This window comes from Neoarius graeffei, chromosome 5 (genome assembly GCF_027579695.1).
Source record: "Neoarius graeffei isolate fNeoGra1 chromosome 5, fNeoGra1.pri, whole genome shotgun sequence".
NCBI lineage: Eukaryota > Metazoa > Chordata > Actinopteri > Siluriformes > Ariidae > Neoarius > Neoarius graeffei.
The window spans coordinates 42705572-42993929 of NC_083573.1; the positions used below are offsets into that span (position 1 = coordinate 42705572).

Consider the following 288358-nt stretch of genomic DNA (forward strand, 5'->3'; position numbering starts at 1 on the left):
CACCCTAGTTTCAAACCTCTGGCCGGCTCAAACAAGTTTTCCTCCAGAATTGCCCTGTATTTAGTGTCATCCATCTTTCCTTCAGTCCTGACCAGCTTTCCTGTCCCTGCAGATGAAAAAATATCCCCACAGCATGATGCTGCCACCACCATGCTTCACTGTAGGAATGGTGTTTTCAAGGTGTTGTGTTTGCGCCACACATGGCATTTCCCATGATGGCCAAAAAGTTCAATTTTAGTCTCATTTGACCAGAGAATCTTCTTCCATGTGTTTGGGGAGTCTGCCATATGCTGCTGGGCAAGCTCCAAACGTATTTTCTTAAGCAATGGCTTTTTTTCTAGCCACTCTTCCATAAAGTCCCACTCTGTCAAGTGTATGGCTTAAAGTGGTCCTATGGACAGATACTCCCATTTCCGCTGTGGATATTTGCAGCTCCTTCAGTGTTATCTCTGGTGTCTTTGTTGCATCTCTGATTAATGCCCTCCTTGCCCAGTTTGTGAGTTTTGGTGGGCGGCCTTCTCGTCACGTTTGTAGTGGTGCCATATTCTTTCCATTTTGCTATCATGGATTTAATGGTGCGCCCTGGGATATTCAAAGTTTGGAATATTTTTTTTGTGACCCAACCCTGAGCTATACTTCTCCACAACTTTGTCTCTGACCTGTTTGGAGGCTCCTTGGTTTTCATGTTGCTTTCTTAGTAGTGTAGCAGAGTCAGGGTCCTTCCAGAACAGGTTGATTTATACAGACATCATGTGACTGATCATGTGACCCTTTGATTGCACACAGGTGGATCTTAAATCAAGTAATTATGTGACTTATGAAGTGAATTGGTTGGACCAGCTTTTATTTAGGGGTTTCATATGAAAGGGGGTGAATACCTATGCATACTCCAGATTTCTGTTTTTTCATCTTATTGTTTGTTACACAATAAAACAACAATTTTCACCTTTAACGTGGTAGGCAAATTGCGTAAATCAAATGGTGCTAACCCTCCAAAAATCCATTTTAATTTCAGCTTGTAATGTGACAAAACAGGACAAAACACCAAGGAGGATGAATACTTTTGCAAGACACTGTATAAGGTGTGCAAGTTTGAAACAAGGCTGTTTGGCATCCTGGAGCTACTTTGCAGTGCATGCGTTGTTTAGAAGTTGTAGACAGTAGAATGGCCAAGTGTAGAATAGCATTTGAAGACAGGATTGAAGAGAGGAGAGACAGAGTGAAAAGTCTGGCAGATCGTGCTAACCTTCTGTTAGAAGAAACTAATGGGCATAGCAACAGTTAGAATTTAGACATTTGTGCGTCTCCCCCAAATGCATTTCTCCTAAAGGCATTTTAGCCTAAAACAATATATTACATATTAAGATGCTGATCATTTGCTCCAAAGATTCATTCTTAAATTTATATAATGGCTGCCTGTGAAGCACTGTATCCCATCAGAGCCTTATTAATACACTATACTATTAAATCAACAGCTCGTGAATAGTGATCTCAGAAACAAATAAGTCCTGTCTTGCAACTTGCTTAGCTCAGTGTGCGTTACAATAGAGCACACAAGTGGCCGTTTAGCCGCTTTACACGTGTTTGTCCAGCTGTTAGTATCACGTGGCAAAACGTCCCAAGATAAAAAGTGTTCATCTTGGGAAGAGGTAACCCATCCTCTTGAACCCACACTGTTTTTTTTGTTTGTTTTGGGCAACAGTGGCGATCACACAGGCTTTATTTATGGGTTACACACAGTTATTATATTTATCTTGTAATTGACCTGAAAATGAACAACTAATCTGATTCCACAGAAATATAGATTCCCTGCCAAATTACCTAGGCAACTGGCACCAACCCATGTCTAACACTATTTTGCCCAGATGGATTGCTTCAGTACTCCAGTTTTACTTTGGACTGACATGATGCTCCATCCTGGCTCAAAGCCCTAGATGGAGAGGGGGCTCACAGAGTCCTTATTGTCCACACTATGCATCAGAGCAGTGCCTCTGAGAACCCTCTGACGGAAGCTGGAAGCAGAGTACACTTGGTAAGCGATGCTGAACAGATGATCATGTCCCCCAGCTGTTTGGAAACACACAGTCAAACAGCACACCCAGAGAGTCATCGTTCCTCAAAGGGCCTCAGCAAACTAAAGTGAATTTCAAATTCACTGCGAATACATGACTGACTCATACGTCAAAGTACAGATGTTTGCAGATGTACTGGTGATTTGTTCCGAAGATTCATTCCAACAAGCAGATGAAACTGTGGAGAAAAAGTAGAAAGAATAGCTGCCATGTCTGCACATGCCTAATGAAGGAGGTGTGGTAGAGCTGCTTACATGAAACAAGCTGTAGTCAGATTGAAGAGGAACAGAACTGCCATCATCTGCTGTAACACAAAAAGATTAAAGGACATTACAGGGTACTATAGAAACCATACAGAGACCTGATTATTGAGAACGGGAGCAGCCTTAGGCCCCAAGTGTTGCCGGTTTGATTCCCTGGACTGGCAGTAAAATCCATGGCCGAAGTGCCCTTGAGCAAGGCACCTAACCCCCAACTATTCCCCAGGTGCTGGGTAATGTGTTGTGCGCTCGTTGTACGTCGCTCTGTATAAGAGCATCTGCTAAATGCCTGCAATGTAATGTACTGTAATGTAAAAAAGGCTGGAAAAACATGGGCACAACATTCTCACTGCATTCAGCACCACTGTGCATCATTAGACGCACTGTATCTAATCCGACATGGCATGATAGGTAAAGCCTACTCCAAACACAGCAGATCATTATGTACAATTAGCGAACACAGATTACCTCATGCAGGTCCTGTACGTATTTATTTCATTTAGCAACACCACACTATACACCAGGGCCAGTATGATAGGGAGTTTTGCCAGTGTACAGTATGCAATCTAACAATATAATTATTTCTTTGTAAAGAAAAACAGGACATTAATTTATTCTTATTCACAAGCTGGAAATTCTGCCTTTGCTGTCCGAAAAAATCTGACATTAGACCAGTGCTCTATGAGAAGAATCTCAGTACAAGGGGGCAGAAAAGAAAGGGGTAAAAAAAAAAAAAAAAAAAGAAGAAAGATTTTATCTGTGATGACCAAATTCTCAGGAACTATTATAAAGCATGCAATCTTAATCTAATACACTTGGTTCTTGTACATATTGCAATAAACCTGTGCGTAGATTTCTTTTTGTTCCTTATCACTGCATGTGGTCGTCAGTAAGACTGCCCTACTTTTGCCAACCAACAGTGCGTATCTGTAGTAAGCGCTGTGAGAAAGCATGGAGAGAAGCTATCACTGTGCTTTTATCACAACCACATGGGCTTGTAGCTGCCCCATATGGCCAAAGTTAAGGAGAAAAGGGGAAGTGTCCCAGTTAGTTTACATATACTATTTAGATTCTCCCTGCAAAGAATAATCTACTGGTAGCAGTAGGGGGGATCCCAAGGGAATTTATTCTAGTGATAAGACATTATCCTTTGAAACAGGACCATTTCTGAAGAGGAATCCTTCCATTTTTGTTTAAGCATACAGCAAAGAATCACTTGACATCTATACATTGGTGAAACAGGACTAAGTTCTGTAGTGGAAGAAGACGGGTGCAGACTGTTCTTCACCACAGCCAGGTATCATGTTGTAATGGTGCCCGGTGTTCATTACATACCAGGCGTTTGAGCTCCTGTGCCCAAGCACGTTCATTGTGTGGTAATCGTGTTGTCACTGTGCAACAGTAATCCAACACTTGCCCTCATCCAGGCCGGCATCTGAGGCTACCTCTCCAGGGGTTCAGTATTACCTGCGGGCCTCTCAGTTTGTGTCTGAGAGGAGTGCGCCGTTTGTTCCCACAAACTCTATTACTTATTACTTCTATTACGTTTTTGTACCCAGGGAAATTTAAGAGCCAGGGAACCAAAGTGGCATTTAAGCACCAGGGAAGGGGGCGGGTGGAGGGGGCTCAGAGAAGTCCTCATAAAACATTCACTTCAGTTAAGACAAGGTGAACCTACAGGTGGGTATAATGAATTGCAGACAGAAGGCCTTCCCGATGAGGATTTGGAAAATATGACAGAATCCGACCTACTGATCGTAAGAAAACTAAGTAACTTTAACAAATGTCTCTTACAACGTAATTCATTCATCGCACATGCAAACAGGTTTAATAGTGTGTGGTGCTAATTACACATATAAAATTGTGAACATCACAACCTCAGCAGTTTGATATATGCCTGGTCTGCAATTCTGTGGATAGTTAAGGGTACTTAGATACTTGAAGTCCAACTATGATGGGGGAACAAAGAACATGGAACCTTTAAGCGTTTTCCCATGGGGACAAAAAAAAAAAAAAAAGAATGCTTTAATAGGTTTCTAGATTTCACCTGTCATCCCCCCCAAGTGTATATTACAGGCTTTCTTAACTGTTTGAGAATGAATAGTTCAGTTTACTAAATCTGCGAACTATTTATTTTGGTTAAAAAAAACCCCACCGTCTCACAAACTGCCCCCCCCCCCCCCCCCCAAAAAAAAAACACCCTATACATCAAATACAACCCCATTTCACAAAAAGTTGGGATACACTATAAAATGTGAATAAAAACAGAATGCAATGATTTGAAAATCCTTTTTGACCTATATTCAATTGAATACAATACAAAGACTGGATATTTAATGTTCAAACTGATAAAATGTATCATTTTGTGCAAATATGCACTCTCCCTGAATTTGATGTCTGCAGCATGCTCCAAAAAAAATTGGGATGGGGCATGTTTACACCACTGTCTTACATCCCCATTTCTTGTAACACCACTCAGTAAGTGTTGGGGAATTGAGAACACTAATTGTTGAAGTTTTAAAAGTTAAATTCTTTCCCATTCTTGCTTGATATACTGTATGACTTCAGTTGCTCAACTGTCTGGGGTCTCTATTGTTGCATTTTGCACTTCAGAATGCACCGCACATTTTCAATGGGAGGCAGGCAGGCCAGTTTAGCACCTGCACTCTTTTACTATGAAGCCATGCTGCTATAACACATGCAGAATGTGGCTTGGCATTGTTTTGCTGGAATAAGCAGGGATGTCCTTGAAAAAGTCATCATCTGGATGGCAGCATAATATGTTGCTCCAAAACCTGTAGGTACCTTTCAACATTAATGGAGCATTCACAGAGGTGCAAATTACCCATCCCATGGGCACTAACATACCCCCATACTATCACAGATGCTGGCTTTTGACCTTTGCACTGGTAACAATTTGGATGATGGTCAATTCAAAAGGTGGACTCATCAGACCACAATTGTAATGCACTTTTACAATTTGCATTAGTCCATCTCAGATGACCTTGGGCCCAGAGACTTCGGTAGCACTTCTGGATGTTGTTGATCTATGGCTTTTGCTTTGCATGCTAGATGCAGCGAAGAATTGTATTTACCAACAACGGTTTTCCAAAGTGTTCCTGAGCCCATGTAGTAATATCCTTTATACAATCACGTTGGCTTTTAAAGAAGTGCCACCTGAAGGATCGAAGGTCATGGGCGTTGTTGGTTTTTAGCCATGCCCTTTGTGTACAGAGATTCCTCTGAATCTTTTGAAATTATAGATTGTAGAAGGTGAAGTCCCTAAATTCTTTGCAATCATACATTGAGAAATGTTGTTCTTAAACTGTTGACCTATTTGCCTAAGGAGTTTTTCACAAAGTGATGAATCTCGCCCCATCCTTGCTTGTGAACGACTGAGCCTTTCCAATTACCAATTAACCTATTTACCTGTAGAATGTTCCAAACAGCTAGTTTTTGAGCATTCCACAACTTTCCCATTCTTTTGTTGCCCATGACCCAACCTTTGGAATGTGTTGCAGGTATCAAATTCAGAATGAGTGTACATTAACAAAAAAATAAAAGAAGGTTTGTATTGTATTCCATTAAAAGTAGGTCAAAAAGGATCAACGTTGCATTCTGCTTTTATTTCTTTATAGTTTACACAGTGTCCCAACTTTGTTTTGGAATCTGGTTTGGAGAAAAGCAGAAAATATATAAATAGATTAGATTTTAATCTGTTTCAAAAGAAAAATGGTGGCATTTATTTTGAAGCATGAACCTTTCTTTTCAATACATTTAACACCAATGTCAGTACTTTACATTTACATTGTATTCAAGGGAAACTTGGAAATACTATTAAAAATAACCTATTTTTAAATCGAATAATGCTTCCAACTAATTTAAAATACTTGCATAGTAATTGACAAAATTCACCAAATAGTTAACTTACCATCAGGATATGTACTGAATAATGAACTTGGAATGACTAGCATCTGTTTAGTTGCTGTTGAAATTTCGAGTTTAAGCTCACAGGAAGGCAAATGAGGTTCTGTGTAATACAAAGAAAAGCATTTAATTATGAGTTTGCAGTAAAACCACACAGGCCAATTTATAGTAATAAGGAAAGTAAACTAATGACCAAAGGCCTGGTATTGGGATGAAAACCACCCGTGTGTATGTGGCAATAAATGAATACCAGACATCTCCAACATGGAAGTTTTCATCATTTCCATATACAAAAAGAACATCACTTGCAAACTAAGCAGGTATTTCATAATGAATGGATCATTAGCAGTGTGCCTGGAATTATACATACAACAAGCCCATGTTACATGGAGTTTCTTGTCAATAAAGCTACAGCATGCCCAAAGGGCAACTTATTCAAGAGCCTTGTTCACACAGTAGGCAATCCTGGAAAATGCATACTGTATGTGTGGTTTGTAAAGGCAGTTGCAAATGCACACAATTCAGCAAATTAGGAATGTAATTACAGTATATGTGCCCAAGTGTATTGTTCAGATGTCAAAGTAAATTCAACTGGCCTAGACTGAGCCCATTCAAGACAAGTTCTTTTTAGTCATCCCATCAGCATACACAGGTAGAGTGGGATGAAATATTGTACAGAAAGGATCAAGACATACACAGGACCATATAAAATACAAAAAATAAAAATTGTTTTTTGACATTAAAGTGGAAACACTATCTATTTAAACGATTTGTCACACTTAGTAAATCTCTTCTAGTGAAATTCAACTTAAAAGGTTCAAACAAGTTTGATTAAAAAAAAAAATCCTGTTGTACCATTAAAAGATGCTATTTCACCATCATCTAATTTTCTATACTGTCTTAACATACTGAAAATAAATTAATAAATTGTTTTGATTGTGAATATCAAACTGTCAATATTTTGTCCTACATGTCAACATTAAAATCTTACATTTGTCAAATTTGTCTGAAGCAAAATTAAAATCAGCACTTCACCTTACATACAGTACTATGCAAGTCTTAAGTACCTTTTTTTACACTACAAATAAGGTCTTCGATGTTTATGACATCTGGATTATTGAATCAGTAAATAAAACCATTTTAGATTTCAATCTAAAACATTTTAGACTGTACGTCAGTAAAGCAAGTAACATATTACACATACAGGCCACTTTTTCTATGGAATAAGAACATTTTTTTTCGCGGTCCGGATTCCATCAAATCCTGCGCTCTGATTGGCTGGCGAGCGGGTCTGTATCCTACAGTACAGACCCCGGTTACAGACCTCTGGCGACTCGCTTGTTCACAACAACAAACATGGTAGCCTTTTTTGTCAACATTTATCTTTTTTTATAAGATTTATTTATAAGATTATCAAAAATCTTATAAATTTTTACCAGCATTTCTCAGGAGAATAGCATTAATTTTACAGCATGGATAGTGATGACGGTCTTCACAGTGAAAGCGAGTTTTACTGCCCTGAGGAAGAAGAAATAAAACATTTCAGGAGAAAGCTAAAAACCTGTAACTGTTGCTAACACCGAGCAAAAACATGGCTGAATCCTGAATGACTCAATTTTGTATAAACAGGGCACTACATAGGCAGCAAAATGTAGGGTTTTTTTCCTGCCATGGAAGTGCACTTATATACCAACATACATGTCAACCTTTAGTCAATCAAACCTGTATAACCAACCTCCAAAATCCGTATTTCCCTTATAAAATTCTTATAAGATGCAAATTGAAATAATTTACCTAAAATTTGAATGATAAATAACAATGATATATCCAAGTTACTTTTTATTCAATATTAATAACAATAAGCCTTCAGAATGAATACAAAGCTCCAGTGTTTGACAAAAACAAAAAGTGTCACTCTAATGTTCTGAATTGTCCTCCATGACAGCTTTTTTAAGCAGTCTGCACCAATACCTCACGAGGCTGCATGTCACAGCAAGTGTCTGTGTTGATCTTGCCGGAGTGCCCATTCAGAATCTTTTCAGTTGCTAGTGAAAGTCGCTCAGGTGGAAATACACGTTTCAAACAAAATGTTACTTCCCGGTTGGCAGGATTCTCGCAATGCAGTGTGCGCATGATCAAAAGTGGAACGAAGTCTTGCTACCACAAGATAACGCGCGATTTCATAAGACTCTTTACTGGCTGTCAGTGCTTTCTGTGGTGTACAGTACGTTTGTAAATGTTATGCGCTCTTTTATTATCGTGGGAATTGATTATAGCTCTAAATAAATATTGAAGTTTTTTTTTTAAAAGAATCCGTATAACTTTATTTGTACGCCCATATACTACGTTTATTGAATCAAATCCAATGCCGGGGTGGCCCTATATTTAGCCGGGACCATCCCCGGCCCAAACCATCAATGGTGGCCTGCTTGGAGCATGGGGAAAATAATTTTCACTAATTTTGGTCACTGATCTTATTCTTGCATTAATCATCAATTCAACTGCACTCTGCATTTTCACATGGCAGCCCAGACGCCGACAGCATCGCAGCAGATTAAATAGGCGCTACCAAATAAGGAAATTCTCCCCTCCCCTCTATTGCAGTTGGTTTGGTCCAAGACTCCTCCTCTGTATTGCGGGGAACTTAAACAACATTGGCGCGAAACAGCGCGTGTCAGTGATGGAGGGCAGAAAGAGGCCAGGTGGAACCGAAAGAGCGAAGCTTAAAAAAAGGAAGGAGGTGGCAGCAAAATGTGCCAAATTGACAGATATGTTCTCAAGACCAGCTGGTAGGTTACGAAAGATATGGATTATGATAACCCTGTTTGTCGATTTTATCAGTCTATGCTAGGCCTATAATGTGTCGATAGTTTGTGATGTCAATTCAGCTTTTTGATGTCATGTGAAATCTCGCAATTTACACGGTATAGATGTGGTGCATGTCTTAATTCTAAGAAGAACCGGACATTGCTTTACATCCCAGTTATTAACAAATTTTAGATGAACAGGTCCCAAATGTGCTGTTGTGCGTTATTTCCTCATCCAGCCTATTTCATCTCGCTGTCACACCGTGCATTTCCACAGGCGTGCGCACATTGTGGTTATGAACACATAGGCCTAGAAGTCATATTTGATGTTAAATAATTGTTGTTAAATATATAACTTAGAAGAGGTGTATGCGTATGCCAATATTCTAAGCAGAATCGAACACTTGCTTTAGCCTACATTTCATTTAACCATTTTTGAGTTGCCTAATGCGCCCTTACGCTTTATCTGCCGGTTGCTGAGTACCCAGCATTGTTGATTTGCCATTATTTTCGAGGCGTATGCGGCATGTAATGCACAAGCATTGGTTCAAATGCACGCGAGAACCTATATTGAAGAAGTGAAGTGAAGTTTACCTGAATTTAAACCAAATAAAAAGCATTGTGAAAGAACAGTTATTTGTTTTATCTTTTTTAATGTACTCAAATTCCTCCTCCATTTCAAAGTGGCCTGAATGTGAATTAAACTCCCGGACTGAAAACAGGGCCCACTCCGGCCCTGATCAAATCCGTATAAAATACGGACATTCCGAATAGGTTGACATGTATGTACCAAGGAGGAAGCAATTTGCATTACAGCCGTGAATGAGGATTCAAAATACCATTAATTTTACAGCATGTATAGCGATAACAGTGTTCACAGCAAAAGCGAGTTTTACTACCCTGAGGAAGACAAAATAAAATAAATAATTTCAGGAGAAAGCTAAAAACCTGTAACTTGCTAACGCCGAGCAAAAACATGGCTGAATCCTGAATGACTCAATTTTGAATAGGGGACTACATAGGCGGCAAAATGTAGTTTTTTTTCTTGCCATGGAAGTGCACTTGTATGCCGAGAAGGAAGCAATCTGCATTACAGCCGTGAACGAGGATTCAAAATGGCGGCTCGCCTCGGCTCGGTTTTCCCTTTCGGGCGCTCTCATTTTCTGTTAGAATTTAGTAAAGAAAAAAAAATTATTTACCAGCTTAAGGTCGGTCCGTATGGTGAAATACCGTGACCTCGGCTTTGAATACTGACCTTGGCCCAGAGGGCCTCAGTCAGTACTTTCAAGACCTCGGTCACGGTATTTCAAGATAAGATGGATTAAATCTAGTAAGCCTCCTCCAGAGGATCCGAGACATTGTTCACCAGCAGCACCACCAGACACAGCCTTGCAGACTTCTTCAGCAGAGCCATCTGAACCGTCTCTTCAGTCTACTAGCAGCACGACTTGTGGTAGTAAGTTGTATCAGCCAGGGGACCTTGGCTACGATTACCCAGCCCAACCAAAGCTCACTTCATATCCCAAGAAAAAACTGCACAAAAATGACTGCAACAGGCCGTTCTTATGTAGTTGGTACACAGGACGAGATTGGTTGGAATATTCGGTCGAAGCTGATGCTGCTTTCTGTTTTGCATGTCGAAAATTTGGAGGCAGTGACTGTACTTTCACTACAGCGGGCTACAATAATTGGAGACATGCCATTGATAAGGCCAAGGGATTTAGCAGGCATGCTAACAGTAAAGAACACTTAGCTTGTGTTACTGCGTGGAAAGAAAAGTAGTTGCGATGTTCGTCAGGCAAAGAGATATCGACTCTTGTTAACACTGATCAGCTCTCCCGAAATAGACTGTACATTTGTGGTATTATGGACACTATCATCTTCTTAGTTTTAAACGAGCTTCCTTTACGAGGCACACTTGATGCTGCTGATGACCGAGATAAAAAGGGATGTGGACTGTTCCTGGCTTTGTTTGACTACACATTAACACAGAATAAAGAACTGGCCAAAATTCACAGCACAATCCCCCAAAACGCTACATACATGTCGCATGACATTCAGAATGAAGTCGTTGAACTCATGGCTAGGATTGTGACAGAGGAAATTGTGCAGGATGTCGGGGATGCATGGTTTACACTCAAGGTGGATGGAACAAAGGATCCAACAGGGCGCGAGAACATCTGCATCATTATCCGGTACGTGAATAGTGAATGTCGGGTCCACAGGAGCTCATGGGCCTATACGTTCAAATAAAAAAAAAATACTCTTATTACTTGCTCTGTATACTCTTACTCTCTTACAGAGGTGTAGCCTAAATATATTGAAAATACACAAGCATATGAAATAATACGAGCGCACCCATTATGCACGCTCAAAGGCACGTCCCATCCGGAGCGTTTTTTTTTTTTTTTTTAACACCGCCCCCTCTGATAAACTGATCGCCCCCTGAATATTTCAATTCTGGCGCCGGGCCTGAATACTATCAGTTTTTGAGATTTGTAAATTATTGCATTCCATTTTTATTTACAATTTGTACTTTGTCCCAACTTTTTTGGAATCGGGGTTGTACACAGGGAAAATAATAACGTTCAGCTTGACTGTACTAGCACTGGCCTTCGCCAACACTACACTGGCTGGAAGGTAACTGCACTGCCACGTTCACAGCTCTGAATCGTGGGTAAGCTAGTGTTGGCCTTCGCTAACGCTACTGCTACGCTGGCTAGAAGGTAACTGGACTGCTGCCCTAACAGCACCGAGATGTGGGTAAGCTAGTGTTGGCCTTCGCTACTGCGACACCAGCTGGAAGGTAACAGGACTGCTGCACTAACAGCACCGAGTCATAAGTAAGCTAGTGTTAGCTTTCGAGAATGCGTATATGAAGAGTGTGTATGTTTAATAATAATAATAATAATGGCTTTTTTTCATGGTGCATCAGATGTACTCCATTCAGCTAGTAGGATATTGAACTCGTCTTCGACTCGTTCAGTATCATGCTAGCTGAATTAAATATCTAACAGACCACTCAAAGCCATCAAATATTATTTAAATAGACCACTTTTTAGGCATAATTGCTAGAGGTCAGGATTTAACAACATAAACAGAAGTCACTGTGGCAGACAGTCAAAGTCTCCAGGACAACTGATGGAGGCAGATTCTCCAAGATGCTTATCAAAACCTACCAGCTAATTTCCAAAATGTATATTTATAAAATACACCCGAGATGACTGATGCAGTTTAAAAACGCAAAGCATCATCAGACCAAATATTGACTTGCTTTGTTTCATTATTTTAAGGCATCTTTACAGCATTTCTTTGCAGTAAATCGGTGCCCAAAAAAGACACTTCCCACAGTACTGTATATTCCACTGTAACCAAAACAATTACAAGCTGCCCCTCTGGAAAATAATACAGCAACAAATAAATATTTATATACTCCATGCACGTAATCTCCTTTAAGCACATTGTGATGGACAGGCTGTGGGAATATCAAGCCGAATGTCAACATACTGTACTTAAATAGTCAGCAGCGCAACCTTTTGGTTCTTCCTCTTCAGATCATGTCTGGGGTGGAGCATGCCAGGAGCGTCTGCCAGCAACACACACACACCCCTTACTATCATTGTGAGGACCTTTCACTTACATTTTAAATTAATCCTTTGCTGCACATAAATCTAACTAACCTTTACTGAAAAAATATTTTGGTTCTTTTAGGATTTTTAAGTTCTTAGTTAGGTAAAAGAAAAGAAAAGCAGTTATCCTAGTGGGGACCTGCCAAATGTCCCTATAAGCTCAAAACTGTCAGATATTCCTATCATTTTGGGGCCCATTTGGTCCACAATAATACATATATGCATTATAATACCAAACATATGCATGTGCACACATACACATGCCTACCAAGATGAGTACTCATTCTGTGGGAGCTTACCACACTCTACTGGACATACAGGGTATAACAGCAAAATCATCTACACACTTAAGAGATACCAATCTGTAAATGGACTCCATGATCAGTCACAGACTATTAACAGCTTTTGTGCATAAAGAAATCAAGCCAAAACATTACAGGAAATCCGTTTTAGGACCCCCCACTTTCTCAGTTGCGCGTTACAGATTAGTGTTTAATCCTTGACAACCTGATAAGAATCTTTACTCCTTCTAATAAGTGAATAATGGTTTCCATCCCTTGTGCCGCAGGACTTGAGCCCCAACACTCCCATGTTGACTCTTACTAAATTAGCCAATTAGTTGGCTCAGGCGTGCTTCAGAACAAAATCTGCAGGAATCTTTCAGCAGCAGAGTTCAGAACCACCATATTAAAGTTTCTCTGTAGCATCATTTAATCTTAATAAATATCTCCATTCATAATGCCTACTGAGTTTAAAAGACTATGATACTTGTGTTTTGACCAATGTTTCTATCATCGCTGCTGGACTGTCAAGACAGCATCTCAATCATGATCAATGTCTGACATGTTTAATCTCTCAAATCCACTCTAATGTTTAACGTTAAATCCCTGGCCTACAACAAATGAGAAAAATTTAGCACAAGCCAACGTTGTAGTCAAGTCACTAAACCTTGAGTCCAAGTCCAGTCTCAAGTCCGAGAACAAGACTCCAACTGCACCATTTGACGGTGGCTGTTGCTGCCTTTATGTGAAACCGTCTCCGTTACTGTGTTGGACTAACATTACTGCCCCATTTTAGTTAATCATCATCTTTTGGCTGCTCCCGATTAGAGGTCACCACAGTGGATCTTTCGTCTCCCTTGCTCCCGTCTTCCGCATCCTTCTCTACCACACCCCTGCCACTTTCATGTCCTCTCTCACCACATCCATGTATCTCCTCTTTGGCCTTCCTTGTTTTCATTTGCCTAGCAGCTCCATCCTCAACATTCTCCTTCCAACATGCTCTGCATCTCTTCTCAGGATGTGCCCATACCATCTCAGTCTCATCTCTCTTAGTTTAATTCCCAAGCTCTCCACATGTGCTGTCCCTCTGATGTGCTCGTTCCTTATCCTGTCCAACCTTGTCACTCCCATCGCAAACCTTAACATCCTCAACTCCGCCACCTCCAACTTTGCCTCCTGTCTCTTCATTAAGGGGACGGTCTCCAATCCATACATCACAGCTGGTCTCACTCCTGCCTTATACATCTTGCCTTTCACTTTTGCTGGGACTTCCCTATCACAAATGACTCCCGAAATCCTTCTCCAACTGCTCCACCCTGCCTGCACTCGCTTTCTCACCTCACTATTGCAGCCCCCATTTTTCTGCACAGTTGACCCCAGGTACTTGAATTCACCAACATTATTTACGTCTACTCCTTGCATCTTCACTACACTCACATCCCCATTCTCATTGATGCACATGTATTCTGTTTTGCTACTGCTCACCTTCATTCCTCTTCGTTCCAATGCATACCTCCATCTCTCCAAGCCCAACTCAACCTCCTTTCTACTTCCACCACATCACAATATCATCCGCAAACATCATGTTCCGTGGTGACTCTTGCCTCACTTCGTCCGTCAAGCTATCCATCACTATGGCAAACAAGAAAGGACTCAAAGCAGATCCTTGATGAAGTCCCACCTTCACCTTGAACCATTCAGTTGTTCCAACTGCATACCTCACTGCTGTTTCACTGTTCTCATACAGGTCTTGCACCACTCTAATATACTTCTCATTCACTCCACACTTTCTCATACAATACCATAACTCATCTCTCGGCACTCTATCGTATGCCTTCTCCAGGTCTACAAACACACAATGTAGCTTCTTCTGGCCTTCTCTGTACTTCTCCATTAACATTCTTAAAGCAAAAATTGCATCTGACGTGCTCTTCCTTGGCATAAACCCATACTGCTGTTCACAGATTGCTACCTCTCTTTTCAATCTCGCCTCCAATACCCTTTCCCATAGCTTCATGGTGTGGCTCATCAATTTTATTCCTCTGTAATTACTGCAGCTCTGTACATCTCCCTTATTCTTGTATATTGGGACTAGCACACTTTTTCCATTCATTTGGCATTTTCTCATTCTCTAGGATCTTATTAAACAATCTCATTAGGAACTCCACAGCCGTCTCACCCAAACATCTCCAAACCTCAATCGGGATATCATCTGGTCCGACTGCTTTCCCAGTCTTCATTCTTTTCATGGCTGCCCTCACCTCATCCTTACTAACTAACTCAGCAAGCCCTGCCAACCATCAACAGGGCAAATAACATGAGAGAAGGTTAACACTACCGAGAGCAGCAGCTACAATTATTGACACCTTAATTCATCTTTTGGCCATTGCAAAAGTAGAAAAGACTTTCAATATGTAAATTGTGCATGAATAATTACTCAAACTTCCACTGGAAAAAAAATGAGCTGATTCCTGATTACTTAGCGTATCGGATCACGTGGCACCGTTCCACAATTATCAACACCTTTGTCCACAGTTATCGACATCCAGATGATTATTTATTAAAAAATTAATAAATAATCAGTATGTGGTATTACGTTAACAAAATTTAGTTTTTATTTAAAATTTGTTTTACATACATATTTAATACAAAATATATTTTATATAAATATATGGATGTTGGTGCTTACGTAAATGAAGTAATTCTAATGTTTGTAAACAAATTAACTGATGTTTAACCTGTGTGAGAAAATCTTTGTTCCACTTTAAGTATTTTCATAGATCACATTTTGTTCATCATTCATTGTTGTATTATTTTCTAGTTTTGTAGTTTACCAATAAATGTCAACAGGCGATTGGCATTGTAACCACATGAAAATCCAGGTCAAAGGTCACATGTCGCTCCTTGAACCAAAACTTTTTATACTTTTGCATTTAAAAATATTAAACATCTACCGATATTGTAAAATGTGGTAGATATTTACAACAAACTGCAATCTATCTAACTCTCTCATATAGATAGACAGACAGACAGACAGACAGACATGTGTATGTGTGTGTGTAATAGAGAGAGAGAAATCTGAATATTTCAAGCATGTAATTTTTTTTATATGCTAGGAATTTAATTCTCGTCTCCCTTTGAGATGAGTGGTCGGACTCATCTCAAAGGGAGATGAGGCAGCCTACAGAGAGGAGGTCCTGAAGTTGGCAGCCTGGTGTTCAGAAAATAACCTTGCTCTAAACACAAAGAAAACCAAAGAGCTCATTGTTGACTTCAGGAAGCACAACACCGACCTAGCCCCCCTCTACATCAACAACGTGTATGTGGAGAGGGTCCACACCTTCCGGTTTCTCGGCGTCCTCATCTCCGCCAACATTTCCTGGTCAGTAAACATCACAGCAGTCATTAAGAAGGCTCAGCAGCGGCTACACTTCCTGAGAGTCCTCAGGAAGTACAACCTAAACTCCAACCTGCTGTTGACCTTCTACCGCTCATCCATCGAGAACCTGCTGATGTACTGTATCACAGCATGGTACGGCAGCTGCACTGCTGTAGACAGGGAGAGGCTCCAGAGAGTAGTTAAGGCAGCACAGATGATCATCGGCTGCCCTCTCCCCTCCCTGATGGACATTTACACCTCTCGCTGCCTTAGCAGAGCTAAGAACATTATCAAGGACAGCTCCCACCCTGGCTTTGATCTGTTCGACCTGTTGCCCTCAGGGAGAAGCTGCAGGTGCATCAGGGCAAAAACAAATAGATTCAAAAGCAGCTTCTTTCCAAAAGCCATAACCGCCCTGGACTTGGATATGCTCTGACTTTATAGTCTATTTATTTTACTATGTGACTGTCCTCGTGCAATAATTTATAAGGGACTCTCTATGTGCAATACTTTTATAATGTGCAATACCTCACTCCATAATGTGAAACACAACACATTCACCTCACCTCAGGACTGTGCACCTTACACACAACACATTACACCTCAGGACTGTGCACCTTACACACACCTCAAGTCTGTGCACCTACCTTACCTTGCAATACTTCATAAATGTGTAATATTTTATTTTATAATGTGAATCTCTCATGCAATAATTTATAATGTGACTCTCTCTGTGCAATAATTTATATGTGCAATGAACAATACCTCACTCCATAATGTGTAACACAACACATACACCTCAGGACTGTGCACCCTACCCCCCTTACACACTGTTTTGCACTGTTACTGGAGATGCTTTAATCTCATTGTACATGTGTATAGTGACAAAGGCATTCTATTCTATTTATTGCAATAGGATTCCAAATACTCTATAAAAACATTCCATTCTGTTATGAATCAGAAAAAAAAATCACCACAGCACTTTTATTTTTTTAAATACTTCATCTACTTCAACAATGTTACACAAAGATCAATCCGTAACAGTTTTAAAGGTCACTTACTTCCACAGGGTGTCGATAATGGTGGACACCGGTGAAAGTGATCACTATTATCGACAGTTCTTCTACATATGGAACACACAGCAGTGCATTTTTTTTCCCCACTGCACAAGAAGTCTGTCTAAGCAAAGCGGACAATCCTCAGAATTTCTGTCCAGGCATTTTAGCGCCATTAATGTTAGTTTGTTCCTGGACATGATGTATGAACAGGTGAATGTGCATTCTCTTGCATGAAATTAGTATAAAAATTAATGTAGATATAAATATCTTATGCCAAATTATTTTGGCATGTGGCGGCACAGTGGTGTAGTGGTTAGCGCTGTCGCCTCACAGCAAGAAGGTCCTGGGTTCGAGCCCCGGGGCCGGCGAGGGCCTTTCTTTGTGGAGTTTGCATGTTCTCCCCGTGTCCGCGTGGGTTTCCTCCGGGTGCTCCGGTTTCCCCCAAAGACATGCAGGTTAGGTTAACTGGTGACTCTAAATTGACCATAGGTGTGAGTGTGAATGGTTGTCTGTGTCTATGTGTCAGCCCTGTGATGACCTGGCAACTTGTCCAGGGTGTACCCTGCCTTTCGCCCATAGTCAGCTGGGATAGGCTCCAGCTTGCCTGCGACCCTGTAGAAGGATAAAGCGGCTAGAGATAATGAGATGAGATGAGATATTTTGGCATGTTTCAAAAAATAATGAAAAATTCCAAGTCCTCGTCTCATGTGACTTCTCACATGACTTCTCAAATGCGCGTTTAGATACAAAAAGGCGACCGTCAAATGAAAAAGAGTAAGAAACAAAATAGGTTTTGACAAGATCATGAAATATCAGTTAACTTGATTAGCAAAAACATGTCCATGATCTTTCCACCGTGCTTACCTGCGATGATCACGTCTGGGTTTTCCTCAAATTGCTGATTGTGCTAAAAAAAGAAAAAAAAATCCATCTCAGGTAATGAGCTGTGTCATCAGACAACAAGATCAAAGGGCGAGGGGGTCTTCCAATTGATTCATTAACCAATAACTGTTGTAACTGAAACTCGCCTTTGTAAAAAAAATTTTTATTGGTAAATCTAAAAGGATGTCGATAATTGTAGCTGCCGCTCTAGTTCATCGCTCAGCAAGCAAGCCCTGCTATCAACACAGCAAGGAACATAGCGTGTCTGGGTGGAGTCTTGCCAAATGACGACTGAAGTTTGAGGTTGTCCCCGTCGTCTCCTCGATAGTTCTTCTACATATGGAACACACAGCAGTGCATTTTTTTCCCCACTGCACAAGAAGTCTGTCTAAGCAAAGCGGACAATCCTCAGAATTTCTGTCCAGGCATTTTAGCGCCATTAACGTTAGTTTGTTCCTGGACATGATGTATGAACAGGTGAATGTGCATTCTCTTGCATGAAATTAGTATAAAAATTAATGTAGATATAAATATCTTATGCCAAATTATTTTGGCATGTTTCAAAAAATAATGAAAAATTCCAAATCCTCGTCTCCAATTTACAAGTCCAGAGGCAATTAATGTACGAGTCCAAATCATCAGTGCTCAAGTCCAAGTCAAGTCACGAGTCCTTAAAATTAAGGCACAAGTCAGACTCGAGTCCAAGTCCTGGACTAGAGTACTACAAGCCTGGCACAAGCTCAAATTTTCAGTGATGCAAATGAAACATGTTGGAGCTCTGGCAGTGCAATGCCTGAAAAGCACCACACTCACCTAATGGAGTTGGTATAAGGTAGGGTAGCGTTTCTTTTGTTTTATACACGACTCTGTTAGCATTATAATGGTTTCAAGCTGACATGTAAAAGTGAAATACAAAATGTACTCTGCCATTAAGCTAATGCTTGCTTGTTGCCAGTGTTGTAGTCGAGTCACTTAACCTCAAGTCCGAGTCCAGTCTTGAGTCCCCAGTGTTCAAGTCTGAGTCAAGTTATTAAAGAAAATTTCGAGTCAAGTCCGAGAACAAGACTCCAACTGCACCATTTTGACGGTGGCTGTTGCTGCCTTTATGCGAAAGCGTCTCTGCTACTGTTGGACTAACGTTATTGCTTGACTGCCCCATTTTAGTTAATAGGCTACAGATAAAAAGCTTGTTCATCGCTCAGCAAGCTCCGCCCACTATCAACAGGGCAAATAACATGAGAGAGGGTTAACACTAGCTAGTTCATCAGTCAGCAAACCCTGCTATCAACAGGGTTTTTTTTCCCCGCTGCATGAGAAGTCTGTATAAGTGGACAATCCTAGGAACTTCTCTCCAGGCATTTTAGCGCCATTAACATTAGTTTATTCCTGAACATGATGTACGAACAGGTGAATGTGCATTCTCTTGCATGAAATTAGTATACAAATTAATGTAGATATAAATATCTTATGCCAAGTTATTTTGACATGTTTCAGAAAATAATGAAAAAAAAAAAAATTTCAGTCCTTTTCTCCAATTTATGAGTCCGAATGCAGTTAATGCACAAGTCCAAGTCAAGTCATGAGTCCTTAAAATTAGGGCACAAGTTGTGCTTGAGTCTGAGTCCTGGACTCGAGCACTACAAGCCTGCTTGTTGCTAGGGGTGTAACGATCAGACAATTTGGATCAACGCACCTACAACCCCGATTCCAAAAAAAGTTGGGACAAAGTACAAATTGTAAATAAAAACGGAATGCAAGGATGTGGAAGTTTCAAAATTCCATATTTTATTCAGAACAGAACATAGATGGCATATCAAATGTTTAAACTGAGAAAATGTTATCATTTAAAGAGAAAAATTAGGTGATTTTAAATTTCATGACAACACCACATCTCAAAAAAGTTGGGACAAGGCCATGTTTACCACTGTGAGACATCCCCTTTTCTCTTTACAACAGTCTGTAAACGTCTGGGGACTGAGGAGACAAGTTGCTCAAGTTTAGGGATAGGAATGTTAACCCATTCTTGTCTAATGTAGGATTCTAGTTGCTCAACTGTCTTAGGTCTTTTTTGTCGTATCTTCTGTTTTATGATGCGCCAAATGTTTTCTATGGGTGAAAGATCTGGACTGCAGTCTGGCCAGTTCAGTACCCGGACCCTTCTTCTACGCAGCCATGATGCTGTAATTGATGCAGTATGTGGTTTGGCATTGTCATGTTGGAAAACGCAAGGTCTTCCCTGAAAGAGACGTCGTCTGGATGGGAGCATATGTTGCTCTAGAACCTGGATATACCTTTCAGCATTGGTGGTGTCTTTCCAGATGTGTAAGCTGCCCATGCCACACACACTAATGCAACCCCATACCATCAGAGATGCAGGCTTCTGAACTGAGCACTGATAACAACTTGGGTCGTCCTTCTCCTCTTTAGTCCGAATGACACGGCGACCCTGATTTCCATAAAGAACTTCAAATTTTGATTCGTCTGACCACAGAACAGTTTTCCGCTTTGCCACAGTCCATTTTAAATGAGCCTTGGCCCAGAGAAGACGTCTGCGCTTCTGGATCATGTTTAGAGACGGCTTCTTCTTTGAACTATAGAGTTTTAGCTGGCAACGGCAGATGGCACGGTGAATTGTGTTCACAGATAATGTTCTCTGGAAATATTCCTGAGCCCATTTTGTGATTTCCAATACAGAAGTATGCCTGTATGTGATGCAGTGCCGTCTAAGGGCCCGAAGATCACGGGCACTCAGTATGGTTTTCCGGCCTTGACCCTTACGCACAGAGATTCTTCCAGATTCTCTGAATCTTTTGATGATATTATGCACTGTAGATGATGATATGTTCAAACTCTTTGCAATTTTACACTGTTGAACTCCTTTCTGATATTGCTCCACTATTTGTCGGTGCAGAATTGGGGGGATTGGTGATCCCCTTCCCAGCTTTACTTCTGAGAGCCGCTGCCACTCCAAGATGCTCTTTTTATACCCAGTCATGTTAATGACCTATTGCCAATTGACCTAATGAGTTGCAATTTGGTCCTCCAGCTGTTCCTTTTTTGTACCTTTAACTTTTCCAGCCTCTTATTGCCCCGTCCCAACTTTTTTGAGATATGTTGCTGTCATGAAATTTCAAATGAGCCAATATTTGGCATGAAATTTCAAAATGTCTCACTTTCGACATTTGATATGTTGTCTATGTTCTATTGTGAATACAATATCAGTTTTTGAGATTTGTAAATTATTGCATCCCGTTTTTATTCACAATTTGTACTTTGTCCCAACTTTTTTGGAATCGGGGTTGTATTTCAAAGGCGACAGTTGATTAAATTGATTATTATCCTTTATAAGTTGCATCATATTCTACCAAAGCAGATTCAATCGTATTGTCAAATATCTAATCGCTACCACAAGAAACGAAAATGTATCGTATCGTGTGCAAGCCTGAGGTTTTACATCCCTACTTGCTGTCAAACTACACCATCAGAAACTCCCTATTCCACACCATGACCACCAGATTTTTAGGTTTTTCCATGTTCCATCATACATCAAGGAAGCCCTTGCTAATTAACTGATGAGGATTTAGCAAAAGCATTAGAGATCTACAGTTGCACATGCAACAGTAATTTCAAGAGGAAAGTGCAGCTTTTGGGGGGCTTAATAACTTTATTGACTTTCATATTCAGTTCAGTCAAATGTATTGGCCAAACATTAACCATTTATATCGTTTGTTTGTTTTTTCTCCATATAAAGTGGGAATGTATCAAGTATAGACTATGAAAGTGCAAATAACATTTCAAGGATTAGTCACTTAACAATATAAATTTTTAAAATGGGTTACAAAATGTGCTTGCCTGTTTTTTTTTTCCCTCCAATTGCCTGCATTGACACTCAAATCGCCTTTTTTCCCTCCAAGAAAATAGAACTTGTGTATTTTTGATTTAATGCACAGCATACTGTCACAAAGGTCATGTTATTTCACATCTAAACAGATGGAAAGAGCCTTCCGAGTGCTTCACTGTGTTCGCTCCATCACTTTGGCAACGTACATTACTGCTTACTGAAGAAATACTGCAAGTTACATAGTCAATTCTATTTAGGTATGAAAAGAAAAAGAAAAACCCTTTAAAGCATTTTGTACTACATGAGTATAGAAAGTACATGGGACAATGTCACATGTAAAGTACAGTATTTCAGTAATTCTACCACTAGAACAGGCTTGGGTTTTTTTTTGTTGTTTTTTTCCCCCCACTATAGACTTGAAATTTTGATTGACGTTACAGCAATACAGCAATTTTTCTTCAGCAATGCAAAACTTAATTAATATATATATGTATAACTAAAATTCAGGGATTTATTTCATTTAAGTGCGAATTTACCACTTTCAAAATTTTATCATCATCAGTGAATGCTGCCATTCAGGATTAATAAAATGGCAGTTTCGATTGAGAATTTGGCCAGGGGCTTTCCAGAAATATTTGCCCATACCAAAAAGCTTGCCATGTGTTCGTTTAAAATGTTATTAACAAAAGAAAAATCACTTCAGTAGTAACAGTTAATTAGTTTAAAGCGCATTATTTAAAAGTGGCACTGTAAAAGGACTTTTTTTTTTGACACATGGACAAACATTGGCTTTCATTCTTTTTTTTTTTGTAGATCATTTCAGGTTTTTTTTTTGTAGAAAGACATTCACTTTCAAATAAATAGAAAATCAATTTCACAATATATTAGGTCTGGCGCTTTACATTATGGATGAAGCACAATGGCATCACGTACTGTACACACCATCTCGAACACTCAATTCATTGCATCACCACTAAAACTGGTTTGGATAAGAGTTACAGGGAAAAAAAAAAAAAAAATCATCAGCAGTGATCCCACACAAGCCCATGTTAATATCTATCCGTTTTATAAAAAGCTCTGGAGATGGAGCCCAGAGACTAACTAAACGGGTGTCACGAATATAGAAAAATGTTAATACAAATACTAAATCTGGAGACTGTTACTTCCATTGCCATTGAAAACTAGAGTGACGCGTAGTTTAAGCTAGCACGCGTCATTCATTGAGCACTCGAGAGATGTGGCAATAAATAAGAGGGAAGGTTCAGGGACAAGGCACTGTAATAAGTTGCGTAGTGTAACCATTGCAGTGTTCCTGCACAGGACGAAATCGTCAACGGTACTTTCCATTTTAAAATACCAGTAGCATATTACAGTGATCAGGTTTGACCAAAGAAATGAAGAGTTAACCACAACAATCGCGCTTTCCTTCACCATGATTAACACCTCAGAGTAGCCCAGCTCTCTAAAGGAAGCTGCTAGAGTTAATTTCTTCAATACTATATATACACTGGGTTTAAAGGAAGGGTTGTGTTTATAAAAGGGCTTTTTAGCCCTCAGCAGCAGGCACAGTCAACACACTGTCCACTGTGTGCGTGAACTCTGCATGTGCTGACCAGTGTTTATGGCACCTACAGTAACACCAATTGCTAAGATGGCAGGTCTTTCCAAAAAAAAAAAACAAACCCTGCTCAGGTTGCATGGGACACATTCACCCAAACCACTCTGTCAGATGGTTCCATACAGTAGACCTTTTTCTGTAAGAGAGATCTGACAGTTCTATAATGAAGCTTACTACCCTTCGGATGGTGGTTTCTGGTTCAACTGCTTTTCCTTTTCCTCATTGCTCACTTCTTCGAGACTGTGAAACACTGCCTGCTTCTAATTAGAAAATTACACATCATGTCCTCAAAGCACAAAAACACACAGGCCTGCAGCAAGAAACACCAGACAAGTTTCGAGACAATTTCAGTGTTCTTAAAATAGGGTTTCAGCCGATTTCTAATCACATCAGTATACGAACGAATGCCATCCCACGACTGACGTCTTCGTCAGCTTATTCACATCAAAAGTGGGTACAGATGAGGAAGAGGAAGTGGTGGCTTGGTTTCATACAAGGTGCACTTGACCCTCCCACTCAGAAGAGCTGCTGCTTGGCTGTTCAGGGTCTGAGTCGCATTTCAGGGTGTCGCCGTGGTGACTCGGCTGAGAAGCGCTGAGGGGTTCACTCATCTGGGGTAAAAGGGCGGTTGCAGATGGCACCTCTACACTCACCAGGTCCAGCTGAGTGGGTCTGACAGGCTCCCTCTCTTGCGTGCTGCTGTACTCACTATCCTCTTGCTCGCCCTCTGCTGTCCACTGCTGGAAGGGCTTTTCCATCGTCTGCTCCGAACTGAGCTGCGCGCCAAACTCTGGAACTACTGAAGTGGCTGAAGGAACCAGACTGATGTTCTGAGGGTTCATGTCATGAAACCAGGCCATGATGTTGCCCAGGAGGTTAGCATTATCAGCAGAGTCTAATTCGGCAGAGTCTGCGTGTCCGGACGGAGGTGGAAAAGGGCCTCCGGTTGGCTCACGGCTCGGATTGCCCACAATGTTGAAGCGCTGCGGGACGTTCTGGCCACTCATGTTGCCCAACTTCTTTAGACTGTCTCCGAGCTCCAGAAGCTCAGAACTGCTCAATGCAGCACGGGGAACATCCACACCATGGAGCAACGGGTCCAGCCTGGAGGGCAGAGAAGTGCCGATGGCCCCCAGAGATGCCTCGTGAGCCAGCAGTTCCTGGGTGTCTACAGCACCTCCGTTTCCCATGGCCATCCCAGACTCCTGCAGAGAGAGCTGGATGGCCAGCAGGATGTTAGGATCATCTTCATCCAAGGAGCTGTGGGGCTGCAGAACAGAAGAAAGGGAAGGAATTACTCGCGTTGTAATTTTCCCAGTGTGGAAGTTATTATTAAAAAGAGATGCAAAACTTACCATAGGTAATCCTTGCCTCTGACTACAACCAACTTGATCTGAATCTATGGGAAGAGGTGGGTTTGAAATCAACTCACGAGAAACTCATATGAAACTTCTGATGTAAATGCTTTCCTCAAAGAATAATTCATAATACTCTTCAGTGCTTGTCCACAATTACAGCAAGAGTATGTAGAGCAACATGAGTAACAGTAAAGCACAATATTCTCGTCAAGGATTTGCACTATTTCAAGTTGTTTTCTAAAAGTCTGAAGAAACTAGGCATTTAAAAAAAAAAAAAAAAGCTTACTGCAGCTTTTATGGTTCTAGAAGTTACCTAAATTGTTAGGGTTAGGCTCATCAGAGTCTGGGGTGTTGCTGCGCAGACTGGTCATGTCTCCACGCCTGCGCTGTCTGTGTCTGCGTCTGTACTGGAACTCTGCATACTCCTACAGTGCAACACAACAAAGCACAATGAACTCCATCACTTCAGAGAAGCTGCTGAGCCCATGCACAGAAGACTCTCCCCTAACGCTGCTGAAGAAGAGCCTGTTAAAACCACGTTCAAGGGAAGTCTCAAAACAACCTCCACAAAACTGAGACACAAATCCAGACCTATATGACCACAGCACATCTGGCAATAAATAAATAAATAAATGTACAGTGGCCGTCCAGGACTGGACTTGTGGAAAGTATACGGTATGTGGTAATTACTTGTTCTGTGAAAGCATCATGAAAAAGCATTTCAGAAAAAAAAAATATATATATATATATATATATTTAAAAAATATTAATAGAAAATACAAGCTTAAAATAAATAAATAAATAAATAAATAAATTGAAAAAAATTGCTAAAATCTATTTTAGCAAACATTTGTTCTTTGAACACCAAAATATTTACTACACGAAACTAGATTAAAACTGAATGCACTCAAAGCTGCATGCAAAAGAAAGGTCCAGGCTTAAAGAATCATCATATGAAGGGAAACATATATCACACTGCATCAGTAATCAGAGTAAATCAGGATCAAGAAGTCGTCCTTTCCTCTTTTATTTTATCCCCTTCTTACTGAATTAATATAGATTTAGGTCCACGAAACATAAAAAGCCAAGACACCTGAACCATTCCACCGCAGTTTAAATCTCACCATGGCATATTCTGGGAGCTACAAGATTCGGGGGGGGGGGGGGGGGGGGGGGAAGGGAAAAAAAAAAAAAAAGTATGTACATGGCTGTTTCATGTACATGCTTGCAAAGGAATGGAGCAGATTTTCAACAATACCAAAGAATTTTTTTTTTAATAAAGGGGCTCACTAAGAGATGCAACTCCACAACAAACAAAACAAAGGTAATATTCTCTCAGGCATGAAGATTTTTTTTGTTTTCTAATATAAAGTCAACTGCAGAGTACACAACCAAAGAAAGAAGCATGCTGCCAAATAAAAGAGCGAACAATGAACAGAGTGATGGAGTGCAGATGACGGGTGCCATTCCGTTGCTGATGCTGCCATCCCTAAAAATGGAAGAATATCGGGGAGGGGGGGAGGAGGGGGGAGTTCAGTAATACCTGCCGCTGGCCTCCTGCATTTTGAATGTGGACTCTCGGATCAATTCCTCCGAGAATTGCCTGATTCCCCTGGATCTTTAGATTAGAACAGAATAGCAGTGGAATACCATTCAGCTATAGAATACATCAACATACTCAGACATCCAATAGTGTTGCACCTCAAATCTCAGCATGCTTGGTTTGATCTACAGGCCGCTAAATACCCGTAAAGCTTTAGCCAAATAAACACAAGTAAACAAATAAAATCAGAGAATTTATTCTGACATAGCTGTTATTACATTACCTATGACTCTAAACTGTAGAAAGTGGCTTAAATCAATTATCCACAATCAAAAGCAGGTTACACACAAATATATATATATATATAAGGGAAGTGTTTGTGTAAATACTTAGGTGGTAGGCATTACCACCACTTCCTCCCACATTCTGGCAGTATAAAAGACATTTCTCATTAGAGAATGTCTTGCCAAGCTTAGGGTTTTGTTGAATTCACTAAAACGGCAACAAATATAAATCAAATACTGCAATTCTATTAAAAAATACTGAGACAAAAAAAAAATTACAAAATACACAAGACAAATATTATACATGTGCAGATAAAGTAAATATTACTACTTTAAGTTAGTCCTGTATTATGTAACAATACTGGTTTATACAGTGTCTTGCAAAAGTATTCATCCCCCTTTGTGTTTGTCCTGTTTTGTCACATTACAAGCTGGAATTAAAATTGATTTTTGGAGGGTTGGCACCATTTGATTTACACAACATGCCTACCACTTTAAAGGTGAAAATTGTTGTTTTATTGTGACAATAATCAAGATGAAAAAACAGAAATCTGGAGTGTGCATAGGTATTCATCCCCCAGAGTCAGTACTTTGTAGAACCGCCTTTTGTTGCAATTACAGCTGCAAGTCTCTTGGGGTGTGTCTCTATTAGCTTAGCACATCTAGCCACTGGGATGTTTGCCCATTCCTCAAGGCAAAACTGCTCCAACTCCTTCAAGTTAGATGGGATGTGTTGGTGTACAGCAATCTTCAAGTTATGCCACAGATTCTCAATTGGATTGAGGTCTGGGTTTTGACTAGGCCATTCCAATACATTTAAATGTTTCCCTTTAAAACACTGCAGTATATCTTTAGCATTATGTTTAGGGTCATAGTCCTGCTGGAACATGAACCATCATCCCAGTCTCAAATCTCTGGCTGACTCAAACAGGTTGTCCTCCAGAATTGCCCTGTATTTAATGCCATCCATCTTTCTTCAGATGAAAAACATCCCCGCAGCATGATGCTGCCACCACCATGCTTCACTGCAGGAATAGTTTTCTCAGGGTGTTGGGTTTGCGCCACACATGGCATTTCCCATGATGGCCAAAAAGATCCATTTTAGTCTCATTTGATCAAAGAATCTTCTTCCATGTGTTTGGGGAGTCTGCCAGATGCTGTTGGGCAAACTCCAAATCTGTTTTCTTCAGCAGTGGCTTTTTTCTAGCCACTCTTCCATAAAGTCCCACTCTGTGGAGTGTACGGCTTAAAGTGGTCCAATGGACAGATACTCCCATCTCTGCTATGGATCTTTGCAGCTCCTTCAGTGTTATCTTTGGTGTCTTTGTTGCATCTCTAATCAATGTCCTCCTTGCCCGGACTATGAGTTTTGGTGGGCGGCCTTCTCTTGTCAGGTTTGTAGTGGTGCCATATTCTTTCCATTTTGCTATAATGGATTTAATGGTGCTCCCTGGGATATTTTTAATAACCCAACCCTGATCCATATTTCTCCACAACTTTGTCTCTGACCTGTTTGGAGGCTCCTTGGTTTTCATGTTGCTTGCTTAGTAGTGTTGCAGAGTCAGGGTCCTTCCAGAACAGGTTGATTTATACAGACATCATGTGACAGATCATGTGACACTTTGACTGGATCTTAATCAACTAATGTGACTTGTGAAGTGAATTGGTTGGACCAGCTCTTATTTAGGGGTTTCATATGGAAGGGGGTGAATACCTATGCACACTCCAGATTTCTGTTTTTTGTCTTATTGCTCGTGTCCCAATAAAACAACAATTTGCACCTTTAAAGTGGTAGGCATGTTGCGTAAATCAAATGGTGCTAACCGCCCCCAAAAAATAAATTTGAATTCCTACTTATAAATGTGACAAAACAGGACAAACACCAAAGGGGATGAATACTTTTGCAAGACATTGTATTATTTATACAGTACTTAATGCTATGAATATTGCTATATAAATAAAGTCTTATATTCGATATAAAGATTTTTCTCTCTGATGGTAGTGTCTGCGGAAACAGTGATCCCCCCCCCCAAAAAAAAGCTTCAGTCTACCAGAGCCTTTAATGAAGTCTAATTAAATCCAATCAAACTTCTAGGATGATGGAGTAAATGACTGGTGAACCAAGACAATTTTGACTTTTTTTCTGACCAAAGTAAGGAAATAAGAAAATCTCTTCCAAAACTAGTTAATTATTAGATCTACTTTTACTGGTGAAAGTTTGCTTAGAGCCGTGTTGAACTAATTAAGCTACTGAAATAATGTGTGTCTAACCTTCATAAATGAACTATCATTATGATGCAACTTATGGAATGCAAATTCAACATCTTGACATAGTTAACGCTGAATTGAGAAATTTCCCTTCAAGTGTATTTTTTTTTTTACTAGGTCAACGTGCAAATGGCATTTATGATCATGTTCATTGTTAAAAGCACTACACAAATAAAATTACCTCTGGAGATGCAAAACCCAGGTACTCCCAGTCCCATGTGCCCCCAGCAAAACTGCAAAAAATAAATAAAAACCACAAACATGATCAACATCTAATACTACATCCTGTATGATTGCATGTCAAGATGTGGTTCAGCTCAGAGATGCAACAAAATCATGAAACTTCAGAAGAACTGGAGGTGTGTTACCCCCTCCACTTGTATTCAGCTCGATTTCTCCCCCAGTTCTCAGCTGTCTAACTGATAGACTGCTTGGCAAAACCAGCACAGGAGGCAGGAATAACAGGAGCCACATGTGCAATGTGTCCGATATGGACGTGGAGAAAACGACATAGTAAGGGGGATCCTGATTACTCTTCGGCTTTATGTTTACTGATAAATTGCTGACTGAAAATTGCTACCTCTATTGCATGGCGAAAGTCTGGGCGACAGACCTAAATCTGCAGGGGAGAGTGGGGAAACTCTTTGCAGGTCGCGTCACATTCATATTGCATTAGAGAGGATTTACGATACCCTCTTACCACAACATTAGTTTCTCAGCTTGTCACATATACTGGCCTTCAGACTTCACCTTTTCTGTCATTATTTTTTTGCAGCGAGACATAAGACACTGAGGGGAGGTATGGGACAAAAATAAAATCCCTAGGCCTACAGGTTTAATTTTTATTTATTATCAAAACTTGTAACATATGAACTGTAGGAGAACACAGTGCTGTACAGTGATAGAAAAATGTCAGTTTTCCCAAAACCTGATGAGACAAAACAGTTCCTTTCTCAAGCAGGAATGAAATGTGTTTAATCCTCATGCAGGTACACTCCCACATCTTTAACGAGAACTGTGAGTAAACTCATTGTAGAATAGCCCCCATTCGCAACAAAATTTGTCAACTGGAACTGTGTGTGAACTTAAAAAACAAAAAATACCACTGGCAACACCATGATTCAAATTCCTATTGGTCATTCATCTCAATAATATATGGGGTCTAAATCCATTTGGTACAATCATGGATGCAAACGGTGCGCCTTTTGGCGGATGCCGCCTTTTTCACGGCTGTCTGGGGGACTTGTGTGAATCATGCAGATCTGATGAGGTTTTTTTTTTTTTGGGGGGGGGGGGGGGGGCGTTGGAGTGTCGGATTATAATTTCATCAAAGTAAATTCTGTATTAAAATTACTAAATGTGGCAGATCACAGAATCCAGGGACACATGTCTGCCCGGGGGCATTTTGTGTTATTGACAGATTCAGAAAGTACAGTTTCTAAGCTTTCCAATGATGCCTTCCATGTGGAGATCTGACAATATTTGAAGAATGTGTGGCCTTTTGAAAGTGTATATGTGGCAGCGGGGGTGTGGTCAAGCGCCGGTCTGTGACAGGAGGGCGGAGTCAGGGAAGGTGAGTGGCAGAATCACTACACCTGAGAGCAATTAACCTGTGTTTGTGTCTTCCCAGTGACCGCGCCCTACTTAAGGAGGGAGAGCGAGAGCAGAGGAGCTCTGGCTGAACCAGGCGCCGAATGTGTATGTGTATATGTATCTGAAAAGTGCATACATAATTGTTAGACTGAAAAGTGTGGCAAATAAACGTGCTGTCAAACCTGATCTCTGTCCTGCCGTCCTCTGTGCTCCACCCACGAACACTGAACCTTGACAGTGGTGCCGAAAACCGGGACCTGGAGCACAGCAGCCTCACAGCCCCATGGAGTCCTCCCCGTTCGCTGAACTGATCCACGCCCTCGCCACGGCCCATCAAAGCCAGCACCAGGCACTACTCACCCTCCGAAAGGAGCAAGAAGAGCGGTTCGAGGCCCTGGTGTTGGCCCAACAAGAAGATCGCCAGGCGTTCCGGCACCTCCTCGCGTCGGCGGGGCCCACCAGCGCTCCTACCGCAGGCCCGTCTCCCCTCACTGTCACCAAGATGGGCCCGCAGGACGACCCCGAGGCGTTCATCACGCTCTTTGAGCAAGTCGCCGAAGCCTCGGGGTGGCCAATGGAGCAGCGCACGGCGCGCCTCCTCCCCCTGCTCACGGGAGAAGCACAGCTGGCCGCGCTACAGCTGACCGCCGGCTGGCCTACGCGGACCTCCGCCGGGCCGTCCTCCAGCGCGTAGGGCACACTCCAGAACAGCAGCGCCAGCGCTTCCGCGCGCTGCACTTGGAGGAAGTCGGCTGGCTGTTCGCGTTTGGCCAGCAGCTCCGGGACGCCTGCTGGCGGTGGCTGAGGGCCAACAACCGCGATGCCGAAGGAATTCTCGACCAGGTGGCGCTGGAACAGTTCGTCGCTCGCTTGCCAGCAGGAACTGCGGAGTGGGTCCGGTGCCACCACCCGGCGTTGCTGGATCGAGCAGTCAAGCTGGCGGAGGACCATTTGGCGGCCGTCCCGGCGGCAGGACAGCAGATGGCATCTTCTCTCCTCTCTCTCTCCCCCTCCTCCTGTGTCCCGTCCTCACCCCATTCCCACTCCGCGGGGGCCGGCACCCCCCCAGCCGGCCCGCCGCACCCGCGGTGCCCTCCCGTTTCTCCCTTCTGTGTCTGTCTCTCCCCCACCTCAGATGAGTGAGCCCCAGATCACCGGTGCAGAGGGAAAGCCCGGGCCGGTTTGCTGGCGCTGCGGGGAGCCGGGCCACCTTCAACAGCAGTGCACGGCAATGGAAGTGGGCGCGGTGGTTCGGATCCCCGACGCGCCAGAGGCCGCCCTCGATCGGGCCGGAGCGTATCACATACCGGTGAGTATCCAAGGGGCTACATATCAGGCGTTGGTGGATTCTGGTTGTAATCAGACCTCAATTCGCCAAAGCCTGGTTCAAAACGAGGCATTGGGGGGAGCACAAGGGGTGAAGGTGTTGTGTGTGCACGGGGATGTTCACAGCTACCCTTTGGTGTCGGTCCACATTATTTTCAGAGGGGAAAAATTTATAGTGAAGGCGGCGGTTAATCCCCGCCTTACCCACTCACTAATTTTGGGGACTGATTGGCCGGGATTTCAGGGTTTAATGACACGCCTAGTAGAGAGTGGGTCCTGCCATTTGACAGGGGGAGGTCCCGGTGTCGCTTTGGCGGGAGCAGCTGTCACAGAGCCGTCTACGTCATCTCCGCGTCAGAGTGAGGAGCCGCCGGCTCCTCCTCTCTCTATTGGGGAATCCCTCGCGGATTTCCCATTAGAGCAGTCGCGAGACGAGACTCTGCGGCATGCGTTTGACCAAGTGAGAGTAATCGATGGTCAAACGCTCCAGCCGAACGCCACCCCGTCCTTCCCCTACTTCGCGATTATGAAGGATAGATTATACCGAGTGACGCAGGACACTCAAACTAAAGAGCAAGTCACGCAGCTTTTAATTCCGAAGAGCCGCCGGGAATTGGTATTCCAGGCGGCTCACTTTAATCCCATGGCTGGACACTTGGGGCAGGATAAAACACTAGCCCGAATAATGGCCCGATTCTATTGGCCAAGGATTCGCGGCGATGTCCGTAGGTGGTGTACGGCATGCCGCGAATGCCAGTTAGTAAATCCAGCGGCCATTCCAAAAGCGCCTTTGCGCCCTCTACCGTTAATCGAGACCCCATTTGAGAGAATTGGGATGGATCTCGTCGGGCCATTAGATCGGTCAGCACGAGGGTACCGCTTTATATTAGTTCTGGTGGACTATGCAACGCGATACCCGGAAGCAGTGCCTCTGCGCAATATCTCAGCACGCAGTATTGCAGAGGCACTCTTCCGCGTCATCTCCCGAGTTGGAATCCCGAAAGAGATTCTGACTGATCAAGGCACTACGTTTACGTCACGAACACTGCACGAACTGTATGGGTTATTGGGGATTAAGCCAATCCGCACCAGCGTGTATCACCCACAAACGGACGGTTTAGTGGAACGATTCAACCGCACCCTCAAAAATATTAAGAAATTCGTAAGTGAGGACGCACGTAATTGGGATAAGTGGCTCGAACCCTTGCTGTTCTCAGTGCGAGAGGTCCCCCAAGCCTCCACGGGGTTCTCCCCGTTCGAATTATTATATGGGCGTAAGCCGCGCGGCATCCTGGACGTGCTGCGGGAAAATTGGGAGGAGGGACCTTCACAAAGTAAGAACGAAATTCAGTACGTTATGGACCTGCGCGCAAAACTCCACACACTCACCCACCTAACTCAGGAGAATTTGTGGCAGGCCCAGGAACGGCAAGCCCGCCTGTACAACAAGGGTACGCGCTTTAGAGAGTTCACACCGGAAGATAAGGTACTCGTACTGTTGCCCACGTCGAGCTCCAAATTGATCGCCAAGTGGCAAGGACCCTTTGAGGTCACACGGCGAGTCGGGGACGTCGACTATGAGGTGAGGCGAACGGACAGGGGTGGGGCGCTACAGATTTACCACCTCAATCTGCTTAAACTCTGGAACGAGGAGGTCCCCGTGGCGTTGGTGTCGGTGGTTCCGGAGAAGGCGGAGCTGGGGCCGGAGGTTCAAAAGGGGACATTGGCATCACGTACCTCTCCAGTCCCCTGTGGAGACCACCTCTCCCCGACCCAACTTACGGAGGTCGCCCAGTTGCAGGCCGAGTTTTCGGATGTGTTCTCACCCCTGCCCGGTCGCACTAACCTCATAGAGCACCACATCGAGACGCCCCCGGGGGTGGTAGTGCATAGCCGCCCTTACAGGCTACCCGAACACACAAAAAAAAAGGTGGTTCAGGAAGAACTTCAGACCATGCTCGAAATGGGCATCGTCGAGGAGTCCCACAGTGACTGGAGCAGCCCGGTGGTCTTGGTACCCAAGGCCGACGGGTCGGTCCGGTTTTGTGTGGACTATAGGAAAGTCAACGCGGTGTCTAAATTTGACGCGTACCCAATGCCTCATATTGACGAGCTGCTCGATCGACTAGGCACGGCTTGCTTTTATTCGACACTGGATTTGACGAAGGGATATTGGCAGATCCCCTTGACTCCACTATCCCGAGAAAAAAACGGCCTTTTCCACACCGTTTGGGTTACACCAATTCGTCACACTTCCGTTTGGGCTGTTTGGGGCGCCCGCTACGTTTCAGCGGCTGATGGATTGGGTCCTCCGCCCCCACGCCACCTATGCGGCCGCCTATCTGGATGACATCATCATATATAGTAATGACTGGCCGAGGCACTTGGAACACCTAAGGGCCGTCCTTAGGTCGCTGAGGCGGGCGGGTCTCACAGCCAGCCCAAAGAAGTGTGCGATTGGGCGGGTGGAAGTACTTGGGCAACGGGCAGGTGCGTCCCCAAATTAATAAGACCGCAGCGATTGCGGCCTGCCCGAGGCCCAAGACCAAAAAGGGGGTGAGACAGTTCCTGGGGCTGGCTGGCTATTATCGTAGGTTTATACCTAATTATTCGGACGTCACCAGCCCGCTGACTGATCTCACTAAAAAGGGGGCACCAGATCCGGTCCAGTGGACGGAGCAATGCCAGCGGGCTTTTTCAGAGGTAAAGGCTGCACTGTGTGGGGGGCCACTTCTACACTCCCCTGACTTTTCTCTCCCCTTTATGTTGCAGCCCGATGCGTCGGACAGAGGGCGGTTTTGTCCCAGGAGGTGGAGGGGGAGGATCGCCCCATCCTGTATATAAGCAGGAAGCTGTCGGTGCGTGAGGGGCACTACAGCACCATAGAGAAAGAGTGTCTGGCCATCAAGTGGGCGGTCCTCGCCCTCCGGTACTACCTGCTGGGGCGCCCTTTCACCCTCTGTTCGGACCACGCACCCCTCCAGTGGCTCCACTGCATGAAAGATGCCAACGCGTGGATCACCCGTTGGTATCTGGCACTCCAACCCTTTAATTTCAAGGTGGTCCACAGGCCGGGAGCGCAGATGGTCGTGGCGGACTTCCTCTCCCGCCAAGAGGGGGGGGGAGTCGGCTGCAGGCCGGACGGCCGCCCAGCCTGAGTCGGGCGGTGGGGGTATGTGGCAGCGGGGGCGTGGTCAAGCGCCGGTCTGTGACAGGAGGGCGGAGTCAGGGAAGGTGAGTGGCAGAATCACTACACCTGAGAGCAATTAACCTGTGTTTGTGTCTTCCCAGTGACCGCGCCCTACTTAAGGAGGGAGAGCGAGAGCAGAGGAGCTCTGGCTGAACCAGGCGCTGAGTGTGTGTGTGTGTGTGTATGTATCTGAAAAGTGCATACATAATTGTTAGACTGAAAAGTGTGGCAAATAAATGTGCTGTCAAACCTGATCTCTGTCCTGCCGTCCTCTGTGCTCCACCCATGAACACTGAACCGTTACAGTACACCTCTTAAAACAGAAAAGGGAGAAAATCGCCCTCAAAGTTTTCCATCTCAGCTACTCTGGGTGTAGGGCGGGCACATAATGGTGCTCATCTGCATGATATTAAGGAAAGCCCTACCCCCTACGAGCTAGCACAATACTACTTTCATGTAAACAAAGATCACCACGTCAATTTTCCTTCCATGCAAAGTATGCCCAAAACAATTATGAAGTACAAAAATAAGTCCTAAAGTATACTTTAACGTTTTGTAGTTGAAAAATTACTCACACCGTAAGAAAGAAAGATAGCACGATGATGACACAACTAACACAACACTAGTTTCATGTAAAGCCTCAGTCACAACCGGCCGTACCGTGCTCCTACAGCCGGTCTACATGCAAAAAACGCAAGAAACACACGGACAGCGCGCATGAAACGCACGAGAGCGCGCGTGATGTGATTTTCGAGCCGCAGACCGGCCGCAGAGGTTATTTGTCATGTCAAACAAACTCTACGGATGCTTACGTTTTTTTTCAGGTTGCAAGACAAACTTACGGCCAATGCGCGTCTTTCTCCATGAACAAAAAAAAAAAAAAACGCAGCGATTTGGGAAACGCCAAAAATCACACGGCCAAAAAACCGTATGTCCGGTTGTGACCTAGGCTTAACCAAACCACAACACTCTCCGTTACATGCAAAAATAACCACACAGCCTTAGATTAATAAACTTACCCCATCACAAAGAGAAACGGTGCCTTGCACACACCAATGCCTCCGATGGAATGTAATCCTAGAACGGTCCGTGTATCATCCGATCATTCAAGTATTCCATTCAATCTGGAAAACGAGGTTGCGGGGTTTTTTTGCTAGAAATGGTTATCTCCGATGTAAATACCATGTGTCTGTTTGCTTCGCGGTGTTTCACCTACTCTGCGCTCTGTTTAACTTCCTCATTCCATAGTGAAATTACATGCCTGTATGCAGCTAAGTAGCCATGCGCTCAGCCCATATCATACAGCTGATTGGTGAAAAAAAAAAAAAGACTTAAATCATGTGAATGGCCTATATGGTAATTTACCCACACCCCCCAGCAGGCTACAGTCCTGACAAAAACGAGACAATTTGCAACAAAAAATGTATGCTTTTCCAACAAAACAATCTATTATCTGAAATACTGATTGCATTCTTCAAGATCTCAACTTGCACATGATGGAAAAAAACAAAAATCACAAATTTCGAAAAAAAAATGCTTCTTTTGCGATTATCTCGGATTCATTTCGGCCGACATGCGTCCCTGGATTCGATGAGGGGTCACAAATTAGCAAATGCCGTCACAGTCCATGAAACATAGGAAGTATAAGTATGAGAAGAAAACAGTAAATCAGAAAGCTGCACACGTAAAGCCAATTGGCTGCGCGCCATTATCTGCTGCTGGCTGCACTTCACTGCACGCGCAAGGATTTCCATCAGTCCAACGTAAGTTACGTAATTGGCTTTATGTGCGCAGCTTTCTGATTTACTGTTTTCTTCTCATACTTCCTATGTTTCATGGACTGTAACGGCATTTGCTTATTTAGTAATTTTAATACAGAATTTACTTTGATGAAATTATAATCAGACACTCCAACGCCCCCCCGCCAAAAAAAAAAAACACTCACTCATCGGATCTGCGCGATTCACACAAGTCCCCCAGACAGCCATGAAAAAGGCGGCATCCGCCAAAAGGCGTGCCGTTTGCATCCATGTACAATGTAAATCATTTCCAGGGTATCAACAGGTCTAGGAGGAGCCACATCATCAGATGACGACATATGTAAGAAAATAAGTATCTTTAAGACCTTGGTTCAGGATTATTTTCCTTCATGCACATCTTCAGGTTATTATACTGCAACTGTGTAAAGTTGCATCGAAATCCATCAAACCGTTTAGGAGGAGTTGCACTTACAAGACACATGGACAGGGTGATTCCTATCTCCCCCCCAACTTTGTTTGCGGGGGGTATAATAAACATTTTCTGAACAATTTTATATTTGTAAACGACAAGAAAATACCTGTAACATGAACTGTCCCAACTCTCCCTATCTGACCCTTTTGAAAAAATAAAACCTTAAATTTTTTTCCACCAATTTAAGTTTAATAAATTATTTATATATGGTATTATACAAGGGTAAGTCAAAAAAGTTCTAAGACAGATGTTATAATTTCAAAAGGTGTGAAAGACATCCCCCAGAATTCTACAAAGAAGGAATTCTCCGATGGAAACACCGCTTGCAGAAGTGTTTAGACTTAAATGGAGGATATATAGAGAAATAGCTTTGTTATTTTCATAACATTTTTTTTCCCCAAAGTCTCAGAACTTTTTGACTTACCCTCGTATGGTATGGTATTATACTAGGCTACAAACTTGAATTCCTAACGCAACCCGAATTCACCAGCGTACATTACACCATACTGCAGAATGGAGGTGGAGGCAAAGTAAAAAATACAAAAAGTTTTGGTTGATGAAAATACTGAACTGCACAGACCTTACTGTTGTGTCCAGCTTCATGGCTCCAAAGGAAGTACATTACCCTAAGGGGCAACATCTAACTTCTGATCTCCTCTCAAACCTGATTGGTCAAAATTAATTTATGGGAGTACAAACTGTCCCAAGTCTCTCTGCTCTCCCCTACAGATAAAATAAGATAGAGAAGTGGTAAAACCTGCGTCGTGGGGCTTCTGGGGAGTCATTGGGTGCCACACCTCGAGCCACAGAGGCCAGGAATTCCTGCCTCTTCTGTTGCACCAGGCAGGCAGCACGGATTATCTTATGGCGAGGGGTACGGAGGTAGGGCCTGTTCACTTTCTGGGCAAGATCCTCCGTTACCATCTCTAGATCAGTCTGAAGAGAGCAATGCAAGTGAACATGAATCAGGTTGTATTCATAAAGTCTACACTCCACTACTCAATACAATGATGACTAACTGGCAATGACTCAAGTTTTGTTTTTTTGCAAAGTTTTAGCAGCAGAAGTTAAGGCAAGTGGAAAATGATGTACCATTACCTGCATAAGTTCAAAGATCTCTTTCTTGGTGCTTTTGGGCTCCAGAAAGAAACCATAAGGGTAAGAGCACTTGAGGATACGGCGAGTCTTAAGAAGTTCATGCACTGCATCTTCAATGAAAGTAGTGTCTGGAGCACCTCCTTCCCCTGCAACAGCAAGGCAAAGAGTCTTCATTCTGTATCGAATAGCAGAGACCTGCTGCTCTGACAAGAGGCATGTGTGAGAGATCAGTGCAGAAATACAAGCCCAATTCCATAAATTTGGGACACTGTGTAAAATGTAAATAAAAGCAGAATGTGAAGATTTGCAAATCATGGAAACCCTATTTTTCATTGAAAATAGTATGAGGACAACATATCAGATGTTGAAACTGAGAAATTTTATTGCCTTTTAAAAATATGCCCTCATTTTGAATTTGATGCCAACAACACGTTTCAGAAAAATTGGGACGGGGCAACAAAAGACTGAAAAAGTTGTGTAATAAAATAATAATTAGGTTAATTGGCAACAGGTCAGTAACATGATTGGGTATAAAAAGAGCATCCCAGAGAAGCGGAGTCTCTCAGAAGTAAAGATAGGGAGAGGTTCACTGCTCTGTGAAAGACTGCATGGGGAAATAGTGCAACAATTTAAAAATAACGTTCCTCAATGTAAAACTGCAAAGAATTTGGGGATCACATAATCTATGGTACATATCATTAAAAGATTCAGAGAATCTGGAGAAATCTCTGTATGCAAGAGACAAGGCTGGAAACTGACACTGGATGCCTGTGATCTTCACACCCTCAGAAAACGCTGCATTAAAAGCAGACAGGTGTCTGTAGTGCAAATCACTGTATGGGCTCAGGAACACTTCAGAAAACCATCGTCTGTGAAAACAGTTCATTACTGCATCCACAAATGCAAGTTAAAACCAGATATAAACAAGATCCAGAAACACCGCCACCTTCTCTGGGCCTGAGCTCTTTTACGATGGACTGAGGCGAAGTGGAAAATTGTCCCGAGGTCTGACGAATCAAAAGTCGAAATTCTTTTTAGAAATCATGGACACCATGTCCTCCAGGCTAAAGAGGAGAGGGACCATCCGGCTTATCATCAGCGCACAGTTCAAAAGCCAGCATCTGTGATGGTACGTGTGTGCATTAGTGCACATGACGTGGGTAGCTTGAATATCTGGGAAGGCATCATTAATGCTGAATGATATATAAAATGTTTCAGAGCAATATGCTGCCATCCAGACAAAATCTTTTTCAGGAAAGGCCTTCCTTCTTTCAGCAAGACAATGCCAAACCGCTTTCTGCACATATTAAAACCTGCATGGCTCCATAGTAAAAGAGTCCGGGTGCTAAACTGGCCTGCCTGCAGTCCAGACCTGTCCCTTGTAAACATGCCCCTGTCCCAACTTTTTTTGAAACGTGTTGCTGACGTCAAATTCAAAATGAGCATATATTTTTCAAAAAACAATACATTTTCTCAGTTTCAACATTTGATATGTCGCCTTTGTATTACTTTCAATGAAATACAGGCTTTCCATGATTTGCAAATCATTATATTCTGTTTTTAAATTTACATTTTACCCAGTGTCCTAAATATGTTTATGGAATTGAGATTGCACATAGCCTTACTTCCACTCAGGACTTTGCTCAGCTGCTCCATCTTGTCTTTGGCCGTTTTAAGGAGACGCTCTTCCAGCTATACGAAATGGTAAGAAGGGACATTAGGACTGAATGTAACCTTACTACAGTGGGAAAATTACTAAAGCAATCCATTACCCGGTAGCTGTGCTCATGATTTTTGAAGCGTGTGTAATAGTGCATAAAGCGATCAAGTTCCTGGTAGCTCTTGTGCTTCTTCTCAGCCTGGACATTTAAATAAAACCAGAAAGAACTTTTACATTAATCAATGCAGATAACTGCAGAATCAAGAAAGGTTTTTATTAATATTATTCCCTAAGGCACAAATAAATCTCATGCATACTTAACAATATCTGTCTATACACAAAGTGAGTATCATGAATAAAAATGTGTACCTCCACAGTCATTTCTTTCGACTGCTCTTCCACCTGTTGAATGACCTCATAGCGAGTGCAGCGGTAATATCCTCCTGTAGAAGAGCTGTGTTTCTTCCACTCCTCCAGACAGATCCAGCAAAAATCATACTTACACTGTAGAGAGACAAAAAAAAAAAAAAGTATATGATCACACAAGAGTACAGTACACTATGACAACGCTTATTAAACAAGAGTGCTCTGAGAGCACAATATCCCACGCTGGCAACTCTGCCATAACTCTGGTAAAATGTGACTGAATTGAACTATGCGTATTACCAACACAAAGAATCCTGTCAAGTTTTGTGAAATTCCTCCAAAAATTGTGAAAGGAGTTGATTTCAGAAGGTGAGGGTGGACGGACGGACGTCACCATGGCGTAATCCCCCTTCGGGCCTTTCGGCCAGCAGGGGATATGTTTTTTTTTTTAAATAAATAAATAAAAAATTTTTTAAAAAACCTTTTTGCCAGGTTACACGAAAATCCTCCAAAAATTGTGAGGGAAGTTGATTTTAGAAAGCAAGCACACCTTGATGAAATTGCCAAAGTACAAGTTTGTTAATAATCAAGGGCATAACTCTGGTAAAATCTGCCCAAATTAAACGAAATTTCAACGTGTGTATAACTGTCATATAACAGTCTTTTGCCAAGTTTGATGAAATTCCTCCACAATTTGTGAGAGGAGTTGATTTCAGAAGAATGTACACCCTCATGAAATTGTCAAAGCACAAGTTATTTAATCAAGGGTCAAAACTCTGGCAAAATTTTCACAAATGAAATTAAATCGCAATATGCGTATTACCATCATATAACAAGGCCTTTTGCCAAGCTTTGCTGAGCAAAGTCAGAGGTTCCTTCGCCAGACTCAAGCCAATCTAGGGATCCAGGCAGTACAGCACCACTACAAAACTCAGACTGTACACCAGTTTTGTCAAACCAGTTTTGCTGTATGGCTCTGAGTGCTGGAGGGTGACCAAGAGCGACATGAAGCTGCTCAGTGTTTTCCACAACGGATGCCTCAGGAGAATCTGCCGCATTTTCTGGCCCATGAAAGTCTCCAATACAGAGCTCTACCAGAGAACCGGCAGCCAGGACATCACCACTGAGATCAAGCGCCGCCAGACGCGATGGCTAGGACACGTCCTCAGAATGGACCAGTCGCGTACTTCCAAGATCACACAGAAGTGGACACCACCTGGAAAAAGGAAGCAAGGACGCCCGAAAACCACATGGAGGCGTACCATCATGCAAAAACTGAAGGAGACAGGGCTCTCATGGGGTGAGGCACAACATGCTGCAAACGACAGGAACAAATGGAGACGCCTTGTTGATGCCTTATGCCCCGCCCGGGATGAAGAGGACCAAGTAAGTTAGTTGAGTTGATGTCAGAAGGCAAACACACCTTCATGAAATTGTGAAAGTACAAGGTTGTTCATCAAAGGGCCGCAACTCTGGTAAAACGTGACCAAATTGAACAAAATAGCAATATGCGTACTAATGACATATAACAAGGCCTTTGGCCAAGTTTTGAGAAATTCCTCCACAAATTGAGAGAGGAGTTGATTTCAGAAGGAAAACACACTCATGAAATTGTCAAATCATAATTTTGGTAATCAAGGACTGTAACTCTGGTAAAATGTTACTGAATTTAACGAAATTACAATATGCATACTACTGACACAAAGAATCCTGTCAAGTTTCGTGAATTTCCTCCAAAAATTGAGGGAAGTTGATTTCAGAAAGCAAGCACACCTTGATGAAATTGCCAAAGTGCAAGTTTGTTAATAATCAAGGGCATAACTCTGGTAAAATTTGCCCAAATTAAACGAAGTTTCAATATAACTGTCATAAAACAAAGCCTTTTGCCAAGTTTGATTAAATTCCTCCACAAGTTGTGAGAGGAGTTGACTTCAGAAGAATGTACACCCTCATGAAACTGTCAAAGTAAAATTGTGAGAGGAGTTGACTTCAGAAGGTGAGTACCCTTTCTTGGGACGGACAGACAGACGTCGCCACGACCTAATCCCCCTTCGGGCTTTTCGGCCAGCGGGGGATAAAAAGTATCAAAAGCCTGCCATGATGATTTAATAACCATTTAGTTCTGTTTAATACATTTTGCGATTACACTGCGATTGTAATATGATCTGCAACATGCTAAAACAAACTGTGATCAAACTAGTGACCAGAAAATAACTGTGTTCATACTGAATGAAGACTTCTGCAATATCAGTGGTGTGGTGATCAAGATTATGAACAAAAGTGAGATGATAGGACATGGTGCTGTAGGAAAACAACCAACGACAAGGGGTTGTGATTTATTAATCTTTCTAAAGTTGAAGATCAATAATAGCACACCCTGAAGAGTTCTATTTCTCAATACCACTGCAATTTGCCAAAACTAACTACTTTTATTTATTAAAGAACAAAACATTTAACTGGATGTTTCCTCACCAGACTTTTTCTCTCTCTAAATTAATAAGACATATATATCAGTGGCGACTGGTGGTCATAAAAATAGGGGAGGACAGTGAGTGAATAGATAGGTGGATGGTTGAGAGAGAGAGAGAGAGAGAGAGAGGGGTTGGAAGTTGTGTGGGTGTTTACAACTGTTAGGGGGTTTGTATATTTTTAAAGATAAGCTCTGTTAAAAATGGGGTTTTTTGTTACTGCAAGAAATAAAAGTAAAATGTTTTTGAGGACACATCAGCATGGGAAATACCATGTAGTGTAATGCTTGTTGAATGAGCTATGTGACACTCCCATGTTAAAAGAGGAGCCCGCGAATCGCCCATGTTCTGAGCGCATACAATGGATGTCAATGAGGAGGTTAGGGAGGACGATATTTTGGCGAGTTTTTCTTCCATTTTTAATTGATAAAATATAGTTATTTCAACTGTTTTGACATGTTTTAAACGTTTGTCTATTAATTATATGTGTTTTTTTAAACTAATGTGTCCTGGAAATTCTTTCTTTAAAATTTTAAGGGAGGATCTTCCTCCCTTTCCTCAATGGAGGAGTCGCCATTGATATATATATATATAAAATAAACGGTGGCATGAAGATATGAAGTTTATCTTCAAGTGGTGAATGTACACTACCGTTCAAAAGTTTGGGGTCACCCAGACAATTTTGTGTTTTCCATGAAAAGTCACACTTTTATTTCCCACCATAAGTTGTAAAATGAATAGAAAATATAGTCAAGACATTTTTCTGGCCATTTTGAGCATTTAATCGACCCCACAAATGTGATGCTCCAGAAACTCAATCTGCTCAAAGGAAGGTCAGTTTTATAGCTTCTCTAAAGAGCTCAACTGTTTTCAGCTGTGCTAACATGATTGTACAAGGGTTTTCTAATCATCCATTAGCCTTCTGAGGCAATGAGCAAACACATTGTACCATTAGAACACTGGAGTGAGAGTTGCTGGAAATGGGCCTCTATACACCTATGGAGATATTGCACCAAAAACCAGACATTTGCAGCTAGAATAGTCATTTACCACATTAGCAATGTATAGAGTGGATTTCTGATTAGTTTAAAGTGATCTTTATTGAAAAGAACAGTGCTTTTCTTTCAAAAATAAGGACATTTCAAAGTGACCCCAAACTTTTGAACGGTAGTGTATATATTCACAAGTGAAGGAAGCAAACAAGTGATGCATTTTTTCAACACAAGAAGATAAACTTTATATCTATCTTCGCACCACCATATAATATTCGTTATATTATATGGACACATCCACAAAAAACACGCAAGTTAATCAAAAGAATTTTAATTTTGAACTGGTTCGCCATTTTGACAACGCACGTCTAGGCAGCGGGAAAACGCTGGGAGTGACATCATCGATATCCTCATGAGTAAAGATGGTGGAAAATGTCACTCAGATCCATGATGCATTTCATATGAAAAATCCAGTTTTTCAACACAAGAAGATAAACGTCATATCTTCAAGCCAACACGTGATTTTCTTTTTATTATATAGACATCCACAATCAAAGTACCTAAATTTATCAAAAAAACAATTCATCGATTTCATCATGAGTTCAGATACTGAAAAATGTTACTCAATATCCTGGATGTAGTTCGTATGAAAAATACGAGTGGTGTATTTCCCAGTAAAACACTCATGTCTATATAATAAAACACTAATAACCTTTAAATGAAACAATAAGGAAAAATACGAATACTAAAGAATGGCCTGTGACAAGTATAAGCATTCTAAATAATGGGCATCAGGGTAGATTGGAATATTTATTTCTATATTAATGTATGTTCAATATGTCTGCCTTAATGTTTATTGCTTCAACCTAAAAATAATATTGAGCTACCCTGCAACACCTCAACAAACACTTCAAATACTTGGTAAACAGAGAGAGAGAGAAAAAGAAAAAAATGAAAGAAAACATTAAAGAGAGACGGCCTTTCGGTTTCATAAAATCTGTGAAATTTGGTCATTGTGATCCATGTTTACTTCTGTAAAATGTCAGGCCATTCTGTGGCTGGGAAGTTATTTAATTTGAGGGGATTCCTGAGCAAATAATGTGCATGAAATCGCTCGCTTCACGCAGTCGAGCAGACAGAGGAAGTCCATGTACGCATGCGCAGGTTTACCTTTGACCGTGCACTGACAGTTGCATCGTTCTGTCGCTAAACGAACAGCTGATCACACCGAGGTGCTCGCTGACCGCCGATATTTATTAGTTTGGTCCTGCGTTTCCTTTCCTTCGCGACATAATGTCTTTTTTACTCGCTTTCCGTTACTGTAGTCGGTCTTTCACGTTTCATTTGCACCCCACAATGCCTTGCGTGAACGGGGAAAGCCCACCACGTGATGCATGACGGAGTATCTTGTATTGGGTCATGGTCAAGCGGGAAAAAAATAGCGGAGAATTTAGGGCCACATGGTCCTAAACTCATTAATTGTTCTATTTAAAGAAAACCTAATAAAATTGGAAATCTGTGATTCGAATTCGGCAGGTTTCGGTCCACTAAGCAAAAATAATTGGGTGTCGGGGAAAATTCTTTATGACCTACATTTGAGAAATCTGAAAGGCAGTATAGCTTTAAGGTAATGACTGCAGTGCAATGTTTCCACCCTGCACCTCAAAGCGGAAAATGAAAGAGCACCTTGACACACTGCATGTGATTGCAACCTTCGTTCTTCTGAATGGGAGACTTGCAGTTGGCGCAGGGTTTGGAGTTGGTGAGTAACCACAGACAGTTGGCAGCGTCTTCATACGCCTCACTCACACCTGCCACTGCAGGGGAAAAAGGACAAAAATAGCACGTCTTGTTTCAAGCGCAGACAACCAGACAAGGCATATTTTCATATGGTTATACAATAAACATGATTAGAAATGTAAATAAGATTCCTATGTTTTCACTGCATTTCTTGCTCATTTGAGTCAGGGGTTGATTAAAACAAAACCCTTAAGATGTAAATGGAAATTTCTTACACAACTTGCACCTCAGAGTACTCATTATCGACATGTAAAATGGTTCCCATAGAGGAGATGACAGTTTGGCCTTGCACGCCGTTATATTTCATCCCATTCAAGGAAATTCCAGGTATTGATCCAATCTAGGGGTGTTCACACGGCACATATTTGCATCGATGCTGCACCGATGTATTTTGTTGCGATATATCTTACACCGATGTAAATTTTGTGGAGCGTTCACACGTCACAAACCTGCTTACTAGAGAGAAGCGTGTTAGCACCGGTGCAGCCTCACTTGCGTTCACACGGCAGTTTTTGCGACCGTGCTATACGATAGTAATAATGCAGAAATGAAATATACGCATGCGTGAAAATGTACTTCCTTTTCCCGGTTGTCATGGCATCACCAAGCGCCGGGAAAACAACGTGGATGAAGACACCAGTGTTGCCAGATACTGCTGACGTTTTCCAGCCCAAAATAAGTTCAAATCCGCCAAAATGCACTTAAAACCGCCCAATCTGGCAACACTGGAAGACACGCAGTTTTGTTGTTGATATTCGCCATTTTGGAAGTGCAAAATACCAGGATGCAAATTATGCAATGCCCGTATGTAATCAACTCTCCTTGCGCGTAGCTAGTCTACCCCTGTAGCGTTCAGACGGCCCATTTTATATCGGTGCTGCCCCGCAAACTAGCATTTACTCCGGAGTAAATTTCTTAAACCACCTCCCGAGCAGGGTTAGATTTGCACCCGTTTAAGCAGCTTTCAGGGGCTACACCGGTATAACTTTGTACCGTGTGAACGCTCTACCGGGGCAGCCCCGGTGCTACACCGGAGTAAAAGTTGCCGTGTGAACACCCCTTCTGAGATAACATCACCATCGATCAAATGCTGTGTGTAGTGCTCTCTCACAAACCAGTTACCGCCAAACCTAGCATGGAGCTCCAATACAGTACCAGTCAAACGTTTAAAACACACCTTCTAATTGAATGGTGTGTGTTTATTTTTATTAATTATAAGACACTTCATGGATGTCATTTCTCTTTACTTAGCTGAGCGGTTCTTGATGTAATATGGATTACTAGTTGTAAAATAGGGCTATTTACTGTATTATTATTGTTGTTTACTGTTTGATCTCAAACACATTAAAAAGGCAAGAAATTGCACTAATTAACTTTTGACGAGGCGCTCCTGTTAACTGAAAAGCATTCCAGGTGACGCCCTCATGAAGTTGGTTAAGATAATGCCAACAGTGTATAAAGCATCATCAAGGTAAACACTGGCTACTTTGAAGAATCTAAAATATGAACCATTTAACACTGTTTTCCATGTATTATTTCATAGTCTTGATGTCTTCAGTATTGTTCTACAATGTAGAAAATAGTCTATATACAGTGCTGAGCGTAAATGAGTGCACCCCCTTTGAAAAGTAACATTTTAAACAATATCTCAATGAACACAAACAATTTCCAAAATGTTGACAAGACAAAGTTTAATATAACATCTGTTTAACTTATAACGTGAAAATAAGGTTAATAATATAAACTTGGATTACACATTTTTCAGTTTTACTCAAATTAGGGTGGTGCAAAAATGAGTACACCCCACAACAAAAACTACTACATCTAGTACTTTGTATGGCCTCCATGATTTTTAATGACAGCACCAAGTCTTCTAGGCATGGAATGAACAAGTTGGCGACATTTTGCAACATCAATCTTTTTCCATTCTTCAACAATGACCTCTTTTAGTGACTGGATGCTGGATGGAGAGCGATGCTCAACTTGTCTCTTCAGAATTCCCCAAAGAAAGTAATTTCTTTACACCGCAAAGGTGAAGGCTCCAAGATCATCAGCAAAGCTTTACTTATCAGTCAGAATACTGTAGGAAAGTGGTACAAAAATTTAAGAAAGATGGAACTGCAGCCATCTCACAGAGACGTCCAGGTCGTCCACGGAAGTTAACACCTCGACAGGAGCGTCTTCTGATGAGAAGGGTTGAAGAAAATCGGCATGCAAGTTCACTGCAGTTATCTAAAGAAGTAGAAAGCCAAACTGGGGTGACTATTTCCCGTGACGCAATACGGCGTACACTGCAGAGGAATGGCATGCATGGATGCCGTCCACGAAAGAAGTCTCTCTTAAAGCCCAGGCACAAAAAAAAGCCTGCTTAGAGTTTGCCAGGGCCCATGCTGACAAAGATGAAGACTACTGGGACTCTATACTCTGGAGTGATGAGACCAAGATAAATGTTTTTGGAACTGATGGCTTCAAAACTGTATGGTGTCGCAAAGGTGAGGAATACAAAGAAAAATGCATGGTGCCTACAGTGAAACATGGTGGTGGCAGTGTCCTTATGTGGGGCTGCATGAGTGCTGCTGGTGTCGGGGAGCTGCATTTCATTGATGGCATCATGAATTCACAGACGTATTGCTCTATACTGAAAGAGAAGATGCTACCATCACTCCGTGCCCTTGGTCGTCGTGCACTTTTCCAACATGACTAAACACACCTCTAAGGCCACTGTTGGATTTCTGAAGAAGAACAGGGTGAAAGTGATTCAGTGGCCAAGTATGTCTCCTGATCTGAACCCAATCGAACACCTATGGGGAATTCTGAAGAGACAAGTTGAGTATCACTCTCCATCCAGCATCCAGTCACTAAAAGAGGTCATTGTTGAAGAATGGAAAAAGATTGATGTTGCAAAATGTCGCCAACTTGTTCATTCCATGCCTAGAAGACTTGGTGCTGTCATTAAAAATCATGGAGGCCATACAAAGTACTAGATGTAGTAGTTTTTGTTGTGGGGTGTACTCATTTTTGCACCACCCTAATTTGAGTAAAACTGAAAAAATGTGTAATCTAAGTTATATTATTAACCTTACTTTCCCGTTATAAGTTAAACAGATGTTATATTAAACTTTGTCTTGTCAACATTTTGGAAATTGTTTGTGTTCATTGAGATCTTGTTTAAAATGTTACTTTTCAAAGGGGGTGTACTCATTTACACTCAGCACTGTATATAAAAACACCTATGAATCAGTAGGTGTCCAAACTTTGGACTGCTACTGTACATTAAAATCCTAACACTGATTGGTACTGGTTATGTATTTGTTCGTCAGATGTATAGCAAAACCACACTCACATTCTTCTGGCTTCATGTCAGTGACTTTCTGCAGCCACATTTTCCATGTTTGGCAGTCACAGGGTTCATGAGCCTCCCCCTGGCACTCCCTGCAGAGTCAGACACAAGCACACAGACACTGTAGCTCGGGGTGAAGGATGTGTATAGCGGCACGTACTGCACATCTGAACACGTAGCCTGCAAACATGCTTAATTTCAAGTTTGTATTCTGGCTATTGTACACTTCAATATTGCAACAGCTAGATAAGGAAGGCATTTATCATCATTTCATTCAACACATGTTTTTAAAAGGGAAAAAAAAAAAAACACAATTGAAATAGGCATCAGAATTTGGAAAGCCACCACAGGAACAACAATAATTATGCTGAATTGGCAGGCTAGTGATTCTCAGAACAGATTGATGCTAAAAGCCGGAGTCTTAAGTGAACTGCAGTCATTTATTGTTCATCAGAAGGACTATTAAGAAAATGAAGTTACATCAGTGACACAGCAGAGCTACAGTACTGCGCAAAAAGACTTGGGTACATGCAAAGAAATGCTGTAGACCAGAGGTCACCAAACTTTTTTCTCTGGGGGCCACACTGTCGTTCCTGACTGTGATGGGGGGCCGGGGTCGGGTCAGCTACAGTGGGGCAAAAAAGTATTTAGTCAGCCACCAATTGTGCAAGTTCTCCCGCTTAAAAAGATGAGAGAGGCCTGTAATTTTCATCATAGGTATACCTCAACTATGAGAGACAGAATTGGGGAAAAGAATCCAGGAAATCACATTGTAGGATTTTTAATGAATTAATTGGTAAATTCCTCGGTAAAATAAGTATTTGGTCACCTACAAACAAGCAAGATTTCTGGCTCTCACAGACCTGTAACAACTTCTTTAAGAGGCTCCTCTGTCCTCCACTCGTTACCTGTATTAATGGCACCTGTTTGAACTCGTTATCAGTATAAAAGACACCTGTCCACAACCTCAAACAGTCACACTCCAAACTCCACTATGGCCAAGACCAAAGAGCTGTCAAAGGACACCAGAAACAAAATTGTAGACCTGCACCAGGCTGGGAAGACTGAATCTGCAATAGGTAAGCAGCTTGGTGTGAAGAAATCAACTGTGGGAGCAATTATTAGAAAACGGAAGACATACAAGACCACTGATAATCTCCCTCGATCTGGGGCTCCACGCAAGATCTCACCCCGTGGGGTCAAAATGATCACAAGAATGGTGAGCAAAAATCCCAGAACCACACGGGGGGACCTAGTGAATGACCTGCAGAGAGCTGGGACCAAAGTAACAAAGGCTACCATCAGTAACACACTACGCTGCCAGGGACTCAAATCCTGCAGTGCCAGACGTGTCCCCCTGCTTAAGCCAGTACATGTCCAGGCCCGTCTGAAGTTTGCTAGAGAGCATTTGGATGAGCCAGAAGAGGATTGGGAGAATGTCATATGGTCAGATGAAACCAAAATAGAACTTTTTGGTAAAAACTCAACTTGTCGTGTTTGGAGGAGAAAGAATGCTGAGTTGCATCCAAAGAACACCATACCTACTGTGAAGCATGGGGGTGGAAACATCATGCTTTGGGGCTGTTTTTCTGCAAAGGGACCAGGACGACTGATCCGTGTAAAGGAAAGAATGAATGGGGCCATGTATCGTGAGATTTTGAGTGAAAACCTCCTTCCATCAGCAAGGGCATTGAAGATGAAACGTGGCTGGGTCTTTCAGCATGACAATGATCCCAAACACACCGCCCGGGCAACAAAGGAGTGGCTTTGTAAGAAGCATTTCAAGGTCCTGGAGTGGCCTAGCCAGTCTCCAGATCTCAACCCCATAGAAAATCTTTGGAGGGAGTTGAAAGTCCATGTTGCCCAGCGACAGCCCCAAAACATCACTGCTCTAGAGGAGATCTGCATGGAGGAATGGGCCAAAATACCAGCAACAGTGTGTGAAAACCTTGTGAAGACTTACAGAAAATGTTTGACCTCTGTCATTGCCAACAAAGGGTATATAACAAAGTATTGAGATGAACTTTTGTTATTGAGCAAATACTTATTTATTTTTCCACCATAATTTGCAAATAAATCCTTTAAAAATCAGACAAATGTGATTTTCTGGATTTTTTTTCCCCTCATTTTGTCTCTCATAGTTGAGGTATACCTATGATGAAAATTACAGGCCTCTCTCATCTTTTTAAGTGGGAGAACTTGCACAATTGCTGACTGACTAAATACTTTTTTGCCCCACTGTATATAACATAGAATTGTATGACCCAGACAAATATGCCCACCAGCAGGTCTCATTGTGTAGTAGAGATTACTAGCCTGGCACAGCCATCCCCACTACTATATCCACACTACTACGGTATATCCCATTTGTTTATCTTTACTAGTGGTTTGCAAAAGTAGTAATCGAGTCTTCACACTTTGTTTTAATTTGAAATACCACAGATATTGCATTTATTTATTTTCTAATAAAAATAACATCACAGCTGTCAAGGTAAGAAACATCTGCCTAGTTGAAGTGATTGACACTGGCAAAGGTGAGTGGAAAATTATAAATTGTAGGTAGGCCTGTTGATATTATTAATAATAATTGTGTGCAGCGCTTAATAAAGGCCAAATAAATAGGCCTAGAAAATAAATACATTTAAAAAAACAGTGAAATTATAATATGAGCAATAGATCAATAGATCACAGCAGTTGTGCTGTGTCCTGCACGTCATTGCTCTCATCCATGGCCAAAGCAAAAAACTCGAATTCTGACGTTCTCTCATATTCAGCTGGTCATACACGTTGTCCCCCAAATCTTCAGTTCGCCTGGTCATAGTAGGTGCGGAGAGACTCACCGCGTTGAGCGCATCCTTCTTGTCGGGACACACCTCCTCGGCCACAGCGAGCATGCATACTTTAACAAAGTCCCCGTCAGTAAACGGCTTTCCATGGGTAGCTAGTAGGTGAGCTACCTTATAGCTAGCTCGGACAGCAGCCTGGTTGATCTGGGTTTGGTGAAGGAATACATTCTGTTGTGCAGCCAGTCCGCATTTCATCCTCCGAATCCTGTCTTCTCTTGTTTGCCCTCACAAACTAGCATATTCTTTGTGGCGGGTTTCATAGTGACGACGCAGATTATATTCTTTGAAAACCGACACACTTTCTTTACATACAAGATAAACTGCACGGTCCTTACACTGAACGAAAAAATAATCGGTGGTCCACTGTTCTTTAAAAACTCTGCACTCTCTGCCAGCTTTTCGCTGACCGCTAGCCATTTTGCTGTCCTGAACACTGACAGTTCTCTGCGCGTGCGCTGCCTGTCACTGCTTGATCGCGAGCATATGACGAAAATTCGGAAAATATGAATAGTTCATTTTATAACTAAATATCAATTTTAATTGATAAAATCAACAAAATACAAGATGCAGACATGTTATTATTTGCCAAAAAGCAATTTTAAAAAAATAGGCCATGACCACTTTTGGGGATTGCCTCATAGGGCCGGTTCAAGTGGTGGGGGGCAGAGGGGCTGGGGGCTGGTCAAAGGGGGGTAGCGGGCTGGAGTCGGCCCGCGGGCCGTAGTTTGGTGACCCCTGCTGTAGACCAAAAATGGCTTAAAAAAAAAAATGAAATGTTTCAACATTTTGAAAAAAATATATACTATAAAACAGCAGTAAGCCATAATAGATTAGACAAAGTTAATATTTGGTGTGAGACGACCCTTTGCTTTAATAATAATAATAATAATAATAAGTCTAGCCCTGTGATGACCTGACGACTTGTCCAGGGAGTACCCTGCCTTTCGCCCGTAGTCAGCTGGGATAGGCTCCAGCTTGCCTGCGACCCTGTAGAACAGGATAAAGCGGCTAGAGATAATGAGATGAGATGAGATAAGTCTCCGGTACAGTGAGTGCAGTTTGATAAGGAAATGAGCTGTAGGTTTTACTGAGCATCTTACAGAACCAGCCACAGTTCTTCTGGACACTTTGACTGTCACACTTGCCTCTTCATTTTGCACTAAAGCCCAGTAGCCTTCATTATGGTGTCTTTTTTAATCTGAAAAGTAGTGTCTTATGTAATATGCTGCTCAGATACAACCCCCCCGGAGCATTTAATTTTGTGCTGGAAAACGAACGTTTGGAAATGTAAAATGTTTTTGTACTGACTCAATAATGTAGGAGTCATACAATAGAAATCTAAAAGTTTGTATGGAACAAGAGCGCTCTGAGAGCACAGTATCCCCCGCTGGCAACTCTGCCATAACTCTGGTAAAACGCGACTGAATTGAACGAAATTGCAATATGCGTATTACTGACATATAACACAGAATCCTGTCAAGTTTCATAAAATTCCTCTAAAAACTGTGAGAGGAGCTGATTTCAGAAGGCGAGTACCCTTCCTGGGACGGACAGACGGACATCGCCATGACATAATCCCCCTTCGGGCCTTTCGGCCAGCGGGGGATAAAAATTGTGAGGGAAGTTGATTTCAGAAAGCAAGCACACTTTGATGAAATTGCCAAAGTGCAAGGTTGTCAATAATCAAGGGCATAACTCTGGTAAAATTTGCCCAAATTAAACGAAATTTCAACATGCGTATAAATGTCATAAAACAAACAAAGCCTTTTGCCAAGTTTGGTGAAATTCCACCACAAATGGAGAGAGGAGTTGATTTCAGAAAGAAAACACACTCATGAAATTGTCAAAGTATAATTTTGGTAATCAAGGGCTGTAACTCTGGTAAAAATGTGACCAAATTGAACGAAATTACAATATGCATACTACCGACTTATGCCTCGGTCACAACCGGCCGTACGTGCTCCTACGGCCAGTCTACGTGCAAAAAACGCAAGAAACGCACGGAGGGCGCGCGTGTGACGTGCTGATTTTCAAGCCGTAGACTGGCCGCAGAGGTTCTTTGTCATGTCAAACTCACTCTACGGGCGCTTACGTTTTTTTCAGGTTGCAAGACAAACTTACAGCCAACATGCATCTTTCTCCACGAACAAAAAAAAAAAAAAAACACGCAGCAATTTGGGAAACGCCAAAAATCGCACAGCCAAAAAAATTGTACGTCCGGTTGTGACCTAGGTTATAAAGAATCCTGTCAAGTTTCGTGAAATTACTCCAAAAATTGTGAAAGGAGTTGATTTCAGAAGGTGAGTACCCTTCCCAGGAGGGAAGGATGGACAGACAGACAGACATCACCATGGCATAATCCCCCTTCAGGCCTTTTGGCCAGCGGGGGATTTAAAAAAAAAAAAAAGAAAAAAAAAAAGGGTGCCTAAGACAGTTCTGTATGTTCCTGCAATACAGATGAGCAAATGTCCACACAGCATATGGAGGAATGGAGACAAAAGTGCACTGAGGTAAGTGTAATGAGGCCTGGCACAGTCAGTCCTAGACACATAACTGAAGACTGTGCGTGTGTGCAGTTTGAACAGAAGGGACAGAGCTACAGGGATGAGATGATCAACGATTTGCCATGCCAGGAGGCAAAATATACACGTATGCCACAAATCATAAAATATAAATGCATATGAAGGAGGAGTTTTCAAAAGGGCAAAAATCTTTAACATTTAGGCCAATGATTTTCTTCTCCAGAGCCATAAAAATGAAAATTTTACAAGTAGAAACTGCCAGTGTTTTGATTTTAGGATGTGATTATGGCGGTGTGGTGACGATCAGCACTGACCAGCAGAAGAGATGGCCTTTGCCGCAGTCCACAGCCGGGGCCTGGAGCAGAGGAAAGCTGAGCGGGTCGGAGGCGCTGGCACCAGGCCCCTGCCTCGCCAAGCGTACCGCTCTCTCGCAGCCTGCCCGTGGGCACCACCGGATGGCAGGGTTGTTTTCCACGAAGGCCTGGCAGAGAACACCAGAGGGAGGCAGCAGGAAGGGAAAGAAATAAGCACAGACAAATAAGGCAGAGAGACTGACCCATTAAACCCAGCACATTTATAATTATTAAAATACACAATTTAAAAAAAAAATGCATCTTCATTTTACATGAGCTTAGCGACTGTGTTTTACAATACATAGTGATGCATGACGATCATTATTAACATATAAGCTTTAAACCTTTGGACATTACAAAGTAAATGATCAATAATGGCAGTCTTTCATTTCAGGCACAACTGCACTGTGATAAAAGTAAAGACACGGGTTAATTTTTTACATTTTTGAGACAGCCATCATGTCCGTTAGTAACCTCTAGCCTGACCAGCATTACAACAGAATTAAAGCATCCCAGCAAAAGATTCAGAGTTGTTATGGCAACATAATGAATAGTTATTGGACACACAGCATGAGACACGTCATTCCAAGGCATGTTCAGATTGCAGGGGCAGCGGATCATTACTGCCGTTTCTCCCTATAGCTCGCATTTTTGGTTAACGTTAGCCGTCGTGGCCAGATGTCACATTACGCATCGAAGTTCCTTCAGGAGAACGTGAGTGGAATGTCACTGAGCAGTGACAAATTAACAGCTAGTGATTAAATTGGTGGAAGAAAAAAAAAAAAGTTGGGTCAGCGGCAGTGGAGCAAGAGGTGACTCATTTTGTGAGTACAAATTTAGACTAAAAACATCCAGCGTAAATAAAAATATTTCCTTCCATGAGGCTTCAGCTTAGTCTTGCAAAGCATCACATTCATTAGGTTCTTAGAGGACGAACTACGCAACAATCGATTACTAAAGTAGCATCTATAGACCCCTTTCACTGACGTCACCCGAAACCGGAAGTAAACAGACCCTGCGCCATTTTGGAAGACCAACAAACTCGTGATTAGGGGGAAATAACAGCAGCGGTATGTGAACCCACAAGAATAAAGTGGAGTGGCAAACGACTTAGGCCAAGTTTACATTAGACCGTATCAGCGGATCATCAGATTAACGTTTTTAAAACGATTAGTGTGCACACAGCAACACCAATACACGATTCGCGTGCACACAGCAACACCAATACACGGATACGCTCGGCTCCGCAGGCATCCTGCGCTCCAAATCACTCCGCCCTGAACAGCGAGTGCCCTCTGGAGGGTGCGCACTCCGGCCCTGCGCAGCTCACAGAGCGCGCGAGTGAAGTGCACAAGCAATGATTCGGGACTGAGCCACTGTGTGTGTGATCCCAGCGCATATCACTTACCACTTGCAAGTGGAAGGATGGCAAGCCTAAAGACAATCATAACTACACAATGGGCAGTATTTGCATCAGTATTTGCAGTATTTTCATACTTTTATACTCTTTAATGAAAGGTGATACAAGGCGGAAGTCCGCGCCGTTTTTCAGCAGTCGCGTCACATGACCAACGCCAGCGAATCAGGAAGGTGGATGTCACAGTGACGGTGTCCAATGACGACGCCAGCTAGAGCTCAGCACAGCGTATCCGCGTATCTCAATGTTTACACAGCACCGGAGCTGACACGATCTGGATTGAATACGTGGACCCTGGCGGATTCCCGTTTCCCGGCGTTTTAATGTAAACGGACAGTGCATCCGCGAAGAAAACGAGACAGATACGGTCTAATGTAAACTTGGCCATAAACAAACAAATCTGAGCTGTTTTATTTATGATTTATTGGCCCAACAGTAGACTTGAAAGAAACCTGTGTGAGACTTGGCAAAAAACTGTGGATATAATGGATAAGTCTGTGCATGATCTGCGGACACTTTGAGGTAAGCAAACGCAAGAAATTCAGATTTAAAACATGCTAAATTGGCCCCAAGTTGATAACTGTATGAGGAGCAAGCCTCCCAGACTTCTACAATTTAATAATAATAATAATAATTTAGGATGGTTTAGGGCTTGCTCGCTGCTGCCAGGTTGGTTGTTGAGTAGCCTGACTGTTTTTTTTTTTTCTTGCGTGTGGTATCATTGTTGACGCGAGGTTGTTTTTTGAACATGCCAATGCGGACACGATTTCCCCTGATGAGTTATGACTTCAGACGCGATGCGTGTGTGGAGGTGTGGCGTCCGCGTGATGTGTGTAAGATAAGCTTCTCATGTGTTTGGAGATCCGCGCTCCGAGACAACCGCAAGCGCCCCCCCCCCCCCAAGGGAAAAAAAGGGACCCCCCGAAAATATCGGCATAGTTCGAACACTGAGTGTAGGCACTGGGTGTAAACAACAAATAGTTTACAATGTCTGGGTAGCAAACAGATGGCAGAATTGGTGTCCGGTCCTCCTTATGTTTCCATTCTCCCTTGCCGCGAGTCTTATCATATGGGTCAAACCCATCAATCACAGCCAGTTTCTCCGCATACCGTGCCCTTTCTGCAGCTGGTAATGTACTCACATAACCCGAATTATCATCCATTGTGTCACTTTACTCTCGCTCGTACTTTGTTTTATATTGTGAGTGCATGTACTTGGTCTTCCAATATGGCGCCTAACAAAATCTCGCGGCACGGTGACGTCATGTGAAAGGGGTCCATTAGTGTCATCCATGATAAGGTAATACCTTAATATCAAACTGCAGGTACCGCTTGTCCATCTCCCTGGACACGACACTTTCGATAATTTCCACAGGAACCAGCTGGAAGCAGTCGTAGGCTGGGCAGAAGATGTTATGAGCCTCTCCCTCCTGGATTTTCAGGTTCAAAAAGCTACCAGAGAAGACACTTCACTAAACAAAGCAGTCTTTAGTGGACATATTGGTCCAAGTGCTAAAAATAATACAGCTGTCACAAAGTACCATGTGGCATCTAGCAGCTTGCATCAAATCAGTTTTAAAAGCCCAATTTAATTTTAATAGTGACAAATGGGCTGTGAAACAATGGGGGTAAAAACAACTCACCTTTCCCAGCATGATCTGCAGAACTCATGCCCACACGGGATATCAACAGGCTCTTCGAACATGGAGGCAGCACACATACATATACCACACTGACAGAATAAACACAAAGCAAAAATCAGAGTGAGAGGCTTTCAGGACGTTTGAGGTGGTACATATCCATAAGAGGACGAGGCCAAGTGGGAAAACCACAGAAAGAAATACAAGTGCTGTGGATAAGAATAGACAATATTCAGGTCTCTAGTTTCAGAAGAGCTTAAATCAGTTACACATTGCGAGTTTAGTCTCGATTTCAGTCACTGAACCCCTCCCCCAAGATTCGGGACGATTCCCGCCAGGCTTGTAGTACTCGAGTCCAGCTCGTGCCCTAATTTTAAGGACTCGTGACTTGAGCATTGATGACAAGGACTCGGATTTTTTCATTATTTTTTGTAACACGCCATAATAATTTGGCATAAGATATTTATATCTACATTCATTTTATGTTCATTTTGTCCAAGAGAATGCACATTCACCTGTTCATGTGTCATGCTCAGGAACAATCAGGAACAAACTAATGTTAATGGCGCTAAAATGCCTGGAGAGAAGCCCCTAGGATCATCCGCTTTGCTTAGACAGACTTCTCGTGCAGTGGGAAAAAAATGCACTGCTGTGCATTCCATATGTAGAAGAACTATCGAGGAGACGACGGGGACAACCTCAAACTTCAATCGTCATTTGGAAATACTCCACCCAGAGAAGGAAGTGACACACTATGTTCATTGCTTTGTTGATAGCGGGGCTTGCTGACTGATGAACTAGCTAGTGTTAACCCTCTCTCATGTTATTTGCCCTGTTGATAGTGGGCGGGGCTTGCTGACTGATGAACAAGCTTTTTATCTGTGGTGTATTAACTAAAATGGGGCAGTCGAGCAGTAACGTTAGTCCAACAGCAGCAGAGATGCTTTCACATAAAGGCGGCAACAGCCACCGTCAAATGGTGCAGCTGGAGTCTTGTTCTCGGACTCGACTTGAAATTTTCTTTAATGACTTGGACTTGAACACTGAGGACTCGAGACTGGACTCGGACTCGAGGTTTAGTGACTCGACTACAACACCGATTCCCGCTGCACTGTCCCGTGGTGACTGCTCATTTAGCGCGAGTGGCCTCGTCATACAGACTGAGAAACTCACATGTCACTCATGCGGATATTTTCAATATGATTTGTGCAGGGGCGGCACGGTGGTGTACTGGTTAGCGCTGTCGCCTCACAGCAAGAAGATCCGGGTTCGAGCCCCGTGGTCGGCAAGGGCCTTTCTGTGCGGAGTTTGCATGTTCTCCCCGTGTCCGCGTGGGTTTCCTCCGGGTGCTCCGGTTTCCCCCACAGTCCAAAGACATGCAGGTTAGGTTAACTGGTGACTCTAAATTGACCGTAGGTGTGAATGTGAGTGTGAATGGTTGTCTGTGTCTATGTGTCAGCCCTATGATGACCTGGTGACTTGTCCAGGGTGTACCCCGCCTTTCGCCCATAGTCAGCTGGGATAGGCTCCAGCTTGCCTGCGACCCTGTAGAACAGGATAAAGCAGCTAGAGATAATGAGATGAGATGATTTGTGCAGCGTGAGCACCAGTGACAGTCTGAGAGGAAAACAAATTCATCTGCTGTCAAACACAGCAGATCCCTGAATCCAAGTCTCATCCATCTATTTGTGTGGGTGAGAGCAAAATGTAAGCACAATAACGTTGTTCTTACATGTTGCATATCATACCCAAATGACTGTTGGGAACAGCAAAATTAAAAATAAAAATGATTCCTGACGACGACGATACTTCTGGTTCTCTTTGCAGAACAGGCATTTCTCTCTGCTTACGTTCTACCAGTCAAACCTTCCGCCACATTTCTCTTATTTCTTGTTTCCATGCGAAATAGTGTAGAATCAACCACCACAGCCAAAAGTCACCAGATTCTTGGGTTTCAGTCACGTGACTTTTCTTAGCGATTTCACTTCCAGTAAAACAGCTGGTAGTCTAATAAACTAAAACAGCTGCCAAAGTGCAAACAACTAGCGATAAGTTATCAGAGTACGCTTATAATCTAGAAGCCACTGATCGCTTTAGATATATTCAGAAGATTGCTCTGTGCAATAGAATCGACCCCTACAGTCTGGAAAAGAAGGATTTGTCATACGATCTCGAAAACTACCCTTCAGTCGAGTTCCCCGACATCTCGAACTATCTGGTGTTGCAGACGTCCTTCTACACCGCAAAACAGATGAAAGCGTGGAAGAGTATGGAGGCTTACAACTTTTTTTTTTTGGTATGTGGCTGGGTAAAGGGCCTCGGGATCAAGTCGCTGCCGAATGAATCCTGTATTGTTTTTGCCCGTGTAGGTATTATTATTTTTTAAGCTTTTCATTCGCGTCTTTACAACAAAGCACTGCAAGTTGAAGTGTAAACAAACAACAGTTTCCTTGATTCTCACTCGTGTTGGCTCTTATCTCTCAGGTAAATCATTCCAAGATCATCAGAAACCCCTTTAAAGACCTGGATCTTAGTTAAATAAGACGGCAACGTGATCACTGCGCATTGTAACTGTATGGCTGGGTAAGAATTTTGTCACAACCTTCATGCATATGGACTTTGTGAGGAGTAAACAAAGAAACAGCTGGGGACTTTAGCGCTTCATGACTTAAAAAAACAAAAACAAAATAACACATAGCAAGAAAAGTACTTGGAAAACACTAAGGACATAGCTGAGAGAGAAATACAAACCTTTCACCAGAATCAGAAACACTTTTATTGCCAGGTATGTGGAGACACACGAGGAATCTGACTCCAGTTTCACTTAGCTCTCATAGTACAAAACAGATAAAAAGCGTATACACAAAACAAACAAACAAACAAACAAAAAAAATGGTGCAATAGGTACATAGTGCAAAGTAATCCAGGTAAACCAGGCGATCACTACAAACTCAAGCATGGTTTGACTCGGCCCCCTTCGATTTCAGTGAGAGGTTCAAAAGCCACCTTTCTCGACGTCTTTTTGTGAAATCCTGTGTTCGTTCATCCTTTTTTATTAGTTCATGTGGAACCCTGAAGAAACCTATCAGTTTTACAGTTTGATCGATTCGAACAACGTAAAATAACACAAGCCTAAGGCATTTTTCTTGCAAGCAATGCACCTTCTCTGTGCAAACGCTTTGTCAACTGAGCTTTGGTAGACCACCAGCTAAAGTTTTGAATAACTAATGACGCGGATGTGACGTCATGTGAAACCCAAGAATAGACAGCAGCTGTGTTTGAAACAGAAGGCTGCTGCCTTATTGTCTCGCTGGCATAATAGACAAGTGTCTCATAAGACAGGACCTTCAACTCAAGGCATCTTCTAAGGATGCTCATTTTTAACTTTCTTCTCGGCTAGTATTTACGGTAATGTGTCAGCACACCATGTAACTAAACCAAAAAGAGTTAGCTAGTTGGCTAACAGATGCCTCACAAATATCATCAAACAAATTTACAACCCCGATTCCAAAAAAGGTGGGACAAAGTACAAATTGTAAATAAAAACAGAATGCAATAATTTACAAATCTCAAAAACTGATATTGTATTCACAATAGAACATAGACAACATATCAAATGTCGAAAGTGAGACATTTTGAAATTTCATGCCAAATATTGGCTCATTTGAAATTTCATGACAGCAACACATCTCAAAAAAGTTGGGACAGGGGCAATAAGAGGCTGGAAAAGTTAAAGGTACAAAAAAGGAACAGCTGGAGGACCAAATTGCAACTCATTAGGTCAATTGGCAATAGGTCATTAACATGACTGGGTATAAAAAGAGCATCTTGGAGTGGCAGCGGCTCTCAGAAGTAAAGATGGGAAGAGGATCACCAATCCCCCTAATTCTGCACCGACAAATAGTGGAGCAATATCAGAAAGGAGTTCGACAGTGTAAAATTGCAAAGAGTTTGAACATATCATCATCTACAGTGCATAATATCATCAAAAGATTCAGAGAATCTGGAAGAATCTCTGTGCGTAAGGGTCAAGGCCGGAAAACCATACTGGGTGCCCGTGATCTTCGGGCCCTTAGACGGCACTGCATCACATACAGGCATGCTTCTGTATTGGAAATCACAAAATGGGCTCAGGAATATTTCCAGAGAACATTATCTGTGAACACAATTTACCGTGCCATCCGCCGTTGCCAGCTAAAACTCTATAGTTCAAAGAAGAAGCCGTATCTAAACATGATCCAGAAGCGCAGACGTCTTCTCTGGGCCAAGGCTCATTTAAAATGGACTGTGGCAAAGTGGAAAACTGTTCTGTGGTCAGACAAATCAAAATTTGAAGTTCTTTATGGAAATCAGGAACGCCGTGTCATTCGGACTAAAGAGGAGAAGGACGACCCAAGTTGTTATCAGCGCTCAGTTCAGAAGCCTGCATCTCTGATGGTATGGGGTTGCATTAGTGCATGTGGCATGGGCAGCTTACACATCTGGAAAGACGCCATCAATGCTGAAAGGTATATCCAGGTTCTAGAGCAACATATGCTCCCATCCAGACGACGTCCCTTTCAGGGAAGACCTTGCATTTTCCAACATGACGATACCAAACCACATACTGCATCAATTACAGCATCATGGCTGCGTAGAAGAAGGGTCCGGGTACTGAACTGGCCAGCCTGCAGTCCAGATCTTTCACCCATAGAAAATATTTGGCGCATCATAAAACGGAAGATACGACAAAAAAGACCTAAGACAGTTGAGCAACTAGAATCCTACATTAGACAAGAATGGGTTAACATTCCTATCCCTAAACTTGAGCAACTTGTCTCCTCAGTCCCCAGACATTTACAGACTGTTGTAAAGAGAAATGGGGATGTCTCACAGTGGGAAACATGGCCTTGTCCCAACTTTTTTGAGATGTGTTGTCATGAAATTTAAAAATCACCTAATTTTTCTCTTTAAATGATACATTTTCTCAGTTTAAACATTTGATATGTCATCTATGTTCTATTCTGAATAAAATATGGAATTTTGAAACTTCCACATCATTGCATTCCGTTTTTATTTACAATTTGTACTTTGTCCCAACTTTTTTTGAATCAGGGTTGTACTTTGTTACAGGCAAAGACTGATAAGGGAGTACAATGTTTATTTCTTGGCAACTTTTCAAAAATCTAAGTGGAAAAAAAGGCCCAAAACTTGTATTTGGATATGAAATCACTTTTTTGAAAAATCTGGTCTGCCATCTTTTTTTTCCCCCCTGTTCCTTGAATGAGTTGCCACACAGAATTATGAGTAATAGGTAGCATCGAGAATACATTGATGCTGCCTTCAACTGGGGGCTGTTTGAAGGCATCTTAGAAGACAGGATACGAGAGTTTGATGAATTTCAAGCAGTCCTTGATGCCTCACTGTCTTGTTGGATATCCTCCAGAGACAGGAATCCCACCCCACCCCCACTTCCAATGCACCCAGCTTGCATGTTTATTTTCATGAGAAACAGAAATCGGGGCTCAAGTACACTTCATGACGTGTCTGTGAAGATTCTCAGTCATCCAGGTCATAGAAAACTGTGAGTGGTAGAAAAGAGCAACTGGACTTGCTTGAAGATTCTTGAAAACGTTTCACCTCTCATCCGAAAGGCTTCCTCAGTTCTGTCTGACTAATAAGGAGTATCAGATATTTATCCTCTCATGGATCAGAATCAGAATTCTGATGACAAGCTCATCTAAGGTGTCGTTGAGGCATCATATTGGTGTGGGTCACTGGAGGCTGGGTGTGACCGGCGAGTCATTAGGGTGATCAAAGGATTGCCCGTTAGGGTGATCAATGGAAAGCTGATTCTCTCTGTCCTCCTGTGAGTCACCGAAAACAGCCGGGTCTTGGCGTGCACCCAGCCGTCTGGGAAGTGTGCCCAAGACCGCATTGTAGATGGTTGATAAATGATGTCTTAGACCACCACCTCTGTTCAGTGATGGCCATTCCAGGTTGACAAAAATGGCTTCTTTAACTCCTCACTCATACCAACGATCCTCTCTGGCTAAAATGCGTACGTTACAATCCTGAAATGAGTGTCCTTTGTTGTTAAGATGAATGTAGACAGCAGAGTCCTGGCCTGAGGAGCTGGCTCTCCTGTGTTGAGCCAAGCGCCTGTAAAGCGGTTGTTTTGTTTCCCCAATATACGAGTCCGTGCATCCCTCACTGCACTGAATTGCATACACTACGTTGTCCTGTTTGTCTCTGGGTATTCTGTCCTTAGGGTGGACCAGTTTCTGCTTCAGGGTGTTACTGGGTCTGAAATGTACCGGAATGTTGTGTTTGTAGAAGATCCTCCTGAGTTTCTCAGATAGACCAGAAATGTATCTATCTGAGAAATCTTGACTGAATCTTGTCCATTCAGTCATCTACTAAAAAGCTCCCCCATGACCGATCTCTTCAAGTGAAAAAATTGTGCTGTACAAGAGCTTGGTTGTAATAGTTTGTAGTGTACACAGCAAAAAAAAAACCCGGCTTCTTTAACTCCTTGAACGAGGAGTTAAAGAAAAGCTGATTCTTTACAGGCGCTTGGCTCAACACAGGAGAGCCAGCTCCTCAGGCCAGGACTCTGCTGTCTACATTCATCTTAACAACAAAGGACACTCATTTCAGGATTGTAACGTACGCATTTTAGCCAGAGAAGATCGTTGGTATGAGCGAGGAGTTAAAGAAGCCAGGTCGAACAGATCGAACCTGGCTTTGATCTGTTCGACCTGTTGCCCTCAGGGAGGCGCTACAGGTGCATCAGGACAAAGACAAACTGATTCAAAAACAGCTTCTTTCCAAAAGCCATAACCACCCTGAACTCGGATATGCTCTGACTTTATAGTCTATTTATTTTACTATGTGACTGTCCTCGTGCAATAATTTATAATGTGCAGTACTTTATAAGGGACTCTCTATGTGCAATACTTTTATAATGTGCAATACTTCACTCCATAATGTGAAACACAACACATTCACCTCACCCCAGGACTGTGCACCTTACGTACAGCACATACACCTCAGGACTGTGCACCTAAAGGCCAATTTATGCTGACAACTCAGTCCTCGCAGACGGTGTCACAGACAGTGTCTGCGTAGCCCCCCCACCTTCGCAGACGCTCTGCGCGCACCTCCCAAAAATTGTGACCACCGCAGAAGCCTCGCAGACAGCGCCGCAGACAAGAGGGCTCTGATTGGTCCACTCTACCCGCTGTACACGCACTTCCGCTTCCCTACTTTTCCGGTTTGTTTTGTTTTCACGACCGGCATTTTTAAAAACACGAGCGAAAATGGAGCAGCATGAAGAGCGGTTGATTGAGGAAGTACGTACATCTATACGACTCCAGTTCTAGTCATTATTAAAAAAAAAAAAGTTCTAGTCATTATAAGTAACCGGAGGATAAACACTCCACTAACCACACCCACCAACTACTCCTAGCGACTTCGCGCCCCCTTGCGTTGTGCCGGTGAATAACATCGCGCACGCCTATTCCCCCGCTCAACAATAAATTACAACTGTCTGTGAAAAGCTATCTGCGAAAGCCTTGTCGCAAGAGCATGCAGAGGCCTTTACACACACCAAGTCTGTGCACCTACCTTACCTTGCAATACTTCATAAATGTGTAATATTTTATTTTATAATGTGAATCTCTCGTGCAATAATTTATAATGTGACTCTCTTTGTGCAATAATTTATATGTGCAATGAGCAATATCTCACTCCATAATGTGCAACACAACACATACACCTCAGGCCTGTGCACCTTACCCCCCCCCCCCTTTTTTTTTCTCTCCCCCCTTTCTCTCTCTCTCTCCACACTGTTTTGCACTGTTATTGGAGATGCTTTAATCTCATTGTACATGTGTATAGTGACAATAAAGGCATTCTATTCTATTCTATTCAGCACTACATGGAAGAAAGAACCGATTAAATAATGGCAGGCGAGTAGCTGAGCAAGTCTGAGACTTCAAAAGTTGTCGTGTGCACTTTATTTGACTCAAGACTTGGATGAAACAGCGCATTTGTCATGTCAAACATCATCTTGTCCATTCAGTCATCTACTAAAAAGCTCCTCTATCCTGAACACTGTGGTTTTACTACAGTATAGAATATACAAGTGGTCACTGTGTAAAAAAGTCATTGTTTAACTACAGTGTCGACTGATCCATTCATAGACTGACTGTGCTCAAGCTACCGTCTTTCTAAAGCTGTGTTCACACTTATACCGGTACGAAAGTGGTATAACTGTATCGATACAAAGTATACCGGTACAGTTTAGTGCATCTGTCCACACTAGCGAGAAATGGTTGCGGTTTTCATTCACGGTAGTTGAAATGCGCGTGCGCGAAATGTTTCCGTGGTTATCGAGTAACTTCCTTCCGAGAATATGGCGGATGAAACAACGTGTGTGTGCTTTTTGTTGTCAGTGTACAGTCTGTATTTCTGGTGGTCATTTATTCAGTCGAATCGTATAAAACGCGCGAGGCAGTTGAGAAAGAAACAAAGAAAGCGAATTGTGGAAAGCACGTGCGTATTGTATTGTATGAATAACCCGGAAGAAGTAGGAATGGTTCATTGCGCATGCACATTATATTTGTATCGATACAGAACTGCTTCATCTGTCCACACTACAGCGAAGTGCTACTGTACCGGTACAAAAACCATGCATTTGTGGGTTTCGTACCGATACAGTTATACCGCTACAGTACCGGTATGGACCCTTTTCACGTGACGTCACGACAAACGCGGCCGCCATTTTGGACATGTACTACCAGTAGTTTACCACAGCCAACATTGAGGAACGGCAGCAAAGAAAGTGTTTATTTTCAGCAAGACTTCCATCATGCCACTATATTGTTGTGCACCTGGATGTAGTAACCATCAACAAACAAGGCAAGGGTTATCATTTTATCGGATCCTGGTAGATGCTGACCGACGGAGAAGATGGATAGCGGCATACCAGCGCTTGTGTAGTGACCACTTTGTTGGAGGTAAGACGAATAAAATTAGCCAGAAAAGGCATTACATTGCTGTTAACATTCCATTCTAGTTTACTGTAATTATGATCTGGCAGCTATTTACACCAGATCCAGTGTAAATAGCTGCCGGAGCCAACGTCCAAGGTTCCGGAGCGCGCGCGCTCGCGGCCGGCCGGAGCGCGCTCCGGCAAGCTCGGACGTTGGCTCCGGCAGCTATTTACACTGGATCCGGTGTAAATAGCTGCCAGATCATAATTACAGTAAACTAGTAAATACAGTTTTCTGCATCTCGCTCCTTTTTCTTTTATGTTTGTCGCCTTCCTCGCATTCAAACCGATTCGAGCCGAAGTCCACTACATGTCCAAAATGGCGGTCGCGTTTACGAAGGTCACGTGACTGAAAAGGGTCTATAGTTGCTAGTGTGGACAGGTGTTGCGGTACGAAAGTAGTATCGTATCGGTACAAAATCCCTAGTGTGGACAGGGTATAAGAGAAAAGGCTCACTAGAACGAATCTATAAAGTGCTAACTGAGTACATTGTGATCCTCAAAACCGATCAGCAGATATTGTGAAAAATACTGAGATACAGTTACCATCAAACAAACAGTCTAATGCAGTGTTTCTCAACCACTGGGCTGCGGTCCATTGGTGGGCCGCGATTTTTTTTTCTCCAAATTGAAGCAAAGTTTAACTCGTAGTAAAATACAATTGCTGGGTTGCATCCGACGTCACATCTGCCTCATTAAGCTACGGTCACACGACAGCTCGCAATGTTTTGCGATGGGTTATCGATGAAAATGAGGCATTTTGGTGGCGATATACACGTGAGCTAAAAGTTGTGGTCACACAGCAGGTGAACATTTGTCACGCCTTTGTGCGCTTGAGTCTGGTGCAGCTCGAGCGGCCACGCACTTGGGACCCGGTCGTTATGGGAAACACCTGATACTGGTTTGAGCACAACCAGCACGCACAGATATAGACTCCGTTTTCACAGAGGCTTTGTGAAGTATCAACATCACTGTCCCATTTGTTTCTAGCCATGTTTATGACTGTTTAAATACTCTGCTTTATGACTGTTTAAATACTCTGCTTTATGACTGTTTAAATACTCTGCTTTATGACTCTGCTTTGGTTTGCATTTGTAAATATCACGCCTGCTAATAAACACTCTTCCTGCACCTAGATTCATCTACTGCCGTCTATCTTGCAGTGTCCTGATCCCCAGATCTTTAACCCAGGCACATATAAAAAGTTGTACCCCTCCATGCTCTTCCAGGTTTCCATCTGTCCCCCCGTGTAGAACGATGTCTGCAGCACCAGGTAGTTTGAGATGTCGGGGAACTCAATGGATAGATAATTTTCCAACTCGTAGGAAAAATCCTTCTTTGTTAGCGTGTAAGGATCTAATCCCACTGAGTGGTTTCTATATCCACTTCTTTTGAGTGTACGTCTTGGTGTTAATAACTTGCTTGTTTGCTGAACACAAACATGGCAATAAGTTCTTGTGTTAATGGACCAGACTCCACTTTTGGATCATTAATCCCTTCTGACTGAGAATGCCCTGCATGCATGGTTTGGCTTCTGGCACATCCATACAGTTTTAAATACAATACCTACAATTAAAAACAGTTTGTTTATATTGTATTTATTTAATTCCTGGGCTTCCATCTGTAACAGAGAGTGATGTTGCATCCCATTAATACACTTTACAATAGATTATTAGATTCTAATAGAATAGATGAATCAAAATAATTGGGGATCTTTTTTAATGGGCCCCGACTCGTTACAAGTATGAATTGTTGGACCTTGAACAGGGTTTCTGCAGGCTTGAACAAGTTCAATTTAAGACTTTTTAAGACCATAACAGGTTAAATTTAAGACTTATGCCACACAAAAAAAAATAAAGAAAATTGGGAGAGCCTGAATTACTTTCGAAATAACAAAATTTATTATCATTCACCAATGAACTCATTACATCCCTAGGGTGCGCTCTTGCATTAATGAGTAACTAAGTTGCAGTGGAGCCAAAGACATCCCGCAAATCACTTGAGGATGAGGCATTCGATTCCGTACGGTTTGTGTGTTGTAACGTTACAGTTTGCACGGAGTTAGCTGATACACCGTCTCGAGATGTGCTTGGACCTGACAATGGTGAACAAAATTGAGTGATGGCATGCGATTGTTGCAGACTTTTATGGGCAGCCTGGTGCTTCTCCGCTTTCGCGTGCGATTCCAGTGCCTTTACACCCAGGGTGCCGAGTTTGAGTGTTCTTTTGCACAATGTGCAGTACGCCTCAAACGGATTGCTTGGTACATGTTTTAACCAGTTTACGAAATCGTTGCGTTCAAGCCAGCAGTCGTTAAACTTGCATTTGCCCATTTTGCTACAAACCGTGACAATCTCCCTCGCTTCTTTTAGGCTCTACAATCTAAATGCGCGCGTACCATGCCCTGTGCCTAGACGCCGGATTCCACTGTGTCTCATTTGTAGTTTGCAGCGTAGCCTACTGATACTAAGTAGGCCTAGCCTAAATGACTAATTATGAATATCACCAACGCATTTAACAAAAAAATGCGAATGGGGTAAATGGACGTAAGGATTTAAGACTTCACAAAATTACATTTAAGACCTACAATGCAAAATATGCTCATATTTTAGACTTTTTAAGGCCTTAAATTAGGATTAGGCCCCAAAAAAAAAAAAAAGTGTGTTTCAGGTAACATGAAATACTAAAATAAGGTCGGTAGGTAGGAAAAAGTTTTTTTTTCTTAATTTTTTTAAAATTTTGTTTGAAAAAATTAACACAAGTAAACATCTTAAAAAATAGTATTTTGGCACAGAATCCTTTATACCACACATCATAATAAAATAAAAGTGTTTTAAATCTTTAAACGAATAAAAAAAAATATCGCAAGAGTTCGAGTTATGATCTACGGAAGCGTACTGCTGCCACACTCAAAAGAAATTAGCTTAGAATCAAGTAATTACGTGAAAAGATATTAACAAAGTTATCACGTTTTTACAATATATTTATCATGTAATAACATAACATCACGTAATTTCATGATACGAAATTATCACATTATTTCATTATATTTTCATGTAATAACGTGAAAACACCTTATCAAGAAATAACGTGAAAATAACGTCCTAGGCTAGGCTACTTCCATTAAAAGCAGACGGCCTCGCCTAGCCTACTGTAGAACTTGGGTCGAGCAGAAACACCGAGCAAAAACATGGCTGAATCCTGAATGACTCCTATTTGTATAAATAGGGGACTACATAGGCAGCAAAATGTAGTGTTTTTCCCTGCCATGGAAGTGCACTTGTATACTGAAGAGGAAGCAATTTGCATTACAGCCGTGAATGAGGATTCAAAATGGCGGCTCGGCTCAGTTTTCCCTTCCTCCTTCAGTATACAAGTGCGCTTCCATGTTTATGCAGGAGGGCTGATAGAAGTGGCGAAACATTTTACTTTTTATCGTTTCTTTCACAACTTGAATGCGTTGAAACAAAAAATTATGACAAACTAACGCCGCTTACACTAAAATATTGTAATAAAAACTTTACGGTCGGCAATTTCGACGCGGAAATTCTCGATCGGTCGGGTTACCGGAAACACACTTTTTTTTTTTTGGCCTTATCAAATTTTAGACTTTTTAAGACTCCGCGGAAACCCTGTTGAAGTAGAAAAGGTTGAGAAACCCTGCTCTGCAAATTTCTCACAAAACCTCCTCCAAGTGGACAAATTGGGAAATAGTCTGTCTGCTTAATCGGAGTGTACACTAGTGTACATAAACAGACCTAACCGTAAAAATGACACTGACACCTCCCTCCTACAGCATGACTCACCGAGACAGAGCTAGAACACCATTAAAACACAGACTTGTACAGCTTCCATACCAAAAAAAAAGTGTTTCTGCTTTCTCACCAGGGAGCGGTCGTCATCAGCGGGCGAGAGGCTGATTTCGTCAGGCGATGTGATGGAGGAGCGGGTGGTGCGTGGCGTTCGGGGTGAGGGTAGTGTATCCCAAGCATTATAGCCTTTGGGTGGAGGAGTAGGCATCTGAACCCCAGAGCGCTGGCAGCAGTCCTCAGCATTGGACATCCACGCCTCGAGAAGCTTCTCTCTGTCCCAATCTGTGTAGAAGTAGTACAGTGGGTCATATTACAGCATTACCCGATAGATCATACTGCTCCAAAATGATAAGACAGGGTGTCTACAGGTTTGTCCAAGTTAAATTTACGACTTTTTCATACAAATGTTCCAAAAAAAATTAAGACCAAATCTAAAGTCACACAAAAACGTACTCTTTTGAAAAAAAAAAAAACTATATAATTTAACGTAACTTATTGTTCTTGTAAACATTCACCAGAAAACACTATTCTAGTAGAAGTACTTCATTTCTTTTCCTTGACAGGCGTTCACACACTCAGAACGCAATATAAGGATCGGATAAACCTGTAAGTAGGTGACAATCAGAATCCGGTCACAACGTTTGAATCCAATGTAACAATGTGAAAATGTGAATGAAGTCACACACAATCCAATGCAACAGGTTTTTTTAATTATTATTTTCTCTGCTTGGGGAGTCACATTGTAAGCAGAATTGTTCAATTCCATCTTTGGTCAAACAACAATGCAGAAAACAACAGTTAAACAATGTGAATGCACGTACGCCTGAAACTTCGGCTCACTCACTTGAAAGGTATGCTCACTTGCACTTCTTAAAACACTCGGAACGATACCCACACACGAACAATACTATTCTCTCACATGCACGCAATAGAACATATTCTCTCTCTCTCTCTCTCTCACACACACACAATATTCTCTTATGCCGCTTTTCCACTACAAACGCGGCTGAGCCATGCCGTGCTGAGTCGAGCTGAGCGGGGCTGTTGGAGTTGCATTTCGACTACAACCGCGCTGAACCGTGCTGGCTGGAAGTGGGTGGACACATTGGGTGGAGTTAGCGAAAGTGGGTGGATGTCACGTGATGTCGTTAAGCAGCGCAAACAGTGACATCAGTGAGCTTTTAAGCGGTAGTCTCACGACCCGGATAGTAAACAATAAACATGGAGGACATGGAGTCGTTAGTGTTGTTGGTCTTGGTGCTGTGGCTTGTTGTCACCGACAACGCCAACAGATACTGGCAAGAGCGTATAGATGAGGCGAGGCGCACAAGGCTTCAGAAATTCTCGTAATTCGTAATTCTTCTTCTTCTTCCGGGTTTACGGTGTTTACAGATCCCAGCGTGCTCGCGGGGCGTGTGGGCATGTGAGGACACTCCTCACCAATCAGCGCGCAGGGGAGTGTCTGCTCACGCCCCCAGACTCACTCGGCTTGCTTTGGCTCGCTTCAGCCCCACTCCAAAACGGTGCGAGTTTTAGGGGCTAAGCAGGGCTGAAGCGAGCTGAGTCGTGCTGGTTTTTGGTAGTCGAAACGCGAGCCGTGTCGGGCTGGAGTGAGCTGAAGCGAGCTGAAGTGAGCTGAAAAAGGGTAGTGGAAAAGGGCCATTACATAAACAAGACAACACTCTTACTCATTGTACAGTACAATCATTGTTCGAATGTCGGACGACGGTAGCCTCGCAGATCTACCCTCTTCTCCACGACCGTTAGTGGTGGCAGCGCTGAAGTCGGATATTTGAGGCTGATGCTCGCGGCCTTTAGCAAAAGCAACGTGCTTGGCGCTCTTCATATGAGAGTCCACCGCTCTTATCCCCATTGTGCCCGACTTAAAAGTCTTACAGCCACCACGAGTATTTTGCATCTTGCAGCCAGTTATCATTAAATTTACATTTACCCATTGTGGCTCAGACTACCCTCCATCAACAAGCGCACTGCTCAGATCACTCCTGTTTTACAGCAAGTGCACTGGTTGCTAGTTATCTCCCGGATCAAATACAAAATCTTGCTGTTAACCTATAAAGCTCTTCATGGTTTCGCTCCTTCCCATCTCTGTGAGCTAATTCATTTGTACTGTCCCTCCTGCTCCCTTAGATCTTCTGTCTGTGGACTTCTGACTGTTCCTCGTTTTAAATTGGCATCTATGGGTGGCAGATCATTTAGTGTTGCTGCTCCTAAACTTTGGAACTCGTTACCACAATCGCTTCGTGACTGTTCCACACTCTCTTCCTTCAAAGCCAACTTGAAAACTTCTCTTTACCTCACACTATTCTTCCTAATTTTTTTTTTTTTTGGTGGTAACTCTTTTGTAAAGCGTCCTTGGGTTTGTGAAAGGCGCTATATAAATTGAACTTATTATTATTATTATTATTATCATTATTATTATGGGCGGCACGGTGGTGTAGTGGTTAGTGCTGTCGCCTCACAGCAAGAAGATCCGGGTTCGAGCCCCGTGGCCGGCGAGGGCCTTTCTGTGCGGAGTTTGCATGTTCTCCCCGTGTCCGCGTGGGTTTCCTCCGGGTGCTCCGGTTTCCCCCACAGTCCAAAGACATGCAGGTTAGGTTAACTGGTGACTCTAAATTGACCGTAGGTGTGAATGTGAGTGTGAATGGTTGTCTGTGTCTATGTGTCAGCCCTGTGATGGCCTGGCGACTTGTCCAGGGTGTACCCCGCCTTTCGCCCGTAGTCAGCTGGGATAGGCTCCAGCTTGCCTGCAACCCTGTAGAACAGGATAAAGCGGCTAGAGATAATGAGATGAGATGAGATTATTATTATCAACAGATCAGGCACTGAGTGGCTGTCAAGCACGCGTGTGTCTAGCAACCGGTGGATTCGGAGCCTGCGTGGTAGAATTGTGAGCATCAAAAACGATTAAACTTTTTCCCCATCCAAAGTGTACCACATTTTAACGATATGACTGAGTAAAATCTCCATAAATTTAAGATTGAAAAATTTCAAACCCCGTGGTCTTAAATTAAGACAATTTAAGACTTTATAATGGCCTTATTTTAGGAAAATTCAAGACTTTTTAAGGACCCGCGGCCACCGTGTAAGATTTCACTACAGTATTCATTAGTACTTAGTCTTCTAATTTTATGTGAAAAGATCATCGTTGGAAACCTTAAATTCAAGGGAACTTCCAAATCCTGCCCATGGGAATCCTTAGACCTCCCTAGTCCAAAGATTATGCACAGGATATTAAAAGCATTTTATAAGGCCCAAACAGGCCCTAAAGCAGATCTCTCACACACACACACACACACACACACACACACACACACACACACACACACACCACAGTTTATAATGAGGATCTGCTTAATGCACAATTTTTAACCGGGGAAGCACAAAGTCCAGTCATATAAAAGTTTTGACTGAACTGTGACGCAAGACATGCTCAGTCATCCTGTTCAGGCTCAACAACTAACACAGTACTGTGGTGTCGTACTCTAGTCAGATTTATATGTCGATATGGATTTAAAACTTGACCTTAAACTCTTGGACCACTTCCTCATGAGGGAATCCCCACTGGCACATCCCAAAACTTCTAAATCAAAACTGCAGGTTATTAGCCGAGTCACTCGGGGACCCAGTATTTTTAACTGAGTATTTAGTAATAAATTTAGTGAAACACTTAAAACAGTACAGTTAATATCCGGAGCCCTGTGATGACCTGGCGACTTGTCCAGGGTGTACCCCGCCTTTCGCCCGTAGTCAGCTGGGATAGGCTCCAGCTTGCCTGCGACCCTGTAGAACAGGATAAAGCGGCTACAGATAATGAGATGAGATTAATATCCGGCTTCACTACTCTAAGTTTTTTTTTTTTTAGACTCCCCCCCCCCAAAAAAAAAAACACTCCTCACCACTACTAACAGAATTAAGGCGAGGTTTAAAATTTAATAGAGAGAAGGGGAAAGGTAGAGGAGAGGTCATTTTTCTGTTTTCACTGCATCTTCCAGGTTACTAATATACTAGCAAGTTGCTGAGGCTATAATGACATTACCAGGCTGAAGTGACTCAAATCTGATTTTCTGCCTTAGGCTACGTTTACATTAGACCGTATCGGTCTCGTTTTCTTCGCGGATGCACTGTCCGTTTACATTAAACCGCCTGGAAACGCCGGGAAACGGGAATCTGCCAGGGTCCACGTATTCAATCTAGATCGTGTCAGCTCCGGTGCTGTGTAAACATTGAGAATACGCGGATACGCTGTGCTGAGCTCTAGCTGGCGTCTCATTGGACAACGTCACTGTGACATCCACCTTCCTGATTCGCTGGCGTTGGTCATGTGACGCGACTGCTGAAAAACGGCGCGGACATCCGCCTTGTATCACCTTTCATTAAAGAGTATAAAAGTATGAAAATACTGCAAATACTGATGCAAACACTGCCCATTGTGTAGTTATGATTGTCTTTAGGCTTGCCATCCTTCCACTTGCAAGTAGTAAGTGATATGCGCTGGGATCACACACACAGCGGCTCAGTCCCGAATCACGGCTTGTTCACTTCACTCGCGCGCTGTGTGAGCTGCGCAGGGCCGGAGTGCGCACCCTCCAGAGGGCACTCGCTGTTCAGGGCGGAGTGATTTGGAGCGCAGGATGCCTGCGGAGCCGAGCGTATCCGTGTATTGGTATTGTTGTGTGCACGCAAATCGTGTATTGGTGTTGCTGTGTGCACACTAACCGTTTTAAAAACGTTAATCTGATGACCCGCTGATACGGTCTAATGTAAACATGGGCTTAGTGTGAGACAGATCTGATGTTTTCAGGGCTGTGTGGACACAGAAATATGAGCTTATTAAAACAGATGTGAGTCACTTTCATATGTGGTCCTAGATCAGATGCGTATCCAGTTCGTAGCCATGTGACATGAATCAGCCAGCACTGGCAGCTGATGAAATGTTTACCGTCCTCCAGCACAACATACAATATATACATTAGTTACTAGTGCATCCATTTAGTCATTTTTAATACCATGAGTTGTCTCAAATATGACGTTTTGTGCAGATGACTCATGCAAAAACGTATCAACGTGGGCATGTGCGCTGTTTCGGAGGACGGATGTGTTCACGTTACAGGCAGATACAGGTTACTTGTAATTACGAATGTGAATCTTCAAGATGGGCAAATCCGAAGATGAACAATGAGGCTTGAAATGTGAATGTAGTCTAATATATAAACAGTCGAATATCAAAAACCGCATCAGAACTGACAGAAAGCACTGCCAACCACAGCTCAGAATAGGAACAGAGAAAACAGTTTTAGCAGAACCAGTATTTTAACGTTTCCATTTCGGTACTGTCGCCTCACAGTGAGAAACTTCTGTGTTCGAGCCCCGGGGCCGGCGAGGGCCTTTCTGTGCGGAGTTTGCATGTTCTCCCCGTGTCTGCGTGGGTTTCCTCCGGGTGCTCCGGTTTCCCCCACAGTCCAAAGACATGCAGGTTAGGCTAACTGGTGACTCTAAATTGACCGTAGGTGTGAATGTGAATGGTTGTTTGTCTTTTGCTGTGTTCACACTTATACCGGTACGAAAGTGGTATAACTGTATCGATACAAAGTATACCGGTACAGTTTAGTGCATCTGTCCACACTAGCGAGAAATGTTTGCGGTTTTCTTTCAGGGTAGTTGAAATGCGCGTGCGCGAAATGTTTCCATGGTTACCGAGTAACTTCCTTCCGAGAATATGGCGGATGAAACAACGTGTGTGTGCTTTTTGTTGTCAATGTACAGTCTGTATTTCTGGTGGTCATTTATTCAGTCGAATCGTATAAAACGCGCGAGGCAGTTGAGAAAGAAACAAAGAAAACGAATCTCCCTTTCTCCCCCCTCCCTTTCTCCCTCTTTCCTTCTCTTCCCCTCCCTTTCTCCCTCCTTTCTTCCTCCCTCTTTCCCCCCTCCCTCTCCCTTTCTCCCCCTTTTCTTTGCTCCATGTAGCTCCACGGTCGTTTTGAGCCATTTTGACGTTTTATTTACAGCTGGAAAGCACGTGCGTATTGTATTGTATGAATAACCCGGAAGACGTAGGAATGGTTCATTGCGCTTGCGCATTATATTTGTATCGATACAGAGCCGCTTCATCTGTCCACACTACAGCGAAGCGCTACAGTACCGATACTGTACATTTGTGGGTTTCATACCGATACAGTTATACCGCTACAGTACCGGTATAGTTGCTAGTGTGGACAGGTGTTGCGGTACGAAAGTAGTTTCGTATCAGTACAAAATCCCTAGTGTGGACAGGGTATTAATGTGTCGGCCCTGTGATAACCTGGCGACTTATCCAGGGTGTACCCCGCCTCTCGCCCATAGTCAGCTGGGATAGGCTCCAGCTTGCCCTCAACCCTACACAGGATGAGCGGTTACAGATAACAGATGGATTTCTGTGTTCTAACTTCAGCATAACGTTCATACATTGGTTACAATAAAAAGAAAAATTTTAGAGATTCTTCAAAATGGCCACTGTTTACCTTGAAGTTTAACACACTACTGACATTATCTTAAGCAGCTTCATGAGGTAGTCGCCTGGAATACTTTTCAATTAACAGATGCCTCGTCAAAAGATAGTGTAATTTCTTGTCTTCTTAATAAGTTTGAGACCAAACAGTAAATAAAAACAGAGTTAATAGCCCTATTCCACAACTGTAGTAATCCAACTGCAGTAAGATTGTCAAGAACCGCTCAACTAAGTAAAGAGAAATGATATCCATCATTACTTTAAGACATGACGTGCCTTTTAATTAATAAAAATAAAGAACCACCATTGGATTAGACGGTGTGTCCAAACTTTTAACTTGCACTGTGGCTAAGTAGTAGCCCACAATAATAACCTCCAATATATTAATATCAAGTCAGACCCTGTATCCGAAATCGCTCACTTGTTCACTATTCCCTACTCACTATCTAGGGAATTCTATACAGATGACTATATAGTGAGCTCATTGGTAAAATGAAACACTTTCGGACACTAGTCCGTTGCGCTGGTATTTACGTCATTACTGTCGCACAATTAAAATGTGCCAGATCAGTCGGCTGGTGGGTTTTCAAAATAATAAAATACATGCATGTATTTTTGTGATATATACATATTATACTGAGCGCATTTCCTACATTAATAAATACAAAGTACCTGCATCTTTCAGTTCTTTTAAATCAAGGCTGAATACTTTCTTCTTTGCCGCTGCCTTTTGGGCAATTCCATGTAAATGTCAACCTCACCATGCAAAAATAAAGCAACATGTAATACATCAAAACCACTCCCAGAGATATCACCTAGGCCTGTATTTTACAGACGTGAATAAGCTGAACCAATTTGTCACAAGAATTGTTCCCTTCGCCTTAATGTGTCAGTCTTTCTTTCTTATAATGTAAAACCCAAGCTAAAATCAACTTTGATCATTATTGCCACAAGCCACAGAAATGTATGCTAAAATCCACAAAACAGCAAAACAATAGCCATCCTAAATATTTAAGAACTTTGATAGTTTTAGCTGATATTTAGAGAGTTTTTCAAAGGGTTATGGTGGTTAAATTGCTGATTTTCTAAACATATGCCATGTCTATTTCAGACGCGTCACATCCATAACGGAATTTCGTCACATCCATAACGCTGACTTTTCCTTCCGAAACTCTGCATGAAATACAAAATATTTTAAACAAAGATTTTTTAATATTCACCTTGGATCCCTCTATCAAATGGATATCTCCATTTCGACATTAGGTTTACAATTTCACAGAGTTTGATAAAAATCTACAGTCACCCAAGAAAAGTGATACTTTTTCTGTCACATCCATAACGCATCTTTTATTGGCATTTTCTGGCATGCCCTAGATGTACTATGGGAATTGTTCTTGTTCTATCACTTCCCCAGTATGGTACAGCCTTAAAATATGCAACACCTGTTTAAATACTGGGAGACAATAAAACATGCACTGGGTCATTTGTTGCTATTTTGAGTTCAAGTGTCACGTCCAAAACGCTGGAATTGCTCTTTTATTAAATCAAATTTGAAACTTTTAATTTGATTTCTTTCAGGGCGACTGCAATGCATGATGGGATATATATATATATATATATATATATATATATATATATATATATATATATACACACACACATACACACTACCGTTCAAAAGTTTGGGGTCACTTTTGGCCCTTTTCCACTACCCTTTTTCAGCTCACTTCAGCCCGACACGGCTCGCGTTTCGACTACCAAAAAACAGCACGACTCGGCTCGCTTCAGCCCTGCTTAGCCCTTAAAACTCGCACCGTTTTGGAGTGGGGCTGAAGCGAGCCGAGTGAGGCTGGGGGCGTGAGCAGACACTCCCCTGTGCACTGATTGGTGAGGAGGAGTGTCCTCACATGCCCACACACGCCCCGCAAGCACGCTGGGATCTGTAAACACCGCAAACCCGGAAGAAGAATAATTACGGATTACGAGAATTTCTGAAGCCTTATGCGCCTCGCCTCATCTATACGCTCTTGCCAGTATCTGTCCGTGTTGTCAGTGACAACAAGCCACAGCACCAAGACCAGCAACACTAACGACTCCATGTCCTCCATGTTTATTGTTTACTATCCGGGTCGTGAGACTACCGCTTAAAAGCTCACTGATGTCACTGTTTGCGCTGCTTAACGACATCACGTGACGTCCACCCACTTTCGCTAACTCCACCCAATGTGTCCACCCACTTCCAGCCAGCACGGTTCAGCGCGGTTGTAGTCGAAATGCAACTCCAACAGCCCCACTCAGCTCGACTCAGCCCAACTCAGCACGGCACGGCTCAGCCGCGTTTGTAGTGGAAAAGCGGCATTTGAAATGTCTTTATTTTTGAAAGAAAAGCACTGTTCTTTTCAATGAAGATCACTTTAAACTAATCAGAAATCCACTCTATACATTGCTAATGTGGTAAATGACTATTCTAGCTGCAAATGTCTGGTTTTTGGTGCAATATCTCCATAGGTGTATAGAGGCCCATTTCCAGCAACCAGTGGCGATCCTAGAGTGATTTACTCCCCGAGCGAAACCCCCTGCCGGCGCCCCCCCCCCACCCGTCTTGTTTTTTTTTTTCGGGGTTTTTTTTGGGGGGACTTTTTTTTTGGGGGGACCTTTTTTTTTTTTCGCGCCCGCGCTCGTGCCCCCCCGCGTTGGGCTCTGTATTAGCCAACAGAATGTTAACAGCTTTACATGGTCGTTTAAACATTTCTCGTCGTGTGTTGTACGTCGCGGACACGGCCCGTTATAAATTTGCTGTTACCAGAATGGCAATGATCAAGTCGTAATGTATTACTTAAGACTCTGTGTAATGTCATAGTAGTGTAGTACTATGGTAGTAAAGTCTTTTTGATGACTAGTACAACGTTCCGCTGGCGGGATTGTGCATATTATGGGGCTACGACACGTTAGGCAAACACACATACTGATGACGTCACCTGCGCAACTTTGGTATTGGGCTTCCCCATCCAAAATGTTCACCCCCCCCGCACGTCTTGTTTTTTTTTCGGGGTTTTTTTTTCCGCGCCCGCTCCAGTGTTCTAATGGTACAATGTGTTTGCTCATTGCCTCAGAAGGCTAATGGAGGATTAGAAAACCCTTGTACAATCATGTTAGCACAGCTGAAAACAGTTGAGCTCTTTAGAGAAGCTATAAAACTGACCTTCCTTTGAGCAGATTGAGTTTCTGGAGCATCACATTTGTGGGGTCGATTAAATGCTCAAAATGGCCAGAAAAATGTCTCGACTATATTTTCTATTCATTTTACAACTTATGGTGGGAAATAAAAGTGTGACTTTTCATGGAAAACACAAAATTGTCTGGGTGACCCCAAACTTTTGAACGGTAGTGTATATGCACCTGTCAATATTCTGGATTAGGTGGCGTAGTGGTCTTTTCTCTCATTCACACAACCTACGAACGCTGGGTAATCTGGCTAACAAACATAATGAGGCATTTTAATTTACCTTTTAGTACAAATCAAATCCATGTAATGTTATATATAGACTATGCTGTATAGCATGTGATAAATGATTCACTAAATGAAATCATACAGTAATGGGTCATGTTGAGTCAAAAATATTTGGGAGTTTGGAGGCATAAAGGAGAAGTTAGTGAGTGACACAGAACAAAAAAAGTAACATTATTAACCAGTAACCAATTTCAAATGACTGAATCTGTTATGGAGAATAATTATGTTTTCAGTTGAGTTTTGGCAAAACACTGTTCATGTATAATCTGTATTTATACAGTCTTCCCTTTGCAGTCACAGTTTTTTTTCTTTTTTTGTACACATTCTAAGGAGGCGAGACCCCATATTTTAATCCAAAGAGGATAGACTTGTAATAATAGCAAGCATGGTGGAGCAGAACTCTGCCTGTTTTCCCCATGGATGCAACTCATCTAGAACAAGGCCTGCTAATGGCCTGATCACATAATTGGAGAGAAGTAAAGAAAGAACAGATTCAACTGTGCGACTTTCACCAGACAGTTTTTAAATTCTAACCTTTAATTCTATTTGTTAACCCTCTGGGGTCTGAGGGTATTTTCTGGCACACTAATGATTTTGGTATGCACCAATTTTGTCGTCAACTTCAACAAATCTAAGCAGTATTTTCCAAGTCATATGACTTTTTTTTTTTACATTCAGCTACAATAATATCCATGTAGTATGGATGTCTTAAAAAAACAACAGATAAATGAAGATGTTGTAAAAAGCAGTTTTACAACTGTGTTGGAATGTGTGGAGGGAAAAAACAAACAAACAAACAAACAAAAAAACCCGAGACCTTACCCATTCTGTCGAACCATTTTGGTCACTTGATATGATTCTGTTCAGTCTTAGGAATGGATCAAGCACAAAAACTTAAATCTGCTCCATTGATTTGGACAATTAACTGGCCATCAAAAAATGTCCTACTGTTTTGGGATAAAGGGTTGGCAGTGGGAGGGGGATTAAAATGAGAAGTGTAAAACATTTCCATTCCATTCCATGAGAAGAGTGAAAACCCCTCCCACTGCCATCTCTTAATCCCATCAGATTAACTCTTAGGGCCTCTGCATGCTCTTGCGACAAGGCTTTCGCAGATAGCTTTTCGCAGACAGTTGTAAGTTATCGTTGAGCGGGGAGTAATAGGCGTGCGCGATGTTATTCACCGCCACAACGCAAGGGGGCGCGAAGGCGCGAAATCGCTAGGAGTAGTTGGTGGGTGTGGTTAGTGGAGTGTTTATCCTCCGGTTACTTATAATGACTAGAACTAGAGTCAAATAGATGTACGTACTTCCTCACTTCCTTGATCAACTGCTCTTCGTGCTGCTCCATCTTCGCTCGTGTTTTTAAAAATGGCGGTAGTGAAAACAAACCAAACTGGGAAAGTAGGGAAGCGGAAGTGCGTGTACAGCGGATGTAGAGTGGACCAATCAGAGCCCTCTTGTCTGCGAGGCTTCTGCGGTGGTCACAATTTTTGGGAGGTGCGCGCAGAGCGTCTGCGAAGGGGGGGGGGGGGGGGGGCTACGCAGACGCCATCTGCAAGGACTGCGTTGTCAGCATAAATTGGCCTTTAATCCCATCAGGTCAAGTCACAATGGGTAAAGTCATGGTTTCCCCCCCACACACACACTCCAACGCAGTTCTAAAACTATTTACAACAGCTTCATTTACTTGGTATTTGGCTCTATTCAGTGTGTCTTGAAATTAACTCTTGTACTATTTTATTCAGTTCAGAGCCACAACAAACTCTGTTCCACAATTACTCTAATTTTGCTCCCACTCCAACTTTTACTCTCGAAACTCAAAATAGAGCAAAGTTAACTATTTTTGAGGAAAACACTTAACTCTTGGAAAATTGCTCAGTCATTTTTCCTATGTATGCACGACAGCACACACACATCAACCAATATGCTCATCAGAAATAGAAGCAATATTTACACTTACGCGAGTTGCTCTTCGGCTGGATCAATTATAAATAAATAAATAAATAAATAAAAGTCACCGCTCATCAGTGTTGCAGTTCTCAAGACTGAATTGGATCGCTGTCCTGAATCATCCAAACTGCATAAAATCTGCGTGCCATCTCGCAACAAGTTTCACCTCCAAATAGCCTAAACTACGTCGGACAGACTTTATCCTGTTTACGGTGGGCGTTCCCACTGCGAAAGAGAAACCAATCGAAACTGAAAGAGTGATTATCATGCGGTTACCATTGAATAGTCTTTTATGAATGCTAAGTGCTCTGACTCTGGTGTGACTGAGTAAGGTGACAAGTTTTATGTTTCATCTAATTTAGGTAATTTAAAAACTATAATATTATCTGGCAGTGGGCACATAGGAAAGTGTAAAGTTTGTCAATATGTTTATCATGCTTGTATGATAAAAAACTCAAAGATATTTATCTAAACACATGACCTACTCATTCTAAACCTGCAAAATTCAGGGGATATCAGCGTTCGAATTCCATCAGCTATTGTGATGAGAAAAGGCAGATTTAACATGTTCACAATAATATGTTTCTAGTATGATATTTTCCATCATCCGAAGACCGAATGTGATCAAGTGAAGAAGATCCCAACAGAGAGCTTGACTATGGCATACATACCATGTGCCCTGAGGAGAGCCTCTGCAGTGAAGAGAGGAGCCTGCAGCATGTCTGCTGTCTCCACTATCAACATGTCCTTCAGCCTCCTCAGGTCCTGGACCCGCAAGCCCTCATAAAGCTGAGACATAATCAAAGATAGATTAATCATTCCACCCAATATTCTACATCTTAACTTAGCACCTCCACCAGTTACAGCTTTCTAATCTGAAGTGTACTTTAAGACAAGCCCCAATCATGAAATGAAAACTACAAAGTTTGGATATTTCACAAACGTTATTACGCTGCTCACCTCCCTGCGGTCTAGGGCAGCGTACTCGGCCTCGATGTCCTCAGCATTGGGGTCAGTCGAGAAGACCATCTGAGACTCCAGACTTAGTGCCAACTCTTTATGATGCTGCTTCTCTGCACAGTCACATGGCGTCTCCTTATTGTCGTTCTCAGCAAACAGGTCTGCGTCACGCTTTACCAGCAACTGTAAGGACAGAAATTTTACATCACGCAACAACACAGATGAGTAACTGCGTTATGCATGACAGTATATTTACAATGTAGCATGACATATAGAAACACTAAAAATCACTGAAGATACAGAAGCCGTTTGAAGAACACGCCCACCTCCACGCACGTCTTCATCCCTGAGGCAGCGGCATAGTGCAGTGGCGTGTTTTTCTTATTGTCGGTGGCATTGACGTCAGCACTCTCGTACTCGCCACGGTCCAGCTTGGCACCGGTCCACTTAAGGATCATCTGGAGGCAGTCAGCACGACGTCGCTCATCCTCGTATGGCCGTGCCAGGCGCGGCTGCAGCGTCCCCTCTGCCAACAGGATGTGCGGCCCCATACACAGCACATGCAGCGCCGTCTCATTATGCACGTTGCGCTTGTTGGGGTTGCCATCCTTGCTGAAGAGGAAGGACCTGAGGAGGAGAGAATGGGATCAGGGTAAATCAAGCAAGAAAACAAAATAACCTACTTAAGATCATGATCATTTCCCCCTCACAAATGAGAACAGCTGTATAATTGCCTGGTTATGTTATACAGAGAACGATTCAGACTTGCGAGTCGAGTCAGCAGTCTTAAGGCCTCTGCATGCTCTTGCGACAAGGCTTTCGCAGATAGCTTTTCGCAGACAGTTGTAATTTATTGTTGAGCGGGGAGTACAGGCGTGCGCGATGTTATTCACCGGCACAACGCAAGGGGGCACGAAGTCGCTAGGAGTAGTTGGTGGGTGTGGTTAGTGGAGTGTTTATCCTCCGGTTACTTATAATGACTAGAACTGGAGTCGTATAGATGTACGTACTTCCTCACTTCCTCGATCAACCGCTCTTCGTGCTGCTCCATCTTCGCTCGTGTTTTTAAAAATGGCGGTAGTGAAAACAAACCAAACCGGGAAAGTAGGGAAGCGGAAGTGCGTGTACAGCGGATGTAGAGTGGACCAATCAGAGCCCTCTTGTCTGCGACGCTGTCTGCGGTGGTCACAATTTTTGGGAGGTGCGCGCAGAGCGTCTGCGAAGGTGGGGGGGCTATGCAGACGCTATCTGCGACACCGTCTGCGAGGACTGGGGTTGTCAGTATAAATTGGCCTTTAGAACACATCAGCAACAAAGAATACTGTTTATGATGTGCAATTCTTTATCTGCAACATTAAAACAGGGGCGAAAATCATACAGGGCACAGGCAGCTTAACTTGCTCGAGATCAATTTACTCTGTTTTTAATTATTATTATTATTATTATTATTATTATTATATTTAACTCGACCTTTGTAAAACATAAGAAAATAAGGATAATAAATTGGGCAGCACGGTGGTGCAGTGGTTAACACTACACTGGCTACTCAAAATTGCCCATAGGCATGAGTGTGAAAGCAGAATAGACAAGTAGTAGTTGTCCTTATAACAAGGTGGTTCTGGGTTCGAACCTCATGGCCGATGGGAGCTTTTCTGTGTGGAGTTTGCATGTTCTCTCTGTGCCTGTGTGGGTTCTCACTGGGTGCTCCGATTTCCTTTCCGAATGCATGAGGATTAGGTCAACTGGCTACTCAAAACTGCCCATAGGTGCTAGCCTAGTAAACTAGACCCACCTGCCTAGCGGCCAAAAATATTTTTGCCTAGCGAGTGGGTCTAGCCTCGCACCATATAAACAAAAACACCCCGGGCATCAAATCGTGCCCGCCAATCACAACGCAAGGTTTTTGTTTGGATTCTTTGGGCGGGCTTTTGCAGGAGTGACGACAAAGCTGCGCGACGCTGGAGAAAGCACAGCAGGAAAGATGGCTACCGCTAGTGAACAGCGCGCGTTTGACTCCGCTTTGGAATCAGTTTTAGAAGAATTAGACTTGGAGTTTTCGTTGAAACATGAGCAGGAAGAGGCTCTCCGCTCATTCCTTCTCAAGAAGGACGTTTTCGCTGTTTTGCCGACCGTCTATGGCAAAAGTCTGATCCACCAGCTGGCTCCGCTCGTAGCCAAAAGGATGGGGCTAGTTTGTGCAGTATGAAGAATTAATAAACAGCTTTGAAACATTACTTTTTGATTGTTTCTTATTTTCCCGTTATTTTAAATTTAAGGGAAATTATTTCACCAAACACCACTAAATAAAAACTCTCAAAAACAGTTTAAGCAAACCCTTGAAAAACACTTGGGGGGGGAGTTATGTGGTACAGACTCCAAACTTGTGGTCATTATCTCCAAACTTCTTAATATCTAGAACCTGTTTATTAATTAATACGCATTTTGAAAAATTATTTATTTCAAGGCCTCCCCCACTGCTTTCTGTCGCTCTGACTACGTCACAGTCACTGTTGCGCTGATTGGTCACAGCGTTGGCCTATACGCACAGAGACAGTTTGAAAGACAGCGGGTTGTTCCTCCCACACCCGTCGGAAATGTCTACGAGCGAGGCCAGACTAAATATTCACATTTAGTCTGGCTTGCCAGGCTACATAGGTGCGAGTGTGAGAGCAGAATAGACAAGAAGACATGGTCATCACTATCCCCCGCCACGAGCATTTTATGAAGACCTCTTAACACTTACTCCCTTATAAGCCCATTGCTTAAATATTGACTTATGGAGTCGTAAGTACTATGACGCCTCCATAAAACGCGACCCAGCTTTTTTCCAGTAATATGAGCATGCAAAGTTTCAATGATTGTAGCTAAGGGTTGTTTTACAATCAGGGTACAAAGTTTGTGTCACAGGGGTCCAAAATTCAAATTGATTCAAACTGGTTCTTGTACCAGTTTTTAAGTGAAGGACAAGTTAAAGAACAGATTTCAGGTAATTTTTTGACGTGTGTGTATGGTAGTTTTGTGTAATCTGCTATAAGATAAAGAAGATTAAGTGTAGCTTTAAGCAGGGCTGGGAGAAACAAATGAAGTGATTCTCGGAGAGGACATTTTTTTTTTTTTTGACAATTCAGAATCCACTGCTTCCATAGTGCTTTTAAATATAAGGCTGTAAGCTTTGTGTTAGTTGTCTCTAATATTTATGTCCCAATATCTTGACCACATTTTAGGATGAAAATAATCATTTTAGATATGTTATTTTATATTGAAAAATTAGCTGTCTCGGAGAGGACTTTTTTTTGACACAGTTACATACTAATTTGATCAAAATAGTCTGAAAACTTACTGGCATTCAACATTAAAACTTCACTATGTTTCCAATGATATGAAACCAAATATGTGTTTTATGGTATAAAGAATGATGCAAGTGCATCCCTTTTGGAGCTACCTGTGGTCAAAAAAGCACTTTTTCTAAATGACACGAGTAATTTTGCTAAATATGACATATATTGCCATACATTCACCAAAAATAACGTTATCACCAATTTTTTTTTTTTTTTTGCATGGTAAATAGAGCTATCACAGGGCTACAATAAACAACCAAGTTTATTTAGTCAAGCCTTTTGATATTGAAGATAAGTGTTAAATGTGATTTTTAGCTTGCGGACCCTGATTGTAAAACAACCCCTAATGTAGTTTCTGAGAAAACTTGTCGAGATTGAAATGAGCGGATGGACAGACTCCATTCCTATATCCCCTTGCGCACTTCGTGGTGGGAGATAATGATGAATGGATAATAAATTGTACTGATGGCAACAGCGAGAGAGAGAGAGAGGAAAAAAAAGTAAGCCCCCTTAGCATAACAAAAAAGGAGGAAAAAGACAAAAGAAAATTCCAGTAATTCACAATATTACATTACAGGTGTTCAGCAGACGATCTTATCCAGAGCGCCATACAACACACCCAGGGGAGCATTTGGGGGTTAGGTGCCTTGCTCAAGAGCACTTCAGCCATTCCTACTGATCCAGGGAATCGAACCAGCGACCTTTTGGTCCCAAAGCTGCTTCTCTAATGCTTAGGCCAGGGCTATTCAAATACATTTGCAGGGGAGCCAAACTAGAAAATTATAAAATTTGTGAGGGCCGGAGGGGCAATTGACATAAAATTGATATCAGCTAAAGGCAATTAAAATGTACTATACTAAGGTACATAATATATGAAATAAAATAAGGTACATTATTCTTTTCCTTTCCTTTATTATGAAAGCATTCAACACATTCAACAACATGTTGTAATGATTACAACAAAAGCTTCCCTAAAGCTGGGCAGACACTGCGATTTTTTCAATCGCGGTATTCAGCTGCTGCTCACACTGTACGAGTGAATCGCAGGGGTAAACAACACGCAGCTTACGATTCCTGTTCTCACGTTATACAATCAGATGCTCGGATGCGATCTGACTGCTTACACTGTACTTCCATACACGACTCGTCAGATTCTTGTATCCGGAACTGCAATGTGAAAAAGAAGAAGAGGAGGAGACCGGAAGTCTCTGTTTTCTCTTCCGTATCTGTGTTCACGCATGTGTAGCGTGACAGGTTGAGGTAAATCGGCTCGTGACACTGCTTCAACAGTGCGATAGCCTCACGATGGGCGACCAGGATTTCAAACAGGTTTGATTTTCATCCGATCGATTGGGAGGAGGTCGTGAGGTGTTAATCGCTTGTCGTTACCCCATGTATACTACACGATCCGAGACGCACGATTGAGCCAAAACTCGGCCCGATCTCCAAAATAGTCACACGAGTGAAAATCGTGTCAAAAAAAAAAAAAAAAATCGCACAGTGTATGCCCAGCATAAGGGCAAAACTGCAAATGCAAATACTGCATAAGACCTGGGGTGATGACAAGTATATTGAGAAATATTGACCCATCCCACGTGACGTCACGACAAATGCGGCTGCCATTTTGGACATGAACTACCAGTAGTCTACCACAGCCAACAACAAGGAACGACGGCAAAGCATCGAAAGGAATATAGCCATCAAAGAAAGTTTTTACTTTCAGCAAGACTTCCATCATGCCATTATATTGTTGTGCACCTGGATGTAGTAACCATCAACACACGAGGCAAGATTTATCATTTTATCGGATCCCGACAGATGCTGACCGACGGAGAAGATGGATAGCGGCCATTAACAGGAAAGATTGGCAGCCCTCGGCATACCAACGCTTGTGTAGTGACCACTTTGTTGGAGGTAAGACGAATAAAATTAGCCAGAAAAGGCATTACATTGCTGTTAACATTCTGTGGCGGCGAGTGTGTAACCAAATAGCCTAAAATAACCCATTGTAACCTCTTTGTTTTTCTGTAGTAGCTATTAGCTAACGTTGTGTTCCTTTGCTGTTGGTAGACTGTAGGACAGATCAGAGGTAATGTCCTACAAATAAGTGTTCAAAACAAGAGGAACATGTATTTGTCTTTTAAATCCAGGCCGTTCCCTGTAATCTGTAACAACGGTTGGAGAAAGTAATGGCAAATAGTGAGTGCACAAACCATAGAAGGGAAACTGTACACAGCGCCAGGGCAGTGTGATGGTATGTCTACTTTTAGATTGTGTTAGCTTATCAATGAACACACTCGTCACTCGACGAGTTTCACGTCTTTACGACGGATACTTAAATGTGTGTTAGGTATTATTGTTGCAGTATAAGCAGTCATTAAAGCAGCTAGATGAGCGAGAACCTGTGCCATAAACCATTATTTCTGTACGGCGTTGCTAATGTGTCGTTACTGTTGTTATTGCAGGCAAGAAAAGCAACAACCCCTTATCTCCGGACTACGTGCCCAGTGCGTTCAAGTATCTGACGTCTCCACAAAAACGACGGGCAGAAACCAGCCTTGAGAAGTTTCACCAACGTCAGGATCTTAAGAGTCCATTTCATGTCCAAAATGGCGGTCGCGTTTACGAAGGTCACGTGAGTGGGAAGGGTCAATACACAGCTTTTACCCTTAAAACAGTAAACATAAGTAATAGCTTATATAACAAATTCAGACAATCAAAGTAAAGCTGCCATAAGTGCAAACTGCAACTGCAGTTTCAAGTATCAAATCTTATTTGGGGTGATAACATTCAAATATCCCTGAAATATACCTTTAAAAACAGTACACATTTTAAAACGAGATCAACATTTCAAGTGTACAGTAAGTACAAATCTGCTAATTAAAACAAAATGTGCTGTAAACATACTCTTGATGGAAACTAACTACTAACAAGAATAGTTTTTTCCTCATTTAGTTTACCTCATCAGTGAGCTCTCTCTTGTTCTGTGCAAAAGCCACCAATTGCACGCTGACTTTGTTCAAAAGAAGTTACCAGTCTGTCTATTCTCAGGGATGAGAGTGGGTGGTCACCAAAAAAGCAGAAAACAAGATGGCGCCCGAAGCCGGGGGTCTGGGAGGGATACCCCCCCAGGAAAATTTTTAAAATAAGGCCTTACAAACCACTTTTCCTGCAATCTGAGCTGTAGTAGATAAAAAAAAAAAATCTGTTGTCTTTTTTATATATTTACATGAAAATATTGCCGCTTTTCCACTACAAACGCGGCCGAGTCGGGCTGAGCCGTGCCGTGCTGAGTCGAGCTGAGCGGGGCTGTTGGAGTTGCATTTCGACTACAACCGCGCTGAACCGTGCTGGCTGGAAGTGGGTGGACACATTGGGTGGAGTTAGCGAAAGTGGGTGGACGTCACGTGATGTCGTTAAGCAGCGCAAACAGTGACATCAGTGATCTTTTAAGCGGTAGTCTCACGACCCGGATAGTAAACAATAAACATGGAGGACATGGAGTCGTTAGTGTTGCTGGTCTTGGTTCTGTGGCTTGTTGTCACCGACAACGCCAACAGATACTGGCAAGAGCGTATAGATGAGGCGAGGCGCATAAGGCTTCATAATTCTCGTAATTCTCCTTCTTCCGGGTTTACGGTGTTTACAGATCCCAGCGTGCTCGCGGGGCGTGTGTGGGCATGTGAGGACACGCCACCTCACCAATCAGTGCACAAGGGAGTGTCTGCTCACGCCCCCAGCCTCACTCGGCACGGTTTGGCTCGCTTCAGCCCCACTCCAAAACGGTGCGAGTTTTAGGGGCTAAGCAGGGCTGAAGCGAGCTGAGTCGTGCTGTTTTTTGGTAGTCGAAACGCGGGCCGTGTCGGGCTGAAGTGAGCTGAAGCGAGCTGAAAAAGGGTAGTGGAAAAGGGCCATATGTTCCAAATCAATAGGAGTATTGTTTGAATTCAAAATAAAATCACATTCTACATTCAAGGGTATGGTTATAATTCATGATCAACAAAAATGACAAACTAAATTCACAATAAACCCAAGTTTTATTAATTATCAAAATGTTCATATATTAAATAAAATTTCTTAGAGAGAAAAGGTCAGTCACCCTATGTCCTCATTAGTTGCATATGATTTCAAAGTCTTTTGAAATATTTAAGTTTTCAAAACTGTCAGCATTAATTCAGATTTACTGACCATCGTATACATGTTCAAGGTATTAAATCAAACGAACGCTAAGTTTATGGGATAATGTCTGTGTACACTTTATACAATTATTTATAGTTCACGGTCACTTCTCATTTTCATTTAATCATTTCGACGACTTCTTCAGCCTTTGGGCCAAAGACAAAAGCTTGTCAGTCCTCTCTCTGTTTTTAATACCAGCATCGATTTCACGTACCTTCGCTTCGTCTCGCTCGTCAATTGTATTCGGCATTTTGAGTAAAAAAGCCGATACGAAAGAGAAACAGATTTTTGAAGCGCAGCGACGATGAACATGTGCAAGTTTCGATAAAATAGAACAGATGCGGGTACTTTTGTAAGAACTGTTATGATTGGCTTTTGTTCTCTCCCACACTCTTGTAAGAACTGTTACGATTGGCGATCATGCTCTCGCCAGCGATGTTTTGGCCAATTACATTGTAGATAACACGTATTCTACCGCGAGACTTAGCGAGACTAAAGATGGCGAAAATGTAAACATGTAACATCGTCGTATGCTTGAGTATCACGAAGGAACATACCCCAACCCCCCCTCAATGGAAAAAAAAAAAAAAACATCTCAACGGATTTGGCATAATATCGATTTTCGCTCAGAAAAAGCGGAAATCCGCTGAAAAGCGGAAAACTCTCATCCCTGATTCTCCTTCGTCTCTCCTCGGAGCCCTCTCGGTATTGCTCAGAAAATGAAGCATGTTTTGTTGTAAAATGTCTCTTCACGTTGTACTCTTTGGCCACAGCTACGGATTCGTTGCACAATAAACACACAGGTCTATCGCTTGCCGTAGTTGGCAAAGTAAATAAGTACTTTTCAGTCCATTCGCTTTGAAATTTATGGTTTTCTCTGTCAACTTTGCGACGTTGCTTGGACGGCGCCATGTTGCCACTGCGGTAGCTGCATGGAGTGTGTCACATCGCGAGAATGAGTGTTTGTCACCATGGAGACGACCTGTACTCTGGTCTGTGCCAGAGCGGTAGAGAAAACTGTGCACTGCAGCAGATACGTAGATATGTTTTTTGTTTTTTGTTTTTTTAAATCTGCCGCGGGCCGGATTAAATTTCAATCGGGCCAATTTCGCCCCGGGCCGCTATTTGAATAGGCCTGCCTTAGGCCATGGCTTCCCCCAGAACTTACAATTACACCTTTCTGATCTGGAGAGCAAACAGCTTTAAAAGAGACAGACACATTGCCATAACTGACAGCGTTTTGAGCATGTCCAAAAATGTGCCTCCTATATTTTTGCTTGGAAGCAAACTGCATTTTACAGTTTGCACACCGCAGGGAGATTTCTTGAAGGATTTTATACAACTTTGAGCCTGCGCACATTTTAAATTGCATTAAAATCATTCCTTGTGTTAACTGAGCATTTATTGATGTTCTCAGGGAGTTCCCCAGCTCATCAGAAATCCTCACAGCAATCTCCTCTTCCTGTGCACGTTTCTAAGAATTATGCCATGTACACACATAGCCGGATATTTTTAAAACCGAACATTCCCCCCCCGTTTATAAAAATGTTTTATCCACACCACCTCGTCTTCGAAAAAAATCCCTTCCACACATAACCGAACATCTGCGTTTTCAATCACATTCATAAGCATTCCAAACCTGTAGATGGCATTATTTCCCCAAATCCTACCCCCTAATCACATCGCCTGTGCTCTTGGAGCAGTAGTTGGGCTTCTAAAATTAAACATGTAAATAGCACCTGCACAATAATTAACGCTTTCAAGGCACTACTCCGATCCATTACTCTTTACCTAGCCGCACACTACGTCGATTTTCAGCGTACCGAGCCAACTGAAGTCGCGAGTCAGGCGTAAAGACTAGTTTTCGATGGTACCGACTCATCTCACAGCCGATTCGAAAAACTAATCGGGAGCCAGACTGATCGGCGAGAGTCGCTAGCAATAGCCAATCATATCTTTCGCATATAACACGTGACATCATTAAACACAATTTCTAGCGCGAGAAATACGTGTTGGTAGCACCTAATGCAGGTATATACTGTAATTCCATAGACTGAAGCTTTATCCATAGACACAGTGGGCTGGAAAGCCACTCTGCTCAAGTTGTGTGGCTGAATTCCAAATCGCTTTAACTCCCCTATATAAGTGCACTATTTAAGGTTGGAAATAATAGCTCATGCAGCCTAGATAGTGCGCTACATATTCCATGTTATGTCATTTGTAATTCAGCCTGTAGCATCTTCAAGTGTTGGATTTAACAGTAACTATATCCAATAGCCAATCACAAAGCTATTAAGTTGTCACGTGTCGCTTCAATCGCGACTGCACTCGTCAACAGTCGGGGGATATGTGCGTGCCCTGTCGGGAGTCGGCTCTCAAATGGGTCGGTTAGGTACCGCGTGGATCGCCGTAGTGTGCGGCTAGCTTAAGTCCATGCTTAATCTGGCTTCTGCAGTAAACAAAGGTCGCACGTTTGACATCAGGGCAGATTTGTTGTCATTTTTTTGGCGCAGATTGTGACGTTCTAAAACACAAAACTCCGGTTATCTCTGTCTACACAAAAAGGCATACACGGAGTTTTCAAAAATCTTCACTAAGGCTACGTTCACACTGCAGGCTGAAGTGACTCAAATCCGATCTTTTCGCCCATATGTGACCTGTATCCGATCTTTTATTGACAATATGAACGACACAGATCCGATTTTTTCAAATCCGACCCAGGCCGTTTGGATATGTGGTCCTAATTCCGATTCCTATCCGCTCTTTTCATATGCGACTTCAGTCTGAACCACCAGGTCGCATTCATCCGACTTACACGTCATCAACAAGCCACAAACGTCACTATTCTGCGCTGAAGTAGGCGGCGGGTCTCTCAAAAAAAGTTACAACAACATGGCGCATAATCACGGGCGCAGATAGAGGGTGGGACGAGTCCCACCCAGATTTAAATTCACCTCGTTCGGTCCCCCCCACTTATAGGGAGGAAAAAACGTCTATGCTGTCTTTCTTTGCATAAGGCAAACCTCACGGAAAAATCAAAAGACTAATTACCATTCGGTTTATTGAGGTGCACGGCAGTGTATACATAGTTGCAACAACTCACATAAAACAAAACAAAGACTGATATTCGGTTGGTTGAGCTGCGCAGACTGCACAGGTTGCGAGCTCGAGCTTGGGTGCTATGGTTACTAACAAGTTTGACAGGCATATCGGGGTTTGGGGTTGGTTTGCTGGCAGCTTTGTTCTCCCCCCAGTTTTTTGTCCCTCCCAGTTCAAAAAACGTATCTGCGCCCCTGCGCATGACATCAATGCGAGGGACGCTTCGGGCTGTGAAGGTTCTGAATCTTCTCAATGGAAGGACGCAGAGGTTAGGGAGCTGATTTCCATTTGGGGGGATGCAGCTATTCAAGCTAGATTGGATGAGTCATACCGCAACCAGGCGGTTTTACTTCCGTAAACACTGGCCATGCTCACTGCGTGTGACGTCGTCGTATCCTGCAATGCGCATGCGGAACACTTTTAGGTCGCTTTTCGTTCATACTGAGGATCACATACAAGTCGCATATATTTGTTAATGTGAACGACCTCACACAAAAAATCGGATTTCACAAAAAAATCGGAATTGAGCATTAAGCCTTGCAGTGTGAACGTAGCGTTTGCCCGGAGTTTTTTTAAATATTCGTTTTTGATGTGTTTTCATGTGGATGACAGGCCAAAACGTAGAAAAATATCTTCGATTTAGCAGATACCCGGCTACGTGTGGACGGGGTCTGAGTCTCTGCATGAGTCTGACCAAGTGTAAGAGAGGAAACTGCCCTTTAGTGTAAGGGCTGACTGACAAAATCTTGTCCAGGAGATGATATCAACAACGTTTAATTTCAGACTGAGGTGTCAAATTTGCAAAAACCTGACAAAAATGTGACGAAGGCGAGGTGATTTTTTTTTTTTTATATTTATCACACAACTGCTGAAACACAGTGCTAGAAAAACGTGTTCCGAAACATTAGTTAGCTGCGTGTCTTACGCAACCACAACATGCAACAGATTCCCTTCCATTCCAGCAATCATAAATCAATAGAAGACCCAACATTCACGCAGAAGTACGAACTCTTCCATCCTACCGTCTAAATATTTTTCATTTGCACATAGCAGTGAAAGCTAAACTCCATTAAACCATCAACTCACACTCCTACTCCTGCTAAACTATATTAAATCAGCATCTTCAAACGCTGCAAACGTGTAGCCTGGAGCTACACTCTGTACAGTGATGCTACTTATAATACTAAGAGGATTAAAACAGATACGCAGTTTGTTTACCATTCCATTGTAATTACAGCTTGCTCAACATTTCTCCCATTCTTCGTGAGACAAATAGCACCAAAAGCACAGACGCCATGCAGTTGCTGTGGACTAGACAGTAGGTCGTTTACACCGAGCAGATATTTTGTTCACATGGCACATCTTGTGTGAATTTGATGTATAGGGTTTAGATAAATTTTATGCAGCAAATACAACCCAAGAGAACGTCCCAGATTGTTGCTTAAATTATCCACCACAAATCCCCCTTTTCCACCAAAGCGGTTCCAGGGCTGGTTCGGGGCCAGTGCTCAGTTTGGAACCGGTTTTCTGTTTCCACTGACAAAGAACTGGCTCTGGGGCCAGAAAAACCGGTTCCAGGCTAGCACCAACTCTCTGCTAGTCTGGTTAACACCAGACCACATCACAAGTGAAATATGGTCTGGAATCCGCCTATTGAATTTCTCATAGGGGAGGTGTGGTTTACGATTGTCAACGGCCGTTTATTGGACGTTGCGAATGTCTATCATTTGGCGTATACGTAGCCCATGGCCAATCATGGCAGTTGTACCCGGTGACGTAGTTAGAGCGACGAAGAGGCGAAGAAGAGAAGGAAAAAGAGAAAGAGAAGGCAAAACAAAAATAGACTAACGCCAAACGCTGTTCTTTTTTTAAAACAAACTTTCGCTCTAAACTATTCAGAACAGTGTCTAAAGCTTGATCGAAAGTTTGGTTCGTATCGCTCGCCGCTGTGTTAAATGTGATCCGTAAACAGTCCCAAATAAACTACAAGCTTCCGTTTGTCGAGTAGTACGCGTCACCGTCTTTCCACCCCTCCCCACTCTCTGATTGGCTCCCTAACTCAGGTGAGCCTTTAGACCATAGTTTCCATGCTGTCTTTTCAGATCGGAACGATTGTGTAAAGCAGCATGGGATTTCCCAGGCTAACTCTCTGCTGGGCCAGAGGAAAGAACCGCTTACGTCAGCCGGGGGGGGTGGAGTTGTTAAGACCGACAACAATAACAAGACCGCGAAAGATCGCCATTTTTAAGCAACGAGAAGCAGCAGCTGTACAAACGCCAAGTCATCCATTATTATTATTGCTGTTGCTGCTGCTTCTTCCGCGTTGTTTTTGCTTCGATATTCGCGCCAAGGTTTATGCAAACGTAGCGACGTAACTGACGTATACAGCGACGTAATGACGTATATAACGACGTAACTGACGTATACAGCGACGTAATGACGTGTCTTCTCTTAGCACCGCGAGCGGTGGAAAAGCAAGCTGGTTCTCAGCTGGCTCACAAGTTGAACGAGTTGTGAACCAGCACCAGCTCTGAACCAGCCCTGGAACTGATTCGGTGGAAAAGGGGTAAAAGAGAGCAAACTTGGAGAACCTTCACCATAACCAGAGAAACATTTGGGATGCTCTACAAACAACCGACAAAAATTTGCACTTATATCTTCAGCCATGTCAAGCCTCGGTCACAACCGGCCGTACGTGCTCCTACGGCCAGTCTACGTGCAAAAAACCAAGAAACGCACGGAGAGCGTGCGTGTGACGTGCTGATTTTCGAGCCGCAGACCGGCCGCAGAGGTTCTTTGTCATGTCAAACAAACTCTACGGGTGCTTACGTTTTTTTTAGGTTGCAAGACAAACTTACGACCAACGTGCGTCTTTCTCCATGAACAAAAAAAAAACGCAGCGATTTGGGAAACGCCAAAAATCGCACGGCCAAAAAATCGTACGTCCGGTTGTGACCTAGGCTTTATCCGCCAAAACAAACATGAGCTCTCAAACAAATCCAGTTATGTGATCAAAAACTGGGCTTGACCATTAGCGCCAGTATCAGTAGCTCTCAGATACACCAGCACCATGTAGACGGGGAGTAAACTCCAAAAGCGCGGTTAATAATGTGTTGCATTGGCTCTGTACTTCAAATATGATCAACTACTACAGCTTGAAATCATATTAAAGAAATGGAGGTCTGCTTGGAATTACAGGATGCTTCCTAGATGACCATTTTAGGTGAAAGCATTTGGATGCACAATTAGCCTGCTCAAGTGACATAGTTGCATATTTCGCATTGGAAAAACATCCTGTAACATACAGACACTGACGTATCCCCCCCGCTGATGGTAAGTCAGGCTTATTCTACTTTTAGCATCATGCTACGTCAAGAACATGCCACTTTTTCCTCAAGGCTGATGAGGTCATGTCCAAAAATGCAGCGAGGAATTTGATAGTGAAAAAGCAATTACTTTCAGCATGCTTTATTTCATTTCGGAGTATCGTTCTCACGGAGGAGAAAGAACCCGAGCTGCACAAGCAACTCTCAAAGCACTACGTGATCACATCAATGGATATGACTGGGAACATGGACGGCTCCTTCACCCCACTTACATCGGAGATATCAACAGGAAAAGCAAATCCTATAATTAGGTCCTGTTGCGCCTCTGCTGCAAGCACAAGCATATAAAGCACAAGGCAGATTCTACCATAACAGAGGCCAGTTAAGTCCCATCTCTTTAAATTGCTGAATTGATTATTTTGATCATTCTATTAAGTTTTTCTAGTAGCATTTGGGGTCTTGGACATTCACAGTAAATTTTAGGACAGTAGTCCTGGTAACTAATTAATAAAAGCCTGACATGACAGACATACTAAATGACAATAGAAACACATCGGTTTCTATCATCAAAATCTGACAGACAAACTAACGTCTACCATCATATTCTGACGGACACTCTAGATGACAATAGCAACAAAACTGTTTCTTACATTATTAATCTGACAAATTTAGTAATAATATTAAATACCTCATCACTAGAACCAAATAATAAAATAAAATATTGAAATAAAAAAGATAAAATTTATTTTCAAAATTGAAATAACAATAATTGTCAGAACAGTGACGATAGACACGACTGTGTCACTTTCGCGGGGAAATAACACACTGAAATGGCCTGTCGGCTGAAAGGGTCGCAAGTGGCTCTGATTTATCTCAATTTACAATAGTTTTCCTCCAGAAAAATTTAAATATGAATGCACAAATGTATTCTCAGTGTTCCTATCGTCAAAAATTTCTATCGTCAGGATAGCTGACTGAAAATCTTACCTTGATTTATTTGATGAAATCTAGCTGTCAGAACTCCAAGTCTTGCCCGGAAGTAAATGTCTGCTGCCACAAAAATCATGCGCAGTAGAATTTCCTCTTTGCGTCAGTCAACATGTGCGTGGTGAGGGCTTGAATTTTGCTATCGTCAGGTGCATTAGACTGACAGACTGACGATAGCATTTTTTAAAAATAACTGTGGGCTTCTCTCGTGAACGAAATAGTTTTTTCGCTGTTAATCTATTTCAACTCTATCTGTTGACACCCAAAAATTATAAAGCCTGCTTCCACACGATAACTACCAAAGATCCATAATGGCTGAGTCTATCGTCAGGTCATCTGACAGAAATTCACTGACGATAGCAACAGGGATAATGAAAGTGATTTTTAAAATGGGAGTTATGTCTGTCAGATATGTCAAAGAAATAGAACTTTATTCTTTAAAAATCTTTTATTGATGTACTCAGTGTATTTTTAAATGACGTGCTGTTTTAGAAGACCAAATACCATATTTTCAATCTTGAAAATATTACCTCACTGAAAAAAGGACAAGAAAAATTTCTTATTTTGTGGGCAAGTGGTTAATGGATCCAGTTACGGTAGAATCTGCCACAAGACAGCTGCAAGATAAGCCGTTTCAAATACTTTTATCCTAATAGAGTAAATATCTAGCAGAAAGACACGATTCCAGAAAATTCTACATTTTAAAATACTACTTAAAGGTCATAGGCAACGGTCGGAGGTGAAACGCAGAATATCAACTTTATTGTCTAGAAGAACGACCCAAAAAGCGAATTCAATCTTTCTAGTGTCTAATTTGCACCCTAAAATTGAATAAAACGGTTAAAATATGCTGTTTTGCCCAATTTCTGAAGGTTTGTTTACATCTCACTTATGCACACTTTCACCGCCGGGGGGCCGTCACCATGACGTCATTTAAGCCAAACAGACTGGGAGCAGCTCTGTGTTTACCTGCGAACCGAGCACACGTGCACGGACTTTGGTCGTGTAAAATGTCTGAAAGCGATAGCGATTTTGAAGTAGGAACTCTCCAAATTGAATATCAAGAGGTGAAACCATACATGTATGAACCTCTGGCCGTTGCGAAGCAATCGGTGAATGTGGCTCACTGGTTTGACCGTGCGGCCTCGGAATCGGACAGCGACTCGGCCGACTCTGATCGCGGTGACCCCGGACCTCAACAAGACTCGCGCCCAAACGATTTATCCTGGTAATTATGATAAATTCCTACTTTCGTCGTAATGCTAAATAAGAGCCCTTTTGAAAAATAATTAAACCGCCCTCCCTAGTGGATATAGGGAACGATTACTTGACAGTGCGCCGGTAGGCCACATTAGCCTGCCATCCGCGGCATTATACTATTTATAGCCGACTCTAAGCGAGGAAATATCCCTTTGTCTCATTTCCACAATGATTGCACAGGATCCCTCAGGATTCTTGACTTGTCAATTGCAAGCAAAAGTAAAAATGTTCACCTCCAATCTTCTCCTTTTTGCTTGAGCGTTGCTGCTCCGTTTCTTCTTTGACTGCTTGATTTTGTTTCACGCGCACAATCCACTCTCTCCGCCTCGTCTCCTCTTCCGGAAAAAAACAACCCTCTGGCTTCATGCGCACAACCCACTCGCTCCGTCGCTTCTCCTTTTTCGGAAAAAGCCAACCCTCTCGCTCCGCCTCTTCTCTTTTGGAAAAAGCCAACCCTCTCGCTCCACTAGTGCTGCCACAATTAGTCGACGTAATCGATCATAGAAAATGGTCGACTGGAATTTTTTTAGTCAATTACTTTTTTTTTTTGGTCGGCCTGTCAATCGCCTATTTATTTTTGGTCTTCAGTCTCAAACGGCTAATCCGAGTTCAGGCAATTCTGCTCCACACCACTAGTTTTGATGTGTGCACCCCACCGGTCAAATTGGCTCTCTTTCCCTCTCCCATTATGATCTTCCTTTACTGTCAGTTCTGGTTTTGAGCATGCCTTGACAAGAAAATGGCAGCGGCAAGTGACTCTGATGAATCAAGGACGGCGACTTCTAACGTTACGAAAAGACCAAAAGCATCGAAAGTATGGGAATACTTTAGGGCAGCTGGTGATCGAGTGGTTTGTACACTCTAAGACTTTGTTGGCTTATCATGGGAGCACATCCACGATGCACGAGCACCTTAAAAGGAAACACACAGGAGCTGTTGAGGATGCTTCAGAAAAGGAAAAGACAACGTGAGTAGCCTAACATTATGATTACTGTTTACACGCCTAGCTAGCGTGTGCTTTTTATAAATCTTGTGAAGTACGATGATCGACCGTCTTTGGATGTTAAGCAGGCCCCCTCGACTCTTTGGTAATGTTTTAGTTGAACAACGCTAGTATGCACGCGCATTTATAGTAATTTAAATGGTATAACTCTTTCGAGACGGCACCAGACTCGAGACAGAGGGTTTATTTATGTTATGTTAGGTTTACTTTTTACTTTGGTACAAGTGACATTTTATGTTTTGGCCCTTGAGTTACATTCAAATTAAAAAGAACTCGAAATAGCAATCGCTTGATTTTTTTGGAAATTAGTCGTTAAGATTAGTCGACTAATCGAAAAATCAGTCGAAAGATTAGTCGTGAGAAAATTAGTCGTTAGTGGCAGCACTACGCTCCGCCTCTTCTCCTCTTCTGGAAAAAGCCAATCCACTCTCTCTGCCTCTTCTCCTCTCTCGGAAAAAGGTAAAAACTTCTTCCTGAACCGGTCCCGTTGTTACAGTTCACTGCACAACAATAAGGCATGGGTTTTTCTTTGGAAATTCCCGAACACACGTCTGCACTCAAGCCGAACGGCAATGTAAGTAAAAAAAAGCGGACTCAACTCAAGCGGTTTGTTTGGCTTAAATGATGTCATGCACCGAGTGGTCACAAAAATAGCCAAACAGAAATTCACCGCGATCCGCGCCAACTTATTTTAATTATTACTTAACAATACTTCTTGGGACCAGAAGAAAATTACAGAGGGTTTAACATCTAAAGTTTCAAACGTGCATAAAATTAAACCATTGTCTATGAGCTTTAAAGGTATACTGCCTTTCAGATTTTTCAAGTGTAGGTCTGTGGCAGCGGGGGCGTGGTCATGCGTCGGTCTGTGACCGGAGGGTGGAGTCAGGGAAGGTAAGTGGCAGAATCACTGCACCTGATGTTAATTAACGTGTTTGTGTGTCTTCCCCAGTGACCGCGCCCTATATAAGTAGAGAGCGAGAGCAGAGGAGAGCTCTCTCCCAAACCAGACACCAGATGTGTGTGCGCGCGAGTGTGTCTATGTGTTGCTGAGAGACCACTGAAAAGTGTGTAAAATAAAAAGGACTTCGAAACTTAGTTCTGTCCTGCTGTCTGGACAGCCGCCAAATGGTCCTCCACCAGCTCGACTGCCTGATCCAGCGCCACCGGGCGGTGGCACTCGACCCACTCTGCGGTTCCTGCTGGTAGGCGAGCGATGAACTGCTCCGGTACCACCTGATCAATGATTCCCTCGGCGTCACGGTTGTCGGCCCTCAACCACCGCCAGCAGGCGTCCCGGAGTTGCTGGCCAAACGCGAACGGCCGGCCGACTTCCTCCAAGCGCAAAGCGCGGAAGTGCTGTCGCTGTTGCTCAGGGGTGCGCCCCACACGCTGGAGGACGGCCCGGCGAAGGTCCGCGTAGGCCAGCCGGCGGTCGGCAGGGAGCTGTAGCGCGGCCAGCTGCGCCTCGCCCGTTAGCAGGGGGACGAAGCGCGCCGCGCGCTGTTCCACCGGCCATCCCGAGGTCTCTGCTACCTGCTCAAAGAGTGTGAGGAAGGCCTCGGGGTCGTTCTGCGGGCCCATCTTCGTTAAGGTGAGGTGGGAAGGGCCCGCGGCGGTGGAGTTGGTGGACCCCGCCGACACAAGGAGGTGCCGGAACGCCTGTCGATCTTCCTGCTGAGCCAACACCAGGGCCTCGAACCGTTGCTCTTGCTCCTTCCGGAGGGCGACTAGCGCCTGGTGCTGGCTCTGCTGGGCCGTGGCGAGGGCATGGACCAGGTCGGCGAAAGGAGAGGACTCCATGGGACTGTTGTTCTTCTGCGCTCCACGTCCTGGGTTTCGGCACCACTGTGGCAGTTCGTAAGAGTGGGAGGAGCACAGAAGACGGCAGGACAGAACTAAGTTTCGAAATCCTTTTTATTTTACACACTTTTCAGTGGTCTCTCAGCAACACAGACACTCGCGTGCGCGCGCACACATCTGGTGTCTGGTTTGGGAGAGAGCTCTCCTCTGCTCTCGCTCTCTCCTTATATAGGGCGCGGTCACTGGGGAAGACACACAAACACGTTAATTAACATCAGGTGCAGTGATTCTGCCACTTACCTTCCCTGACTCCGCCCTCCGGTCACAGACCGACACTTGACCATGCCACCACTGCCACAAGGTCATAAAAAGAATTTTCCCAACACCCATTTATTTTTGTTTAATGGACCGAAACCTAACGAATTCCAATCACAGACTTCCAATTTTATTAGTTTTTTTTTTAAATAGAACAATTAATGAATTTAGAGCCATGTGGCCCTAGATTCTTTGCTGTTTTTTCCTGCCTTACCATGACCCAATTCAAGATACTACATCATGCATCACGTGGTGGGCTTTCCCCGTTCACGCAAGGCATTGTGAGATACAAATTTGAAACAGGAGAGAAAAATGGAGGGCGCGAATGAAACGTGAAAGACCGACTACAGTAACGAAAGCGAGAAGAAAAGACGTTATGTTGCGAAGGAAAGGAAACGCAGGACCAAACTAATAAATATCTTCGGTCAGCGAGCACCTCGGTGTGATCAGTTGTTCATTTAGCGACAGAATGATGTAACTGTCAGTGAAAGGTCAAAGGTAAACCTGTAGATGGCAGTAATGCAACCCTGTAGATGGCAGTAACGCAACACTGGATACTAGCTGCTGTAAAACCCAAGAGAAGACGCCGCCGACGCCGAAAGGTAAACCTGAGCATGCGCACATGGACTTCCTCTGTCTAACTGCATGAAGTGAGTGATTTCATGCACATTATTTGCTCAGGAATCCCCTGAAATTAAATAACTTCCCAGCCACAGAATGGCCTGGGATTTTTTTTTTAAAGATATTATCGCAATAAACAATCACAATGACCAAATTTCAGAGGGAGCTAAATTTGACCAGCTTTATGAAATTGAAAGGCCGTCTACTTTTAGGACAGGTAATTGTATGGTTCCTCATAAAATTAAGGATCAATTTCACTCGTGACTTCCAAGTTTTGAAATTGCCCTCGTCGCTTCACGACTCGGGCAATTTCAAAACTTCGAAATCATGAGTGAAATTGAGCCTTAATTTTACGAGGAACCATACGATTACTTGTTTATAATATATAGGGCCAAATTCATACTTCGGAAGCCGTTCAAGTTCACAACATTTGTCATTCACGTTTTCTGAACCAATCAGGGTGCAAGACTATCTTGCACTTATGAATCAGTTTCTGAAGCATCTTTCATTATGGCACGGCGACACGACACGAGGATTTTGAAAGTGGTTTACAAAGTTTTATTGGAACTTCTTTACAAAAGCCATTTTGTCGACAAAATGTGCTAATTTTTGTAACCGTAACCAAGCAACAAACTAGCCGATAACATTTCAGAAATACGGCCCCATGTTAAGGAAAAAAGCCCTCCTTGATTGACCAATCAGAATTGAGTAATTTGGCCCCATGTATTATAAATTTAATAATCCAGTCCAAATCATGTTCAGATGTTAAATCAAACAGATTAACGTGTAAGCAGTAAACTACATACAGTATAAACTCCTAGGTTCTTAGGAGAACAACTGAGACTCCTACATAAATATGGTAAACCAATTGTATTCAAAACATTCAGAACAATTAAAGGGATCTTCCAGCGGATTTATTCTCAAACTTATTTTAACCTCCTAGGGCTTAGCGGTCACATGCGTGGACAGCACTTTTTAGAAATTCGGAACAAGAATCCACATATGTGGACATACTTTTTCTCTAAAAGTACATCTTATCAAAAGATGATGCTTAGTTTTTATTCTAATAAGCCCAAATAGCAAAGAGAAATTAAAAAAATGCATGTAAAAAAAACAGCTTGGGCCTTAGAAGGTTAAGTAAAAGTAGTCGCGGATTTCAAATATCAAACTATCATTTTCAGAGACCAAACAGTGTTCAAGAAAAATTAAATTTTGTTTAAAATGCCAGATGAGCTTGATATTATTATTAATAATAATATTTTTTATTAATAATATAATTTTTTTGTAATTATATATTTATATAGATATTTATGAAGTGTGTGTGTGTGTGTGTGTGTGTGTGTGTGTGTGTGTGTGTGTGTGTATATATATATATATATATATATATATATATATATATATATATAGGGTATGTAGTATATATTTTTGTAATTATATATTCATATAGATATTCATGAAGTGTATATATGGTATGTATTTGTATAGGTGTATTAATGTAGTTTGGATTTTGGGGTAGTTAAAAAGGGGTGGGAAATTAAAAAAAAAGTATTGCACTTCTTCCCACTACTTTTTCGAACAACGTGCGGTGTTTTGTAATGTCTTAGTTCTTTGTTATTTTTTTTTTCAATTTCTCGTTTTCTTTCTTTTGTATGTACAAATAGTTACATACATTTTTTTATACAATGTTCGAAATAAAAAAAATTCAAAAAATAAAATAAATTCAAATTATTGTGTGCAGCACACTGCTTTGTGTTTAGCACGCACACTAATAATTCTCCTGACTGTCTTTCCCAAGTAACATTGAGTGTGTAACAGGAGACAGGAATCGTCTGTAAGCTGCATATATAGCGCAGAGATGTGTAAAATGAAAAGTCTTTGTCTTAAAAAAAAAAAAAAAGCCGCTGTTCCAACTCCGACACGTCCAGCCTGAACTGGTGTAGTGCACTTGCATACAGCTTTTGGATAGACTCATCAACATAGAAAAAAATCTCTGTTTAAAATGGCTCAACTCGCAGCACAAAATGACACTTCATGCTCTCAAATCTTTTTTTTTTTTACATGATCCACATGGTGCTGGGTAGATTACCAGAGAGTGTGGCATGAGTTAAAACAGATTTTAGAGTGTGAGAGACACAGCGTGACGTGACACCAAGTTTTTCTCCCAAAACTCCATTCATTTGAATGGTGGAAAACGCCACACACGCCGTTAATCTACCCAGCACCATGGAGTTCATGCTTATTAAAAAATAAATAAAAATTTTAAAAGAAAAGAGATTTGAGAGCGTTTAGTGTCATGTTGCGCTGCGAGTCGAGCCATTTTAAACAGAGATTTTTTTCTATGGGGGGAAAAACCCTCCGATAAGAACGAGAGAACAGGTGCGTCTACCCAAAAGCTGTATACAAGCACACTACACCAGTTCAGGCTGGACATGTCAGAGTTGGAACGGTGTCTTTAAGACAAAGACTTTTCATTTTACACGTCTCTGCGCTATATATGCAGCTTACAAACAATTCCTGTCTCCTGTTACACACTCAATATGCTACTTGGGAAAAACAATCATGAGAATTATTAGTGTGTGCGCCAAATACAAAGCAGTGTGATGCACACTATTATTGTCATCATCAAGCCCATCTGGCATTTTAAAGAAAATTAAGTTCTCTCGAACACCATTTGGTCTCTGAAAATGAAAGTTTGATATTTGAAATCCGCGACCACTTTTACTTAAAATAAAGTTTGAGAATAAATCCGCTGGAAGATCATTTTAAAAATGGTGTTCGAAAACAGTAAAGAAAACACAAATTTGTTGTCGGTAACAACACACCTGTCTCCAGCAGTGTTGGGAACTATGACGTTATAATGTGAATTACACTCACCGGCCACTTTATTAGGAACACATCCACCTGCTGTTTTGTGCGGTTCTCTAATCAGCCGATCCCTTGACAGCAGCACAATGCATAAAATCATACAGATTCAAATCAAGAGCTTCAGTGAACGGTCACGTCAGAATTTCAGAAACTGCTGATCTCCTGGGGTTTTCACTAGGGCTGGGTATCACCAGATACCTCACGATACGATGGCGATATTTTGCCCACGATAACGATATCACGGTACAGCGATTCAGCGATAATCGATATATTGCAAGAAATTTCAACCACATCACGATATCTGTGTCACTGAAGAAAATCAGAATTTATTGACCACTGTAAAATTACATTTCACATACATAACTACACACTCTTGCCAGACATACATTTGTCTCTATTCCACTGCTGGCAAAACCAAGAGTTGCTTCACTACAACATACAGAAAATTCCCATTTCTGTGCTAGTATTATCAACTTTTCTCTGTTCCCATTTCTAAAATTCCCATTTCAGTGCTGCTTAACAAGCAGAATCAAATTCTCATCTCATTATCTCTAGCCGCTTTATCCTGTTCTACAGGGTCGCAGGCAAGCTGGAGCCTATCCCAGCTGACTACGGGCGAAAGGCGGGGTACACCCTGGACAAGTCGCCAGGTCATCACAGGGCTGACACATAGACACAGACAACCATTCACACTCACATTCACACCTACGGTCAATTTAGAGTCACCAGTTAACCTAACCTGCATGTCTTTGGACTGTGGGGGAAACCGGAGCACCTGGAGAAAACCCACGCGGACACGGGGAGAACATGCAAACTCCACACAGAAAGGCCCTCGCCGGCCCCGGGGCTCGAACCCAGGACCTTCTTGCTGTGAGGCGACAGCGCTAACCACTACACCACCGTGCCGCCCCTCCAGAATCAAATTGTTTTATGAAAACTTAAAACTTGCACTGCAGACTGCACATACATTTCAGTGCTAACTCTAATATCAATTTGTTCTTTGTAAACTTGAGAACATATACCTGAGAACATTTAACTTGTGCTTAGTACTTATGTAAAGTTTAATCCAAACCTGTACTGTGAGCACACATTTCAAAACTGCATGATGTTCTTCAGGAAGAGCAACTGGTCAGCATGCTCAGAGGTGAGACAGCTCCTCTGAGAGCTGATTATGTCACCTGCAGTAGAAATTGAATATCTAATTGGAGCAAAACAGGTTTTGCAAAGTGCGTACTCTTTGTCCAGCTCACTTTTTTTTTCTCTCCTTTCCTTTGGAATCCAAAGTGCCTCCAAACATCTGCCTTAAAAGTTCGGCGGCGTCTCTAGGTTTACGTTAACAGCCATGCTTGCTTGTTTATTTTCCTCACTGCAACCACCGGGAAAAAAAAGAGAAGACTAAGAGTGCCTTGCAGTGAGGTAGCGGCACAGCGACACCTTGCGGCGCGGAGGTGCAGAAGTCGTACTGGATTTACAACCCGTCTGAAACACGATTTATTATTTGAAAAAATATCGATATTCAAATTTTGAGTATCGATATTGAATCGGAAGACAAAGTATCGCGATATATCGCCATATCGATATTTTTGCCCACCCCTAGTTTTCGCACACAACAGTCTCTAGAGTTTATCGTTTTTCGCACAGAATGGTGCGAAAAACAAAAACACTGAGTGAGCGACAGTTCTGTGGGTGGAAACGCCTTGTTGATAAGAGAGGTCAGAGGGAAATGGCCAGATTGGTTTGAGTTGCCAGGAAGGATATAGCAACTCATATAATCACTCTTTACAACCATGGTGAGCAGAAAAGCATCTCAGCATGCAACAGCAGAAGACCACATGGGGTTCCACTCCTGCCAGCCAGCCAGCCAACAGGAATCTTCGAATCAAGAACAAGTTCCTATTAAAGTGGCCAGTGGTACACTTCTCTGCAGTATCACAGGTACTGTGATGTCTTTTGTTAACATTCTGATATGTACAAACAGAGGAGAACAACAAATTGTTGCAAATTTTGCCTTCTTTTAGGTGTTAATTTATTAAAACTATCAGTTATATACACTATATTGCCAAAAGTATTTGCTCACCCATCCAAATTATCAGAATCAGGTGTTCCAATCACTTCCATGGCCACAGGTTTATAAAATCAAGCACCTAGGCATGCAGACTGTTTTTACAAACATTTGTGAAAGAATGGGTCGCTCTCAGGAGCTCAGTGAATTCCAGCGTGGAACTGTGATAAGCCTAGGTCACAACCAGACGTACGATTTTTTTGGCCGTGCGATTTTTGGCGTTTCCCAAATCGCTGCGTTTTTTTTGTTCGTGGAGAAAGACGCGCGTTGGCCGTAAGTTTGTCTTGCAACCTGAAAAAAACATAAGCGCCCATAAAGTTTGTTTGACATGACAAAGAACCTCTGCGGCCGGTCTGCAGCCAGTCTATGGCTCGAAAATCAGCACGTCACACGCGCGCCCTCCGTGCGTTTCGTGCACGTAGACTAGCCGTAGGAGCACGCACGGCCGGTTGTGACTGAGGCATTAGGATGCCACCTGTGCAACAAATCCAGTCGTGAAATTTCCTCGCTCCTAAATATTCCACAGTCAACTGTATTATAAGAAAATGGAAGTGTTTGGGAACGACAGCAACTCAGCCACGAAGTGGTTGGCCACATAAACTGACGGAGCGGGGTCAGCGGATGCTGATGCGCATAATGTGAAGAGGTCGCCAACTTTCTGCAGAGTCAAACCACTACAGACCTCCAAACTTCATGTGGCCTTCAGATTAGCTCAAGAACAGTGCGCAGAGAGCTTCATGGAATGGGTTTCCATGGTCGAGCAGCTGCATCCAAGCCATACATCACCAAATGCAATGCAAAGCGTCGGATGCAGTGGTGTAAAGCACGCCGCCACTGGACTCTGGAGCAGTGGAGACGCGTTCTCTGGAGTGACGAATAGCGCTTCTCCATCTGGCAATCTGATGGACGAGTCTGGGTTTGGCGGTTGCCAGGAGAAGGGTACTTGTCTGACTGCATTGTGCCAAGTTTGGTGGAGGGGGGATTATGGTGTGGGGTTGTTTTTCAGGAGCTGGGCTTTGCCCCTTAGTTCCAGTGAAAGGAACTCTGAATGCTTCAGCATACCAAGACATTTTGGACAATTCCATGCTCCCAACTTTGTGGGAACAGTTTGGAGCTGGCCCCTTCCTCTTCCAACATGACTGTGCACCAGTGCACAAAGCAAGGTCCATAAAGACATGGATGACAGAGTCTGGTGTGGATGAACTTGACTGGCCTGCACAGAGTCCTGACCTCGACCCGATAGAACACCTTTGGGATGAATTAGAGCGGAGACTGAGAGCCAGGCCTTCTCGTCCAACATCAGTGTGTGACCTCACAAATGCGCTTCTGGAAGAATGGTCAAAAATTCCCATAAACACACTCCTAAACCTTGTGGACAGCCTTCCCAGAAGAGTTGAAGCTGTTCTAGCTGCAAAGGGTGGACCGATGTCATATTGAACCCTATGGATTAGGAATGGGACGTCACTTAAGCTCATATGTGAGTCAAGGCAGGTGAGCGAATACTTTTGGCAATATAGTGTATCTCATGTATAAAAGGTCATTCCCTTTCAGTTCATTAAATTTAAGAAAAGGGTCATTTCATGTCAGAAAAGCACAGATCTCCAGACTCTCCATTTTGGATCTGATTCATGCTTTATGTAAATAAATGGCATGTCATTGCACCCAACAACTAGTGTGCAAAATTTTCAGCTTGTATCTTTAATATCCAAAATATTTCAGCTTTACAAAAGGGGTTGTGGCTCTAAATCAAGTGTTGCTATAAAAAAAAATTTTTACTTTTAAACTATTCAGGCTAGATGCTTGAAATTCACAGAGACTGTTCGATATTATTAGAGGTCTTTCATTTCTAAAGTAGTTGTCCCACAACTGCGTAGTTGCCAAGTTATTGCTTGCTGAAAATTGTGTGCAAATAATTCTTCAGGGTGCTGGAGCCCACTATATCTTCACACTGAACCATATCAGATATTTTAAAATTTTACGCATAAATGCTCATCTTATAGTACTTTCTTAGCAACTCCGTGCATGTCGGAAAGAAATAAAAAATTCTGATTTATGAGGCAATAAATATAAAAAGATAATTTCAAGTGCAAATCGCCCATGTATGACAAAGTCTACCAAAAAAAAAAAATCATACAACTGTCTGTAGTAAAACATGGCATGTTTGGTTGATCCCTTCATAAATAACTGTATATTTTGTGTACTTACTAATGCAAGCATGCTCTTTCCAGGGGGTATGATTGTTTTTATGGTAGACTTTGTCATCCATGAGGAATATGCACTTGAAATATAGTTGTGAAATTACATGTTACTTTAGTGCCTCATATAAATCAGATTTTCTTTTTATCTTTCAGATTCTTGTACCCGGTGGCATAATGGTTAGCGCTGTTGCCTCACAGCAAGAAGGTCCGGGTTCGAGCCCCGTGGCCGGCGAGGGCCTTTCTGTGTGGAGTTTGCATGTTCTCCGTGTCCGCATGGATTTCCTCCGGGTGCTCCGGTTTCCCCCACAGTCCAAAGACATGCAGGTTAGGTTAACTGGTGACTCTAAATTGACCGTAGGTGTGAATGTGAGTGTGAATGGTTGTCTGTGTCTATGTGTCAGCCCTGTGATGACCTGGCGACTTGTCCAGGGTGTACCCCGCCTTTCGCCCGTAGTCAGCTGGGATAGGCTCCAGCTTGCCTGCAACCCTGTAGAACAGGATAAAGCGGCTACAGATAATGAGATGAGATGAGATTCTTGTATCTTTCAGACATGCACCTCGTTGCTAGGAAAGCACTGCACTACAACACACACACACACACACATACACACGTATACAGTACCAGTCAAAAGTTTGGAAACACCTCCAATTCAGTGGTTTCATTATTTTAAAATTTTCTGAATTGTAGATTAATACTAAAAGCCATCGACATTATGAAGAAATATATATAGAATTATTTGGTAAACAAAAAGTGTTAATCAAACCAGAATATATGTTTTATATTTTAGATTCTTCAAAGTAGGCACCTTTCGCTTACATGACAGCTTTGCACATCTTGGCATTTTCTCAGTCAGCTTTACGAGGTAGTCACCTGGAATGGCTTTCAGTTTACAGCTGTGCCTTGTCAAGAGCTCTTGAATTTCTTGACCTCTAAGGCTACATCCATACGACAACGGCAACGAGATTTTTTTTTTTAAATATCGCGTCCACATGGGCAACAAATCAGTAAAATATCAGGTACATATGGCAACGCAATGCTTGCTGAAAACGATGCAATACACATGCCACACCACTACGTGCGCTGTAAGACGGTCCCATCGGAGACACCAGAACAATAGAAGAAGTAGACGCATGCGCATAAACCCCTTCTTCTGTAGCATCAGCCACAAAGTTTTGATTATTAATCAGTAGCGTAAAACAAAAGACGTGGAAAGAGGAATGAATGGAGGTAGATGGAAGCCGGTACGCCAACATTCTGATATCCTCCAGAATTCTTTAATGGTCCGGAATAAATTGAATGCTACACGTTGATGGATTACTTTGTTCTTCTACGCCCTTTTTGAGGAATGTATTGTCGGACTTAAACCAACATCTGAAGAGGTGAGATCACTCCTTTTTTTTTTCCTATGTTTGCTGGCGGGATTGTTTTTGTTTTTGGAAAGCACACGGGCGGTGCGCGGTTTGGTTATACTCAGTACTTCCGCAGTGTTTGGACTAAAGACTCTGCCCTAAGGGCTATTCTCTCACTCACTCACTCTCTCACTTTGCACCATTACACAATAAATATTCACAGTGAAAATATTTTGTAAGCACATTTCATGAACCAAGTTATAGGATTTGTTGACAACTCGCATCGAGTTCGTTACACTTCTACCCGGCGTGAAGCACTGACAGTCATGTGGTAGTGACGTCATCATAAACAAATCCGTTCTACTCGTCCAGACGACTTCGCAACAGCGCCGTTGCCAGATTTTTCCACTCTGGAACCCGTTCTCAAAAGATTTCGTTGTGGGACACCCAAAACACTGGTGCCGTGTGGACGCCAGGCCGAAACGATAAACAATTTTATCAGATTCACTTGAATCCGTTGCCGTGTGGACAGGGCCTTAATGTGCTCGAGACAATCAGTTGTGTTGTGAAGAGGTAGAGTTGGTATACAGTGAATGGCCCTATTTGAGTACTGTTCTAATCCATATTATGCCAAGAACTACTCAACTAAGTAAAGAAAAATGACAGTCCATCATTACTTTAAGAAATGAAGGTCAGTCAGTCCGAAAAAGTTTGGGATGAGTTGGACCGCAGAGTGAAGGCAAAGCAGCCAACGAGTGCTCAGCACCTCTGGGAACTCCTTCAAGACTGTTGGAAAACCATTTCGAGTGATGACGTCATGAAGCTGACTGAGAGAATGTCAAGAGTGTGCAAAGCTGTAATCAAAGCAAAAAGGTGCCTACTTTAAGAATCTAAAATCTAAAACATATTTTGGTTTGATTAACATTTTAAAGTTTACTAAATGATTCCTTACGTGTTGCTGCATAGTCTGGATGACTTCAGTATTAATTTACAATGTAGGAAAAAAACATCGAATTTGAAGATTTTTCTAAACTTTTGATATACATCTCAGTGTTTTCCCCAGAAAAAAATTAAAGCCCTAAATTCTGGCATGATAATACACTGACAATTGAGTGCCAATGGTGTGAAAGCAAGCGCCAAAGGCGCGACGTGAAACTAGGGGGAGTCCAGGGGCATGCTCCCCCGGAAAATTTTTTGAAAATAGATGCTCTCAGGTGCATTTTCAGGGTCTCGGACAGGTTTTAGATACATGATTATAGGATAGATTTTACCAGTGTTTCAATGATTTCTGACCTAAATAGTATTAATGTATACACATTTGAAATTTCACCTTAAAGTTCAACATGCAAGTTAAACTGTTTTGTTATAGATTACTGAGGTATATGATAGACTGAAAATCTACGTGGATCCCTTAATTATCTATCAAGTAGTGTTGTAACAAAAACGTGCATGAAAATATGAAGTGGTTTGCTCCGTCTTATGCAATCCAATGAAGAGAATCGATCATCATGACCTCCTGTTGATCACAAAGGGATCTGAACCTAAGACCTGCCACCTTAAAATAAGTTGCTGTCTTACTATAACTAATGATTTAGAATGTTTCGGATGCAATTACCGTAATACATGTAGAACTAAGATGCACTGAAAAGAAAAGTAAGGCAGCTGCATATTATAAAGTTTAAATTTTGGCACTTTATTAAATGGACTAGATTAAGATTAAAACATATTTAAAGGAAAAGAAAACTTAAACTGTAGAAATTAAGTTTGCTGAAAGATTATGTACTTTTAAACACATTTCATGAAGGGAATTTGTTTATAAAAGTGCCAAATGTAGCATAATTTCGAATAATAACGATAAGCATATTTGGCAGTGTGATGTCGCTGTGACCTTTTAACAAAAGAATAATCCAGAGCCATCTTTTGTTAAATGGATCCCAGTGACATCACGCTGCCAAAAATGCTTATGATTATTATTTGAAAATGATGCTGTATTTGACACATTTGGACAACTTCACTTCGTGAGAGTGTTTATAAGCACATAATCTTTCTGCAAACCCAAACTAATGAATTAAGTTTTCTACTCCTTTAAAGCAGATTAATTCTCCTTGGCTTTTGCTTGGCCCAATGTTGGGCAACCCTCTCATAGTCCATCTCGCTGTCATCCATGCTGATGTGGATTAATTTGTCCAGCGAGTCTTCTCCTAGCTTATTAAAATCAGTCGGCTTTGTCTGTCTGGTGGGGGACAACATCGGCAGCCAATGAGATCGCTTATAATGAATCGGAAAATTACGGGATGTTTGACGTTTTCTTTCTATGTTTTTATTAGACGGTTTGAACACGTGATCTTGACACAGCCAATAGATTAGTTTGTTTACATCATATCACGCGGACATATTACAACCCCGATTCCAAAAAAGTTGGGACAAAGTACAAATTGTAAATAAAAACGGAATGCAATGATGTGGAAGTTTCAAAATTCCATATTTTATTCAGAATAGAACATCGATGACATCAAATGTTTAAACTGAGAAAATGTATCATGTAAAGAGAAAAATTAGGTGATTTTTAAATTTCATGACAACAACACATCTCAAAAAAGTTGGGACAAGGCCATGTTTACCACTGTGAGACATCCCCTTTTCTCTTTACAACAGTCTGTAAACGTCTGGGGACTGAGGAGACAAGTTGCTCAAGTTTAGGGATAGGAATGTTAACCCATTCTTGTCTAATGTAGGATTCTAGTTGCTCAACTGTCTTAGGTCTTTTTTGTCGTATCTTCCGTTGCGCCAAATGTTTTCTATGGGTGAAAGATCTGGACTGCAGGCTGGCCAGTTCAGTACCCGGACCCTTCTTCTACGCAGCCATGATGCTGTAATTGATGCAGTATGTGGTTTGGCATTGTCATGTTGGAAAACGCAAGGTCTTCCCTGAAAGAGACGTCGTCTGGATGGGAGCATATGTTGCTCTAGAACCTGGATATACCTTTCAGCATTGATGGTGTCTTTCCAGATGTGTAAGCTGCCCATGCCACACGCACTAATGCAACCCCATACCATCAGAGATGCAGGCTTCTGAACTGAGCGCTGATAACAACTTGGGTCGTCCTTCTCCTCTTTAGTCCGAATGACACGGCGTCCCTGATTTCCATAAAGAACTTCAAACTTTGATTCGTCTGACCACAGAACAGTTTTCCACTTTGCCACAGTCCATTTTAAATGAGCCTTGGGCCAGAGAAGACGTCTGCGCTTCTGGATCATGTTTAGATACGACTTCTTCTTTGAACTATAGAGTTGTAGCTGGCAACGGCGGATGGCACGATGAATTGTGTTCACAGATAATGTTCTCTGGAAATATTCCTGAGCCCATTTTGTGATTTCCAATACAGAAGCATGCCTGTATGTGATGCAGTGCCGTCTAAGGGCCCGAAGATCACGGACACCCAGTATGGTTTTCCAGCCTTGACCCTTACGCACAGAGATTCTTCCAGATTCTCTGAATCTTTTGATGATATTATGCACTGTAGATGATGTGTTCAAACTCTTTGCAATTTTACACTGTCAAACTCCTTTCTGATATTGCTCCACTATTTGTCGGCGCAGAATTAGGGGGATTGGTGATCCTCTTCCCATCTTTACTTCTGAGAGCCACTGCCACTCCAAGATGCTCTTTTTATACCCAGTCATGTTAATGACCTATTGCCAATTGACCTAATGAGTTGCAATTTGGTCCTCCAGCTGTTCCTTTTTTGTACCTTTAACTTTTCCAGCCTCTTATTGCCCCTGTCCCAACTTTTTTTGAGATGTGTTGCTGTCATGAAATTTCAAATGAGCCAATATTTGGCATGAAATTTCAAAATGTCTCACTTTCGACATTTGATATGTTGTCTATGTTCTATTGTGAATACAATATCAGTTTTTGAGATTTGTAAATTATTGCATTCTGTTTTTATTTACAATTTGTACTTTGTCCCAACTTTTTTGGAATCGGGGTTGTACTTTGACAGAATCAACACAAGCATTGGAAAAAAAAGACGGCTTGTTTAACACAAATATCAATCAATATGTAAATGGATCTGTTATTTGCTCTCCTATGTATCTAGTTACTTGTGGATAGGAAATTTAACGTATCGGGATAAATCTAAGCGTATCGGACCCGATATGCTAAAACGCTTCGGGGAAAACCATATATGAGAGAGAGAGAGCTCAGCGTAAATGAGTCCACCCCCTTTGAAAAGTAACATTTTAAACAATATCTCAATGAACACAAACAATTTCCAAAATGTCGACAAGACAAAGTTTAATATAACATCTGTTTAACTTATAACGTGAAAGTAAGGTTAATAATATAACTTAGATTACACATTTTTCAGTTTTACTCAAATTAGGGTGGTGCAAAAATGAGTACACCCCACAACAAAAACTACTACATCTAGTACTTTGTATGGCCTCCATGATTTTTAATGACAGCACCAAGTCTTCTAGGCATGGAATGAACAAGTTGGCGACATTTTGCAATATCAATCTTTTTCCATTCTTCAACAATGACCTCTTTTAGTCTTTTACTGAGCACGATATATTAGTTCAGTGTGAAGGTTTTTACTTACTTTACTTATCCTCTTCTTTCCGAGTGGAAAAGGAGGCTGTGACACATCGGCGCCATTCCGTGTGGTCTTTTGCTACCTTTTGAGCTTCACCCCACGTCAGGCCTGTCTCTTGGAGCTCAGCCTGGGCCGTTCTACACCAGGTTGTTTTTAGCCACCTAGGTTTACGCTTACCTGCCGGGGTTCAACGCAACGCTATTCTTGGTACCTGTTGTTCTTCCATTCTCAGTACATGTCCAAGCCATTTTAGCCAGTGATGCTTGATCTCCAGCACAATATTCTTGCACCCAGTCTTCTTGTACAGGTCTTCATTTGATGTTTTCTGTTGGCCAGAAGATGCAGGACATCTTCCTCAGGCAGCTGTTGTGGAAAGCATTGATCTTGTCCATGTCGGTTTTAACCACTCGCCAACACTCTTGAGCCATAGAGAAGTACAGATTTCACATTGCTGTTATATAGTTTGATCTTAGTCTTTGGGCTGTACTGTTCTGACTTCCAGATGGATTGAAATCGAGCAAATGCCTTGCCTACTCTTGTTTCTATGACCTTACTAATGAAGCTTCCTAGGCAAGTAAAGTCGTCTACATCTTCCAGTGGTTCATTGTCTACAGTGATGGGTGCAGGGTCGGCGGCTGGAGTGATGCACATAACTTTCATCTTTGAGATATTAGTGTTGAGACCTGCTTGTTTCGAATAACTATAGACCCCTTTCACTGACGTCATCCGAAACCAGAAGTAAACAGACCCTGCACCATTTTGGAAGACCAACAAACTCGTGATAACAGCAGCGGTATGTGAACCCACGAGAATAAAGTGGAGTGGCAAACGACTTAAACAAATCTGAGCTGTTTTATTTATGATTTATTGGCCCAACAGTAGACTTGAAAGAAACCTGTGTGAGACTTGGCAAAAAACTGTGGATATAATGGATAAGTCTGTGCATGATCTGCGGACACTTTGAGGTAAGCAAACGCAAGAAATTCAGATTTAAAACATGCTAAAGTGGCCCCAAGTTGATAACTGTATGAGGAACAAGCCTCATAGACTTCTACAATTTAATAATAATAATAATAATAATAATAATAATTTAGGATGGTTTGGGGCTTGCTCTCCCTCCTATTATATAAATAAAACAGTTGTTGTGTAGGCATATATCATAAATACATATGTATAATTTGGATAAATTAACCTAAATTATGGATACCTTAATAGTAACAAAAAGTATTAATTTTTCAACTGAAAAGATATATTATTAAAAGATAAATATCAACAAGATTACCTTGGCCATAACTATGTGTAGGTTATTCTTAACAACAGCTGTAATATCACGAACCAAGCCACTAACAACATAATTGTAAGCCTGTAGCCCTTTGGAGGCTTTCAAGTCATCAGCAGTGTAGGCACTGGGTGTAAAACAACAAATAGTTTACAATGTCTGGGTAGCAAACAGATGGCAGAATTGGTGTCCGGTCCTCCTTATGTATCTGACACGGAGAAATAATATAAATCGTGCTGCCTACCAGATTACAGTCGTCTGTTTTATTGCATCAGTACTAGTATCAATTACTATACTCATCAGTCATAGATTAGTCCAGTACAACATGACCAGCTTGCTTTTTTTCCATTTGACTGTTGCAAGTTTTTTCAGGCTGGTACAGTCAAAAATTGAAAAAAAGTTTTGGCCTACTAAACTAGTCATCGATTCTACTAGTGTATTAATTGGAGTCGACATGAAAACGTTAGGTAAAAACTAGTACTAAACCAGTACAATCTCTTCTTCAAAGTTTCACCAAATGGTTTTATTTATGCAATTTAAAGCTCATAATACTGTATAACTTTGGTCGAGTAAAAACACGGAGCAAAAACATGGCTGAATCCTGAATGACTCCTATTTGTTTAAATAGGGGACTACATAGGCAGCAAAATGTAGTTTCTTTTTCCCTGCCATGGAAGCGCACTTGTATATCGAGGAGGAAAGCAATTTGCATTACAGCCGTGAGGCGGCTCGGATCGGTTTTCCCTTTCGGGCGCTCTTGTTTTCTGTTAGAATTTGGTAAAGAAAAAAAATATATATATTATTTACCAGCTTACCGGGTCCATTAACATAAATCTGACAGCTGACAAGGTCAGGATATAAACGAACTTTTGCGTTAAACTGTGTGCTTGGATTCACATAATTTTTTCTGAGTCTTATCATATGGGTCAAACCCATCAATCACAGCCAGTTTCTCCACATACCGTGCCCTTTCTGCAGCTGGTAATGTACTCACATAACCCGAATTATCATCCATCGTGTCACTTTACTCTCGCTCGTACTTTGTTTTATATTGTGAGTGCATGTACTTGGTCTTCCAATATGGCGCCTAACAAAATTTCGCGGCGCAGTGACGTCATGTGAAAGGGGTCTATACAGCCTGTTGGTTTTCTCCAACAGCCCTCAGTGTGAAGGTATAGTGGGCTCCAAAACAAGATTCCCCCCCCCCTTTTTACACACATGATTTTCAGCAAGCCATGACTTGGGAAATATGCAACTGTAGGCTAACTACTTCTAATGGTGTACAACAATCCCTGAAAATTTCAAGCATCTAGCATGAAGAGTTTAAAAAATACTTATGGAACTTTGCAATTTGAGCAACGCTTGTTTATTTGGGTCACAATAAACAATAAAGCCTCCACATCTCAGAAACTAAAGAAAATACAAGCTGAAATTTTTGCACAACAGGTCTTGGTTTTAATCCAAAATGGTCAGTTAGGAACGTTTTCTAAAATCTTTTGATTTGACGTGAAATTACCCAAAACCTGACCACCTCAGATTAAAAAAAATAAATAAATGATTGGGGGGGAGGGGAGGTTTACTTCTTAATATTTGTGTACAGTAGCCTCCGGGTGTATATTCTAACACTTGTAACAAGAGTGCTCTGAGAGCACAACATCCCCCACTGGCAACTCTGCCATAACTCTGGTAAAACGTGACTCAACAAAGAATCCTGTCAAGTTTCGTGAAATTCCTCCAAAAATTGTGAGAGGAGTTGATTTCAGAAGGTGAGTACCCCTCCCGGGACGGACATCGCCACAACATAATCCCCCTTCGGGCCTTTCAGCCAGTGCGGGATAAAAATTGTGAGGGAAGTTGATTTCAGAAAGCAAGCACACCTTGATGAAATTGCCAAAGTTTGTTAATAATCAAGGGCATAACTCTGGTAAAAAAAAAATTTGCCCAAATGAAACAAAATTTCAAGATGCGTACTACCGACATATAACAAAGCCTTTTGCCAAGTTTGGTGAAATTCCTCCACAAATTCTGAGAGGAGTTGATTTCAGAAGAACGTACACCCTCATGAAATTGTCAAAGTACAAGTTATTTAATCAAGGGTCAAAACTCTGGTAAAATTTTCACAAATGAAATTAAATTGCAATATGCATATTCCCGTCATATAACAAGGCCTTTTGCCAAGTTTGTTGAAATGCCTCCAAAAATTGAGAGAGGAGTTGATTTCAGAAGGTGAGTACCCTTCCCGGGACAGACATTGCCACGACATAATCCCCCTTTTGGGCCTTTCGGCCAGCGGGGGATAAAAACTTTTTGCCAAATTACATGAAATTCCTCCAAAAATTGTGAGGGAAGTTGATTTCAGAAAGCAAGCACAACTTGATGAAATTGCCAAAGTACAAGGTTGTTAATAATCAAGGGCGTAACTCTGGTAAAATCTGCACAAATTAAATGAAATTTCAATGTGTGTATAACTGTCATATAACAAAGCTTTCTGTCAAGTTTGGTGAAATTCTTCCAAAAACTGAGAGAGGAGTTGATTTCAGTAGGTGAGCACCCTTCCTGGGACAGACGGATGGACATCGCCATAACAATCCCTTCAGGCCTTTCAGCCAGCGAGGGGGAAAAAAAACAATATTTTCAAAATACAGGGCTTAAATTTCATACAGTACTTCTCATGTATATTAGGTAAAATAAAATATGAAAGCTATCCCCAATCACATGATCAGTTACAGAGACACTGAAGCTCCAAAATGGACAAAAGTGTATTTGAAGACAATTTAATGACTCCATTTTCCAGATATTACACCATGAATCAACTAAACAAGTGTCTGATGTTTGAAAAAGACATATTGATATTCACTGAATGATTCACTGGGATGCAAACAATCATTCAGCCAATATGAAATTTTTATCTAGTCCACCAACTGATCTTGTTCAGACTCGCACAGATTATGCAAATCATTGTTTTTGTATCACCAACATCATCCACTAAAGCCATGTGACTTCTGCAACACAGGACATGTGGATATTGCAATGATCATGACATCAGAAATTTCAACATTTGCTTCATCTGACAGCAAAATTAATTTTTAAAAAAATGTACTGGCATATGTTCCATCTTTATTCTTTTTTCTATTTTATTATCCACTTTTGTTATAAAAATATTAAATGTGGTTCAATCATAACTGACAAATATGACCTCAAAATATGAAAACATGAAAAATTCATTTTGGGAGTAAGTGAAAGCACCATTACAAAATCTTGCGCTGAATATTATCAGGTATCTTATCTACTTGCCAAAAATAAGAATTATTTTTTTCGCCGTGCAGTTTCCATCAAATCCTGCGCTCTGATTGGCTGGCGAGCGGGTCCGTATCCTATGATACAGACCCCAGTTACGGACCTCTGGCGACTCGCTCATTCACAACAAACACAGTAGCATTTTTTGGCAACATTTATCTTTTTTTTTTTTTATAAGATTTATTTATAAGAAGATTATCAAAAATCTTATAAATTGTTGCCAGCATTTCTCAGGAGAATAGCATTAATTTTACAGCATGGATAGCGATAATGACAGTGTTCACAGCAAAAGCAAGTTTTACTACCCTGAGGAAGAAGAAATAAAAGAAAACATTTCAGGAGAAAGCTAAAAACCTCTAACTTGCTAATGCTGAGCAAAAACATGGCTGAATCCTGAATGACTCAATTTTGTATAAATAGGGGACTACATAGGCGGCAAAATGTAGTTTTTTTCCTGCCATGGAAGTGCACTTGTATAATGAGGAGGAAGCAATTTGCATTACAGCCGTGAATGAGGATTCAAAATGGCGGCTCGCCTCGGCTCGGTTTTCCCTTTCAGGCGCTCTCGCTTTCTGTTAGAATTTGATAAAGAAAAAAATAAAAATTATTATTTACCAGCTTAAGGTCAGTCCGTATGGTGAAATACCGTGACCTCGGCATTAAATACTGACCTCGGCCCAGAGGGCCTCGCTCAGTACTTTCAAGACCTCGGTCACGGTATTTCACGATATGGACCTCCCAGCTGGTAAATAACACAGACACACACACACACACACACACACACTGTCAGAGGTCACACGAAGAAAAGATGAAATTACATTAGTGAATTTTATCCATTTTGAAGTTTCAGTTAGAGCTGGGGCAATGCATCGACGTCATCGATGACGTCAACGCAAAAATTGCGTGCAGATGCGTCGGACCCAAAACAAAGATGGCGGCACCGGAGAGTAGTAGTGATGCGAGTGGCTCTTCAGAGTTTCAAAAGTGCAAGGCATGCACTCGTTCGTCAAAGGTATGGGAATACTTCAATTTGAAAGGAGGAAGTGATTCAGTAATTTGTCGTCTCTGCAAGACAGAATCACATCAACGCCATCTGAAAGGCTTTTTTCAGTTGCTGGAAACATTATTACTAAAAAAAAGGGGCAAGCCTGACTCCTGAGCATGTTGAAATGCTCACATTCCTCCACTCCAATGCATAACTGCATCTTGTCTTGAATCACACACACACACACACACACACACACACACACACACATATATATATATATATATATATATATATATATATATATATATATATATATATATATATACACACACACACACAGTTAGGTCCATATATATTTGGACACTGACAAATTGTTTTTTTACCTGTTTACTGAAACATATTCAAGTTATAGTTATATAATGGACATGGACAAAGTCCAGACTTTCAGCTTTCATTTGAGGGTCTCCACATTAAAACTGGATGAAGGGTTTAGGAGTTTCAGCTCCTTAGCATGTGCCACCCTGTTTTTAAAGGGATCAAAAGTAATTAGACAATTGACTCAAAGGCTATTTCATGGGCAGGTGTGGGCAATTCCTTCGTTATGTCATTCTCAATTAAGTAGATAAAAGGCCTGGAGTTGATCTGAGGTGTGGTGCTTGCATTTGGAAGATTTTGCTGTGAAGAAAATATGCGGTCAAAGGAACTCTCCATGCAGGTGAAACAAGCCATCCTTAAGCTGAGAAAACAGAAAAAACCCATCTGAGAAATTGCTACAATATTAGGAGTGGCAAAATCTACAGTTTGGTACATCCTGAGAAAGAAAGAAAGCACTGGTGAACTCATCAATGCAAAAAGACCTGGACGCCCACAGAAGACAGCAGTGGTGGATGATCGCAGAATAATTTCCATGGTGAAGAGAAACCCCTTCACAACAGCCAACCAAGTGAACAATACTCTCCAGGAGGTAGGCGTATCAATATCCAACTCTACCATAAAGAGAAGACTGCATGAAAGTAAATACAGAGGGTTCACTGCACGGTGCAAGCCACTCATGAGCCTCAAGAATAAAAAGGCTAGATTGGACTTTGCTAAAAAAACATCTAAAAAAGCCAGCACAGTTCTGGAAGAACATTCTTTGGACAGATGAAACCAAGATCAACCTCTACCAGAATGATGGAAAGAAAAAAGTATGGTGAAGGCGTGGTACAGCTCATGATCCAAAGCATACCACATCATCTGTAAAACATGACGGAGGCAGTGTGACGGCTTGGGCATGCATGGCTGCCAGTGGCACTGGGTCACTAGTGTTTATTGATGATGTGACACAGGACAGAAGCAGCCGGATGAATTCTGAGGTATTCAGAGACATACTGTGTGCTCAAATCCAGCCAAACTGATTGGTTGGTGTTTCATAATACAGATGGACAATGACCCAAAACATAAAGCCAAAGCAACCCAGGAGTTTATTAAAGCAAAGAAGTGGAATATTCTTGAATGGCCAAGCCAGTCACCTGAGCTCAACCCAATTGAGCATGCATTTCACTTGTTAAAGACTAAACTTCAGACAGAAAGGCCCACAAACAAACAGCAACTGAAAACCGCTGCAGTAAAGGCCTGGCAGAGCATTAAAAAGGAGGAAACACAGCGTCTGGTGATGTCCATGAGTTCAAGACTTCAGGCAGTCATTGCCAACAAAGGGTTTTCAACCAAGTATTAGAAATGAACATTTTATTTACAATTATTTAATTTGTCCAATTCCTTTTGAGCCCCTGAAATGAAGGGATTGTGTTTAAAAAATGCTTTAGTTCCTCACATTTTTATGCAATCATTTTGCTCAACCCACTGAATTAAAGCTGAAAGTCTGAACTTCAACTGCATCTGAATTGTTTTGTTCAAAATTCATTGTGGTAATGTACAGAACCAAAATTAGAAAAATGTTGCCTCTGTCCAAATATTTATGGACCTAACTGTATGTGTGTGTGTGTGTGTGTGTGTGTGTGTGTATATAATAATAATAATTATTATTATTATTATTAAGGTGAAAGGGAAGTGGCAGAGTGTAAGTTGTTATTTGCATGTAAATGAAGATGCGCTTTTTTCAGTAAGCTAGGCCTGTGTGTGTTAAACATAAATGTTAAACTCTGTTGGTTGAGGAAATGGTGGGCTGCCAGCTGCAACTGCAAGCTGGAAAAACACTTTCTGTATTAGCCTAAAGCCCCCAAATTTACATTAGTTACTGTAGGCTATTCTTTCAATTTCTCTAAGAAAGTATTCTGGGTGACCTTTTTATTTTTTATTGAATGCTAGACATCAGAATGCATTATTTTGCACTTCTAGACTCTTACTTGAACTGTATTTTGGAATTTTGAGTTTAAGAAAAAAAGGTGAGTGGCAAAGTTATTTTCATCTGAATAAATAATTAAGATGCACTATTTTCTGTAAGCTAGACCTATGTTTTCAACATAAATGTTAAATTCTGTTGGTTCAGAAAGGACACCATAGGGGTGTTCACACGGCAACTTTTACTCCGGTGTAGCACCGGGGCTGCCCCGGTAGAGCGTTCACACGGTACAAAGTTATAGCGGTGTAGCCCCTGAAAGCTGCTTAAACGGGTGCAAATCTAACCCTGCTCGGGAGGTGGTTTAAGAAATTTACTCCGGAGTAAATGCTAGTTTGCGGGGCAGCACCGATATAAAATGGGACGTCCGAACGCTACAGGGGTAGACTCGCTACGCGTGAGGAGAGTTGATTACATACGGGCATTGCATAATTTGCATCCTGCTATTTTGCGCTTCCAAAATGGCGAATATCAACTACAACAGAACTGCGTGTCTTCCAGTGTTGCCAGATTGGGCGGTTTTAAGTGCATTTTGGCGGATTTGAACATATTTTGGGCTGGAAAACGTCAGCAGTATCTGGCAACACTGGTGTCTTCATCCACGTTGTTTTCCCGGCGCTTGGTGATGCCATGACAACCGGGAAAAGGAAGTACATTTTCACGCATGCGCATATTTCATTTCCGCATTATTACTATCGTATAGCACGGTCGCAAAAACTGCCGTGTGAACGCAAGTGGGGCTGCACCGGTGCTAACACGCTTCTCTCTAGTAAGCAGGTTTGTGACGTGTGAACGCTCCACAAAATTTACACCGCTGTAAGATATATCGCAACAAAATACATCGGTGCAGCATCGATGCAAATATGTGCCGTGTGAACACCCCTGATGACGAGCTACTGGCTCCCACTGCCACCATTTTTGTTTTTTTTTGTTGTTGTTGGAAAAACACTTACTGTATTAGCTTAAAGCCCTCAAGTTTACATTAGTTACTGTATTCTTTCAATTGCTCTAAGAAAGTATTCTGGGTGACCTCTATTTTATACTGAATGCTACCTCAGACACAGAATACATAATTTTGCACTTGTATATTCTTACTTGAATTTTATTTTGGAATTTTGAGTTTAAGAGCAATAAACATGCATTGCAATGTTAAGGAATTTGTGTTTTTTCATTCAGACATGTAAATCAACATGCATAAATGGCTATATAAGTGAAGTAATGGGGAAATAATTGTTAATCGAATCGAAATCGAATTGAAAAATTAATCGTTAGCTTAATCGATGCATCGATAAAATAATCACTAGATTAATCGTTTAAAAAATAATCGTTTTGCACAGCCCTAGTTCCAGTATCTCTGTAAGTAGCCATATGACTGGGACGACCTTTCAGATTTTGCTTTAGCTAATATATTGCTGTGTTCACACTTATACCGGTACGAAAGTGGTATATACAAAGTATACCGGTACAGTTTAGTGCATCTGTCCACACTAGCGAGAAATGTTTGCGGTTTTCTTTCACGGTAGTTGAAATGCGCATGCGCGAAATGTTTCCGTGGTTACCCAGTAACTTCCTTCCGAGAATATATGGCATCCGTTATTTTGAGATCTCGAGAAATTAAGACAATTATTCCGTGATCTCGAGAAAAAACAATTATTTCATGATTTCAGCTGGATCACTGTATCTCCGTCGGTAGAGACGAAGCCGGGCCAGTCTTCTGCGGAGGTGCCGCGGACTAATTTTGAAATTATCCCTTATTAAAAGACTTAAAGTGCTGATGATACGTTTTTGACATCTTTGGCGATGTTTTATAACATAAAAAGTAATTCCCGATGATCCATATATTAATTCACGAAGGCGCCTATTTTACAAGTTATGATAAAAAACGCGGCTATTTGGGCAAATTTGACGGGGCTGCAGCACCCAGGAGATGAAGGAGGAGGAGGAGCTATAGGACGTCAGCGAAAGAACCTTCCTCCTCACTTACCAGTTTGTTGTTGATGCGGCAGGTGTTCAGTTTATCATTATTAGTATTTTTATTAGACATTATTATACATTATTATATATATATAGTTATTATGCCTTCGCGTTGTGTTGCCGGCTTTTGCTCCAAAACCTACAAGGATGGGGTAAGTTTATTCAAGTTTCCCAGAGATCCCGAGCTGCATGCGAAGTGGGTGAAGCAAGTCAGGCGCACTCGTGACAAGTGGGAGCCCTCACCAACATCCGTCCTGTGCTCTGAACACTTCGATTTGGATTGTTTTGACACCCTTCCCAGCTTAAAAGAATCTCTTGGGTGTTCAGTTCAGCACAAATGTGTGTTACTACCATCAGCAGTGCCTACACAGTGTTGCCAGATTGGGAGGTTTCCCGCCCAGTTGGTCGGTTTCAAGTGCATTTTGGTGGGTTTTGAACATATTTTGGGCTGGAAAACGTCAGCAGTATCTGTTGCCGGATACTGCTGACGTTTTCCAGCCCAAAATATGTTCAAAATGTACTTGAAACTGCCCAATTGGGCGGGAAACCTCCCAATCTGGCAACACTGCCAGTATTCCGGAGGGGTCTACTAGTAGCTATGCCGGATCCAAAGACAGTCCTCCTGTCAGAACATGTGTTGTGAAACGACATAAGATAAAGGTACGTAGAGCTATAGATTCTACATGATAATCATAAATGTAATCATAAAGTCGGCGTGATATCAGTCATGTATTTGCTTGTGAAAGCTTGCGGCTTTCATGTAACTGCCGCCTAGCAACGAGAGGCAAAGGGTAAAGAGGGTAGGCTATCATAGATTCTATTTGGAAGAGATCAACACAATTCTAGACTCCCAGAAGAGGAAGAGCTAGCACTAGAGAGTTCACCGGCATTTTCATGCGCCATTTCCACTGAGTAGAACCAGAGTAGAACAGCCAGTGAACCGCAACGTGTTCTTCCGCTGACGTCACAACATGGCCGCGAGCCACAGACCCAGTTTTCTTGCGCTGTGCAATTAAAAGTTGGATATTCGCGTAACAACAGCTTCTTTTCACGTAATTATAACAGAAATCTAACATGTTTGCCATGTTGTATAGTTTATTTAAGAAATTGCATGGAGTCATGTTCGTGTCATCAGCACTTAAATGCAATCTCTCCCTGTGTCAACCCCTGATCAAAATATTGCCTTATTAGGTGATCGATTATTCCAGACATTCTAATGACCAAAGCTGCGTCTATACAGAATGAGAAATAGCCCCAAAGTCAGCATATCACAAGTCTCTTGGCGCACCTGAATGAACCATTTCTCAGCTGTTTACTCGAGATCACGGAATAATTGTTTTGTTTTCTCGAGATCTCGAAATAACAGTTTTGTTTTCTCGAGATCTCGAATTAGTTGTATTGTTTTCTCGAGATCCTGAATTAATTATGTCGTTATCTCAGGATAACAAGGTGAATAAAAAAAAAAAAAAGGATTATATGAAGGGCCTCTCTCGGCTTCCGCTTTTTGTTGTCAGTGTACAGTCTGTATTTCTGGTGGTCATTTATTCAGTCGAATCGTATAAAACGCGCGAGGCAGTTGAGAAAGAAAAACGAATCTCCGTTCTTCACTATTTTATTCAGCGAAGACATCGATTGAGGTGTGTGACTTTGCGCATTATATTTGTATCGATACAGAGCCGCTTCATCTGTCCACACTACAGCGAAGCGCTACAGTACCGATACTGTACCGGTACGAAACCCATACATTTGTGGGTTTCGTACCGATACAGTTATACCGCTACAGTACCGGTATAGTTGCTAGTGTGGACAGGTGTTGCGGTACGAAAGTAGTTTCGTATCAGTACAAAATCCCTAGTGTGGACAGGGTATTAGAGAAGCACCATGTGAAATTTAAGTCCTATGTCTTGTAAACATCAGTTTGTTTGTCTTTTACAAGTGCTAAGGCCTTTACACACTGGGGGCATTTTGTTCATCGATATATTTTTTCCCAAACCGTTGTTTCGGTCATGAGTACTTTCACACAGGACACAAATACTATAGAGCAAAAGAGGAAAAAAAATGTACTTCCCCCCCACACCGAGGTCAATTTTTCTGAGCTTTCACTCTGTGAATAAAGGCATCAACCAATCACATGTGGAACAGACGTCAGACGGACGGCAAAACAGCCTTGAATGTAGCAGCGAGTCTGTATTATGTGCTGGCGTCGCTCATGTCCATGAGCTGAGTGGCAATATTTCCATAGAGTTTTATTCCCATCTTTAAATCAAGAGCGTGGACTTTCAATTTGAGGGCAGTATTTATTCAGTTCAATCAGAGTTTGCAGTGTTTCTCCCCTCTCTCCCTCAAACAGCTCCTGCTCGGACTGCTTTGTGCGCTTGTGAACCTTCTGCTCACAGATTTCTTTGTTTTCGCGCGCGCGCTCGTATTTTTGTCGGCGTTAAAAGATAGGAATACAACTCCATATGATTTAACCTGTAAACACACAACACCATGCACATTGCTTTCTTTCTTCTTTTCCAACATCCCGTCCCTCAGCTTCAAATCTTTAACAAAACTATGAAACTCTCTTCCTGTTGTTTGTACCCAAAACACACTCTTTTTGAGAACGTGTCTATAATTATTGTCTTTATCACTGCTAAACGATTCTGTCATTCACTCAGGACACTACGGATAGCTGAGTCATGAAACAAGCATGGAACAGAGCACAACATATTAAAAAATTTGCCTCAGACTCGGTGTGCATACATATTGTAGGAAAATTGCACATTTTTGTGTCATATCCGGTGTAAAAGCCCTCAAAATACACACATGCCCCTTTTCCACCAAAGCAGTTCCAGGGCTGGTTCGGGGCCAGTGCTTAGTTTGGAACCGGGTTTTCTGTTTCCACTGACAAAGAACTGGCTCTGGGGCAGAAAAACCGGTTCCAGGCTAGCACCAGCTCTCTGCTGGGCCAGAGGAAAGAACCGCTTACGTCAGCGGGGGGGCGGAGTTGTTAAGACCAACAACAATAGCAAGACCGCGAAAGATCGCCATTTTTAAGCGACGAGAAGCAGCAGCTGTACAAACGCGAAGTCATCCATTATTATTATTGTTGTTGTTGTTGCTGCTGCTTCTCCATGTTGTTGTTGCTTCGATGTTCGCGCCAAGGTTTATGCAAACGCAGCGACGTAACTGACGTATACAGCGACGTAATGACGTGGCTCCCCTTAGCACCGCGAGCTATGGAAAAGCAAACTGGTTCTCAGCTGGCTCGCAAGTTGAACGAGTTGTGAACCAGCACTGGACCCGAACCAGCCCTGGAACTGATTTGGTAGAAAAGGGGTATCAGAGGCCACCATACACAAGAGTATTTATTGCCTCGGTCACAACCGGCCGTACATGCTCCTACGGCCGGTCTACGTGCAAAAAACGCAAGAAATGCACGGAGGGGATGCGTGTGACGTGCTGATTTTCGAGCCGTAGACCGGCCGCAGAGGTTCTTTGTCATGTCAAACAAACTCTACGGGCGCTTACGTTTTTTTCAGGTTGCAAGACAAACTTACAGCCAACGTGCGTCTTTCTCCAAGAACCAAAAAAAAAAAAAAAACCACAGCAATTTGGGAAACGCCAAAAATCGCACGGCCAAAAAAAAAAAAAAAATCGTACGTCCGGTTGTGACCTAGGCTTATACATTAAAAAAAAAGGGGGGGGGGGGGCATTTTGAGAAAATGAGCGAGACGACCATTATACATTTTGGATATCATAACAGAAACTTGCTCTTCCCACAAAAAGAAGTCAATCTGTATTTGGTACATGCTGTCACACTTAGGGAATATCACATTGACCTTGGATAAAAATGAGTTTATTTATATCAATATCAGTTCCCTACATTTAAAGTTGAGGGTTTGCTGCCGGAGGTCACCCAGTTGATTTTTTAGGAAATTCATGCACCCAGCATTCTATATTAAAGCTGAGCTGCACTTCTGAAAGTCCACATTCAGAGAGAGTCAAAGTACCCGATATTTATCCTAAAAGAATTGAAGAGCCTAGCTCAAGTAGTTTTCCAGATATTACAGTTTTAAACTAAACGATGCGAGAAAAAGGGCATCACCTCCATCCCTTAAAAACATTTTTGTGAGAAATCTAAAAGACAGAGACTTGAAATTGTGTACTTCTCCTACTAAGACGTATATCTCCCGCTTGGATTTTTTGGGGGAGTCAGGTGGGAAGCATTTGATGAAATGACCCAGAATGACCCAAAACAGAAATATCTTCAAGTATAACAGGGATCGAAACGGGAATTTGGGAGCACTGGTCCATTTGGACCAGTGCTTCTCAGAGGTACTGGTCCGAATAGAGTAGCACTGGTCCGTATTTATAATTACAAATTTCAAGCCGATTTTATATATTCATTCATATAATACAACCATATTATACATGAGTGATCAATTTCAACTGTCTATAAACTTCTTCCTCAGTCATCTCATTATCATCACAATCTTCGAAACCCTCATCCAGATCATCATCATCATCTATCGGGTCATACACCACTAGGGCTGGGTATCACAGTCAATTTCCTAGATCGATTCGATTTCGATTCTTAGGGTTTTAAATTGATTAATCACGATTCGATCTGAACCAATTCAATCTGCTCTTAAATAATGAAAATATCTCCATACAATACATTGCAAAATACACGTCCTTATTTTGTAAATTTGACGGTTCACACATAACTGTAAACAAAATTTAATTACAGGAAGCTGTAATTAAAAAAGTGCAAATGAACGTTGCAGCAAATTGTATTGTTTAAGTGAAAAAATATTAACAAATATTAACAAAAGTATTAATATTAACAAAACGAAGACACCATAACGTAGTGTGGTTCGAGTACCTGAATGAGCTGCCTGAATCCTTCATTTTCCACTACCGAGTATGGGCGTAAATCTCTGCAAACAAAAGTTGTGATGGCCTCCGTTATCTTTATGGCCCACGGAGACTCTGATGGTAATGCTAGCAGGTCCTTCAGATTCTTTTGGTTTGCTCCGGGCGGCTTGTCGTCAGAAGCTAAGGTTAGCGTAGTGTGGTACCTTGTCAGGTGGTTTCTGAGGTTTGTAGTATTCCTACAATAACTGAGCTCTGCTTGGCATATCTTGCAAACTACCTTGGTTTTATCAAGCTCTTCATCCTTTGTCGTTTTAAATTTGAAATGATTCCACACGTCAGATTTCATTTGAGCCGGCTTGCCGAGCGGTGTTTTCCCTGCCTCAGCCATTTTGTGTGCGCTTGAACGTCATGACGTACGACTGCGCAGCTGCGTCATCACGCACGAGACGGCTGGGGAGGGGGGGCTCGATCTCATGCCCTGTGAATCGATAGTGCGAATTTAAATGAAATTGATCCAAAATCGATTTTTTTTTACCCAGCCCTATACACCACATCGTGCTGCGCCTCCTCGTCATCTTCCACCTCCTCATTCTGTCTCTCCTGGGGCTCTACATCTCCTGCCACATACTCCCTCTCATCACCTGCAGGCTGCTCTGGCTCATCGTACTTGTTGAGCGATATCCGTTTGTGTTGATAGCTGTCAGAAATGTCAAGCCGAGGACTTTTAAACTTCGTGGGGGTCTAATCTATCTGACCAATAGCGGTTCAAGTTACATTTGTCTTCATGGGCAGCAACGAAAATGAACGGGAAGAAACAAAACTTTGCACAGCCATGCTGTATGTAGCGGTGTATACTGCGCACTAGGACTGTAATGATATGCGTATCGCAATCGAAATCGCGATACGCAGAGCCACGATCCGTATCGCAATACAAGAAGGTAGAATCGCGGTACACCCTTTCAAACTTCTCCTCAGCCCAAAAACAGAGGCGCTTCCAAACTTCAATTTATGAATACTTTACTTTTTATTTAAATTACATTTTAAACTTACTTAAATTACTTTTATTTTTTTATATCTATTAGTAAGTCGTTTTTTCGCCGACCTGCGACAATCTTCTGCGAGTCACGCAACGTCCACACTCGCCACTGGCAGAGCATTCATTTCTTTTAAGCGGTCGCCATTCTGGTTGTGACACGGGGAGCGAATCTGTAAACAAGCAGCTCATTGGCTGGCTAGGTGTGCCACAAGCCAATCACAATCACTTGACCGGAAAGGCATGCAGTGTTGCCAGATTGGGCAGGTTTAGGTGCTTTTTGGCTGGTTTTGAACATATTTTGGGGTGGAAAACGTTAGCAATATCTGGCAACACTGAAGGCATGTCTGCTTGGGCGGAAGCCTTCTGCGGCAGTTACATTTTGACACGCGAGCAATGTTTCACCATAAAAATTCCGTAATTTCCATCTGTTTTCCGCGATCACAGAAAATCATTGGCCCTATGAGAGTGAGACAGTGAGAGAGCCACCCCATAACCCCCCCAAAAAAATCTTAACGGATTTACACGATTTGGAAAAATGACTTTTTCAGAACCGAAAAAAACAGAGCTTCCGGCTCAACAGTATTATTTTGAGAAATAAAACAATCTTTGGATATACATTTGTTCATTTTTGCATACATATTACTCATTCTCTGCAGTGGTCTGAATTATTTGTTATTAAATAGTTAATGTAAGTAAGTAAATGTTAAGTCAAATTTACTACTTTAAAAAAACATTTAAAAAAAAATCGTGGGCGTATCGAATCGTGGGTCAAAAATCACGATACGAATCGAATCGTGAGTTGGGTGTATCGTTACAGCCCTACTGCGCACGTAAACAATATGGCGGCGCCCGCGTCTCTGACAACTTGACAAATGTCTCACAAAATCTACTGAAATTATCGTAAAAAAAACGGTAAAATAGACCAAGTTCTGCTTAAAATGGGCGAGAATCGTTGATAGAAACCATCGAGGCAGTGAGTAGTTTGATATATATAGCATGGCGAGCCAGTCGCCCACTCGGTCGAGTACATGTTGTCACTAGTCGCCCGTACCCTTTCCAACTCGCATTGGCGAGTGGGCGACCGCCCGTTACGATCCCTGTATAATGATGCGAATTGTCATATGGACCACCCCTACTCTCCAGAACAGTGCAACAAATCCTGCCCAAAGGCATTAATAGTACCCTTAAGCCTAGTAAGTACTAAAATATAAACTTGAGACTTGAAGATCATGTGTTACCGGAGTATCCGTGTCATGGCATGCCTAGCAGCGTAGTGGAGCGGGGTGTTATGTTGATAGGGCTCCCCGTATGATGTGTTGGGGTCCAGTGACTCTTTAAACTGCGGGTTGCCTTCGTAGAGCTGGTAGGCGAGCACCTCATCTCCGTTAATCAGCGCCTTTCGAAACTTGGTTGCTATATTCCCCATCGTTCAGCTCGCAGCTCTCTCCACTCAGCACTACTTAGGCTGTGGATCCAGCATCGCGGGTTTCCTGGTAACATCAGAAAGACAAAAATGATCCTGTTACACATGTATGCTGAGAATTGAAAAACAGTCTAGTATCCAGTTATTACTAACCTACTTTTTCATATACTCGCAAGCTAAAACGTCATCTGCCGAACACTTACCGGAGAAGGAGGAGTCGAATCCGACTCAAGCTTTCCTTTTTAGTTTCTCATAAATGCTCAGTGTAGTCCAGTGAACTATCGGAACGAAAAAAAAAAGGCCTAATGTGTCCACGCAGACATTGTCTCCATTCTCTGCTAGAGAATGAAGAGTTAGTTCTCCCCGCCGAGGCCCAGCAGTATTCACAAAAACAAAGTCACATGCTCAGCTAACATGAGGGGCCTGACAGGAGCAGATGCTGAGCATGTCCTACTTGATGCATTTTTTCTTTACTTGCGGGACAGAAGTGCCTTTAACTGTTTGCCATTTTACACAGACGATACCACCAACACCAGGATACTTTAACTCGTTACACTAATTAAATATTTGTGATGCAGCACAACAGTACATAAAAAATTTAGCTGTACTTTCAGATCATTAAAGCTGAATCCATTCAGTGCTGAGAGACGACAGATCCTCGGAGTACAAAGCGCTGGGTTTCAATTTGCTACCACCAGTTAACAAAATAATAATTTACTTGCATGAGAGCATGCTAGCACCCCAGTGACAGAGCAGGATGCCAAAGGAACAAAGTACAGAGCATATGGCCATGATTCAGTAAAATAACCAGTTTCCCCTGCTGTGTTTGACAGTTTACTGTATTGTACAGTTAGGGAGCCACCCATATGAAAATGGATGTATTAACATGGCTACAGAGGATTAGACGTGAAAACATTTGTCTTTGCAAACAATCATGTCATTCCAGGGCTGTTTAATAACTGAAGGCTTTGTCATGTACAAAGCCCGATTCCAAAAAAGTTGGGACAAAGTACAAATTGTAAATAAAAACGGAATGCAATAATTTACAAATCTCAAAAACTGATATTGTATTCACAATAGAACATAGACAACATATCAAATGTCGAAAGTGAGACATTTTGAAATTTCATGCCAAATATTGGCTCATTTGAAATTTCATGACAGCAACACATCTCAAAAAAGTTGGGACAGGGGCAATAAGAGGCTGGAAAAGTTAAAGGTACAAAAAAGGAACAGCTGGAGGAACAAACTGCAACTCATTAGGTCAACTGGCAATAGGTCATTAACATGACTGGGTATAAAAAGAGCATCTTGGAGTGGCAGCGGCTCTCAGGCCCTCTGCATGCTCTTGCGACAAGGCTTTCGCAGATAGCTTTTCGCAGACAGTTGTAATTTATCGTTGAGCGGGGAGTAATAGGCATGCGCGATGTTATTCACCGCCACAACGCAAGGGGGCGCGAAGTCGCAAAATCGCTAGGAGTAGTTGTTGGGTGTGGTTAGTGGAGTGTTTATCCTCCGGTTACTTATAATGACTAGAACTGGAGTCATATAGATGTACGTACTTCCTCACTTCCTCGATCAACTGCTCTTCGTGCTGCTCCATCTTCGCTCGTGTTTTTATGGCGGTCGTGAAAACAAACCAAACCGGGAAAGTAGGGAAGCGGAAGTGAGTGTACAGCGGATGTAGAGTGGACCAATCAGAGCCCTCGTCTGCGAGGCTTCTGCGGTGGTCACAATTTTTGGGAGGTGCGCGCAGAGCGTCTGTGAAGGGGGGGGGGCTACGCAGACGCCATCTGCGAGGACTGCGTTGTCAGCATAAATTGGCCTTCAGAAGTAAAGATGGGAAGAGGATCACCAATCCCCCTAATTCTGCGCCAACAAATAGTGGAGCAATATCAGAAAGGAGTTCGACAGTGTAAAATTGCAAAGAGTTTGAACATATCATCTACAGTGCATAATATCATCAAAAGATTCAGAGAATCTGGAAGAATCTCTGTGCGTAAGGGTCAAGGCCGGTGGGTGCCCGTGATCTTCGGGCCCTTAGACGGCACTGCATCACATACAGGCATGCTTCTGTATTGGAAATCACAAAATGGGCTCAGGAATATTTCCAGAGAACATTATCTGTGAACACAATTCACCGTGCCATCCGCCGTTGCCAGCTAAAACTCTATAGTTCAAAGAAGAAGCCGTATCTAAACATGATCCAGAAGCGCAGACGTCTTCTCTGGGCCAAGGCTCATTTAAAATGGACTGTGGCAAAGTGGAAAACTGTTCTGTGGTCAGACGAATCAAAGTTTGAAGTTCTTTCTGGGAATCAGGGACGCCGTGTCATTCGGACTAAAGAGGAGAAGGACGACCCAAGTTGTTATCAGCGCTCAGTTCAGAAGCCTGCATCTCTGATGGTATGGGGTTGCATTAGTGCGTGTGGCATGGGCAGCTTACACATCTGGAAAGACACCATCAATGCTGAAAGGTATATCCAGGTTCTAGAGCAACATATGCTCCCATCCAGACGACGTCTCTTTCAGGAAGACCTTGCATTTTCCAACATGACAATGCCAAACCACATACTGCATCAATTACAGCATCATGGCTGCGTAGAAGAAGGGTCCGGGTACTGAACTGGCCAGCCTGCAGTCCAGATCTTTCACCCATAGAAAACATTTGGCGCATCATAAAACGGAAGATACGACAAAAAAAGACCCAAGACAGTTGAGCAACTAGAATCCTACATTAGACAAGAATGGGTTAACATTCCTATCCCTAAACTTGAGCAACTTGTCTCCTCAGTCCCCAGACGTTTACAGACTGTTGTAAAGAGAAAAGGGGATGTCTCACAGTGGTAAACATGGCCTTGTCCCAATTTTTTTGAGATGTGTTGTCATGAAATTTAAAAATCACCTAATTTTCCTCTTTAAATGATACATTTTCTCAGTTTAAACATTTGATATGTCATCTATGTTCTATTCTGAATAAAATATGGAATTTTGAAACTTCCACATCATTGCATTCCGCTTTTATTTACAATTTGTACTTTGTCCCAACTTTTTTGGAATCGGGGTTGTAAACAGTTAATGTTGCAATTGAAGTTGTACTGCAATCAAATTACCTGTAGTGATAAAGCTGTTTGAACAGAATTGCTGAAATCCAACCTGCATATTGCCTCAAAGCCTCGTACGCACGACATAACTTTAGCCCCAATGGACAACTAATTTAGCAACTTGGGTCTTGTGATTATTTGCTGCACTTTCCCACAACAACCGTTCACATAGCATGCGCTTTACAAGAAAGGTCAGAGGTGCCTGTATTTCCTCAGGAGACTCAGGTCTTTCAACGTTTGCAGAACCATGCTGCAGATATTTCATCACTCTGTGGTGGCCAGTGTCATTTTCTACGCTGTGGTGTGGTGGGCTGGGGCAGCAGGGTGAAGGCAGCCGATGCCAACAGACTCAACAAGCTGATCAGGAAAGCTGGGTCTGTCCTGGGAGTGGACCTGGAGTCGGTGGTGGAGGTGTCAGACAGGAGGATGCTGAGGAAACTTTTCAGTATTATGGGCAATCCCACCCACCCCATGCACGACATAATGGTGTCACATCAGAGCGCCTTCAGCGGGAGACTGAGGCCACCGAGGAGCACCACAGGAGGTCTTTCCTACCAGTGCCCATCAAACTGTACAACTCCTCCCCTTTCTGCAAGATGGACAGCTGAGCAATCGTGACAATAATACCTACATCATGTGCAATATTCTGAGTGGTCATGTACAATAATGTTTTTTCACAACATCCCCCCCAACACGTGTGCAATATTTACTTTCACCATTAGGTTAGTCTCTTACATAACTTCTTATTTCTACTATTACAAATGCTAAACATCGAGGCAGTGGTTTCTGCATTTTCTATTCCCCTTACGTAACTTACAGTATTTCTATTATTCTATTGGGCACCGTTTTTTTTTTTTTTTAGTATTTATTCCTTGCACAGTTCTTATCAGGGGTTTCCCCCGCCCAGCTCGTACTGTTATTATAGAGCGACTTCCGGGACAAGAATTTCCCTCGGGATTAATAAAGTTTTATCTTATCTTATGAAGTGGGCAGTTTAGCAATGCAAATCTGTGAGCAATTCCAAAAGCTAAGATATTTTCAAGTGCGTTTGATTTTCACGGCAAGGAAGGCCTCTGCGACTAGCAGCAAGAACAGCACTGATAAACAGCCAATGAGACCCCAAGAGGAACTCGAATTCATCAACTGTCATGCACAGCAGATCCCTGAATCCAGTTGTGTCCATCCATCCATCCATCTATCAGGGCTGAACAATCTATTGTTTTCAACCGAAAATCACGATCTCAGACAACACGATTTTGGGATCGTCAAAGCCGCGGTTTTTCTCAGTGCTCCTAAACTGACCCATGTTTTGTTTCGTCAATAATTTCACACATGTATGCTCTGCGTATTGCCCCAGCATGGTGTAAAAACACTCTGTCAGCTACCAATCAAGAAGTTGCATGCTGCACGTGGACAGGTCACGTGTTATCCACTCCAATCAGTCAGTGCATTTACATGCACATCCAAATCGAGCTACTGTCGGTAACTGAGCTAAGGGTCCCAGCAGGGGTGCCAGAGAAATCCAATCCTACATGCACACAAGGAAATTGAGCTATTGTGTGAGGTACATTGTGCACCCGAGCCACAGGTGGCGCTACACGCCCCATCGTGTTGGTACACTTCCGGTTGTCATCATGAAGAAGAGGAGTGAGTTCCACTTTACATTCACACCACATGTCATTGCCACCTGTTGGCTACAAACTGTCCTGTGCAGACCACTGTTTTGTAAGACAACTTATTTTGCACAATTGTATATTTTTCTAAAGTCCATTTTTTGCTTACAATTTAACTTGTCTTAATAAAAACACAAAAATTCAATTGTTTTTGTCTCCCTGTTCCTCCTGACCTCTTCTGCTGCTCGCTACTACTACTGTTGTCATGCCGACCGAGGCTGTTGTGTTTCCCGCTTGTGGTCTCGTCACTCGTCACTTCCGGAAGGGAAGTAAGTAGCTCGATAGGGTTACATGCACTAAGTGGCTCGGCTACAATCGCATAATCTAGGTCGCGTAGCTCGATTACGAGAAATCCAGTTCGTTTCGATTTCAGCCGAGCTAAGGTGTATCCATGGCATTTAGAACTTCGATTTCAGTCGAGCTACGGCAGAAATTCGACTTTCTCTATGTGCATGTAAACGCACTCAGTGTAGCTGGTCGTTCAATTTCAGACATGGCTGAAGCGGGAGCTGAAGCGGAGTCAGGGGATTTGATCCTTGCAGTGTTTCGGACACAGACTGCATCTTGCAGTTGGTAAGTACAGGAACCTGTGTTTGTGCGAGTGTGTATGTTTGTAATTAAGAGTGCGTATTATCTTCGCAGAGTCCCTCTAGTCTCTGCTATATTACTCTGCCCTCTCTGTCCCTTAAAGTCAGTTTACCGGTAACAATCATAATTCGTTTGCCTGAAGTAGGTCTTGACTTTGTTTCGGAACACTGAAATACAGTTTGGGAGGGGAAAAAACGAAAACGCTGACAAGTTTGCTGTCAAGCTAGGGCTGGGCGATATGAGAAAAAATTATATCACGATATATTTTTTCAAAATTTTCGATAACGATATATATCACGATATAAATCAAATCACCATTTTTGTATTTTCTTTAATTTTCTGCTCAAAATATGAACATTACAAATTAGTAGTTCCTTCCTAATTAACAAAAATAGCTTAACAAGCCTTCAAGTTTCACAGAACCAAAACAAACTGGATGCACATTCTTTTGTTCTTTTTGTTCAAATGAATAAACTGAAACTGAAAAATAAAAACTATATACCATTGCTAATCATTTGTGCAAATTCTAGCAGCTTTCAAATAACAGGCATGCAAACTGGTCAGGGGTGAAAAAGGTGAGAAGGATGCACGGGGACACGGCACGCGCGCAAAAGTACATTTCGTAGTCTACGTTACAAAAAAAATTGCAACCAGTGACATCTTGAATTTAATACAGTACAAAATAACTTTCCATAAACATGTCTTAATAAGTTACTGTTGAGTGGCCGGTAAATTGTACCATTTATTTGTCAGTGGCCGGTAAAGTTTGATATTTTGTGAAGTTAATTTTCACCCCTGTGTACAACACAGTGGGCTATTTACAAAAAGGTATATATTACTGCCTGTGCTATCTAACAGACCTACCCCAGAGGACACACCTGGCCAATCCCTGTCTGTCAATTTTCTTAAAGACATCACCTATGTGAAATCAGGGGCGGATCTAGAAAAATATTTATGGGGTGGCAAGAGGGGGGCAGGAATTTTTGAGGGGTGGCAACGTATTACAGACATGTATATATACTGAATTTAATCACAGTTTGACGACAAATAGTATGTACACACTACAAAAGGGCACAGACTGCCATTTACAAACTCATACAGATAAACTTAATCTCATGCCTTTATTGTTCACGAAGAACACACATTCTCAGATGAGGTCTATACCGTTTCTGGACAGTTTTATACTGTATATGCAAAAGAACAGACACTAAAAAACAACAATAACAACACTGCTTCAAGTTCAGCATGATTTAAACCATTTACACCAGTGTCACATTTTATAGTTTTTTTCCTCACGCTTTGTAAAGGCTCACCAGTGAGCATAACATGAACTTGTCATGCCTACAACAGCTGAATGCGGCGATTTCCATGTTGCTCAGCAAAACGCTTCACAAATTTATCAAGATCTAATGCTTTTGTGCGCTTTGATTCAATGCTGAGTACAGCCAAACTTGATAGTCTCTTTTCTGTCATAGTCAACCGCAAATAAGTCTTTATGAGCCTGAGAGATGAAAAACTTCGTTCACAGGATGCTCACAGGCAAGACAACCGCTATTTTACACAACCTGAACAACTCAAAAAAAAACATCATCATCATCTTGGTATGGGTCCAAAAACAGTGAACTCCATGAGAGTGGTAGGACTCTCCTGTTCCCCCTTTTTTCTGTCTAGTACTCTCCTCGTCTGATGTAACTCATGTTTAAGATCCTCAATATTTGAATCATAAGCTTCAGCCAATAGCAATGTTTTCCTTGACAGACGGTGAATCAATATTAACTTTTGTGGCCGACTTTACACAAAACTAATGTCAGACCTAGCTAACATTAGGCCAAAAAAAAAAAAAAAAAAAGTGTGTTTCAGGTAACATGAAATACTAAAATAAGGTCGGTAGGTAGGAAATTTTTTTTCTTAATTTGTTTTATTTTGTTCGAAAAAATTAACACAAGTAAACATCTTACAAAATAGTATTTTGGCACAGAATCCTTTATACCACACATCATAATAAAATAAGTGTTTTAAATCTTTAAACGAATAAAAAAAATATCGCAAGAGTTCGAGTTATGATCTGCGGAAGCGTATTGCTGCCACACTCAAAAAAAACTGGCTTAGACTCAAGTAATTACGTGAAAAGATATTGTTAACAGAGTTATCACGTTTTTACAATATATTTATCATGTAATAACATATCACGTAATTTCATGATATTTTCATGTGATAATGTGAAAACACCTTATCAAGAAATAACGTGAAAATATGGTTTAACGTCCTAGGCTAGGCTACTTCCATTAAAAGCAGACGGCCTCGCCTAGCCTACTGTAGAACTTGGGTCGAGCAAAAACACGGAGCAAAAACATGGCTGAATCCTGAATGACTCCTATTTGTATAAATAGGGGACTACATAGGCGGCAAAATGTAGTGTTTTTCCCTGCCATGGAAGTGCACTTGTATACTGAAGAGGAAGCAATTTGCATTACAGCCAGGAGGGCTGATAGAAGTGGCAAAACATTTTACTTTTTATCGTTTCTTTCACAACTTGAATGCGTTGAAACAAAAAAATTATGACAAACTAACGCTGCTTACACTAAAATATCGAGGGAAATTTGTAATAAAAACTTTACGGTCGGCAATTTCGACGCGGAAATTCTCGATCGGTCGGGTTACCGGAAACACGCTTTTTTTTTGCCTTACATGTATAGTTAGCTAAATAACCTTCTCCAACCTGATTTTTATCCTCTCAAAATCAGCATCGCAACTATACTAGCACTGTTCATTCATTATAATTTCATTTTTTGATAGATAGTTAATCAGCTTTTACCCCTTTCCTCCCGTGTCTCCTTTCCTCGCGACTCCTGGCTCCCTCGCTTCGCGCCTCTCAATTTTCCAAAACAACCAATCTCTGGCGGTATCTCGTGCTGCATTCGCCACAGTCGGACATTGGAAATTCGCGCACGTAAATGTCAAATTGGCCGTAATTTTTCTTTGAATTCGTCGCTGCCAACTGGGGTAGCAGCAGGGGTGGCAAGGCTTTCTTTTAGAGTGGCATATGCCACCCCGGTAGATCCGCCCATGGTTATTCACCCCCGAGCGCGCTGGAAACTGTTCCATTGGTATTCAGATTCAGTCGCGAGATGAGGTTGCCAGATCTCTCTATAAAAAGGTGACTTTGCGGTCTGAATCTGTGGAATATTCGTAAGCGAGGACTGGCAACCAGCTGATCAGAACTCCAATGGAAAAGAAGCGTGTTAGTAACTGTTTATCTTGATTGGCTGTAACCTTGTAAGTGAAATGTTTTGCAACAATAGCGTTGTAGCCTGCCCCCCCCCCCAAAAAAAAAACTCTTCGGATCTACACGATTCACACAAGTGACCTATTTTGGGACCAAAACGGCGAATTTCGCCGAAAGGTGAGGAGTTTGCATGTGTGAAATAAACATAAAAGACATATTGACGTGTAAACCTTATGCTGCAAGGAGAAAAAAAAGTGCAATCCTGTACGTCAGTGTGTTTAAGGTTTTGTGTAACACTTTGTTGCATGTCCGATTTTAAATATCCAAAATACCTCCACACAACCGAAGATCTCTGGCCCTTCTTTTCAACAATGTCCTCCAGGGCAGTGCTCTGACTTTCCTGTTCAGAACGCCGGCCAGTCGGCTTCTCGCTCATTTTTATAATCGATTTGTTTCACGCTTTGTTGGAGAAATGCCGCGCTCCTGCAAACTTCACCACAGCCATGCTGTGCGTTGCTGCTACATGTGTGTGTGTTTGTGTGTGCACGCAACCTAACTTGACGTGGCTCTCTTCCAACTGATTGGTTACGTGCGGTACTGTTTAGTTATGATTGGCCATTCGCGTGTCTGTCAAAACTTTGGATGAAGTAATTTTATTGAAGGCGTGACTTATCGTAGGCATATCGTATGTGTCTAATTTCTAATCGTAGAGATTTTATATCGTGAATAACATCGTAATCGTAAAATCGCCCAGCCCTATGTCAAGCTGTCGTTAGCTGACAAACTGTTAGCGCAAGGCTACTTTAACAATACAAACGCCATAGAAAGGCTGTCTATCGCCATTAGCAGCTTTATATTCAATATTTTTGCATTCATTTCACACAAGTTTATTGCAAAATGCTTCAAGAACACAGGTTTTCAATATACAAATGTGTAACTCGTGGATCATCTGCATTTTAAGACGGGTTGTGAGAAGACTAGAAAAATTAACCCTTTCATGGGTAAACTTTGAAGTCTCCCAATACTGCTTGTGTTTATTTAGGGTAATTTGTACGGTTTTTTTTAATTATTATGTTTTATTTTTACTACCATTACATTTCATTTCCTCTTGCCACTTTGTGTGAAAAAGAAGCACAGGCTTCTGAGTACCGGGGTTGAATTTCTGTAACTGCTGCTGATGTTGTTAATGTTCATAAGCTAGCTCCCTTGAGCCATTCTTGCACTACTTTTAAGGTAAGACTTTTTTGCTCTACTTTGTTGTTTATTATAATTTATAATGCTTATGTACATTCTTTTACAAAAATGCAATATTTTGATGCTGCTGAGCCATTGATCAACCTTATTTTATGTCTGATATGTTGTAGATGGGAAAAGTAAAAAAAAGCAAAAGTTTACTTAAGAAAGATGGCTCTCTTTTTATTTTAAGTTATTATAACTTGTTCCTCAGGCACTCAATGTTAATAAACAGGCCTACATTTGAAATCTGTTGACCTCAGTGTCTGGTCGGAGTTTTATCACACCACTCCTGTGAAGGACGGCCCCATGAGGACAGTTGAGGGTTATACCTGTTAAAACTGTTAATATTATAGTCAGGCTGTCTGTTGTTGCCCAAATGAGGATGGGTTCCCTTTTGAGTCTGGTTCCTCTCGAGGTTTCTTCCTCATGTCGTCTGAGGGAGTTTTTCCTTGCCACCGTCGCCACAGGCTTGCTCATTGGGGATAGATTAGGGATAAAATTAGCTCATGTTTTAAGTCGTTCAAATTCTGTAAAGCTGCTTTGTGATAATGTTTATTGTTAAAAGCGCTGTACAAATAAACTTGATTTGATTTTGATTCTTGCATTAGCTTTATGGAATTCTTTGTATTAATTAATTAATTTGCACTGAAACTCGATTTAAAGAAAAAATAAATCGTGGTTGAAATTGAAATCGCAATATCTGCCAGAAAAATCGCAATTCAATTTTTTTTTAAAATCGTTCAGCCCTACTATCTATCTATCTATCTATCTATCTGTCAGAGGGCAAATGAAAAATTTAGGCTCAATAAAAATGCTTCTGTAAGAACTAGTTCTGTCAAAGTTAACGCGATAACGCGTTAACACGATCTCAATTTAACGCGATTAAAAAAAATAGTGCCGTTAACGCAAATTCTAATTTGGCCCTGCGAGTCACCCGTAGTTCCTGTTGAGGCTTGTCGCGCGCTGCTTCAATAAGAGTACGTGTGAGTGATGGAGAAAGGCATAGACATAAACATCCTCGCCGCCATATTGGATGGGGCAAAGTGGAGATTCTTCACCCATCTCTGGTATAGCGTCTAGACAGTAGCCGAGAATAAAGATGCCTCATTCATGTGCTGCGTTTAACTGTACCAACAGGTTTACCGTCCAAGCGAGATCACATGGGATTACCTTTCACAGGTGAGACTGGAAAAATACTTTTCAATACTGTTCCTTCAGTCTTAAGTTTCCCAGCTCATCTCCACCGGGTAGGTGTAGAGTTATAAGCAGTGAGAATTAGATAATACAGCGCCACACTATGATGAACGTTTTTGAACGTATGATGAATGTTTTTATTTTTGTTATCTGTTTTTTTCTTCTTTTATGGCAAATACTTCTCTTCAAAAGAAACTAATGAAGAGTAAAATAAAACTTTTTTTATTTTCACAGTGATATGCACTTTATTTTTCATCCCTTGGTTTTCTCATCCAGTATGGAAGTTATGGATGTCAGTGGCTGTGACAAGACATGTTATGCTCTGCAATAAAAAAATAAAAAAAAAAACATTGGTACAAAGCAAGCCCATTCACTTTTTTATGCTGATAAGAGAATTACAATGGTTTTTCATGTGACAAAAATGTGTGATTAAATTGCGATTAATCGCGAGTTAACTATGACAGTCGCGACATTAATCGCGATTAAATATTTTAATCGCTTGACAGCACTAGTAAGAACATATTTGGCATGTCATACCCAAATAGTTGGGCGGCACAGTGGTGTAGTGGTTCACACTTTCGCATCACAGCAAGAAGGTTCTGGGTTTGAGTCCAGTGGCCGATGGGGGCCTTTCTGTGTAGAGTTTGTATGTTCTCCCCGTGTCTGTGTGGGTTTCCTCCGGGTGCTCCGGTTTCCCCCACAGTCCCAAGGCATGCGGTTAGGTTAACTGGTGACTCTAAATGGTCCAGAGGTGTGAATGGTTGAGAGGAGAAAACCTCTATAATAATCCGGCAGAAGACAACGGGAAATCAGTACTGTAATTCTTCCCTAGAAACCTGGACCTGCCATCAGGCAGAACACTGAAGATGACGACGACCCAAATAGTTGCTAGAAACAGGAGAAGGGGAGAAAAAAAAAAAAAAAAAGATTGGTGATGCACAGTATAAAAATAGTTACATTTTTACACTATACCTCAGGTTCTCTTGGCAGAACTGACAGTCCTAACTGTGCGTTTTACCAATCTATCCTTCCTCCACATGCTCTCTTATTTCTCTTTTTCATGTTTCTATACAAAGTCACATGATGCACTGCGTTGTGTGTTTAATTTCATGAGAATGCAGGATTTATGGTTCAGGCATGCTTCAGTAGGGATCGTTCCTACATCCACCAGACAACTGATCCTGTCGTCTAAGCAGGTCTGAGATTCTGAAAGTCATACAAGTAAGCATCTGGGCTTAAGCCAATGAAAGAAATAAGATTACAATTTAAGAGCACGTGTTTCAGCAATAAGAGGTCATACAACCTCCACCAGCATATTGACTCATACGCCACAGGAGCCACACTTTTCCTTCAGGAGCACCAGGGGCTTCCGGCTCCCTCTGCCAACTGCCCTCAACCCACTGCGAGCAGATTCTGTTCGAGGGGCAGGATTCAGCACGGCTACAGTTATACCCCTACTCGTACCATCTGTCCACACAGGCACCCAAAGTGAGCGGTCAGCTAATGCTCAAGTCTGCTTTTAGCCTGAGAGGTTACAGCTCAGATACACCCACAGGACAACCAAGAACTGTTCTTATATTTTTATCCAAAAACATAACATACAGTCTTTGTTTACTAGTTGTTGCTTGTAGAAAGGAAATTCCAGATGTAACGTGCGCTCCAAGTGGAACTAAATAGCTAACAACTTGCACTGATTAAGCATTTAGCAAATCATTTTGCTCGTGTTTTCTGAGAAACTCGCAAGACACAAAAACATGTTTTCGCTTAGCAGAGATACAGCACATTAAATTGCATTATGGATGTGAAAAGAAAGAGATTAACATCTCAGAGCAAGAACAGCTCAAAAAAAAAAAAAAACCTCAACCACCTGTAGTTTCACTTTCAAATCAGAAAGATTAACATACACACCTTAAAAGCAGCTCATCACCACTTTTTTTTTTTGTATATTTCACTTAATATTCCATGAAGAATAAAAAGCATTTTGGCTATGACTGGGTTTTTCCAAAAAGGCACATACAGATTATAGACAGACACTCATGTCAAACAAATATATTATAAAACGATTTAAATCATTAAATGAAAACGAAAGCACTTTGTCTCACCAGCGACTAAACCTCACCATCCTGTTCAATACGAACCCCTTTATTTGATACAAACCATTCAAATAGTCATTATTTTTCAATTTTAGGAAATAATATAGCACTCATTTACTGTTATAATTTTTTTTGCCTTGCATAATTTATTCATACTATTTTTTTCAATAGGTTGCTGTTTCAACATTGATGTGAAGGTCTACTGAACACTTTAAAGCAGATACGCAGATCCTTTATTTTTAATAAATTTCTGAGTGGATAGTATCTCCATTCCATCCTTGGCTCTTGTATGCTGCATAAACAGGACACACACACACACTAGTGCATCTCGAAAAATTCAATATTTTCCATCAGTTATTTAAGAAAGTGAAAGTTATTATAGACTCATTACACAAACTAAAATGTTTCAAGCATTTTTCTATTTTAATTTTAATCAGTATGGCATACAGTACAAAAAAAAAAAAACCCACCTCAAAATATTAGAATATTTCATTTCAAGTTTGAGTAAAACAGTATGAACACAGTGTATCTCTCAGTCTTGTTCAGTACACACAACCACAATCATGGGGAAGACTGCTGACTTGACTGTTGTCCAGAAGATGATCACTCACTACGTTTACATGCACATAGAGAGAATCGAATTTCTGCCGTTGCTCGACTGAAATCGAAGTTCAAAATGCCATGTATACACCTTAATTCGGCTGAAATTGAACCGAACTTGATTTCTCGGAATCGAGCTACACGACCTAGTTTATGCGATTTCTGCCGAGCTATTTTGTGCATGTATACCCTATCGAGCTAGTTGTCGAGCTACTTCCGGAAGTGACGAGTGACGAGACCACAAGCGGGAAACACAACAGCCTCGGTCGGCATGACAACAGTAGTAGCGAGCAGCAGAAGAGGTCAGGAGGAACAAACGAAAAAGAGAAAATGGCGATGTAGAGCTCTCTGAAGTGCGGGTGGAGCACAGAGGACAGCAGGACAAAGCTTCTGGTACTAATAGGCTTTTTATTGTCAGACTTTTCAGTTTAACAGCCTACTTTTATTCTTGACAGAAAAACACACGCGCGCGCTGTGTTCTAGTCCCGGGATGAGCTCTCCCCTCTGCTCTCCCTCCTTAAATAGGGCGCGGTTACTGGGAAGACACACAAACAGGTTAATTACCGTCAGGTGTAGTTATTCTGCCACTCACCTTCCCTGGCTCCGCCCTCCTGTCACAGACCGGCGCTTGACCACGCCCCCACTGCCACAGGCAAGCAGAAACGTGCACTTCTGGAGCAGTGAGGAGGCAGAGTTCATGCTCATTCAGCTTAAGGAGTTGAATATATTAAAATTCATGGACGGGAGAAAAACGCGCAATGGAGAACACGGAACTGATAACTTTGTTTACACTCTTGAATAGCTCTTCTTCATGACGACAACCGGAAGTGTACCAACACGATGGGGCGTGTTGCGCCACCTGTGGCTCGGGTGCACAACGCACCTCACACAATAGCCCGATTTCAGTTGTGTGCATGTACGATTGGATTTCTCTGGCACCCTGCTGGGACCTTCAGCTCGATTACCGACAGCAGCTCGAGTTGGATGTGCATGTAAACGTAGTCACTGATGCCCTCCACAAGGAGGGTAAGCCACAAAAGGTCATTGCTGAAAAGGGTGGCTGGAAAAGGTGCACAAGCAACAGGGATGGCCGTAGTCTTGAGAGGATTGTCAAGAAAAGCTCATTCAAAAACTTGGGAGAGCTTCACAAGGAGTGGACTGAGGCTGGTGTCAGTGTATCAAGACCCATCACGAACAGACATCTTCAAGAAAGGGGATACAACTTTCGCATTCCTAATATCAAGCTACTCCTGAGCCAGAGACAATGTCAGAAGTGTCTTATCTGGGCTAAGGAGAGAAAGAAATGGGCTGTTGCTCAGTGGTCCAAAGGCCTCTTTTCAAATGAAAGTACATTTTGCATTTAATTTGGAAATCACGGTTCTAGAGTCTGGAGGAAGACTGGAGAGGCACAGAATCCAAGGTGTTTGAAGCCCAGTGTGAAGTTTCCACAGTCTGTGATGATTTGGGTTGCCATGTCATCTGCTGGTGTTGGTCCACTGTATTTTATCAAGTCCAAAGTCAACACAGCCATCTACCAGGAGATTTTAGAGCACTTCATGCTTCCATCTGCTGACAAGCTTTTTGGAGATGCTGATTTCCTTTTCCAGCAGGACTTAGCACCTACCCACAGTGCCAAAACTACTACCAAATGGTTTGCTGACCATGATATTACTGTTTGATTGGCCAGCCAACTTGCCTGGCCTGAACCCCATAGAGAATCTATGGGGTATTGTCAAGAGGAAGATGAGAAACACCCGACCCAAAAATACAGATACGCTGAAGGCCACTATCAAAGCAACCTGGGCTTCAATAACACCTCAGCAGTGCCACAGACTGATCACCTCCATGCCACACCACATTGATACAGTAATTCATGGTAAAGGAGCCCCAACCAAGTATTGAGTGTATAAATGAATATACTTTTCAGAAATTGGACATTTCTGTATTGTAAATCCTTTTGTTGATTGATCTTAGGGAATATTCTAATAATTTGAGATACTGGATTTCTGATTTTCATGAGCAAAAGCCATAATCATCAAAATTAAAATAAAAAAAGGCTTTAAATATTTCACTTTACATGTAATGAATACAGAATATATGAAAGTTTACCTTTTTGAATTAAATTATGAAAAAAAGGAACTTGTTCATGGTATTCTAATTTTTTGAAATGCACTAGTGTAATATATATATAAAAATTTTTTGAGAGTAAAAATCAACCGTAAAGTTGGCATTCGAGCTGCCCCGCTGAGCCAGCCAGCCCTGAGTGCATGTCGTCACTGCAGTAACCGGTTTTAAAGTGCATATTCTGGACCAATTTCGTTTTGTTTATATGAAAGTATGTCCCTTTACACACTCATCCAGAAGGGTAATTTTGCACAAGGCCATCCGTTTACAGCAGAAAAAAATAAAACAAAACGCGTCTGGGAAAATCCCAAGGGAGTCTGGAGCCAGATTCGTGATGTCACCTGTGGAAGCGCCAGCAGGCTGCGTGAGCTTTGCACGGTTTCAGTGCACAGCCTGTGTAGACCAAGCGCTCCCATTTCTCTCTCATTGTCCGGTCTTTTGGGAAACGATGAGTACTAATCCCATCAAAATTGGTGTTGCTACACCCTCCTACGATACATCTGTTAACCATTTTAATAATTACGCGATAACGTTGAAGAAATTTGCAGAAAACCACCAGGTCGTTTTCTCATAAACAAACCAGCGCTGACATAGGATTCAGAAGGAGGCGTCCCGCACGCGACGTCACGAAAATCAATGTTTCCCGGGAAATCCAAATGCCAAGTTTTTTCAGAGGCGGATCAATTCGCATCAAATGGCTTGATTTCAACTGAATTTTTCTGGTATTGCGCAAGGTAAAAAAAATTGCAGAGAATGCAGAATGTGACAAATATTTGACCAAAGTTTAATATAAAATAGGAGAATTACATTGATCTCGCTCCTGAATTTACCCGTGATATGCACTTTAAGGCCGAGGCCTTTTACAGCTATAGACCAAAGTCATTTAAATAAAAATTTATGGTGAAAGTAAGAAATCCCGTTACCGACTTGCTCAACTAAGACTGATTTGACTTCACTGATTGTGGGTTGACTCTCATTAAAACAGGATAGGTGTTACAACTTATGCAGCATACATGTACATGCATGCATTTTCACTGATAAAACGTAAAAGGTTAATTAAATAATCAGATGAACTGAGACAATCACATTCTGAAGTAAATTAAATAATCTTATACCGGTAACTTAAACACACAATACAAGTTACATGTATTAATCTAAATGCAGGTAAACAACGTGTTGTTTTTGTTGTTTTATCCAAATGAGAGTCGGAGCTTACCCGTCTGTGTTCTCGCTTCTTGAAGGCCGATCTTGTGGCCGATTGTTTTGAAACAATCCTATTTTCACAGTTGTTCATTCAGTTCTCCGTTCATTCACTTCTTCCACGTAAGGGCGAGATGGCAGCAATATCCAGTTTAGAAATAAGACGGCTGCTCCACTCATTCTCTCCATACTGTGTATTCCGCCATTACTGCTCGGCTCAGGCAATTACTAAAACCCAGGACGGAACATCACCAGTTTTAACAACAACCGCAGGGAGGTCACTGACCAAGCAATATGTCCCATTCCGTCCCAAGTTTTAGCAACAACCCTCGGCTCATGTTCCAGGAGGACTGGTGCAACTGAACTCACTTTAAAAAATAAATAAATAAATAAAAATACTTTCCTTTTCTTTTATTTTCCTTTAATTGTTGATACTGCACCCTCTTTCAATACGGGCTTATAGCCAACGCTCCTCAACAGATCAGAGGTCTCGTACGAGTCATCAGTAAAATGTGCAGAGCAGAGGAGAGACCACTTCGTAGGCGCCCAACGTGTCCGGGAACTTCTTGCAAAACGCGTCCAAATCTTCGCAGTTTGAACATTCTTGGGCCATGAATGCAACGTAAATCCACCTTCTGTCGTGTTGCTGCACCCGGCCAAAAACACATCTACGCTGCTTGGCGATAAATTAGCTCAAAATGGAGGATTGGAGTTGCAGTCAGCTCTGTGTTTTAGTATAGCGGAAATGGCGATGAGACCGATAGACTTCCTGCTGTGACGTTACGGACGTCAAGGTCATTCACTCGGACGGCTACCTATATAAAATCACTTTAATTGGGGGCGTCGTGGCTCAGGTGGCTAATGCCGCTTTTCCACTACAAACGCGGCTGAGCCGTGCCGTGCCGAGTCGAGCTGAGTCGAGCTGAGCGGGGCTGTTGGAGTTGCATTTCGACTACAACCGCGCTGAACCGTGCTGGTTGGAAGTGGGTGGACACATTGGGTGGAGTTAGCGAAAGTGGGTGGACGTCATGTGATGTCGTTAAGCAGCGCAAACAGTGACATCAGTGACAGTGGCGGAACAAGTCAGAGCCGGGCCGGGGGCGGGGCAAATGACCGGGCCCTTTATTAAAGCTTATCATAACATCATTTTAGGCTACAAAATGTCCGCAACTGCGGTGTTTACCAATTTCAACACTACCGGGTGCAACTATGTTATTTAGTACATCAAGTCCTTCAAACGAACATGTAACTCAGAAACAAAAAACATTAGGATACTGTACATGGCTCATAATAAAACATCAATAGCCTATACTGCGCACATTATTTGAAGGGCATACGAATGAGCGCTCAGAGTGGTGACAGGAAGAGTCAGAAATAAAAGGAGGGCGGTGCAAACCTCACTGAATGCACTGTGTTTACCAATTTCAACACTCCGGGGTGCAACTATGTTATTTTGTACATTAAGTCCTTCAAACGAACATGTAACTCAGAAACAAAAAAACATTCGGCGACATACTGTACATGGCTCATAATAAAACATCAATAGCCTACTGCGCGCATTATTTGAAGGGCATACGACGAGCCTTGCGCTCCGCGAACTCGTCCACGATGCTCTGTATGTCACTGATTCAGTGAGCTTTGAAGCGGTAGTCTCATGACCCGGAGAGTAAACAATAAACATGGAGGACATGGAGTCGTTAGTGTTGCTGGTCTCGGTGCTGTGGCTTGACAACGCCAACAGATACTGGCAAGAGCGTATAGATGAGGCGAGGCGCATAAGGCTTCAGAAATTCTCGTAATTCGTAATTATTCTTCTTCCGGGTTTGCGGTGTTTACAGATCCCAGCGCGCTCGCGGGGCGTGTGTGGGCATGTGAGGACACTCCTCCTCACCAATCAGTGCACAGGGGAGTGTCTGCTCACGCCCCCAACCTCAGTCAGCACGGTTTGGCTCGCTTCAGCCCTACCCCAAAACGGTGCGAGTTTTAGGGGCTAAGCAGGGCTGAAACGAGCTGAGTCGTGCTGGTTTTTGGTAGTCGAAACGCGAGCCGTGTCGGGCTGAAGTGAGCTGAAGCGAGCTGAAGTGAGCTGAAAAAGGGTAGTGGAAAAGGGCCATAAGGCGCCATACCATAAATCCGGGGACCCGGGTTCGAGTCCGACCCGAGGTCATTTCCCGATCCCTCCCCGTCTCTCTCTCCCACTCATTTCCTGTCCTGTCTCTACACTGTCCTATCCAATAAAGGTGAAAAAAAGCCCAAAAAATATCTTTAAAAAAAAAAAATCACTTTAATCGTAAAAATTACTATATTAGATTTATTGTTAGCACTTAAAACTATTTCTGTGCCATTCTTGAGGTCTCAAGGCATTTATAAACGCATGTACAGATACAAATCATTACAAATACAAAAGACTAAAAATATACACAATTTAAAAAAAAAAAAAAAAAACTTTAAAATCCATTTTGGCTGAGAATGCCCTGCATGCAAGGTTTGGCTTTTGGCACATCCATACAGTTTTAAATACAATACCTACATTAAAAAAAAAAAAGTTTTTACTGCATTTAATTCCTGGGCTCCCATCTGTAACAGGAAGTGATGTTGCATCCCATTAATACACTTTAGATTATTAGATTATAATAGAATAGATGAGCCAAAATAATTGGGGGATCTTTTTTAATGGGCCCGACTCGTTACAAGTATGAATAAGTGGGCCGTAAAGCAGAAAAGGTTGAGAAGCCCCAAGTTAAAACGTCCCCGATACAAAAAGCACCACTGAGCCTGAATGATTTGAACGGAGGACGCAGTAACGCAATCCAAGTGCATCAGGTTCAGGAGCATTGCTGTGGATTTTAAACACAGTACACTTAATGAGCACTTTATTAGACCTTAAAAAGCAGGTATGCAATTTGAGACTGCAGTTCAGCACGTGTTCATCTTTCACTCGTGCTAGTTTGTGACCACAGGACTGCTTTGGTCTGGTGAACTTTTCTCAACCCAGCAATGGCATTTGAGGTGTTTTAAAACTTTTAAAAACAACTGCCACTCCTGCTGGAGAGACACGCATCATCAGGCCACTGACTGTGCTGACAGTGATCAAAAAGCTAAATTACATCTGCTCAGCAGTGATTCTGTGATGGACTTCAGGCTTTCGTCTAAACCGGGGAACGGGGCGCTGCGCCCTCTTACCGAAATGCCGATTGAACCCCAAGTCACACTTAGGCCATGCACTTACCGTATATGCTACTGCACAACATGCAATCTCTCAAAACGATCTTTTCTCCGTGAAAACATCCCAGCAACACCACGTGACAATGTGTCTGATCATCAAATACGTTATAATTACTCCAAAAATATTCCAATCATAGTAGATACACCGCCAGACGGTGCAAAAACAATCCGAATTGGCGTTTTCCAGACTGAGGTGCCATGTTGTTTACTTGTCGTGGCTGCTCTCGCGAGATTTGACATGGGTTACATACAAGGTCAGCTGACTTGTAGAGCGAGATTTCTCGAGACTGGATGACCTTTCACCCACCGGCGCAGGAGTTTTTGACAGAAGTAGTTTGCGAGTTGTTTTTGTTGACACTTGGGCATTTAAAGATGTCGTCCCGCGGCACGAAACGGAAGAAAGCCAAAGACTGTCCGGGGCAGAAGAAGATTACTACTTTCTTTTTCAATGTTGACAATTTGTTACAATTTCCCTCTCAGATAGCCTCAGAATGTCCTATTGTAGCCTCAATTTTTCAAAGGCTTCGCACAGTGGAGGGGGGGGACGGACAACCGGCACCATCCCGGTCGCGTCGCTCCCTCGCCATGGTGAGCGCCCTCATACTAAATTTTTCTAGAAAAACCCCTGGACTTCTCTCACTAATAGAGTTGTCCATACAAACTGATGGGATTCAGTTAGTGTATGTATGTATCCTTTATCCAAAGCGACGTACAAGTGAGACAGAAACCAATCCAGGCAAAGAGGTGTTAGAGAAGCAGAGAGCAGTACAGTCACCACTGATCAGACACCGAGCAAAACAGTCAGAGCAACACACACACTCTCACACTCACAGTTTCTGTGTCAGCCACAACCAAAACACTGTGAGAAAGAGAGAGGCCGCTAAATATGAGCATGGGAGTGATTCTTGGTAATCAGGAGTGTTATCAGACCAACTAGCAACAGTGCCAAGTAATACACACAACTAGAGCTGTTATGTCATCATGACTGTTCATATAGTTAGGCAACTGTATACCATGTGACCATAAATCACAATACAAATTTATGACAATTCAAATTTCCCTCATCTCATTATCTCTAGCCGCTTTATCCTTCTACAGGGTCGCAGGCAACTGACTGCAAAAAATTGAACAGGAAATCAGAGCTCTCTTTTTACAGATTGCTGAGAGCTGAAGAAAAAGAGAAGCAGGTGGAGGAAGGAGTATTTGAGTTAATAAGCTATTACATTTTGCTCCAATCTTTACAAATGTGGGTAAATAATTATTGACGGTTATTAAGAAAATCAATATAAAATTAAGAAAAACACAAGTTTTTTTCAAAAATATTATGGAAAAAATCAAATTGTGGACCCAATATCGTAAATCAATTTGAATCGTTACATGCCGAGTCAGTGAATAATTAGATGGTGACCTCATGTGCTGACTTCTTCAAAATACTGAACAAACAAAATGCATCGTATACCCATTTATGTTTCTCATCCTTTTTCTCTCTGGCTGGGACTCCTCAAATTTCACAACTCCCCCTAAATCACACTTCAGCGACCTCGGTTTCTCCACGCAGGAGATGCAGACTACACTGAAAACATCCCAACATCGCTGACCAGATCTATTTGTTTTAGGTTAAATAGCACTGCCATGCTAATAAATAAATACTGACAGCTTAAGAGAATTTTGGAAGAAATTGCTCTCAGAAATATATTTTGAAACAAAAAGAACAGCTTGCGTGTGTCATGGGATGTTTAGCCTTGGCTAGCATAGCATGAAAAAATTCAAATCAACACCCATGCTGAAAAAGCCAGGTTGATAATCAGCTATCATCAGTCAAAACACACACACTGAGCTGGCCAAGCTGAAAGATCTGGAAGCCTGTTTCCTGCCAACATAATAAAGGGAATATTTCCCATAATTATAACTCAAGTTCTCATAAAATATCACTTCATATCTCATAGTAATGAGATAATTATCACATTTCATAATAATGACTTAGTATCTCAATTATGACTAGCTACCTCATTCTCATTATCTGTAGCCGCTTTATCCTGTTCTACAGGGTCGCAGGCAAGCTGGAGCCTATCCCAGCTGACTACGGGCGAGAGGCGGGGTACACCCTGGACAAGTCGCCAGGTCATCACAGGGCTGACACATAGGCCGAATCCCATTTCACCCCTTGGACCAACCCCTTGGCCCTTCCCCTCCATTTTGCGCGTTCACGTGAAGGGGTAGGGGTATCCCAATCCCAGTTAACGCGGAGGGGTAGGGGAAGGGGTAGGGCTTCTGTACCCCTCCAAACGGAGATTTTCCTGGAGCTGACTCCGAACGAAGGGGTTTGAGTGATTTCCCACAATGCCATGCAGATTTCAGCGAGATTTCATGCGGATTTCAGAAAGATGGCGGTTCCCGCGGCGAAAGATTGTCATAAATGTATTTTCTCCATTATTTACGTGTTTTAAGTTGTTATCCAGAGGAAACACGCCGCTTGATTCGCTTTCGAGCTGAGAATGAGCAGCGATTTCTGAAATCCAAGCTGCTGCTAAAAAGCTTTGGGAGTGAGTATTGTTTTCGTTTGCTTGACTGCGTACGTTTTGTTCTGTTATTCTCGCTTTTATTGTTTACATGAGTGTTCTGACACCTCATTCTGTCGGATGTGGTGCACGAAGTGCCAAAGATATCCCATTCAGTGGTGTTAGTTAACAAATCACACCCTGCCAGCAGAGATTTCTGGTTCTGCCTCTGGCTCTGACTGTAGCGGCTGGTCGCAGCCAATGACGCATTTGGTCGCGTTTTGCTAACGTAAACGCTGACGGAGGTACGCGATGACGTATGCGATCGTTGAAGGGCTATCCCAATACGTAAGGGTTGAATTTCAAGCCCTATCCCTTGTAGCTCAGTTTCAAGGGGAAGGGCCAAGGGGAAGGGGGAGGGGAAGGGGGAGGGGAAGGGGTAGAAATTAGAATTGGGATTGGGCCATAGACACAGACAACCATTCACACTCACACCTACGGTCAATTTAGAGTCACCAGTTAACCTAACCTGCATGTCTTTGGACTGTGGGGGGAAACCGGAGCACCCGGAGGAAACCCACGCGGACACGGGGAGAACATGCAAACTCCGCACAGAAAGGCCCTCGCCGGCCACGGGGCTCGAACCCGGACCTTCTTGCTGTGAGGTGACAGCGCTAACCACTACACCACCGTGCCGCCCACTAGCTATCTCAAAAAAAATGAAACATGAGAGTTTCTTAATTATGACTTAAAGGTGCTGACCCCAAAGTTATATGACATTTTCTTTTTCTTTTTGTGCATGGCATTTTCCTATGTCTCACAAGAGGAATATCATGGGGATGAGATGTGATCATTTTGATGTGCTGAGGGTCGCTTTCCTCCATTTTGGGACCATTTTCCTCCCTCTTGAGGTAAACAGCATGGTCCGACAGAAACAGTCGAATACAAGGAGCTTTAACTAATTAGCACAATGATGGAACCGCGTCACACCAAGATGGCAACGTGCAGAAAACATCATGACTCTGCATCGACTTCGGAGTTTTGAGTTGCAGGGATGTAATTTGTGGTTGATATTTGTGATTAGATCCGTGAAACAAAAGACGAGTATATGGGTCTGTTTCAGAAACTGGGTACTGTGGGGGTCCCCCACTAAATATGCTCACAGTCAATAAACTACACGGTTTTGAAAGATGATGTTGGTTTTAATTTGAAATAAATTGATGAAAGAAATAATACAGATAAAACTAAATCTTTGATGTGAATACTCTATTCAGAATTTGGCAAAAATTCTGCAAATTTGTGGAAAAATGGCGGCTTGATCTGGGACATGATAAATGGTTGACTACATCGCATTCCCTTAAAAAGGTTGTAGTCCACTGAAAAGTCTACAGTTATCACTAATTGTATTTTAAGTTGTAACTTTATCCACCTAAGGATTGGCGCGCTCACAGAATAATCATAACCGTAATAAAACATCATGCAAAATATTTCATCACCGTTGTAACTCCATTTTCCGCAGACCCAAAACCAATACAATCGTGTGTTTTGATCTAAACGGAAAGCCTCAGGGTCGAGGTCACTACCTCACCAAAAGTAGTAACTTAAAATCACTACGCCATATAAACATTTAGTAATAAATCTGCGATTTAGTTTTTTAAAACGAAAGCTGAAAGTAGGTATAGAATATGTTTCTTACAGAATATGTTACGATGGTAGGTGGTCTCGTATGAATTTCTGAGCTATAAAATGAGTCGTGGTCTATTTTTTACCGTAGCGTGTTATTTGTGTGCGGGGAAGGACACACATTAACAACTTGCATGTGTAGAATGGAATTTTCCACTCCAACAGTTAGAAGTTGATCGTGCTTCCATTTGCGGCCTCTCGGTTACGCGGATAGATCTGTTCCAGTCAATGCTGACTTACCTGCGGTTCCTGCCACTGCCGACTCGCCTGCCTCCACACCTGTTGTTCCGGTCACTGCCTCCTTGTATTTAAAGCCCCTCTTTCACAGATTATAGGCAAAACTGATTGAAATTTCATATCAAGGAAAAATCACATTTATTCTATATCTCAGTAGTTCTTTGTATCAGGGATGAGAGTTTTCCGCTTTTTCTGAGTTAAAAAAAAAAACGACCTTTTTATATTATGCCAAATCCATTGAGAATTTTTTTTTATTAATTGAGGGGGGTTCCTTCATGCTGTTCAAACGTAATTAACTCCAACGATGTTTACACATTATTTGTGTCAAAAATGCATTCCTCTAATCAGCGTTTTTTTCCTCAAGATGCCGAATACCATTGACAAGCAAGATGAAGCAAAGGTACGTGAAATTGATGCTGGTATAAAAAACAAGTTTAGCAAAGCAAAAGGAAAGCAAGAGAGGAGTGTGCGAGAGAGCAGAAGAGAGCCAGGTTAGAGCATGTAAAAACACAGGAGGAGCTGGCTAATGAAAGAAAAAGGAAAAAAAAAAAAAAGAGGACTGATGAGCTTTTGGCTTTGGCCAAGAAGCTGAAGTAATCGTCTAAATGATCAAATGAAAATCTGTTTCAAAAATAACTGGGAACTGGAAATAACTGTAAAAAGTGTAAATAGACATTTTCCTTTTGAAGAAAACATACAAGTGACGTGGACAATAAGATAAAGACAGTCCCCATAAAATATACATTTGTTTGATTCAATACATTGAATACATGATCATTTGAATTATAGCTGACAGTGTTAACTGCATAACTTTAAATAGACATTGTGAAGAAATCATATACAAGTAATGTGGACATTAGGAAAAGGTCAGTCTCCATAAGATATGAAATGTTTTTATTTAATTCAATATATTGAATATATGAAAATTTGAATTATTAAAGGTCCCATGGCATGGTGGTTTGTTGATGCTTTAAACGGGCTTGTGGAGGCTTCCGGATGTTATATCCACAGCCTTTCTCAAAATGAACCCTCGGCACGTAGATATAGCGTCCTGGGAGAAAGCCCCATTTCAGCGCTTTTCCCAGTGCGTCGTTTTGCTAATGAGAAGCAGGAGGCGGGGAAGGGTAGAGGGTGGGGGCGGGTCTTATCATTAATATTCATGACATGTAAACGTGTTACCTCTGATTGGCTAACTGCACTGTGACGCTACCTCCAGTGGGTCAGAACAAGCGGATGTGGGTGTCTTACTATGGCGAGAGAGAAGGAACAAACCGCGAAGGGAAAATACCGCGCACTGACATCATTAATGTGCGACGCGAGGAAATAAAATAAATTCAACAAATGTTTGGGTTTTTACTGAACAAACAAATAAAATGAACGAGTGACTTAAAAAAAAAAGAATGTGGGTGTCTTTGTAAAAACTGTTTTGATTGGCTATTATAACAGAGCATGCTGCATGCTTTTTGGTTTTGTAGCGCAGAGTACCTGGCTAACTGCAGGAAGCGGTTAGCTGCACAGCTAATGTAGCCATTGCAAGGCTAACGTTGCACCGATTTTAAAACACGGCAAAACGACTCAACAGTTATACACTTACTTGTTCGCTGTTTGTGGCTGATGCGGCAGGGATGCTTGGTACGGACCCAGGCTTCAGTGACAGTTGATGTGCAAAACCTGCCCTGTACTGTCCCAAGTTGTGGAAACATTCCTCAGGAAAATGCTTCCGACAAACATACACCGTCTTAGGTAGACTCAACGACGTATTATTGAAGTAAATAAAATTAAGCCACTGCGTCTTCAGGGGCTCTCCCGTCGGCAGTAAAAACAGACTCTTTTCTGTGTTGTCACATCCATGTACAGCGCAATTTCAATGTTTCGCTCGCTTAGGTGATGCCATGTTGTTGTGTCCTCTATGGTCTCCTCACTACAACTGGGCGGGGCAATCCATACAGTGGGTGGGAATCCAGAGGGGGGGCGTGGGGATCATCTCCCTTGCTGACGTAGTAAAGGGAAGAGCTTATCAACGCGCCGTTTTGACGCGCCATTCTCAAATGTTGGGCATAGTTTGGTTTACACATTATGAAATTTCTAGCCACTGGGGTGACTTAAGAAGGTCAGAGGAACTCATTTTAACGTTAAAAAACCTCAGAAAGTGAAAATTTCATGCCATGGGACCTTTAATGGAACTGTAAATAACAATTTTAATGGACATTTTTTTAGAAAAACAAGTGATGTTGACAATGAGTAATAACCAGTCCCCATAAAATGTAGATATTATTTTGAATTAATGCAATACACGTATTGATTTTGATACATACTATTCTATATAATAGTGTTTTTATTTCAATAAGTATGAAAATAGGCATCAGGTGTTTTAATTAACTACAGCTCAGATTACAGGAAATAGGGTGTGTAAGGTCTCATTTTGAAAAAAAAAAAAATTCCCGGGGGGAAATTTGGCGCCCTCAGGACATTTTACAGATTTTCTGCTTTTTTCATCAGGACCCACTCTCATCCCTGTTGTATGTAATTGATCAGGATGAGAAAATGGATCGTTTTGACGGTATGCATTATTGAAAGGGTCATTTTCAACAGTATCACTGATACTGCTTACATTTCACTGTCATTTTGTAACCAAACAGTCCTATTTCGCCATATCAAATACCCAAAACGTATCATCATATTCATATTTAAGCGAATAATCAATTCAGTCATCATAACTTGGCATTTTTAACCCAAGCAATCAAAAAGAGGAAATTTATTCAATATTTTCACTCATCTGTGAAGGAGGGGCTTTAATTCTTCATGATGTACTTATTTTATCTCATCTCATTATCTCTAGCCGCTTTATCCTGTTCTACAGGGTCGCAGGCAAGCTGGAGCCTATCCCAGCTGACTGCGGGCGAAAGGCGGGGTACACCCTGGACAAGTCGCCAGGTCATCGCAGGGCTGACACATAGACACAGACAACCATTCACACTCACATTCACACCTACGGTCAATTTAGAGTCACCAGTTAACCTAACCTGCATGTCTTTGGACTGTGGGGGAAACCGGAGCACCCGGAGGAAATCCATGCGGACACGGGGAGAACATGCAAACTCCACACAGAAAGGCCCTCGCCGGCCCCGGGGCTCGAACCCGGACCTTCTTGCTGTGAGGCGACAGCACTAACCACTACACCACCGTGCCGCCCCTGACGTAGTTATTTTATATGTAAATCAATTTTACAAAAACATTTGAATTGTAATCAAAATATAATTTAAGTTGAGAATGATTACATTTCAATGCAGTGTGTAAATCTGCAACTTGTTCAGATGCAATAAGTAACAGTCACTGTAAAAAGAAACTAGCAAAGAAAAAAAGGTGTTTCCATGTTACATTAGTGATGAAAAAAGCAAATAATTGAATAAAATCAAATGGGATATTGTGTGACAGTTTCAAACTTTTGTCTGTGTATTACTATGATGCTTATTGATAATTTAGTACAAAATAAGGGGTGTATCTACATGACAGCCTGCAGGCACAACAAAGTTTAATAAAATGTATGATAACTGATGAACATTCGAAACTAAGGGGTAAAATTTAAAAATAACAACAAATGTTTGTTTTTCTGTCCAATAATTGCATTTAAAGAAACAAATATATGTACAGAAAAAGATATTCCTTGGTTATCAAAGAGGGTTTTTAAATGCATACATGTTTCCATGTTACGCGAGTGAACTTCAGAACATCGTTAAAATTTTCCACAGTGGAGGCCAGAAAAAGCAAGATGCTATCTTTATTCTTATTAAACATGACAAAAGAAACATTGAGTGTTAAGTAAATACAAAAAAAATAGTAAAATTAGAACATTTATTTATTGACCATAATGTCCCAAATGAGAGACCAGTTTCTGAGACGGACCCATATCTTTTCTGTTCCTGCTTTTGTGTCATCATTTCTTTCTCTGCAAGATCAAAACATTAGGGGTATAACTCCATACTCGCTACTGTGGAGTCAAGCCCATGCATTCTAAGGGCCTCTGCATGCTCTTGCAACAAGGCTTTCGCAGATAGCTTTTCGCAGACAGTTGTAATTTATCGTTGAGCGGGGAGTAATAGGCGTGCGTGATGTTATTCACCGCCACAACGCAAAGGGGGCACGAAGTCGCGAAATCGCTAGGAGTAGTTGGTGGGTGTGGTTAGTGGAGTATTTATCCTCCGGTTACTTATAATGACTAGAACTGGAGTCGTATAGATGTACGTACTTCCTCACTTCCTCGATCAACCGCTCTTTGTGCTGCTCCATCTTTGCTCGTGTTTTTAAAAATGGCGGTCGTGAAAACAAACCAAACCGGGAAAGTAGGGAAGCGGAAGTGCGTGTACAGCGGATGTAGAGTGGACCAATCAGAGCCCTCTTGTCTGCGACGCTGTCTGGGAGGCTTCTGCGGTGGTCACAATTTTTGGGAGGTGCACGCAGAGCGTCTGCGAAGGGGGGGGGGGCTACGCAGACACCATCTGCGAGGACTGCGTTGTCAGCATAAATTGGCCTTAAGGCCAAGATAGCCAAGTGTTAGCTAGAACGATTCAGTTACCGGTCAGAAAAATGACACCATCTAATCTTGCTTTGTTTTGCAGTTGCACTCACTAGTAGGGATGGCGAAAACTAAAAACAATCTTAACCGACCACCGAGCCTCATTAGCCGGTTAAAGTCGGTTAACCTACGAGTTTAAAATTCTAGAATTGGAATTATTCGAATCTATTCTAAATCTAACCGCGAGCATCCGCACATTCAGTCCCAGGCTCCGTTCACATGAGTACGCGGCCTCACCCAATACTCTGTCGTTTTGAAAAAAATCTCCATCAACACGGCGTCGTTTCGATTCACTGGAAACGACCCAAAACGTTGTAGTACATATGCCAGGCCTGTATGTGGCGCTGTGCCGCCGCCACACCAATACACTAAAACCGGAAGAGAAGCCATGGAGCATGCATAAAGGTCACGCGCTGTTTACAAAACAAGCTCATAACACGAGAAGTTTTGTTGCTCCTCGCAGTAATATAAAAGCAGAAGGTTTTGTTGTAGCAGCCGTAATAGACTGAGTTGTTTCTGCAGTACGAGCACAAGCCTGTAGTCCGCCATTGTTGTTGTTGTTATGACGCATCTAGCAGCGGCTGAGGTTAAAGGTTAGAGAGGCGCGGCTTATATGTCATTGTTTCTGAAAAAACCCGCTTCGCCGTCCAGACGACTCCGGGCTATTTGGCGTTTTAGGATTTTCCCACTCTGGGACCCGTTTTCAAAAAATACCGGTTTCACCCCTTGAAAAAGCCAGCTCCGTCTGGACGCGAGGCCGAAACGATAAAGTATTTATGCAGATCTGACAAAAACGTACTCGTGTGGACGGGGCACCAGTCGCTGCCCTCCACTCACATTACCTTTTCTACAGCACGAAACATTTAGTCAAACGCAGCACTGATGTCGAGGGGTTTGTATTGGAGCGGAGGACAAATGGCCGTGTCAGCAAGGGGCACGCACTTTTGTTAAGTTGCAACTTGGCATTAAAAATATCAGTGTGAACATGTTCTCAATAAATTGCCGTCATTTTCTAAGCGGCAAGCTTTAGCTCAGTCACTACAGGTGCTTGCATTGAGTAGCCTATTGAAAACAATCCTGTCATACACTTGTCCCATCTTAACTTTTCATTGAAGATGGGACGTTTTAGCGATACGGCCCCTGGTGTTTACAGTTAACTGCAGTAGGCTGTGTGTTGATATTGCATACTGCTACGGACTAGGCACTTTTCTTCGAAGTGAGCCACAGAGACCTCATACTGCAATTGTTTTCCAGCTACCGATATTACGGTTACATGGCTGCTAATTGTGCACAGCCATTGGGAATGGGATCGCTGGAGCTGAGCTGATTAGCCGCTAAGCTAATATAGCAACTGTCTGATGCTAAGTAACATCAGTGAGTAACCAGGTTTTAGTTCAGATCTTGTGTAATTATTATTATTATTATTATTACTACTACATTGACATTAATATTCACCAGACTAATCAACTATCGACTTCACTCATGTGCCGTGCTCTTGTTTCTTTGATAGTCAAGAATTTCCTTGATGTTACGTACCTGGTTAACATCGTAGTAAAATGTAATCCAACACTGAGACTTTTCTTTCGCCGAGTGGCAGCTGTCTTCAACTGGGGCGGGAGGGCGGGACATGACTGAATGGGTGTTTCTGATTTGTCAGCTGTCGTCCTTACACCGCATGGCATGCCCCAAGCGTTTACAACACAGAATTCCAGGTTCTCCGCTCCAAAATGATTGATTTTTTTTAACCGACAACCAAAAAAAATTAACCGGCTGACGTTGATTCGGTCAACCATCAGTCAAACGGTCATCGGTTAACATCCCTACTCCCTAGGCAGGCTTTCATTCTCTTTTCCGCTGGCAGGAGAGTCGAGTCTGCCATGTTTGCTCACGCTGACTTGTTTTGCTTAAAAGTAGGTCAAACATCGCACGATGATTACGTGATATCGTTGCTCACTTGCTTCGGCAACCTTCGGAATTGTAAAACGCGGGACGCTTTTTATCTTGGCAGTGTGTGTACAGCAGCGAAACATAGCACACCTCCAACAGCAAGAATCAGAACACTCTGTCCAGAATTCAACTCTGCACTCAGAACCTTTAAGTTCTGATTATTATGTGATAGTAAGTCATTATTATCAGAACTTAAGTGACAATTATAAAAAACTCTCATATTTCATTTGAGATAGCAAGTCATAATTGAGATACCAAGTCATTATTATGGGATAGGAACTCATTACTATAAAATAGAAAGCCATTTGTGAGCTCTTGCCTATGAAAGAAACTCACAATTATGTAAAATTTTCTCATTACTCTGAGATATTAAGCGATAGCTGAAAGCATTTGCTCATTATTATGACATAGTATCTAATAATTAAGAGATCATCTTCTTTCAGCTGCTCCTGTCAGGGGTCGCCATAGCAGATAATGTCCCTCCATCTCCTCTGTATCTTTTTTCTGTCACACCAACCATCCTCATGTCCTCCTTCACCACATCCATAAATCTCATCTTTAGTCTTCCTCTTTTCCTTCTACCTGGCATCTCCAGCATCCTTTTCCCAATATACCTTGGATCTCTCTTCTGTACGTGTCCAAAACATCTCAATCTTGCCTCTCTCACTTTGCCTCCAAGCCGTCCTACATGTGCTGTCCCTCTAATATATCTCACAATTATGACTTTGTGAGCATGTTCTCATTATTATGGCATGTGTCACTTCATTTTTCCCCCTCAAGTGGCTTCCATAGATGGATTGTTTTTGTCAGCTGGTAAATTATTTCCCCATTTTCCTTATTGCTTGACGAAACAGATAGATCAATAAACAAGTTAGAGACTCCCTAATTCCCTTACTCCTGTGTTATTTTCTTAAAAACAACTTGTCTATGATGTTGCATTTTTTTTGCAACAACTCAGAAGCTGTTTCCATCCACCAGCTGGCGAAGACAGTCTCCCAGTTTGACCAGCTCAGCCTGTGTTTTGGCAGCTGGATTTTTCCACAGGATTATGAATAACAGGGAGAGAGACAAAGCTAAATCAAATCGTAAATGTCTGAACCTGTCAAGTATTTCAGCTTGGTGTGTTTCTACTGAAAAGTGTGGATGGGAGGCTGTGTGCTCTTCTCCAGATGTCCTGCAGCTCCTCACAGCTGGTTAGAGATAAACTGGTTCTGAGAAGTGTCTGGGCTTGGTGTCTCTCTCTGTCTGTCTGTCCATCCCCCACCACTCTCCCTGTCCTCCCTCCATTTCTCCCCTCTCTCTTGCTCTGTCTGTCCCCCGTCTGTTTGTCTGCCCCCCCGTCCTCCCATCTGTCCCCCTCTATCTCTGTCCTCTCTCCCCCTGTCCCCATCTGTTGGCCCCCCTCTCCCTGTCCTCCCTCCCTGTTGTCCCCTCTCTTTGCCCCATCTCCCTCTGTTTGTCCCCTCTCTCTCACTGTCTGTTTGCCTGTCCCCCTCTCTCCATATGACCCTCTTCTCTATCTGTCCCCCTCTCCATGTCCCTCTCCCTCTTCTCTCTGCCCCCTCTCCATCTGTCCCCCTCTCCCTCTTCTCAATCTGTCCCCCTCTCCCTCTTCTCAATCTGTCCCCCTCTCCAAATGTCCCTCTCCCTCTTCTCAATCTGTCCCCCCTCTCCATATGCCCCCTCCCTCTTCTCTATCTGTCCGCCCCTCCCTGTCCTTCCTGGTACCTCCACCCTCTCTGTCCCTCCCCCACTCTCTCTGTCCCCCCTCCCTCCCCCACTCTCTCTGTCCCCCCCTCCCTCCCCCACTCTCTCTGTCCCCCCCTCCCTCCCCCACTCTCTCTGTCCCCCCCTCCCTCCCCCACTCTCTCTGTCCCCCCTCCCTCCTCCACTCTCTCTGTCCCCCCTCCCTCCTCCACTCTCTCTGTCCCCCCTCCCTCCTCCACTCTCTCTGTCCCCCCTCCCTCCTCCACTCTCTCTGTCCCCCCCCTCCCTCCTCCACTCTCTCTGTCCCCCCCCTCCCTCCTCCACTCTCTCTGTCCCCCCCCCTCCCTCCTCCACTCTCTCTGTCCCCCCCCCTCCCTCCTCCACTCTCTCTGTCCCCCCCCTCCCTCCTCCACTCTCTGTCCCCCCCCTCCCTCCTCCACTCTCTCTGTCCCCCCCTCCCTCCTCCACTCTCTCTGTCCCCCCCTCCCTCCTCCACTCTCTCTGTCCCCCCCTCCCTCCTCCACTCTCTCTGTCCCCCCCTCCCTCCTCCACTCTCTCTGTCCCCCCTCCCTCCTCCACTCTCTCTGTCCCCCCTCCCTCCTCCACTCTCTCTGTCCCCCCTCCCTCCTCCACTCTCTCTGTCCCCCCTCCCTCCTCCACTCTCTCTGTCCCCCCTCCTTCCTCCACTCTCTCTGTCCCCCCTCCTTCCTCCACTCTCTTTGTCCCCCCCTCCTTCCTCCACTCTCTCCCCCCTCCCTCCTCCACTCTCTCTGTCCCTCCTCCACTCTCTCTGTCCCCCCTCCACTCTCTCTGTCCCCCCTCCACTCTCTCTGTCCCCCCTCCACTCTCTCTGTCCCCCCTCCACACTCTCTGTCCCCCCTCCCTCCTCATCCCTCCGCTCTCACTGTCCCCCCTCCCTCTCTGTCCCCCCTCCCCGTTCCTCCTCCACTCTCTCTGTCCCCCCTCCACTCTCTCTGTCCCCCCTCCCTCCTCATCCCTCCGCTCTCACTGTCCCCCCTCCCTCTCTGTCCCCCCTCCCCGTTCCTCCTCCACTCTCTCTGTCCCTCCTCCACTCTCTCTGTCCCCCTCCCTCCTCATCCCTCCACTCTCTGTCCCCCCATTCCTCCTCATCCCACCACTCTCTCTGCCCCCCCTCCCTCATCCCCCCCTCCCTTGCCCCCTGATCTGACCCCTCTCTGTCTCCCCCCTTTCACCCCCTCCCTCTCCCTGTCCCCTTACTCTATCCCCCAATCCCCCTACCCCTCCCCGTCCCTCCTCCCCTACCTCTCCACTCTCTCTGCCCCGTCCCTCCACCCTCTCTGTCCCTCCCCTTCCCTTCCCTCCTCATCTCACCCTCCCCATCCCCCCTCCCCTACCCCTCAACTCTCTCTGCCCCGTCCCTCCACCCTCTCTGTCCCTCCCCGTTCCTCCTCCACTCTCTCTGTCCCCCCTCCCCGTTCCTCCTCCACTCTCTCTGTCCCCCGTTCCTCCTCCACTCTCTCTATCCCCCTCCCTCCTCATTCCTCCACTCTCTCTGTCCCCCCGTTCCTCCTAATCCCTCCACTTTCTCTGTCCCCCCGTTCCTCCTAATCCCTCCACTTTCTCTGTCCCCCCTCCCTCGTCCCCCTCTCCCTGCCACCCCAATCTGACCCCTCTCTGTCTCCCCCTCCTTGTCACCCCTCTCCCTGTCCCCTTACTCTGTCCCCCCTCCCCGTCCCTCCGCTCTCTCTGCCCCCCGTCCCTCCTCGTCCCTCCGCTCTCTCTGCCCCCCGTCCCTCCTCGTCCCTCCGCTCTCTCTGCCCCCCGTCCCTCCACTCTCTCTGCCCCCCGTCCCTCCACTCTCTCTGCCCCGTCCCTCCTCGTCCCTCCGCTCTCTCTGCCCCGTCCCTCCTCGTCTCTCCGCTCTCTCTGCCCCCCATCCCTCCGCGTCCCTCCGCTCTCTCTGCCCCCCGTCCCTCCGCGTCCCTCCGCTCTCTCTGCCCCCCGTCCCTCCGCGTCCCTCCGCTCTCTCTGCCCCCGTCCCTCCTCGTCCCTCCGCTCTCTCTGCCCCCCGTCCCTCCTCGTCCCTCCGCTCTCTCTGCCCCGTCCCTCCTCGTCCCTCCGCTCTCTCTGCCCCCCGTCCCTCCTCGTCCCTCCGCTCTCTCTGCCCCCGTCCCTCCTCGTCCCTCCGCTCTCTCTCTGTCCCCACGTCCCTCCTCGTCCCTCCGCTCTCTCTGTCCCCCCCGTCCCTCCGCTCTCTCTGTCCCCCGTCCCTCCGCTCTCTCTGTCCCCACATCCCTCCTCGTCCCTCCGCTCTCTCTGTCCCCCGTCCCTCCGCTCTCTCTGTCCCCACATCCCTCCTCGTCCCTCCACTCTCTCTGTCCCCACGTCCCTCCTCGTCCCTCTGCTCTCTCTGTCCCCCCACTCTCTGTCCCCCCATCCTTCCTCGTCCCTCCGCCCTCTCTGTCCCCCCGTTCCTCCGCCCTCTCTGTCCCCCGTCCCTCCTCCCTCTCTGTCCCCCCCGTCCCTCCTCGTCCCTCCGCTCTCTGTCCCCCCGTCCCTCCTCGTCCCTCCGCCCTCTCTGTCCCCCCGTCCCTCCGCCCTCTCTGTCCCCCGTCCCTCCGCCCTCTCTGTCCCCCGTCCCTCCGCCCTCTCTGTCCCCCGTACCTCGTCCCTCCGCTCTCTCTGTCCCCCGTCCCTCCTTGTCCCTCCGCTCTCTCTGTCCCCCCGTACCTCCTCGTCCCTCCGCTCTCTGTCCCCCCATCCTTCCGCTCTCTCTGTCCCCACGTCCCTCCTCGTCCCTCCACTCTCTCTGACCACACATCCCTCCTCGTCCCTCCACTCTCTCTGTCCCCACATCCCTCCTCGTCCCTCTGCTCTCTCTGTCCCCCGTCCCTCCTTGTCCCTCCACTCTCTCTGACCACACATCCCTCCTCGTCCCTCCACTCTCTCTGTCCCCACATCCCTCCTCGTCCCTCTGCTCTCTCTGTCCCCCCGTCCCTCCTCATCCCTTCGCTCTCTGTCCCCCCACCCTTCCTCGTCCCTCCGCTCTCTCTGTCCCCCCGTCCCTCCTCGTCCCTCTCTGTCCCCCCGTTCCTCCGCCCTCTCTGTCCCCCGTCCCTCCGCCCTCTCTGTCCCCCGTCCCTCCGCCCTCTCTGTCCCCGTACCTCCACCCTCTCTGTCCCCCGTCCCTCATTGTCCCTCCGCTCTCTCTGTCCCCCCATCCCTCCTTGTCCCTCCGCTCTCTCTGTCCCCCCATACTTCCTCGTCCCTCCGCTCTCGGTCCCCCCATCCTTCCGCTCTCTCTGTCCCCCCGTCCCTCCTCGTCCCTCCACTCTCTCTGACCACACATCCCTCCTCGTCCCTCCGCTCTCTCTGTCCCCACATCCCTCCTCGTCCCTGTGCTCTCTCTGTCCCCCCGTCCCTCCTCGTCCCTCCGTTCTCTGTCCCCCCGTCCCTCGTCGTCCCTCCGCTCTGTCCCCCCGTCCTTCCTTGTCCCTCCTCCCTCTCTGTCCCCCCGTCCCTCCTCGTCCCTCCGCTCTCTCTGTCCCCCGTCCCTCCGCTCTCTCTGCCCCTCGTCCCTCCGCTCTCTCTGCCCCCCCCTCGTCCCTCCGCTCTCTCTGTCCCCCCCCTCGTCCCTCCGCTCTCTCTGCCCCCCCCTCGTCCCTCCGCTCTCTCTGCCCCCCCCCTCGTCCCTCCGCTCTCTCTGCCCCCCCCTCGTCCCTCCGCTCTCTCTGCCCCCCCTCGTCCCTCCGTTCTCTCTGCCCCCCCTCGTCCCTCCGCTCTCTCTGTCCCCCCCTCGTCCCTCCGCTCTCTCTGTCCCCCCCTCGTCCCTCCGCTCTCTCTGTCCCCCCCTCGTCCCTCCGCTCTCTCTGTCCCCCCCTCGTCCCTCCGATCTCTCTGTCCCCCCCTCGTCCCTCCGATCTCTCTGCCCCCCCCTCGTCCCTCCGCTCTCTCTGTCCCCCCCGTCCCTCCGCTCTCTCTGTCCCCCCCTCGTCCCTCCGCTCTCTCTGTCCCCCCCTCGTCCCTCCGCTCTCTCTGTCCCCCCCTCGTCCCTCCGCTCTCTCTGTCCCTCCTCGTCCCTCCGCTCTCTCTGTCCCCCCTTCCTCCACTCTCTCTGTCCCCCCGTCCCTCCTCGTCCCTCCGCTCTCTGTCCCCCCGTCCCTCCTCGTCCCTCCGCTCTCTGTCCCCCCGTCCCTCCTCGTCCCTCCGCTCTCTGTCCCCCCGTCCCTCCTCGTCCCTCCGCTCTCTCTGTCCCCCGTCCCTCCTCGTCCCTCCGCTCTCTCTGTCCCCCGTCCCTCCTCTCTCTCTGTCCCCCCGTCCCTCCTCGTCCCTCCGCTCTCTCTGTCCCCCCCTCGTCCCTCCGCTCTCTCTGTCCCCCCCTCGTCCCTCCGCTCTCTCTGTCCCCCCCTCGTCCCTCCGCTCTCTCTGTCCCCCCCTCGTCCCTCCGCTCTCTCTGTCCCCCCCTCGTCCCTCCGCTCTCTCTGTCCCCCCCTCGTCCCTCCGCTCTCTCTGTCCCCCCCTCGTCCCTCCGCTCTCTCTGTCCCCCCCTCGTCCCTCCGCTCTCTCTGTCCCCCCCTCGTCCCTCCGCTCTCTCTGTCCCCCCCTCGTCCCTCCGCTCTCTCTGTCCCCCCCTCGTCCCTCCGCTCTCTCTGTCCCCCCCTCGTCCCTCCGCTCTCTCTGTCCCCCCCTCGTCCCTCCGCTCTCTCTGTCCCCCCCTCGTCCCTCCGCTCTCTCTGTCCCCCCCTCGTCCCTCCGCTCTCTCTGTCCCCCCCTCGTCCCTCCGCTCTCTCTGTCCCCCCCTCGTCCCTCCGCTCTCTCTGTCCCCCCCTCGTCCCTCCGCTCTCTCTGTCCCCCCCTCGTCCCTCCGCTCTCTCTGTCCCCCCCTCGTCCCTCCGCTCTCTCTGTCCCCCCCTCGTCCCTCCGCTCTCTCTGTCCCCCCCTCGTCCCTCCGCTCTCTCTGTCCCCCCCTCGTCCCTCCGCTCTCTCTGTCCCCCCCTCGTCCCTCCGCTCTCTCTGTCCCCCCCTCGTCCCTCCGCTCTCTCTGTCCCCCCCTCGTCCCTCCGCTCTCTCTGTCCCCCCCTCGTCCCTCCGCTCTCTCTGTCCCCCCCTCGTCCCTCCGCTCTCTCTGTCCCCCCCTCGTCCCTCCGCTCTCTCTGTCCCCCCCTCGTCCCTCCGCTCTCTCTGTCCCCCCCTCGTCCCTCCGCTCTCTCTGTCCCCCCCTCGTCCCTCCGCTCTCTCTGTCCCCCCCTCGTCCCTCCGCTCTCTCTGTCCCCCCCTCGTCCCTCCGCTCTCTCTGTCCCCCCCTCGTCCCTCCGCTCTCTCTGTCCCCCCCTCGTCCCTCCGCTCTCTCTGTCCCCCCTCGTCCCTCCGCTCTCTGTCCCCCCCTCGTCCCTCCGCTCTCTCTGTCCTCCCCTCGTCCCTCCGCTCTCTCTGTCCCCCCCTCGTCCCTCCGCTCTCTGTCCCCCCCTTCCTCCGCTCTCTCTGTCCCCCCCTCGTCCCTCCGCTCTCTCTGTCCCCCCCTCGTCCCTCCGCTCTCTCTGTCCCCCCTCGTCCCTCCGCTCTCTCTGTCCCCCCCTCGTCCCTCCGCTCTCTCTGTCCCTCCTCGTCCCTCCGCTCTCTCTGTCCCCCCTTCCTCCACTCTCTCTGTCCCCCCGTCCCTCCTCGTCCCTCCGCTCTCTCTGTCCCCCCCTCGTCCCTCCGCTCTCTCTGTCCCCCCCTCGTCCCTCCGCTCTCTCTGTCCCCCCTCGTCCCTCCGCTCTCTGTCCCCCCCTCGTCCCTCCGCTCTCTCTGTCCCCCCCTCGTCCCTCCGCTCTCTCTGTCCCCCCTCGTCCCTCCGCTCTCTCTGTCCCCCCCTCGTCCCTCCGCTCTCTCTGTCCTCCCCTCGTCCCTCCGCTCTCTCTGTCCCCCCCTCGTCCCTCCGCTCTCTCTGTCCCCCCTCGTCCCTCCGCTCTCTCTGTCCCCCCCTCGTCCCTCCGCTCTCTCTGTCCCTCCTCGTCCCTCCGCTCTCTCTGTCCCCCCTTCCTCCACTCTCTCTGTCCCCCCGTCCCTCCTCGTCCCTCCGCTCTCTCTGTCCCCCCCTCGTCCCTCCGCTCTCTCTGTCCCCCCCTCGTCCCTCCGCTCTCTCTGTCCCCCCCTCGTCCCTCCGCTCTCTCTGTCCCCCCCTCGTCCCTCCGCTCTCTCTGTCCCCCCCTCGTCCCTCCGCTCTCTCTGTCCCCCCCTCGTCCCTCCGCTCTCTCTGTCCCCCCCTCGTCCCTCCGCTCTCTCTGTCCCCCCCTCGTCCCTCCGCTCTCTCTGTCCCCCCCTCGTCCCTCCGCTCTCTCTGTCCCCCCCTCGTCCCTCCGCTCTCTCTGTCCCCCCCTCGTCCCTCCGCTCTCTCTGTCCCCCCCTCGTCCCTCCGCTCTCTCTGTCCCCCCCTCGTCCCTCCGCTCTCTCTGTCCCCCCCTCGTCCCTCCGCTCTCTCTGTCCCCCCCTCGTCCCTCCGCTCTCTCTGTCCCCCCCTCGTCCCTCCGCTCTCTCTGTCCCCCCCTCGTCCCTCCGCTCTCTCTGTCCCCCCCTCGTCCCTCCGCTCTCTCTGTCCCCCCCTCGTCCCTCCGCTCTCTCTGTCCCCCCCTCGTCCCTCCGCTCTCTCTGTCCCCCCCTCGTCCCTCCGCTCTCTCTGTCCCCCCCTCGTCCCTCCGCTCTCTGTCCCCCCCTCGTCCCTCCGCTCTCTCTGTCCTCCCCTCGTCCCTCCGCTCTCTCTGTCCCCCCCTCGTCCCTCCGCTCTCTGTCCCCCCCTTCCTCCGCTCTCTCTGTCCCCCCCTCGTCCCTCCGCTCTCTCTGTCCCCCCCCTCGTCCCTCCGCTCTCTCTGTCCCCCCTCGTCCCTCCGCTCTCTGTCCCCCCCTCGTCCCTCCGCTCTCTCTGTCCCCCCTCGTCCCTCCGCTCTCTGTCCCCCCCTCGTCCCTCCGCTCTCTCTGTCCTCCCCTCGTCCCTCCGCTCTCTCTGTCCCCCCCTCGTCCCTCCGCTCTCTCTGTCCCCCCCTCGTCCCTCCGCTCTCTCTGTCCCCCCCTCGTCCCTCCGCTCTCTCTGTCCCCCCTCTCTCTCTGTCCCCCCGTCCCTCCTCGTCCCTCCGCTCTCTCTGTCCCCCCGTCCCTCCGCTCTCTCTGTCCCCCCGTCCCTCCTCGTCCCTCCGCTCTCTCTGTCCCCCCGTCCCTCCTCGTCCCTCCGCTCTCTCTGTCCCCCCGTCCCTCCTCGTCCCTCCGCTGTCTCTCTCCCCTGTCCCTCCTCGTCCCTCCGCTCTCTCTGTCCCCTCCTCGTCCCTCCGCTCTCTCTGTCCCCCCCTCGTCCCTCCGCTCTCTCTGTCCCCCCCTCGTCCCTCCGCTCTCTCTGTCCCCCCCTCGTCCCTCCGCTCTCTCTGTCCCCCCCTCGTCCCTCCGCTCTCTCTGTCCCCCCCTCGTCCCTCCGCTCTCTCTGTCCCCCCCTCGTCCCTCCGCTCTCTCTGTCCCCCCCTCGTCCCTCCGCTCTCTCTGTCCCCCCCTCGTCCCTCCGCTCTCTCTGTCCCCCCCTCGTCCCTCCGCTCTCTCTGTCCCCCCCTCGTCCCTCCGCTCTCTCTGTCCCCCCCTCGTCCCTCCGCTCTCTCTGTCCCCCCTCGTCCCTCCGCTCTCTCTGTCCCCCCCTCGTCCCTCCGCTCTCTCTGTCCCCCCCTCGTCCCTCCGCTCTCTCTGTCCCCCCCTCGTCCCTCCGCTCTCTCTGTCCCCCCCTCGTCCCTCCGCTCTCTCTGTCCCCCCTCGTCCCTCCGCTCTCTGTCCCCCCCTCGTCCCTCCGCTCTCTCTGTCCTCCCCTCGTAACTCCGCTCTCTCTGTCCCCCCCTCGTCCCTCCGCTCTCTGTCCCCCCCTTCCTCCGCTCTCTCTGTCCCCCCCTCGTCCCTCCGCTCTCTCTGTCCCCCCCTCGTCCCTCCGCTCTCTCTGTCCCCCCCTCGTCCCTCCGCTCTCTCTGTCCCCCCTCGTCCCTCCGCTCTCTGTCCCCCCCTCGTCCCTCCGCTCTCTCTGTCCTCCCCTCGTCCCTCCGCTCTCTCTGTCCCCCCCTCGTCCCTCCGCTCTCTGTCCCCCCCTTCCTCCGCTCTCTCTGTCCCCCCCTCGTCCCTCCGCTCTCTCTGTCCCCCCCTCGTCCCTCCGCTCTCTCTGTCCCCCCCTCGTCCCTCCGCTCTCTCTGTCCCCCCTCGTCCCTCCGCTCTCTGTCCCCCCCTCGTCCCTCCGCTCTCTCTGTCCTCCCCTCGTCCCTCCGCTCTCTCTGTCCCCCCCTCGTCCCTCCGCTCTCTCTGTCCCCCCCTCGTCCCTCCGCTCTCTCTGTCCCCCCCTCGTCCCTCCGCTCTCTCTGTCCCCCCCTCGTCCCTCCGCTCTCTCTGTCCCCCCCTCGTCCCTCCGCTCTCTCTGTCCCCCCCTCGTCCCTCCGCTCTCTCTGTCCCCCCCTCGTCCCTCCGCTCTCTCTGTCCCCCCCTCGTCCCTCCGCTCTCTCTGTCCCCCCCTCGTCCCTCCGCTCTCTCTGTCCCCCCCTCGTCCCTCCGCTCTCTCTGTCCCCCCCTCGTCCCTCCGCTCTCTCTGTCCCCCCCTCGTCCCTCCGCTCTCTCTGTCCCCCCCTCGTCCCTCCGCTCTCTCTGTCCCCCCCTCGTCCCTCCGCTCTCTCTGTCCCCCCCTCGTCCCTCCGCTCTCTCTGTCCCCCCCTCGTCCCTCCGCTCTCTCTGTCCCCCCCTCGTCCCTCCGCTCTCTCTGTCCCCCCCTCGTCCCTCCGCTCTCTCTGTCCCCCCTCGTCCCTCCGCTCTCTCTGTCCCCCCTCGTCCCTCCGCTCTCTGTCCCCCCCTCGTCCCTCCGCTCTCTCTGTCCTCCCCTCGTCCCTCCGCTCTCTCTGTCCCCCCCTCGTCCCTCCGCTCTCTCTGTCCCCCCCTCGTCCCTCCGCTCTCTGTCCCCCCCTCGTCCCTCCGCTCTCTCTGTCCTCCCCTCGTCCCTCCGCTCTCTCTGTCCCCCCCTCGTCCCTCCGCTCTCTCTGTCCTCCCCTCGTCCCTCCGCTCTCTCTGTCCCCCCCTCGTCCCTCCGCTCTCTGTCCCCCCCTTCCTCCGCTCTCTCTGTCCCCCCTCGTCCCTCCGCTCTCTGTCCCCCCCTCGTCCCTCCGCTCTCTCTGTCCTCCCCTCGTCCCTCCGCTCTCTCTGTCCCCCCCTCGTCCCTCCGCTCTCTCTGTCCCCCCCTCGTCCCTCCGCTCTCTCTGTCCCCCCCTCGTCCCTCCGCTCTCTCTGTCCCCCCCTCGTCCCTCCGCTCTCTCTGTCCCCCCCTCGTCCCTCCGCTCTCTCTGTCCCCCCTCTCGTCCCTCCGCTCTCTCTGTCCCCCCCTCGTCCCTCCGCTCTCTCTGTCCCCCCCTCGTCCCTCCGCTCTCTCTGTCCCCCCCTCGTCCCTCCGCTCTCTCTGTCCCCCCCTCGTCCCTCCGCTCTCTCTGTCCCCCCGTCCCTCCTCGTCCCTCCGCTCTCTCTGTCCCCCCCTTCCTCCACTCTCTCTGTCCCCCCGTCCCTCCTCGTCCCTCCGCTCTCTGTCCCCCCATCCCTCCTCGTCCCTCCGCTCTCTGTCCCCCCATCCCTCCTCGTCCCTCCGCTCTCTGTCCCCCCGTCCCTCCTCGTCCCTCCGCTCTCTCTGTCCCCCGTCCCTCCTCATCCCTCCGCTCTCTCTGTCCCCCCGTCCCTCCTCATCCCTCCGCTCTCTCTGTCCCCCATCCCTCCTCTCTCTCTGTCCCCCCGTCCCTCCTCGTCCCTCCGCTCTCTCTGTCCCCCCGTCCCTCCGCTCTCTCTGTCCCCCCGTCCCTCCTCGTCCCTCCGCTCTCTCTGTCCCCCCGTCCCTCCTCGTCCCTCCGCTCTCTCTGTCCCCCCGTCCCTCCTCGTCCCTCCGCTCTCTCTGTCCCCCCGTCCCTCCTCGTCCCTCCGCTCTCTCTGTCCCCCCCTTCCTCCACTCTCTCTGTCCCCCCGTCCCTCCTCGTCCCTCCGCTCTCTGTCCCCCCGTCCCTCCTCGTCCCTCCGCTCTCTGTCCCCCCATCCCTCCTCGTCCCTCCGCTCTCTGTCCCCCCATCCCTCCTCGTCCCTCCGCTCTCTGTCCCCCCATCCCTCCTCGTCCCTCCGCTCTCTGTCCCCCCGTCCCTCCTTGTCCCTCCGCTCTCTCTGTCCCCCGTCCCTCCTCGTCCCTCCGCTCTCTCTGTCCCCCCGTCCCTCCTCGTCCCTCCGCTCTCTGTCCCCCCGTCCCTCCTCGTCCCTCCGCTCTCTGTCCCCCCATCCCTCCTCGTCCCTCCGCTCTCTGTCCCCCCATCCCTCCTCGTCCCTCCGCTCTCTGTCCCCCCGTCCCTCCTTGTCCCTCCGCTCTCTCTGTCCCCGTCCCTCCTCATCCCTCCGCTCTCTCTGTCCCCCATCCCTCCTCTCTCTCTGTCCCCCCGTCCCTCCTCGTCCCTCCGCTCTCTCTGTCCCCCCGTCCCTCCGCTCTCTCTGTCCCCCCGTCCCTCCTCGTCCCTCCGCTCTCTCTGTCCCCCCGTCCCTCCTCGTCCCTCCGCTCTCTCTGTCCCCCCGTCCCTCCTCGTCCCTCCGCTCTCTCTGTCCCCTGTCCCTCCTCGTCCCTCCGCTCTCTCTGTCCCCCCCTCCCTCCTCGTCCCTCCGCTCTCTCTGTCTCCCGTCCCTCCTCGTCCCTCCGCTCTCTCTGTCCCCCGTCCCCCTCGTCCCTCCACTCTCTCTGTCCCCCCGTCCCTCCGCTCTCTCTGTCCCCCCGTCCCTCCGCTCTCTCTGTCCCCCCGTCCCTCCTCGTCCCTCCGCTCTCTCTGTCCCCCCGTCCCTCCGCTCTCTCTGTCCCCCCGTCCCTCCTCGTCCCTCCGCTCTCTCTGTCCCCCCGTCCCTCCTCGTCCCTCCGCTCTCTCTGTCCCCTGTCCCTCCTCGTCCCTCCGCTCTCTCTGTCCCCCCCTCCCTCCTCGTCCCTCCGCTCTCTCTGTCTCCCCCTCCCTCCTCGTCCCTCCGCTCTCTCTGTCCCCCCGTCCCTCCTCGTCCCTCCGCTCTCTCTGTCCCCCCGTCCCTCCTCGTCCCTCCGCTCTCTCTGTCCCCCCGTCCCTCCTCGTCCCTCCGCTCTCTCTGTCCCCTGTCCCTCCTCGTCCCTCCGCTCTCTCTGTCCCCCCCTCCCTCCTCGTCCCTCCGCTCTCTCTGTCTCCCGTCCCTCCTCGTCCCTCCGCTCTCTCTGTCCCCCGTCCCCCTCGTCCCTCCACTCTCTCTGTCCCCCCGTCCCTCCGCTCTCTCTGTCCCCCCGTCCCTCCGCTCTCTCTGTCCCCCCGTCCCTCCTCGTCCCTCCGCTCTCTCTGTCCCCCCGTCCCTCCTCGTCCCTCCGCTCTCTCTGTCCCCCCGTCCCTCCTCGTCCCTCCGCTCTCTCTGTCCCCTGTCCCTCCTCGTCCCTCCGCTCTCTCTGTCCCCCCCTCCCTCCTCGTCCCTCCGCTCTCTCTGTCTCCCGTCCCTCCTCGTCCCTCCGCTCTCTCTGTCCCCCGTCCCCCTCGTCCCTCCGCTCTCTCTGTCCCCCCGTCCCTCCGCTCTCTCTGTCCCCCCGTCCCTCCGCTCTCTCTGTCCCCCCGTCCCTCCTCGTCCCTCCGCTCTCTCTGTCCCCCCGTCCCTCCTCGTCCCTCCGCTCTCTCTGTCCCCTGTCCCTCCTCGTCCCTCCGCTCTCTCTGTCCCCCCCTCCCTCCTCGTCCCTCCGCTCTCTCTGTCTCCCCCTCCCTCCTCGTCCCTCCGCTCTCTCTGTCTCCCGTCCCTCCTCGTCCCTCCGCTCTCTCTGTCCCCCGTCCCCCTCGTCCCTCCGCTCTCTCTGTCCCCCCTCGTCCCTCCGCTCTCTCTGTCCCCCCTCGTCCCTCCGCTCTCTCTGTCCCCCCTCGTCCCTCCGCTCTCTCTGTCCCCCCTCGTCCCTCCGCTCTCTCTGTCCCCCCTCGTCCCTCCGCTCTCTCTGTCCCCCCTCGTCCCTCCGCTCTCTCTGTCCCCCCTCGTCCCTCCGCTCTCTCTGTCCCCCCTCGTCCCTCCGCTCTCTCTGTCCCCCCTCGTCCCTCCGCTCTCTCTGTCCCCCCTCGTCCCTCCGCTCTCTCTGTCCCCCCTCGTCCCTCCGCTCTCTCTGTCCCCCCTCGTCCCTCCGCTCTCTCTGTCCCCCCTCGTCCCTCCGCTCTCTCTGTCCCCCCTCGTCCCTCCGCTCTCTCTGTCCCCCCTCGTCCCTCCGCTCTCTCTGTCCCCCCTCGTCCCTCCGCTCTCTCTGTCCCCCCTCGTCCCTCCGCTCTCTCTGTCCCCCCTCGTCCCTCCGCTCTCTCTGTCCCCCCTCGTCCCTCCGCTCTCTCTGTCCCCCCTCGTCCCTCCGCTCTCTCTGTCCCCCCTCGTCCCTCCGCTCTCTCTGTCCCCCCTCGTCCCTCCGCTCTCTCTGTCCCCCCTCGTCCCTCCGCTCTCTCTGTCCCCCCTCGTCCCTCCGCTCTCTCTGTCCCCCCTCGTCCCTCCGCTCTCTCTGTCCCCCCTCGTCCCTCCGCTCTCTCTGTCCCCCCTCGTCCCTCCGCTCTCTCTGTCCCCCCTCGTCCCTCCGCTCTCTCTGTCCCCCCCCGTCCCTCCGCTCTCTCTGTCCCCCCCTCGTCCCTCCGCTCTCTCTGTCCCCCCCTCGTCCCTCCGCTCTCTCTGTCCCCCCCTCGTCCCTCCGCTCTCTCTGTCCCCCCCTCGTCCCTCCGCTCTCTCTGTCCCCCCCTCGTCCCTCCGCTCTCTCTGTCCCCCCCTCGTCCCTCCGCTCTCTCTGTCCCCCCCTCGTCCCTCCGCTCTCTCTGTCCCCCCCTCGTCCCTCCGCTCTCTCTGTCCCCCCCCTCGTCCCTCCGCTCTCTCTGTCCCCCCCTCGTCCCTCCGCTCTCTGTCCCCCCTCGTCCCTCGGCTCTCTGTCCCCCCCTCGTCCCTCCGCTCTCTCTGTCCTCCCCTCGTCCCTCCGCTCTCTCTGTCCCCCCCTCGTCCCTCCGCTCTCTGTCCCCCCCTTCCTCCGCTCTCTCTGTCCCCCCGTCCCTCCTCGTCCCTCTGCTCTCTGTCCCCCGTCCCTCCGCTCTCTGTCCCCCGTCCCTCCGCTCTCTGTCCCCCCGTCCCTCCTCATCCCTCCGCTCTCTCTGTCCCCCGTCCCTCCTCGTCCCTCCGCTCTCTCTGTCCCCCATCCCTCCTCTCTCTCTGTCCCCCCGTCCCTCCTCGTCCCTCCGCTCTCTCTGTCCCCGTCCCTCCTCGTCCCTCCGCCCTCTCTGTCCCCCCGTTCCTCCGCCCTCTCTGTCCCCTGTACCTCCTCGTCCCTCCGCCCTCACTGTCCCCCTGTCCCTCCTCGTCCCTCCGCTCTCTCTGTCCCCCCGTTCCTCCTCGTCCCTCCGCTCTCTCTGTCCCCGTTCATCTTTGTCCCTCCGCTCTGTCCCCCGTTCCTCCTCGTCCCTCCGCTCTGTCCCCCGTTCCTCCTCGTCCCTCCACTCTCTGTCCCCCCGTTCCTCCTCGTCCCTCCACTCTGTCCCCCCGTTCCTCTTCGTCCTTCCACTCTCTGTCCCCCGTTCCTCCTCGTCCCTCCACTCTCTGTCCCCCCGTTCCTCCTCGTCCCTCCACTCTCTGTCCCCCCGTTCCTCCTCGTCCCTCCATTCTCTGTCCCCCCGTTCCTCCTCGTCCCTCCATTCTGTCCCCCCGTTCCTCCTCGTCCCTCCATTCTCTGTCCCCCCGTTCCTCCTCGTCCCTCCATTCTCTGTCCCCCGTTCCTCCTCATCCCTCCATTCTCTGTCCCCCCGTTCCTCCTCATCCCTCCATTCTCTGTCCCCCCGTTCCTCCTCATCCCTCCATTCTGTCCCCCGTTCCTCCTCATCCCTCCATTCTCTGTCCCCCCGTTCCTCCTCATCCCTCCATTCTGTCCCCCGTTCCTTCTCATCTCTCCATTCTGTCCCCCGTTCCTCCTCACCCCTCCACCCTCTCTGTCCCCCCGTTCCTCCTCATCCCTCCATTCTGTCCCCCGTTCCTCCTCATCCCTCCATTCTGTCCCCCGTTCCTCCTCATCCCTCCATTCTCTGTCCCCCCGTTCCTCCTCATCCCTCCATTCTGTCCCCCGTTCCTTCTCATCTCTCCATTCTGTCCCCCGTTCCTTCTCATCTCTCCATTCTGTCCCCCGTTCCTCCTCACCCCTCCACCCTCTCTGTCCCCCCGTTCCTCCTCACCCCTCCACCCTCTCTGTCCCCCCGTTCCTCCTCACCCCTCCACCCTCTCTGTCCCCCCGTTCCTCCTCACCCCTCCACCCTCTCTGTCCCCCCGTTCCTCCTCACCCCTCCACCCTCTCTGTCCCCCCGTTCCTCCTCACCCCTCCACCCTCTCTGTCCGCCCGTTCCTCCTCACCCCTCCACCCTCTCTGTCCCCCCGTTCCTCCTCACCCCTCCACCCTCTCTGTCCCCCCGTTCCTCCTCACCCCTCCACCCTCTCTGTCCCCCCGTTCCTCCTCACCGCTCCACCCTCTCTGTCCCCCCGTTCCTCCTCACCCCTCCACCCTCTCTGTCCCCCCCGTTCCTCCTCACCGCTCCACCCTCTCTGTCCCCCCGTTCCTCCTCACCGTTCCACCCTCTCTGTCCCCCGTTCCTCCTCACCCCTCCATCCCCCCCACTCTCTCTGTCCCGTCTGTCCTCCCCCGCCCACCCGCTCTCTCTGTCCCCCCGTTCCTCCTCACCCCTCCACCCTCTGTCCCCCCGTTCCTCCTCACCCCTCCACCCTCTCTGTCCCCCGTTCCTCATCACCCCTCCACCCTCTCTGTCCCCCGTTCCTCATCACCCCTCCACCCTCTCTGTCCCCCGTTCCTCATCACCCCTCCACCCTCTCTGTCCCCCGTTCCTCCTCACCCCTCCACCCTCTCTGTCCCCCGTTCCTCCTCACCCCTCCACCCTCTCTGTCCCCCGTTCCTCCTCACCCCTCCACCCTCTCTGTCCCCCGTTCCTCCTCACCCCTCCATCCCCCCACTCTCTCTGTCCCGTCTGTCCTCCCCCGCCCACCCGCTCTCTCTGTCCCCCCCACTCTCTCTGTCCCCCACCACCCCATCCGAGTCCCCGTCCCTGCCCTCCCATCCTCACTCTGTCTGTCCCCCCTCTCTGTACATACTTTGCTTTAACACAGACATACCAGGAGAGAATACCTTATTAAGCAACCACACCTTATTCACCAATACAGCACCGTACCGAGCTACGAACATAAATAAATAAATAAATAAATAATTACCTTAATGTAATTTATTAACGTCCAGAGCACAAAATTACAATTACATGACCATTTCCACATTTGAAATGACACGAGCCCCCAGAAATGTACGTGAATCCTCCTTTTCAGATCATTTCTTTATCCGTATTAACGCGCCGCTCGGGTTTAGCTCTCTTCAGCTTTATTTACTGAACCGCGGCCGTTTGCAGACAGTTCGCTTCCTGCAACTCACTTACCGACAGTTTTCTCCAGCGAACAGATCCGACCCAGTCGGGGTAGAAAAGCAGCAGTAAACGCGCCCTGACTCGGCACCGGCCTGGCTGTGCAGCAGCTAGCTAGCGTTACTAAGCAAAACACGCTGAGCGTGAACATAAACACCAACTTACTCCACACATTTCCACGGCTTTTTATACACAGCACAGTCAGTCACGCATCGAGTGGGACAAGAACAAGCGCCCTGCCGTCACTCGCACTTCCCTGCAATGACCCGGTTATCCAGATAAACCGGCAGTAAAACAGTTCGTTATCACCAGCTGCCCGAACAACACGCAGCTTGGCCATTCCACCTGGCTCAGCTAGCATGCCCGTGTGTTAGCCCGCTAGGCGACCTGTTTACTCCCAGTAGCGAGCGTTACTGGGAGAAGCTGCAGCGCTACTGGTGTTGCTGTACATGCTAACTTTGTTGTTGTTTTAGAAAAGCACAGTGATAGCGCCTGAAGCTGAGAACATGAACCCAGAGGATCAGGAGTCCAGCGCAATGGAAAGCTGTAAGATGATAGAGGAGAATTGTAAATGTGTTTACCGATTATCAGGAACAATAGCTGCGGGTCCACTCGCCCTGCTGAACTGGAAGAACTCCGCTAATGTTTCAGTCATCAATCCGATCTGGGTGACTTTCACTCCACACACCGCCTCCCTTCTGCTTCGCTCTGCTTTGTTGTAAACGATCTGAACTGATGGTGAAGCAGTAAACAAACCCGCCAGCTGAGCTTCCCTTTCTGTTTAACCTGCCACCAAAATACAAGTCCCTGAAGAACTGCGCGCGCACTCTCTCCCTCCCTCTCCCCAATCTCTCTCTCTCCCCCAATCTCTGTCTCTCCCTCCCTCTCCCCAATCTCTCTCTCTCTCCCTAATCTCTCTCTCCCCCAATCTCTCTCTCTCCCCCAATCTCTCTCTCTCTCCCTGCCTGTCTGTCTCTCCTCTCTCTCTCCCCAATCTCTCTCTGTCTGTCCCCCTCTCTCTGTCCTCTCTATTCCCTATGTCTGTTCTCTCTCTCTCCGTCTGTCCCCTCTCTCTCTGTCTCTCTCTCTCTGTCTGTCTCTTTCTGTCCCCCTCTCTCTGTCCTCTCTATTCCCTCTGTCTCTTCTCTCTCTCTCCCCAATCTGTCTGTCCCCTCTCTGTCTCTCTCTCTGTCTGTCCTCTCTCTCTCTCCCCAATCTCTCTCTGTCTGTCTGTCCTCTCTCTCTATCGCTCTCTCTGTCCTGTGTGTTTGTCTGTTCTCTCCCTCTCTCAATCTGTCGTCCCCCTCTCTCTGTCCTTGCCCTCTATCTGTCCTCTCTATTCCCTCTGTTTGTTCTCTCTCTCCCTGTCTGTCCCCTCTCTCTCTTTTTCTCTCTCTGTCTGTCCCCCTCTCTGTCTCTTTCTGTCCCCACTGTCCTCCCTCTCTCTCTGTCTCTTTCTGTCCCCGTCCTCCCCTCTCTCTCTGTCTCTTTCTGTCCCCCCTGTCCTCCCTCTCTCTCTGTCCCCCCTGTCCTCCCTCTCTCTCTGTCCTCCCCTCTCTCTGTCCCCCTGTCCTCCCCTCTCTCTGTCCCCCTGTCCTCCCCTCTCTCTGTCCCCCTGTCCTCCCCTCTCTCTGTCCTCTCTGTTCTCTCTCCCTGTCTGTTCTCTCTCTCCCTCTCTGTCCCCCTCTCTCTGCCTGTCCCCCTGTCCTCGTCCTCTCTATTCCCTCTGTCTGTTCTCTCTCTCTCTCTCTGTCCCCCCTCTCTCTGTACTCCCCCTCTATCTGTTCTCTGTGTGTGTGTGTCCCCTCTCTTCTTCTTCCTTTTTAATGGCAGTTGGCAAACAACTTTTGGAAGCATTACCGCCACCTACCGAAATGGAGTGTGAGTCTGGATATCTAAGTAATGCTAAAAAAAAATTCTTCTAATCAGACCAGATTCTTCCAAGAAGTGAAACAAAAACCTAAAGCAAACGTCGCCTGAATTTTTCTGAAGAATTGTATTTATTCTTAAAGGCACGCTTTCTGCCTCTAGCTCTTGGATAAGTTGCTGCCTCTCCTGTTCAAACTTTGTACAGTATTCTATAACATGCTCTATGGTCTCAGCAGCATTCATACATTCATTCATACACTTTCCATCAGCATGCTTTTTTAAAAGAAATAGAGTACTGTCCCAATCAGTGTGCCCAAACCTCATCCTAGAGATAATATCTTCCTCGTGAGTGGATCTAGCAGTTGGTCTTGCACCGCCCACAAACGTTTGAATACTGTAATATTTCCTACCAGTGTTAGCATTATTCCAGTCACTTTGCCATTTTTCCTTGGACTTTGACTTGACTATGGTTTTAATTTCAGATTTACTATAATGAATATCCATAGTGATCTCAGGAGATTCACATGCCTACTTAGCTTTCTTATCAGCTAGTTCATTACCTCGTACTCCAAAATGAGCTGGGACCCATAAAAAACTGACATTTGTATCAGAGTTTAATAGTCTACTTATCATCTGCACAATTTCTAAAACAATGTCCTGTCTGGACTGAGACATAGCACTCTGGATGCTCATCAATGCAGATGCAGAGTCTGATGCAATTAGCACCCCATTCCTTGGCCTGTTGCTCTCAACCCAGGACAGGGTGATAAGAATAGCTACTAGCTCAGCTGTGTAAACTGCAAGATTACTCAGTCTTTCTTTTTTACAGATCTTGAGGCTAGGTATTACAAATGCAACACCAACTTTACCTTCTATTGACTTTGATGCATCTGTAAATACTACAAGTTTATCTTCATACACATCTCTAATATGGTACTCAACTATATCTCTGTTGATTTCCTTGTTCATTTTCAATTCTAACAGGTCTAGGTCAACTAGAGGCTTTCTCAATAGCCACAATGGAACAGCTGGATAAGACACTGATGGACACATGTTAAGCAACTGGAGGCCCATTTCACTTGCTTTCTGAGATATAATCCACCCAAAGCTTCTAACTTGAGACTTATCTCTCTCTTAGCAGTGAATTAAAGAAGAATAACTTATATGATCTCCCTTTTGCCCTCTAAGGTTAGCCCAATAAACCAGGGTTAACTGATCCCTCCTGATATGAAGAGGCATTTCACCCATCTCAACCTGAATTGCATTAACTGGGGTAGTTTTCATAGCACCACAACATAGCCTCAAAGCTTTATGTTGAATAACATCCAACTTAGGCAGCACGGTGGTGTAGTGGTTAGCACTGTCGCCTCACAGCAAGAAGGTCCGGATTCGAGCCCCGTGGCCGGCGAGGGCCTTTCTGTGCGGAGTTTGCATGTTCTCCCCGTGTCCGCATGGGTTTCCTCCGGGTGCTCCGGTTTCCCCCACAGTCCAAAGACATGCAGGTTCGGTTAACTGGTGACTCTAAATTGACCGTAGGTGTGAGTGTGAATGGTTGTCTGTGTCTATGTGTCAGCCCTGTGATGACCTGGCGACTTGTCCAGGGTGTACCCCGCCTTTCGCCCGTAGTCAGCTGGGATAGGCTCCAGCTTGCCTGCGACCCTGTAGAAGGATAAAGCGGCTAGAGATGATGAGATGAGATGAACATCCAACTTAATTAAGAGTGACTTATATGCAGATCTGTAAGCCACACACCCATAGTCAAATACAGATCTCATCTCATTATCATTATCTCTAACCACTTTATTCTGTTCTACAGGGTCGCAGGCAAGCTGGAGCCTATCCCAGCTGACTACGGGCAAAAGGCGGGGTACACCCTGGACAAGTCGCCAGGTCATCACAGAGCTGGCACACAGACACAGACAACCATTCACACCTACGGTCAATTTAGAGTCACCAGTTAACCGAACCTGCATGTCTTTGGACTGTGGGGGAAACCGGAGCACCCGGAGGAAACCCACATGGGGAGAACATGCAAACTCTGCACAGAAAGGCCCTCCCCGGCCACAGGGCTCGAACTTGGACCTTCTTGCTGTGAGGCGACAGCGCTAACCACTACACCACCGTGCCGCCCTAAATACAGATCTAATGAGGCTAATGTAAATAGTTTTCAAGGCTGGCCTATTTGCACCCCAATCCACCCCACGCAAGCATCGCATCACATTTAACACTTTTTTACATTTCTCTATCATCTTCTGTATATGCACCCCCTCTCTCCCACTCTCTCTTTCTGCTCTCTGTCTGTCCCCCTCTGTCTGTCCCACTCTCTCTCTCTCTGTTTGTCTGTCTCCCCTCTCTCTCTGTCTGCCCCCTCTCTCTCTCTCTCTCTCTCTGTATGTATGTATGTCTGTCCCCCCGTTTGTCTCTCTCTTTTTCTGTGTGTGTGTGTGTGTGTGCACGCACATGCACGTGTGCTGACTCCTTATTTTACACAGTCAGCATTTCAGTCTTCAAATCAGAATATATATTTGGTTAATATTTATCCAGTCACTATCTTCAGTAACTACTTTATCCTGCTCAAGGTCAAGGTAGAGTGGAGTCTGTTCTGAGTACACTGGACATCCGGACCTTATTTTACACAGTCAGCATTTCAGTCTTCAAATCACAATATGTGTGTGTGGGTGTGTGTGCACGCACACGCACTCCTCTCAACTTCACGTGTCAAACAGGTTTGCTCTCCGTAGTGATGCACCCACTGAGAAACCTGAAAGGGCTCTGGTTATAGGGGACTCTATCATACGGCATGTGAAATTAGCTCAGCCTTTAGGGGCACCAGCAGCTTTAGTCAGGTGTATACCAGGAGCCGGACATAGCAGGTAATCTTAGGGTCCTAGGCAAGCACTGTTAGGACTGGGACTGTTTTGGCCTCTAGAGGCCGCTGTTATTTCCATCTTGTCATGTTTGTTTTGGCCTCTAGAGGCCGCCACTGTGTTTTTGTGTTTGTCTTCTTTGCCTGTTTCCTGCCCTGCCCTATTCCTTAATTAGTGTGTGTATAAATACCCCTCTGTTTGTTCCCTTGTCACGGAGTCTTTTTCCTATGCTATGCTGTTAGTGCTAGTTCCCTCTGTCCCATGTACCTTGCCTGTGTCTTTGTATTCTTGGTTTTTGCTTCTTTCTTTTGGACTTTGTGGATTTTGTTTTGACCTTTGGATCTTCTGTGCGTTTGAGTTTTTGCCTCTTCTTTTCTCATTTGGATTTTGGACTTTGAACCTTGGGATATTTTATTTCTGTTTATCTTCTGAGCTTTGGATTATTCTTTTTGTTTTTTTCCCTTGGATTGTACATATTGTAAATAAACTTTTTTGATACTTTTCTACTTCTGCCTCACACCTCTGCACTTGAGTCATCCCCCTGGTGGCCTAGTGGGGGTTTGCTGGATTACCACACCAGCGAACCAGGTTCAAAACCCTAACAGAAAGACTCCGTCATGACCGACTCAGCAGAGGCTTCTTCATCTGTCTACCCAGCCAACCTTCAGGGAATGATGGCTGCGTTAACACGCCTCGGATCATGGACGGACTCTCGCAAGCCAACGTGAGACCCTTGCTCGCCACGAGGTACTGCTTCAGCAGATTGGGAAAACCCTGGCACAGCTGACTTCTCTGCCCCCATCTCCTCTGCCTGATTCTGCTCCTGCTCCACCATCTGCTCCTGCTCCAGTGCCTCCTGACATGCTGCCTTCTTCACCTCGCGAACCCAGCCTTCCTGCACCACAGAGGTATGATGGCAAGCACAGTGAGTGTCGAGAGTTCCTTACCCAGTGCCAACTCACCTTTGAGCTTCAGCCTACCACCTACACTACGGATCGCCGCAAGATTGCCTTTGTGATAACCTTGTTAGCTGGTAAGGCGCGGGCCTGGGCCACTGCTATCTGGCAGAGACAGGGACCCGAGTGCTCTGATTTCCATCTGTTTACTGAGGAGATGCTTCGTGTCTTCGATCAAGCAGACATCAGTAAAGACGCAGCCAGAAAGCTCATGTCCATCCGGCAAGGGGGAAGCATCGCAGACTACTCCATCTCGTTCCGGACGCTCGCAGCAGTAAGTGGATGGAACGAGACTGCCCTGGTGTCAGCCTTCCACCATGGTCTGTCTGACCCCATCAAAGATGGTCTGGCTTCTATCGGATGCCCTAGTGACCTCGAAACACTGATCTCACATTCTACTCGTCTGGACAACAGGATGAGAGAACGCCGCCAAGTCCTGAGCCTCCCTGGCCTCCCTGCCTCTACCTGGAGCCCGTTTACCTCCTCCAGTGACTGTCCAGAACCCATGCAAGTGGGTCGTACTCGCCTCTCTGCATCTGCGAGGGAGCACAGAAGGAGGGACAAGTGCTGCATCTACTGTGGCAAGCCTGGTCACTTCCTGGTCACTCGGGAAAAGGACCGCCCCATCCAGCCAAGGGAGGGTTGTGACGGGGCCTACCCTCTCTTCTGAACTTCCTGGCCAAGGAGTTTACATCCCGGTCTCCATCTCCTGGGGTGAGTCCGTCCACTCTTGTCAAGCCTTGTTAGACTCCGGGGCGGCTGGAAACTTTATGGATGTTCACTTCGCCCAAAGTATCAATGTCCCGACTGCACCTCTTGAAGTCCCACTGTCTGTGTCTGCCCTGGATGGCCAAGCCTTAGATGACAGAAGAGTCACCCAAGTAACTTCTCCAGTCTTCCTCCAGTCTCAAGGTCACAAGGAAGAGATATCCCTGCACCTGATTCCTTCACCAGAGTTCCCAGTGATTCTAGGCCTTCCTTGGCTTACCCACCACAACCCTCGCATAGACTGGGTAACTAGCCAGGTTGTGGAATGGGGCCCTGCGTGCCATGCCTCTTGTCTGCTCTCTAGCTCTCCTGTGTCTCCTGCCGAGCCCCCTGATCTCACCGAGCTATCTCAAGTTCCCACAGAGTACTGGGATTTGAAGGAGGTATTCAGCAAAAGCAGGGCCGCCGTTCTTCCTCCGCACCGGGCCTACGACTGTGCCATCAACTTGCTCCCTGGGACTACCCCTCCTCGTGGCAGACTGTTTTCCCTCTCTCAGCCAGAACGCAAGGCCATGGAGGAATACCTCAAAGACGCCCTGGTCTCTGGGTTCATTTGACCCTCCACCTCACCTGCTGGTGCCGGCTTCTTCTTTGTCGGCAAGAAGGATGGGGGGCTCCGACCATGTATTGACTACAGGAGCCTGAACAAGATCACTGTGCGCAACCAATATCCCCTTCCACTGATGTCCACAGCATTCGACCTGCTCCAAGGAGCCACCGTCTTCACCAAGTTGGACCTACGGAACGCATACCACCTCATCCATATCTGACAGGGAGACGAGTGGAAGACTGCCTTTAACACCCCGTCTGGGCACTACGAATACCAGGTGATGCCCTTTGGACTCACCAACGCACCAGCTGTTTTTCAGGCCCTAATCAACGACGTCTTGAGGGACATGATTAACCTGTACGTTTTTGTCTACCTCGACAACATCCTTATCTTTTCCAAGACCGTGCAGGAGCACCGCCACCATGTCTGCCAGGTTCTCCAGAGGCTGCTACAGAACAATCTGTTCGCCAAGGCCCAGAAATGCAAATTTCATGTTCCCGAGGTCTCCTTTCTGGGTTTTATTGTACGGACAGGCCAACTCCAAATGGACCCAGCCAAGACCCTGGCCGTCCGGGACTGGCCCACTCCCAAGTCTGTCAAAGAGGTTCAGCGGTTCTTAAGATTTGCTAACTTCTACCGCAAGTTTATGAGGAACTTTAGTTCTGTAGCAGCACCCATATCGGACCTCACCAAAGGGACAAGTGGATCTTATGTCTGGTCTCCTCAGGCGGAAAAGGCGTTCAAAGACCTCAAGCACCGCTTCTGCACGGCACCCATTCTGGTCCTCTTGGACACCTCCCAACCATTCATCGTGGAGGTGGACGCCTCGGACAGTGGTGTCGGCGCAGTGCTCTCTCAACGTTCAGAAGGAAAGCTGCACCCCTGCACATACTTCTCCCACCGCCTGAGTCCTGCGGAGTCCCGGTACGATGTGGGGGATCGAGAACTGCTAGCGGTCAAACTGGCCCTTGAGGAGTGGAGGCACTGGCTGGAGGGAGCGCAACATCCATTCCTGGTTTGGACGGACCACAAGAACCTGGAATACCTCCAGCAAGCCAAGAGACTGAACCCATGACAGGCTAGGTGGGCCCTGTTTTTCAGTCGGTTTGACTTCACCCTATCGTACCGCCCCGGCTCCAAGAACGCCAAACCTGACGCACTGTCCAGGCTGTTTTCTGCCACTAACAGGGAGAGTGAAGTCGGGCCTATTATCCCTGTGCCCCGGATTGTGGCCCCTGTCCACTGGGGTATTGAGGAGGCCGTCCGAAGAGCCCAACGCCAGGACCCAGGTCCTGGGACGGGGCCACCGGGCCTCTTGTACATCCCACATCAAGCCCGGGCCAAGGTTCTCCAGTGGGGTCACTTGTCCCCTCTCACCGCCCACCTGGGAGCTCGAAGGACCCTGGACTTTTTGAGAAGGCACTTCTGGTGGCCTAGCATGGAGAAGGAAGTGAGGTCATTCGTCCTTTCCTGCGAAGTGTGCACCAGAAGCAAGAACCCACGACAGTACCCCCAGGGTCTCCTGCATCCTCTGACCATTCCCCGGCGTCCCTGGTCCCACGTGGCAGTCAACTTCATCACGGGTCTCCCCGAGTCACAAGGTAACACTGTCATATTGGTCATAGTTGACAGATTCTCCAAGGCCTGCCGCTTTTTACCACTGTTCAAGCTCCCTTCTGCTCTTGAAACTGCTAAGCTATTATTCACTCATGTCTTCCGAGTCTTTGGTCTCCCGCAGGACATCGTCTCAGACCGAGGGCCCCAGTTCTCCTCCCGAGTGTGGCACAGGTTCTGCAAGGTCATCGGAGCCACTGCCAGCCTCTCCTCTGGGTTTCACCCACAGTCCAATGGCCAGACGGAGAGGCTCAACCAGGACCTGGAAACCACCCTGCGAGGCCTGGCTATGGATAACCCGACATCGTGGAGCACCTGGCTGCCATGGGCAGAGTATGCCCACAACACCCTGCAGTCATGAGCCACCAAGCTGTCACCATTCCAGTGCCAATTCGGGTTCCAGCCACCTCTGTTCCCGGACCAGGAGGAGGACGCGGGGGTGCCCTCGGTCAACCAATATGTGAGACGGTGTCGCAAGACCTGGAGCAAGGTCAGGAAGACCCTCATCCAGACCTCCAGAACCAACCAGACTCAGGCCAACCGCCATAGAAGACCTGCCCACACTTTCCGCCCTGGGCAGCGGGTTTGGCTGTCCACTAAGGACCTTCCACTGTGGGTGGAGAACCGCAAGCTTGCATCTCTCTACATTGGCCCCTTTAAGGTGGTGCGCAGGGTGAACCCTGTTGCCTACCGGCTCCAGTTGCCCCGGACTCTGAGGATCAACCCCGGACTCTGAGGATCAACCCCACATTCCATGTTTCCCTGTTGCGGCCCGTACTGACGTCCACGTATGCCCTTGCCCCTAGGAACCCCCCACCCCCCCGCATCTTCCAGGGTCAGACTGTGTTCACCGTGCATCGCCTGCTTGACTCCCGCCGGGTCCGCGGCGGGCTTCAATATCTAATAGATTGGGAGGGCTATGGCCCTGAGGAACGCTGTTGGGTCCTCGCCCGGGACATTCTAGATAAAGGACTATGCCGGGACTTCCATTCGGCCCATCCGGATCGCCCTGGGAACGTCAGGAGACGCTCCTGGGGGGGGGGTCCTGTTAGGACTGGGACTGTTTTGGCCTCTAGAGGCCACTGTTATTTCCATCTTGTCATGTTTGTTTTGGCCTCTAGAGGCCGCCATTGTGTTTTTGTGTTTGTCTTCTTTGCCTGTTTCCTGCCCTGCCCTGTTCCTTAATTAGTGTGTATATAAATATCCCTCTGTTTGTTCCCTTGTCACGGAGTCTTTTTCCTCTGCTATGCTGTTAGTGCTAGTTCCCTCTGTCCCATGTACCTTGCCTGTGTCTTTGTATTCTTGGTTTTTGCTTCTTTCTTTTGGACTTTGTGGATTTTGTTTTGACCTTTGGATCTTCTGTGCATTTGAGTTTTTGCCTCTTCTTTTCTCATTTGGATTTTGGACTTTGAACCTTGGGATATTTTATTTCTGTTTATCTTCTGAGCTTTGGATTATTCTTTTTGTTTTTTTTCCCTTGGATTGTACATATTGTAAATAAACTTTTTGATACTTTTCTACTTCCGCCTCACACCTCTGCACTTGAGTCATCCCTCTGGTGGCCTAGTGGAGGTTTGCTGGATTACCACACCAGCGAACCAGGTTCGAATCCCAGCAAAACCCTAACAAGCACAGGTTCTCAAAGATAGTTATCCATGCAGGAGCTAATGATATATACCTTCGTCAGTCTGAGGTTATTAAGAGTAACTTTGTAGAGGTGTTTAAATTAGCGAAGGCAATGTCCAATGTTGTAGTATGCTCTGGCCCCATCCCAATGAGGCATGATGATGTAGTTTACAGCAGTGTGGGTGCAATTGGTCTTAAGTGATCAGTCTCATTAATAATACCATTAATTTTGGTGTTTAATAATAAATCACCAAACAGCTAAATTATGGTATATTCCAAATTATTATGATCACTACTGATGCAGCAATAATGTATTACTTAACATATTACATAGACACTACAGCCAATAGCATTCATATACACTTGGGTGAAGGCAATTTGGAGTTCTTTGAGATTGTGTGACTTCAAGGATACAGCAGCAAAATGGACACGCACAGTTTAACAGAATAATTGAATTTATTATAACAACAATACTAAATAGGTAATAGCAGTTGAATACATTCAATATGGTCAGCAGCAATATATAGACAAGGCACAAACAGTGATGTAGTACACTCGATGAGCGTGTGTGTATGTGTGTGAGTGTGTGTGTGTATGAGAGGGAGAGCGAGAGGAAAGATAGATAGAGAGAGAGAGAGTTTGAGTATGAGTGCGAGGACACGCAAGGTAAATAAATCAGAGATTGGAATGTTATCTAAGGTGTTGGGGGGAAGGGAAAATCACCTCGTGGTTTTCTTGAGACAAAGGAATTCATCGTGGTTGCTAATTCCACTACCTTATAACATTACCAAATCCACTGAAATCTTGATGAGGTCAAAGTATATATAATAATGAAATTAAGGGGTGTTAGAGAGGATAGAGAAGAGCATGCAACAACCTATCTATTAAAACAACGGAGAGAACAATGTAGAACAACAATGATCAACTCGACACTCTAAGTGTCTACAGTGTGCACAATTAAACAGTTTCTGAGTTTAAATTTACACTACTTCATAAAGCTAATTCCTAAGACTAGTTTGCCCAAATGCCAGCCTTACTTTCAGTATCTTGCTCCTATGCAGGAATGCAGAGATGTCCTGAAGTTTCGCGGAGTTCTGGGTGCTCGTGGAGGTTCACAGAAGGCTCGTGGGTCGCGCCTGTGAAGGCGCAGAGAAGTCCTTGATCCGAAGCTTCGTTGTTCGTGAAGAAAAGTCTCTGACCAACAATGTGCACAGCGATTAAGTCAGAAGGAATCCGGTCACTACTAACTTTTAATTAACTGCTAGGACTGCAGTCGTAACGTCACTTATAATAAACAAATAAACCAGTTGTAACTCAATTGAGTGAGATGACGCAACTTAGGTACTCTTTACTGTGGCCAGTGGTATATACAAAAGCGCGCTGAGTCTTCTTTCTTGCAAGGCAGATGTCGTGATTTCGGATGGTCCGATGAATGGGAGTATCTCTATATGTCTGTATGACGTGAAGATCAACAGAGAGAGAGAGAGAGAGAGAGAGAGAGAGAGAGAGTTGAGGGTGACCGGGTCACTTATAGAGTCAGGGTGACGTGATGTAGGTGATCATGGACGGCGTGACGTAGGTCATCGTGGGAGTTAGTTGATGTGATTTGCAGTTCTAGACGGGGACTGTGGCTGTCCCTACATTCCCCCTTTTGGTCTCAGGGGTATGACTGAGTCATAGCACTGAGAGCACAGTACAGTATAGTCCACATGTCCATAGTCCTTGAGGTAGCATCCTCTGTACAGTCCATGGTGTCCTGTGAAACCTGTGTAAACTCATGAGTCCTAGTAAGACAGTTGGAGGCATAGGCATTTGGGCCAATATCAGGCTGTAAGCATTTGGGCATATAATCACTCTCTATCTAACTAGGTCAAAATCACATCTATAAAAAAAACATTAAACACTACATAGTTATTTCATTTCCTATACATAAAAACAAGAGAAGAGAAGGAATGAAGGAAAGAAAAGAAGTATTAGTGCTTGGGTTAGTAAGCCTAATCTTCTGGAAAGGTAATAGCAGCAGGTGATCTGGCCAGAAAGCATGCGCTACTGTGGCTAAAGCTGTCAGGGATGCAGACTATCTTATCCAGCTTGGCGTGTAGTGTTCTTATGTATTTGTGTAGCATGTATGCGATGCCAGTGGTCAAGACCCAGCCACTGAGGAGAAGTCCCAAAGCAATCAGACTTATAGTAGATCCTAGATCAGATGACTCTCTGACCTGGTAGCAGGAGACCATATTCGAAATTCCAGTCTGGCCCAAACTAAATTTCACCGTTTTGGTCCCTTCAACCAGTAGTTGCTGTTGGAGGGTGTCATTGATCTCAAGATCATAACCTTGAAATGCGTCTATCAGTTCAATCTCAGAATCGTACCTGTCAGTACTAAGATGGTGTAGGGTGATATCACCTACGTGAATGGTGGCTCCCTGTGGTACACTAAGGAACACCGTTTGGTTTGGGATTTTCATTCTGGTGGCTGTGTCGTGCTGATCGTATGACATCAAGACTTCAGTTTTTGGAGTGTTAACAACCCACCGATTACCAGCTCTCTCTACTCTAGTTTCCATATCCTCGTCCTTTGTTGACATTTGACCTACACACTTTTGTTCGGGCGCTTTTGCCCTCAAACCACACAGGCGATCTGTAGTGTCTCTAATGAATGGGTTGCTTGGGCAGACCCAGTGGATGTCTTTAGTAGAGGTGCACATCTCTAGGTTGGGAATAAAGTAGACAGAGGGGCTGTCATCATGGAATGCTACCATGGGTGGTGTCTGTATGCATATACGGACATTGTTTTTCCAGAAACCAACGTTGAGGACAGACTTGAGTCTATATATGTTGTTTTCCTCAATGATGGGTAGGTTCAGCATGAATCCTATCTCTAAGTCTTGTGGATTCACAAAAATGGGGATAGCAATGCCAAGACTATAGGCCAGGTGTATTTGTGATGAATACACATTAGTAGTAGTAGTAGCGGATTTTAGTATTTTATCTACCATGCTAAGGGGTATCAGATACGGTGGGATTTTACCACTACTCAGGGTACTGATTGAGCTGCCAATTTCCCTAAGCAGGTCTTGCATCAAATCCCTTACTACCCGGACGTATTTGATCTCGCTCTTGATTATTTCGGCCAACTTGTCTACGGCATGCACAGTGTTACTGACTAGAGCAGAATGCATGTTAATGGTTAGTATAGTTCCCTGCAGGGTTTTGCCTAAGCCCTGCAGCTCCTCCTGTTGAGAAAGCAGTTTCTCTCGGATCTCTTGCATTTCCTCTTTCAGAATGCTAACTTCTCTTTTCACCGCACTCAGACTGACTGAGTTGGCTGTAGAGAAACCAACAGAGAACAAGGACCCAATGGCAGATGCAGCAGTAAGTAAACCCCCGAGGAACGTTTTCTGACGTGTTTTGCCACTCAGCTCTTCCTCGGTGACTAAGAATTTTTGTAACTGCTCCAGCATGTGGATAGTTGTGCGTTTAGCATGTTCAACTGTATTCCAGATCTCGCCATTTGGTCCGCTATCATCGGTCGATTGTGGTAGTGACTTGAGGTGTTTACGGTATACGTCCCATGGGTCTAGGTGGGCGTATACTCTTTGAGTGTGAATGTGGCAGTCCATAAGAAGGAGCCCAGGAGCCTCCTGCAGGATGATGCCAGCGGGGGGGCCAGGCTCCACCACCTCACTTGACTGACTCAGTTGTAGGGTGAGGAGGATGCACAGGATCCTGAGGGAGTCCATTCTGTAACATACAGAAGGGTTACTACTTTATTGGGTTGGTAAATGTGACTGGGAATGTTAGTGTACGCTTATGGGTGAGTGAGGCGTACAAGCTAGGTGGACAGGATGGGCCTAACTATCGTCCACCCCCTTTTTGGAGTGAGGACTGTTCAAAAGGCTTGATTTGATTGCTATGGACCCATCGATATGAGGGTGTTTGATTAGGCCTGGATGTCCTAATGCGATACGCGATGGGGGACAGTTTTCCCACGATCTCGAAAGGTCCCGACCAGTGTGGTAGGAACTTCTTTGAGACTCCTACCGGCTTGGTAAAGTTGAAGTATAGAACTTTGTCGCCTATTTGATATTCGTGATGGGAGGCTTTTCGGTCATAGTAGGCCTTTTGTCCTTTTACGCTCGTTTCGAGATTCTTTTGGGCCCATGCAAAGGTTGACTGTAGGTGGCGTTGTAGGTTGGCGACATATTGATGTGCAGTGTATGCACTTGCAAAGCTCATGTCCTCTGGTCTGTCCAGGAGATGCAGTGGGAGAACCATCTCCCGCCCAGTCATCATCTCAAAGGATGTGACTCCAGTGGTGCGATGAGGGGTGGACCTAATGGCCATTAACACCAAGGGAAGTTTCACATCCCAAGCTTTACCATGGTGGGTGACATACTTCCACAGCATGCTCACAATAGTTTGATTGTCTCGTTCAACCTGACTAGAGGATTGAGGGTGGTACGCGATATGGAATTTCGCCTCAATGCCTAACATGTTCCACAGCGCAGCCATTACCACAGCAGTGAAATGGGTGCCTTTGTCTGAGTCGATGGATAGAGGGAGGCCCCAGCGGCTGAACACATGGTTCATGAGAAGGAGAGCAGTGGTCTCTGCGGTATCGTTGGGAGCTGGTAGACATTCTATCCATTTTGTGAAAGCGCATGTGATGATAAGGAGGTATTTGTTACCCCGGGAAGATTTTGGGACCGGACCGATCCAGTCCATTTGGAGGTTGGACCAGGGGAAAGTAATTCCTCGACTTTGCAGTGGAGCTCTATTTAGCGGATTGGATGGGCGAAATTGACAACAGACCAGGCATCCCTTGACATACTCGGTTATGTCTTTGATCATGAAAGGCCAATAGACTATCGGCTGAAGGGTCTTGTAGGTGGCCCTAGCGCTTCTATGGCCTCCACATGGACTGTCATGAGCATACTGCAGCATAACTCCCCTATGGTCCAGGATTTTGACTGCAAGACAAAAGGGTGTGTTAAAGTTTGGGGCTTGCAACACAGGTGAGGTAGCTAACAGGAACTTTGCATTGTCAAAAGCTTCCTGGCAGTTACTGGACCACAGGTAGGGGGCCTTAGGACTGAGAAGCCGAGTTAAGGGCACCACAACAGAGGCAAAGTTCTTGCAAAATGCCCTATAATAACCAGCCATTCCCAAAAATCTCCTCAGCTCCCGACGGGTACCTGGTACAGGAAAGTTACATATGGATTCGATCCTTACCTGAACAGGCCTAACCTCTCCGCCCCCAACAACCTTACCCAAATATGTAACTCTTGCCTTACCGAACTCACACTTTGTGAGATTTATTGTTAAGCTAGCGGCAGACAACCGGGTAAACAACTCTCTTATCTGGGTCAGATGTTCAGTCCAGGTAGCACTATGGATAACCAAATCATCAAGATAGGCATCACAACCCTGCATCCCTGCTAAAACACGGTTGACAAGCCTTTGAAATGTAGCAGGTGCATTTCTAACACCAAAAGGCATAACGTGATACTGCAAGAAATTGTCAGGTGTAACAAACGCAGACAGTTCTTTTGCACTAGGTGTTAAAGGAACAGTCCACCGTACTTCCATAATGAAATATGCTCTTATCTGAATTGAGACGAGCTGCTCCGTACCTCTCCGAGCTTTGCGCGACCTCCCAGTCAGTCAGACGCGCTGTCACTCCTGTTAGCAATGTAGCTAGGCTCAGCATGGCCAATGGTATTTTTTGGGGCTGTAGTTAGATGCGACCAAACTCTTCTGCGTTTTTCCTGTTTACATAGGTTTATATGACCAGTGATATGAAACAAGTTCAGTTACACAAATTGAAATGTAGCGATTTTCTATGCTATGGAAAGTCCGCACTATAATGACAGGCATACTAACACCTTCTGCGCGCTTCGACAGCGCATTGATACTGAGCTCCGTATCAATGCACTGTCAAAGCACGCAGAAGGTGTTAGTACACCTGTCATTATAGTGCGGACTTTCCATAGCATAGAAAATCGCTACATTTCAATTTGTGTAACTGAACTTGTTTCATATCACTGGTCATATAAACCTATGTAAACAGGAAAAACGCAGAAGAGTTTGGTCGCATCTAACTACAGCCCCAAAAAATACCATTGGCCATGCTGAGCCTAGCTACATTGCTAACAGGAGTGACAGCGCGTCTGACTGACTGGGAGGTCACGCAAAGCTCGGAGAGGTACGGAGCAGCTCGTCTCAATTCAGATAAGAGCATATTTCATTATGGAAGTACGGTGGACTGTTCCTTTAAGGCCTCTGCATGCTCTTGCGACAAGGCTTTCGCAGATAGCTTTTCGCAGACAGTTGTAATTTATCATTGAGCGGGGAGTAATAGGCGTGCACAATGTTATTCACTGCCACAACGCAAGGGGGCGCGAAGTCGCGAAATCACTAGGAGTAGTTGGTGGGTGTGGTTAGTGGAGTGTTTATCCTCCGGTTACTTATAATGACTAGAACTGGAGTCGTATAGATGTACGTACTTCCTCACTTCCTCGATCAACCGCTCTTCGTGCTGCTCCATCTTCGCTCGTGTTTTTAAAAATGGCGGTAGTGAAAACAAACCAAACCGGGAAAGTAGGGAAGCGGAAGTGCGTGTACAGCAGATGTAGAGTGGACCAATCAGAGCCCTCTTGTCTGCGACACTGTCTGTGAGGCTTCTGTGGTGGTCACAATTTTTGGGAGGTGCGCGCAGAGCGTCTGCGAAGGTGGGGGGGCTACGCAGATGCTGTCTGCAACGCCATCTGCGAGGACTGCGTTGTCAGCATAAATTGGCCTTTAAAGGGACTTGCCAATAACCTTTTAACAAATCAAATTTACTAACAAATGTTGCAGCACCCACATGATCTACACAATCATCACACCGTGGAAGGGGGAAACAATCAGGTTTTGTTACAGAATTGAGCTTTCTGTAATCGGTACAGAAACGATATGTGCCATCTGGCTTATCAACCAACAGACAGGGGGAGCTCCAGGCACTGAAACTAGGTTCTGCAAGATTATTAGCCAACAAGTAACTCACTTTTCTGTAACAGCTCCCTCTTCCTTGGATCGACTCGGTAAGCATACTGTTTAATGGGCGTCGCCCCTGCCACATCAATGTCATGTTCAACAAGTGAGGTACGAGTTGGTATGTCTGAGAATAATGAGGGAAAACACTGTATTAACTCAACAATGTCATTTTTCTCCTTACTAGAGAGATGAGAAAGAAGTGATGCCAGATCTGCCAGAACCTCAGAGTTTCTAAGATGCCCCACCACAATTTCCACCGGTGGCACACCAACTCCCTCCTCAGAATCCTCACTGCCAAAACCCAGACCACTCTCACCTACCACAGAGGAAACAGCAACAGCACAATCACCGGAATTTTCAACAGGCTTAATAGCCTTCAACCCAAGTGGTTTAGATGGAAAATATGGCTTCAACAAATTGATGTGGCAAACCTGCACCTTTTTACGCTGGTCAGGAGTGTTCAACAAATAGTTGTGGTCTGGTAAGCATTTAGCAATTTCATAAGGACCACTAAACTTAGCCTGGAAAGGACTACTCAACAAAGGCAGCAATGCCAAAACTTGATCACCAGGTTGAAACTGACGGTGCTCTGCTTTACGATTAAACGGGGACTGCATCCTAGCCTGAGATGTCCCCAAGCGGCGCCTGGCAGCAGCCCTGGCCTCAAACAGACGATACCTAAAGCCAGACACATAATCCAACACATTTACCGGTGGTTCAGCAGCACACCACTCATCTGCCAAAACTGCTGTCGGACCCCTCACTGTATGCCCAAAAACAAGTTCATTAGGACTAAAGCCTGTGCTCTCTTGCACCACCTCACGGATAGCCAACAACAACCAGGGTAACCCCTCCTCCCAATCTGCTCCAAGCTCAACACAATAAGACCTTAGAATGGATTTCAAGGTTTGATGGAAACGCTCAAGAGCACCCTGGCTTTGAGGATGGTATGCACTAGAGATGTTATGTTTTGATCTTAACTGTCGCAGAGCACGGGCAAACTGCTTGGACATAAAGTTCGAGCCTTGGTCACTTTGAACAACTTTAGGGATACCAAACGTGGACATAAAAGTAGTGAGGGCCTTCAAAACAGACTTGGTCGTAATAGACCTGAGAGGATATGCTCCAGGGTATCTTGTAGATTGACACATTACAGTTAACAGGTAACAATAACCAGATTTGGATCGAGGCAATGGTCCCACACAATCAACAATTAAATGCTCAAATAGACTATTCACAGCTGGTATAGGTCGCAACAGGGCTACTGGAATCTTCTGGTTAGGTTTTCCTATTAACTGACATACATGACAAGATTTCACAAAAGATGCCACATCTTGCTTTAACCCTGGCCAGAAGAACCGGCGCACCACCCAGTCATACGTTTTCCTAACCCCAGTATGTCCCACCAGTCCATTATGACATAACTCCAAAACAGTATTCCTAAATTTACATGGGACTACCACCTGTAACCCAGGGTTAGTAAATGTGTCACACTTAAATACCCAACATCTACACAACAGCCCATCCCACATACAATATCGTGCTTGTGTATCACCAGCATCACGCTCAGCAGTTGCTAAGGTTAACAAAGGTTGGAGTGTGGAGTCAGCTGCCTGTTCCCTAATCAGTTCTTCTCGGGAGACTTTAAACAAATCAGACAGAAAACCAGTGACCTTGTCAGAGTCCACTTCTGTATCTAGAAGTTTGCCACCACCCACTAGATTATCAGAAGGACCTACATTTGGCTCAACTGCCACCTTTGAGCCTTCTGTGAGACTGTCAGACTCAACGTCGCATGTCAGCTGCTGTTCTACTGGTGGCTTTGAGGGACTACAGTCTACCTTCTCAGGTGTACTGAAAAATGTGTCTTCCAACACTACATAGGTGTCAGGATTTCCACACCTAGCCATGGCACGGGTAACAGCACATGCAGGAAAAACATCAGGATGTTTCCGATAGCATGGATCACATGTCTGTTTTAGTTCTGGCTCAGACACTACTATAGGTGATGACACCAAGTTAACATCACCCCACACTTTTCCCCCAGCTAGATTGTTACCTAAAATAAAAGACACTCCCGGCACGGGAAGAGATGGTCGCACCCCTACAACCACATGATCAGATACTAGATTAGAGGCTAGGTGGATGTGATGCAAAGGCACACTAAGGGGAGACATTTCAATACCTCTAACTAAGACACAAGTCCCAGTAGCTGTGTCATTAGACAGTGGCAAGACCCCAGCCAACAAAAATGACTGGGCAGCACCCGTATCCCGCAATATGCGAACAGGCACACTTGGCTGTTCCCCTGGCAAAGACACAAAACCATCTGTAATAAACAAGGTATAATTGCCACTCTTACCATCAGCAGCTACAGTGGTTATCCTCTCCACCATACCAGACCAACTAGATGGACAGTGGGTAGCAGGAGAAATTAACCCAACCGATTTTACTGCTTTACTTTTCTTACATTCTGACACCTTGTGCCCAACCTTCTTACAATAGAAGCATCTTACCTCACCCTTGTTACCAAGAAAATTATTAAAGTAATTTGAGGTGGGGGCTGCTGCTGTGAGCCATTTCCACCAGTAGGAGGCGGTCTACCCCTTACAAAATCTCATCTCATCTCATTATCTCTAGCCGCTTTATCGTTCTACAGGGTCACAGGCAAGCTGGAGCCTATCCCAGCTGACTACGGGCAAAAGGTGGGGTACACCCTGGACAAGTCGCCAGGTCATCACAGGGCTGACACATAGACACAGACAACCATTCACACCTACGGTCAATTTAGAGTCACCAGTTAACCTAACCTGCATGTCTTTGGACTGTGGGGGAAACCGGAGCACCCGGAGAACATGCAAACTCCACACAGAAAGGCCCTCGCCAGCCCCAGGGCTCGAACCCAGGACCTTCTTGCTGTGAGGCGACAGCGCTAACCACTACACCACCGTGCCGCCCCCCCTTACAAAATCTCTTGTTCGATTATGATAGGCCACATGCCAGCCATCAAGAACATGTCTATGCGTCAACACATTTATCGGCAAGAACGGCAGCCACATCTAAAGTCTTTACCTCTTGTTCATTTAAGTGCACCGCAACAGGTTGAGGGAGACAGTTTATAAAGTCCTCCAACAGGACTAATTGTTTCAATTCTTCCCTTGTCCCTGCTTTCTGAGCGGTGCACCAGTGATCAAATAAACACTCCTTATCTCGGGCAAACTCAACGAATGTCTGCTGGTCTTTTTTTCAGAGGTCTCTAAACTTCTGGCGATAAGCCTCAGGAACAAGCTCATATGCACGCAAGACTGTTTTTTTTTACTATATCATACTCTTTAACCTGATCACTGCTCAGAGCTGAAAAGACTTCCTGAGCTTTTCCACTAAGCACACTTTGCAGCATTAAAGGCCACATTGCTTTAGGCCAAAGCAGTGTAGTGCCCACCCTCTCAAAATGAGAGAAATAACGCTCTATATCCATCTCCGAGAATGGTGGCACTAAACGGATGTTCTTACTTGCATCAAATGCAGAGGACAATGAAATATCTGAAGGAGATTGGGGGAAGGAAGACAACCCTGTTTATTTAACATTTCCAGCTCAAGTTTTTTCATAGCCAATTCATGTTGTTGGCATTCACGCTCTTGTTCTTGTTCTAAGCATTTAATTTCTACCTGCTGTTGATGCTCTAATCATTTAAGTTCCAGCCGATAATTCAACTTACAAACATCCATATCTTCCTTACCCTCCTTTGAATTTCACTCTGCTTGTCATGGTCCTACCTGTGGGTTTCTCTCTTCTGGTAACATCTCCACTCAGCATTACCGGCCACGCCCGCTCTCACTTCCTTTTATTAACTTTCAGTGACTGTCATTGGCTGTTGCCGATCACCTGCTTCTCCCCCGTGTGTATTTAAGCTGCAGTTCTCCCAAGCCTCAGTGTCAGATCGTCTGCAACTTCCAGCGTGATACCTGCTCTGTGTTCCTACTACTCTGACTCCTGACAATATTCTGTTCCGTCTGACTCTGTCTGCTCTCCAGCCCCGGTAACCTGATCTGCCTTCTGTCCTGTCGACTCTGCCTCTTGCCTGCCTCTCCTGTACCTTCGCCTGATCTCCAGCTTGCTGAGGGACTACTGCTGGGAGACTGCCTGAAACCCAAGTGCTGTCAGCCTACAGCCACACCTCTCTGACAATGCCTGATCCCATCTGATCTCAGAAGCTAAGCAGGGTCAAGCCTGGTCAGTACTTGGATGGGAGACCTCAGATGCTCCCACCTGCCTCTCAGTCTTCCTGCGACTGAACTTCACGCACCCACATTCTCCCTTTTCCCCGTTATTATTAAACTGTGGTTTGAGTGCATTTGATCTCCTCTCCTGTCTGGTCCCTGACAGAGAGAGGCCTGTAATTTTCATCATAGATACACTTCAACTATGAGAGACAGAATGGGCGGAAAGAATCCAGGAAATCACATTGTCTGATATTTAAAGAATTTATTTGCAAATTATGGTGGAAAATAAGTATTTGGTCAATAACAAAAGTTCATCTCAATACTTTGTTATATACCCTTTGTTGGCAATGACAGAGGTCAAACATTTTCTGTAAGTCTTCACAAGGTTTTCACACACTGTTGCTGGTATTTTGGCACTTCAACTATGAGAGACAGAATGGGGGAAAGAATCCAGGAAATCACATTGTAGGATTTTTAATGAATTAATTGGTAAATTCCTCAGTAAAATAAGTATTTGGTCACCTACAAAACAAGCAAGATTTCTGGGTCTCACAGACCTGTAACTTCTTTAAGAGGCTCCTCTGTCCTCCACTCATTACCTGTATTAATGGCACCTGTTTGAACTCGTTATCAGTATAAAAGACACCTGTCCACAACCTCAAACAGTCACACTCCAAACTCCACTATGGCCAAGACCAAAGAGCTGTCAAAGGACACCAGAAACAAAATTGTAGACCTGCACCAGGCTGGGAAGACTGAATCTGCAATAGGTAAGCAGCTTGGTGTGAAGAAATCAACTGTGGGAGCAATTATTAGAAAATGGAAGACATACAAGACCACTGATAATCTCCCTCGATCTGGGGCTCCACGCAAGATCTCACCCCGTGGGGTCAAAATGATCACAAGAACGGTGAGCAAAAATCCCAGAACCACACAAGGGGACCTAGTGAATGACCTGCAGAGAGCTGGGACCAAAGTAACAAAGGCTACCATCAGTAACACACTATGCAGCCAGGGACTCAAATCCTGCAGTGCCAGACGTGTCCCCCTGCTTAAGCCAGTACATGTCCAGGCCCGTCTGAAGTTTGCTAGAGAGCATTTGGATGATCCAGAAGAGGATTGGGAGAATGTCATATGGTCAGATGAAACCAAAATAGAACTCTTTGGTAAAAACTCAACTTGTCGTGTTTGGAGGAGAAAGAATGCTGAGTTGCATCCAAAGAACACCATACCTACTGTGAAGCATGGGGGTGGAAACATCATGCTTTGGGGCTGTTTTTCTGCAAAGGGACCAGGACGACTGATCCGTGTAAAGGAAAGAATGAATGGGGCCATGTATCGTGAGATTTTGAGTGAAAACCTCCTTCCATCAGCAAGGGCATTGAAGATGAAACGTGGCTGGGTCTTTCAGCATGACAGTGATCCCAAACACACCGCCCGGGCAACGAAGGAGTGGCTCCGTAAGAAGCATTTCAAGGTCCTGGAGTGGCCTAGCCAGTCTCCAGATCTCAACCCCATAGAAAATCTTTGGAGGGAGTTGAAAGTCCGTGTTGCCCAGCGACAGCCCCAAAACATCACTGCTCTAGAGGAGATCTGCATGGAGGAATGGGCCAAAATACCAGCAACAGTGTGTGAAAACCTTGTGAAGACTTACAGAAAATGTTTGACCTCTGTCATTGCCAACAAAGGGTATATAACAAAGTATTGAGATGAACTTTTGTTATTGACCAAATACTTATTTTCCACCATAATTTGCAAATAAATTCTTTAAAAATCAGACAATGTGATTTTCTGGATTTTTTTTTCTCATTTTGTCTCTCATAGTTGAAGTGTACCTATGATGAAAATTACAGGCCTCTCTCATCTTTTTAAGTGGGAGAACTTGCACAATTGGTGACTGACTAAATACTTTTTTGCCCCACTGTATATAAAGAAAAACGCAGTGGACCCAAGACAGAACCTTGTGGAACACCAAACTTTACTTCAGTATGTCTAGAAAAATCACCATTTACATCAACATACTGATAGTGATCAGTTAAATAAGACCTGAGCCAGGAGAGGGCCGTTCCCTTAACTCTCACAACATTTTCTAGTCTATCCAGAACAATGGAATGATCAATGGTATCAAATGCTGCACTAAGGTCAAGCAACACAAGCAGCGAGACACAGCCCTGATCAGACACCAACAGTAGGTCGTTTACTACTTGAACCAGAGCTGTCTCTGTGCTATGATGAGGTCTAAATCCTGACTGATACATTTCATGGATGTTATTCCTGTGTAAATATGAGCATAACTGCTGTGCGACAGCTTTTTCAAGGATCTTGGAGATAAAGGGGAGGTTTGATATTGGCCGATAATTGGACAGCTGACAGGGATCAAGGTCAGGTTTTTTAATCGGGGGTTTGATAACTGCTAGTTTAAAGGATTTGGGTACATAGCCAATCCTAAGAGAAGAATGTATTATTTTTAGAAGTGGTTCAATTACTTCAGGTATTATCTGTTTGAATAGATGTGTAGGTAAGGGATCTAGTACACAAATTGAGGCTTTTGATGCTGAGATTAATGAAAGTAATTCAATTTCTCTAAGGGGAGTAAAACGTTCTAATTGCTGATCTGATATAGTTACTGTATATTGTTAACTACAGGGTCACTTACATTGTCTGACCTTAAATTAGTAGTTTGAATTTTTGTTGGATATTCTCAATTTTGTCATTAAAAAAATTCATGAAGTTGTTGCTACTACATACTACAGGTGTGCATGTGTCTATAGTGGACTTATTCCTGGTTAATTTTGCTACGGTATTAAATAGGAATCTAGGATTATTTTTGTTATCTTCTATTAGGGAGGAGAGATATGTTGATCTAGCAGCACTAAGAGCTTTTCTATACTTCAGGAAGCTCTCCTTCCATGCTAATTTGAACACTACCAATTTTGTTTGACGTCCTTTACGTTCCAATTTTCGAGTGGTCTGTTTTAAAGTGTGAGTGTCATCATCATACCAGGGTGCTAATTTTTTTTGTCTCTGACCATTTTCCTTTTAAGAGGAGCTACATTATCTAAAGTATAGCGGAACATTGACTCTAAGCATTCAGTTGCCTAATCAAGTTCTGCAGGGGCTGACAGTGACCCAATCAAAGTTGATAACTCTGGGAGATCATTTATAAAGCGCTGTGCAGTAGTTGATGTGAATGTACGTTTAATACAGTAGCATGGTGAGGTGCATATATTATTACTCAGACATATTTTGAATGAGATGAGATAATGATCTGAGATAACTTCAGACTGTGGAAGTGTGACCATATTTTCTACGTTTAACCCGAAAGTTAGTATTAGATCGAGGGTGTGACCACCATTATGGGTCGGTGCTATGGCATTCTGATTAATCCCTACTGAATCTAAAATGGACACAAACGCTGTTTTCAAAGGGTCTTCTGAGTTCGTAGTGGATGTTCATTATGTCTAACTATTACAAATATTTTAAGTTCGTTTCTTAGACAAGGATATTTTTTAAGCTTGTTACCTCGTTAACAGTTTCGGCGAGAATCTCCCGCCTTCTTCAGAAACAGTCACCAGATGTCGAGTGGTGACGTGCCTTATCAGCTGATGTTGCGTTACGGAGGCGTGAACGTCCCGCCCAATTTGACAGGTAGTTCACGCCTCCTGCTGTCAGGTCGCTCCTCCAGGACGGCACTCCAGGTGTGCGATAGTGCATACGCTCCCTCATCCCGGTTCATCGTCCTCTGCGCCCGCTTACGTATCTCCACTGCCTCTAAAATCCAACGCTGGAATCTATTTTCTTCAGCGCGAATGACTCTGGCCTCTTCCCAATTCATTATGTGATTTTGCCATTTGCAGTGGTCTGAAATGGCTGATTTTAGGTTTTCTTGGTTTGCTTTTTCTTTTTCGGATCTTGTGAGTCTTCTTGTTGTTTCTTTTTCACATTCTATTTGGTGTTCTTTCCTTCGAGTATGGAAGCATCTGCCTGTTTCACCAATATAGACTTTATTACATGAACGGCAAGGGATTTCATAGATGACGTTGCATTTATTGTCCAGTTGTATTTTGTCTTTGGGGTGAACTAGCAGCTGTCGGAGGTTCTTGTATGGTTTGACCGGGGTGTTGATGTGGTATTTCCTCATGGATCGTTGGATGCGTTCTGTGACTCCTTTTATGTATGGTAGTGTGACAAAGCCCCGGTTTGTTTTTTCGGTGTTTTTTCTTGTTTGTTTATTTTCTTTTATTTGTGTCTGTAATTTCCCTTTCCGAATTGCCCACGGTGGATATTGGCAGTTTTTTAATGCCTGTTGGATGTGTTGTTCCTCCTCCTGTCTGTCTTTCTCCTCTGTGATGCTCTGTGCTCGGTCGTATAGTGTTCTGATTACTGACATTTTGTGTGCGATGGGATGTTCAGATGTCCAGAGAAGATATTGGTCGGTGTGTGTAGGTTTTCTGTATGTTGTAATTCTAATGTTCCCTTCTTCTGTGTGGTGTATTTTTAAGTCCAAAAAAGCTATTGTCTTGTCCGTTTCCTCTTCGTGTGTGAATTTTATGTTGCCTGTCTTGTCTATGGAGTTTAAATGATCCGTGAGTTGTTGTGTGTGTCCTGTTTTGGTTATTTCGAGAATGTCATCAACATATCTTTTCCAGAAGATAGGTTTGCAGTCATCCGGTGCTGTTTCTATGGCTCGGGTTTCCAGATCCTCCATAAAAAAGTTACATAGAGTGGCAGATAGCGGGTCCCCCATTGCAAATCCCTCTTTTTGTCTATAGATTATGCCTCTAAATTGGAAAAATGTGGAAGTGGAAATGAAATGTAATAGTTTTGTTATGTCATGTGCTGTAAGTTTTGTGCGTTTTTTCAGGGTTCTGTCTGCTTTTAACCGGTTTTCTACTATGTTGAGTGTGTTTGTGACCGGTGTTTTTGTAAAGAGGGATATGACGTCATGCGATACAAACATTTCATCCTTTTTTATCTTGATTTCCTTTAATTCTTTCGCCAGTTGTTTTGAGTTTTTGCAGTGGTATTCCGTAAGTCCGAGGAGTGGTTTGATTATGTCTGCCAGCGTCTTGGAAAGGTTGTAAGTAACTGATCCTATACTGTCTACTATGGGTCTTAGTGGTGCTCCGGGTTTATGAATTTTCGGTGTGCCGTATATCCGGGGGGTGATGTTTGCTGTGGGGATGAGGTGGTTGTATGTTTGTTTATCGATTTTGTTGTCATCCAGTAACGGTTTGAGTAATAGCTTTAGTCTTCTTTTCTTTTCCTCCGTCGGGTCTTTTTTTAATACTTCATATGTGTTTGGGTCCGTGAGCATTTCATTCATTTGTTTTTCATATTGATTAGTGTCCAGAATAACCGTGGTCCTCCCTTTATCAGCCGGTAATATTGTTATTTTCTTGTTCTTTGTGAGTGTTCTGATGGCTTCCATTTCCTGTTTGGTTATGTTTCTGGGTGGCGGTTTAGCTGAGGTGAGGATGCCTGCTATTTCGTTCCTTAATGCGGCTTTCTGTCCTTGGTCCTGTATCATATTGCACGCTAGTTCCGTGGCTAATACGAATTCTTCATGCGGGATTTTATTTGGTGTGATGGCATAGTTTAGTCCCCGAGCTTTGTCACACTACCATACATAAAAGGAGTCACAGAACGCATCCAACGATCCATGAGGAAATACCACATCAACACCCCGGTCAAACCATACAAGAACCTCCGACAGCTGCTAGTTCACCCCAAAGACAAAATACAACTGGACAATAAATGCAACGTCATCTATAAAATCCCTTGCCGTTCATGTAATAAAGTCTATATTGGTGAAACGGGCAGATGCTTCCATACTCGAAGGAAAGAACACCAAATAGAATGTGAAAAAGAAACAACAAGAAGACTCACAAGATCCGAAAAAGAAAAAGCAAACCAAGAAAACCTAAAATCAGCCATTTCAGACCACTGCAAACGGCAAAATCACATAATGAATTGGGAAGAGGCCAGAGTCATTCGCGCTGAAGAAAATAGATTCCAGCGTTGGATTTTAGAGGCAGTGGAGATACGTAAGCGGGCGCAGAGGACGATGAACTGGAATGAGGGAGCGTATGCACTGTCGCACACCTGGAGTGCCGTCCTGGAGGAGCGACCTGACAGCAGGAGGCGTGAACTACCTGTCAAATTGGGCGGGACGTTCACGCCTCCGTAACGCAACATCAGCTGATAAGGCACGTCACCACTCGGTCTTCTGGGTTATCGAAGTGAATATTAAAATCTCCGACAACTAAAGCTTCATCTAAGGAAATAACCAGATCTGAGATAAAATCTGCAAATTCAGAAAGAAACTCAGAATACGGTCCCGGGGGCCTGTAAATAATAAGTAATGGAATTAACTGGGTAGACTTATTTTTCGAGGCTACATACATTATATGAGTATGAAGAACTTCAAATGTATTCAATTTATGACCAGGTTTTTGTGTTACACCTAGATAATCATTATAAATAACCATGACGCCTCCTCCTCTGCCAGTTAGACGAGGCTGGTGTATATAACTGTATCCAGGAGGACTCACTTCATTTAATGCTATATATTCATTTGGCTTCATCCATGTTTCAGTTAAACAAAGTACATTAAACTCCTGATCAGTAATAAGTTCATTAACCATTAGTGCTTTAGATATAAGAGATCTAATATTTAATAGCCTCACCTTTAGATCAAAGGTGCTGGCAGCAGCTGTACAATCAGTATGATCTAATTTTATATTGATTAGGTTACTGGAACAAACTCTCTGAATATTTCTACTTTTTTGTTTAGCTCGGGGAACAGACACAGTCTCGATGTAGTGGACCCTGAGTGATGACTCTGTGCAGCTAGCAGACAGTCAGTTTAGCCTGTTCGTCTGCTCCCTGGCCTTGGCTCTGGATTGTCAGGAATTAACTAGGCCTGTTCTGAGACTATGACCTATGCTGCAGGAAATGAGAACTGCACCTTCCCGAGTGGGCTGGATACCGTCCCGCCCTAACAGGCCAGCAGTGCCCTCAAAATTAGCCCAATTATCTACAGTGGTGCTTGAAAGTTTGTGAACCCTTTAGAATTTTCTATATTTCTGCATAAATATGACCTAAAACATCATCAGATTTTCACACAAGGCCTAAAAGTAGATAAAAAGAACCCAGTTAAACAAATGAGACAAAAAAACATTATACTTGGTCATTTATTTATTGAGGAAAATGATCCAATATTACATATCTGTGAGTGGCAAAAGTATGTGAACCTCTCGATCAGCAGTTAATTTGAAGGTGAAATTAAAGTCAGGTGTTTCCAATCAATGGGATGACAATCAGGTGTGAGTGGGCACCCTGTTTTATTTAAAGAACAGGGATCTATCAAAGTCTGATCTTCACAACACATGCTTGTGGAAGTGTATCATGGCATGAACAAAGGAGATTTCTGAGGACCTCAGAAAAAGTGTTGTTGATGCTCATCAGGCTGGAAAAGGTTACAAAACCATCTCTAAAGAGTTTGGATTCCAGCAATCTACAGTCAGACAGATTGTGTACAAATGGAGGAAATTCAAGACCATTGTTCCCCTCCCCAGGAGTGGTCCACCAACAAAGATCACTCCAAGAGCAAGGCATATAATAGTCGGCGACGTCACAAAGGACCCCAGGGTAACTTCTAAGCAACTGAAGGCCTCTCTCACATTGACTAATGTTCATGAGTCCACCATCAGGAGAACACTGAACAACAATGGTGTGCATGGCAGGGTTGCAAGGAGAAAACCACTGATCTCCAAAAAGAACATTGCTGCTCATCTGCAGTTTGCTAAAGATCACGTGGACAAGCCAGAAGGCTATTGGAAAAATGTTTTGTGGACGGATGAGACCAAAATATAACTTTTTGGTTTAAATGAGAAGCGTTATGTTTGGAAAAGGGCAAACACTGCATTCCAGCATAAGATCCTTATCCCATCTGTGAAACATGGTGGTGGTAGTATCATGGTTTGGGCCTGTTTTGCTGCATCTGGGCCAGGACAGCTTGCCATCATTGATGGAACAATGAATTCTGAATTATACCAGCAAATTCTAAAGGAAAATGTCAGGACATCTGTCCATGAACTGAATCTCAAGAGAAGGTGGGTCATGCAGCAAGACAATGACCCTAAGCACACAAGTTGCTCTACCAAAGAATGGTTAAAGAAGAATAAAGTTAATGTTTTGGAATTGCCAAGTCAAAGTCCTGACCTTAATCCAATCGAAATGTTGTAGAAGGACCTGAAGCGAGCAGTTCATGTGAGGAAACCCACCAACATCCGAGAGCTGAAGCTGTTCTGTATGGAGGAACGGGCTAAAATTCCTCCAAGCCGGTGTGCAGGACTGATCAACAGTTACTGGAAACGTTTAGTTGCAGTTATTGCTGCACAAGGGGGTCACACCAGATACTGAATGCAAAGGTTCACATACTTTTGCCACTCACAGATATGTAATATTGGATCATTTTCCTCAATAAATAAATGACCAAGTATAATATTTTTGCCTCATTTGTTTAACTGGGTTCTCTTTATTTACTTTTTGGACTTGTGTGAAAACCTGATGATGTTTTAGGTCATATTTATGCAGAAATATAGAAAATTCTAAAGGATTCACAAACTTTCAAGCACCACTTTATAAAGCCCACACTGTTTTCAGAGCACCACCTGGACAACCAGAAGTTCAGCGACCATAACCTGCTGTAGGGACAGCCACAGTCCCCGTCTAGAACTGCAAATCACATCAACTAACTCCCACGATGACCTACGTCACGCCGTCCATGATCACCTACGTCACGTCACCCTGACTCTATAAGTGACCCAGTCACCCTCAACTCTCTCTCTTTCTCTCTGTTGATCTTCGCGTCATACAGACATATAGAGATACCCTCGTTCATCGGACCATCCGAAATCACGATGTCTGCCTTGCAAGAAAGAAGACTCAGCGCGCTTTTGTATATACCACTGGCCACAGTAAAGAGTACCTAAGTTGCATCGTCTCACTCAATTGAGTTACAACCGGTTTATTTGTTTATTATAAGTCACGTTACGACTGCAGCCCAAACAGTTAATTAAAAGTTAGAAGCGACCAGATTCCTTCTGACTTAATCGCTGTGCACATTGTTGGTCAGAAACTTTTCCTCACAAACGACGAAGCTTTGGATCAAGGACTTCTCTGTGCCTTCATAGGAGCGACCCACGAGCCTTCTGTGAACCTCCACGAGCACCTGGAACGCCGCGAAACTTCGGGACATCTTTGCATTCCTGCATAGGAGCAAGATACCTGAAGTAAGGCTGGCATTTGGGCAAACTAGTCTTAGGAATTAGCTTTATGAAGTAGTGTGAATTTAAACTCAGAAACTGTTTAATTGTGCACACTGTAGACACTTAGAGTGTCGAGTTGATCATTGTTGTTCTAGATTGTTCTCTCTGTTGTTTTAATAGATAGGTTGTTGCATGCTCTTCTCTATCCTTTCTAACACCCCTTAATTTCATTATTACACACACTTTGACCTCATCAAGATTTCAGTGGATTTGGTAATGTTATAAGGTAGTGGAATTAGCAACCACGACGAATTCCTTTGTCTCAAGAAAACCACGAGGTGATTTTCCCTTCCCCCCAACACCTTAGATAACATTCCAATCTCTGATTTATTTACCTTGCATGTCCTCGCGCACATACTCAAACTCTCTCTATCTCTCCTCTCGCTCTCCCTCTCATACACACACACGCTCACACACACATACACACACGCTCATCGAGTGTACTACATCACTGTTTGTGCCTTGTCTATATATTGCTGCTGACCATATTGAATGTATTCAACTGCTATTACCCATTTAGCATCGTTGTTATAATAAATTCAATTATTCTGTTAAACTGTGCGTGTCCGTTTTGCTGCTGTATCCTTGAAGTCACACAATCTCAAAGAACTCCAAATTGCCTTCACCCAAGTGTATATGAATGCTATTGGCTGTAGTGTCTATGTAATACGGTAAGTAATACATTATTGCTGCATCAGTAGCAGAGGTGGAAAAACTGGATTGACAAAGTAAAAGTCCTGCTTAGGCTTTCCTTCTGCCTGTGCTCTCAACACAGGTGATTTCACCAATTAGCTCATCAACCTGGCTTAGGGGATGTGGTAATTAGGATCAGCTGGTTCACTGAATTGGCTGGAGCAAAAATGTGGCAGGGTTTTTACTTTCTGCACCCGGGTTTTTCCACCTCTGATCAGTAGTGATCATAATAATTTGGAATATACCATAATTTAGCTGTTTGGTGATTTATTATTAAACACCAAAATTAATGGTATTATTAATGAGACTGATTTAATGAGACTGATCACTTAAGAGCAATTGCACCCACATATTTATTGGTGCCCCGTGTGAGGAGATTGGTTTGTTGACTTCTTGAATATTGTTGCAACAACAGATAAATTATCAGTTTGATTAAGCAACTGCCAAGGTATATCCCCAGGTGTGTTAAACGGTTAACAGTAGCGTGATAACCATATCACAAAATACTAATAACCTACAGTATTAATAACTTATGATAAGAGATAGCATTTCCAAACAAAAACAAACTTTATTAATTGATTAATTAATTACCTAATATCCAACCTAAGTAAAATGGCATCCCCTTGTGTCTCAGAGGCTGAAGACAACGCTCAAGACATGTCTCTCTTTGATGTCATCACAGACCTCATTCACTGCTCTGCCTCTGAAAAAGCAAACATTAGGAACATGAGTAAGGGTGAATGCCAAAATAACATAGATAACTCAATAAAACATATGAGAGATCCAAAAAGAACAACTATTAGTGTCCAAGAGGCACTAGGTAGGCTATTCTTGTTACACTTCCAAGATACTGATTTAGAAATCAGATACCTCCGCGGAGAGGTTGACAGGCTGACCACCAGCAACGCCGAGCTGGCAGCCGATAACAATGATTTATATAGGGAGCGTGAGCTCTTAAAAAACTCCCTTGATGATTGCGCCAAAAGGCTAGAGAAAGCCGAAAAGGCTGCCAAGAGGGCTGCCAAGGAGCAGACCCCCCAAGAAAGGTGCGAGGGGCGTGAAAGACCCCTAGCAATGCATCGAAGCTCAGAGCGGGAAGAGGCGTCCGAGCCGGACACCGTGGATTACCTGGTCGAGGACCAGACATCCCGCCAAACTCCATCAACTCGCTACACGATTCCTTCATCGTTTAGCCAGGGTGGAGCCATACTGCGCTCATCCTGAGCCCAGGCCCATAGCACACCCAGGTCAGTGCGCTACGGTACCCCTGATCCATCTTCGGATGAATCAGACTACGAATCTAGTGTGAAACGGGAGCAATACCAGAGTAGCTCAGATAGTGAGTACTCAGGAGAGCCAAGGAGGCAGCACAAGGACATGCACCAAGCCCTTCGCATACGGCAAATTGACCTACTTGCCAAAGATGTTGAGCGATTCGATCCTGACAATAAAAGAACAAATGTAAATGATTATTTGCGAGAAATTGACTGATGCCTGATGGACCTGCTGAAAGCCACAATGCGAGAGAAACTTAAACTGATCTGGAAGACCTCCAGTAGCAGCGTTCGTGCCTTTTTAGACATGCTACCCCCAGACGTTCGCAATAGCTATTCGAAACTTCGCAATTACATGAGGGAAGAATATGCGCCATACACGGATGAAACTTCCGCGACATTGTGTGCAATACAAATTAAACAGAAATGGTCTGAGGCGCCTCGTGAATATTATAGACAGTTACGTACTGCCTATTTCCAGGGTAGTAGCGCACCAGGCTTGGAAGAAGATAGAGGCTTCAAATCCCTCTTCTTACATAACCTCTACCCAAGCATGCAGACTCAAGTCACACTGACGTGTCGACAAGGTTTCTACTCGATGAGGGAAATTAGGCAACTAGCCCAAATGACCTGGGAGACCATTGTCAAAACCACAGACAGAAACAATGATGAACCCAGGGTCCTTAGTCTCCAGGGTGCAGACAGGCCCCCGCTAGCCTTAGAAGGAGGTGAAGCTCCACCAGGGGGACCCACCTGGAGAAATCCCGGTCCAGACCGGCCCTTGCTGAGCCATCACCAGGGTGAGTGGAAGAATCGGCAAGGTAAGGCCAGGAGAGACCGAGGGCAAGGCCACAGTGACCATGGCAACCGCTCATCATATGAAAAGGGTCATAAGGAACAAGGCGGTTGGCAGCAAGATCATCATCCCTGCTCTGGCCAGAGACGGCAGGAGGGCTCCGACCATAGCTCTACACGTAGGGGTAGAGGTGACTGACACAGTGACTCAGACCAACCTGGTAAGTTCCGCTCAGAGCTGGATTCTTTGAAAGCCCAGTTGGCTGAGGTTAAAGGACTGTTACAGAAGAGGTCAGACCCCTCAACAGATAAAACAAAAGAAGGAGGCACAGGATCTCAGGAGATGCACATGCCTTCTTAACGTTCTTATCAGCTAGTTCATTACCTCGTACTCCAAAATGAGCTGGGACCCATAAAAAACTGACATTTGTATCAGAGTTTAATAGTCTACTTATCATCTGCACAATTTCTAAAACAATGTCCTGTCTGGACTGAGACATAGCACTCTGGATGCTCATCAATGCAGATGCAGAGTCTGACGCAATTAGCACCCCATTCCTTGGCCTGTTGCTCTCAACCCAGGACAGGGTGATAAGAATAGCTACTAGCTCAGCTGTGTAAACTGCAAGATCATTACTCAATCTTTCTTTTTTACAGATCTTGAGGCTAGGTATTACAAATGCAACACCAACTTTACCTTGTATTGACTTTGATGCATCTGTAAATACCACAAGTTTATCTTCATACACATCCCTAATATGGTACTCAACTATATCTCTGTTGATTTCCTTGTTCATTTTCAATTCTAACAGGTCTAGGTCAACTAGAGCCTTTCTCAATAGCCACAATGGAACAGCTGGATAAGACACTGATGGACGCACATTAAGCAACTGGAGGCCCATTTCACTTGCTTTCTGAGATATAATCCACCCAAAGCTTCTAACTTGAGACTTATCTCTCTCTTAGCAGTGAATTAAAGAAGAATAACTTATATGATCTCCCTTTTGCCCTCTAAGGTTAGCCCAATAAACCAGGGTTAACTGATCCCTCCTGATATGAAGAGGCATTTCACCCATCTCAACCTGAATTGCATTAACTGGGGTAGTTTTCATAGCACCACAACATAGCCTCAAAGCTTTATGTTGAATAACATCCAACTTAGGCGGCATGGTGGTGTAGTGGTTAGCGCTGTCACCTCACAGCAAGAAGGTCCGGGTTCGAGCCCCGTGGCCGGCGAGGGCCTTTCTGTGCGGAGTTTGCATGTTCTCCCCATGTCCGCGTGGGTTTCCTCTGGGTGCTCCGGTTTCCCCCACAGTCCAACCTTGTGAAAAATCAGACAATGTGATTTCCTGGATTCTTTCTGCCCATTCTGTCTCTCATAGTTGAAGTGTATCTATGATGAAAATTACAGGCCTCTCTCTGTCAGGGACCAGACAGGAGAGGAGATCAAATGCACTCAAACCACAGTTTAATAATAACAGGGGAAAAGGGAGAATGTGGGTGTGTGAAGTTCAGTGGCAGGGGGACTGAGAGGCAGGGATGGCTGGTGGGAGCATCTGAGGTCTCCCATCCAAATACTGACCAGGCTTGGCCCTGCTTAGCAGCTGAGATCAGATGGGATCAGGCATTGTCAGAGAGGTATGGCTGTAGGCTGACAGCACTTGGGTTTCAGGCAGTCTCCCAGCAGTAGGCCCTCAGCAAGCTGGAGATCAGGCGAAGGTACAGGAGAGGCAAGCAAGAGGCAGAGTCGACAGGACAGAAGGCAGATCAGGTTACCGGGGCTGGAGAGCAGACAGAGTCAGACGGAACAGAATATCGTCAGGAGTCAGAGTAGTAGGAACACAGGGCAGGTATCACGCTGGAAGTTGCAGACGATCTGACACTGAGGCTTGGGAGAACTGCAGCTTAAATACACACGGGGGAAGCAGGTGATCGGCAACAGCCAATGACAGTCACTGAAAGTTAATAAGAGGAAGTGAGAGCGGGTGTGGCCAGTAATGCTGAGTGGAGATGTTACCTGAAGAGAGAAGCCCACAGGTAGGACCATGACAGAACCCCCCCCCCTCAAGGGACGGCTCCAGAAGTCCCTAGCCACAGATCCACCAAGACAGGCGGGAGAAGGGGGAATACCTGTGGAGGGTCAGAACTCCTCTGATCGGTCAGTGTCCAAGGCCTCAGGATCTGGTTCAGAATTGGACTCGGGGACAGTAGCGGTTGGCACATCATCATTCCGACAAGGACCCCTTGGTCGACCCCTCCCGTTGGCCGGCTGGTCTGGATGCAGGCGATGAAAGGTGCTGATGAGGGTACGGTCTAAAATTCTCCCAGCAGGAACCCACATCCTCTCCTCAGGACCATAGCCCTCCCAATCCACCAGGTATTGGAGGCCCCTGCACCGTGACTTCAGCAGTTGCCGGGCGGAGTAGACCGGGCCACCATCGATGAGACGAGGAGGAGGAGGAGAAGGTGCAGCTGGGACCAGCGGGCTCTCGTGCACTGGCTTAATCTTTGAGACGTGGAAGGCGGGGTGCACTCTCATAGACTTGGGCAGTCAGAGCCGGACAGCAGACTGGCTGATTATCCTCTGGATCGAAAATGGTCCGATGAACCGAGGTGCCAGCTTATGAGACTCCACCTGGAGGGGCAGGTCCTTGGCTGACAACCACACCTTCTGGCCCACCCAGTAGGTGGGCGCAGTCGTCCTCTGCCGGTTGGCTCCAATGGAGTAGCTGGTGACTGACTTGAGGAGTACAGCGCGGGCTTGAGACCAGGTGCGGCGGCATCAGCGTGCATAGGTGAGGGCAGATGGGCAGGTGACCTCTCCCTCCTGGCTGGGGAACAGGGGTGGTTGGTAGCCATACACACAGTGGAATGGGGACAGTCCAGTGGCTGAGCTGGTGAGGGAGTTGTGAGAGTATTCCACCCACAGCAGGTGCTCACACCAGGCCCTAGGGTTGCGTGACGCCATGCACCGAAGTGCCTTCTCCAACTCCTGGTTAGTCCGCTCAGACTGGCCATTGGACTGGGGTCGGAATCCGGAGGTGAGGCTGGCGGTGGCCCCGAGCAGATGACAGAATTCCTTCCAGAAAGAGGAGGTAAATTGCAGCCCCCAGTCTGAAACGATGTCCCTGGGCAGCCCATGGATGCGGAAGACCTGCTGCAGGACGATCTGGGTGGTCTCTTTGGCCGACAGTAGTTTTGGGAGGGGAACAAAGTGTGCCATCTTGCTAAAACGGTCCACGATGGTGAGTATGACAGTCATCCCGTTAGAAGGGGGCAGACCCATAACAAAATCCAGGGAAATGTGGGACCAGGGTTGCATAGGCACGGGCAGAGGCTGGAGCAAACCGGCAGGAGGCCGGCTGGAGGATTTATTCTGATTACAGATAGGGCAGGCTCAGATGAAGTCTCGCACATCCCTGCTCATAGACGGCCACCAGAACCGTTGGGCGAGCAGGTGGTAGGTGCGAGTGGAACCAGGGTGGCAGGCTAGATGGGAGTCGTGTCCCCATTGTATAACCTGGGATCACAGGTCTTCAGGAACAAAGAGGTGACTTGCAGGGCATACACTGGGGCTGGGTTGGTCACGGAGGGCTTCCCGCACTCATTCTTCGATGTCCCAGGTCAGATCAGCAACGATACAGGGGTTAGGTAGGATGGGAGCCGGATCCTTGGAGGAGGCATCATCCTTCTGGAACTGGCGGGAGAGTGCGTCAGGCTTGGTGTTGCGAGATCTGGGCCGGTATGAAAGGGTGAAATTGAATCTGGTGAAAAAGAGAGCCCAGCGGGCCTGTCTGGGGTTGAGTCGTTTGGCGGTGCAGATGTATTCCAGATTCTTATGGTCTGTCCAGACCAGGAATGGGACTACGCACCCCTCCAGCCAGTGACGCCATTCCTCCAGGGCGAGCTTGACCGCCAGCAGTTCCCGGTTGCCTATGTCGTAATTCACGGGCGATTGCTCTAAGACAACGAGGGAGGCTCAGCCTCCTCTAAAAATGCCCTTATAACTTTAATGTGCATGTGAGTTTCTCCCCCTCATGACAGCGTGATGCAGCGCAGCCTCAGTGGACTTCAATGGCATTGGGAGCTCTGCGCTTTTCAATCTCAAAATGCAAGACGATTATTGGACAAATACTGCGAAAATGCCTGCCTACGGACTCCCACGGACTCCCAGCCTCAGTGGACTTCAACGGCATTTGGGAGCTATGCGCTTTTCAATCTCAAAATGCAAGACGGTTATTGGACAAATGCTGCGAAAATGCCCGCCCACGGACTCCGAGCCTCACATGGGAGGGACATGGCAGTTTCCGCGAGGAGACTGGTGATTGGTGAAAGCGGCTGGATATTTTCTTTGATTGACAGCTCGTTTCAAATATAGACAGGCAGCAGTGACTTTCAGTTCAGTCCCATGCGGATTCGCTAGTGCTGTGGTGTATTGTAAGAGATCAGCTTACATTTCGATTTCATTCATTACATACGGTTTCTACCAGCTTTTTTAGTTTGTATATATTTTCATTGTAAATAAAGTGTAAATATAGTATAAATATAGTGTTGTCAAGTTTGCTATCTTAGTTCCAGAAATTTCGTTTATTTGAGTGACTGATCTTGAACTTGAGGGGGCTAGTCAGCTAGCAAGAAAGCTGCGCACGGATGCCAAGCATTGCTGATTTAATTTTGGCGAAGCCATTTGCTAGTCTTCCTTTCGAGGAAAAAATTAAAATTAAACAGACCAACGCCTCAAATTGACTTGGTGAAAAAGGTAGTGAATAATACTCGTTCCTTTCAGTTCTCCTGGTACGAGAAAGTGAATTGGCTAACAGCAAGTGACCCACATCAACAACAGTAAATAGGCTACTTTAGTAATATGTCATGGATGGACCAAAAATATAGAATCTATTTAAAATGTTTATGCTGAGTATATTATATTGGAATATATATTTTTCTGGATGTGAATTCAACACAGCTACAATTTGTAAAACATTTTTAAACAAAAACACAGCCGAGAACATTTCACACTACAGATCTGGATTAAAAGTGAAGGGTTATCAAAATTGTCAATAAAACATTTCTCAGTCAAAATAAGTAAAATATAGGGAAAGTGTCATTGAATGAAATGTGTGGCACCCAGCTCTACTGCTGAGGTTCCCGACAAAGAGCTGCTTTCAATAATGATCAATTTTTAAACAACATGCCACAATTTTAAAATATAAAATGTTAAAATATATCCCCCCCAACACCACCATCATGTATATTGGACAGTAGGCTAATGGGCCAAAAGAACCTGTTATTTCACAGTTTGTGACGCTGCCAACAATCAGCCAGATCAGAGGCAAGAGTATGGGCAAAATTGATGTTTTTTCTTTTAAAATCTGGAAATATCGTAACCGACCAGCCTCCCCTGTTTGAAAGACTACCAGCCGCCACTGTCGTAATTGTGTTCGGCCGGCGATAGCCAGCGGGAGAATAACGCACAGGGGTGGAGTTTGTTGTCATCCGCTGACCTCTGTGAGAGCACTGCCCCAACTCCCACATCCGAGGCGTCCACCTCAACGATGAATTGCCGCTCCACATCTGGCATCTGGAGGATGGGAGCAGTGGTGAACCGAGCCTTGAGGGTGGCAAAGGCTTCGTTGGCAGCCGGAGTCCAGGTGAAGGGCTGTTTGGTGCTGGTCAAGGTGGTGAGGGGTGACGCAACGGTGCTGTAATTATGAATGAATTTCCTGTAGAAATTAGCAAAGCCCAGGAACTGCTGAAGCTTCTTCCTGCTCTCTGGTACTGGCCATGAAGTCACTGCTGAGACTTTGGCAGGGTCCATCTGGATGCTCCCCTCTACCACGATGTACCCCAGGAACACCACAGACTTGGCGTGAAACTCACACTTCTCTGCCTTGACAAAGAGGGAGTTTTCAAGGAGAGGATGGAGCACTTGCTGGACATGCTGGGTGTGTTCAGACAGGGTTTTAGAGAAGATCAGGATGTCGTCGAGGAAAACGAACACGAACTTGTTCAACATATCTCGCAGGACATCATTCACCAGAGCCTGGAATACTGCTGGCACGTTGGTAAGGCCAAACGGCATCACCTGGTATTCATAGTGACCGGTGGGGGTGTTGAACGCGGTCTTCCACTCGTCTCCCTCCCTTATCCGGAATGCCAGGTGGTAGGCATTCCGGAGATCGAGTTTGGTGAAGATCGTGGCTCCCTGGAGCAGCTCGAAGGTGGAGGTAAGCAGTGGGAGAGGGTATCAGTTCTTGACGGTGATGTTGTTGAGACCCCTGTAATTGATGCAGGGGCGCAGGGATCCATCCTTCTTTCCCACGAAGAAGAACCCAGCGCCGGCGGGAGAAGAGGATGGACGGATGAGGCCGGCAGCCAGAGAGTCACTGATGTAGGCCTCCATCACCTTCCTTTCCGGGGCAGACAGAGAGTAGAGACGGCCCTTGGGTGGTGCAGTGCCTGGGAGGAGATCAATGGCGCAGTCGTAGGGCCGGTGAGGAGGCAAGGAAGTGGCCTTGGCTTTGCTGAATACCTCCCGAAGGCTGTGATAACACACTGGGACATTAGTGAGGTCGGGGGCAGAGCTGGCAGGTGGAGTATGAGGGGTTAGAGTGGAGGCTCGTAAGCAGGTCCGGTGGCAGTCCTTGCCCCATTCTCTTATCGCTCCAGTGGCCCAGTCGAGGTGAGGACTGTGCTGGCAGAGCCATGGATAGACCAGGATAAGAGGTTGGCCAGGGGAACGGAGCAGGTGAAACTGGAATGTTTTCGTGGTGGTTGCCTGACAGAGTCATCGGGACAGGGGTAGTGAGGCGGGTGACGATGCCAAGGAGATGGCCATCCAGCGCCCTGGCTGGAATGGGAGAGGATAAGCGATGGCTTTACAGACCCAACTGGCGAGCAAGCTCGGTGTCCATGATGTTAGCCTCGGCGCCAGAGTCAACCAGGGCGGCCAGGGTGTGGGTGGAATCCGACAGACGAAGGCAAACTTGGAGCACAGGTTTCTGGCTGGTGGAGGATTGGATGATCATTGAGCTCAGCCGGGCCCCTCCTATGTCCGGTGAGCTCGGGCTTCTCCGTGCGCTGATGACTGACTGAGTCTGGCGGGCCCTCTCTCGTCGACGGGTCTGGACCCGGCGGTCAGTGCGGACGGCCAGGGCGATGGCCTCAACGAGTGTCGACGGTTGTTCGTACGAGACCAATTCGTCCTTCATGTAGTCGGCCAGGCTGTGCAGAAAGGCGTCCACCAGCGCCTGCATGTTCCACTTGCTGCGCTGGGCCAAGGTCCGGAAATCGATCAAGTAGTCAGCCACTGTTCGTCTGCCTTGGCGAATACTCATCAGTCCTCCGGATGCCTCTACCGCCGACGAGCCCAGGTCGAAGACCTTAATCATCTCCGCTGCAAACAGGGAGAAGGAGGCACACGCCGGTGTCCGGCGTTCATACTCAACAGTCCCTCACAGGCAGGCGCGGCCAGTCAGACGAGTGATGACGAAGGCCACCTTCACTGCCTCCGACACGAAGGTTCTGGGCTGCAGGTCGAACAGCAACCGGCAGCTGGTCAGGAAAGCACGGACTTGGGAGGTGGTCACTGTCAAAACGCTCCGGACTGCCGACCTTGGGTTCCGGGGCATCGAGTGCAGCAGGAGCACCTCCCGGAGCTGGCCAGTCAGCAACGGGTATGACAGGGGCTGATGCAATGAGGGGCGGCGATGGTTGACTCAGAGGAGCAGGGGGTGCTAGGGCGGTGAGCAGCTGGAGTGCTTGGTCCAGTCGTTGTTGCTGTTGATGACCAAGCTGGATCAGGGCTGCAACGTTGGCAGACATCCGACTGACATCTCCTTCGGTGCGCTGCAGCCGGTCTAGGGCAGAGGGTTTGGCTGTTGACTCCATGTCATGGTCAGATTGTTCTGTCAGGGAACGGACAGGAGAGGAGATCAAATGCACTCAAACCACAGTTTAATAATAACAGGGGAAAAGGGAGTTGGGAGAATGTGTGTGAAGTTCAGTGGCAGGAGGACTAAGCGGCAGGGATGGCTGGTGGGAGCATCTGAGGTCTCCCATCCAAGTACTAACCAGGCCTAACCCTGCTTAGCAGCTGCGATCAGCTGGGATCAGGCATTGTCAGAGAGGTATGGCTGTAGGCTGACAGCACTTGGGTTTCAGGCAGTCTCCCAGCAGTAGTCCCTCAGCAAGCTAGAGATCAGGCGAAGGTACAGGAGAGGCAGGCAAGAGGCAGAGTCGATAGGACAGAAGGCAGATCAGGTTACCAGGGCTGGAGAGCAGACAGAGTCAGACGGAACAGAATATCGTCAGGAGTCAGAGTAGTAGGAACACAGAGCAGGTATCACGCTGGAAGTTGCAGACGATCTGACACTGAGGCTTGGGAGAACTGCAGCTTAAATACACACAGGGGGGAAGCCGGTGATCAGCAACAGCCAATGACAGTCACTGAAAGTTAATAAGAGGAAGTGAGAGTGGGTGTGGCCGGTAATGCTGAGTGGAGATGTTACCTGAAGAGAGAAGCCCACAGGTAGGACCATGACACTCTCATCTTTTTAAGTGGGAGAACTTGCACAATTGGTGGCTGACTAAATACTTTTTTGCCCCACTGTATGTTACCTCTGGGTGATATTATTCGTAAACATTGTATTAGTTTCCACTGTTATGCTGATGACACACAGTGGTATGTTTCTGCAAAACCTGATGAGAGACACCAGCTTAATAGAATTGAGGAATGTGTAAAGGACATTAGACACTGGATGCTTATTAACTTCCTTCTGCTTAACTCTGACAAGACTGAAGTACTTGTACTCGGACCACATGCAGCTAGAAGTAAATTTTCTGATGACACAGTAACTCTGGATGGCCTTTCTGTTTCTTCATGTGCAGCAGTAAAAGACCTCAGAGTGATTATTGACCCCAGTCTTTCATTCAAAACTCACACTGATGACATTACCTGGATAGCTTTCTTTCATCTCAGAAATATTGCTAAGATAAGAAATTTAATGTCACTACATGATGCGGAAAAACTAGTTCATGCTTTTGTTACCTCCAGGTTGGATTACTGTAATGCCTTACTGTCTGGATGTTCCAATAAGTGCATAAACAAGCTCCAGTTAGTTCAAAATGCAGCAGCAAGAGTCCTTACTAGCACTAGAAAATATGACCACATCACCCCTGTCTTATTCACACTGCATTGGCTCCCAATCAAATTTCGTATTGGTTATAAAATACTACTATTGACTTTTAAAGCACTGAATGGTCTCGCACCACAGTACCTGAGTGAACTTCTGCTCCTCTATGACCCGCCACGCCTACTTAGATCAAAAGGTGCAGGCTATCTGCTGGTACCTCATATAGTGAAGGCTACATCAGGGGGCAGAGCCTTTTCTTACAAAGCCCCACAGTTATGGAACAGGCTTCCAAGTAGTGTTCGGGAATCAGACACAGTCTCAGCATTTAAGTCTAGGCTGAAAACCTACCTGTTTAGTCAAGCCTTTTGTTAATGGTGTTTATGAGGTAAAGGAGTAGATCTGGAGGATCCTCAGACATTGAGTGTTTTGGTAAACTGGGATGTATGGATGCTGTCAGTCCCCCACTCGCTTACTCACTCGAGTTTGTTGACGGTGTAGTGGCTGGCTGCTTTATGTCCCGGGGCTTTCTCATGCCTGTGTTACCTTCTGGCTCTCCCCTTTTAGTTACTGTATGTTGTCATAGTTAGTTTCGCCGGAGTCCCTGCTTGTACTCAGTGCAATATGTATACTGTTCCTACTTATTCAGGTGACATTGGGCATACCTAAGAACCTGTGTCCCCCCCAACCTGTCCCTCTGAGTTACATGTCGGTCTTGGGATCAAGATGCTGACCTCTTCTGCTCCTTGGACCTGCCTGATCCATCCTGGTGCCCTGTGTCTGGTTGGAGTCTCATCGCATCACTCCTGTGGAGGATGGCCTCATATGGACAGTTGAAAGTCACACTTGGAAGATGCTTTGGACACTTACAGTAATGCTTTTATGGCTGAGGACTACAGTTGACTTGCTAACTTTAGGACTGTGGTTGTCATGAACAGTTTTGCACTCAAGTTTCCATCAGTGAAGAGTTTATAACATCAACGAAACTGACTTCATGTTAAAACTGTTAATGTTATAGTCATGTTGTCTGTTGCTGTCCAAATGAGGATAGGTTCCCTTTTGGGTCTGGTTCCTCTTGAGGTTTCTTTCTCATGTCATCTGAGGGAGTTTTTCCTTGCCAACGTCACCACAGGCTTGCTCACTGGGGATAGAGTAGGGATAAAATTAGCTCATGTTTTAAGTTGTTCAAATTCTGTAAAGCTGCTTTGCGACAATGTTTATTGTTAAAAGCGCTATACAAATAAAGTTGACTTGACTTGACATCCTTTTTTTTTAATTTGCCCTATATTATTCATCATGTAATTATCTAATCAGCCAGTCATGTGTTAGAAGTGCAACACACAAAATCACCCAGATACGGGCCAGCAGCTTCAGGTAATGTTCATATCAGCCATCAAAATGGGGGAAAATGATCCCACTGATTTAGACTGTGGTGTGATAATGGTGCAATAAAGAGAAATTATCCAGTGAGCAGCAGCAGTTCTGCAGATGGAAACACCCTGTTGATGAGGGAGGTCAATGGAGAATGGCCAAACTGGTTCAAGCTGACAGAAAGGCTACAGTAACTCAGATAACCACTCTGTACCATTGTGGTGAGCAGAAAAGCATATCAGAATGCACAACATGTCGAAACTTGAGGTAGAAGAAGACCACGTCAGGTTCCACTTCTGTCAGCAAGAACAGAAAGCTGAAGCTGTAGTGTGCACAGGCTCATCAAAACTGGAGAGTTGAAGACTGAAAAAATGTAGCCTGGTCTGATGAATCTCAATTTCTGCTGAGACACACAGATGGTAGGGTCAGAATTTGGCACCAACAGCATGAATCCATGGACCCAACCTGCCATCAGTCCAGGCTGGTGGAGGCAGTGTAATGTTGTGGGGAATGTTTTCTTGGCACACTTTGGGCCTGTTAATATCAATCAATCATCGCTTGAATGCCACAGCTTATTTGAGTGTTGATGCTGGTCATGTGTATCCTTTTATGGCCATGATTTACCATCTTCTAGTGGATACTTATAGCATGATAATGCACCATGTCACAAAGCAAAAGTCATCTCAAATTGGTTTCATGAACATGACAGTGAGTTCAGTGATCTGAATCCAGTAGAACCCCTTTGGGATGTGGTAGAACGTTAGAGTCACAGCATGAAAGTGCACCAGAAAAATCTGCAGGAATTGCATGATGCAATCATGTCAGCTTGGACCAGAATCTCACAAGAATGGTTACAACATCTTGCAGAGTTCATGCCATGAAGAACTGAGGCTGTTTCCAGAGCAAAGGGAGGCTCTACCCAGTATTAGTACAGTGTTCCTAATAAAGTGTTCAGTGAGTGTATGTATTCATTTTATTATTTATTTATTATATGTACACACAGGCTAAGACAGATAGATAGATAGATAGATAGATAGATAGATAGATAGATAGATAGATAGATAGATAGATAGATAGATAGATCTGGTGAGCTTGTTGCTAACAAAAGTCAAGCCATGTTTTTTCCCATTGTGTAGCTTGCATGGAGGTCAAAAATGACATACTGTTGATTTCCAACTTCCCTGTTCCAAACTAAATGATATGCAGCATTAATGCAGAGTTGCCACATCCACAGGGATGTTGAAACATTTTTCTGAGCTATTAATGATCATGACCCAAGGCTTTAATTATCAATTGATCAAATTATCAAATATCAAATGATTTGAGAAGAATAAAGCCTTTCTCTTTCCAAGAAGAGAGTCTTGGTTTCTGACCCCAACTTGCTCTTGACAGCTGATCTGCACCAGTGGTGATAGAATTATTCAGATCCTTTACTTAAGTAAAAGTATTAATAGCGCACTATGAAAATACTCCACTACAAGTAATGCCGCTTTTCCACTACCAACGCAGCTGAGTTGGGCTGAGCCGTGCCGTGCTGAGTTGGGCTGAGTCGAGCTGAGCGGGGCTGTTGGAGTTGCATTTCGACTACAACTGCGCTGAACCGTGCTGGCTGGAAGTGGGTGGACACATTGGGTGGAGTTAGTGAAAGTGGGTGGACGTCACGTGATGTCGTTAAGCAGTGCAAACAGTGACATCAGTGACCTTTTAAGCGGTAGTCTCACGACCCGGATAGTAAACAATAAACATGGAGGACAGGGAATCGTTAGTGTTGCTGGTCTTGGTTCTGTGGCTTGTTGTCACCAACAACGCCAACAGATACTGGCAAGAGCGTATAGATGAGGCGAGGCGCATAAGGCTTCAGAAATTCTCGTAATTCGTAATTCTTCTTCTTCCGGGTTTACGGTGTTTACAGATCCCAGCGTGCTTGCGGGGCGTGTGTGGGCATGTGAGGACACTCCTCCTCACCAATCAGTGCACAGGGGAGTGTCTGCTCACGCCCCTAGCCCCACTCGGCTCGGTTTGGCTCACTTCAGCCCTACTCCAAAACAGTGCGAGTTTTGGGTGCTAAGCAGGGCTGAAGCGAGCTGAGTCGTGCTGTTCTGAGATAGTCGAAACGCGAGCCATGTCGGGCTGAAGTGAGCTGAAGCGAGCTGAAGTGAGCTGAAAAAGGTTAGTGGAAAAGGCCCATAAAAGTCCTGAATTCAAAACCTTAACAAAAAATATGAGTATTTTCATCAAATGTTTTACTTAAAGTACTAAAATTCACTTCAAGGATCAAAAGTAAAAGTACTTATTGTGCAGTAAAATGGTCCCTGTCAGTGTTTTATTGTTTGATATATGATGCTTTTGGATTAATATTACTGCTGCATTAATGTGTATGTTGCATTTTATTGGGTGGCACAGTGGTGTAGTGGTTAGCACTGTTGCCTCACAGCAAGAAGGTTCTAGGTTCAAGCCCAGTGGCCGACGAGGGCCTTTCTGTGTGGAATTTGCATGTTCTCCCCGTGTCCGCGTGGGTTTCCTCCGGGTGCTCCGGTTTCCCCCACAGTCCAAAGACATGCAGGTTAGGCTAATTGGTGGCTCTAAATTGACCGTAGGTGTGAATGTGAGTGTGAATGGTTGTTTGTCTCTATGTGTCAGCCCTGCAATGACCTGGAGGCTTGTCCAGGGTGTACCCCGCCTCTCGCCCATAGTCAGCTGGGATAGGCTCCAGCTTGCCTGCGACCCTGCACAGGATAAGTGGCTACAGATGATGGATGGATGGATGGATGAATGGAATGCATTTTATTGCTATAGATGTTTAAAGTTGAGCTAATTGTAATTTTTTATATATGTTTGGGAATGATGGATCTTTAAAAAGAGTTTTTCTTAAGATCAGAAAAACGACCCTGTTTTCATCTTTGTGACAATGAATTTTCCAGCTAATAAAATCATGTCTCATCTCATCTCATCTCATTATCTCTAGCCGCTTTATCCTGTTCTACAGGGTCGCAGGCAAGCTGGAGCCTATCCCAGCTGACTACGGGCGAAAGGTGGGGTACACCCTGGACAAGTCGTGAGGTCATCACAGGGTTGACACATAGACACAGACAACCATTCACACTCACATTCACACCTATGGTCAATTTAGAGTCACCAGTTAACCTAACTTGCATGTCTTTGGACTGTGGGGGAAACCGGAGCACCCGGAGGAAACCCACGTGGACACGGGGAGAACATGCAAACTCCGCACAGAAAGGCTCTCGCCGGCCACGGGGCTATAAAATCATGCAGTCTGAAAAATAACTACGAGATAAAACTGTCAGACAAATAGAGTGGGATATTTGCCTCTGTGATGGAGCCTCATGGAGTAGAAGTATAAAGCTGGATAAAATAGAAATGTGTAAGGAAAGTACAAGTACCTCAAACTTGTACTTTAAGCACAGTACTTGAGTAAATTACATTCCAACACTGACCTGCACACACTGTACACAATGCTGTCACTGGCTGCACTGTAGTCGAGCCACTGTCATTCTTTGAACCAGGTGGCCTGCCTGGTGAATTTTCAGACAGGGAATTAATGATTCTCTGGTGTCTGAAAGATAGTGCTCTTTTGAGTAGCCTTGGGAAACAGGGAAGGAAGAGTCATACTACTGAGTGGGACAGGCTGCTCTCTCTCTCTCTCTCTCTCTCTCAGGTGCTTAGCTGGCTCAGGGAATTAACAGTTTTCAAAAGTAATCAAATATACGCATTTGAGACATTTGATCATGGGAATCCATCACCCAATGGTTAGAGAAGTAACTTTATGACCAAAAGGTTGCTGATTTGATTCCCTGAAATGCCCTTGAGCAAGGCACCAGCAAGAGTGGTGGTGTACTTTGTGTCTGATTAGCCAAAAGGAAAAACTGATGATGTGATTATCAGTTTGGGCAGTAGCCCAGCCAAAACTAAAACATGAGACATTGTGGTTCAAGCCTAATTTGACCCCATTTGTTAGCTAACCAGGTTCACGTGTGTACGCATGCCCATCAAAAGTTCTAACACATGCAACGTGTGATGTCAATATAAGGCTTATCATTTTTGACAACCACATCACTAGGCTATGAAAGCATATATTCTTTATGTTGTAAATAAACATGAAAGACAGAAATGAAACTCAGACAAATTTAAGCATAAATTCTTTGTTTAAAAAAAGCTTAGGGAACCTGTCGATAATGGTGGCTAGTTTAAAAGAAATACTCTCCTTCTGTTCAGCTCTTATTCTACCAAATCATCTAGCAAATAGACATAATTAAATCTAATAACGCTTTGCAAACAAGGACAATGTCTAAATGCAACAGTGTGTCTATGACGTACACAACAAAGGTGGGTAGTAATGCTACGTTTACTCTGTTACATGTACTTCAGTAATTTGTACTTATCAGTGTCGTTTTAATGCATAATACTTTTCACTCTTTCTCAAGTACACTTCACACTATCCATCCATCCATTATCTGTAGCTGCTTATCCTGTTCTACAGGGTCGCAGGCAAGCTGGAGCCTATCCCAGCTGACTATGGGTAAGAGGCAGGGTACACCCTGGACAAGTTGCCAGGTCATCACAGGGCTGACACATAGACACAAACAACCATTCACACCTACGGTCAATTTAGAGCCACCAGTTAGCCTAACCTGCATGTCTTTGGACTGTGGGGGAAACCGGAGCACCCGGAGGAAACCCATATGGACACAGGGAGAACATGCAAACTCCACACAGAAAGGCCCTCGCCGGCCACGGGGCTCGAACCCAGGACCTTCTTGCTGTGAGGCAACAGCGCTAACCACTACACAACTGTGCCACCCCACTTCATGCTACTCTTATTTAATTTATTAAGGTATTTTTATTCGCATGCACACAGCTTCTACGACATCGAGTGCTACAGAGTTTTGAACAGACACATAAATAAAGACCAGGACTGTTAAGTTTTAAGAGATTAAACAGTGTTCTGGCTTTGGTATTGGTTTGAAGAAGAAACGGTGTGCACTTTTCATTTATATTTTCATTTCCTTTCGCTTTTCAGTGACTTCTATTAATTCAGCACACCAGCAGGTGCGCACACACACACACACAAATACAACCGCACAGAGAGAGAGAGAGAGAGAGCTCTGTGTTGCTCAGCTCTCTTTATCCTGAAGGATTTATAAAAGTAATCTGTGGCAAAATTGCCTTGATTTATGTTATTTGGATATATATTAGGAATATTACAATTATACTTCAGTGAACACATTTTATCTTGTGATTATTAGAAAGGTCATGATTATTGGCACCACTTGTAAAGATTAGTAAAAAGGGTTAGAAACAATCCACCTTTTGGTGAAGTAGCATAACACAAAAATGGTTCGCTGACCACAGAATCAAGCTTTTGCCAAGGCCATCTCAGTCCCCTGACCTGAACCCTAATGAAAACGTGTGAGGTGAGCTGAAGGAGAGAGCACAAGAGAGGGCTTCAGACCCTGGATGATCTGGAGAGATTGTGTAAAGAGGAATGGTCTCAGATATCCTGCTCTGTATCTCCAACCTTATAAAATGTTACAGGAGAAGACTCAGCGCTGTTTTACTGACAAAGGGAGGTTTTACAAAGTATTACATGCAGGGCTGCCAATAATAGTGCCATATGTGTTTCTGATGAAAATAATTATTCTTGATGAGGGATTGGTTTTTCTCTGAATAAATTTATTTCAGTTAAAGGTTGGATTTTTCTCATGTTTTCAGTGTGAGATAAATTTACTTCACCCAAAGATGGATTTTTTTCTAGCCCTTTTTTACTAATCTTTACAAGAGGTGCCAATAATTGTGGAGGGTTCTGTAAATCATCATATGAAGTTACTCAATACTTGAGTAGTCATTTTATGAGATTCTTTTTTATTCATATGCAAGTCATTATCTTGAGTACTTTTACGTCTACTTGAGTCAATATTATTATAAAGTAACAATACTTTTACTCGAGTACAGTTTTTTGCTTACTCTACCCACCTCTGTACAGAACTATTTCTGTTCTAAGCCAAGAAGCCTTTATTTGTCACATGTACACTCAAGCACAGACTTAAGCACACAGTGAAATTTAACCTCTGCATCTGAAGCACTGAACACACACATGCACACACAAGTGAGCAATGAGCACACACACATACCCAGAGCTATGCTACAGTGCCCAGGGAGCAGTTGTGGGTTAGGTGCCTTGCTCAAGGGCACTTCAGCCCAACCTCAGGCTATGGCTGCCCCATGTTAACCTAACCACATGTCTTTGGACTGTGGGGGAAACCGGAGCACCCAGAGGAAACCCACACAGACACCGGGAGAACATGCAAACTCCACACAGAAAGGCCCCCGTCAGCCACTGGGCTCAAACCCAGAACCTTCTTGCTGTGAGGTGACAGTGCTAACCACTACACCACCGTGCCCCCCCCCTCCAAAAAAAAAAAAAAAACCTGCAAAAATTTGGAGAAGTCAGGGTGGATTGTATCCATACGATAGAAATGTGTGTGCACCATGGTCATGTTTTTCACATGCAAAGGCTGAAAAGGGGAGGAAAGTGTGTCTCCCTTTTCCAGAGCCTGATATTTCTGGGCTAGTTTCAGGTCTTTTGTGTATGTAGTTGGACTGTAAGTTTTCCTGAAACCTATCAACGCTGGTTGATGATCTTAGCACTTCTGTGTGTTCCTCACACACTGTGACAGCGAAAACACACCTGCTGTATTGAACACAGATGAACAAAGGTTCTGCTCAAAATGAGCTGCCAGACTGCTTCCTGGATAACTGTATGTTGTTGATTGTCAACTGTTTATTATGGAGTTACTCTAAAAATTCACGACATAGTAACCTATAGCATACATAATGTGTGATAGCCTTTCAACTTAATTTTGTCGTGATTAATGTTTTCCTGCTAAACCAAAATCTATGGCCAGTTAGCTACTGAATTTACTACATGATCATTGAATTTCAACACTTCAAGGGTCCAAGACTGACTCTTCACAAATAGCAACCCCGTGGTCAGTTCTTGCCAATTTATATACAGAACAACAATAAAGAGACCATAGATTGTACTCAGTCACATGACTTTTGCTTGCGAGTTTACTTCTGGTGTGATTTTTTTTTTTAATTTGATTTAATTGGCTTTGCCATAGCAAGATAATATATATATACATTATGGCTGAGAAATCACTACAGCTTGCACCAATTACAGTGGCCCCATTGCACTGAATCTGCACGTCTTTGAACTGTGGGGGAAACCAGAGCACCCGGAGAACATGCAAACTCCACACAGAAAGGCCCCTGTTGGCCTCAAGGTTCAAACCCGGAACCTTCTTGCTGTGAGGCGACAGTGATAACCACTACACCACCCTGGTGACGGCATTCTGGTGAATGAAGTGATGGTCAAACCAATTTGGCTGCAGTTATGTAAAGAGCTAACGAAGCTGTCTCTGACTATTCTTGCAGTTTAGAGGCCAATGTACGGTCAAGATACCTTCAGAAAGTTGCTCTTTGCGATGGGATAGAGCCTTACATTCTAACAAAGGATTTTTCCTTTGAGTTGGAAAATTATCCATCCACTGAGTTCCCCGACATCTCAAACTACCTGGTGCTGCAGACATCGTTCTACACAGACACACAGATGAAAACCTGGAAGAGCATGGAGGAGTACAACTTTTTATATGTGGCTGGGTTAAAGATCTGGGGATCAGGACACTACAAGATAAATCCTGTATCATTTATTCCTGGGTAAGTAGCATTTTTGGGCTTCTTGTATGCATCTTCGCGATGGTTGCTAGGACGCTACAAGTTTTAGTATCGGGTGTAAACAAACCACAGCTGCTCAATTCTCAATCCTCCCTGCTCTTCTCTTCCAGCTAAATCATTCACAAAGATTGACAGAAACCCCTTTAAAGACCTGTGTATTGGTGAAACAGGATGGAGAAGTTATCACGGCTCACTGTAACTGCATGACTGGGGAAGCAGTTTTGTGCTGTTAACTCGTGAGCTCTGCTTTTGTGTTTATGTAGATTGCCTCGGTTATCTTATCTGTCTAGTTCAGTGTAGGAGCCAAATCTACATCATCATCCTTGTAAAGATTGCTTGGATATCCTGATAAATAAAGTGAAAACATACACATTAGTTTACAATATGGCAAGCACAATCAAACAGTAAACTAAGGCTACATCCACACGACAACGGCAACGAGATGTTATTTAAAAATATATCGCGTCCACATGGGCAACAATCAGTAAAATATCTGGTCCATATGGCAACGCAACGCTTGCTGAAAACGATGCAATACACATGCCACACCTCTAGGGGCGCTGTAAGACGGTCCCTTCGGAGAGACCAGAACAATAGAAGAAGTAAGGACGCATGCGCATAATGCGCGAGACTTCATATTAGCCACAAAGTCAGGAAAATCTGTTCGTAAAATTACATTATAATGACCAAATACAATGAAAAGTATTTTTCCAGTCTCACCTGTGAAAGGTAATCCCATGTGATCTCGTTTGGACGGCAAACCTGTTGGTACAGTTAAATGCAGCTAATCTTTATTCTCCGCTTTGACCTCTCCAATATGGCGGCGAGGATGACGTATGATTCTACGCGGAAGGCGGCGTCTGGTCCGGAATAAATTGAATGATACACGTTGATGGATTAATTTGTTTCTCACCTGTGAAAGGTAATCCCATGTGATCTTGTTTGGACGGTAAACCTGTTGGTACAGTTAAAGGCAGCACATGAATCTTTATTCTCCGCTTTGACCTATCCAATATGGTGGCGAGGATGACGTATGATTCTACGCGGAAGGCGGCGTCTTTAATGGTCCGGAATAAATTGGATTAATTTGCTCCTCTACGCCCTTTTTGAGGAATGTATTGTCGGACTTAAATCAACATCTGAAGAGGTGAGATCGCTCCTTTTTTTCCCTATTTTTGCTGGCGGGATTGCACCATTACACAATAAATATTCACAGTGAAAATATTTTGTAAGTGCGTTTCATGAACCAAGTTATAGGATTTGTTGACAACTCGCATCGCAATGAGAAGATCATTGGCACTACTGGTGTTAAGAACCAGACCATTTCATAAATGAATATTTTGCTGTAGAGCTGCAGTGTTTGTACAATTGCATGTTTTTGTTTCACTATTACTGTCACTATTCTGCTTCTTGCATTACTACTGTGAACTAACACTGAACATAATAATAATAATAATAATATCCAAGCTCATGTTTCACTCTCACTAGTGCTCTGTAAGGCTTTTTCCTGGTGATATTCGTTACACTTCTACCCGGCGTGAAGCACTCACAGGCATGTGGTTGTGATGTCATCATAAACAAATCCGTTCTACTCATCCAGACGACTTCACAACGGCAACGTTGCCAGATCTTTCCACTCTGGAACCCGTTCTCAAAAAGATTGCGTTTTGGGCACCCAAAACGCCGGTGCCGTGTGGACGCCAGGCCTAAACGATAAGCAATTGTATCGGAGTCACCTGAATCCGTTGCCGTGTGGACAGGGCCTAAAACACATCTGAGGACTTAAGCATATCCTGAACTTCAAAACATCACAATATAACAGAAAATGGCCAGAAAAGTGATTTGCGAATCCATATGAAATAAATCAGAGGAATTTACAAACCTTTCATGAAGTGATCATTGCAAACTAGTGCTCTTTGACTCGGCTCCCCTCCATCGCAGCGAAAGGTTCAAGAGCCACCTATCTCGTCGTCTTTTGGTAAAATCCTTTGTTCTTTCACCCTTTATCACTTCAAAGAAGAAGAAACCTTTATTTGTCACAAGCACACTTCAAGCACAGTGAGATTTAACCCATGTGAAGCAGTGAACACACGCACACCCAGAGCAGTGGGCAACCATACTATAGCACCCATGGATCAGTTAGGGGTTAGGTAACTTGCTCAAGGGCACTTCAGCCCAAGGCCACCCCATGTTAATCTAACTGCATGTCTTTGAACTGTGGGGGAAACTGGAGCACCTGGAGGAAACCCACGCAGACACAGGGAGAACACGCAAACTCCACACAGGAAGGCCCCCGCCGGCTGCTGGGCTCGAACCCAGGATCTTCTTGCTGTGAGGGGACAGTGCTAACTACTACACCACCGTTCCGCCAGGGAACAGAGAAGAAACTTTTATCAGTTTCATGGTTTGTTTGATTCAAGCAGCCCAAAACAATGCAAGCATTGGGAATTTTAACAACTAGCAAGGAGCCCCAGCGATAGCACTGCTTTGTAAACCGTGAGCTTAGCTGATCACCACTTCATGTCTTGCATATCAAATGAGGCAGATGTGATGTCGGATGCAACCCACCTCAGTGTTGTAGTTGAGTCACTAAACCTCAAGTCCCCAGTGTGCAAGTCATTTAAGAAAATTTTGAGTCCGAGTCGAGTCAGAGAACAAGACTCCAACTGCACCATTTGACGGTGGCTGTTGCTGCCTTTATGTGAAAGCGTCTCTGCTACTGTGTTGGACTAACGTTACTGCTTGATTGCCCCATTTTAGTTAATAGGCTACAGATAAAAAGCTTGTTCATCGCTCAGCAAGCCCTGCCCACTATCAACAGGGCAAATAACATGAGAGAGGGTTAACACTAGCTAGTTCATCGATCAGCAAGCCCCGCTATCAACAGAGCAATGAACATAGTGTGTTACTTCCTTCTCTGGGTGGAGTCTTGCTAAATGATGACTGAAGTTTGAGGTTGTACCCGTCGTCTCCTCAGTAGTTCTTCTACATATGGAACACATAGCAGTGCATTTTTTCCCACGGCACGAGAACTCTGTATAAGCAAAGTGGACAATCCTAAGGGCGTTCTCTCCAGGCATTTTAGTGCCATTAACATTAGTTTGTTCCTGAACATGACGTATGAACAGATGAATGTGCATTTCCTTGCACAAAATTAGTATAAAAATTAATGTAGATATAAATATCTTATGCCAAATTATTATGGCATGTTACAAAAAAATAAAGAAAAAATCAGAGTCTTCGTCTCCAATTTACGAGTCCGAATGCAGTTAATGCACGAGTCTGAGTCCAAGTCATCAGTGGTCAAGTCTAAGTCAAATCACATGTCCTTAAAATTAGGGCACGAGTCAGACTTGAGTACTACAAGCCTGGCCCACCTACAGATGAACATTCTGTTTAAAATCTTGTGAAATGCCTGCTGAAATCTGATTGCAGCCATGCTTCTCAATAGCCTAGTTATCATTACAAATCCATTTACAGATTGGCAGAACCCAGCTTAGAGTGTTTCTACAAATTTTCATTTTCATTTTAATCCTGCAAAACAATTCAAAGACTGTAAAAATCAGCAAGTTGAACAGTGTGTATGTGTGTAAAGGGCACACAAGAGGGCAGTGCTGTGTTAATGTTTAAAAGCAATCCCAAATACACCTTAATTTCAATGAATGCACTGCCAAGAAAAAAACAAAACAAAACAGAAAGCTACAGTATTGCTGTACTGTAAAGACTCTTTCCAGTGTAAAAACAGGACAGTTTATAACAGTCCTCTCAGAGTTAAAGTATATTTGCAGTCAAGTGTACATTTCGATGGTATTCGGGTGTTGAGTGAATTAGGATGTGTATGGCTACACTCAATGCACACAGACATTATTACACACACAAACAGTAGAGGTGAGCATTTTATATGCGAACTCACTCCATGTCTTTTTGGAGGAACTTGACAACATGAGTGGGTTTTGTTGTAGTTGTTGTTTTTTGTTTTTTTTTTTGCCACAGGCAGGCCAAGAGTGGCATTGATTTGGAGAAAATAATGGAATTTTATTTCACTGCCAACATTTACTTTAGAAATATTTTGTTTTGTAACCTAAACCATGTTATAGGGTTCATTCGTCTGCTATGAGCCATAATGTAAAACTACCAAGCTACCAAGTAAGATGACACTTTAAACAGTTCAACAGTGCAGAAATTACCAAATAAAGTCATCAAAAAAAATTTATTTTTTTTAATGTCAAGAACCTGGGTGGCACGGTGGTGTAGTGGTTAGCACTGTCGCCTCACAGCAAGAAGGTCCGGGTTTGAGCCCTGTGGCCGGCGAGGGCCTTTCTGTGCGGAGTTTGCATGTTCTCCCCGTGGGTTTCCTCCGAGTGCTCCGGTTTCCCCCACAGTCCAAAGACATGCAGATTAGGTTAACTGGTGACTCTAAAGTGAGTGTGAATGGTTGTCTATGTGTCAGCCCAGTGATGACCTGGTGACTTGTCCAGGGTGTACCCTGCCTTTCGCCTGTAGTCAGCTGGGATAGGCTCCAGCTTGCCTGCGACCCTGTAGAACAGGATAAAGCGGCTAGAGATAATGAGATGAGACTATTTGGTCTCTGAAAATGAAAGTTTGATTTTTGAAATCTGCGACTACTTTTACTTATAATAAGTTTGAGAATAAAGCCGCTGGAGGATCCCTTTAACAACATTAAATGAACCGAGAGGACAAAGACTTTTAGCCTTGCGGCTGATAGAACATGGCACTGAATGCAGAAGGGTTTTGCTGTCGATGAGTCTAAGTGATGGAGTTCCTGGTGGAAGCAGATGAAAACATAAAAAGTAGTCCAATCAACTTTTCAGTAATCTATGTTCATCTGTTTTCACTGACAACTGAAGCATTAGCAAATAGCAACTTCTTGGTATAGTTCATGTAAAGGTCATGAACAGGTCCAAATCCATCATCCATGCCAACAATGTGGAAACAGTGTCTCTCAGATTATAGAAATATTATTAAGCATGCTTTTGATTTGTTCAAAATTAAAGTAGAATTGGGTTGCTAGAATGTTTAGTGAATTTCTCTAAAAGCAGTGTGAAACTGTATTACATCACTACTACTTGTCATGTCTGGGCCCACACACACTCAAGACTCCACTTCCCAGAGTTTGCAACGGCCTCCATATATGGCTGCCGTGGACTACAATAACCAACCTGCACCTCACTGCTTTGATTAGTAAACTCATCACTGTGCAGTATAAAAGGACTCTCAGTACACACATTGTGTAGTAAGTGTTCAGTGTTCCTGTGCCTAACTTTGCCAAGGCTTGATTATCTGTGCTGATTATGTGGTTATTGCTATTAGTCTCTGCCTTTGATATTCTGTGTGTGTCTTGTCTGACCATTTCCTGTTTACATACATGTCAACCTTTGGTCAATCAAACCTGTATAATCAACATCCAAAATCCTTATTTCCCAAATCCGTATAAGATGCAAATTAAAATAATTTACCTAAAATTTGAATGATAATTAACAATGATATATCCCAGTTACTTTTTATTCAATATTAATAACAATAAACCTTCAGAATGAATACAAAGCTCCAATGTTTGATAAAAACACAAAGTGTCACTCTAATGTTCTTAATGGTACTCCATGACAGCTTTTTTAGCACTCTGCACCAATACCTCACTAGGCTGCATGTCACAGCAAGTGTCTAGCTGTGTTCATCTTACACTGCAGTAGGCCAGGTCAGTGTGTCTGCATTCAGGTTCTTTCTGCTCTCTGTGTGTATCTTCCTGACTTGAGAGAAAACTCTCTCACAGTCAACATTACTGTGGGGTAAACAGAGCACTGCCTAACTTGAACTAAAACGCCCACTACCTTGTGTTTTCTGTCTTTTCCAGTTGTTGGCATATCAGTTTTTGAGCGTGCAAATACTGTCATCAGTGGCTGATTTTGCCTTTGGCTTGCATTCTGCTGATGTAGTTTCAATTTGAAATGTTCTTTCACATCATACACTCCCGATGCTGCAACTTTGATGTCACGCACACACAGTGTGCAGTGTGCGTATTCTTCGTTTTTGGAGGCTGCCGGTTGGATTATGCCATTGAAAAGGTCCTTCAATTCAGGGAGAAACCTACCGCTGTATTGTGTTTTGAATTTCTTTGCCGGAGTGCCCATTCAGAATCTTTTCAGTGGCTATTGAAAGTCGCTCAGGTGGAAATATGCTTTTCAAACAAAATGTTACTTCCCAGTTGGCGGGATTCTCGCAATGCGGTGTGCGCATGATCAGAAGTGGAACGAAGTCTCGCTACCACAAGATAACGCGCGATTTCATAAGACTCTTTACTGGCTGTTTGTGCTTTCTGTGGTGTACAGTACGTTTGTAAATGTTATGCGCTCTTTTATCATCGTGGGAATTGATTATAGCTCTAAATAAATATTGAAGTTTTTTTTAAAGAATCCATATAACTTTATTTGTACGCCCATATACTACGTTTATTGAATCAAATCCATATAAAATACGGACATTCCGTATAGGTTGACATGTATGTGTTTACTGACTCTGCCTTTGACCACTGATTTGGATTTGTCTGCCAGCTTTGCCATAATAACCTCTCTACTGCTTTTATAGCCGTCTGTTGTCTATATTACTGATGACTATCATGGTTATACCCAATGTATCTATTTGCTGGGGACGTTCGTGAACATCAAAGCTGCCACTTCGGGTCATTTTGAAAGTGAGTGCAATGTAGACCATAGAAAACTGTATCAGAACATGCCTGTAATGTCAACTTTTTTTTTGGTTTGTTTGTTTTATTGACGGGGTTGTCCCCGAGGATTTTTTTTCAGCAGACATAAAAACCAGAGGGGGGGATGATCCCCACATCCCCCCCAGAAAATCGCACCCAGGTTATACCACATGATGATTTACATTTACATAGCTGGAGCCACATATTTGTCTTCCTGAAAATGGTGAAACACTTCGGTGAAAATCCTGGGGCAAAAGTAGGCTGTTTCTGTAAATGCAGTGGAGTAGAGTTTACCACAAACAGTACTGCTTAAGTTCCCAAAACTACTGTATTTCTAGGTATATTCTTCAAGTTGAAGAAACTGAAACAGCAGAAACCTCTTTTTTTTTTTTAATGGTAAGGAAATGAAGACTATTACCCCTTTTCCACCAGATCAGTTCCAGGGCTGGTTCACAACTTGTTCAACTTGCGAGCCAGCTGAGAACCAGTTTGCTTTTCCATAGCTCGGGGTGCTAAGGGGAGCCACGTCATTACGTCACTGTATATGTCAGTTATGTCACTGCGTTTGCATAAACCTTGGCGCAAACATCGAAGCAACAACAACACGGAGAAGAAGAAGCAACAACAATAATGGATGACTTCGCATTTGTACAGCTGCTGCTTCTGGCTTTACGGTGCTTCATTGGGATCAGAAAACGGCAGATCCAATAGGTTTGTGTTGATCGACAGGTTTTGAATGGATGGCGATTACGTTCTAGGAGACAGGTAATAACCTAATAATGTTTTGACTCTTACTTACACTGAATGTGAGATGGTTATGTTAGCCTTTGTTATGAGCTAACGTTAGCCGGTGTTATGTCGGCTTTGGCGGTCTTGCTATTGTTGTTGGTCTTAACAACTCCGCCCCCCCGCTGACATAAGCAGTTCTTTCCTCTGGCCCAGCAAAGAGCTGGTGCTAGCCTGGAACCGGTTTTTCTGGCCCAGAGCCAGTTCTTTGTCAGTGGAAACAGAAAACCCGGTTCCAAACTAAGCACTGGCCCCGAACCAGCCCTGGAACTGATTTGGTGGAAAAGGGGCATATAACTACATGGGAGGTGGAATATACACCATTGAGGGTCAAATCTACAAAGCATTCCCAGTATAGAGGATGTGCAGTCACGTGACCCGTCCATGTATACTCCGCCATATTGGACGGGTTCAGGATTGTTTTCCTTGCGCGAGCGTAATGGATCCAGGGAGTAATCCCCAAGAAAATTCGGAAAGTACCCCATCTACATCGCGCAATAACTTGTCTAAGTTTGTTCAGCATCTTGAAGGTGACGTGAGGCAGCGTTACATGGAAAAGTGTTCCAGTTTGGGGATTGCAGATCCGTACAACTTGCCGCAATCCTTGTTCAGGTAAATTCGGAGCTGCGGTGCCGGCGATTTGCCCGATCTGGCCTACCACGACATTTACAATTTTCTTGTTAATCGTGAATTGTGTTACACTGGCAAAGCCCTCAAAGCTTACAAGAGCCTGGAAGCTTATAAATATTTTGTTGCGGGATGGGTATCCCAACTATACCCCTGGAAGGTTCCGAAGAAGAATGTCTACTTGATAACCTCACGGGTAAGTGGCATTAAGACGTTTATCATAAAGAGACTATGCAGGACGTTTTATCATAAGAATGTTCGAAATCTAAACTCAGTTCCAGATATGAGAACAGTAAATCAGAAAGCTGCGCACATTTGCGCAGCTTCTGCGAAAACGTGCGCAGCTTTCTGATTTACTGTTTTCTTCTCATACTTCCTATGTTTCATGGACTGTAACGGCATTTGCTTATTTAGTAATTTGAATACAGAATTTACTCTGATGAAATTATTCAGACACTCCAACGCCCCCCCTAAAAAAAAAACGGATCTGCACGATTCAGCCGTGAAAAAGGCGGCATCCGCCAAAAGGCGTGCCGTTTGCATCCCTGTTTAAACTCATAGGTTAATCGACTTTAACCGGCTAATGAGGCTTGGTGGTCGGTCAAGATTTTTTTTAGTTTTCGCCATCCCTACTATGGATTGGCCTTTCAAAGACATATATGAGCCAAAAAGATAAAACATTGTCATAGACTAGGCCAGGGTAGTAGGGCTAGGCATAGCCATTTTAAACGTTAGAGATCAAGCGGACTGACGGCCACAAACACTATTCTGTCTCGTTTCTAAGTATGCAGTTATCATTCAATCCGAAAATCAACTTAACAGATGTACTAGGAGTATTGAATTAGAAGATTACACCTACCTGATATGAAGTGTTCACTACAAATTCGGCTGGTAGAACTGGGGTTCCAGTTTTCTCTTCGCACAGCGGACACCCATTTTGCGCGTCTCTCCTCATCTGCGGGGAATCTATAAAATGACAGGCCCTCCTTTTGGCCCTGTCTATTGGTACAACCAAATGCTGAACAAGATATAACCATTCTCGAAAGATCTACTCCCACACACTTGATAATTAGAACGGGTTTGTCTAAGTTCTATGCGCGGCCTTGCCATCCAAGATGGCAGATAAACAAATATCACGTGACCTCGTGACGCCACGTGCACGCTCTCTATAACTACCCTTAAGTGGGTCAAATCCAGGGGAGTTATCAAATCCAGGGGTATTAATCCAGGGGAGTTAAGTATTTTTAATTTAATGGGCCATTCTGAAAAAGACTGCTAAAGATTAAGGCATCACATGCTTAGTTAATAAGAGGTACTTAGTGGTCAGATTACATCACTTTGCATTGATTGGACTGCAAAAATCTTGCCACTGAAACCTCTCAGCTTCAAAATGAAAGTTAAGTGCTGTAGAGACATGTCCCCCGCACTTCCCGTATTTGTGCCCTCTGTCCCCCGCACTTTTTACAGCCATTATAACCAATCAATTCATTTTTAACATGTGGAAACACGTTTTTCCGAGCCGCCTCTAAACGCATCATGAGTAGGCAGAGCTAAGGCGGCAAACAAACACCGCTGTCGTATGTGATCAGAGACGCTTTAGAAAATATTGTATGAGTATCTTTGGTGTGATTCAGATCTGGGCAGCGCTTCTGTATGTTCAGCAAACCAGCCAAGAGGCTAAAGACTTTAGACAGTTTTTTTCCCAAACAAACTGTGTAAGTTGAGTAATGCTGTTGAATGTAGATAATGTTTAGCTAAAAGATGACAAATAGATGTCAATTTAGTTAGTTAAGCTAGCTAGCTAACTTAGAGGCGGTAGTAACTAGTTACATTTACTTGAGTAACTGTTTGGATAAATTGTACTCTTAAGAGTTGTTTTGTTGCAAAATACGTTTTACTTTTACTTGAGTAAGATTATTCTAAAGTAATAATACTCTTACTTAAGTAATGTTACTATTTTGGCTACTCTAAGAGTACTCACTTCTGGGTAGAAAATAAGAATATAAATTTGTGTTCCTTTGACTGTTATTTTTGTAAAGATTTAATTTATTTTTGTGGTAGTTAAAGTTTAAAGTACATGAATTTGCTGATTATTATTACTGTATTCCTAATTCTATTTCAAAATGTTGCTTTCCACATATTTTTTAATCTTTATTGCCACAATAGAAAGAGCAGGGTGAGAGAGGAGACAGTGGACCAGAGGTCAACAGGAATGACTATGCAGGGTCACTGGTGAGAAGAGAATATAACTAGCTGTGTCACTACTACTGTTCTTAATTCTATTTATAAATTTTACTTTATAGATTTATAGATTTTGACTTTAGATTTTGATAGTATATCATTTTAAAGAACTAAAGTCGGTTTCCTGGTGCTGTGCTGTTTGTGGTTATGTGGTTCTTTAGCTGTTAAGGAGAGGTGCAATTGAATGCGAGAGGATGATAAATCACTCAATAGACCTCTGAACAATTTGTCCCCCTCACTTCTAAAATGATGGCTACGCCCCTGCTGTAGAGTTTTGCTGACATTTCAAACAATCAGGAGAATTTGGGAAATGATTTAAGGAACTAATATCTGATTCTTTGAGTAAAATGCACAAAAAATGTATGATAATAATAATCATGTTTAGTAATATTCCCCTATAGTCCATGTAATATTTTATTACTTTCTATTTATACTTTCAGCATGTTTCAAACTGAACTACATTCTCATGTATTTGCACTAAAATGAACATTTGCACACAACTGCCACTTCGCATCTGTCCTTGTCTTTTTGTTTATGTTGTTTATTGTATCTAGATAGCTCGATGTTTAGATAGTAGGGCTGTCGAAGTTAAAGCGATAATAACGCGTTAACGTGATCTCAGTTTATTGCGATTAAAAAAAATAGTGCCGTTAACGCAAATTCTAATTTGGCCCTGCGAGTCACCCGTAGGTCCTGTTGAGGCTTGTCGCGCGCTGCTTCAATAAGAGTAAGTGTGAGTGATGGAGAAAGGTCTGTTAAACGGGAAGTTTCATTTCAAAAGTAGAGTGTGATTGAGCATAGACATATAAACATAGACGCCGCCTTCTGCGTAGAATCATACATCATCCTCGCCGCCATATTGGATGTGGCAAAGTGGAGATTCTTCACCCGTCTCTGGTATAGCGTACTGCAGGGGTTTTCAAAGTGTGGGAGAGTCAGCCCCCCCCTCAGAGAGCAAATAAACAACAGCGCCCCCCCTCACAATTTTTGTTGTTGCTATATTTAATGTTCCATTCGTATTTTTAAAAAAAATGGTTGTTGTACACATTTTTATTTTTTTCTTTTACACATTTTAAACATCTGTGCTTTTTAAAACATCTTTTTTTTTTTTTTTACACATTTTAAACATCTGTGCTTTTCTTTTTAAAACATCTTGTTTTACAAATTTTAAACATCTCATAGCATCGTTAGCTAGCACCTCTTGGCAGACAACACACTGTGGCAGTGGAGCAGATCCAGTCCATGAAAATCTCATCTCATTATCTCTAGCCGCTTTATCCTGTTCTACAGGGTCGCAGGCAAGCTGGAGCCTATCCCAGCTGACTATGGGCGAAAGGCGGGGTACACCCTGGACAAGTCGCCAGGTCATCACAGGGCTGACACATAGACACAGACAACCATTCACACTCACATTCACACCTACGGTCAATTTAGAGTCACCAGTTAACCTAACCTGCATGTCTTTGCAGTCCATGAAAATCCAAACTTTAAATAATCGTTGTCATACTTCCTTCTTTTTTCAGTCCCCCCAGGATTTCGCGGGCCTTTTTTGTGATTGTTGCGGGCTAAAATGTCTGATGTTGCGGGGGGTTTTCCAAAAAATTGCGATGAAAGTTGCGGTGTTTTTTAGGTTTTTGTTGCGATTACATTGCGGGAGGAAGTGAAAGTTGCGAGAAATTGTTGCGATTTTCTCTTTTTGTGATTAAAATTGAGTGATACGTTAAATATTAAGTTATTACCGAAAAACTATTGATTAAAAAACAAAGACACTGAGAAATGGTCTTATAAACAACTTTACCAATATAAAAGATTACCAGGACTACAAAAATGCAGAAAAATAGGCTTTACTTATCCAAATGCACCTGTTGGTTCAAAAGTTAAAGTGCATAGAACCTCACAGCACAACATGAAGTTACCTTCAAATATAATATAAATGCCTCAGTTTTCATGTAAGAAAAAAACACTATTAATACTAGTACTGTGTGCAGGCAGTCTCTCCTGAAGACTAAATTAAACAATAATTATAAACTAATAAAATAAATGGCTCAGGCTTCATAGAAGAAAAAAAAACAATTTGAACAGAATCTCACAGTATGATGCTGAAGCTGCCTAAACAATGGAAAATAAAATACCATTTTGGCAAAAATGTTGGCATCCATTAATTTCTTGTATTAAGTAAAAAAATAATGTAAAATGCATACAGTCCTTCACTGTAAACATAACACACTTTCAGTAACAGAATTTAAGCCTATATAAACATTGTCTCGCACATGCAGTGTTGCCAGATACTGCTGACGTTTTCCAGTCCAAAATATGTTCAAAACCCGCCAAAATGCATTAAAACCGCCCAATCTGGCAACACTGCGCGCATGCTGCTTCTCTTGAACGTATACATGGAAGTAAGGCGGAAGGTAGTTTGTCGACGTCACCTCAAGACGACGCCAACGATTGGTCAAATTTGCGGGAAAGTTGCGGTGATTGGATATAATTGCAACACCGCCCTGAATTCGCGGGGATTGATTGAATTTGCAAATCGCAACATCGCGAAATCCTGGAAGGTCTGGTTATTTGCTCGGCCCAGACTCTGTCTCCTCACTCACTGTAGCTTTAGGTACTAAAAATCGATCCATTTTGTCTCTGGCAAAGACTAGCTGAAGTTCGCTAAATGTCCGCAATAGTAACTTATTCTGGTTTATGTTTTCTCACGTTGTGCCCCCCCTGAAGAACTCTGGCGCCCCCCAGGGGAGGCGCGCCCCACACTTTGAAAAGCCCTGGTCTAGACAGTAGCCGAGAATAAAGATGCCTCATTCATGTGCTGCGTTTAACTGTACCAACAGGTTTACCGTCCAAACGAGATCACATGGGATTACCTTTCACAGGTGAGACTGGAAAAATACTTTTCATTGTATTTGGCCATTATAACGTAATTTTACGAACAGATTTTTCTGACTTTGTGGCTAATATGAAGTCTTGCGCATAATAGCCGCTCGGTGAAACCTGTCTCCAAACAACGAAGTATTTCCTTCGTAACTACGCTGATAACACTTTGTGTTTTTGTCAAACATTGGAGCTTTTTATTCATTCTGAAGGTTTATTGTTATTAATATTGAATAAAAAGTAACTGGGATACATCATTGTTAATTATCATTCAAATTTTAGGTAAATTATTTTAATTTGCATCTTATACGGATTTTATAAGGGAAATACGGATTTTAGAGGTTGGTTATACAGGTTTGATTGACCAAAGGTTGACATGTATGTTTATAACCATCACATTAAAAGTTATATGTGTTGTTTCGATGCCTGTTTGTTTCCCAAATATATACGTGTGTGTTAATGGGTGAATAAAATGCATTGAGTTAAATATTATTGTAGAAAGGGGCTTTATGAAGTTCAGTCCATTTACTTGCATTGGTTTACGGGGAAGATTTGCCACATCCAATATGGCGGACACTCTGACGTATCCCAGCAACGGGGCCACCAGCTCAATGCGGCGTCTATGTTTATAATATGTCTATGGTGATTGAGTTGGTTTTGGTATGCGCTTATACTTTTGCAAAGTGAGATTTCAGTATGCTGTAGCACTGTGATATGACACTAAATGTCTTTATTGAAGTCCAACTGCAATTTATTTTTGTTTCATTTTTATTTAATTCATTTTTATTTTCTTTTGTCACACGTCTGAACTGAGACACAGTAGTATGTGACTACATGTTTTATATTTGAGACTACAGCTCCCTAATCCATCACAAAATCCAATTTTGTGTTTTGTATGTTCAGTACTGCCTAGTATGTGAGTGAATAAACTCCCTTACCATTTTCTCTTGTCCCAGCAGTTTTTAACAAGTACTTTTAATATAAAATGTGTTCACCATTTTAATTGTAACATTTCACTTTAAAAGCCTTATTCATTTACATAGATTTTAAAAAATGCGATTAATCGTGATTAACTATATGAAATTCTGAGATTAATCGCGATTAATTTTTTTAATCGTTTGACAGCCCTATTAGATAGCTAAATGTCTACTTAGATAGCTATAGATAGTTATTTACAGTATTGTGGAAAAAGTCTTGGGCACATGTAAAGAAATGCTGGAGACCAAAAATAGCTTAAAAATAATGAAATGAAATGTTTCAACATTAAAAAAAAATACTATAAACAGCAGTAAGCTATAATAAATGAAACAAAGTCAGTATGTGGTGTGAGACAACCCTTTGCTTAAAAAAAAAATAGTAGTCTGAGGTACAGTGAGTGCAGTTTGATAAGGAAATGAGCTGTAGGTTTTACTGAGCATCTTCCAGAACCAGCCACAGTTCTTCTGGACACTTTGACTGTCACACTCGCTTCTTCATTTTGCACCAAAACCCAGCAGCCTTCGTTATGCTTTCTTTTTTAATCTGAAAAGTGGCCTCTTATGGATGTAATATGCTGCTCAGATACATTTTTTTTTCTGTGGCATTTAATTTTGTGCTGGAAAATGAACATTTGGACTCTAAAATGTTTTTGTTCTAACTCGATAATGTAGAAGTCATAAAACCGAAATCTATAACAAAGTTTGTATGAAAAAAAAAAAATTTATTTTGTAATCTTTGATTTTCTTTAGGGCGGCACGGTGGTGTAGTGGTTAGCCCGGTCGTCTCACAGCAAGAAGGTACCGGGTTCAAACCCAGCAGCTGGCGAGGGCCTTTCTGTGTGGAGTTTGCATGTTCTCCCCGTGTCCGTGTGGGTTTCCTCCGGGTGCTCTGGTTTCCCCCACAATCCAAAGACATGCAGTTGGGTTGACGTGGGGCGGCCTTGGGCTGAGGTGCCCTTGAGCAAGGTACCGAACCCCTGACTGCTCCCCGGGCGCTGTAGTGTGGCTGCCCACTGCTCTGAGTGTGTGCGTGTGTTCACTGCTTCAGATGGGTTAAATGCAGAGGATGAATTTCACTGTGCTTGAAGTGTGCATATGACAAATAAAGGTTTCTTCTTCTTTAAAACTGCACCACGGGGAGCCAGAGGGAAATTGTATTTCAGTGTACTGTATACTTGTATATGGATGCATTGACAATAAAGCGGGCAGCACGATGGTGTAGTGGTTAGCGATGTCAGTTCACAGCAAGAAGGTCCGGGTTCGAGCCCTGTGGCCGGCGAGGGCCTTTCTGTGTGGAGTTTGCATGTTCTCCCCGTGTCCGCGTGGGTTTCCTCCGGGTGCTCCGTTTTCCCCCACAGTCCAAAGACATGCAGGTTAGGTTCACTGGTGACTATCCCCCATATTGATAGTGGCCCCCTGATGCCCGCAAATTGGAGAATATCTCCCGGAATCTAGAGCAAGCGAGCAAGAGCGTGCACACGAAACATTAATGTCTGCATCGCGCATATGACAGAGTGCGCGAGGGAGAGCGAGAGAGACTGCGCATGTGCCTGTTCATGTAGCGCATGCTAGACAAAAAGCATCTTGATTGGTTTACAGACATTTTTTTATTAAACAAAGGAAAATGTACAAACTCTCAGGGAGGATATGGATTAAAATTACAGATTAGGGGATACATGTAAGAGAAAAAAAACAACAAAAAAACAGACAAACAAAGAAAAACCCAAACAAAAAACAAATAAGCTGCATGTAAATTACATTTTTAAATTAGGCAATTAAATGAACACAACGGAGCAGAGACACAAAAGGAAAAGGATTCATAAATTACAATAACAAATAACGAGCAATGTCTATACTTGTTTTTCTTGCAATTTTAGTCTGTTTTTTTGAGAGACAAGAAAAACATTTTAAAGTCATTAATAAATCCAGGGAAGGAGCGTTTACAGTTTCTCCATTTTGCACAGTGAATATGATATTTACCCCTTAATAAAATTATGTTAATAATGTCCGAAACAGAAGAGGGCAGGTTATCCATGTAGAAAATAATATGATATAATTCAAAGGATGGAACATCGTTAATTTTAAGTGATACCCAGTTTTTTATATCTGACCAAAAACAATGAGAAACAGGACATAAATAAAACAAATGCTACAGTGTTTCATCATCACCATTGCAGAAGGAATACTGATCCACCTCAAAATTAAATCTTTTTTTTAGAAGCTGTGCCACAGGATAAATCTTATTGATGATTTTGAAATGCATTTCTTTAACTTTAAGCAAAATAGGCCATTTAATAAATTTTGAAAATGCTTTGTTTAAAGTGCCCGGAGTTACCAAATTAGAACCCTGCCAAGTTATCCCTCTGCAATAATCATGAAACACTTTGGATTTCAAAACATTACTAATAAACTTTTTTTTTTTTATCAGTCAGATTATATTCTCCAATCAATAGATTTGGTAGTACTATTAAAGGATTATTGTACACTAAATAATTGTGAATCAACTGGGTCAAAGGTAAAGGAATCACATTACATATTTTGTTATATTCTCTTTGAGTACAATTTAAGTTATATTTTTCTATAAAGTCTGTGTAACTTAAAATGCTACTATTACAATCCATTAAATCAGTTACAAATATAATGCCTTTTTCAAACCAATTACTTTTGAAGACTGATTTCCTGTTTGTGATTACTCTGTTGTTCCATAAAGTTGAACTATGAGGAGAAAAATTGTGGGTAAATATCATTTTCCAAAAACGAAGAATCTGTATATGAAAATTAGACAGCTTTATAGGGATCCTGTTCACATCAAAATCACATTTCAAAATAAAACCTAAACTTCCTATTTTCTTATGGTTTAAAGCAGGGCTTTTCAAAGTGTGGGGCGCGCCAGAGTTCTTCGGGGGGGGGCAACGTGAGGAAAAATAAACCAGAATAAGTTACTATTGCGGACATTTAGCGAACTTCAGCTAGCCTTTACCAGAGACAAAATGGATCGATTTTTAGTACCTAAAGCTACAGTGAGTGAGGAGACAGAGTCTGGGCCAAGCAAAAAAAGAAGGAAGTATGACCACGATTATTTAAAGTTTGGATCTTCATGGACTGGATCTGAAGATGCTCCACTGCCACAGTGTGTTGTCTGCCAAGAGGTGCTAGCTAACGATGCTATGAGATGTTTAAAATGTGTAAAACAAGATGTTTTTAAAAAAAAGCACAGATGTTTAAAATGTGTAAAAAAGATGTTTTAAAAAGCACAAATGTTAAAAGTGTGTAAAAAAGAGGTTTTAAAAAAAGCACAGATGTTTAAAATGTGTAAAAAAAAAGAGGTTTTAAAAAAGCACAGATGTTTAAAATGTGTAAAAAAGATGTTTTAAAAAGCACAAATGTTAAAAGTGTGTAAAAAAGAGGTTTTAAAAAAGCACAGATGTTTAAAATGTGTAAAAAAAGATGTTTTAAAAAGCACACGTTTAAAATGTGTAAAAAAGATCTTTTAAAAAGCACAAATGTTTTAAAATGTGTAAAACAAGATGTTTTTAAAAAGCACAAATGTTTAAAATGTGTAAAAAAAAGATGTTTTAAAAAAGCACAAATGTTTAAAATGTGTAAAAAAAAGATATTTTAAAAAAGCACAGATGTTTAAAATGTGTAAAAAAGATCTTTTAAAAAGCACAAATGTTTTAAAATGTGTAAAAAAAGATGTTTTAAAAAAGCACAAATGTTTAAAATGTGTAAAAAAAAAGATATTTAAAAAAAGCACAGATGTTTAAAATGTGTAAAAAAGATGTTTTAAAAAGCACAAATGTCTAAAATGTGCAAAAAAGAGGTTTTAAAAAAGCACAGATGTTTAAACTGTGTAAAAAAAGATGTTTTAAAAAGCACAAATGTTAATGTGTAAAACAAGATGTTTTAAAAAAGCACAGATGTTTAAAATGTGTAAAAAAAAAAGATGTATTAAAAAAGCACAGACGTTTAAACTGTGTAAAAAAAGATGTTTTAAAAAGCACAAATGTTAATGTGTAAAACAAGATGTTTTAAAAAAGCACAGATGTTTAAAATGTGTAAAAAAAAAAAGATGTATTAAAAAAGCACAGACGTTTAAAATGTGTAAAACAAGATGTTTTAAAAAAGCACAAATGTTAAAAATGTGTAAAAAAAGAGGTTTTAAAAAAGCACAGATGTTTAAAATGTGTAAAAAAAAAAGATGCATTAAAAAAGCACAGACGTTTAAAATGTGTAAAACAAGATGTTTTAAAAAAAGCACAGATGTTTAAAATGTGTAAAAAAAGATGTATTAAAAAAGCACAGATGTTTAAAATGTGTAAAACAAGATGTTTTAAAAAAGCACAGATGTTTAAAATGTGTAAAACAAGATGTTTTAAAAAAGCACAGATGTTTAAAATGTGTAAAAAAAGATGTATTAAAAAAGCACAGATGTTTAAAATGTGTAAAACAAGATGTTTTAAAAAAGCACAGATGTTTAAAATGTGTAAAACAAGATGTTTTAAAAAAGCACAGATGTTTAAAATGTGTAAAACAAGATGTTTTAAAAAAGCACAGATGTTTAAAATGTGTAAAAAAAAAAAGATGCATTAAAAAAGCACAGATGTTTAAAATGTGTAAAACAAGATGTTTTTAAAAAAGCACAGATGTTTAAAATGTGTAAAAAAAAGATGTATTAAAAAAGCACAGATGTTTAAAATGTGTAAAACAAGATGTTTTAAAAAGGCACAGATGTTTAAAATGTGTAAAACAAGATGTTTTAAAAAGCACAAATGTTAAAAACGTGTAAAACAAGATGTTTTTAAAAAGCACAGATGTTTAAAATGTGTAAAAGAAAAAAAAATAATGTGTACAACAACCATTTTTTTTTTAAATACGAATGGAACATTAAGTATAGCAACAACAAAAACTGTAAGGGGCCCTGACTCTCCCACACTTTGAAAACCCCTGGTTTACACACATCCCAACCTGCAGAAACTCCCCCGGCATGACTTTTGGGGTGTCACGACACCTCCCTGAAATGAGTTTCTGCAGGTTGGGGTGTCTGCATGTTATGATATGACTCGTGATTTTTGTTCCTCTTTCTCCATGCACACACACACACACACGTATCACCCTTCTTACAAAACTGGGGCCAATGAACTGTATCCATCTCTGGTTATTGGCCTGCTTACGCTGCACATGCCTCTCTTTTTAAATCCTCTAATATCGACTCCCCACTGTTCAAATCAGTATTAGAATTTGAGGACACCACACAGTTTTGTTTCACTCATTTATAAAGCACGGTGAAAATGGAACAGTTCATGGGTGCATGGAAATTAACTGCAAGCAAGAACTTTGATGATTACATGAAGGCTGTAGGTAAGTTTTATTGCACATGAGGGTTTTTTGGTTTTTTATTGCTGCATACTAAATAATGAAGATGGCGGCGCGTACACACGCAGCGGCTCCTCTCCGTCCCGACAGAACGCTGTTTTCGTGTTTTAAAACAGTATCTGTTCGCCTTTGTCGCGTCCATGAGTCTTAAGGCGCACACACTCCCGCGAGTTTCTGCTCGACATCCGCAGAACTATATTCACGGATATAAATCCAGCGGACGCGGAAGTGCTATGCGGCTACGGTTTGCTCCGGAGGCCTGCTCAAGCACCGACCCCCACTCCTGCATCCAGCCCGCAGTGGAAGCGCCACAGGCGGGGACATGCGGAAGCAGAAGAGGGGCAAGCGCGGAGGTATCCGGGCTAGGCTAGCGGCTAGCCCTCACCGGCCGGGTATCCCTACCATCTAGCCCAGGAGTAATAGGGTTATACCCGGAACAAATTAGTAACAAGCTGAATTTTTCAGAATGCCTTTAGGAATAACATACTAAAAGTCCCCGGAAATCCCGCTTGTGCTCTCTGAGAAATTCAAGATGGCGTCCAAAATGGCCGCCAAATGGAGATCTGCCCATATCTCAGGCCCAAAACAAAATATTAATGCAATTAAAAGGTCAGAATATATGTTTTGTAGGGTAGGAGAGTAAATTCCAACATGTGTGTATTAATTACATTGTGTATTAACATTATATAATAACAATGTACGGGAGGCACGGTGGTGTAGTGGTTAGCGCTGTCGCCTCACAGCAAGAAGGTCCTGGGTTCGAGCCCCGGGGCCGGCGAGGGCCTTTCTGTGCGGAGTTTGCATGTTCTCCCCGTGTCCGCGTGGGTTTCCTCCGGGTGCTCCGGTTTCCCCCACAGTCCAAAGGCATGCAGGTTAGGTTAACTGGTGACTCTAAATTGACCGTAGGTGTGAATGTGAGTGTGAATGGTTGTCTGTGTCTATGTGTCAGCCCTGTGATGACCTGGCGACTTGTCCAGGGTGTACCCCGCCTTTCGCCCGTAATCAGCTGGGATAGGCTCCAGCTTGCCTGCGACCCTGTAGAACAGGATAAAGCGGCTAGAGATAATGAGATGAATTACAGTGTACACATTATTATAACAGTAACAATGACTGTTATGACAAAATAATCGTTATGGTATCATGAAGATATCTCATGTGTTTTTGAAATGGCTTCAGTTCTTAATGTTTAGGACTAATAATTACAGACTTATAATTGTAAATCTATACATGTGCTATTTAATGTACACTACCGATTATAGAGTGTGGATCCATTGGTTACTCGTTCACTCCATATCATCCTATTCTGTTCACAAAACAACAAACACAATTACTAGGGGTTGGAGCACTTATTTTCATTAATATTAATTAAAGTAAATTGGTGGTGTAAAATGAAAAATGGCATGTTAAAAGGTCATGCTGAGTTCAGTCATTTTTAAAAGGTCATGCTGAGTTTAGTCATTTTTTGTCCGAACACACTGGCATTGCTAGTAGTAAAGACTGGCAGACCTTTTTGTCATGAAAGTCGCCGGAATGTTGAAGAAGTGTACTGAAACAGCTTGCCATTGTAGTTTTAGAAGATAGAGTTCTCAAATTTAATTTCCCTTTAATATTTTATCAAAGCTTAAAGATGCACTAAATATTAAGGAAATTGATGTCTAATTGTTGTCTTACATTATGTTCATGTATGTAGGTAGCCTACTAAGCTAATCTGTCAATCATGTCAACCATCAAACTCCATGTAATTTACACATTAATGACCTTGTAATCTTGGTTAATTTTAATTTTAACAGTGTGACAATGGTGAATTTGCATTGCTTGTATGAGAGAACATATAATTTAACATTTTTAATTGCATTTATATTATGTTTTATCCCTGAGATATTGAAAAATCTCCAATCGGCGGCCATTTTGGACGCCATCTTGAATTTCTCAGAGAGCACAAGGTGGATTCCCGGGGACTTTTAGTATGTTATTCCTAAGGGTATTCTGAACATATTGTGAAAAATTCAGCTTGTTACTAATTTGTTCCGGGTTGGACTCCATTTTGAGCTAATGCTCTTGGGCTAATCATTCTGGCCAATAAGCTGGATTATGTCCGCCTACTCCTGTCATCTTCTAAGTCTGTGAGCGAGTGTTGTGTCCTTGTGTTTGTGGAAACATGGCTTAACGACAGCGTCCCGGACTGTGCCATTCAGCTAGCCCGGCTAACATGCTACCAGTGTAGGGTGATCAGATTTCCCTAGTCTGAAACCGGGACACTTTTGCGCGCGACCATGCTCGCGCACGCACGGCTTTTTTTTTTTTTTTTTTAACGTAAACGTGACACTCAGAGAGGTGCTCTTATCATTTTGTTGAAGCTCACATTTATCAACATCTCACATGAAATAAAACAAACAGGCATTTTGTTATCTAGTAGCATGGTGGTATACAGATCAGTTAAATTATGGTCAGACAACAGATTTTGTAATGGCTGAGAATAGGCCAGGCTATGTCCATAGGCCAAATTTAAACTGATTTATTCCACCTGTTTGTGAGAACACCAAGAAGAATGCATATGCACATGTAGGCTATATCTCTAAAATTGTATGCACTATAGCATGAACTTAAAAAGTAGATATGTGACCTCAACATAGCCTAGGTCAGAATCAACCTTACTAACCATTCCCCACAACTGAATGAATAAAGCAAGAAGATGTGTACAAAAGTGAACACTTTAATGGAAGCTGCAACAAGCTGTTCAACACAGCAATATGGCCAAACTGTCAGAATGGTATGTTAAACAGAAACAAAAAAAGAGACAAGTGATTTGAGAATATATACTACCTACGGAAGCCGAGAGAGGCCCTTCATATAATCCTTTTTTTTATTCACCTTGTTATCCCGAGATAACGACATAATTAATTCAGGATCTCGAGAAAACAACACAACTAATTCGAGATCTCGAGAAAACAAAACCGTTATTTCGAGATCTCGAGAAAAAAAACAATTATTCCGTGATCTCAAGAAAACAGCTGAGAAATGGTTCATTCAGGTGCGCCAAGAGACTTGTGATATGCTGACTTTGGGGCTATTTCTCATTTTGTATAGATGCAACTTTGGTCATTAGAATGTCTGGAATAATCGATCACCTAATAAGGCAATATTTTGATCAGGGGTTGACACAGGGAGAGATTGCATTAAGTCTTTGAAATTATCCCTTATTAAAAATTAGTCCACGGCACCTCCGCAGAAGACTGGCCCAGCTTCGTCTCTACCGATGGAGATACAGTGATCCAGCTGAGATCATGAAATAATTGCTTTGTTTTCTCGAGATCTTGAATTAATTATGTCGTTATCTCGGGATAACAAGGTGAATAAAAAAAAAAAGATTATATGAAGGGCCTCTTGCGGCTTCCGTAAATATACACTCAAACAAAACAGCAGTAAAGGAGGAGAGGGGCGACAGCCCAAGGAAAGCCCCCACAGGAGCGCACATCATTTGCAGCATAGGCTACCCAACTCGGTGCAAGAACAAAGCACTTACAGTGTGTGCAGTAGGCTTCGTGCGCATCGTTCTGCACCTCTCGGAGGAAGGGGTAGGTGCCCTGTAAATCTTTGGAAAAGGTACATTTTCTTTTCGGCATAATTGCTGCGGCATTACTGCTGCTAGCTGCTAGACAAAGAACATTCGTGCCAGTTAATGTTTATTTTATTGTTGCATGGCAACACGTTCTGTTGTCTGGAATAATGTGGCTAAATAAACACCCATGCCACAGGGCCAGGGGGCAGTAACCAGGAAAGTTTGCGATTCCTGTCAATTCATCAAAATAGTAAATGCAGACATTTCTCCGCTAATGATTCCCACGCTGCTCAGTCGCGAGTGGCGAAAACCGGGACATATCTGTGTCCCGACAGACTTTTGTCGGGACTCGGGACACACAACCCCAAATCAGGACTCTCCCGGTAAAACCGGGATGTCTGGTCGCCCTATTCATGAATATTGATTTGTTTAAGTATACACTACCGTTCAAAAGTTTGGGGTCAGTTTGAAATGTCCTTATTTTTGAAAGAAAAGCACTGTTCTTTTCAATGAAGATCACTTTAAACTAATCAGAAATCCACTCTATACATTGCTAATGTGGTAAATGACTATTCTAGCTGCAAATGTCTGGTTTTTGGTGCAATATCTCCATAGGTGTATAGAGGCCCATTTCCAGCAACTCTCACTCCAGTGTTCTAATGGTACAATGTGTTTGCTCATTGCCTCAGAAGGCTAATGGATGATTAGAAAACCCTTGTACAATCATGTTAGCACAGCTGAAAACAGTTGAGCTCTTTAGAGAAGCTATAAAACTGACCTTCCTTTGAGCAGATTGAGTTTCTGGAGCATCACATTTGTGGGGTCGATTAAATGCTCAAAATGGCCAGAAAAATGGCTTGACTATATTTTCTATTCATTTTACAACTTATGGTGGGAAATAAAAGTGTGACTTTTCATGGAAAACACAAAATTGTCTGGGTGACCCCAAACTTTTGAACGGTAGTGTATATGAAAGAACGAAGTCAGAATGTAAAGTGTTTTGAACAACTTTATTAACTTCATTTACACATATACTAATAAAATTCAATCCAAACCATTCTTGTCTACTGATAATCAAATCTCACAACTGTAGTCACAATTTGCATTCTATTAGTCCATAAATGTGTTGAAATGCTCGGTACAAACTCGCAGCAAGAAATGGTCAATTTAGACTTCCCGGAAACTGACCGGGGGAAAAAATCGGTCTGCGTATGCGCATGGTAAATTTATACCAGCGTACAATCAGACCGTGACACCTGTCAGACAGAGCGCTAGTCGAGTTTGATTTGATTTATTCAATATAAAAATGATCTTGTACATAATATAAAAATACAAGTACAAAACACATTAAAATATTGGGATAACACAAAGTGTAAAACACTTATTTCCATTGTGGTCCCTAAAAAAAAACCCGTATAAAACTAACAATGTCGCAAAACAACATAATATAAACTTAACAATATAAACTTAGCTAATAAACAGTTAACAAGTTATATAAAATATGAGAAAAAATAAATACGACAATTCACAAGAAAAAACAAACGGAGGTATACAATCGAATAAAAACACTAGATTCCTGATTGCTAAGATTTTGGAATAAAAATTGTCTGACTAAACGTTTAAACCGAGACTTGCTGGTAGCACCTTGAATATGACTAGGTAATTCATTCCATAACAAAATACTAGAATAACTAAATGAAGATTTACCATGAGACCTAACAACTGGTACTTGGAAGGACATGGCACTAGATCTTGTACTGATAGAGTGGCGGTTACGTGTTGGTTCAAAAGAATTGAGAGGGAGAATTTGGAGCATTACCATTAACAATATTGTAAACTAAATTTTATTTTAACTGATTAACACGTAACTCAACCGGTAACATACCAACTAGTCCAAATTCATGAGCGCCAATATGTGTTCTAGCCGGTGCATTTAAAAGATATCGAATAATTTTATTCTGAGTACACTGTAACCGTGTTTTATATTTCTTGGTTAGACCAGTGTACCAGGATGTGCTGGCACAGTCAAAATGACATTGGATCAGTGCTGATACAAGCAATTTCTTGGTTTTCAAGTCGACATTCCTTGCTTGTCTATATAGGAATTTCAGTTTGGCATTTGACTTACTGATGACATTTTCAGCCATGCCTTTTCCAGATAATGATTGATCAAGTTTGGCACCAAGGTATTTCACCTCTGTTTGACTATTCAATGTATTTCCAGCACATTGCACCTGAATAGTATTACATTTACGAAGTTTAAATTTAGATCCAAAAAGTATAGACTCCGTCTTTTCTAGGTGTAATGACATCTTATTATCGATCAGCCATTCTCTGATCGATTCAAGCTCCGAGGAGAGAGATCTCTCTATACCCTCAGGACTATTGCCCGACACTATAAGGGCAGTGTTGTCCGCATATAAGAGAATCTTACAGCGGACAGACTATGGAATGTCATTCATATATATATATAATATAAGGTATAGTAGGGGGCCTAAAATAGACCCCTGTGGTACACTACATGTTGTTATGGTTGCGAAATTTGAGATCGTACCACTAATCTCAACCGATTGTTTTCGCCTTGTCAAATAGGATCGGAACCAATCTATAGCTGATGCATGACATCCTAGGGCTCCAAGTTTCTGTAAGAGGGTCCTATGGTCTACCGTATTAAAAGCTTTTTGAAGATCTAAAAGGACCATGCCTATATAGTAGGACGCTTCTTTGCTTTGCTCCTGCTTTGCTCCTGCTTGATCTTTATTTTACTTTACTTTCTCACTTAACTTCCACTATTTCTTCATTTTATTTTTCACCTTTACAAGATAAGTTAGCTTTTAAAACAAAATGCCAGGTGGCAAAAAATCCAGGAGATCCTGCAGAAAATGCACAGAACTAGAACAGAGGATTTTTATCCTGGAATCAAAGATTGATGCCCTGCCAAAGACAGACGAACTAAGAGCAATATCTCACGAAAGGAGTACAGAAACAGTGGCTGAGAATGCAGAGATTGCACCCCGACAGGCCGATGGCATTGCAGATCGAGTGGATGAATACATCGATCTAACAGGGCAAAATGTGAGTACAGAAAACTGGCACATGATGGGTGGCAGGCCCAAAAATAAAAACAGAGTAATTACCTCAACACCAGTTCGTTCTGATACTATGCACCCCATGCTCCACAGCCATGCTATTAGAAATAGAGCTAGGTCTACAAACTACAATAGGATTTACAATCCTATGGAAAATCCACAGCCCATAAGGCTTCAGAACAAATTTGAATGCCTCAGGGATGTGGAAGTGGAATTTTCAGGCAGACAAGCACATCATAGAAAGAGATCGCACCACAACCGAAGAGCTGTGGGAAGAGGCAAAAAGCAGCTCGTAACACCACCTGATCCCACAACTCTTGTTCTTGGTGATTCCACTGTAAGACATTTAAAAGGACATGGGATGATTATTTGCTGCCTTCCAAATGCATCCATCTCTGACACCAAAGACAGCATTTTGAAACTCATGTCCGAGCATAAAACTATCAAACATATTGTTGTGCATGTGGGAGCAAATGATGTTTTCAGAGAACAGCTGTTTGTCCAAGATGACTTCAGAAAACTTTTTTCTGATCTCTATAAGACTAGAATACAATCTTTTATCAGTGGCCCACTCCCTGCAAGGGGAAGCTTTTGCATTTACTCGACTCTTCAGTCTTAACACCTGGCTTGGAAAAACTTGTTTTTCATTTGGTGTGAACTTCATAGATAATTTTAACCTTTTCTGGAATCGCAGAGAATTCTTCAAGCCAAATAGCACTGAACTCAGCCAGATTGGGACCAAAGTTTTAGCTGATCCCTACAGCCTCTCTCTCCAGCATGCATTCTTTTCTCAGCCAACATTGAGCAGAACTGCTGATAAGTGCTCACAGACTGACCCAGTTACAGATATCAACAATACCTCTGCAAAGTCAAAACAACCACCCATGCAAGCACAGCATAGATGCTTCAACAAGGGGACACAGCCATCTGGGGCAGACTGCCAAGGACATCAACAATCACATGGAGAATGTGAGCATGTTGTTAACAATGGGCGGCCACAGATATCTGCATTGCCCATCCAGATTGAGGACCTGACCAAAGACAATCATGCCAAGGCTGCATCATCCACATCTCGACCCCATGCAAGTATCACAGAGACTGTCAGGGAGACAGTCACCACAGAGACAGTCATGGAGACACTCACAAAGACCTCACCAAAGTCCCAATCTCAGTCTCGCTCTTCTGACTTTGTTGTACCATCTCCGTCTCCCCTCTGCATGGATTTCCCTAAAAGTATGCAGATTGTGTTTGCAAATAAGATAATTAATTACAAATGACTCGTTTGAAAGTGATCTAACATTTAGAAGAGCTAGCTTTACAGAAAGTCTAGAAGTAATATCTGCTTGGGCACTCTGATGTTGTTTTGAAACAGGAAGGAGACTAGACTGGTTTACCCCCTGGGTTAAATATGCTCTATGTTTTCTATTTCTTATCAACACAGGAATAGAGAATGGCATAGGCATACTGGGCCCCAGCTTGTTTTCAAAACTACACCCAATGCAGGGACCCACAGCACATCATACAAGACTCTCTGTATGTTCCATGAGGTTGGGAGGGGGAAGGATTGGAGATGTCATGTATTTTTTAGATGGTGAAAAAGATTGGTAGCCAGCTGAAAGTCCTGGGCGAACACAATTCAGTCTGTTGGTTGATTTTTGATGAACTGGGTACACTGCTTGTCGTGAATGATTTGGGCTGGAAAAAGAGAGTGCAGCCATTGGCAGCAGTCTCTGCATACTTTTAGGGAAATCCATGCAGGGGGGAGACGGAGATGGTACAACAAAGTCAGAAGAGCGAGACTGAGATTGGGACTTTGGTGAGGTCTTTGTGAGTGTCTCCATGACTGTCTCTGTGGTGACTGTCTCCCTGACAGTCTCTGTGATACTTGCATGGGGTCGAGATGTGGATGATGCAGCCTTGGGATGATTGTCTTTGGTCAGGTCCTCAATCTGGACGGAATCGTATGATGGAGAATGTGAACATGCGATTCCATGTGGTTGTTGATGTCCTTGGCAGTCTGCCCCAGATGGTTCTTGGCAGTCTGCCCCAGATGGCTGTGTGTCCTTGGTGAAGACTTGCATGGATGATTGTTTTGACTTTGCAGAGGTATTGTTGATATTTGTAACTGGGTCAGTCTGCGATATCTTATCAGCTGTTTTGCTCAATGTTGGCTGAGAGAAAAATGCATGTTGGAGAGCGAGGCTGTAGTGATCTGCTAAAACTTTTGGTCCCAATCCGGCTGAGTTCAGTGCTATTTGGCTTGAAGAATTCTCTGCGATTCCAGAAACCAGCAGGCTCAAGGACCGTTTCTTTCACCAGGCGGTCAGGAGGCTCAACTCCCCTCCCTGTTCTGCCCCCCCTTCAGCATCTGACATGTCACCCTCACAGTCCCCCGTTCCCCCCCCCCAACACACACATGCGCACGCGCTCTCAACATTCATTAACATACTGAACTCAGGGGCTGCACATTTCAGTTTACCTCGCTCATTTGCTCTATTCTGCACTACGTCACCTTAACAGCCATTAGTTTATTGTTTATACTGCTTATTTCATGTTTACCTGCTATACCTCAAGTGCCCTTGACTGTTTATTTGCTCCAATATTTGTGTGTGTGTTTTTAGTTTTATATTGTTTATTTCAATTATTCTATTTTTATTTATTGCATTGCCTGTTTGCACCGTGGGTCAGAGAGGACTGAAATTTCATCTGTGCTGTATGTTGAGCATGTATAGCATATTTGACAATAAAGTTGACTTGACTAAATTAAATGTAGATGCAAGTTTAGCCCATTTTCCACTATCATCAAATATCTAAGTAAGTGTGCACTTGTTTGCATTTCCAAAGTTATTTTTTGCTTTCAGTAGTGTAGGTCTGCTACTGCACCGGGTCCCTTCCTGATTCTCTTTACCTCCACTATAATGATGATATTAATTAATCATCTTTGGATTTGTAGGTATTAGTACAGCATCCAGGACAATTGCTAATTTGGCCAAGCCAATTCTGTTATTCAGCATCGATGATCAGGGGCTCATATCCATGAAAACTACAACCACATTCAAGACAGTGGAAATAAAATTCCGGTTGGATGAGGAATTTGACGAGCTCACCGCAGATGGCAGGCAGGCAAAGGTAGATTTGAGAAACTTGAAGACTTGTAAAAACTGCAGGTTTTACTGTATATTCTTTTAATATGCATCTTGTTTCAGACTGTTGTGAGACTGGTGGATGGTAAACTCATTCAAACACAGACCTGGAATGGCAAGAGCACAACACTTGAAAGAGAAGTTCAGGATGGGAAGCTGATACTTGTGAGTTGGCCTGATTGCTTAATTTGAGGTTAAAACTCCTTTTTCTTTCACATGCCCGTTTACCAAATGTTGCAAAGGAATGCAGAAGTGTGTGTGTGTGTGTGTGTGTGTGTGTGTGTGTGTGTGTGTCTTTAGAAATGCATCATGGATGACGTGGTGTGTATAAGGACCTATGAGAGAGATGAGTGACCCACGTGTACAGACCTGCTGAAAAGATAATAGCTGGTTCCAAAATGGTTCCATAATCCAAACAGCTTCTACACACCATGCCAAGTACTCAATGCCCAGGAGGCAACCAAGTGGATTTCAGCACAATAGCCAGCTACACTTTCAATAGCTTGTGGCTTTAAAAAAAAAAAAAAATTGTGAAATAACACTGGGATCACTGTTTTAAAAGACCAAACAAGATGTCAATAAAATTGAATAAAATATGCATGATGTTTGATTTTACACACACACACACACACACACACACACACACACACACACACACACACACACACACACAGAGCAATTACTAATTTGTAATAAGCTACAGATAAAAAGCTTGTTCATCGCTCAGCAAGCCCTGCCCATTATCAACAGGGCAAATAACATGAGAGAGGGTTAACACTACTCCAGATCCACGGATCTGGAGAAGGCATTCGACCGTGTCCCCCGTAGTATTCTGTGGGGGGTGCTTCGGGAGTATGGGGTTCGGGGCTCTTTGCTAAGGGCTGTCCGGTCCCTGTACGAACGGAGCAGGAGTCTGGTTCGCATTGCCGGCAGTAAGTCAGACCTGTTCCCAGTGCATGTTGGACTCCGGCAGGGCTGCCCTTTGTCACCGGTTCTGTTCATAATTTTTATGGACAGAATTTCTAGGCGCAGCCAGGGGCCAGAAGGAATCCTGTTTGGGAACCACAGGATTTCATCTCTGCTTTTTGCGGATGATGTTGTCCTGTTGGCTTCTTCAAACCAGGACCTTCAGCATGCACTGGGGCGGTTTGCAGTCGAGTGTGAAGCGGCTGGGATGAGAATCAGCACCTCCAAGTCCGAGGCCATGGTTCTCGACCGGAAAAGGGTGGCTTGCCCTCTCCAGGTTGGTGGAGAAGTTCTGCCTCAAGTGGAGGAGTTTAAGTATCTCGGGATCTTGTTCACGAGTGAGGGAAGGATGGAGCGTGAGATCGACAGGCGGATCGGTGCAGCCTCCGCAGTGATGCGGTCGCTTTACCGGTCCGTTGTGGTGAAGAAGGAGCTGAGCCAAAAGGCGAAGCTCTCAATTTACCGGTCGATCTACGTTCCGACTCTCACCTATGGTCATGAGCTTTGGGTAATGACCGAAAGGACAAGATCGCGGATACAAGCGGCCGAAATGAGTTTCCTTCGCAGGGTGGCTGGGCGCTCCCTTAGAGATAGGGTGAGAAGCACAGTCACTCGGGAGGAGCTCGGAGTAGAGCCGCTGCTGCTCCACATCGAGAGGAATCAGCTGAGGTGGCTCGGGCATCTTTTTCGGATGCCTCCTGGACGCCTCCCTGGGGAGGTGTTCCAGGCATGTCCCCCCGGGAGGAGGCCCCGGGGAAGACCCAGGACACGCTGGAGGGACTATGTCTCTCGGCTGGCCTGGGAACGCCTCGGTGTTCTTCCCGAGGAGCTGGCCGAGGTGTCTGGGGAAAGGGAAGTTTGGGCTTCCCTGCTTAGACTGCTGCCTCCGCGACCCGGTCCCGGATAAAGCGGAAGAAGACGAGACGAGAGACGAGGGTTAACACTAGCTAGTTCATCGATCAGCAAGCCCTGCTATCAACAGAGCAATGAACATAGCGTGTTACTTCCTTCTCTGGGTGGAGTCTTGCTAAATGATGACTGAAGTTTGAGGTTGTACCCGTCGTCTCCTCAGTAGTTCTTCTACATATGGAACACATAGCAGTGCATTTTTTTCCCATGGCACGAGAAGTCTGTATAAGCAAAGCAGACAATCCTAAGGGCGTTCTCTCCAGGCATTTTAGTGCCATTAACATTAGTTTGTTCCTGAACATGACGTATGAACAGATGAATGTGCATTTCCTTGCACAAAATTAGTATAAAAACTAATGTAGATATAAATATCTTTTTGCCAAATTATGGCATGTTACAAAAAAAAAGAAAAAATCAGAGTCTTCGTCTCCAATTTACGAGTCCGAATGCAGTTAATGCACGAGTCTGAGTCCAAGTCATCAGTGCTCAAGTCCAAGTCAAGTCACATGTCCTTAAAATTAGGGCACGAGTCAGACTTGAGTACTACAAGCCTGGCCCACCTACAGATGAACATTCTGTTTAAAATCTTGTGAAATGTCTGCTGAAATCTGATTGCAGCCATGTTTCTCAATAGCCTAGTTATCATTACAAATCCATTTACAGATTGGCAGAACCCAGCTTAGTGTGTTTCTACAAATTTTCATTTTAATCCTGCAAAACAATTCAAAGACTGTAAAAATCAGCAAGTTGAACAGTGTGTGTGTGTGTGTTGTAGGTAACACAGTCCGTCTAAGAACTACAACAGCCCCTTTAAGAAACTACTGGCCCTTTTCCACTACCCTTTTTCAGCTCACTTCAGCTCGCTTCAGCCCGACACGGCTCGCGTTTCGACTACCAAAAACCAGCACGACTCAGCTCGCTTCAGCCCTGCTTAGCCCCTAAAACTCGCACGGTTTTGGAGTAGGGCTGAAGCGAGCCAAAGCGAGCCGAGTGAGGTTGGGGGCGTGAGCAGACATTTCCCTGTGCACTGATTGGTGAGGAGGAGTGTCCTCACATGCCCACACACGCCCCGCGAGCACGCTGGGGTCTGTAAACACCGTAAACCCGGAAGAAGGAGAATTATGAAGCCTTATGTGCCTCGCCTCATCTATACGCTCTTGCCAGTATCTGTTGGCGTTGTCGGTGACAACAAGCCACAGCACCAAGACCAGCAACACTAACGACTCCATGTCCTCCATGTTTATTGTTTATTATCCGGGTCGTGAGACTACTGCTTAAAAGCTCACTGATGTCACTGTTTGCGCTGCTTAACGACATCACGTGACGTCCACCCACTTTCGCTAAGTCCACCCAATGTGTCCACCCACTTCCATCCAGCACGGTTCAGCGCGGTTGTAGTCGAAATGCAACTCCAATAGCCTCACTCAGCTCGACTCAGCACGGCACGGCTCAGCCCGACTCAGCCGCGTTTGTAGTGGAAAAGCGGCATACATTTCCCATCAGCCAACTTCCACGTTGACCTACGTCACGCGTGGGCGGGATCACCTACGTCACATCCTCCAGGAAGCCATAAGTAACCGGAAACTTCCAGCTCTTTCTCTTTTGGTTCTAGGACTTGGATCCGGGGGCGGCACGGTGGTGTAGTGGTTAGCGCTGTCGCCTCACAGCAAGAAGGTCCTGGGTTCGAGCCCCGGGGCCGGCGAGGGCCTTTCTGTGTGGAGTTTGCATGTTCTCCCCGTGTCCGCGTGGGTTTCCTCCGGGTGCTCCGGTTTCCCCCACAGTCCAAAGACATGCAGGTTAGGTTAACTGGTGACTCTAAATTGACCGTAGGTGTGAATGTGAGTGTGAATGGTTGTCTGTGTCTATGTGTCAGCCCTGTGATGACCTGGCGACTTGTCCAGGGTGTACCCCGCCTTTCGCCCGTAGTCAGCTGGGATAGGCTCCAGCTTGCCTGCGACCCTGTAGAAGGATAAAGCGGCTAGAGATAATGAGATGAGATGAGACTTGGATCCGTAGGCATAAAGAGACACTATCTCCTCGGCTCTGTGAACCACGCGGTAACAGACAAAGGAGACATCTGCTCTCAGAGCATCCACGATTTTGCACGATTTCCTTGTTTACCACTGGCCACGGTGGAAATCCAGAATCGCGCGATCTAACTCAGATGAGTTACAACCGGTTTTTATTCGAATTATAGTAACGTTAAAAGACTGCCGCCCAAAGCAGTTAATTAAAGTTAGAAGCGACCGGATTTCCATCTAACTAAAAGCGCTGTGCACATTATTTGATCAGAGACTTCTCCACGAACTACGAAGCGTTCGGACCAAGAATTCTCTGCGTTTCCACGGAATCAACTCACGTGCTCCTGTGGACTCCAAAAGTCTCGGAACATCTCTTCATAATTTTGTGTAGAGGCAAGATACTAAGTAAGACTGGCAATTTTTGGGCATAAAACTAGTCTTAGGAATTAGCTTTATGAAGCAGTGTAAATTTAAACTCAGGAACGGTTTAATTGTGTACACTGTAAACAGGGCAGGGGTCTTCAATCCTATCCACAAAGGGCCAGTGGGGCTGCAGGCTTTCATTCCAACCAAGCAGGAGCTACACCTGATTTCACTTGTTTAATCATTTCACCCTCGTCTCCAGTCAACAATCAAGTGAGCCTCCAATTTGGCTGTAATGAAAGCCTGCAGCTACACCGGCCCTTTGCGGATAGGATTGAAGACCCCTGACTTAGGGTGTTGAATTGATGATTGTTCTATTTTGTTTTGATCTCTCAGTTGTGTTTAATAGATCCTTCCTAACACTCTTAATTTCATTCTTACACATATTTTGACCTCATCAAGATTTCGGTGGATTTAGTAGTGTTATAAGCTAGTGGAGTTAGCTATCCAGGCTAGTCTTTGTTTAGGCCACAGGCCTCACAAACACACCTTAGCTAGCATTCCTTTGTCTTAGCTAGCAACACAAGGCTAATCTTTGTCTCCACATGTGGCCAACACATCTTAGCTAGCAACCAAAGCTAACTCCTTTGTTCTCCTCAAATCCCACGTGGTGACCCCCACACCTCAGATAACACAAACACACACACACACATACCTCAGATAAGATTCCAATCACTCTCACACACACATAACACACACACTGTATATAATGTATTCAACTGCTATTATTCAATTTTTATCTTTGTTATAATAAATTCAATTAATTGTTAAGCTGTGTCAGTGTTGCTTCTATATTCTTTGAAGTACCCAATCTCAAAGAATTCCAAGGTGCATATGAGTTATGTAATACGGTAAGTGATCATAATAATTTGGAATATACCATAAGTTAGCTGTTTGATAATTTATTATTAAGCACCAAAATTAATGGTATTATTTAATGAGACTGATTTAATGATATTGATCACTTAATTACCAATTGCACCCACAGTGTGTAAAGGGCACACGAGGGCAGTGCTGTGTTAATGTTTAAAAGCAATCCCAAATACACCTTAATTTCAATGAACGCACTGCATACATGTCAACCTTTGGTCAATCAAACCTGTATAACCAACCTCCAAAATCCGTATAAGATGCAAATTAAAATAATTTACCTAAAATTTGAATGATAATTAACAATGATATATCCAAGTTACTTTTTATTCAATATTAATAACAATAAACCTTCAGAATGAATACAAAACTCCAATGTTCGACAAAAACATAAAGTGTCACTCTAATGTTCTGAATTGTACTCCATGACAGCTTTTTTTAGCACTCCGCACCAATACCTCACTAGGCTGCATGTCACAGCAAGTGTCTGTGTTGATCTTGCCGGAGTGCCCATTCAGAATCTTTTCAGTCACTAGTGAAAGTCGCTCAGGTGGAAATACACGTTTCAAACAAAATGTTACTTCCCGGTTGGTGGGATTCTCGCAATGCGGTGTGCGCATGATCAAAAGTGGAACGAAGTCTCGCTACCACAAAACGCGTGATTTCATAAGACTCTTTACTGGCTGTCAGTGCTTTCTGTGGTGTACAGTACATTTGTAAATGTTATGCGCTCTTTTATCATCGTGGGAATTGATTATAGCTCTAAATAAATATTGAAGTTTTTTTTAAAGAATCCATATAACTTTATTTGTACTCCCGTATACTACGTTTATTGAATCAAATCCGTATAAAATACGGACATTCCGTATAGGTTGACATGTATGGCACTGCCAAGAAAAAAACAGAACAAAACAGAAAGCTACAGTATTGCTGTACTGTAAAGACTCTTTCCAGTGTAAAAACAGGACAGTTTATAACAGTCTTCTCAGAGTTAAAGTATATTTGCAGTCAAGTGTACATTTAGATGGTATTAGGGTGTTGAGTGAATTAGGATGTGTATGGTGTAGGTATCATGCCGCCATTTTGTCTCTAAGAACTACAACTCCCAGTCCTCTTCCGCGTGACCTATGTCACGCGTGGGCGGGATCATCTACGTCAGTCCGCCATGCGCGCATAAGTCCAGGCGGAAGCTCCGCTCATGGTCTCTCGTGTCCGGATTCCAAGGAATCTAGACGCACAAAAGAGATGCTCTCAAACCCGAAAACACTTCCTTCTTGCAAGATTCACCATCCAGCGCATTCTGTGCTTAACCACTGGCCAAGGTAAAAGCCCAGAATAGCATGATCTTTAAACTCAACCTGAGTTACAACCGGTTTATTCGTATTAGAAGTGACGTCACGACTGCAGCTCAAACGCAGTTTTAATTTGTAATTAGGAGCGACCAGAATTCCTCCTGATTTAAAGTTCTGTGCACATTAATCAGAGACTTTCCTTTCATCACGAACGACGCGTCGGATCAAGAGAAGTTTTCTGTCCACGGAATCGACTCACGGAATCGACTCACGTGCTTCATGAACAGCGAAGCTCTGCAACGGCGAACATCTTCTCAGAACTTTGCTAGAGGCAAGATATTGAGTAAAATATATTTGGGCATAATAATTGAGCTAGTTTTAGGAAGTTGCTTTATTGAAAGTGTGAATTTAAACCCAGGTTTATTCATTACACTATTAGACACGCAGCGTGTCGAATTGAATTGTTCTGTTTGTTTAATCTCATTTGTTTTAATAGGCTGTGCATGTCTCTCTCTCTTTCTCTTATTCTTCTTACTAACATAATTCTCTTAACACACATTTTGATCTTATTAAGAGTTCAGGAGTTTGGTAATGTTATGAGTGTGGAATCCTTTTGTTACTTAGAAACACGTGCTCAACAGGCCTGACCAGGCCTGATACACTTTAGATAGCTTCCCTTTTGTCTTAGCTTAGCAACACGAAGCTAATCTGGGCCTACCTCGTGCTCAAACACATTTTGGTTAGCTATACAGAACTAGCCTTTTGTCTAAACACATGGTCAAGCCCCTCCTCCACACTCAACATACCAAGACATCAGATAAGAACATTCCAAATTTTATAGCTCCCTCATACACACACCTTGGCTCAGGCCTAGGGGCCTAACGCACACACCACACATACACACACACACACACACACACACACACACACATATATATATATATATATATATATATATATATATATATATATATATATGGGCGGCACGGTGGTGTAGTGGTTAGCACTGTCGCCTCACAGCAAGAAGGTCCTGGGTTCGAGCCCCGGGGCCGGCGAGGGCCTTTCTGTGTGGAGTTTGCATGTTCTCCCCGTGTCCGCGTGGGTTTCCTCCGGGTGCTCCGGTTTCCCCCACAGTCCAAAGACATGCAGGTTAGGTTAACTGGTGACTCTAAATTGACCGTAGGTGTGAATGTGAGTGTGAATGGTTGTCTGTGTCTATGTGTCAGCCCTGTGATGACCTGGCGACTTGTCCAGGGTGTACCCCGCCTTTCGCCCGTAGTCAGCTGGGATAGGCTCCAGCTTGCCTGCGACCCTGTAGAAGGATAAAGCGGCTAGAGATAATGAGATGAGATATATATATATATATATATATATATATATACACACACCTCACTGCTTGTATATATTGATTATTATTTTTATCTTTGTATAATAAATTCATTTATTATCAAAGCTGTGTGTATTCATCTTGTTGGTGTGAACAATATCCGAAGTCCCCAATCGCAAAGAATTCAAAAAGGTGCAGATTTATGTAATATAGTAAGTGATCAATAATAATTTGGAAATATACCATTATCTAGCTGTTTGGTAATTTATCCAGGATTAATGGTATGATTCACTAAATGATTCATTGAACGATTCACTAAACGATTCACTGAATGAGACTGATTCTATGGTATGATTCAATTCAAATGAGTCAAAGTAAACAATTCAATGGGATTGATTCATTTTAATTATTAACCTTCAAATTTAATGAGACTGATTTAATGATATTGATCACTTAATTTCAATAATTAACTGATTGCATCTACAGTAATTGGCGCCCCGTGTGAGGAGATTGGTTTGTTGACTTCTGGAATATTGTTCAACGACAAAAACTATCAGTTGATTCAGCAACTGCTAAGATATTCTCAGGTGTGTTAAAACGGTTAACAGTAGCGTGATAACCATATCACAAATACTCATAACCTATTCTTAATTTAGGATGAGAGAGCATTTCCAAACCAATAAACCTTAATTAATTACATAGTTAATGTTAATTAATAATGATTAATTAATAATTAACTCATTGATTAATTATCTAGTATCCAGCCTAAATAAAATGGCATCCCCTCGTGTCTCAAAAATTGAAGACAACGTTCAAGACGTGTCTCTCCTTGAGGTCATCGCAGACCTCATTCACTGCTCTGCCTCCGAAAAGGCAAACATTAAGTACACGAGTGAGAGTGAATGCCAAAACAACTTAGATAACTCAAACAAACATATGAGAGATCCAAAAGGAACAACTTTTAATGTCCAAGCGGCACTAGGTAAGCTATTCCTATCATACTTCCAAAATGCTGATTCAGAAATCAGACGCCTTCGCGGAGAGGTTGAAAGGCTGACCACCAGCAATGCCGAGCTGACAGCCGATAATAATGATTTACATAGGGAGCGTGAGCTCTTGAAGACCTCCCTTGATGATTGCACCGAACGGCTAGAGAAAGCCAAAATGGTTGCTAAGAGGGCTGCCCAGGAGCAGACCCCCCCAAGAGCAGTGCGAGGGCCATGAAAGACCCCCAACAAGGCGCCAAAGCTCAGAGCGGGAAGAGGCATCCAAACCGGACACCGTAAATGATCTGGTCGAGGACCAGACACCCTGCCAAACTCCATCAACTCGCTACTTGACTCCGTCGTTTAGCCAAGATGGAGCCATCCTGCGCTCATCCAGAGCCCAGGACCCTAGCACACCCAGGTCAGTGTGCTACAGTACCCCTGATCAATCTTCAGATGAATCAGACTATGAATCTAGTGCAAAACGGGAACAACACCAGAGTAGCTTAGATAGTGAGTGCTCAGTAGAGCCAAGAAGGTCGCACAAGGACATGCACCAAACCCTTCGCTTACGGCAAATTGACTTACTTGCCAAAGATGTCGAACAATTCGATCCCGACAATCAAAGAACTAATGTAAATGACTATTTATGAGAAATTGATCGATGCCTGATGGACCTGCCAAATGCCACAACACGTGAAAAACTTAAACTAATCTGGAAGACCTCCAGTAGTAGCGTTCGTGCCTTTTTAGGGACACTACCCCCAAACATTCGCGATAGTTATTCGAAACTTCGCAATTACATGAGGGAAGAATATGCGCCATACACGGACGAAACCTTCGTGACATTGTGTGCATTACAAATCAAACAAAAACGGTCTGAGGCGCCTCGTGAATATTACAGATGGCTACGTACTGCCTATTTCCAAGGTAGTAGCGCACCAGGGTTGGAAGAAGATAGAGGTTTCAAATCTCTCTTCTTACATAACCTCCTCCCAAGCGTGTGGACCCATGTCACACTGACGTGTTGACGAGGTCGCTATTTGATGAGGGAAATTAGGCGACTAGCCCAAATGACCTGGGAGACCATTGTCAAAACCGCAAATGGAAATGATGATGAACCCAGAGTCCTTAGGCTCCAGGATGCAAATGGGCCCCCGCTAACCTTAGAAGGAGGCGAAGCTCCAAAAGGGGGACCCCCCTGGAGAAATCCCGGTCCGAACCGCCCCTTGCTGAACCATCACAAGGGTGAGTGGAAAAATCGACAAGGTAAGGCCAGGAGGGACCGAGGGCGAGTCCACAGTGACTATGGCAATTGCCCATCACATGAAAAGGGTCATAGGGAACAAAACGGTTGGCAGCAAAACCGTCATCCCCGCTCTGACCAGAAACGGCAGAAGCGTTCCGACCGTAGCTCTAAACGTAAGGGTAGAGACGACCAACACAGTGACTCAGACCAACCTGGTGAGTTCCCCTCAGAGCTGGACTCTTTAAAAGCCCAGTTGGCTGAGATTAAAGAACTGTTACAGGAGAGGTCAGACCCCTCAACAGATAAAACAAAAGAGCCCAAGAAAAATGACAAAAAGCTATTCGCTGGCATGACTAGGCCAGGAACCACGGGTATATCTCGTGAAAGGGGGAGGAGATCCCTCTGAAACAGCAGGCGAGGGTCAGGATGTAGGGCCCCCCCCGGTGGCAAAGGCAAACACACAAAACGCACCTCTCATGTGCGCTAAAGTCTTCACCACCATTTCTCAGACACACGGCTCTCACAAGGCGACCCAATCCCAACCAAGCCCTGCAACATAAACTTAGTCAACTTCACACAAAACAAAACCGTTCCCTGTCGTGTATCGCATTAGGACATCTAGGCCTAATCAAACGCTTTCATATTGATTTCCATGATAATCGAATCAAACCTTGTTGAACAGTCCTCACTCCAAAAGGGGGTGGACGACAGCTAGGCCCATCCTGTCCACCTAGCTTGTACGCATCACTCAACCATAAGCATATACTAACATTCCCGGTCAGACTTCACCAACCCAATGAAGTAATAACCCTTCAGTATAACATGGTAGATAAAATACTAAAATCCGCTATTATTACTAGTGTGTATTCATCGCAAATACACCTGGCATATAGTCTTGGCAGTGCTATCCTCATTTTTGTGAATCCACAAGACTTAGAGATATGCACCCCCACTAAAGACGTCCACTGGGTCTGCCCAGGCAACCCATACATAACACTATGCCAAGTTAGATAAGATGGTCTGTGTCCCTGACAGCTTTAGTCGCAGTAGCGCACGCTCTCTGGCCAGACCACCCACTGCGATTACCAAACACAGAAGATTTCTAGAAGATTAGGTTTGCCAACCCAAACACTAATACTTCTTTCCTTCCTTCATTTCTTCTCTTTTCTTGTTTTTTTTTATGCATAAGAAATTGAACACTACATGTTTCATGTTCAATGTTTAATTTTTTTTTTGATGTGGTTTTGATCTAGTTAGCCCATAGTGATTATATGCCCAAAATGCCTCTGTCTTCAACTGTCTTACTGGAACTCACAAGTTTACACAGTCTTCACAGGACACCATGAACTGTGCAGAACAAGTCTACCTCAAGGACTATGGACACAGCGATGATACGATACGGTGCTCTCAGTGCTACGACTCCATCATACCCCTGAGACCAAAAGGGGGAATGTAGGTATCATGCCGCCATTTTGTCTCTAAGAACTACAACTCCCAGTCCTCTTCCGCGTGACCTACGTTACGCGTGGGCGGGATCATCTACGTCAGTCCGCCATGCGCACATAAGTCCAGGCGGAAGCTCCGCTCATGGTCTCTCGTGTCCGGATTCCAAGGAATCTAGACGCACAAAAGAGATGCTCTCAAACCCGAAAACACTTCCTTCTTGCAAGATTCACCATCCAGCACGTTCTGTGCTTAACCACTGGCCAAGGTAAAAGTCCAGAATAGCACGATCTTTAAACTCAACCTGAGTTACAACCGGTTTATTCGTATTAGAAGTGACGTCATGACTGCAGCTCAAACGCAGTTTTAATTTGTAATTAGGAGCGACCAGAATTCCTCCTGATTGAAGTTCTGTGCACATTAATCAGAGACTTTCCTTTCATCACGAACGACGCGTCGGATCAAGAGAAGTTTTCTGTCCACGGAATCGACTCACGGAATCGACTCACGTGCTTCATGAACAGCGAAGCTCTGCAACGGCGAACATCTTCTCAGAACTTTGCTAGAGGCAAGATATTGAGTAAAATATATTTGGGCATAATAATTAAGCTAGTTTTAGGAAGTTGCTTTATTGACAGTGTGAATTTAAACCCAGGTTTATTCATTACACAGACACGCAGCGTGTCGAATTGAATTGTTCTATTTGTTTAATCTCATTTGTTTTAATAGGCTGTGCATGTCTCTCTCTCTTTCTCTTATTCTTCTTACTAACATAATTCTCTTAACACACATTTTGATCTTATTAAGAGTTCAGGAGTTTGGTAATGTTATGAGTGTGGAATCCTTTTGTTACTTAGAAACATGTGCTCAACAGGCCTGACCAGGCCTGATACACTTTAGATAGCTTCCCTTTTGTCTTAGCTTAGCAACACGAAGCTAATCTGGGCCTACCTCGTGCTCAAACACATTTTGGTTAGTGTGGCAGCGGGGGCGTGGTCAAGCACCGGTCTGTGACAGGAGGGCGGAGTCAGGGAAGGTAAGTGGCAGATTCACTTCACCTGAGAGCAATTAACCTGTGTTTGTGTGTCTTCCCAGGGACCGCGCCCTATTTAGGGAGGGAGAGCGAGAGCAGAGGAGATCTCTCCCGAACCAGACACCTGATGTGTGTGTGTGCGTGTGTCTGCGTTAAACCTGTTGTGTCCCCTGAAAAGTGGAACAATAAAACTATTTGTTGAACCTGATCTCTGTCCTGCCGTCCTCTGTGCTCCACCCCCACCTAGGGAGAGCTACAGTGGTGCCGAAACCCGGGAAATGGAGCACCAACCCAGCAGCCCCATGGAATCCTCCCCGTTCACCGACCTGGTCCACGCCCTCGCCACGACTCAGCAAAGCCAGCACCAGGCGCTCGTCACACTCCGAAAGGAACAAGAGCGGCGCTTCGATGCCCTGGTGCTGGCCCAGCAAGAAGATCGCAAGGCGTTCCGGCGTCTCCTCGCGTCGGCGGGGCCCACCAGCGCTCCGGCCGCGGGCCCGTCTCCCCTCACCTTAACTAAGATGGGCCCGCAGGATGACCCCGAGGCTTTCTTCACGTTATTCAAGCAGGTCGCTGAAGCCTCGGGGTGGCCGATGGAGCAGCGCGCGGCGCGCCTCCTCCCCCTCCTGACGGGAGAGGCGCAGCTGGCTGCACTACAGCTCCCCGCCGATCGCCGGCTGGCCTACGCCGACCTTCGCCGGGCTGTCCTTCAGCGCGTGGGGCGCACGCCGGAGCAGCAGCGCCAGCGCTTCCGCGCGCTGCGGATGGAGGAAGTCGGCAGCCTGTTCGCGTTCGGCCAGCAGCTCCGGGACACCTGCTGGCGGTGGCTGAGGGCCGAAGATCGCGACGCCGAGGGAATCGTCGATCAGGTGGTACTGGAACAGTTCATCGCCCGCTTACCAGCAGGAGCCGCGGAGTGGGTCCAGTGCCACCGCCCGGCGTCGCTGGATCAGGCAGTCGAGCTGGCGGAGGATCATCTGGCAGCTGTCTCGGCGGCAGGACAGCAGATGTCGACATCTCTTCTCTCCTCTTCTCTTTCTCTCTCTCTCTCCCCTCCTTCTGTGTCCCGTCCTCGCCCCATTCCCCCACCGCGGAGGCGGGGGCCGGCACCACCCCTGCCGGCCTGCCGCACCCGCGGTGCCCTCCCGTTTCTCCCTTCTGTGTCTGTCTCTCCCCCACCTCAGGTGAGTGAGCCCCAGAGCACCGGTGCAGAGGGGAAGCCCGGGCCGGTTTGCTGGCGCTGCGGGGAACCGGACCACCTTCAACAGCAGTGCACAGCAATGGAAGTGGGCGCGGTGGTTCGGATCCCCGACGCGCCAGAGGCCGCCCTCGATCGGGCCGGAGCGTATCGCATACCGGTGAGTATCCAAGGGGCTACATATCAGGCATTGGTGGATTCTGGTTGTAATCAGACCTCAATTCGCCAAAGCCTGGTTCAAAACGAGGCATTGGGGGGAGCACAAGGGGTGAAGGTTTTGTGTGTGCACGGGGATGTTCACAGCTACCCTTTGGTGTCGGTCCATATTATTTTCAGAGGGGAAAAATTTATAGTAAAGGCGGCGGTTAATCCTCGCCTTACCCACTCGCTAATTTTGGGGACTGATTGGCCGGGATTTCGGGGTTTAATGACGCGCCTAGTAGAGAGTGGGTCCTGCCAGTTGACAGGGGGAGGTCCCGGTGTCGTTTTGGCGGGAGCAGCTGTCGCGGAGCCGTCTACGTCATCTCCGCGTCAGGGTGAGGAGCCACCGGCTCCTCCTCTCTCTATTGGGGAATCCCTCGCGGATTTCCCATTAGAGCAGTCGCGAGACGAGACTCTGCGGCATGCGTTTGACCAAGTGAGAGTAATCGATGGTCAAACGCTCCCGCCGAACGCCACCCCGTCCTTCCCCTACTTCGCGATTATGAAGGATAGGTTATACCGAGTGACGCAGGACACTCAAACTAAAGAGCGAGTCACGCAGCTTTTGATTCCAAAGAGCCGCCGGGAATTGGTATTCCAGGCGGCTCACTTTAATCCCATGGCTGGACACTTAGGGCAGGATAAAACACTAGCCCGAATAATGGCCCGATTCTATTGGCCGGGGATTCGCGGCGATGTCCGTAGGTGGTGTACGGCATGCCGCGAATGCCAGTTAGTAAATCCAGCGGCCATTCCAAAAGCGCCATTGCGCCCTCTACCGTTAATCGAGACCCCGTTTGAAAGAATTGGGATGGATCTCGTCGGGCCATTAGATCGGTCAGCACGAGGGTACCGCTTTATATTAGTTCTAGTGGACTATGCAACGCGATACCCGGAAGCAGTGCCTCTGCGCAATATCTCAGCACGCAGTATTGCAGAGGCACTCTTCCGCGTCATCTCCCGAGTTGGAATCCCGAAAGAGATTCTGACTGATCAAGGCACTACGTTTATGTCACGAACACTACGCGAACTGTATGGGTTATTGGGGATTAAGCCGATCCGCACCAGTGTATATCACCCACAAACGGACGGTTTAGTAGAACGGTTCAACCGCACCCTCAAAAATATCATTAAAAAATTCGTAAGTGAGGACGCACGTAATTGGGATAAGTGGCTCGAACCCTTGCTGTTCTCAGTGCGAGAGGTCCCTCAAGCCTCCACGGGGTTCTCCCCGTTCGAATTATTATATGGGCGTAAGCCGCGCGGCATCTTGGACGTGCTGCGGGAAAATTGGGAGGAGGGACCTTCACAAAGTAAGAATGAAATTCAGTACGTTATGGACCTGCGCGCAAAACTCCACACGCTCACCCACCTAACTCAGGAGAATTTGCGGCGGGCCCAGGAACGGCAAGCCCGCCTGTACAACAAGGGTACGCGCCTTAGAGAGTTCACACCGGGAGATAAAGTACTCGTACTCTTGCCCACGTCGAGCTCCAAATTAATCGCCAAGTGGCAAGGACCCTTTGAGGTCACACGGCGAGTCGGGGACGTCGACTATGAGGTGAGGCGAACAGACAGGGGTGGGGCGCTACAGATTTACCACCTCAATCTGCTCAAACTCTGGAACGAGGAGGTCCCCGTGGCGTTGGTGTCGGTAGTTCCGGAGAAGGCGGAGCTGGGGCCGGAGGTTCAAAAAGGGAATTTGGCATCACGTACCTCTCCGGTCCCCTGTGGAGACCACCTCTCCCCGACCCAACTCACGGAGGTCGCCCAGTTGCAGGCCGAGTTTTCGGATGTGTTCTCGCCCCTGCCCGGTCGCACTAACCTCATAGAACACCACATAGAGACACCCCCGGGGGTGGTAGTGCGTAGCCGCCCTTATAGACTACCCGAACACAAAAAAAAGGTGGTTCGGGAAGAACTTCAGGCCATGCTCGAAATGGGCATCGTCGAGGAGTCCCACAGCGACTGGAGCAGCCCGGTGGTCTTGGTTCCCAAGGCCGACGGCTCGGTCCGGTTCTGTGTGGACTATATAAAAGTCAACACGGTGTCTAAATTCGACGCGTACCCAATGCCTCGTATTGATGAGCTGCTCGATCGACTAGGCACGGCTCGCTTTTACTCGACACTGGATTTAACGAAGGGATATTGGCAGATCCCCTTGACTCCATTATCCCGGGAGAAAACGGCCTTTTCCACACCGTTCGGCTTACACCAGTTCGTCACACTTCCGTTTGGGCTGTTTGGGGCGCCCGCTACGTTTCAGCGGCTGATGGACCGGGTCCTCCGGCCCCACGCCACCTATGCGGCCGCCTACCTGGACGACATTATCGTTTATAGTAACGACTGGCAGCGGCACCTGCAACACCTAAGGGCCGTCCTTAGGTCGCTGAGACGGGCAGGACTCACGGCCAACCCAAAGAAGTGTGCGATTGGGCGGGTGGAAGTACGGTATCTGGGCTTCCACTTGGGCAACGGGCAGGTGCGTCCCCAAATTAATAAGACAGCAGCGATTGCAGCCTGCCCGAGGCCCAAGACCAAAAAGGGGGTGAGACAGTTCCTGGGGCTGGCTGGCTACTATCGTAGGTTTATACCTAATTATTCGGACGTCACCAGCCCGCTGACTGACCTCACTAAAAAGGGGGCGCCAGATCCGGTCCAGTGGACGGAGCAGTGCCAGCGGGCTTTCTCTGAGGTAAAGGCTGCACTGTGTGGGGGGCCACTTTTACACTCCCCTGACTTCTCTCTCCCTTTTATGTTACAGACGGATGCGTCGGACAGAGGGCTGGGGGCCGTTTTGTCCCAGCAGGTGGAGGGGGAGGATCGCCCGGTCCTATACATCAGCCGGAAGCTGTCAGTGCGTGAGGGGCGCTACAGCACGATTGAGAAGGAGTGCCTGGCGATCAAATGGGCGGTCCTCGCCCTCCGGTACTACCTGCTGGGGCGCTCTTTCACCCTCTGTTCGGACCACGCGCCCCTCCAGTGGCTCCACCGCATGAAAGATGCCAACGCGCGGATCACCCGTTGGTATCTGGCGCTCCAACCCTTTAATTTCAAGGTGGTCCACAGGCCGGGGGCGCAGATGGTCGTGGCGGACTTCCTCTCCCGTCAAGGGGGGGGGGAGTCGGCTGCGGGCCGGACGGCTGCCCGGCCTGAGTCGGGCGGTGGGGGTATGTGGCAGTGGGGGCGTGGTCAAGCACGGTCTGTGACAGGAGGGCGGAGTCAGGGAAGGTAAGTGGCAGATTCACTTCACCTGAGAGCAATTAACCTGTGTTTGTGTGTCTTCCCAGGGACCGCGCCCTATTTAGGGAGGGAGAGCGAGAGCAGAGGAGATCTCTCCCGAACCAGACACCTGATGTGTGTGTGTGCGTGTCTGCGTTAAACCTGTTGTGTCCCCTGAAAAGTGGAACAATAAAACTATTTGTTGAACCTGATCTCTGTCCTGCCGTCCTCTGTGCTCCACCCCCACCTAGGGAGAGCTACAGTTAGCTATACAGAACTAGCCTTTTGTCTAAACACATGGTCAAGCCCCTCCTCCACACTCAACATACCAAGACATCAGATAAGAACATTCCAAATTTTATAGCTCCCTCATACACACACCTTGGCTCAGGCCTAGGGGCCTAACACACACACACACACACCACACACCACACATAAACACACACATATATATATATACACACCTCACTGCTTGTATATATTGATTATTATTTTTATCTTTGTATAATAAATTCATTTATTATCAAAGCTGTGTGTATTCATCTTGTTGGTGTGAACAATATCCGAAGTCCCCAATCGCAAAGAATTCAAAAAGGTGCAGATTTATGTAATATAGTAAGTGATCAATAATAATTTGGAAATATACCATAATCTAGCTGTTTGGTAATTTATTCAGGATTAATGGTATGATTCACTAAATGATTCATTGAATGATTCACTAAATGATTCACTGAATGAGACTGATTCTATGGTATGATTCAATTCAAATGAGTCAAAGTAAACGATTCAATGGGATTGATTCATTTTAATTATTAACCTTCAAATTTAATGAGACTGATTTAATGAGATTGATCACTTAATTTCAATAATTAACTGATTGCACCTACATATGGCTACACTCAATGTCTGTGAAGATTCTCAGTCATCCAGGTACATAGCCACCTACAATGCAGCCATCAGAATTCTGATTCGGATTCTATGATGATCCATGAGAGGATAAATATCTGATACTCCTTATTAGTCAGACAGAACTGAGGAAGCCTTTTGGATGAGAAGTGAAACGTTTTCAAGAATCTTCAAGCAAGTCCAGTTGCTCTCTTCTACCAACCACAGATTACTATATACCTGGATGACTGAGAATCTTCACAGACATGTTTCTACGCACTTTGGGATGAGATCCCTTCGACTGGTGCGGGAGTATGAGAGGACTTCCAGAAAACTGGCAGACATCTTAGCCAGAGAGGATCGTTCATTTTTGTCAACCTGGAATGACCATCACTGAACAGAGGTGGGTGTCTAAGACATCTTTTATCAGCCACCTACAATGCAGCCATCAGCATTCTGATTCGGATTCTATGATGATCCATGAGAGGATAAATACCTGATACTCCCTATTAGTCAGACAGAACTGAGGAAGCCTTTCGGATGAGAGGTGAAACGTTTTCAAGAATCTTCAAGCAAGTCCAGTTGCTCTCTTCTACCAATCACAGATGGCTACACTCAATGCACACAGACATTATTACACACACAAACAGTAGAGGTGAGCATTTTATATGTGAACTCACTCCATGCCTTTTTGTAGGAACTTGACAACATGAGTGGGTGTTGTTGTTGTTTTTGGTTTTTTGCCACAGGCAGGCCAAGAGTGGCATTGATTTGGAGAAAATAATGGAATTTTATTTCACTGCCAACTTTAGAAATATTTTGTTTTGTAACTGTAGCAGTTCGGATGGGTGGGTGGAGCACAGAAGGACGGCAGGCCGGAGCTGAGTTCACAAAACCTGTTTATTATAGCTTTTCAGCCTTAACTACACACACACACACACACACACTCCAGTCGTCTGGTTGGGGAGCCAGCTCCCTCTGCTCTCGCTCTCTCCTTAAATAGGGCCCAGTCACTGGGGAAGACACACAAACACATCAATTAACCTCAGGTGCAGTGATTCTGCCACTTACCTTCCCTGACTCCGCCCTCCAGTCACAGACCGACACTTGGCCACGCCCCCACTGCCACAGTAACCTAAACCATGGGCGGCACGGTGGTGTAGTGGTTAGCGCTGTCGCCTCACAGCAAGAAGATCCGGGTTCGAGCCCCGTGGCCAGCGAGGGCCTTTCTGTGCGGAGTTTGCATGTTCTCCCCGTGTCCGTGTGGGTTTCCTCCGGGTGCTCCGGTTTCCCCCACAGTCCAAAGACATGCAGGTTAGGTTAACTGGTGACTCTAAATTGACCGTAGGTGTGAGTGTGAATGGTTGTCTGTGTCTATGTGTCAGCCCTGTGATGACCTGGCGACTTGTCCAGGGTGTACCCTGCCTTTCGCCCATAGTCAGCTGGGATAGACTCCAGCTTGCCTGCGACCCTGTAGAGCAGGATAAAGCGGCTAGAGATGTTGAGATGAGAGATGAGAACCTAAACCATGTTATAGGGTTCATTCGTCTGCTATGAGTCATAATGCAAAGCTACCAAGTAAGATGACACTTTCAACAGTGCAGAAATTGCCAAATAAAGTCTCATCTCATTATCTCTAGCCGCTTTATCCTTCTACAGGGTCGCAGGCAAGCTGGAGCCTATCCCAGCTGACTACGGGCGAAAGGCGGGGTACACTCTGGACAAGTCGCCAAGTCATCACAGGGCTGACACATAGACACAGACAACCATTCACACTCACATTCACACCTACGGTCAATTTAGAGTCGCCAGTTAACCTAACCTGCATGTCTTTGGACTGTGGGGGAAACCGGAGCACCCGGAGGAAACCCACGCGGACAGGGGGAGAACATGCATACTCCACACAGAAAGGCCCTCGCTGGCCACGGGGCTCGAACCCGGACCTTCTTGCTGTGAGGTGACAGCGCTAACCACTACACCACCGTGCCGCTGCCAAATAAAGTCATAAAAAATTTTTTTTTAATGTCAAGAACCTGGGCGGCACGGTGGTGTAGTGGTTAGTGCCGTCGCCTCACAGCAAGAAGGTCCGGGTTAGAGCCCTGTGGCCAACGAGGGCCTTTCTGTGCGGAGTTTGCATGTTGTCTGCATGGGTTTCCTCCGGGTGCTCCGGTTTCCCCCACAGTCCAAAGACATGCAGGTTAGGTTAACTGGTGACTCTTGACCGTAGGTGTGAATGTGAGTGTGAATGGTTGTCTGTGTCTATGTGTCAGCCCTGTGATGACCTGGCGACTTGTCCAGGGTGTACCCCACCTTTCGCCCGTAGTCAGCTGGGATAGGCTCCAGCTTGCCTGCGACCCTGTAGAACAAGATAAAGCGGCTAGAGATAATGAGATGTCAAGAACCTAATTTTGAGGTGTTTGCAATCTAACAGTTTACTCTCTACCCCTGTTTAGAGTGGCATAGCGGGTAGTGTTGCCTGCTCATAGCTGCAGGGTCCCTGGTTTGACGTTGACCTGTGTGGAGTTTCACAGGGTCTCCCTGTGTCTATATGAGATTCCTCAGGATTTTTCTGCTTTCTCCAACCTCCCAAAACATACAAGCATGTGGACTGCCAACCTTAAACTGGCCCTAGGTATTGCGGCTACCAGATCCAAATAACCAAATGTTCAGAAGCCGCGGTGGGCTAAGCGGGGGAAACAATTGTCTTACGCGCACTCAATGTGTGTGTGTGTCTGTGTGTGCGCATGTCCACACAATTACTCCCATTTCTGTAGCTTATTGCTCTCCATTTCATTTAGACTCCAGTAGTCTTTCCAATTGCAAGGCAGAGCAAAGACATCCAAATGAACAGAAGTTTTAGGTGAGTCCATGCGATGTGCTATGTGCGGTACACAAAAGATAGCCCTCCCCGTGCTCACCCCACTCCAAACTGAACTGAAGCACAGGTGTCAGGTAAAGCTAATTAAGGCTCCCAATTGCGCACCACACACGCCCAGCGCCACACCCATGTCCAAAAGTAACCAATAAAATGAAAACAACACAAACAAAATAAACCAATACCCATAAAATTAACACCATAATAAAAAGCAAAAAATAAGAAAGTATTTATGGCTCCTACACTAGGTGTGAGTGAATGTGTGTGTGTGTGTGTGTGTGTGTGTGTGCATGTTTGCCCTGTGATGGACTGGTCTCCCACCCAAGGTCCATTCCCACTTCACCCCCAGTGTTCCCAGAATAGGCTTCAGAAATACTGTGACCTTGAACAAGACAAAGAGTTTACTGAAGATGAATGAACAAATACGCCTGTTTAAAATTTCTGTAAGTCAGAGGCATCTGTTGAAATTATGAGTAGAGTACTGTATTATTGTTTCTTAAGTGGGGGCGGCACGGTGGTGTAGTGGTTAGCACTGTCACAAGAAGGTTCTGGGTTTGAGCCCAGTAGCCGACATGGGCCTTACTGTGTGGAGTTTGCATGTTCTCCCCATGTCTGTGTGGGTTTCCTCCAGGTGCTCCGGTTTCCCCGACAGTCCAAAGACATGCAGGTTAGGTTAATTGGTGGCTCTAAATTGACCGTAGGTGTGAATGTGAGTGTGAATGATTGTTTGTCTCCATGTGTCAGCCCTGCGATGGCCTGGCAACTTGTCCAGGGTGTACCCACAGTCAACTGGGATAGGCTCCAGCTTGCCCGTGACCCTGCAAAGGATAAGCGGTTACAGATAATGGCTGGATGGATGGATGTTTCTTAAGCTGTCAATTTCATTTATATTGAGAACTATAAATATCCCAAATTCCTTCCATCCATCCAACAAAACTATTGTACCATCCAAGTACCATAAAACACTGACCTAAAATATATAAAAGAAGTGCTTTGTATTGGAGTAGTATCATGGAGGCAGTTCGGGTTGGATACAAACGCACTTTAATTCAACAGTCAGACAATTCCAAAGGGGCATTCAAAATGGAGTCAAAATCAGAAACAGGTCAGGCTATCAGCAAACAGTGTCAACAGGTGCAAAAACAAAAATCAAAGTAACAAATAAACTATATTTAAAGGGATCCTCCAGCAGCTTTATTCTCAAACTTATTTTAAGTAAAAGCAGTCACAGATTTCAAAAATCAAACTTTCATTTTCAGAGACCAAATAGTGTTCAAGAAAAATGAATTTTCTTTAAAATGCCAGATGGGCTTGACATATGCAATGATGTAGTGGTCGCTTGGAGCAACTCAGCTGTTTATATTCTCTGTTTTCATCATAGTTTTGCTAGTTTTACAAGTATTTTACAGAATATATCAGGTTTTAAATAAGTATGCCTCATTCAGTACGTTTACATGCACATAGAGAGAATCGAATTTCTGCCGTTGCTCGACTGAAATCGAAGTTCAGAATGCCATGTATACACCTTAATTCAGCTGAAATTGAACCGAACTTGATTTCTCGGAATCGAGCTACACGACCTAGATTATGCGATTTCTGCCGAGCTACTTAGTGCATGTATACCCTATCGAGCTAGTAGTCGAGCTACTTACTGCCCCTTCCGGAAGTGACGAGACCACAAGCGGGAAACACAACAGCCTCGGTCGGCATGACAACAGTAGTAGCGAGCAGTAGAAGAGGTCAGGAGGAACAAACGAAGAAGAGAAAATGGCAATGTAGAGCTCTCTGAAGTGCGGGTGGAGCACAGAGGACGGCAGGACAAAGCTTCTGGTACTAATAGGCTTTTTATTGTCAGACTTTTCAGTTTAACAGCCTACTTTTATTCTTGAGAGAAGCGCGCGCTGTGTTCTAGTCCCGGGATGAGCTCTCCCCTCTGCCTCCTTAAATAGGGCGCGGTTACTGGGAAGACACACAAACACAGGTTAATTACCGTCAGGTGTAGTGATTCTGCGACTCACCTTCCCTGACTCCGCCCTCCTGTCACAGACCGGTGCTTGACCACGCCCCCACTGCCACAGGCAAGCAGAAACGTGCACTTCTGGAGCAATGAGGAGACAGAGTTCTTGCTCATTCAGCTTAAGGAGTTGAATATATTAAAATTCATGGACGGGAGAAAAACGCGCAATGGAGAACACGGAACTGATAACTTTGTTTACGCTCTTGAATAGCTCTTCTTCATGATGACAACCGGAAGTGTACCAACATGATGGGGCGTGTAGCGCCACCTGTGGCTCGGGTGCACAATACACCTCATAACAATAGCTCGATTTAAACACTGTGCATGTAGGATTGGATTTCTCTGGCACCCCTGCTGGGACCCTTTGCTCGATTACTGACAGTAGCTCGATTTGGATGTGCATGTAAACGTAGTGATTGTGTCGCATGTAAATGGCACAATAATGCGAAAAAGAAAGCACAAGCTGGAACTAGACTGCATTTCCGCATAGAAAATGCTAAATGCCAGTAATGTAATGTATGTAATGTAAAATGCAAAGTGTGCTTACTCAGCTGTAGCAAAGTGTCACTGTCAGAATCAGGATCAGACATGAGACTTCACGCTGAAAAATCTTTTTTTACATGATCTACATGGTGCTGGGTAGATTAACAGCACACTTTGTATTTTCTCTGTGGAAATGCAGTCTAGTTCCAGCTTGTGCTTTCTTTTTTGCATCACTGTGGCATTTATATGCTACACAGTGAGGCATACTTATTTAAAACCTGATACATTCGGTAAAATACTTATAAAACTAGCAAAACTATGATGTAAACAGAGAATATAAACAGCTGTGTTGCTCCAAGCGACCACTACCTGACGTCATCACATACATCAAGCCCATCTGGCAGTTTAAAGAAAATTCATTTTTCTCGAACACTATTTGGTCTCCGAAAATGAAAGTTTGATTTTTGAAATCTGCGACTACTTTTACTTATAATAAGTTTGAGAATAAAGCCGCTGGAGGATCCCTTTAACAACATTAAATCAACCGAGAGGACAAAGACTTTTAGCCTTGCGGCTGATAGAACATGGCACTGAATGCAGAAGGGTTTTGCTGTCGATGAGTCTAGGTGATGGAGTTCCTGGTGGAAGCAGATGAAAACATAAAAAGTAGTCCAATCAACTTTTCAGTAATCTATGTTCATCTGTTTTCACTGACAACAGAAGCATTAGCAAATAGCAACTTCTTGGTATAGTTCATGTAAAGGTCATGAACAGGTCCAAATCCATCATCCATGCCAACAATGTGGAAACAGTGTCTCTCAAGGCAAGGCAAGGCAAGGCAAGTTTATTTACATAGCGCATTTCATACACAGTGGCAGTTCAATGTGCTTTACAGAGGTAAAAGCAAAACAGTAAACAATAGAAAATAAAATTACATAAAATAAATGGGGAAGAAGAGAGAAAGTTCAGTAAAAACAGCAGAATAAAATGGAATAAAAGTTAAGTAAAGTTTAAGACATGCAAAGACTGTAAAAGTTACAGTAAGTAAAGTTTAAAACGTAAAGATGATGATATTTATAAATTAGCAGAAAGCATCTGAAAACGGCTTGGTCTTTAATCTAGATTTGAAGTTGCCAACAGCAGGAGCATTTTTGATGTCCTTTGGGAGTTGGTTCCATAGCTGTACTGCATAGTAGCTAAAAGCTGCTTCACCACACTTTGTTTTAGCAACAGGTTTTACCAGTAAATTTTGCTGCTGCGATCTGGTAGATCTGATTGGGTTAGGCCGCTGCAACATATCAGAGAGGTAATTGGGCCCTGTACCAT

General features: G+C 44.5%; 2 protein-coding genes across 4 annotated transcripts; one reads left to right on the plus strand and one right to left on the minus strand.

Moving 5' to 3' along the window:
• Positions 1–21939: 21939 nt before the first annotated feature.
• Positions 21940–183167, minus strand: ankib1b (ankyrin repeat and IBR domain containing 1b). 3 transcript variants are annotated; one of them, XM_060921738.1, is made up of 21 exons: positions 182955–183167; positions 133848–134099; positions 84157–84457; positions 83831–84013; positions 83542–83659; positions 70973–71181; positions 58054–58142; positions 57718–57862; positions 54955–55121; positions 49276–49364; positions 45819–45949; positions 40676–40810; positions 40419–40505; positions 40272–40338; positions 38647–38792; positions 38306–38484; positions 29389–29440; positions 26656–26730; positions 25426–25537; positions 25110–25153; positions 21940–25022 (listed from the first exon to the last, which is right to left on the minus strand). In XM_060921738.1, the coding sequence occupies exons 2-21, from the start codon at positions 134033–134035 to the stop codon at positions 24243–24245; spliced, it is 3297 nt and encodes a 1098-aa protein (XP_060777721.1). In that variant the 5' UTR covers positions 134036–134099; positions 182955–183167; the 3' UTR covers positions 21940–24242. The 3 variants fall into 3 exon arrangements, with proteins under 3 accessions (XP_060777721.1, XP_060777722.1, XP_060777723.1); XM_060921739.1 differs by lacking the exon at positions 182955–183167 and adding an exon at positions 182389–182851; XM_060921740.1 differs by lacking the exon at positions 26656–26730.
• A 70403-nt stretch (positions 183168–253570) lies between these two features.
• On the plus strand, positions 253571–264230 carry LOC132886732 (fatty acid-binding protein, liver-like). The gene is made up of 4 exons (XM_060921741.1): positions 253571–253826; positions 263443–263618; positions 263696–263797; positions 263933–264230. Exons 1-4 carry the CDS (start codon positions 253757–253759, stop codon positions 263984–263986), a joined length of 402 nt encoding a protein of 133 aa, XP_060777724.1. The 5' UTR covers positions 253571–253756; the 3' UTR covers positions 263987–264230.
• The last annotated feature ends 24128 nt before the right edge of the window (positions 264231–288358 follow it).

Bases quoted from the DNA above. Each gene is read 5' to 3' on its own strand.
- LOC132886732 (XM_060921741.1), top strand. From the start codon at position 253,757: ATGGAACAGTTCATGGGTGCATGGAAATTAACTGCAAGCAAGAACTTT. The intron at 253,827-263,442 runs GTAAGTTTTATT...TTGGATTTGTAG, and splicing joins TGATTACATGAAGGCTGTAG to GTATTAGTACAGCATCCAGG. The intron at 263,619-263,695 runs GTAGATTTGAGA...ATCTTGTTTCAG, and splicing joins CAGATGGCAGGCAGGCAAAG to ACTGTTGTGAGACTGGTGGA.
- ankib1b (XM_060921738.1), bottom strand. From the start codon at position 134,035: ATGGGGAATATAGCAACCAAGTTTCGAAAGGCGCTGATTAACGGAGAT. The intron at 58,143-70,972 runs GTGAGAAAGCAG...TTATTCTGTCAG, and splicing joins CTGATGACGACCGCTCCCTG to TGTGGTATATGTATGTGTGC. The intron at 25,154-25,425 runs GTAACTTCTAGA...CTCTTCCCATAG, and splicing joins GCCTAACCCTAACAATTTAG to ATTCAGATCAAGTTGGTTGT.